This window comes from Amphibalanus amphitrite, unplaced genomic scaffold (assembly GCF_019059575.1).
Source record: "Amphibalanus amphitrite isolate SeventyFive unplaced genomic scaffold, NRLGWU_Aamphi_draft 000652F_arrow, whole genome shotgun sequence".
Taxonomy (NCBI): domain Eukaryota; kingdom Metazoa; phylum Arthropoda; class Thecostraca; order Balanomorpha; family Balanidae; genus Amphibalanus; species Amphibalanus amphitrite.
The window spans coordinates 54-281,034 of record NW_024882146.1 but is presented as its reverse complement, the minus strand read 5'-3'; the positions used below and the strand labels follow the sequence as shown (position 1 = coordinate 281,034).

Here is a 280,981-nt window from a genome sequence, read left to right as displayed (position 1 = left end):
ACGGATAGGAGAATGTGGCAAGCGAGCGCAGCGAGCGAGTGGATTTCATTAAAAATAACTTATCTTAATGTTTTCCCTTAAAGGAAATAGTTCACTTTCACGAAATTATTTTTTTGCAATGGATTTATGATTTTTTATGTTCAAAATGATCAGCAAAGAAAATAAAACCTTTTTATAACAAAAGATTATTTTCTATATTTTGATATAGGAAGAACTTTTCAGTTTCTGTAAGGCACACGCGATCCAGTATGAAAAGAGCATGGGTCCCGAAAATTCTTCAGAAACTAGAGAAATTATCGCGGCCACCGGCATTTGGGCGATCTGCTCGTGCTTTTGTTACTGGAGCGCCTCTTTCCCCGAGATTGCGCCGGCCGCCTGCCATGGACGAAAAATACACGACTTTGAAATCCGGCTGATCGTGGGAAGATACCGCCGGAGGTCTCGGCTATATGCAGGAATTCACCGGGATGTATAGTATATACCACTGCCTCGATGTATAGGCTATAGCCTGCAAGCTGGCTTTGGTGCAAACTGCAAACATGTCAAACATGGTATAGGGCGGATTGTCGATTGATGTAAGCGAATCAGACGTTCAATTGACAATTTCCGATTCTTATTCGATAATTACGGCCAATTATATTTTATTTTAGGAAGTGTTATTAGGAGCGGAGCAATAAAATCTCATTTCTCCCCTGTCTCTTTACCTATCTCTCAAATCCCTTGCTCACTCATCTTTCCTCTCCATAGGCGGCGGAACGGGGAGGGCACCGGGGCACCGTCCCCCCTTTGATTTTGGCATTTTAACATTAGCCCTATGGGCGTTGCATGGAAAGAATGGGACCAAAAGTTGGCAGTGCCCCCCCCCCCCCTTAATTGAAGGTGTTCCGCCGCTACTGTTCCTCTCTGTAGGCATCAGTCTCCTTGCCGTCCTCCCTGAAGTCTCTGTTAGTCTTTTCCTTTTCCTTCATTAGTCTTATCCTCCTTTCTCTCACCAGTCACCACCCCCCCTCTCTCTCTCTCTCTCTCTCTCTCTCTCTCTCTCTCTCTCTCTCTCTCTCTCTCTCTTTCTCTCTCAGTCTCTCTTTCTCACTCAGTCTCTCTTTCTCTCTCAGTCTCTCTTTCTCTCTCAGTCTCTCTTTCTCTCTCAGTCTCTCTTTCTCTCTCTCTCTCTCTCTCTCTCTCTCTCTCTCTCTCTCTCTCTCTCTCTCTCTCTCTCTCTCTCTCTCTCTCTCTCTCTCTCTCTCTCTCTCTCTCTCTCTCTCTCAGTCTCTCTTTCTCTTTCAGTCTCTGTTTCTCTCTCAGTCTCTCTTTCTCTCTCAGTCTCTCTCTCTCTCTCTCTCTCTCTCTCTCTCTCTCTCTCTCTCTCTCTCTCTCTCTCTCTCTCTCTCTCTCTCTCTCTCTCTCTCTCTCTCTCTCTCTCTCTCTCTCTCTACCCGTCCGTCTGTCCATCTCTTTGTCCGTCTCTCCGTCCGTCCGTCCGCTCTTCCGTCTCTCAGTCCATCCATCCGTCCGTTTCTCCATTCTCCGTCCGTCCGTCCATCCGTCTCTCCGTATGTTCGTCCGTCCGTCTATCTGTCTCCCCAGACCCCATCCGCCCGCCCGCCCGCCCAAGGCCCTAAAACGAGTCCTCAAATTAATAGGTTAGGGGCATATGCCCCCCGGACAGGAGCCTGAGGGGCATTCAGTACAAGTATGCCTCCCCCATTCAGACTTACACTTCTTACGCCTATAACGAGGAACTAAATAAAAATTGATTAGAAAGCCTTCCTAGTAACTAGGTACTTTTGTGATCAGAGTCGTTTTAGTAACCTCAATTTAGTTGTCATTGCCTTTATTTTGTCTAAAAAATATGTTGCTTCTTACCACAGGGGAGCAATGCCGCTTCAACCCTATTGACCGTATTGCGTAACGACGGCAGTCATATTGCGCAAGCCAGGAATCGGCCGCCGCCTATGCTTGGGAATAGGGACGGTTAGAATACGATTTACCTGTATGGCCGCAGTCAGCGCAGCGTAAGCGGGGGGGGGGGTACACAAGGGGCGCGTGCCGCCTCATTAGATGCATGGTGCCCTATGGGCCCGAGAGGCCATGCAGTGCCAATTAGTGGCCGCTCAGGGTCCAAGCGTGCCTCATTTCGACTGATATAAGACCCGCAGGACTCGTGAGAGCACCTCACGGAGACACGGGCTCCTGAGTCGCCACACATCACACATCTCCATAAAGGCCCCACTCCGACTTCTGATAGCCCTGTGCTGGCCTCTGAGTGCTCTTGCTGACCCATTAAGCGTCAGCTCAGCTCTAATTAGGGTCCTACTCCTGACCCATACCCGCATGGAACGGCTTCACACCAGTGTCTCTGAGGGTCCATAACGGCGCCTGTGAGGGCCTCACACCGGCGCCTCTGAGAGCCCAATACCACCAATCTGAGGGACTAACACCAATGTTTCTGGGTTAACCCAGGAACATTTCTGGGTTAAGGCCCTACATCGGCGGCGGCTCTGAGGGCCCCACACTGGCGCCTCTGAAGGTCTTACACAAGCGCATCTGACGGCTACCTACCTGCAACTCTGTGGGCCCCACACTGGTGACTCTGAGGGCTCCCAGGGAGTCCTCCCATGAGAGCCCTCAGGCGTCGCTGCAGCGACGCCTGAGAGTCCCATGCCGATCTATAAGGACTCCACAGGGCTCCTGAAGATAGGCCGGCAAGTGAGGGCCGGCAAGTGAGGGCCGGCAAGCTAGGCCGGCAAGTGTGACGTCATCTTTGACCTGACCTGAAAATGACCTGAGTAAAAATTATAGACCTTATCCATTTGTACCCTGCACCGTTTACCGCTTGTCGCTATCTTGCTTTATTCTCGAGATCTCGCTGTCGCTCCCGCTCGTAATAATGGACAGGTCATAAAAATTACCTGACCTGAGGTCAACGCAGGGCGATATCCACTTTTTTATTTTCGCATATGAATGACAATTGATAAGGCTTTAATCGTCATCAGACAAAATTACAACTTTCAGTGGGGAAAATATCAAGGTCACTCTTCGAAAAATAGGTCAAAAGGTCACGTGATCAAAATTTTCAAAAATTGAAAATGCGAGATAGCCAAAATGTTTGTTGGCTGATTGTGAGTTAAACCATATAAAGTTTTTATCGTAGAAAACCAATAGTTTCTGAGTTATAGGCCGCCAAACATAGGGCTGCAGCGCGACCTGCTGGAATTGCCCGAGGCTATATCTCGGAAACCGTTGTTCGAAGAAAAAATCCTTGTCACAGCTGGCTTCCCCGCCCATCACAACCCCTTACACCAGTTTTCAACGAAAAATAAAATATGAGGGTGCAAATTTAATTTTTTATTTGTCGATTTGTCGTGGAACGCCCCACGTGTAATAGCAGCGTGTTGCTATCACCGGTGAAACAGGGCCCAGGTGGCCTACCATTTGTTGTTTTTAAAGAAAAAAAAACTATCGTATCAGGGCTATGACGAAAAATAAGTGGCCTAAATCCGATGAGAAGACAGGATTTGGGGGTACCCTAGGAGAAGGTTTGGCTCCATGACCTGGTATGCCCCCCCCCCGCGCTGAAACCCTGGATCCGCCAGTGCGTGAAATAATGCATTAAAGATTAAAGAACCACGCAAAGTTAGCCCTTTTACTAGTTTTACTGGCAAGGGCGATAATGTTCCCCTGAATGTCCTTATTGATCAGTACGAGAATTTCTCTAGAGTTCTCGTAGATAATTTCTCTAGTTTCTGAAGAATTTTCGGGACCCATGCTCGTTTCATACTGGATGCAAATTGCAAATATATGCAAGGCACACATCCTCAACGCAAGACACCTTTTTCGGGACGAGAAATAGAATATCTTTGCCTAGGGTGATCGTTGGGCTGTAAAAGCTCCTGATTTATGCTCGTCTCAGCCCAAGCTACGGAACTGCTATTCCAGTTCAAAACCCATGTTAAAATGTGAACTATTTCCTTTAAGTTTAAACCCCAAACAACTCGTGAAATGGAGCTGACACTTGTAGGTACGAGTAGGTATGCAGCTGAAAATATAGAAAGTATCACAGACTATTCTATATCAGTACGCAAGTAGATTTCCGATATATAAGTATCCCATATTGCTAGACGACCTACTCACCAAGCAGCAGCATTCAAACTGCAATGATCTATTTTAGTTTGTGGGTGACAAAGATGTCAATCGGATACCAACTTTTTGGTATACCGAAACCAAACCAATACCAACTTGGTATTTGGTATTTCAATCCTAATGTGTTTGGTATTTTGTTGGTATTATGAATCCTCACTAATGTATAAGAGGCTGAGAAATCTGTAAAAAGTTGGTATTTCGCTCATTGTTCTCAAGTTGGTTTGGTTTCCGTATCTCTTCACGGTTTTGATTGGTATTTGGTTCGGAATAGGTTCGGTATCGGACCATTTTGTTTGGTGACAGCGGCACATACTACCTACCAATTGCTTATATAAGAGTTTTCGAGGTCGCATTACAGCTACGAATATAACGTCTTCCTCAGTCGCAATTATCTCTTCACATCCAGGTAGGTTGGGGATTAGGAGCCCCACATCAGAGCCGCCTTTTCACGGGGAACTGCCGATCGGCGCCACTCACTCGGGAGTGTCTCTCGCGCCGGGGAAGGGGTGTCTCCTGTCTCCGTCACCTGCTCCGGCAGACCCAGCTGGCCTGTCTCGCGCCGCGCGCGCCGTCTCCCAGCGCACCCCGTTTACGATCGCCTCGCCTTTGCATAGCCTGCCTTTTGGGGTCAAATTTAGGCATTTCGTTTAACATACTCTGAATACGGCCACCCGTCAATGGTGGGCCGATTCGCCGCGCGCGGCGGCGGCTCGACTTTGGACTGGACGCGATCCGAAGCCGGCGAGACGCCCCGCGAATCGGTCCGCGCGCGTTATTCAAAATCTGTAAACGTAGTTCGGACCCCTGGGATTTCACGGATTTCTGCGTTTTGGGTATAAAAGAGTTGCGGAATGGAGAGGGTTATGGGGGCTGCCGGCTGAATAGACCGGGCAGCTGGCCGCGCGGAGCACTGCGCCAGTGTCGGCCTTGAATCGGAGCTGACGGCGAGTGCGACGTGAATATGCCGCGACTGCATAATGCTGATAAGAGATATGACTCTGGCTTTGAACGGAGTGGGGACCGTCGCCCGTGGGCCCAGGACGCCGGAAAGTGTTGGAAAGCTGGTGGGAACAACGGTCGGCTGCCTTTGGGCATCAATGTGAAGAAAGTTTGGAGCACGCAGACGGAGGTATTTGTGTGTTCCACATGAATTAAACGATTATTATCAACGTTGAAATCGAAATTGATTATTATTATCAAGAAATATGATTTCATTCATGGCAACATATGAGCAATTCAAAGTCCTGGCCTTTAGGGGCTGAGCTGTGCGAGTTTTCGACCAGTGCAGTTTTTTAAGTGTCATGCAAAACTAACTATATAGATGCAGTGCTTTCTGCCCAGCTCTCGGTATATGACATATTCCCAAACCATTGCATTATTAAAATAGTTTGTTAATTTCTTTATCCTGTAGCTCAGTTGGTATAGCGTTGGACGTCCGGTGGTAAGAGCCCGCCTTCGAGTCGCTCCGCAGCTCGGTACATTATACTCCTAACGGGGATAATCTGCGGCTAGTGAGAGCACCCATAGCCAGTTAAAGTCCATTGAATGGAACGGACCGTTTCTGCCTTTGAAAGACACGCAAAATTTTGGCATATAAATTTACCCGTTAATCGAAATTGCGCGATCGGGCGGTTTGGGTCGGGCTTACGCAACAAACTATTTAGCGTGGGCTCCGGCTCTGTCAACCCGCTCATTCCATTTGAGCTAAATGATAAAAAATATATTTGTTCACATACCTACTATTGTGATGAAAAATGACCTTATGCTCATGATATAATATGATGCAGTTGAATTGAAATTAGACCAAAAAATCATTTAGTAGAAATGGAACTTGGATGGATTGCCGATGACGTGGATGACCGTTTCTATCATTCCTTTTACTTAAGGCACTAAGAAGTTTAAAGAAAGCATCTTTTTCTTAAATAAAAGATTGCTGTTTTTTATAAGCTGAGAGGTGATGTTAAGGTGGCCGTCCACTGGTTAGGCGCGTATTCAGCGCGTAATCGTTCGGCGCCTAGTGCGCGCTGAAAAGTTCAATTATTTCAACTCGTCAGCGCGTAATTCGGCGCCTTTCAAAATCAGCTTCATCGCGCGTTCGATGCTGAGCCACAGTCAGCTTGCAGCCCATAGGTTCCAATGTTAAATTCAGCGCGTGAATGTGTGCCCCTAGCCACTGTGGACGACGACCTTTAATCGCTTACCCGTTGTACTCAACACAATAGATCTGAGATATCTTATACTTTCTTTTAATGCTGGATTTGAAATTGTTCTTCCTACACTTATATAGGGCAAGACGGGCAATACGCCCGCCTTGTCCCACACCATCATTAAAGAAAATATCGCGAGGCTCTTCGTCACCATATTAACGAAGATTATCACTAAAATGCACAGTGGATCACAACCCCCAGCAAAGTTTACACGGCATGTTCGGCAAAAAAAGGTGCATTATCTTGAACACAACATGGCTGCAAACACATTATATAGGGCTTGACTACAATGTGCGAAATTAGTTTTCACGCAATAACTAGAAAACGGGGCAACATGCGCACCCGCTCGCTCATGACGGAGAAGATGGTTAACTGGCTAATTGCTGTGCCAAACTGGGCATAGGCGGCGGAACGGGGAGGGCACCGGAGCACCGTGCCCCCTTTGATTTTGGCATCTTAACATTAGCCCCATGGGCGTTGCATGGAAAGAATGGGACCAAAAGTCGGCAGTGCCCCTCCCCCTTAATTGGGGGTGTTCCGCCGCTACTGAAACTGCACAGTTAGGGCTACGGGTTTAGGCTGTATGGTCACTGCCCGTCTTTCATACCTCGCCCGTCATACCCCTGCGGCTCCCCTATGTAGAGTAGGATAGTCGTAATCAAAATGCTAAAAAGAAAAGTGACAGGAGAACTAAGCGAAAGTTTTGGTTAGTATTTTTATATGTTTCTTATATATTTAATATAGGTTAGTATTTGCCTAATTACAATTTAATCCAACTGCTGATACAAGTTTTTTATCAAAACAACGACAACATAATAGAATATCCTTTTTCTTCCGACCTTTTTTCAAATCAAGCGCCTTCACGAACATAAGGCCGATTAGGTTTTCATTTTTAATTGTCTAAATTTGTTTTGACATGGAGTTGATAAGGAAAAGGTGCTACAAAAAATGTCAAATGATATCATGCGCACGTGCCGGATAGTTGATAAAAAACGTAGTTTTTTTCACCGCGGCTCAGGCCACCAGGGCGTGAGCACACGCCCATTGATGTCATTCACACGGGCTCCATGACTCTCCAGAGTGTTTCGCGCCTTTGAAGGACCGGGAGTCTTTCCCACCGCGCCGGCATTGTTCGCTGAGGCTCAGTCACTTCGTCATACTAAGATGTCGTACTATGGCTCTGAATGCTACAGGTATGTTCGTCAGTAGTTGCAGTTATTACAGTACCTACGCATATAATATGCATATTTGAGAGGCTGGTAAATTTCATGTTTAAGTTTTGTTTACTTTGTGGTATGCTTCAAAAAACAAATCACGTTGCATTTCAATCGTAGCTGAAGTCATAGTGCCACCAGAACATGTTATGCAATTTTTGCAGTTTACAAACCGTGAAGTCTCATTTCGAGTGGCATGCTTCGCCCGCCTGTCAGCATAGGTGGCGGAACGGGGAGGGCACCGGGGCACCGTGCCCCCCTTTGATTTTGGCATTTTAACATTAGCCCTATGGGCGTTGCATGGAAAAAATGGGACCAATAGTCGGCTGTGCCCCTCCCCCCTTAATTGAAGGTGTTCCGCCGCTACTGCCTGTTAGTGCCGCAAACACCGATTACAAGGGCCATGCGGATCATCGGATGACAACGTAATAACACCATACACGATCAATATGGGGCCCAGTATGTCGAGACATTTACATTGCTCAGTCCGACTTGTGAGTTGTGATTTCTTTGTGGCTCTGCTCTTACCTGGTATGGTGACTCCAGGTGTAGTCCAACTTGCTGTACGTCTCGCTCCACCACCGAGGCGCGTCTCCGGCGCTGCCGCTGTCGTCCTGCAGACACTCCTACCGTTATCGGCTGCGTGTCGGCGCCAGCCACAGACGCCCACTCTGCACTGCAACTGTACGCAGGGGGCCACGCGTCCACCGCCGCCGCTCGCCGACTCCGGCAGTTTGTGCCGCTCCGGTGATGGCGGCCCGCCGCCGCCAGCCGCCTGCCCCCTTTCGGCTCGTCGTCGTTTTTTTTTTGTAGTTTATGAAAAATGGTTTGGTTCGCACGGCACCAGCGGCGATTCAAAGTTAAATTTGGCATTTACATAGGGGCTGGCAGCGCAGGGAGTGAATATTCAGTAACCACAATGGCGGCCGAAACCCCTTCGCCGTCTGAATGCCGGCGCCGAGCTGCGGCCGGGCCGGCAGCAAATTTGGGTTATTCAGCGCTGGGAGCTGGATGGTTCGGCAGCTGCACCGGCCGAAGATTTAAATGCGCCGGTCTTGGGGCGCGCGCCGTACCAGCAGAGGCGGGCCGCTCTCAGCACAGGTGTGAACGACGCGTGGCCGATGGAATCCTTCCACTTTGCATGAACCCCTCTGTGGAAGGATTTCGCTCGGCACAGGGACCCGTTGAGGGTTTTATGCGCAGAACCACGCCAAAGTAACGTGGCTAATGTTTAGCATGTGAACAGTTTTTTGGTGAAAAAAGGTTGAATGAATGCACAAATTACCGCTGATGTCTGGATAGTTGAGGGGTTTAATATTCAACCACATGAACGTTTTTGATATGCACTTTAGCTCAGTATTATTCTTTTAGTTTATTTTATCATCGTTTGGTTTGATTTATTGACAGTTGATTACACGTTATATCAACAACAATTAACATATTATCAAAAAGCACATCAGCATATAAACTTGGAAGTAGCAACAGAACAAAGTGACAAGATCTGTGTTAACATTTAGCATTTCCAGATGGTTCAAGCATCTTGATGACAGACTAGTAAAACTAAAAACGCATAGTGAAGCTCATCGTTGCATAAAAACAAACATAAATGTAATGAACCACAACACATGCAAACGTGACTTGTCACTTGTGTCGGCAGGTATGTTCAAATATGTTTACGGGATTTGTGCTTTTTGAATATCCCTCAGCAAGTCACAGGGAGTATTTTACGCCTATCGACCAAAATACTCTACCCGCGTTCAAAACAAGAACACAAAGTTTCGAGCGAACGCCCTGACTGGACCTGAGTCGGAGGAAATACTGGCCGTCGCTCTCTGTGTGCGCTGACAAATCACCGCTGACCGCTGACCGCTGACCGCTGACCGCTGACCGCTGACCGGCGGCCGAAGAACCGTTCCACCGCTCCCGCCCTCTCCGCTCGCCCGCGCTCTGCCCCTTCTCCCGGCCCGCCCGCTCTCTCCTTTCGCCGCGGCCACAGCGCGGCGCTGGCCGTCCGCCGTCCGCCTGGCTTTTTTACGGGTATGCTGTGCCGCAACGCACCGGTGTCAAAGGGTTTGCATAGCTGGTCAGGCGTCGGAGAAAACGCAGGGAACTGGGCGAGACTGCGGGTTGAATGATAGGATAGAAATGGGGTTTGAGAGTGTTTGTATGTTGTATGGATGCTGATTGCTGGGTTATGTATATATGGACCATCCATTGAAAAGTCTTTGAGCAATAATACACGTAAATTATAGGTATCTGGTGACTTGCAAGTGAATAAACATCGCACACTCAGAGGAGTTTGGCAAGGAAATTAGAACTATGGATACTGTCCATGATATTTTTTATCCCTGGAAAGACATTGAAAAATATTAATACAAAATAAATAAATGCTCGGCGTGCGTCCGATCTGTTTTTCGTGCAAATTTGCATGCAATTAAAATGAAGAGTATCCGATCCAACTCTTCTTCTATTTGCTATATTTTAGACACAAATTATTGTCGACAACAGACCTGTATGTATCCGAGAGGAAAGCTCTGGAATCTGATTCTGATCTCACGGGTCTTAATCTCAAAGTTGATAGGACGATAGATCCAGCTCTCTCTCTCTCTCTCTCTCTCTCTCTCTCTCTCTCTCTCTCTCTCTCTCTCTCTCTCTCTCTCTCTCTCTCCCTCTCTCTCTCTCTCTCCCTCTCTCTCTCACTCTCTCTCTCTGCCTCTCTCTCTCTCTCTCTCTCTCTCTCTCTCTCTCTCTCTCTCTCTCTCTCTCTCTCTCTCTCTCTCTCTCTTTCTTATGTACTGATGGATCCATTTGGATCGTAGATCTAAGCCCAATATTTGTTGTGAGACCCAGTGAGATTAAAGATCCTTGCTTAATTTTTCTCTAGGGATGCCACTTGCGTCAACACCTACGCGGCTTCCCATCTGCCGGCCACCGCCGCTGCTGCCGGCGCTGCAGCCAGGGACGCTGAGGAGAGAAAGATGCGCAAGTACTCGGGACTGGCTGATCGGTTTCAAATTCAGCCTGTGGCAATTGAAACTAGTGGCGTCTACGGCCCGGCAACAAGCCGCTTCATAAGCCTTTTAGGTGGCCGTTTAGTCAGCGTGACCGGCGACGCGCGTGAATCGTCCTGGCTGCGACAAAGACTAGCGCTGGCTGTAGTCCGTGGCAATGCAGCGAGTGTCCTCCATTCGCCATTTAGCTCTGGTCCCCTGAAGCAGGCAACAGGCGAAACGCACCTCACTGATCCGGCAGAGCGCCACCAGCTCCACGTTGACCCTGAGTGGGCTACCACACCGGATAACACCGCTAGCCGGTCAGCACCCCTCTCAGAGTCACAGGTCGGCGAGAACATAGAGTTATGCTACACCACCACCAGTCCACACCAGTCCAACAGTCACTCTCCACCACCTCCATCAGATGACATCCCTAGTATATCCGCTCGTTTGGCACGTTATCGTGAACTGTTCAGTCGAATGAAACAAGAATTCACGGAGCAAAGACTCGAGAACATGACTAGCCGCGACGTTATGGCCGATCCGGAGCTAGCCTACTACTTAACGCGAAAAGCAAAGGATCGAGCCGTGGACGCAGCAAGTCCAGAGGTTCCAAGAAGGTCGCTAACACCGTGTTGAAGAAACGCCGCGTTGTGAACAAGAAGTCGTGCTAAATGTTCCATCTCTCGTAACAATCATACGCCAGTTTTGGAATTTTGTTGTGCTTTTCACCTAGTACCTTGCCCGTTTTAATGAATGACTAATAACTCAATATTTTTCTCTGCACAGAAATAGTCAAGGAACTCTGGTTGCAACTTGAAATTTGAATGGTTTCGCTTTGGGGTCTTATGTGATCTTGTATGATCACACATCAAATTCACAGTCTGTGGAATTATGGTGGAATCAATTGGCACGGGAACCATCTGGCATTTTCACAGCCTGCGTTTGGCTGAATTCGAAAGAAGACAAGTACATTCCTGTCCTTGGCTTATAGTCGATCCATGAAGATAATGCAGAAAATCGAAACGTTGATTTGCGTAACGTCGATTTGATTGATCCGAGCTGCTAAAATTGGTTGCATTATCAGCATATTGTGCAATTGTTCAGCAAATTATTTTGGCCCATGCGCAACGGATGGATGAACCACCATGCACTCTTAAAACTCTTACAGTTACTAAGTTTGAACTTTTATCCAAACGCAAGACGCATTTTTTATAATGCTTTCGGCAGTATTCAGTAACAATGGCGGCTATGAAGCCGAGCTGTGTCTGGTGTGCTTCAAAGTTCAAACGACGGGGTACGTTTTGTCTTTACTTTGGCTAGTTCCGATTGGGCAGCGCCAGTTCTTTTCTTAAGGCGTTAATGTTATGTAAGTGTGACCTCAGACCTATACTTCAGTGAAAAGCTCTTAACTCCATCTTTTGTCTTTGATGTTCCGCTGTGCTCGGTGGTGAGTGCAAGGCATAAGTTGCTGCTTAGCCATAGCCAGTAATGTAGCATAGAAGTAGTCAACGTCCTTCTCATTTCTGTCACTTCGGCTGTCGGATTGTTTAATCAGTGATCAACTAACTATGGTAACTGACACGGAACCGGCAGTTCTGGGTTCGTCCTGGGGTCAACGTCTTACCCGCACAAATGTACACAGGCCTCTACAGGCCCTGCTGCTGCTGCTCAGTGGCACCGCTCCACCGGCCGTCCAGCCACCCAGCTCGGCCCGCGGTCGCGCCGCGCGCCCTCATTAGACGGCCGCTGGTTGGCCCGCCGCCGCCGGCCGGTCCGTGACCTCAGTACCCGTGCGACATTCCATTATCCGGCGCCGGTTCTGGCCACCGCCCGACCTCCGCCGCCGCCCGCCGGCCGCCTCTATACCTGGCATCGCCGCCGGCACCGGCCGGCTTACAAAACAAGTGATAAAATTCCGGCCCGGGTACCGACGCAGCTCTTACCTCCTGCTCGGTACGGCCGCTGGCGGCGTTTCCCGGCACGGTATGCGTATTCCCGCAATGATGACGTGGACGGCTGTGGAGTGTCCGAGGCTGTACTTGTTCGAGGGTTGCCGCTCGGCGCTGAAGGCTGGCCTCTGTACAGTGGAGCCCTGCCGACGACCGCCATGTTAGGTCTGCAGCGGTCCCGCCGGCCGCCGCCGCCGCCGCCATTGCTGCCGTCCATATGGTAAACAAGGGGACGGTCGGAAGGGTTGATGGGGAGCGGGGCGCAGAAGGGTGCCCGGCGACCGCCCCTTTGACGGTGGAGGGGACACACCAGCGATGGCGCCGAGCGAGAGAGCCAGGAGCCTCGAACCAAAGTCCTCTTCAGGGAAATGATTGCCTTATTGTTCTGCAATAGGCTCTCGAGGCTGTTAGAGGCAACTTCTAGAGACGCAACCCTGAACTGGCCGCAGGGTTAGCACAGAAGGTGCATCCTGTAGGACAGCGGTGTAACGGGATACGGGAGCCTTCTCTTTGGGCGGCTCCGCCGGCCGCCGGCCAAGATGGCGGCGTCAGCCCGTCCACGTGGTGGTGTGCGTGTGCGTGTGGGCGGCGCGGGCTCGACTGTAGCGTAAGCAGCACACGCGTGCGCTGACCGGGCCGGTTCGAGCGGCGCGCGGGCATTCATCTTACCCTGGGTAGGTACTGGGGTCGCGCGCTCGGCCGCTCGCTCCGACCCCGGCCTCAAGATGGCGGCCCTTTGTGCGGCGCCCGGTTTTGGCGGGAAAGGCTGGCGCCCTGGCCTTGTGTCGGGCCGGGCCGGCCTCTCGCTGGCAGCCCCCTCTGCCCGGAGGTGGCGAGGTGGCCCTGAGCCGGTCCCGTCCGGGTTGAAGGGTGTCCTCTAGGGCCGTCTCCGAAGGACAGGGTGGGAGATGGCCGCCTCCGAGTCCGACCCAGATGGACCAGATGAAGATGGCGATGGCCATCCACCAAGCAGTTGGTTAGGAGAGGGGAAAGGATGCCAAAGAGGTTGTTCTAGAGTAGCTCAGGGTATAAAAAGATGAGCTACGTTCCCAAAGGGGCTTACCTTAAAAAAAAGATGCTTAATTTTTTCCGAGTGAATTTGTTGTTGTCCGAGTAGTCCTTCTTATAGGCGCTGACCTGCTGCATTGCTTCCTCAATACCGATTAAAGATATCAAATGCTGATCAGTTGATTCGATCATTTCTGAGAATCTCAAGGACGCGCGTCGCGCATGTCATCTTTGGACCAGATACCATGATAACAGTTAAACACTTGGGCATATGCTACGCCTTTGCTACTTCTTCACAAAATACCCCCGTTAACCCGCGCCGGGCCGGTGCTCTGAGATTCCACGCCGGGCCGGGGGGGGGGGGTGTCTGAACACCCCCCCCCTTCTAACTTGGCTCCTGGACCACGTAGCGACACGCGGTAAGCGGCAATCGAAAGAACGTCCAAAATAAGGACGAAAACACTTCGGTCATTTTTTGGGTCAGGTCAAAGGTCAGGTCACCAGAGGTCACCAAAGGTCAAATGTCCACTATTTCAACATTTTGGGAACTGCCAACGGCTATCTCGGGAACCGATAGAGCTACAGCGCCGCAGAAAAGCGCATTCGATAGCCCTTTTACACTCCTTTCTGAGTAATGTTCTCAGATTTGACCTCAGGTCAACGGTTTAGCCTCCAGGGGGCAAAAACTCCAAAAATAGCCGTTTTTACGAAAAACGTTTTTTCGGCAATAACTTTTGACTCAAAAGAGTCATGACATTACTTTTGCCACCATCGTGTTCCTCTCGTCGAGACGCGTCGAATGAACTATATTTTGACCTTGAAAGGTCAACTTGAAAATTTGACCTCAGGTCAAGGTCATGACCTGACCGGAAAAGGTCATGTTGCATATCAGTCGATCCACAACGTCAAGCCAAACACATCTAAGGCGTTTTCAGCGCTCTAGCACGTCTCTATCAGAAGTTATTAGCGAAAAACTGTTAGATTCTGTTCGTGACCTGAGATGACCTCGGGGACATAACGAGGGGTCACACTTGCCATTTTCCGGTTCAGTGTGTCCATTTCACCTACATCTCGATGTTTGAGAGTGTCTAGAATAACGTTCGTGCAAACAGACGCCTTTCAATTTTCTCCCATTGACTTATAATGGAGAGGTCGCAAAATTGACCTGACCTTAGGTCATCGATATCAAAATTCCGAGATATACATTTTATAGATATTGTTGCTCTTATCAATCGCTGAAAGTTTCAAGGCAATCGATCAATCGGTGTAGCTATGACGAGTATTCTTATTTTTCTGAGGTGAGGTCACTTGGCGTGACCTGGTGACCTGACCTAAGGTGACCTGGGTCTGAAATTTTCACAACATGTGCGGAAAAGATGCACAAACAGGTGTGCCAAAAACGGCGGCGCTCCGCGCCGCCGTTTTTGAGATATCTGCGAAAAACCGCAGGGGGGTGTTCAAACACCCCCCCGGCCCGGCGCGGGTTAAGATTAGTTTAATGATACATTGAACAAAATGAAGCCTTGCTGATCACTTCTACTCAAAGCACTAAAACATGTGGATTGCAACGCAAAAAAAGGACAGAGCTGTGCACGCTGCACAGTGCACACTGAAATGATAAACGACACTTTTTCTCTATGCATCTTCTCGCCACTCATGCTTCACCGTTTGCGAAGGGGAAATAGTTTAATGCTATGGTACCTCAAACAGGACGTCCATGCGTCATTCGTCTCTCGGAAGCGCTATGCCACGCTTGTCTCGTAGAAACGTCCTCCTTCTCTCTGAAATCTTTTCCGAAATAGACACTTTTCTAATTCCTACCACTGTCTCATCGAATTCTTTTCCTACCGAAATCTTTTCCGAAACAGACACTTTCCTACCGCTATCTCACTTGCGAAACTGCGTCGCCAAATACCATCTGGCATCCACAGAAAACATTCGACGTCTCCTGAAACTTCCGAACTTTGCTGTTAAGGTTATTTTATGCAAGCGTTCCAGCTAGATCCAATGTTTCTGTTGTGAACCCTGCCACGGGCTGGATTATTGCTTGCCTCCCAGCCCTTTTCATTTACCAAACCACTCTGCCCTTCGGGTTCGTCGCACCTCGAGCCGGATGAGAGACTGGCCAAACGACAGGCCAACAGTTCAGCAGACAGGACTGACTGCTACAGGGCTAAGAAGGGCGCTGACTGCTGAGACGTCATGCATGCTTATGAGCGGTAGCACTTCACAGTTAATATGATTGTGGTAGAAAACCGTCTTCATTAATAAAAATGAATATGTATGGCCTTCAACAATCAACATTAGGGTGTGGTCAAATGCATTGCTGTGTTTGGTTCAGCTGGTTCAGCATTGCTACGCAATGTTTATTTGTGTGCCAATCTTGATTTGATTGGTATCTAGCGCTGCCAGGTTCATGGAAAGAAATACCTGAAGGACTTCATAGACCCGAAGCTGCAAAAAGTCTAATAAAAAACTGATGGATAGCTTTCGGGGAAACTTGATTCTTAAATGTAAGGACGGCACCTTCGGGCCGACATGACGGCTTTTCTCAAGGTGTATTGGTCTCCAAGTTGTGATATTCATAGCCCATAGGCAGGTCAAACATACTCATTCTAATGATGATCATGAGAATGACGACGACGAATGACGAATGTGTGCATTGGTTTTCACCAGAGTATGTGCATAACGTGTTTAAATTTTTGGTTGTTGTCCTTTGTTTGGTTGTCGACGGTATTTTTGTTCAATTAACTTTATTTATTCTACCGATCATATTATGTATAGATAAATTATCCTAGCCTGTATTATAACGTAAACAATAATGTTTGTGCTCCGGTCACCGTGCATGCAGTGCCTAACCCAACGCCGCTTTCACTGACTCCATGCTACCCGCTGCCTCCAGGTGCGCCGCCGGCCGCCCGTCCCGTCTCCGCCAGCTGGAGGGCACCATCAACCTCTCCTGACGCTAACCAACAACTTGGGCTCCCCACTCCGCCAGGCTACAACCCGGTCACCTGTTTGGCACCATCTTCTTTGGTACTTTACTTCTCTGCTGGCTCCTGCACGGACTCTGGTAACTATCGCTCTCATAACCACCCACATCCTACTACTTCCCTCTCTCCTCATATCCCATGGTGGATCCTGAACATATATCACGACATCCCCGCATTACTCTTAAAATCTGGAATAGAGTCGAACCCTGGTCCTTTCAGTAGCGATAACATGAGCATTAAAGTATCCCACGTGAACATCAATAGCATCACCTCACCACACCGACTAGACGAACTATCCGACTTTGCTGACTCTTCTGGGACCGACATTCTCATGTTGACAGAAACAAAGTTAGACAATACGATACACCCTAGCCTTTATAAACTCGATAATTATCACGAACCGTATCTGAAAAATCGCTCTAGACACGGGGGTGGTGTAGCTGTTTATTTTAAGACTTCACTTGCAGCAAAACGCTTACCAGAACTCGAAATTGGAAGCACAGAGTGGATCTGGACGCTCATAAAAATAAAGAAACAAACAATAATAGTATGTTGTGTCTACATCCCACCAAAAATGTCTCAAGACAAGTTGCACGAATTTCTAGAGACATTAGGCGAAAGTGTGGCACTCGCTCAATCCCTCAATCCGACCATGATTTTAATTGCAGGAGATTTTAACGCCGGTAACAATTATCTACACAAAAGCCATCAAAATCACAGCGAAATCACTTCATTCGAAAGACAGCTAGAAGGCATGGCGTCCTCTCTGAATCTTTTACAATTAATAGCCCAGCCAACTAGGCCAAACGCTAGCACTGCAAATTTAAGAGATTTAATTTTTATATCTGACAGAGACCAGGTGGTCGACCATGGTGTGGCTTCCCCATTCTCCCAGATTGACCATTTTCCGGTATACGTAACAGTGAAAATAACAAAACCAATTACAGAGAGCACTACAAAGACGGTACGAGATTTCCACCTACTCGACGCAGATATGCTCACAAACGAACTTTTTACAAACTGACTGGGATAATATTATTAATCAAAACACTGACCAGGCCACCGTGGATTTTACACATGCAATTTTGAGCGCAGCAGACAAAGCAATACCGACTAGAATAATACGCACTAGACCAAATAGCAAGCCATGGTACAATAATGGACTAAAACGGGAAGCCCGAAAACGAGACAGACTATTCAGAAAGGCGCTCAAACTACAGACAGACGAGTGCTGGGCTAGATGGAGACGGCAGAGAAACGTAGCTACTGAACTAAATAAAAAATTAAAAGAAGCGTATAGGATAAATCAAGTACAGCAACTTTTATCTACGAAAAACAATCCGCACAAATACCATAATATTTTAAGGCAAATGACCGGAAGATCCAAAACGCACGTATTACCACCACTCATCAAACCAGACGGTGAGACAACAACTGATGATAACGATAAAGCCAATTTACTTTGTAATTACTTTGCTAATCAGTCAATATTAGAGACCAGTGACAAACAAATACCAGTTTTAACGCCAGAATCCCCGGTTCCGATCTTAAATACAATAACTATTACGGAGAGAGAAGTACTTAATCTTTTAAACTCACTTACCGTAAACAAATCATGTGGTCCCGATAATCTCCCACCAAAATTTTTAAAACTAGTAGCACTTTTAATAGTGACACCACTAACTAAACTTTTTAATCAATCGATAAATCAAGGTCATTTTCCGTCAATTTGGAAAGAAGCAAAGGTTCACGCTATTTTTAAGAGAAAAGGCTCAGCATCAGATCCATCAAACTATCGACCCATCAGTCTTTTACCCTGCATTTCTAAAATCTTTGAAAAAATCATTTTTAACCGCATTTACAGTCACATAACCGAAAATAATCTTCTTACCGACAAACAAAGCGGCTACAGGCCACATCATAGTACTCACATTCAACTTGTTTACCTCACACACAAACTGTACAGCGCACTCGATACTGGCAACGATTTTACAACAATATTTTTAGATATAAGTAAATATTTTGACAAAATTTGGCACGCAGGTCTTTTATATAAATGCAAGACACTATTCGGAATTACAGGTACACTTCATGCATGGCTTAAGTCTTATTTAGCTGACTGAAGTATCCGAGTGTGTGTTAATGACAATTTTTCTCAGCCCCGTCTTATTAATACCGGATGCCCGCAAGGTAGCGTCCTGGGTCCATTACTTGCCCTCATTTACCTTAAGGACCTCGCTGACATCACTCATAACGAATCTCTATTTTACGCAGATGACACATCACTATACGCATCATACTCACGAAACCCCTCACAGCTCATTGCGCTTCCCGGGCAGCGACCCGTAGCCGACTCAAACCGAGACGAAGTTTTTAAATCATTACAAACTGACCTTAATATAATGTCTAACTTTGGTACAGCTTGGCTCATCAGCTTTAGTGCGGCTAAAACCAAACAGGTAATTTTTAGTCACGTGACGTCTTCTCACTCACCATCGTTGTCATTCGATGACAGTTGCATACCTCTGTCAAGTAGTCACACTCACCTCGGTCTTACACTATCGACGGATCTGAGATTTCACAACCACATCAATATCATAATTAAAAAGGTTAATACTGCGCTAAGTCCCCTATATCCAATCGCTAAATATTTACCACGTGACATCCTAAACCAGATATACAGCACCTATATACTTCCAATATTTGACTACAGTGACATTGTATACGACGGACTAATAACGACCAAAGACAAACTACGACTAGAACGACTACACGCAAGGGCAGCACGTCTAGTGACGGGTGCGTTATTTAACACATCTCATAACAAGCTCCTTTTAGACCTAGGCTGGGACACCTTAGAAACACGACGAAAAAAACACCGACTGATATTTTACAACAAGCTGATAAATCATTTCGCTGACTTGCCGCAATACATAAGGGACATACTACCACAAACCAGACAAGACAACACGGGTCGTGCTCTTCGCAATGCCACCAATCTCACACTCCCAAACAACAGAACATCACTTTTTAAACAATCTTTTATTCCTAAGACGACCAGAGATTGAAACATTTTACCAGAATCCATCAGAACCGATCCCAGCCTCAAATCCTTCCAACGAGCGATAGAGACCAGACTTTGTGCAGGGACCGTCCCACCATATAATAATACTGGATCAAAGTTTGGAAACATTCAGCATGCAAGACTTAGGTTGAACGCAACTGTCCTAAAAGCTCATCTCTACCAAATCCAAAAATCTTCTTCTCCCTGCTGTGAGTGTGGGAACCCAAAAGAGACTGTAGCACATTTCGTTCTAAATTGTCCCCGTTTCCAAGTGCTACGCTCTGAACTTTTCGGACAAGTTTCAATAATTATACCCATATTTAACCAGTATAACGCCTTTTGGGGCGACTAACGGAGCGAGCGAGAGGGTGGGCCTTGCACGTGCGAAATTGCGAGGGGTACCTCCAACTGACTTGTGCACGGCACCCTACTAACCGGTCTCTAGCGATGTGCCAAATTTGGGCACAATTGGCCCAGCCGTTCTCGAGATCTGGAAGCGGCACCCTGCACGTGCGCACGTGCAAAGTGGGTCACAACTGACATGTGCACGGCACCCTACTAACCGGTCCCTAACTGTGTACCAAATTTGAGCGCAATCGGTCGAGCCGTTCTCGAGATCTGGAAACGATCCCTGCACGTGCGCACGTGCAGCAGCGCCCCAACTCTGGCACATGGATATGCAGTGCCTAGTGGGTGCCTACCTACATGCCAACTTTCAGCGCAATCGGCCAAGTAGTTACCGAGATATTGCAACAATTACAAAACGGACACCTCTTCGTTTTGCACGTGGCACGTGCATAAGGGGTCACCCACATGCATCAGGAATAGTCCAATACTTGGTAGAAGGAATGAAGCTACCCTACAAAAATTACCGCGTGTAAATCGGTCAAGTGGTTGCTGAGATATAAGCCTCGCAAAAGCGTGACCACGGCCGGCCGGCCGGCAGGCCGGCCGGCCGCTCATACTCAGAAATTTCCGTTAATCTAAGGAAAGACTACGCTCGCTTCGCTCGCTCCGTAACAACTGTAACAGCGTATCTAAACTTAACTTATTGCTGTATGGTAGAGGCCTCAACAAAAACGATCAGATCAAAGTAGCGAAATTATTCCAAAATTATATTATCAAAACTAAAAGATTCCAGAACCAATAGCATCCAGCGGCGGACGGCGGGCCGGACGGTTCGTCGTGTCGCCTGGGGGTAGCAACTTTAATTTCAACCAGCGAGCGGTGGGTGTGGCGCGGCTTGGCGGTGGTCAAACAGACTTGTTTTCATATTATGTTGTGTTTTTTATGTAATACTCATGTTTATTTTATACTGATTGATTAAGAGAGGTGCTTTAATTAAAGAATTTTTATTCTTTTGCACCAATCTTATAATATTTTTGTGTATGTTTTGCTCATTTGTAATGTTGAAAATAAATGTGTATGTATGTATGTATGTATGTACGACGACGACGACGACGACAACGACGACGATGACGATGATGATGACGATGATGGTGATGGGATGTCCTGCATTATTTCCATCCCCTCTTTTGCTCTCCCCGGCTGCATGCTCCGACTCCTCTCTCACACCTTTCCCGGGCCCCTTCTGAGCACGCTGTTCAGTATCAGCGTCCTTGTAGGAGTCGCGATACAGTCCGCACGCGGTGAGTGGACCCGCCTACTTACCTCCTCCCGCACTATCTTATCGCGGGACGCGGGGGCGCACACGCGCACCGCTCAGAGAGGGATAGGTACGGCGAGCCGGTATCGGCCACAACCACTTCCGCCGGGAAATCGTCGGGTTTTCCACCCAGCGATGAATGGGATCGACGCTTCCCGGATAGTTGGTCAAATTTTGAACTAGTCTTCTCTTTAAGTTCATGATGAAGAAAGGACGAAAAAAACACTATGTCCGGCTTTTTTAGCCACACTTATAATAACTCTGACATCTAAATTCTTCCATTACCCAGAATCACGCGATCGGATGGTAGAGGTCGCGGGTTCCACGCAACAAGCTCTGCTTAGATCATGAAGGCTCCGGCTTTGATGTGGAATCCGTTTAAAATTTCGAGCTGAATTTATTTAAAAATATGAAACATGAAAATAAAAAGCTATGGTTTGACAAATCGCATAATTTAAAGATACTTTCTGCGTTTTTTTTTTTGGGGGGGGGGAATTTCTATCACATTGCTAGGAGTGATGGCAGTAGGTAAGTGGCGGTAAGTGGGCATTATCTTATCGCAAATATGTACAGCCCACCGTACTTAGGTGTTGTTTTTATCCGCTGGGACTGCGAGCGTGAGATGATGTTTTTCGTACTCCCGTATGTTTTTCGTATCCCCGTATAGCCCAAATCTTTAACGAGCTTGCAAAAGATGACTGATGTCATCACTGTCAAACGTGGCAGCCGAATGGCTACCCATCTACGCTGGAGTACGAAAAACATCATCTCACGTGCATACAACACTGGATGCTTTCATTCATTTGATAGAAACATGGTTGATTAGCCAGGGCTACCAAGAATGTGATGATAAACCTACTTTTGTCAGACTTGAAGCCCGGCTTAGGAGATTGTGTAGATTGGTCACTCATAAAACTCGATGAATGGCGGAAGCAATGTCGACTCTGACTGGTCCGGAACTCCCCATCAATAAACTTTGGATGCGGCAGTCAAGGACATCCGATTTGATTCCTATGCTGGCTGTGCAGCAGCGTCCAATGCACAGAATTATAAATATGTAGTTTCAGACGTGTTTAAATGCTGTTTTCCCGGTGGGTTTGCATCTTGAGGACTGAAAAAGTCCTTATTTTGTCTTATCGTAGGCATCATTCTTTGCTAGGCTTGTATGTAAATGATAAATACGTCTGCTTGGAGGTAAGCTATGGTATTTCTGAGCATGATTAATAATGTAAATAGAGTGAATAACCTTATGCTCATGTTATATGTTGCAAATTGATATAATTAAAACTAAATTGATATATTTCGATATTGCACCGTCATCAGAATAAGAATAGCAATTAAGCAGCGAAACAAAGCTGATTCAAACGGAATACAAAACGTGCATCTTTTGGTATGGTTCTCGTTCGATAAGGTCGATCAGTACGTAAATACAATCATCCAGGTGCGTGTCAACATTTGCAAATTATACATGATAATGTTTTAAAATATACATAATGCACATCATGCCAAAAATACATGTACGCATACAATATACATACTTTACATAATAGGTGGATACATACATATGCGCACACAATATACATACTTTACATAATAGATGGATACATACATATGCTCATACAATATACAATATACATAATACACATAATATATAGTTGTCTATTGTTACTCATACATACTCATGACGTATTGCAATGTTACACAATAGGTATTCTACAATATTGTATGTTACGCTGGGGCTACCGGAGCCACTGGGGGTGTGTATGGCGGGGGATTGAGGAGAGGCCATGATGAGGTTTGTGTGTTGAGGTGGGGTCGCTGGTTTCTGATTTCGATTGACTCGGCTATTTTGAGGTTTGGTACATCTTTGCAAACTTTTTCGATCGACACGCTAAACGACTCGGGCCCTACTATGCTGGTTGGGTGTGTCCTAGCTACATGATCTCCGAGTGGAGTGTCCTTGGTTTGGTTTTTTGCGTCCCTCAAATGCTCGTGAAACCGCTCCCGGATGCGTCTTTTAGTTTCTCCTATGTAAATACTAGTTTTGTCTTGGCACATGTTACACGCGATTTTGTACACAACGTTTTTGGTGTGGCAGCGACCAGGCAGCCCCGCCTCACAAGGATGACATTTCCTTGCACCTGCCGGGCAGGGAGGACTTTGCATGGCTGACCTGGTGAGGTGTTGCGCTAGTGTTTTTCCACTGGTCCAAGCGACCCGCGCATTCAAACCCGAGCCCCTCAAGACTCCATCCACCCGTCGTGCTAGAGTTTCGTCGATGTATGGGAGTGTGATATATGTAGGTTCGTTTTTTGTTCTGTTTTTTGCTCTGTTTCTGCCGTTTTGCTCTCTACTAAATAGAACTCGATGCTTAGTTCTCTGGATGAGTTTGTTGGGGTACCCGTTATGACGGAACAGCATTTCGATCTTAGCCATACCCCGCTTTTGTGCCGCCTTGTCAGATCCCAGACGTTTAGCACGTAGAAGCTGTGAATACAGGACGGATCGCTTACACTGCATGGGATGAGCTGAGCTGAAGTGCACTATGATCGGTGCCGCCATCGGCTTGATATACAGCTCTGTGTTGTACGTGCCATCGTCACGCACACTTATGGTGGTGTCGAGAAAGGGTATATATCCACCAGCTGTTTTGTCAGTCCTCTCGATGGAGAATTTGAGCGCTGGGTGAAAGTCATTTAAGAAGCGGAAATATTCATCGAGTTTGTCTGCACCGTGAGTCCATACTCCTAGCACGTCATCGATGTATCGCATGTATGCGACGGGCTGGTACTGAGAGTTGGGGGACGTTAAAAGCAGAGACTCTACGGCGTTCATGAATATGATTGCTAACGGAGGGGCAATTCTTGAACCCATGGCTACACCCATGGTCTGTTTGAAGTATTTATCACCGAACCTAACATAGTTGTTGTTTAGGCAGTGTCTCAAAAGTACTTCTATGTCCTGGCGGGTCAGACCGAATGTGTCCACGTCATCGTTATGTCTGTCGAAGAGCTTAAGCGTAGCTTCTATGGCCTCAGTGGTGGGGATGTTGCCGTACAAGTTCGCTACGTCTACAGAGAACACGATAGTGCCCTCTGGGAACTTACCATCAAATTGGGACTTAACCCGCGCCCTGGTGGGGTCTGTTTATAACGCGACCTGGTGGGGGGGGGCTATTTTTTGCCCCCCCCTCGTATCTCCGAAACTACTGGACGGATCTGCAAAATTCAAACGGCGTTCGAAAGGCCTGTCAAATTTGTCGAAGGAAACCAAATTTCATTGACCTCGGGGTCACCGATGACGTCACAGGTCAGGTCAAAGATGAAATGTTTCACCGTTCACGGGGCTTCTAGGGAATGCGCTATAACACCGAGGAAAACGCATTTTGTCGAGAATCAGCGGTAGGGCGTCAGTTGCCTAGTAGATATGTTGCTATTAGAGGTCACTGGCAATACCAGGTCAGGTCACAGGTCAGGTCACCAAGGGTCACAGGTCAGGTCACATGAGCCCAACTTTACTAAGGTTGTGTGATACATGTTTTATGGCCAATTTTTCATTTCCAACTCAATGGTGTTGGTTATAAGACTATCAGGCACGGCTTAGGTCAGTTTCTGGTGAAGTTCAGGTCAACGTCAGGTCAAGGTCAGGCCAAAAAAGGTCAAATTTTAAAGTTGATAGTTTTGCATAAAATGGGTATTGATTCGATGCAGCTCGTCACGGGGAGTCTAATGGTGGTCTTTGTTTTGCGCTACGGGGTCTATAATTGCTAAAAATTGAGTTTGAAAATTTGACGTCATCAATTTTGAGCAGTTTTTTCGCTATAACTTCGCCAAAAAAAGAGGTATCAATCTCAAATTTGGTATGTGGATGGAAGGCGGTAAGGACTATCACATATATTCCGGTTTTTGCGAAATTCAAAAAACTTTTTGGATTTTTCGATTATTATATCCAAAAAATCTATTTTTTTGATTTTTGGGGGTCAAAATCCAAAAATTTCAAAAATCCGAGATAGCAGTTTTGTAGCCGTGTCCAATCTACAGCTTTTATGTCCTTATCATTTTTCTGTATTTGCAAAGCTATAGGCCTGACAGCTCTTCCCGCGAAACCCTTTTTTGGGTCGAAAACGGCAGAACATGACGTAACTCTGACGTCATTTCCGGCCAACCTATCATAGCCTTTGGAAAAATTTTTGGTCACAATGTGTAAAATTGATGTCCGGGAGGGTACTGAAAGTTTGGTGACGATCGGCGCAGCGGTTCTGGAGATATATCGAAAAGTCTGGAGGGGGGGCAAAAAATAGCCCCCCCCCCCCCACCAGGGCGCGGGTTAAGTCTCTGCAGATAGTCCTGAGTATTTTCTAAGTGTGCTGGCACAAACGCTAGCAATTGAGTGGTTATTCTCTCTAGTAGCCATGTGAGCTTATCCAGCGGATCACCGCAGGCAGATACGATGGGGCGTAAGGGAGCATCAGGTTTGTGTGTCTTCGGGAGCCCGTATAGTTCGGCGGTCCGAGACCCAGAAGGCAAAATGCTTTTAACTACCTTGTCGGGCACTTTACCTGTAAGTGTAGTTTTGATTAGCCTTTTTGTTGTCGCTTCGATCTTTGGGGTGGGATTTTTCTCAACAGCCTCGTACGTATCAGTGATCGTTTTAGCTTTTTGCACGTATTCAGCTTTTGGCAGAACCACTAAGCCCTTGCATTTATCTGACCGTTTGATAACAATCTCGGGATCTTTGCCAAGTTCCTTTAGAAGACCCAAGTCACCAGACTGGTGATTAGGTTGTTCTACTGTCTTGTGGTTTTTAAAGAGTGTCATCACTTTTTGTTTTACAGTTTTGAGGGCCTGCTCAGTGTGGACTCCTGCGGTAGGGGCAGCTTTGGAATCAGTGTCACTGAATCTAGGTATCAGTGTCACCTTGCGTTGGGCGATCGGCGCTTCATCCGGGCTGGGGCGGTCCGTGTGAAGGTTGTCACCAGCATTCGATGTGGCGTCAAGACAAGATGAAGGGCCTGCATGGTACGACTTAGCTTTCTCTATGGATTCCCTCCAGCGGAGAGCATACATCGATACATCGATGACGTGCTAGGAGTATGGACTCACGGTGCAGACAAACTCGATGAATATTTCCGCTTCTTAAATGACTTTCACCCAGCGCTCAAATTCTCCATCGAGAGGACTGACAAAACAGCTGGTGGATATATACCCTTTCTCGACACCACCATAAGTGTGCGTGACGATGGCACGTACAACACAGAGCTGTATATCAAGCCGATGGCGGCACCGATCATAGTGCACTTCAGCTCAGCTCATCCCATGCAGTGTAAGCGATCCGTCCTGTATTCACAGCTTCTACGTGCTAAACGTCTGGGATCTGACAAGGCGGCACAAAAGCGGGGTATGGCTAAGATCGAAATGCTGTTCCGTCATAACGGGTACCCCAACAAACTCATCCAGAGAACTAAGCATCGAGTTCTATTTAGTAGAGAGCAAAACGGCAGAAACAGAGCAAAAAACAGAACAAAAAACGAACCTACATATATCACACTCCCATACATCGACGAAACTCTAGCACGACGGGTGGATGGAGTCTTGAGGGGCTCGGGTTTGAATGCGCGGGTCGCTTGGACCAGTGGAAAAACACTAGCGCAACACCTCACCAGGTCAGCCATGCAAAGTCCTCCCTGCCCGGCAGGTGCAAGGAAATGTCATACTTGTGAGGCGGGGCTGCCTGGTCGCTGCCACACCAAAAACGTTGTGTACAAAATCGCGTGTAACATGTGCCAAGACAAAACTAGTATTTACATAGGAGAAACTAAAAGACGCATCCGGGAGCGGTTTCACGAGCATTTGAGGGACGCAAAAAACCAAACCAAGGACACTCCACTCGGAGATCATGTAGCTAGGACACACCCAACCAGCATAGTAGGGCCCGAGTCGTTTAGCGTGTCGATCGAAAAAGTTTGCAAAGATGTACCAAACCTCAAAATAGCCGAGTCAATCGAAATCAGAAACCAGCGACCCCACCTCAACACACAAACCTCATCATGGCCTCTCCTCAATCCCCCGCCATACACACCCCCAGTGGCTCCGGTAGCACCAGCGTAACATACAATATTGTAGAATACCTATTGTGTAACATTGCAATACGTCATGAGTATGTATGAGTAACAATAGACAACTATATATTATGTGTATTATGTATATTGTATATTGTATGAGCATATGTATGTATCCATCTATTATGTAAAGTATGTATATTGTGTGCGCATATGTATGTATCCACCTATTATGTAAAGTATGTATATTGTATGCGTACATGTATTTTTGGCATGATGTGCATTATGTATATTTTAAAGCATTATCATGTATAATTTGCAAATGTTGACACGCACCTGGATGATTGTATTTACGTACTGATCGACCTTATCGAACGAGAACCATACCAAAAGATGCACGTTTTGTATTCCGTTTGAATCAGCTTTGTTTCGCTGCTTAATTGCTATTCTTATTCTGATGACGGTGCAATATCGAAATATATCAATTTAGTTTTAATTATATCAATTTGCAACATATAACATGAGCATAAGGTTATTCACTCTATTTACATTATAAAATACGTCTGCGTTAAATTTCGTTCCAAAAATGTCTCATTACGGCAAAAAGAATCCGTCGCTATCATCAATGCCTGCACCAACGGCATCAGACGTCACCATACCCCGTAATCCGCACCGTCGGCCGTTACTCCTCACCCGGCCCCCCAGCCTCCCTAACGTGCGTGAGGCGCACCGCGTCAGATTTCAGCGCGGCGCGTCTTCTGCGTGCGCTGGTCCGCATCCGCACTCCTTTTGAAAATGTTCCGGGCTGACAATGTGCGGGACAGGCGTGGGTCGGAGGACGCAGCGTGCGGTGGGGCGCGCCCGCGGCCGGGGGACGCCAGGAAGTGTGAACGGCCTGTGAGGCGGACTAGCAAGTAAACAACTTTCACCACAAGCCTTGAGGAGCTAGGGGTATGCGGGCGCCTCACGCACAAAGTGCGGCGACCGGCTGCGGGCCGGTGAAAGTGAGAGTGCGCCGCCGGCGACGCCAACTCTTGACCGGCTGCGTGACCTCGCCAGGTCACTGGCCGGCCGCGGTCCCCCGCCGTCACAGAGCGCCTCGGGGGCGGATGGCGCGAGTCGGGCGGGGTGGACGGTCACGGTGGTTGAGGAGGTAAATGTGGATGGTCTTTCATATGAGGTAGAATTATGGCGGAGCACGGGGTGCGTTGTATGTACGCACTATCGTTATGTGAACAGGATATATTCCTGAGTGCATTCCTCACGCTGCACTAAGTAATTTATGCAATGTTGAAGGCTGAACCAGATTTACTGTCATGAGAAGAAAAGTGTATATGGCAAAACATCATATTTTCTCGCCTCAGTACAGCCACGTAATTCACTAAAAACTGTGAGCCCAATCCTATAGATAGTGACTTTTAAGCAGCAAATGAAAAGTTGTTGGAAAGCTTGATCTAATGATGGCATTCAAGTTACAACCGTTGCTTGAAATTAGAAACACCTCTACAAAACTTCAAACTCTGGTAGGAGTCAGCCCTGTGCCATAGACAAAAGACATGTCAAAAAACAGCATGTCTTCAAGAACATCACCAGCTTCTGTCATGCCCGGCGCTCGTCGGCCATCGTGCCGTTACCTCCCGATTACAGAGTAGAGGAGTGACAGAGGCAGAGCGCCGGAGGAGCGGCGCGGCGGTCGGACGCTCACCCAGCCCCTGGGAACGCATGTGCGTTACGCCAGGCAGGGGTGACGGGAGTGACAGGAGCGGGCGGCGAGCGGCGCTGGCACAACGTCCCTGAACCCCCTCTCCTCCCCCCGGTCTGTCATACCAGTCATGGCGGGACGCCCCCCCCCCCCCCCCCCCCGGAGGCCGGTATCCACGGGAACCGGGTCAGTCCCCGAACTGGGGAGGGGAGATGCGGGCTCCACGCAGAATGGCATTGCGTCTGCGAGTTGCGTGCTGTCACAACTATGGCGGGTCCAAAATTATATGCGGGGACTCTGTCAAAGGGGCGGTATGTAAACGTGGCATGCCAAAAGGCCGAACTTTTCAAGATGGCATTTCAAAGTGGTCGTGTTGAAGTGTCATCCGACACCTTTGGAGGACAACATTATAAATATGCAGCATACCTGCATTCCAAAGGACATAAAATACCTTCCTGTTTGTTTTTTAGCGCTGGTAAGGGGATCACATTTTGGAGAAAAGGTTTTATGACCTTATCCTCGTAGCTTTTGCGCGGAGTGGCAGCGCTGGGGCATCGCCGTACCCAGGCTTGGAAAAGGAGCAAAAAGAAAGAATGAAAGCGAAGGCAAAGAAAAGCAATAAGGAAGAAAAATGAATAACGGCACCGTACGCACCCCCGAAACTTTTGAAAAAAGTTACAAAGACATGTTTACCCAATTTTAAGAATCAGAATACCAAGCAAAAAATGCTTGGACTTTTGCACTTTGTGTTTGCTTGCGTTATGGGCCAAGTCGGCAGAGACTATGCGCTTTTAGGCATGTACCTACACATCCACTCTACAACCATGTGATCTGGACCAGTCATTTCGAAACCCCCATAACTCAATAACTTCCATTGAATTCTATAGCGGCCAATCACCAACCACCACATCGCTCATGAACCACAGAACTATCGTCGCTCCCCTCCTCGACATCCGCGTACAGCTCGGAGCGAGCTCCAGTTACAGGACCACTCGATCAATCCATACTTTCCGTCCGTCCGCTCGGTTCGTCCCCGTTCCCAGGCGGCGCAGATGCGTGCCTGCTGCGTGCGCGTCCCTCGCTCCGTCGACGGTGCGGGCGCCTCCATCCGTGGCGGGCCGCGCCGCCGCGCCCCTGGCCCGTCGGACGGCCTCGGTACCCGTCCTGTCAGCCCCATGGCCGCCGCAGCGCCGCCGAGCGCGCACTTTTCCCCGAGTAATAACTAGCTGAAAGCGGATCGGACGCACTGAGTGCGGCCCGACAGGCGGCACAGGCGCATGGCGCGCCGAGCTCGACGTTACGTCACAGAGAATGCTTTTTGTTCTCAATTACGGCGGCTTCTACGCGCTTCAGCCTTGAATGGTTGGTCGCAGATGCGGCACGCACAAAGGGCTATTGCGCGCGGCGCGCGGCGCGGCCCGGCTGCGTGGTGCGTGGTGAGGCTGGCTCGGCGGCCATTTTAGGAGGTAGCTCGGCACTCGGCGGTCGCCCGAGGCGCAGCACAAAGAGGAGAGGACGGCGCGCGGACCGGTGTGGTATTCACTCGGCTACCCCGGGGAACCGCTCAGCGGCAGCCGAGTGCGTGGATTGAGGTCACGCCGGTGCGTGGTGCGCGCCGAGCCGAGAGCAGGGGCCGATGACGCCACGGACCGGACCGGGGCGGCCTCCACAAGCAGATGGCCGCCCGAAAACGGTAACAGGCGGTAACCAGGGTCGGTAGGTATATGACCAACCGACAGACGGGCTGGAGCAACGAGCGGATAGAGTTGAGCAATGATAAGGTCACAATGATGAACATTAGTTCATGGCTGCAGCAGTCAAAACTAAAGGTGCATGAACTTCTTTTTGATCGGACGAATGATGAAAGAGCGTCCGGTGTAGGCGCATTGACGGACAATGGGTGAATATATTCGATGGGCGTTGTAGCAGTTGACGCTGCTGAGGCCTAAACTCCAATAATGAATAAATTACCTAAATCGTAAGTCAGCTTGAAATACAAAATTATCGTGAATGCCGTGTGCTTGTAAGCTGTAGGCATCGCTATTGCGCACGGATTACAGCCTGAGCCACAGCCCACAAGCTTCATTTTTCTTATGAAATGTACTTGGGTACAAGTCAAGGATGCCTCTAATTACTACGCATTCAGCACAAGGCGTTGGCGTAGGTAAAGAAATTGTGTCTGGTAGCACGATTTTATGTACCTTGGTATGAAGATACAGACTGGGTTGAAGGTAGCAACGAATTTCTAAGGGTCATTTACTTTCAGTTTGCAGCTGTGAGTGAGACAACGAACCACAAACAGAGACAAACATTTTCAGTTTTTTTTTAAGGGAATCGTTCACTTTCCCGAAGCCGGTTTTTTGCAATGGATTCATGATTTTTGTGCTCAAAATGATCAGCAAAGAAAATAAAACCTATTTATAGAAGAGATTATTTTCTATATTTTTACATAGGAAGAACTATTGGTACTCTACCTATATTAAATATTGTTTTACGCGGAAGCATTATTACGTGTTGACCAATCATATTGCGTAGTACTTACAAACCCATTGGCTGCACGCAGCATGCTGATTGGCTGACGATGACGTGGCTGCATTCCTCAGCAAGGCACGCATTCCTCTGCAAGGCACTCTTTTTTCGGAACGAGAAATTGAATATCTTCGTCTAGGGTGATCGCTGGGCTGTAAAAGCTTCTGATTTGTGCTAGTCTCAGCTCAAGCTACAAAACTGCTATTCCAGTTTAAAGCGCCATGTTAAAAGTGAACTTTTTCCGTTAACACCTTTGTTCAAATATTCAGGCTCGATGGATTGCTTAATATAAGCAAAAATAGGCATTCGGCTACGGTTGTTGCGTGATTGATACGAAGTTTATACGGAGCTTAGTCAGTAGTAGTGATGTGAACTACAAAAAATATGAATACCGATACCAAACCAAATACCAACATAAACCGTGAAGAAATACCGATACCGAACCAACTTCATAACATGAGGGAAATACCGAGTTTTAACCCATTTCTCAGAATCTTATGAATTAGTGAGGGTTCATAATACCAACAAAATACCAAGTACATTAGGATTGAAATACCAAATACCAAGTTGGTGTCGGTTTGGTATCGGTATACCAAAAAGTTGGTATCCGATTGGCATATCTAGTCAGTAGTCAATCATCGACGTATTGGAACCCACCAGACGTTCTAAATTAATTCCATGTCGACAACCCTTTATAAGCAGCCCTGCCCAGTCGGTCGATATGACCTTGATCTTCATCTGGTCTGAGCTCTGAACACATCGTCGATAAACCTCGCCGTCATCCGGGCAGCATGTCATCGCCTCGGCGGTCCGCCACTAATGGTCGAAAGCTCCACGCAAATGGTCTGCCGCAATTAATGACAGCCCCGGTCAGCGTTTGTCTTTCATTAGTCATGTCCGGGGACAAAGGATTGCCGATTCGACCTGTGACGTATAGCCGCCACAAGCGGACAGCGCAGCCAATCACGTGACATGTCCCGAGGGGACGACTGCTGGGGGGGGGGGGGTCGACGGGGTGAAAGGGGACAGAGTTAGGAGGGAAAGGGAAGGGTGGATGCCACACGCATTGGAATGGTGAGGACTTTATGCGATTGATATCTGTTGAAGCCGTTAAAGTGTTGCCACAAGGCATAGCAATGGTAATGAAATTACAGGCTGAGAAAATAAATGCAGCTAATTTTAACTTAACGATTTTACGACTAGCGATTACGGTTAACGATTTTATGGCGATTCTAGAGTAACGATTTACGAAAGTTCTTCCTGCATTTATTTTCTCATAGCAGTGGCGTTGCGATACGACTCTTTCGAGCCAGGAATAAAAATGAATGCGTAGATCACACTGGCCGAGTCTAATGCATAATCTGGTCAACTGGTTTCTGGTTATCCATTGGTCCTATCGTCAGCCGCCTTGGCTAAAAGTTCCAGTTTGTCTGATGGCAAAAAAGCCCTAATAAAATGATTCATATCTTTTTTGTCCCTACAAAGCAGATTTGATTATAAACGGTTAGATATATTGGGTTGACCAGTCATGAGCAAGGTCACAATCGCACTTGTTTTTAAATTTTTGTTTTTCACCTTTGCGCTTATTCAGTAGGACGAAGCAAGTAGGGCATGAGTTAAGGCCCCCCCCCCCCCCCCCAAAAAAAAAAACTCAAAAACATGTATGTACAACCTACAACTTGGAACAAATAACAAAAAACGTTTGAAGGCTTATCGCGCTTGATGCTCCAAGGGCTTGTGCTTGTGGGGCGACTTCTCGCCACAAGTCCGTGTGGGAAAAGTCCCACTAATAAAAGTAGATTTTAGACTAACGTGTGAAATCTCCGTATTTGGTGATTCTTCTCATCCCTTTTCAGAACCACAAAGTGACATCCCCAATTTCTAACCCATTCCCGTGTTATTTCACGCACCCTTCCCTGCCTGTCTCCCCTTCCGTTCCAGTTTTCACACGCGCGTGCCGGTCCGCGCGGGGGCCGTCCCCAGAGCGCAAAAAACGTCACCCCTGCACCCGTTCGCGGCCCAGGTAATGAGCGGCACGTGTGCTGACAAGACGACGACAGACTGGACGCGCGTGCGCCGCTCTCCCATTCCTGTCCCGCCCAGATGACCGGGAATAATGAGAACGGGGGTGGCAAGTGATGGAGACTTCAGACAGATGGGGAATAAGGAGTTCGGCCGTGGTTTGGCGGAATAATCTTCCTTTAGTCAGTCGAGGCAGATAGGAGCATTGCTGTTTGTCTCATATATGCCCCATTCGAAATTCGCCTTTTTGGCTTGCGTTCGAAACAGGCTTTCAACAGCAGCCCGCGATGTTAGAATATGGCCGCGTACTGCATTATGTTTGATCAGACTCAGCCCTGCCCCCGGCTGAGATCCATAACACGTGTCATGCGCCGCACGCAGTGTTGACTCGGCTGCAAGATAAGATAACTCGGCTTCGACACTCGACGCAGAAATGTGGCTCCTTTTGTCAACTGAGGGTACAAAAAGCCAGCAAATGCTCTCTTTTGTCAGGACTTCAATACGAAACGGACTGAGTAGTGAGTAATCGTATTGGACATAAAATATTTGGAGTCTTTCCCACCAATCCGTCTGCACAGAATGTGATCCTGTGCATGTACTTTCAGTTGCACTCCAAGTAGGTATGTTTTAGTAGGCATTAGCGCATTCATCGTCACATACCTGTGTTTCTTTGATGTCATGGGAGGAGCTGTTCCAAGGAATATGGTGGGGAAAAATGTTATCTAACTGACAATGCCCGGTTGTCAAGTTGAATAAAGTGCTACACCGAAATAATTTCTTTCATTAGAGAGATGTTCTTCCGCATTAAACAGACATTCCAAAGATCCTCAATTGAATCGTAAGGCCATGTAGTCCTACAGATCAGCTAAAGTTGGTGGGGCACAATGCTTATTAGTGGGGCAAAATGGCAAGATGGTGAAGCAGCCGCCGCACGAAATGTGTAGGAAGCTGCGCCCCTGCTACTTAGTATTTTTCCTGTGATAATATATTAAAAAACTCATTCAATCGTCACGTAAGGAAGTATTTCATTGCGTACACTCGTATATTTTTTGCTTTTAAATGATGGTCTGCAATTCTGCATGAGAGGAATCATTGGCCAATAATAACAGATCACCGCTCTTCCACAAACAAACCGTAAGTAAGAACTGCACAGGACAATTAATTTATGGAAAACATACCCCAACCTCAAACTGCTCCGGTTGTTTTTCAATAGAAAAACACAATTCTAACGAATAGTGTTTGTCTATTTCAAACAACCTGCGGTTGTTTCGACGACCCTGCAAGTAGTTACATTGGGGTCATACCACCTATCCATAGATTGAACCCGTCCTCAAAATATGACTTTGTTACTCGTTCCTCAGTTTGTACGAGGCTGGCTTGTTGCTTGTTCTCCCATTCCTGTAGCAGTGTGGATATGTGCGTAAAGAAAGACCTACATTAAATGGTCCGGAAGCTGCTTGTCTGCTACTTTGTTTCAACAGAAAAACAATGCACATGAAATAGTGTCCTTTACATACAGACCGAGACAAGAAACCCAACGGGACAGCGAGCCGACAACTAAATTCACCGAGAAATTCGCCATCTAACCCTAAAAACAGCCTGCATTTCGGTGGGTTTTAGTTTCCCCTCCAGCGAGTCATCGACCAAAACTGGTGGGCCTGGGTGAGGACTGATGGGCTTGGACAATGGACAGTGACAGTGGATGAGGACTGATGAATGAGTGACAGTGACAGTGGATGAAGGCTTGCGGCTTGCTGGGACGAGAGAGCGGTGGTTGAGGCTAGTGGCTGGCGGGCTGGAGCTATTAAAATTATTCACGTTAAACCCGGCGATAAACCCTGGATAACAAGATATTTGAAACATCACATGAAAAAACGAGACAAACTTTTTAAAATCGCAAAAGGAACGAACTCGAGCTGTGACTGGGAAGCCTGGCGACTTCAGAGAAATTTTGTTACCAAACTGAACAAAGACTGCAAAGACATACACACCAAACGACAAGTGAATCAGCTCCTCACACAAAAACACAATCCACACCAGTACCACAAAATTCTTAAACAAGCTATTCGACCAAGGCCATGCACACAAATACCTCCACTAGAGACACACAATGGACAAGTAGCGACAGATGATGGCGAAAAAACCACCATCCTTAATAGACACTTTGTCGCACAGACACAACTACACAACACACCTACGCTTCCACCTCCAAACACGAGAACCAGGCCTGTACCCGAACTAAACGAAATAACCGTAACCGAACAAGAGGTACTGTCAGCATTAAATTCTCTTGACCCACACAAATCTACTGGCCCTGATCAACTCCCCACAAAAATATTAAAAATGATAGCAATCCTCATAGCAGTACCATTAGCAAAATTATTTAATATGTCTCTCAGAACTTCAAAATTTCCTAATCTTTGGAAGGAAGCCAATGTCACACCAATTTTCAAACGTAAAGGATCGGCAGCTGACCCACAGAATTACAGACCCATTAGCCTTCTATGTTGCTGCTCTAAAATTTTAGAAAAAATCATATTCAAACATATTTACGACCACCTCATTGAAAATTCGCTTCTTTCTGACAATCAAAGCGGGTACAGGCCTCACCACAGCACGCAACTACAACTAGCCTACATGACTGACAGCCTCTACAAATCACTGGACAAAGGACAAGACTTTACTGCTGTTTACTTAGACGTGACAAAATATTTCGACAAGATTTGGCATAAAGGTCTCCTGTTCAAGTGCGAAAACGACTTCTCTATCACTGGCTCTCTTCTCGACTGGCTGAAATCATACCTAACTGACCGAAGACAGAAAGTAAGAATAGGGAACTCATACTCAACGACAATGACTTTAAACTCCGGATGCCCGCAAGGCTCAATTTTAGGTCCACTTCTTGCCCTCCTGTACCTTGACGGACTCCCTGGACAGCTGAAAAACACCGCCCTATTTTACGCTGACGACATATCATTATACGCATCATACACACCCGACAACATGACACAAGCACAACTTTCACTTAAAGAAGACCTTAACACAATTGAGCAGTACGCACAGCAATGGGCCATTACTTTTAGTTCATCAAAACCATAACTCAGACATTCATCACAAGAAATAACTATACTTCACCTCAACTTCAATTCAATGGGCAACTAATATCAAAAACGGACACTCATAAGCATCTGGGATTAACTCTATCAGAAGACCTGCGTTTCAAGACCCACGTTACCATAATCATTCAAAAAATAAACATCGCCCTCAGCCCCCTCTACCCAATTGCGAAATTCCTTCCACGACAGACACTAAACACCATATACAAGACCTACGTGCGACCATACTTCAACTATTGTGACTGCATTTACGACGGACACATCACTGCACACGACGAATTAAGACTGGAAAGACTACAAAACAGATCCGCTAGACTCGTGACGAACACACTACATCGGACATCCACAGACAAACTTAGAGACGAACTCGGTTGGGACAGTTTGAAGACGAGACGAAAAATCCACAGGCTTTTTCTATACAAAAAGATCATAGACAATAGGTACACCTCGCATACCAAACTACATTACAAACATGATCCCAGAGGAGAGAGGGCGCACGGCAGGACGAAATCTCAGAAATCAAAACCACCACACAGTCCCGCGAACTACAAAATCCTGCTACCAGAGATCCTTAATTCCCAAAACATCCCTGCACTGGAACCAATTGCCTACGCACATACGAAACTGCCAAGAGATGAAAAAAATTCAAACAAAGCATTGAACTACTACTCGGCACACCACAGCCCCCACACTACAACGCACTAGGAACTAAGGTTGGGAACACTTTGCACACACAAATCAGACTGGGGATGTCCAAGTTAAACGCACACCAGTACTCTATACAAAAAGTAACAAGCCCCGAGTGCGCCTGTGGCTACACACAAGAAAACACAAAACACTTTATCCTTCACTGCCCACACTACGCACTAACGAGGTCCACACTATTTGCACAAGTATGCACACACCTCAACATTGATTTCAACAACCAATCAGACACCATGAAATTAGACACACTTCTACACGGACACAACACGACAAAGCAAAACGCACCTCAGGTTCTCCTTGCCTTTCAATCCTTCCTCAAAAACACCTCCAGACTGATATAGCCCCGTCTCGGTGGACTGGCGCCGGCCCGCTATCACCGCTTATCAATGCAAACTGTCGCGGCAGCTGACCTGACTCTCCGCGGCCCTGGATTGTACCATATTCATTTATTCTGTTTACGTTACCAGGTGGTGGTGCCTCGATTTAAGCATCAGCTTTTGCACCACCGCCTGGACTATTTGCTTATTTCCATTTTATGTCTAATAAATGTGTTTTGTTGTTGTTGTTGTTGGGGACAGACGGGCTGGGACGAGGGGCCTGCGACTGTTGGGACGAGGGGCACGCCCCGGGACCGACGGGCTGAACCGAAAATCGAGGGCCACCGGTATTGCATGGGATAGATAGCGTTCGCATACCCCAAGAAAAAAACGTAATTCGCTTTTCTCCTTTTACAACAAAAACTGATGATTAATTGCTTGAACACCCGTTCGGATTACTAAAAGTAGGCAACAGCTTACGGAGAAACGAGAGAGCAAGGGAGGTGACCTAATTTTAACGGAGAAGTGAGTTTGTCTAGTGTACCAATAAAACGGAATTTTCTTGGACCGTACACTTTTTACTTGTAACAGTTACGTTCCTCCGGTCTACAGCGTCTCGGAACGAACGTAGGAATGCACGAGCGTCACTTTCTGATATGTACCTATTTATTGGTATGGTTCTAATGTTTAATTGTAACTTTAAGATATCGTCAACGACATTGTTACCATAAATGCCATTGGGATAATTTTAAAATGATACAAATATTGCATATTGGTATAGCTCGGTACCTACCAGGAGGCCTACGAGTATATAAAACGACACCTGTGGAGGACCCGAAGAATGGCTCGTGCCACCTATGATTATTAGAACCGTAACTTTTTCCATCGCAACACTACGTTGTGTTGTATTTACCTAAATCTACAATCATTTTCCTACAACTCTATACGATTATTTACTTTGCGAACTTAACGTTACGATCTTTTGTCGTACGATCTTTTACAACATACGATCTTTATCTTACAATCATTTTCCTACGATCTTTTTCATACGATCCATTGCTTTACGAACTTTTGCTTACGATCTTTGGTCGTACGATCTTTTGCAACATACGATATTTATTTAACGATCATTTTCCTACGATCTTTTTCATACGATCCTTTGCTTTACGATCCTTTGCTTACGATATTTAGTCGTACGATCTTTTGCGACATACGATCTTCATCTTATTATCATTTTCCTACGATCTTTTTCATACGATCAATTGCTTTACGATCTTTTGTCGTACGATCTTTTTCAACATACGATCTTTATCTTACGATCATTTTCCTACGATCTTTTTCCATACGATCTTTTGTCTTACGATCTTTTGTCACGTAATCTGAACCGGCAATACACTCGCCCTAGCGGAGATGTTATAAACTACCGGTATCGGAGAAGCGAGGCGATGGAATAGATGTCGCGCTAGTCGGCTCTTCCCTGGCCGGAGATCATATGCGATGATCTCGGTAGCCGGTGACCTTCCCTCGCCAGTCGCCTGCCGTGCCTCGTAGTCATTGGAGGCCGACGTGGGGATAGGGAGAGCGGGGTGTCAAGGCTTCCTCTTATGAACTGATTTAAAACATGACGACCATGGCAATGAAAGGGAAAAAAGAGCCAGCACCTCACATTATAATGTTTGCTATAATGTTTGCGATGGTTGCTTCCACACTCGCACACATACGAGTAGGTATATCCCTCACACGCACGGTTGACGTCCTAACTGGTGAGAGCTGATTTATAAAAATCAAAGGCAGCCGGCAGCCGGCACAGGGAACCATGTCAGGCTGAATGCTGAACAGGGGCAGAAGTGAATGGCCTATCGAAAACGGCTTGGATAGGTAACCGGGGAAAGTTCAGCTGCAGCTTGCAAGTTGCAGAAGCTTCAGTGTGTCTGCCGGTTGTATGTTTTTTTTTACCATGCATTATCTATTCCGACAGCTCCATTCCTAAGATGCTTAACTGAAGTCATTGATGTAAAATTGTGGCAACACATGTGCCACGAATACCAAATCAAGTCGTCGCACGGTCGAAATGTCAGAAGCCACATTCATGGCGGAGCATCCTTGGGACAGCCTTCGCTGCCGAGTGGCGTTCCTTGCATTGGGGAAGGTAATAAGTGACCGTGTCTCGCGAGCTCGGGGGAGTGCCCGACGGCGGAGGTTGATGGGCTGTTGCCTGACGGCCGTGCAGGTGACAGCCCAGTGCCTCTGTCGTGTCCTCTCTGAGGAGTCGGCTATTCCTCTCGGAGACAGTCTGATTTACGGCACGGGGAGTAGGGATGGGGAGGGGTCACCGGGCGGGCAGTAATACCCGGTTCTGCCTCTTTGGGTCGGTATTGGCTGGAGAAGTGGCACTCTAGCTGCTGAGTACGGTGAGATAGGGAAAGGTCGTAAATATCCATAGAAAGAAGGAATTCCTGAGATAGGTATGTAAGATTTCGTGAAGATGTAGGATGCAAACCGCGCAGATTGGAGGTAAGACTTTACCTACAGAGGGTGCCACATTAGCATGCACAATTTGCACATACCTACTCGTATGTACATCGCTCCTTGTGATTGGTATTAATTGTACGCTGGATGGTGAAAGCGCGAAGCCTTTTCCACTACCATTTTCACGTTCACAAGAAACTAGAGGGGTAAGGTGAAAATGGAACTGTGAAATAAATTGTACCTAATCTTGGGATTTGGCACGTAAGGACATACCTAACGGCTCCATAAAAGTCACGTATGTACTGCAGGCTCACCGGGACCATATGTTACGTGACGTCATTTGGGGCTTTGATTGACAGCTGAGAGCTTCCCAGTTTTGGGGAGTGTCTATCTATAGGTATACCATTGGAATGTTGCGGCTGCCATTCGATAAGCTGCTAAAGTGGTAAAGTGACGTCACTGAATACCTAAGAGTGTGGAAAATCTTGTGATGTGGTGAATTTATTCCTACTTTGTCTCACCTCTGCGCATTCGATAACACGTTTGGATAATTTTGCGTAAAAAAAGTGTGACCGAGCATTGCGAGCCATCTAGGTACCGTTAAGACCCGATGCGAATTAGATCATGCCGACTGAATAAAAGAAAGAGGTGAGAGTTGGCAATGAAGCAAGAGAAGGAAAGAAAAAACAACGTAAAAAGTTTGCAGCTAACAGACTGTTTAGTCTCAGGTGGTTGTGAACGTTTTTATTTGACGGCAATATCATTACAAGCGAGCGCGAAGCGCGAAGCGAGTCTTTTCAATATAGCGGGAAAATCTCAGTGTGATAGGCCTAGCCCGACCCGGCCCGGCCTGGGCCTTTGAAAGACCTATATCTCAGCAGCCGCTAGGCCGATTGGCCTGCAATCTTTTTTGTTGAGAAGCCCCATTCCTTCTACCCCGTAATTGACTTACCTATAGTCTTGATGCATCTAGGTGACCGTCTTGGCACGTGGAAACTGGAAAGTCAAGGGTGTTCAAGCTGTTTTGCAAAAGTAGCGGTTTTGAAAGGCTCATGTGTTAACTGGGGCGATTGATTTGCCGTAATTTTTGTAGGGTAGCTGCATCCCTTCCATGGGCGTAGGAACCTCACGAAAAGTGTATGTGTGTGTGTGGGGGGGGGGGGAGGGCAGCAAAACTTCAATGTCACTTTGTGAGAGCCCCAATACACCTATGAAGAAATTATTTGCAGTTTTGTGCTCACCTCACCTTGCTGAACCATTTCCTGTTCTTACTTTTGTATTTATATCGAAAATAAAGATTTTGCTTAAAAAACGGTTGAAAAGTGGGGGCCATGCCCCCCAGCCCCCTGTTCTTACGCCTATGGTCCCTTCTACCAAACATCGGATGCCTACTCTTGATGCATGTTGTCACCCCCCATTGCACGTGCAGAATGCAAAAAGAAGAGGTGTCAAGTTTGTTCCCATTACAATAACTCGGCGGCCATTACTGCAGTGATTTCGCTGAAACTTGGCGTTTAGTTAGGCATCCACCAGGCAATGTATTTTATATCTTACATAACTTATTTGGTAGCACCGCTCATGGGCGCTAGGCAGGGCGTCTGGTTTCGAAACGCAACTACTTACATGCATAGAGAGACCTAGCTTACACAGAGTATGTAAGCTATCGGGCTTTATTTCGGGCAGAGGCTGATAAAAATAACAAAATTGTAATATTAAATAATGAAAAAAATAAAGCATCGTCAAATGTGTGGGTGCACGATCTCCGATATAAATCTGATCCTCTAGCTAAGGCGCTGTATAGTCGAGGGACAAAGACGCTCCTTGGAAGAACGAAACTCACCGTGAATGCATGATACGGTCAGTAGTCAGCCCAAACGGTCGTCTTGGCACAGACCCGGGGGCATCAATCCGCGGATTTCCTGGATGGCGTATGAGCGCCACATACCTAACGACTCCGCCAAACTGCAGGCGGAGCTGGAGAGGAGATTACCGAGAGGCGATAAGGATCGGACTGTGCGACGCCCATGAACAAACAGAGGCAATATACAACCAGCAGCTTTTCAGACAGAACAGCCTTCCTGCATTCTGCATGCACTTTAGCATGCTGATAATGCAATGGTTACGGCGCTATAGTATGAAATCAAATAAAGGTATAGGCCTACCACACAAACGTGCGAATAAAATAAAACTCTTTTGATTAAATGGTGGATTTTTTAGCCCATCCGACTGAAAGAAAAAACTAATTGACCATTTAAGTCAATTAAATAAACCAACCATCTCAATCATAATTTATACCCGTCGCTGGTTAGAAATGTCATTTTTCTAATATGTTTGTTCAATGACTTATAGGTTCGCTTAAGCTCACCATTGCCACCAAATTAACCACAATCTGATATAATATTATAAGATATTTATTTAAGTTGTCTGATGATGCCCTGTGGGCGAAATTTATTTACTAGAATGCATCATTTTCGACGTATAAACATTTCTTCATTCGAGGAAAAGTCATTAACAAATATTCTACAATGTCCTAACAAGATGTTCCTCGCGGGAGCACTCGACAACAGTCTGATATACTTGTAGATGTACAAACGAGCTGAGCACATGTTACACAGGCGCAATGTCCATTATAACGCTGTCATTGGCCTTTTTGGCGCATCTTGGTAGCCTAGTCGTTGCCTAAGAGAAGCAAGTGAAATAGATAACATGGTAAAACAGGGAGCGCAACACAAAGTTGAAAGTACCTACTATAATGAGGTAATAAGGTACGTTATAATAGGGAACGTTTTGTAATAGTCCTGGTTGCAAGGTCATCATGGTGTTTTAACGATGCGTTATTTCACGGGAAAACACGATGCGAATTAATAGTTATTGCAATAACTTTGCTATAATTGCAATAGCTGTCAATTAGCATCGTGTTCTCCCGCGAAATTATGCATCGTTCAAACACAATGGTGGCCATGCAACCAGGTTTATGACAAATGCATAGTAACAGTCCAAATTATGCTGAACCAGCATCTTAGCATTGCCAAAGAACGTCTCCCTCCGAACTTCCGATCGGTCCCTTCCAAACTCCGATTCCAAACTCTGAGATCACTTCCAATCCGTTCAGACAGGATGTCACGACTTCTACAGTGATTGAGGGTGGTCCTTGATTTGTGAGACCTTGATATGTGGGCCCGTTGTCTAGGGATAATCCAATTAGAGAGAGATTTCCTGGCTTTACGTAAGCTAAATGTGAATCTGTTCTGGAAAGAGGTGACCTTAACATTCAGCGTCCGCCATCCGGCTGGCTCATAAGCTGGCTTCCCCCAACGAGACGGACGACTGACGGGTCTCTAGTATGATTTCATGAGGTAGACAGTTTTAATTTTTCACTTCGGTTGAAACATCTTGATCGGAATCAAACGTTTGATGACTTATGTTATAAAGATATGCCAATGATAACACGATATGCTTTACATATATGCATGTATTGAAGACAAACCCTACAAACGTCCAAGAACACTCAGCATAATTACCCCACGCAGGTAGTTGTGTCTGTACGCATGGTTCCCTTTCTTCGAGTGGATATAACGTCCTTTATATACATATGCATAGGCGTGTTTCTCTATAACATTCGTTATATTACCAGTATAACGCCTTTTGGGGCGACTAACGGAGCGAGCGAGAGGGTGAGCCTTGCACGTGCGAAATTTCGAGGGGGTACCTCCAGCTGACTTGTGCACGGCACCCTACTAACCGGTCTCTAGCGATGTGCCAAATTTGAGCACAATCGGCCCAGCCGTTCTGGAGATCTGGAAGCGGCACCCTGCACGTGCGCACGTGCAAAATGGGTCCCAACTGACTTTTGCACGGCACCCTACTAACCGGTCCCTAGCCATGTACCAAATTTGAGCGCCATCGGTCCAGCCGTTCTCGAGATCTGGAATCGACCCCTGCACGTGCGCACGTGCAGCAGCACCCCAACTCTGGCACATGGATATGCAGTGCCTAGTGGGTGCCTACCTTCATGCCAACTTTCAGTGCAATCGGTCAAGTAGTTACCGAGATATTGCAACAATTACAAAAGTGACACCTCTTCGTTTTGCACGTGGCACGTGCATAAGGGGTCACCCACATGCATCGGGAATAGTCCAATACTTGGTAGAAGGAATAAAGCTACCCTACAAAAATTACCGCGTGTAAATCGGTCAAGTGGTTGCTGAGATATAAGCCTCGCAAAAGCGTGACCACGGCCGGCCGGCCGGCCGGCCGGCCGGCCGCTCATACTCAGAAATTTCCGTTAATCTAAGGAAAGACTACGCTCGCTTCGCTCGCTCCGTAACTACGTGCCCGATGCATTACAACATACAACACTCAGAACGTGAGTAGACGTTTTGAACTACATGCAGTAAACAAAGCGATCATACCTAGCGAGTTTACAAAGCGAGCATTTCATCATTTGTCGCCGTTTATCGCCGTTTTTATAAGTCGTCGAACATATAATTACATTTGATCAGCATTCACCTTCACCAGCCTTCGCCAAACACGTTTTAAGTCTTACTGGTCAATCCCTATAGACGGCCTTGGATCAACCCTTATACGAAACGGCAACTGAGTTTATTACCAAGCCGCTCACAATTTAATGAAACACTGTACGCATTTGACAATTCACCACAAATCACATAAGCTCCGCAGTCCGCGCGCTGGTTGGTCTACTGCCTGGCGTAGACGAAATGATCGCGTATGATGGGCTTGATCAGCGGTAGCCGCTCCTTGGGGATCCTCTTCTTCTTGCCGTTGATGTACTCGTAGCAGACCAGCTGGGGGCAGCAGCCGGGGAACGGCTCCCGCCGATCGCCGATCGCTTGACGGCAGCTCAGGTGCTCCCGCTTCATCTTGTCAAAGTCGACGTTGTCCAGGATGCGGTCGCACCTGTCGAAGGGGAAACGCCGAGATAGAACGGAACTGCGTCATTGAAGCATGCTCGTGCGAAAATAGCAAAAGAATCCTATATTATTGGACGAATCAGCCGCATGGTGTGTGGATCCCTGATCTAATCAACCCAGAGATATCAACTATGTTTATTGATGACGTTTGATAAATCGGCGTTGATCCTGTATACCCAGCACAGTTTCAGTAATACTTACGACATTCGGTCGATGTAGAGCACCCCCTTCTCTTCCACACAGCGGCTCTGTTTGCAGTTGGCGTTCTTAGGACCCCAGACCTCGCCAACGTCATAATATTTGTCTACCCGAGGGTCGTGACATTGACCGTTGTGACCTGAAACAAAAACATGCAGTCGCTTTGTCAGAGATGCTGCGCTGCTGTATTGAAAATATGCCACAGTAGATCGGTGTCTATGTCCTTGACCTTAGCTGACCGGTGCAGTGGAGAGTGCCAATTCAAACCACTTCGGTTGTCGCTGTTTGCTTCTGATGGGAATGGCTTGTGGTCAGTGACAGTGGTCGCAGTGGTATTGGCTGGATGAATTTTGCGAGCTGGCCGGGTCGCTCCCGAGCATGATGTGCATCGGACAATTTAAGTGCCCAACTCCTCAAAATAGTAGTGCATTGCTGTGAACTGAAGGCCTGAAACCTCATACACACATCTTCCAAAGTACGCCGGCAATAATGCATCTTTCATACATATATTTTACCGAAATCCGTACGTACTTCGGGCTTTTATTTTTATCTTTTAGGTAGATGCTCAGCAAAATGATTGTCATTGGCACCAATGATTTAGCAGCTCGGTCATTTCAACAATATCGACTTTAAGCCGAGCGTACCGGCCGTAAATGCACGAACAATATGGCCGGTAAAGTGCATTATATTTCAGGTGTCATTTAAATGCATTAGGTATATTTCAACCGGCGAAACAGTTATGGAAATATTGATGAAATTATTTTTATTCATCAATGCTTGGCGCCACATGCGATTGAATTTTGTTTAGAGCCCGAAAATTACCTAATGTTATAAATTTTATAGAGTTACCACTGCTGCCAAGCTTTACATGTTTAACTTATTTTCAATAAGGTCGCTGGTATTCGTTATTTAACTTGGTTTGTGTTTATTAATCTAAATAAATCACTTCCATTCAGTTTTGGCAGGTGTTACAAAGGAGGTCACTTTATCCCGACGGCAAATTTACCTAGTCTTCCGGTGCCTCATAAACGTATCTATTCTAGACATTTATCCGCATCACAATTATTTTAAATTGGCCGATAGAATAAGACGTTTAAATCAAAGTTCAAGTTATTTAAGTGAATCATTATCCACAAATGTTTCCGCAAAATGTGTACCTATATAATTGTTTGATAGCCTCCGCAGCCTTCGATTACTTTGCTAAACGTGACATCGAGCTTGGGACTTCAGCATCAGCGCCTGATAAAGAAACGTTGAAAAATGGACAATGCTCGCAAGAGGGAATCACCAAACAGCAGACACTGAGACGGCCCGCTGGTCCGCGCCACCTTACCGGGTTTGACGGGGAACTTGAAGAATCTGTGCTCGTGCTGTCCCGACACCAGTTGCAGCACCAGGGCCGCACAGCCAATGATTGCCCACATGACGCCAACACGAAAAACGGCGCTGCTCTGCCGGCGCCGACAGCGGCAGCCGGTTTTATAGGCGTCTCTCAGTGGCGTCCCAGCCCGTCCGTCCCCCCGGCGAGCGGTGCGGGATGCAACGACGCAGGGCGGGCCGCGACCGGGCGAGAGGCCGCCCACTGAACGGAGCTGAATCTGTATTCGTCGCGTCCTGAGCATTGACTTGGGTCGTGCATTGGTGTTAGTGAATTCCAACTGTCTTCAGAACAGCCAGATCCTTGTCCGAACATTGCGCTTCATGCGGCCGGAGCTGGCGTGTGAAGACTACCGGACCTGTACGGATTATGCTAATAGTCGACTCACCAGCAATGACGCAAGGTCGGTGAAACGGTCCCCACACAAGAATGGTGACAAAAGCACATGGAGAAACCCGGGGCTCCTTTTACTTACGGGGTGGGCTATGTCACTTGAGCCTGATAAAGGGAGGAATTCAGTCTTGAGCAGTGTTGGCTTTGAGCTTGACGGTTGATCCCCATTCTCATTTTCCTTTCGCCAATAGTTCAGTCATTTTATCTCAATGACGCCGTTTCGAATTATCTCAGCATCTGGCTCTGATCTTTCGATTTCTTTAGATATCACTCTGCTGGCAGAATTTTAATGTCCACTCGTAAGACAACTCAATTATCTCTCTATAGATAAAAAGTGGTCAGCTCGGTCCCGTATTCTTCAATTATGTGAACGATGTCAACTTAGCAAAAGCTAATTTCAGGGTTTCTTCAAAACGCCTTATTGTGTAATAATTTTTCGGTGAGGAAATAACAACATCAACATTGATTAGGTGCCATGCCTTTATTAAGCACTGAGTTACTGACTGCTCACGCCTGTTCGGGTTCGGTTCCCTCTGTCCCGAACCGTCCGCCGCGCACAGCGCACGTAGACCGACGAGGGGTCTGGCCGAGACCCGAACAACGTCTATCTTCACAAATACCAAGGTCGCATTCTATTTTATTGAATATTATATTCTTAATTTGTCCCCCCCCCCCACACACAAACACACTGGATAAGTTGAGTGACAATGTCATATTTGTCGGATGGGCTCAGTATGGGCTCAGGCTACATGGGCTCAGCCTGGACGCAAGCCAACATTCTTTGGATGGGCTTAATACCTACCCATCATGTACCCATTCTTATGCAAGTGTGTCAATGCCTTACGTCTTATTGTTCTTTTAAGACGGCTCAAAGGTATGAAAAATAGTGGCTTGTTGCCAGCAATGGAAGCTAATTGTCTGCCTCTTTACCTCAATTATTTCAAAAAAGGTTCGTTACATTCGGCTGTTGACAGCATCCCACCACAAATCAGCTTTTGTGGCGGGCTTCCTCCTTTTCGCCAGTGTAATAAGTATTGATGACCGAATGGAAATGTCAAGGGACGATCTACGCTGCACAGTGTACGCCTACGTGCGCGCCTGAAAACGTTATTATACGCATTCATCATTTTGGTATTCAATTTTGGCATTATGGTATGCAGGCAAATGACTGCGGCACATTAATCCCAAACGACTTAACTGTATTGTTTGCTAATAAGAGGAAATAAGTTGATGGATGACCACCCATGGTAAAGGATCATTGCACAGATGTCGGCATGTGATAATCCTCCGTCTGACATTCGGAAGGTCCCCGGCGTCTGTGCCCCGGTCAAGGTCTGGGCCGCTCGACTGGACGGCGCATGCGCGGCGACCCACTGACCCACTGACACGCCGCCGGCGCACCCCGGTCGGTCACGTGACACTGACACCAACTGATACTGAGTCACTGACACACGAACTTGTTGTGGACACTGGCAAATGAACAAACGCAAGAGTGATTAAGAAGAAAAACAGATGCCACTTGACGAAAGGATGGGCTGATGGTCTGTGTTCGCTCACGCTGACATCAATGATTAAACTATATTTTGAATATTGATTGCGTCAGTGATGGGTGGGTGTTCCAGAAACTACCCTCCAAACTAAAACAATTGGGATGAACCGGTGATGTTCGACTGGATAAAGTGAATGGCTCGCTCTCGTTCCAGGCGTGAGGCGTGAGGCACGTTCGTTCTCCCGACAAGTCATAAAACCAGACATAACAACAGTCATTTTTCGCGGTGTGTATAAAGTCATACGTTCACTCTATCTTTCTCCAGACTCAAGGCATTTCGGAAAAACCTTATATCATCCACACATTAATTCACGTGACTATTGACATTATACTTAAATCCTTAGGTATCATCAAAGGTGCTTAGCACGTAAAGAACATTCGGTGGAATGCCAATAGAAGTTCAAACAGTATCCGTCTTTCCGTTCATACTACATAGCCTTTTGTGCCATTTGTCTATGCTGATAATCATATCTCTCATCTCTGCCTTTATTGCGTATTCTCGTGGCATACAAGTCATTTCAAATTTGCCTACGAAGCGATGTAGGTTCAACATAATGACGTTGCCCGGCGAGTGCATTGTACGGTGAACGGGCATTGAATAGCGATCAGATGTCATGCGCGATGTGCATATTCATGTTAGATTGTTTATTTTGCTCTCCACTGTACCAACTGACTGGATGGTGGATCTTCCCAGTAAACATGCCGACGTCGGCCCGACGTCGGCCGACGTCGGGGTGACGTCGGCAACTCGGCATCGGCATGCCGACGTCGGCCCGACGTCGGTCCAACCTCGGCACGACGTCGGCTGGATGTCGGATATGCCCGCATGTTCCGACGTCCAGCCGAGGTCCAGCCGACGTCTGGCCGACGTCGGACCGAGATCAATTGCTGAGGTCCAGCCGACGTCGGGCCGACGTCGGACTGACATCGGCCGCTGTTTTGACCGTTAAAATAATATAAAATACATGTTTCATGTTTCATAAAGAGTTTCTGTATTCAAAATATCCTCAGGAAACTCAAATCTTCCTCTACGCCGCAACCTCCTGATCCGGACTGGACGGGAAACTTTATCCCATTTGGGATTGCCCGTAAGCCGAGCTCGCCCGTAGCCGGGTGCGGTGAGTGCTTGGGGGCTGCTCGGGCTATCCTTTGGTCAGGCTCAGCCCCGGCAACTCACCAGGGCCGGGCCCAGTTCATATAGTAATAGAAAGGCCAGTCGGCAAGTGTCACTTTGCCAAAGTGCCACTTATCAAAGGGACACTTTGGGAAACGTTGGTGCAGGCGTGTAAGAGTGGCTATATGAATCCATTGTGGGGTCGCCCTTTCCAATAAGTGTCACGTAACAGCAATGGGACCAGGGACTCTATATGAACTGGACCCAGGGTGCTCGCCAAGAACAAGGCCAAGAAGACCAATGTCTCCATCCTATGATCCTTCCGGCTCTGAAATGGTCTTGTCAGACCGAAAGGGCATTAGCCAACAAAACAAACTGAATTCGGTAGCTGGCTGCGTGGTGCAGTGGTTAGCGCACTAGCCTCGCGTTCAAGTGACACGGGGTTCGAATCCCATCGCCGGCTGATCCTTTTGGCGTGTTGTCCCAGTAAACATGCCGACGTCGGCGACTGGGGGGCTCGAATCCCGCCGCCGGTTGATATTTTTGGCGCGTTGTCCCAATAAACATGCCGACGTCGGCCCCGTCGGTCCAACGACAAACGATCTCGTCAACCTCGGCAAACGATCTCGGCCCGACGTCGGCTCGACGTCGGCTGGACTTCGGCTGGACGTCGGAACATGCGGGCATATCCGACGTCCAGCCGATGTCGGGCCGAGGTCGAACCGACGTTGGGCCGACATCGGGCCGAGCCTCGGCCCGACGTTGGGCCGACGTCGGCATGTTTACTGGGTTAGGAGCGTGCTTACACATTTTTTTCGTCGCTTTATACCTATCGCTGAAGTCACAAATTGCGCACCAGCTCGCATCCTGTTTCGTTAGCCCAGCCGCCCGCAGGTATTTTCCGTCTCAAGTTTGACGCAGGACGACTCGTCAGCTCCTTAGGTGAAACCACTGCGCTGAGAGCGGACCTCCAGAACCTCCGGACGCGACACACTCGTACTCCGTGTCACGCGCGGCCCCGCGCGCCGGTAGCTGCGGTTACGTAAGGTCGTCTTAACCGCGCGATCCGGCCCGGCACGTGATAATCGTCTGGTGACGACCTCCCTAATCAGTGTGGGGAGTGACGCGTCGGCTGGTGCAGGATTTACCGGGCCCAGTGCGTGCCACTCGCAGCCAGCAAGGTCGACCTCATCTGTTATCCTGCAAGGACGTGAAGATGCGTGCCGTGGTATTATTAGAGTACGCTCTGGGTGGTATAGCAACTGATAAAATTAATTCCGGTATGACACTTTTTATATTGGTTTCCAGGGAATGCACCTCATAAGTCATAAGAGACTTTAAAAAATACAGCTTGTCCACAACTTTATTTTTGTGTTAAATTTCATGGTGCTCATTTATTGCAACCTAGGAAGTAACTCCGCGGGTGACGTGAATGGCCCTGAGTGGCACCAATTAGAGTTTGTTGTATAGCGTCATAAAAGGTGGCTTAACGCCGTTGACCTGCCAGGAAATATGTATCTGTAAGACGTTTCAGTGTGATTGATTACTGCGCCGTTTCAGCTCCCATTTCATTGTTCAGAGAGATTTCCTTGGGTTTTATGGAGCTCTTGAGAATTTTGTCACTTAGTGCGTACTGTTATATTGACGCGTGGGCTAACTTTGGCTTTTATGTAATTGACAGATCCTGGCTTAGTTCATTACGCAATACCTATTTCCTCAAAGCGTCGTCACTGTCAGGCAAATGTCTGACCCTGAAATTTTACGTCATCCTAAAAATGTTCCTGCAAGCTTAACCACTATAGGTAGATGCGTTAGTATAAAAAAAAAAACAGGTTAGTACAAGAGGTAGGCGGATGCCAATTGTCAAACTTTATGCACATTGGCCGTATCCGTCGGTATAATTCTATTTCATTCAAGGCAATTATGACAAAAACGACTTTTTCTGTTTTAACTGGAAAAACAATTAGAGATGCAATGCAATCATGTCCCCAAATCGGATTCTGCACCATTGCACTTGCATACTTATCGCTGCTTGCCCTGAATGGCTTGCAAGCTATCGATAATAAGTACTTTGTCGTCTAACTGGCAACCTCTCTAAGACGGTGGTGACTGCTGTCCTCGTGGCTTCAGAGGAATATGTCATATATTACCAAGAATCTTTCCCAATATAGGTACCGCCTGCCGACCGGTTCGGTGGTGCAGATCCCCATGAAAAGCTCACGAGGCTCAGTGCATTTTACCATTAAAATGGTCCACACATTATGACACACTGGACGCATTTGTCAGATATGACAGTGGCGGTGACATGATGTTTTTGCAGGCCTTGAACGAAGGCTTAGACATCAGGCACGGCCGGAAATGGCCTGACCATTCTTTAGACTTAGGTCATGTATGATTTACAGTGTCGCACATTCCTGTAGATTTAGTACAATGTAGGTATTGCAGGCCTCGAGTACCGGAAGTACAGCTAAACGTTTCAAATTTTCAAGTATATCTATAATGATTTGCGCTGATGGTGCGTCTTTCCTTGACATAATTATGTAGAGATTGATCTTTGAAGTTGCAATATTAAATTCTATAGTGACCAAATTTCGTTGCAAAATTTCAAGGTTGCAACATCAGGTGATGTGAATGGTCCTCGGTCTCGACATGACTCAGCTTCGTCAATGCATCGGGAAGTGCGCATTGATAACATCGCGGTACTTCGTCACCCAGTTCCTCATTCGAGCTGTGCTCTACTACATCTTCCTCCAGAGTGAGCGGCTGGACTCTGCTGTCCGTGAGATCTCCCCGTCCGAGGCGTGGCGTTACAGCCGCCCAATGACACCCAGCTACATATCGAGCCGCGCTCTGTGGACCGTCGTGTACGCGGTGCCGCCCGCCACTCTGCTGCCGCGCCTGCTACAGACCGGCGACTGGCTGGAGCTGCGCCAGGCCGCGCTGGCCTCCTCTCTGTCTCTACTGGCTGCCGGACTGACCACCAACGTTCTGAAGGCGGCGGTGGGCCGGCCGCGGCCCGACTTCCTCTCGCGGTGTCACGGTGCCGTCCGTCCGCCGCCACTGGGCCGGCCCTGCTCCGGCGAGCCGTCTGTGGTGGCGGAGGGCCGGCGCAGCTTCCCCAGCGGCCACTCGGCGCTCTGCAGCTGCCTGGCGGTGTTCGCCTCCCTGTTCTGGGCGGCGCGCGCCCGCCGGCCGCTCTCTGCGACCAGCCGCGCGCTGCTGGCGCTGGCGCCGGCCGCCGCCGCGCTGGTGGCGGTCAGCAGAGTGGCCGACTGCCACCACCACTGGGAGGACGTGACGGTCGGGTACGCGCTGGGGGCGCTGGCCGCGCTGGCAGGGTACAGGTGCTACTTCCCAGCGGTACTGGGACCGGCCGCCGCTGTACCCCTGCCGCCACCCGACCAGGGGACGCTGGAACGTCTCTAATCGGAGCAGCCACCACTGGTCTCTGAACGACTGTTACAGCAGAAGAGAATAAGAAACAGCTGGAGGATGACTTTCAGCAGAAGACTTGGGTGAATAGAAGATCTTGAAGTAGCTTTCACGCTTTCGTCCGTCATTCTAAATTGTTTCACGGTGCGCTTAATAAAAAAAAAACATTGCAAACGCAACGCCAGATAGATCATAAACTGCAAGGGCGGCGCCACCGTGGGGGCAGTGGGGGCAGACTGCCCCCACTGGCAGGAGGCCGTGGGGGCAAGACTATGTTTTTGCCCCCACAAAATTTGGCTGATGTTGACAAGGGAACAGAAGACCGGTGCAACATTCATGATAGGCGATTACGAGTATAATAGTACGCCTGTTTTTGACGGTCCCCGTATCAAGTGCATCAGCAGAACGGCCGTTCTCGGACCGTCTGTCGCATATCTCCTACTCCCACTCATTCTCCTACTCATTTTCATTCACCAGAAGGCTGCCCTCGCCCCTCGAGCTTGACCTCGAGGAGGTTGAGAGGCAGTTTGTCAAAAGTCGGCCAGAGAAGAGATCACCCTCTTTTGGGAACCCTTAGACTGAGATTAAGCTCAGGGAGGTATGAAAAAAATGTGATAGGTTTGTATGTTCGGGTTATCGGGAAATGTATGTGGGTCGCCCTAATGGAGCTTTTTCTGGTATAGGTATCAATCGTGTGTGAGAGAATCGCACATATACATTATACGTACTACGGGAAAGAGAGAACTAGGTGCTTACTATTGTTTTGAGGAATACACCATTTTATATCTCAACGAACAACATAACGTTTTCACAGGTTTGTGTCTCGCAATCTAGTTTTAATTGTTCGCGACCTTAACCCGCGCCGGTGGGGTCTGTTTATAACGCGACCTGGTGGGGGGGGGGGGCTATTTTTTGCCCCCCCCTCGTATCTCCGAAACTACTGGACGGATCCGCAAAATTCAAACGGCGTTCGAAAGGCCTGTCAAATTTGGCGCGGGAAACCAAGTTTCATTGACCTCGGGGTCACCGATGACGTCACAGGTCAGGTCAAAGATGAAATGTTTCACCGTTCACGGGTCTGCTAGGGAATGCGCTATAACACCGAGGAAAACGCATTTTGTCGATAATCAGCGATAGGGCGTCAGTTGCCTAGGAGATATGTTGCTATTAGAGGTCACTGACAATACCAGGTCAGGTCACAGGTCAGGTCACCAAGGGTCACAGGTCAGGTCACATGAGCCCAACTTTACTAAGGTTGTGTGATGCATGTTTTATGGCCAATTTTTCATTTCCAACTCAATGGTGTTGGTTATAAGACTATCAGGTACGGCTTAGGTCACTTTCTGGTGAAGTTCAGGTCAAGGTCAGGTCAAGGTCAGGCCAAAAAAGGTCAAATTTTAAAGTTGATATTTTTGCATAAAATGGGTATTGATTCGATGCAGCTTGTCACGGGGAGTCTAATGGTGGTCTTTGTTTTGCGCTACGGGGTCTAGAATTGCTAAAAATTGAGTTTGAAAATTTGACGTCATCAATTTTGAACAGTTTTTTCGCTATAACTTCGCCAAAAAAAGAGGTATCAATCTCAAATTTGGTATGTGGATGGAAGGCGGTAAGGAATATCACATATATTCTGATTTTTGCGAAATTCAAAAAACTTTTTGGATTTTTGGATTATTTTATCAAAAAAAAAAATATTTTTTGATTTTTGGGGGTCCAAATCCAAAAATTTCAAAAATCCGAGATAGCAGTTTTGTAGCCCTGTTGATTTTACAACTTTTATTACTTAATCATTTTTCTGTATTTGCCAAGCTATAGGCCTGACAGCTCTTCCCGCGAAACCCTTTTTTGGGTCGAAAACGGCAGAACATGACGTCACTCTGACGTCATTTCCGGCCAACCTATCATAGCCTTTGGAAAATTTTTGGTCACAATGTGTAAAATTGATGTCCGGGAGGGTACTGAAAGTTTGGTGACGATCAGCGCAGCGGTTCTGGAGATATATCGAAAAGTCTGGAGGGGGGGGGGGCAAAAAATAGCCCCCCCCCCACCAGGTCGCGGGTTAACCCGGCCGGGCCCGGGGGTAATTCCAACCACCGCAGCCCTGGGTATAGCCTCCCCCCCCCCCCCCACCTGTCTAACTCGGTAAATAAGGCAGCTACGGAAACAAAAATGGTACCAAACGAAAGGTATCTACGAGAAGATTCTAAAGCGCCTAAACTTTTTTTTTACCTCAGGTCAATTTTCAAGGTCAGAAGTCAAGGTCAAAGGCAAAAACCGGCACTTTTGTAGTGGTCTCAAAGTACGTGTTCCAGAGGACGGCATGGTGTATAAAACCGGCTAAAATGGATGGTAAACGAAAAGAGAGTCTGGGGATTCGGATTCCGATGATGATAACATTCAAACATGATGATGATGATGATAACATTCAAATTCAAGGTCACGGTCATGCGCAAAACTGACCACAAACTTTGCATTTTTTCTTATATCTTGTATACTAAATTCCGAGATGTTTTGAAGTGTTTTGGAGCTTAGCGGAGTCGGACCCCTATTTGTGCTTAAGCTTACGATACAAGGCTGGTACAGAGCACAGGGTCAAAGTCACAAGAGTATCCTTGCTAGAGACTATTTCACTTATTCAACTCAGGCATAATAATTAAGACATGTTTTGCCATCCTGATGCTCTAAATGAATGCTTAGAGCAAAATGGATGCCAGAATCATGACCAGTGGCTACGAACTCATCACAAACGACCTTTCATGTGTACAAGTCAACCAAAGGTGATTCGAGGTCACATGAGGTCAACATAAAGCTTGACCTTTTCCAAACAATTTACATGTATGTCATTCGACGCGTCTCGACAAGACGAATGCGAAGGTACCACTGCCGTAGCTCTAGGGCCATTTTTGCTGAAGTTATTTGCGAACTAAACTTGTCCCAGCTCAGGGTCGTTGACCTGACCTCTGACCTGAGGTCACCAAAGTTTTTTAAGTACTTCTTCTAGGTCAATTGCTACACAACCGTGCTCGTAATTTGTCTTTATCTCTAAAACTCTATTTTGGGCATCTGGTTGAAGTTCACGTCTGTGACGACGAAGTTTGCCGTGCAGGAGTCTAGAAAAATCGGCCCTGAGACGTTATCAAGGAGGCTAGTTCCAATTTGTTTGCTTCAAAAGATGTCAAATTAATGGGGGATAAGGTACAGCAAGTTCCGTCTTTCTATCCCTAAGCGTTCGTGAAGTATCGGAAATATTTGCCAGGGGGAGGCGAAAACGCCCTCCGGGCCCGCGATGCTCATGGATTTTGCAAATCGGCGTATCAGACAACAGTCGGGTCACCTCAATCTTGCCCCCACTGGCGAATATTCGTGGCGCCGCCACTGTCATAAAGCTCAGCTCAATTCCGAGATGGCCATGCTGACAAGCTGGCATACGTGAAAGCGATAGGCCCGTATAGTTGTAATTGGAAGACTTTCGAAGTTAAAGTCACTTGCTAATTTGCCGCTAGGGGTACGCCAAATGAAGAGGTCATTGGCTCGGCGGCTCTTGAAATAAAAATGCGTCTTATGGGCACGTGTGCAACAGATGCGCCCATAATGAGCGTACGAAACGTGAAGCCCCTAATCTATCTATCCGGTCCATAAGCGGGGTTGTGCGTTATCCAAGCTTTCGGTCCAGCCGATCCTATCGGGAAGAAATTGGTCCGCCATTGCTTATGTGCAGATAGTAGCTAGATTCCAAAATCCGGATGCTCTTAGGTATGCATCAGTAGTCCCATTTCGATACGTGAGGGAAGGATTAAGGACGCTCAAACAAGGAAATATCTTTTCAACGAATGGGTGTACACTGTACACTGTACAATTACACTACAAAGTACGGTTGCCTGGACGTAAAGCCTCACAAAACATCGAAGGCCGTTCCGCTTATATGTGGCTTTTCCTGCAAGATAGGTAGTTTTTCCCGTTTATCGTTCAGCACTGTCTTACGTCCTTCGATCGCGTGCAAACACGTCTTGCATTATTGATTACGTAAGGGGACGTGGATCAGTAACGAAACCCGACCTTCACCCTACACACACAGGTCATGAGGTTATCGGTGGAGCCAACAAATAACTAAATGCACTTACTTTTATTGACGTTTCGGTTTCAAGCAACCTTCGTCAGAATAGAATTACAAGTTAAAATATAAATATACGTCTCAAATGCACATATTTATATTTTAACTTGTAATTCTATTCTGACGAAGGTTGTTTGAAACCGAAACGTCAATAAAAGTAAGTGCATTTAGTTATTTGTTGGCTCCACCGATAACCTCATAACACAAATATGTCCCTAAATAATCAACACACAGGTCAGCTGATAGTTTCGCGTTTCGTCATTAAAAGTTGCAGTTTTTGGCGCTGCTTTGGCGCAGTTTTTTGGTGTTGTTGCAGTTTTGGCCTTGCATTACATATACAAATATTGTTGCACCCCATATTGATGCATTCATGCCTTGACCTTTACATTAAATTGAGCCGTAACACTGCATTTTATCAAGCGTAAATACACATGTGGCTGGCTGTGCCCACAGCTAAACGGAGTTTTTAAAAAGGTTTGTGGTCTGTCTCCTTTTCATTAGAAGAATGCATGAAACTTAGACCCCGTACTCAGAATGGAAAGGCGGCATCCACCCAACTGAATACCACTGGGACCAACTGTTTATTTGAGACCCACAAGTCCTGTCAATTGGAACGTATTTTGAGCACCGGACCATTGCTGCTCAGCTGTAAAAACACAGCAGCACAGAATTAACGACCGGACATACGATCATGTAGTTTCAATCATATTGAAACTGTCCCCACAAGCGGCCACTGAAAACTTCTCAGCCCTTTCGATAAACGTTCACCAGAACCATAAAATTTCAGTGAACCACATATCGTTAAACAAGCGGATTCTGAAGTGACATCTTCCATCAAACACTCAAAGCTTCGATAGCCACTTGTATTGATATCGCGTATTCATTGCTATAGCCAGTGGTTGTCATGCCTTCTGTTTATAATCCGGCCACCCACTCAATGAAAGACACTAGCTTAGTGTCCAGCGCCGCTCATCACGATCAACACCACCGTCACGGTCGCTCACGGAGTCGCTCACGGTGCGGCTCACAATTTTTCACAGTCTGACTCATAGTCACTCACGGAGTCGATCACTGTAGCTCACGGGGTCGTCACGACTGCTCACAGAAGCTCACTGGCTGGCTCACGGAGTTGTTACAGAGCGGCTCACGGCCGCTCACGGAGTCGATCACGGTTACTCACGGAGTCGATCACGGTCCGGCTCACGATCGCTGATCACGGCCGCTCACGGAGTAGGTCGGTGACAATACGGTAGCGGCACATGATGTCGTCCCAGTCCACGTAACCTCCCTCCAGAGTGCGCTGCGAGTCCTCGGTGACCGTGAAGCCGAGCCGGCCGTGAGTCACGCGACGGTTGTTGAACACAGCTACGTCTCCTGTGGGAAGGGAAGACCGTGAGTCGTGGTTCATAGCATAGTAACATTTACTGGGATGGCAGTGAGTTGAACTAGCGACAAGGCCACTTTTATGCGGAAGGGATAACTGCGTTGAGCAGCCAATGGTTGATTATGAATTAGTGATAAATGCGTGATTTTCAAGAGATCAATTTATAAATAATTCCATGAGACGTGCAGGAATTCAAAATTGCATTGCCTTAGCTTCTCTTCGCTGCATTCTATCACTCGTCTCACAGAAATAACCCGCAGCTGACGACTTACCGTTGTCCATTTTGAATGTCAGCTGGTTGTCGGGGTGCCTGCAGAGGTCGTTGAACATGCGCAGGCCCTCGTACATGGGCTTCACCAGCTCCAGAGGCACGTTCAGGCGGTACGAACGGACCGGGTTGTTGGTCGCCACCTGGGTGATATTGCCGTCCTCGTCCATGCTGAAAAGAAGATAAAATAAGACGCAAAATAGCACGCAAAACAGACCTCAGCTCGTTATTTCACATGGGGGTAGGTGTCGTTGCGTCCATGTTTCATGAGAATTGATTGAAGTTTTTAGCAGCGCGGGGTGCCTGAAGTTAACAAGCGAGTTTTTGTCGTTCGGTGTTCATATCATAGGCGAGACCGGTATCTTTGAGCCCGACGTTATGCCAAGGTTTTGGTAATCGTCTGATGTTTGAAAGGAATATGATCCGATAAGAAAATGATCACATATAGCATCGAAATCATGCTTGTACGAAATAAATAATAGGAATAACGAATTGAGGATGCCCGATAATTTAGTCTGAGCATCGCAGACTGAGTTATGCATTAACTATAAATTCGGTATTATTACGCATGGCCTAAACCTAACTTAAACAGTTATTGCTGCACGTATGCTCAAGATAAATCGCAGTGAAAGTGAGTCGCGGTGCGTAGAGGCATCTGTGAAACATGAGTATTGCATTCCAACGTTTACTTAGGTCAGGGACAGTCCCATCGTTGAATGTCTGGGGTGTTGCCGCCTAGCTATGGGGGCAAGGTCAGCCGCCATAGTACGCTACTTGCATCCATGATAGTCACGACCTCCCTCTAAAACACTCCATGGGTCTCGCCCCGCCATGAATGGCTGAGTACCTACAGATCTATAGCAACGGACGCGACCTAGCTATCGAACGTCTAGCTGGAACAGGTTATGGTGACAAAAAAATATGAACAAAAAACAGGCTGCACTATCATACCAAAACATGGCGCGCTCGTGGATCTTTTGGACTGCGCGGCTACTCACCAGAACATGGTGCGCTCGTGGATCTTGTGGAAGCGGCAGCGGCTGCGCGACTCGGCCTCCTCTCCGATGTCGGCGAACTCGAACGGCACGGTGGCCAGCAGGTGGAACAGGTCCGGCCGGCGCGCGCGGATCACCTCCGCCACGTGGAAACTGTCCGAGAAGATGCTCTCGCCGCCGTCACCGATGTGCTGAGAGATGCAGTGCAGCATCTGCACCTGAGGCCAGACGAAAATCGGAGTTTACAGAGGAAGTGATTTGGTCCGAAACTCCGGAGGTATTATATCTTTGACACCTACTTCATACTTGACATTTTAATAGGATGTAAAAAAAAAACTGTACAGGGTTTCGTTTAAAGTGCGTTCACTCATAAATGCCCTCATGGCAGGCGAAAGTTGGAAATGAGGGCGTGCAGCATGCATGGGCATAACGCAGTAAGTATGTATATTGTGCAAGCGTGCGCTATGCCTGCACAGCGCACATATTGTGCGCTATATTGTGTGCGCGTGCTGATTGGACCAGGCTCAGCGCTTATAGCAGGGGTGGCATGACCATTGATCACGTTTACTTTTTAGTTATGATTCCAGCAGTGACACATAAGCAGACGTGAGGTCTGGGTGAAACTAACCATTAGCCACGCTAGTGAAGTGTCCCTGTGTGTCATGGATAAACGGCGACTGGTTATCTAATGTTGGAATTCAATTTTATAATTGTTAGTAAACCATGGTGGCACGCGGCTTCATACCGGCCAGTAACAAGTGAAAAAGTCTAACCTGTGATGTCTGTCATGCCCTTGATCTCGTTATCAGACGTTTATGACAGAGCACAGATGCACGGGCCTGCATCATATCACTGATTTATCTAATAGTGCCAGGGGTGTGGCAATACATGCGAATGGAAACTTTTGCTAAAACTGTGCGCCAGCGCCATTAGACGGTTATTCATCAACCGATTTATGCTTATAGTTTTATGCATGAGCAACAGACTGGTGTTTGATTCATCTGTGATTGAATCGATTGGATTGAATCAAACAAAATTTGTTGAACCAAAAAGGTTTGATTCACCGTCAGGATTGTTTGATTCACAAGCCATGATTGAATCAAACGCATTGGGAATCAGGGTTGATTGAATCAGAAAAAATTAATGATTCATGAACTTAAAAAAATTGAAGTGAACGAACATTCATTATCAACAAATATTAACACTACTGCAATTACATGACAACAAAAAGAACACAACAAATGCAATACTATCCCTGATATTTTGTGCCTTTTATTTTTTAATTGAATCAAAAAAGAATCATTCAAAAAAAATTGGCTGAATCAAACGTGAACCATTCCTTTTATTGTTTTTTGATTCTCTGAATCAAAAGGAATCGATTCACCAATTTTTTTGAAGGAATCAAACGGTGATTGAATCAAACAAAAATCAAATGAATCAATGATTGAATCGATCCAAAAAAGGTGAATCAAAAACCAGTCTGATGAGCAAAGAGTGCAATGTTTTTTTCAGAAGCCATATGTATAGAAATTCAACCATACGCAAACATAATATGGAGGCAATGGCTTAAAATATCGCATCGGGGACTGACATTATTTAGAAGTCAATTAAATCTGAAATCATGAAAACATTCATCGGTGTTATTTTTAGATATGACACTGCAATATGCTTTAATCGTCCTAAATATTTGTGATTCAGCTTTGTGTACATACCAACAAGGTAATCTCTGCCGCAGGCCACTGTTATTAAAGCAAAGATTTAACGACAGTACAGGGTAAATTAACTCTTCAAGCACTCTGCGGGCCAAATGGGTCGGAGAAGTAACCGATAAGAGAAGAGCATCTGCTGTGGCAGACCAGCGCTTACTTCGCTCTTCTGGAAATGACTGGATGCAACTGGAATGTAGCCTGGAGCCTCTTAAAGCGCACATGTAAAGCAATGCGGCGGGAGGGGAGGGCGGTATTCAAGTGCAACCGAACTTACACCATCACATTTCTGAGAGATCTTGGAAGTTTGTTGACCGATTCAAAAGCAAAACACCCACACTGCTTCGTGCTGACATGTTTTCAATAACATTAGAGTCGAGATGGTCACTTACCCCTGGCATGTACTCGTAGTAGGTGAGATCCATGTGGGGCGCCAGCTCGTTGGCCGTGTACGCAAGGTTGTTCGCGTCCACCTTGGATGCTACTCGAAACGTCTTCCTGCGGACGAACGAATCCATTTTAGTCTAACAAAGGCAAAACAAAGGTCTAAAGGGGGCCCATTTGACCCATTTGATCTTGGCTCTTCTTTAGTTTCTACTGCTTCACCGTGGAATAGCTGGCAAAGCTAAGGGTCACGTCACACTTCGATTTTTTTTTTTTGCTGCCGTTTTCAAGGGCGCTCAGAATGCGATAGTGAGGCGTGAGCGGTCACCGTACGTCCTCTGTCCTCATCCACCAATGCTCAAACAAATCGCACTCCCAACACGCTCGAAAAACGGCAGAGAATCGCGGGTTCTTATAACAGAACAAAGACAAAGTGTCTCGTAGGGTGTGCCTCCCTCACCGGCAGAGTGTCTGTGGACTTCTCTCATCCGTAGTGTGACCGGACCATCCTCACCCGTAGTGTGTGTCCCTCACCCGTAGTGTGTGTCCCTCACCCGCACTGTTTGTCCTCCCTCACCCGTAGTGTGTGGGCCGGACGTGGCCCAGCGTCTCGCCTATTTCCTCCACGGCTCCGAAGTCGGTGGGCGCCTTCCGCACCAGCACCAGCCCGTAGACGATGAGGTGGTGCAGGGCGTCATGGAGGGTGGCCAGGTCGCCGCCCACCAGACGGTCGTAGTCCACGCGCAGCAGATGTCTGTCCATGGTGGCACGGTCCCACAGCACCGTCTGTCAGGGGGTATGCCAACGTCTGCGGTCAGTCACCTTATCAATGGTAAACAGGCCTCTTCAGAATAAGGAGTATAAACCATATAAACTACGGCCTGAAACAAGTACAGCAGCACTCTGACTGCAGGCATTCCCAGGGTCAACTCGCAGCCCGTGCTCGTCAGCAATGCTGCGCAGCGCGCACCGCTTAGACGGCTGATATGATTACAATCGCTCTTTCTGGAAATGTGCACCGTAAATTCAATGTTTATTTGCTTATGGTGTTTTTATGTTGGTCTGGTTTACAAGGGTCAGTAAATTCAATGTTTATTTGCTTATGGTGTTTTTATGTCGGTCTAATTTACAAGGGTCAGATGGCTTAAAACAACTTTGTAAAAATGATATGAAATAATAGCATGAAAATCTATAGGAGACTCTTACCGATTGAAATATATTAGAACAGCATCTATATCCAATTTCAGGGAAGGGGAGGCGAATTGAACGCCGTGTGCTGCTCGGGGCTGAAAATCCATAGTTTGTCGGGGTTTACTGAGAAATCGATTCAAGCAATCAACATAAAGATTAATTAAGTGAACATTTTGGTGGGCGATACCAGAATGAGATGCTGATTGGATGTGTGGGTATTTAACCGATAGACATCGTGCTGATATAAGACGATTACCATGAATGTCCGACGTTTACCTTTTTGGTAGTTGATAGTAATGCGACGACAAATAAGGCGCATCCCATTGAAACGCGGTACCTATGTTCATAACTGAAGTTCCATTGAAGCAAAGTACCGGTCTCCTGCGCCTTGTTGCTAGGCGTTCCTCCGCTCACCTTGGGCCCGTCCAGCTGCTTTCTGCGCGCATTCACGTCCCGTTTGGCGAAGGACCTCTCGCGGAGCCACTGGTGGGGGTAGCGGGACACGTGACCATCTGGCCAGGTGACCACCAACTGCTGGGCGGCACCGTCATTCTGAAATAGTGCGGAGGCCCCGGTGTCAACGGTGACGGGGTTTTGATCGTGTTCCAGCAATAATAAATGTACAAACTGTTGCTGGCAATGAGCTGACTGGGCAACACGAATAGAGTTGTTACACAGGTTTAGATACGAGTATAGTCATCTTTACCATTGCAGTTCAAATTCAACCCTGTCAGACAAAAACTAGACTCTGGCAGACACCGAGCTCGCCGGTCGCACCTCGGTTCGTCCTGCTGATGGTGATGCTGCCCACCTGGACGCTCTGCGGCTCGATGTCGACCTGCAGCTGGTCGATGCGCAGACTGCGGCTCAGTGTGGTCGGGTGGAAGCAGTCGGGGCAGAGGCAGCTGTCGCGCAGCCACACGTACGGGAACGGCGTCACCGAGCCAAAGTTCCAGACCAGGTCGACGCAGCCGGAGGTGCGGTTGTTGACCGCCTTCACCACCTGGTGGAGCGGCGCCGGCTGACCTGCGGGGAGGGACGAGGAAGGTGGGCGGGACGCCTGGCAGTTGTCTCCTCTGGTTAGGGTGGGCTCAAAGGGTCATTGGCTATTACCCTGTCACCAAACGCCACTCTGGAGTGCAGTGTTTGTTTAGGCAATCTCGTCGCATGTTAGTGTAGGTCTGGTGCACATGGAATTCGCCTATAATGTATGGCTGGCTCTTGGAGACGCTACGTTCTAGCAATTCAGAAATCCGACTAAATACAGGAATGACGACAATACCTTAAAGGGACTATCCCACCTTCTAAAAAGTTGTTAAAACCAGTTAAATTGTGCCCGACTTAATAGATTGGATGACCAGGAACACGGTTCTGGCATTTATTTTTCATTAAACATCTTAGACTTCCCATATTCCAAACACAAACTTTCAAATATGTGACGTCACAGCCCAAAATTACCTCCTTCCCCAGGCCACATTACTGTCATAAAGCTGATTCTTTTTACTCTGTAGGCACCACAACAAAGTTCAGACCAAGTTTTAAGCGATTTTTCAACGAACAAACCCATTTAAATCAGAATGACTAAACGAGGTGACGTCACACTAACGGTCGCTCCATGTTGAAGATAGGGCCTTGTACAAGGCCCATTTTCAAATGAAGGGAACGAATTTCTTCAACACCAAGAGGCCGCGGGAGTTGCAACCTAGATAGATAGTGGTTTCTGAACCTCGCTGCAAACTTGGCTATCTCAACTCAAACCCCATGTTAAAGGTGGGATAGTCCCTTTAACAGCATGTAGCATTTCGTTGTCGTACATCGATCTAGCATCGATTATTTATTTTGCAAACTGGACACGAGCTGTGCTCGAGATGACTACCCTATGTATTATCGAGATGACGATCGATGTATCGAGCACCTAATATCGAGATGACGATCGACGAGATGACGATCGTATGTATAATCCCTGCCCAACCGAACTCACGTTGGTGCTAAGAGCGGATCATCTGGAACAAGAGGCATTGATACATAGCTAGTTCATGGCTGATACATAGCCTCAGCTCGATGTGTGCGTGCCATCTTTGTTACTTAAAAGACACAATGTTTTGTATTTTTACGACGTTTTTGTGCGTTTTTTTTTTTTTGCATTTTTAATCCGTCTATTCAAATAATTCAGACTGATACTCGCAATAAATCATACAGGTCTGGATCAACAGCACGCTGTTATTGAACGCTTTATTTAGTCTGTCTTTGAATTCTATCCGAGATGCCTGAACGCTTGAGCGTCGTTGCCAAGTGCCGGCCGATTTCAGTCGCTTAGCCGTATATGTACACAGATGTGAGCCGCACCCTGGCCACGACATAGCAGACCACCTGTCAAACGCAGATCAGCAACAGCCCGCTGTGTACGTGCGACACTTCACAGGAGCAATGAGCTTGTGCGCTGTGCTGTCGTGTGACACTTACATAATAAGGCCCACGAGCGGTGCATATAATAACGACAATACGTCGTTTTCGCGACGGGCTATCTGGGGAATGCACCTAATTTGAGCAACTCTGCACGTATATTTTCACATCATCAATTTATTTCGATGTTTTAATCGAAAATAATGTCTGATGATTTGAAAAATGAGGTACCTAGGTATATATGCATCTGTGCAGCCTAAACTGATAACTTTTAAGAAACATTCTGATCCCAATTTGACCGAATCTGCACCAACTCTGCACCTAATCTACACCAAATGTGTACCAGATGGCCCTCGTGAAAACAGCTAATAGTAACTTGCGATCTTGTGAGCAAATAGTTACCTACCTACCGAAGTCCGAAGGCTTCCAGCGCTTCCAGAAGGACAAAAATAAAATGACGTTTAAAACAGTCATAAGTATGGGAATCGAAACAATGACGATCGCTCAAATAGAAGTGGGCGAAAAAGATGACCAACTCAACGAGCGGAGCGCGGGCCCGGTAGTGAGCCGCACCTCCGGGCTCAGGCCCACGCGGCATGTGAATAAAATCGCAACATTGCACTGTGACTGCACAGCCATCGGCGGATCTAAAGACGCTGCAAAAAGATGCTAATAAATATCCCAATCGCAAAGACTCTTCGGAGGTTTATTTTAGCTTTCTTATGTAGCGTTCGCTCTAGGAATGTTTTGTACCCATTTCATTTTATTCTAAGCCTTTTTTCCTCTGTTCTCCTACAGTACCTAAGCCATCTTAAGCATATCACTGTCACTGTTTCATGAAAAATAATTAGCTGCATGATAACTGCATTGCTGTTTGAACGCTGTAAGCTGCAATATGACCTTCCCCAACTCCCTCAATCAGTTTCGCATCATCTCATCTCTGCTGCACGATAAAACTCCCGCCACAATCCGACTGTGCACCCAATTCTGTGGACAGTAAGCCTACTTACGATGACGCTAAAATTCCCCAGCCCACCCGGCGGCGGCTCTGCCTCCCTCCCGTTCCCGGTACTGGGGCCGCGGTGCCGCCAGCGAGGAGATATACCTGCCGCCTGGACGCTGTACCGTCTCCCCGGCCCGCCGCCGCTGAGGGGAGACGGTCCCACCGGCGGCCGATGACGGTCGGTGACGGCGGCGGCCGCTCCCAGAGGCCGGATGACGCCCCGTGAGGTCACCGGCGGCCGGCGGACGGCGCGCGTCACCAGCGGCAGGCGGCACACGCAGCGGCCGGCGGCGGCGGCCATTGTCACCGGTCGGCGGCGGCTCTGAGGGCAGACTGGCCGACGCAGCCGGCCCGCGCCCCGTGCAGGACCAACCGCGGCTGCGCAGCCGCCGCCAGACACCCACCCGTCCCCGCCTCTGACCAACTGACAGATGGCCCTTTTTTGTTGGACGTGTTATTCTAGCTGACAGTTGGCTTACTGCAGATGTAGGTGTCACACACTTGCAGTCTGGACGGTGTGTTGTGGTGTGAAATAAGTTGAACGGGAATGTTACGATAGGTCACACCGAAAACGTCGTAGTTCATCCATCTATGTACAAGGTATGTAGGCGTAAAAACTCCAATTCCTTTTTGAAATTTTTGGAAAGTTATTTTAGTCCCTAGGTACATACCTAATATAATGATACGATACATTCACCGGTATCTCAGCTAGAAGTTCTGTACATCAGCGGCCCGCCCGAGTCGCCTTGGCACGAGAACTGGCCAGTGCCAGTGGCCGGGCACCCCGCCGGCGCAGATCTGCCACGGGGTGCACCGTGCCGTTGTAGGTATAGGTATGTACGTGTGCACGTGTGCTGGTTTTTGCCTTTCACCTTGACCTCTGAGTTGACCTCGAAAATTGCCCCGAAGTTAAAAAACTAAACGTTTTATTGGAATCTTCTCGTGGAGATCTTTCGTTTGGCACCGTTTTTGTTTCCGTAGCTCCCTTATATAGTACAGAGTTGAGAGGGGGGATGCCCTCCTCCCCGTCCGCTGCAGTGGTTGGATTTGGAATCACCTCCCATCATGGGCGCGGCCGGGTTATAGCATCGATAGTTAGTAGTAGTAGTCGTAGTAGTTACATGTCGATGTCAATTTTTTTTTGCAATTTGCAGGCAGGGCTGCGGAGTCGATGGATTTTCGGCGACTCCGACTCCGACTCCGACTCCGGCTTTCAAAAACCAGCTCCGACTCCGACTCCGACTCCGGGCAAAATTGTCGACTCCGACCGACTCCAACTCCCGACTCCGACTCCGCGCAGACCTAGCAGGGCTGCGGAGTCGACAGATTTTCGGTGACTCCGACTCCGACTCCGGCTCGGGTTTCTAATTTCTAAAATCGACTTCGACTCCGACTCCGACTCCGAGGGCTGTTCACGGGCCCTGTGTGCGGTCGGACCGCACACAGCCTCCAAGCTCCGCCCACTGCGTCCCTACGTCAGCCTTCCGTCACCGCACACAGCGATCGCTGTGGCCGGTCGGGACTGGCCACAGCGGACCGTCCACCGCACGCAGCCGTGACGTCAGAGCCGCCTACCCATCCCCTACCCCCACGCCTGCTGGACGCTCCGCACACACCGCACGCAGCAGTGTGCGGTGCCCGTGAACACCCCTCCGGTCACAACTGTTGACTCCGACCGACTCCGACTCCGACTCCGACTCCGACTCCGCAGCTTTCTTTACTGACTGACCAGTGACTACAGTTACACAATACACTGTGCACTTAGTCGTACACACTATTCATTTGACAGAATACAACAATCAAGATTACTTACAAAAATGATTACATTATAGAGTTCAGTGGATTACACCGAAAGAACTTCACGCGGTAGAGTTTTACTCTGAATATGGCAGCTTTCTGGAGCGGGAGAATTTGAAGAAATTGAGACAAAAATGGACCTAATGCGCGCCATTATATTTTCTAGATGTTTTTATTTGTGAGGCGTATTTGTTTGTTGTAGATGAAGTTGTAAATTGAAATAAATTGTGGTAGGTATCAAATACCGGATTGAATTTACTGGTCAATTAAAAGGTATTTTCGTCGTAGAGGCCGGTTTATCCTAAGTCAATGAGCATTTTCTAGCTTTTGGCGCTAAAGAAGCTCAAGCTGGTAAGTTGTGTATCGTGCTTGTATCTTGCTTGTATCATGCTTCAGCTTGGTATCATGCTTGTATCATGCGGTTTTGTACTGTAATTGTAATGGTGATGTCAGGTCTTTGTTCAAGGTATAGCTATGGTTTTCCTTGTATTTTTACATGCATACGTATCCTGCCGTGATGAGGCTGATGCATTGGTGTTTTTTTTTTGCAAGACATTTGGGCGTCATTTTTGGATTGAGGATGTCAAATAATGTATACGAATTTGCAAAATTTATCCTTGAGTTATTTGGACTTTATCTTGAAATTTAGGTACCTACCCTACTGATACCAATACTAATCATAATTCACAATACCTAGCTTTCCATCTTGCTTATTTTTCAATGAGTTCATTTGGCCTGAATGTCAATGAGGTGCTGGATCAGTCGGGGAAACTCTGGCAAAATCTGCTATTTTTAGCAGTCTGCTATTTATAACAAATCTACCAAGAATGGGTAGGTACGCATGTGATGTCATCATACCCATTCCAATGGCCAATTATTGCAGAGTTGGGTACGGCCCCATTCGAAAACAGATCTACGCCCTAATTTTGAAGCAAATGTGCATCAAAATTCAAATGCCTGGCAGATTCATTATGAGAATAGTGCTGAGTGAGAGTGTATTCTCCATTCTATTCACCCATTTTTGGCAGATTGCTGTTATAAATAGCAGACTGCTAAAAATAACAGATTTTGCCACAGTTTCCCCTCTTTTGACTATATTGACTTGAGGCTCAGATGACCCTGTGGATTGCAAATTCAGCATGGCTATATTTTATCAGTTTATGGCAAATGCATTGCTAGGCAGTAGGTTGAGGTACAGGGTGGTCCAGATAAAATGCTACCCAAAGCTTTTTAAATGGCAACAAATGTATTTGCAATACACATTACACAAACAACACATCAGTCAGGCAAACTAGACCTCTGGGATCAAAATATGGAGGCATCAATAATTTGATTCTGTAGGATGTGCTATGACCTGACCATATATGGGCATGTAATCAATTTTTTGATTCATTTTGGTACACTTGATTTCAAATTGAAATCAGTCGGGGGAGGTTTGTTGAAAGTCATTTTTAGCACATGCCATTTTTGGCAACCTGAACCATGTGCCAAAAATGACAATGCTATTGCTATCAGCTATTTTTGGCAACGATGAAGCAGATTTCACTCCTCAGCGAGGAAAATCACGATTTTGGAAATACATACAAGCACTGATTTTGGAAAAGAAGTACTGCCACCTGGTGCAAGAAGAGGAAACCAGCTTTAATTGGCTGTTACATGGTCGCTGTAATCTTGTTAGTATCCATCAACCCCTTTTATTATCCCAGTCCTCAACACAAATGTTTCTGCATTTACTTGTAGTTGAAAGCCTGTCATTTTGCTGTGATTATTGCTTCCTATTCACTGTCCTCTTTAGTGTCTTCACACAAAACATGGGTTATTTGTTTTTTTTTTGCAATTTCCTCATCTGACATCTTGCTCTTTGCCTCATGTTCATCTTTGCTCATGGACATCACCTTCACCGCTGACCCTAGCTGACCTGCGAATTATGGGTGTCGGTTTCTGTCGCAGGGTACGGGTCATGGGGTCTGTTAGGCGACCCGTGCTGGCTCCCGGCATCGAGTCGGACCCCACCGAGCTGACGCTGGCGCGCAGTGCCGAGCTGGCGCGCCAGAGACGCCAGGACCGGCTGCTGGCCGAGGTGGCCGAGCTGCGCGCGCGCAACGCCGAGCTGCGGGCAACGCGCGCCGACCTGCAGCGCCAGCTGGACGAGTCGCGGCCCGACCAGCGGCGCATGCACGCCTCGTTCGCCACGCTGGGCCGCCAGGCGGTGGGCCGGCACCTGGGCCTGTGGGCGGCCGCCGGCCGGGCCGGCAGCGTGGCCGTCCGGCTGCGGCCCGACGACAGCCGGCCGGCGCACACCCTGCAGCTGGAGCACGACAGGCGACAGGACGCGCCCCTGAAGGCCACCGTGCGCGACCTGCCGCCCGGGGTTCAGCTGGACAGGCACCTGCAGCGGCACGGCACTGTTAGGCAGGTCAGTGGCGGCACCGTGTGGGAGAACAGTGGCGGCACCGTGCGGCGGTCAGTGGCGGCATCGTGCGGCGGTCAGTGATGTTGCCGCCCAGTGGTTCATTTGTAGCTTTTTGGATTCCGGCCATCAACTGGCAAAGTCCAGGCGGAGCCTTATTTCCTCACTTTTTTATTTTTATGCTGGCAATTATCTCAGTCATCTTAGTTAATGCTAATTGTTACTTTCTCAGACTCCAGACATATCTGTCCGCTGAAGGCCACGGTGCGCTTGCTTTGGCCTCACTCTTATTTGTCGGCCACCGTCCCCGCGTCTCGCTGCTCTCCGAGTGGGGTGTCTGACGTCCCCCTCCCCTCCCTCGCCAGCTGCCGGCTCTGGTGCACGCCGTGGCCACGGAGGTGGACGCGTTCGCCTCGCGCCGCCGCCAGGTGGAGGAGCTGCGCGCCCAGCTGCCGGCGCGCAGCTCCAACCTGTGGCACGACCCGGCCGTCTGCGACGTGATGCTCCAGCTGAAACTGAACGCCTCGGGCGGCGAGCGGCACGCGCCGCGCATCCCCGTGGAGCTGAACATACAGTACGCGCCGGGCGCGTCGCTGCCGCACCAGTGCCGCCTCACCGAGACGCACCAACTGGAGGAGGCCGACCGCGAGGAGCTGCTTCAGCTGACGACCATCTTCCTCCGACTGCCGCTGCGAGAGGCGTTCAAAGAGGCCTTCCAGTAGACGGGGGTTGGTCGGGGGAAGGGGCAGGGGAGGTGTCTTTGATGGGGAATGGAGGGGAGGGAGAGGGTTGGGATGACATTCGCTCGGTCGCTAGGATTACTGATGTAATCGGAATAACTGATCGATAGTAGAAAGGACGGGACGGCAAGATCAGCTCAACAAAAACGAGTCGTATGTTTTTGCGTCTCGTTTTTCGTTGGTGGACAGTTCGCACTGTGAATATCGACTGCGCGTGGTTACAGTTTCAAGAGGACATTCCTTTGGTGGGACCCCAGCCTGACTCGGCTCCGTGGTCAGAGTGAGCCAGGCCAGCAGGGCGGTGTTCACCCGCGAAATGCGTATCTTACTGCCGGCAATTGAGTAGTGTTTTCTGTAGAGGTCATACTTTGTTTACGCCTCGCTAAGTGGACGGTTTTGTCCGCGAAACAGTGGTTTGAGCCGCCCCGTGAGCTCAAAAGCACGCCACACACGCCATAATGGCTTTGGCGTGCGTCCTGGCCAGGCATAAAACTTTTCGGCCGTGGCATTATCTTACCTGAGATGTAAATATATTTGTTTAAGTAGATTGCAGTCTACGTTTAAATAGCGCGGTAAAGCTAGAAAAATAGACTCTTAATTAAACATTTTTTTAGCTTTGAGCACAAACCGGTTCGATTGACATGTTCCTCGGGTCCACATTTTGTCATCTCGAGTTCAGACTCTGGTCGACGTGCCAAGAGCAAATCGCACCAGAAGCTAACATACCTATTCGACCGTTTAAATGACTACAAATAACGCAACTGGGACCGTAGGATTAATCTGGCCGACGTGCGGTGGCTCTGTTCAAGTTGGAATATAGAGTCCAGTTCGAAGTGATGCAATCATTTTTACATAATACATACATAAATACGGATGCAACAGAGCTTTGCGTCTGTGCGATGCTCCCGTCTCTCTTGACATAACGTATAAGTTGCGTCTATTCTTCTGCGTGGGCCACAAACAAGCAAACCTTGCCAGCACGGGGGATGCAACCGCTGAAGTTTTTGGTGAATATCTCGAGAGCCCTTGAGCTTCCCATGGTCTATGCTTCCTATTCATCCCACAGACACACAGTCAAATTCGATCTGGGCACTCGCTATTGGTCGGTTCGGCGATTCGGCGGCACTACACAGGCACTGAGCTACTGAGGTCGAATGTCGGCACGGACAGCCTGTAGGAAATCCCTACCCCTATTCTCTATGGTGTATCAACACCTAACAGGCTTAAAATACCCTGAGTTTCGAAATACCCGCTGGCTTCAATGGCATGTCACGCCGTATCAATGAACAGAGAGCAGGTGTAGCAGGAGAAGACCGATTCCGCCGATTCGGTTCACACTCAGCACCCGCACATGAAATCCATCACCTCGTCCGACATACGGTCCAGGCTCGCGTTGTTTACATGGTAGATCTCGTCGTCACAGACCTTCTCGTCAGCGGGCGTCTCGTACATTTTCGCCCGGCACGACCGCATCAGAAAGTCCGTGACGATCTTCAGGTGCGAGGACCACACCCAGACACCCCTGCCGTCCAGTTCGAGGAGCGACTCGCGCGCCAGCGGTGCCAATACAGCCATGTCGTCGTTCATCCCCTCCGCGTCGTGCTTGTTTCGTGTGTTAGACGGCTGCTCCAGCATCCAGACGACCCGTGTGCCGCGCGCAGTCATCGGCTTCAGCAGGGCCGCGGCGCGCCGCAGCGTCTCGGCGTACACGGCGGAGGTGGAGCTGAAGCTGCCCGACACCAGGTAGTGCAGCCCCTGAGTCAGCAGCAGCACGTCCACGCAGTCGCCGGCCGACGCGCAGGCGCTGCTCAGCTCCGCCAGAGTCGAGAGGAACCCTTTGAGCGCGAAACGCCAGCGGAACTCGAGTGTGAGCCCCGGCGCGGCGGCGGCCAGCGAGCACCACGCGCGCGGCGGGCCGTCGTAGCCGTCCGCGTTCGGCTTGGGCCACACCTCGAGACACGTGGAGTTGGCCGTGGCGAAGTGGACCCACCCGGGCTGCAGCGGGAGGTCACGGAAGGTGGCCGCGGAGAGTGCCGCCCGGCGAGCGTCGAGCCGGGTCACTGGCGGCAACCTCAGGTGCGCCGACATGCGCTCAAACACCTGCCTGAGCCGTGAGTGGCCGATGAACAGCACGCGGGAGACGCCCTGTCTGCGCAGACACCGGCGCGCGCCGGCCACCGTGTGACGACCGGGCCTGTACCAGCGCTCGGCCACCGGCTGCAGCGACAGCGGGTGCAGGAGCGACGAACACCTGCGGAGAGAGATAGGGATGATATAGGGGACGACAGCGCCGTCTGAAAGGGATAGTGTCTTTGTTATGGGTATGAACTTCAAACCTGAACCTAAGTTAAATCTAAATAGAGGAAAATTAATTCTATCCGTCGTACTTGCAATCAACGACTGACAAGCTGAGCAGCGCTATGATCTTTCAACCTATGACATCTTATAGTTTCGTTTCAGCCAAATGTGCGGCTACGATTGGTTCATTTATCAGTGTTCAACAATAAACATTCCAAGCGATGCTTACTCATCGATACATGGCACGGGATAACTGCATAGTGCGGGGAAGCGTAACCACTTTGCAAAACACAACGTTATGTAAAAGTTCATTGTGTACAAACTGCACAAACCTGAACTGATGCACCTGACCCGGTTCACCTCCGCGCCGCTGAACGACAAATACCACACAGCCCACCACCAGCGCGAGGGCCAGCGGCCGCCCAGCGCGCCGGGTCACGGCACCGACGGCCTCCCGCAGACGACGCGACATGACCCTGCCGGCGACCGGCAGCGCGGCGCGACCCGACTGCAGCCGCCGCGGCGACCGGCAGTGGCGGCCAGCTCTGCAGGTGAACGTCCTCTGCAGTTGCGCCCCGGGCGCCGAGATGAGAGATGAGCCACACCGCAGCGCCCGGAGAGCGGCCGGCGCGGCGCGAGACGGGGCGAGTGGGCACTGGGGCAGATAGTTGTCGTGGCCGTTTTTTTTTTTTTTTTGCTTCGTTTATGAGGACTTATTATGTCGGTAGCGTTTCGTTGGACTGACGATTTACTATAATGGCAAAAGCTTTGCGCGTTTTGGAGCAATTAGGCCTGGGCTCGAATGAATATGTAGCGTTACGTGACTTATTTAGAAGTGTAACTTCTGCTCACGACTCTGTAAGACGTCTATTGGATCGATGTGTATTGTGTATTCTAAGTTGACCGGCTGATGACATTGTCTAGCCGGGCGATGCAACACTTTGTTAAGCATTGCAACATAAATATTTGACATCTCTACCGTTTACTCACTGCTCGCTGGTGCCTACCGGCATGATTCGGGGATTCGTGAGCTCCTGAAGTCGCGTAATAAGTACGCGAAGCCAGTGTTAACGTAATTTGCAATGAAGGCGTTATACCGTTGTCAATAAACCTGTAGGTACTCATTCTGCATAGGTGGACAATATTAGGTACTGTTTGTGTCCCCCAGTTTTCACAACTCAACGCCGACGTGGCTTTAGGGCGGAACCGTAACAGTCGAGGGGAGTCAAAGTCAACACCGCTTGGGCGACGGATTTGCAGTGTCCGAGCACCCGCAGTTCCATACAATTTTCTAACTAAGGAATTATACGTGCAAATATCAGGGTCCGAAATAAGCCGAGTCAGATGAAATCCTAATTAGCTGATTAGAGACAAGCATAAGTCATCAGTGACCAATTGCGATCAAAACATCCCATACGAGGACTGGAGCTTGTTTATTTGTTTTGTTGGGTTAGGCCCTTTCGGTCCAATGAGACCATTTCAGAGCCGGGAGGATGATAGGATAAAGGGGGAGACATTGATCTGGGCAGGCACCCTAGTGAGTCGCCGGGGCTGAGCCCGTCCAGAGGACAGGCCACCCAGCAGCCCCAAGGCACTCACTGCACCCGGCTACGGGGTGCGCTCCCTCGGGAGCAGCGGTGCCGCTCCAAGGGAGCAGCCCGCATGAGATAAAGTTGCCTGTCCAGCCTGGAGGGGGGTTGTGGCGTGGAGGAGAAGGATTTCTGTTTCCTGAGGATAGAAGCACGGAACGGAGGACTGGAGCAATCATGGGAGCAATGCCCTGGCTCGCAACCAAGACTATAGAACTCCGTCTCTGGCCAGATCGGCTGGCGGCGCGACGGGCCCGGTTTTAGCTCCACAGATGGCGCCCGAGTGTCGCCTCTGCCCTGAGATCGCGTCTGCTATGCCGCGTGTCCACGGCTAGTGTTTGGTAAGAGCCACGGGTCGTCCGCGACTGAGCTCAAAGGATGAAGGTGTGCGCTGAGAGGACGAGGTCAATGTGAGATGTAGACTGTGCGTTTGTAAGAAAACCAACCCATCCATTAAACTTTTGAGCTTATTTCATAAGTTTTTGACCAACATTACTTTATTTTTGAAAGCATATGCAACTGGGTCAGAAACTTTTGAACGGGTAAAGCTATGGACGAATGAAGATGCTTCCTGAGTCATTCCTCTTAAGCCTTAACGATACCTACGCCTGACGAACGATACATATATTTAGGGCCTTGACCTACGCAACGTTCAGTTCGGTTTTCAGAATGTTGGTGGAGACAATACGCGTGCTTTGTATTGCATGTGTTGAATAAAAAGCATAATGGTATTTATTCTACTGTAATGAATGGTGATTTCAACATCGCATCGTCCAAATTTAAAGCCTCCATTGAGACTACAGCGTCATATGTAAAAATGTGAATGGTGCTTTTTTGCCGTGCTTGCTGTGCTTTCCAGCTAAATGAATTTGACGGCCTTGACTAGCTACCAAAAATGGATATGTCTCTTGTGCGCAGAATATGCATTTTCTTTGCTCAGCTGTTCAGAAATGTGATACAAATGATGAAAAGCTGCTAGCACTAGCAAAAAAGAGCGAATGAACGAAGTCAATTATTTATATAACCAATGGCCTTTCTACCATTTCATTCGTCATCAGTTTTCAGGTGATATTCTGAATAGATGTTCTTGAAGCAAATATGGAGCACAAAAGAAGAGTGACTAACGGGAACAACAACAGAGTGATTATTGACTAAGATTGACTAAGATTGTGGGGTGTCGTGGCGTATTTACAAATTGCAACCGAGCTCCGCCGTAGGGTATTTTATTTCCGCCGTAGTGTATTTCACTTGGGGGTTTTTCTACCATACATCTGCCTGAGCTTAGGGTAATTACAATTTGTCGGCGACGTTCAAAAATGATGCATCTTTTTTCGCAGTATAGGATATCGCATGTGCATATTTCTGCCTTTTTGGGTGCGCTTTATCGGTTTTTCGTGAGTAACTCGCGTAAAAACCGTCCGATTGCGACGAAACTTTCAATACCCCCGATTGTATCAATTTTACACCTACCCTGAAAATTGCATGACCCTGACCCAAATGACCTCTGACCTGTGACCTTTTTCTCGAGACCATGTTTGGCCCGAATCGCGATTCGGCGTATGTCGGCTCGCATTAGCCGCGCGGTTGCAGTCTTCACGTGGTTTCAAGCGTTGAGACATGTGATATGATGCTGGTCCCATGCATTAGGGTGGGTGTCAAGGTCACCTGAAGGTCAGGTTAGCTCAATGACCTTCGATGACCTCGGTTCACTTTTTCGAGTTTTACATGTTTCTAGGCTAGTTTTTGGAGCTGATTTCGAATTTAGCAACCATTTGAACATCACAGGGGGTGTAACGAAATTATCCGGACACCATTCTTCCCGCTGTAAAAAAAAAAACAATCTGGTACTTTTCCTTTTAACTGAGCTTGTAGCCACCTTTCATAAAAAAAAACACAGTTTACTCACCTCGTTTACTCACCTCGTTGGTTTCTGCATTTCTTTGGAGTGGTTTCAAAGGACAGTCAGAGAGGAAATGAGGAACCCACACAGTGGCGAATGTTCTGGAGCATTTCAGCCAATAGATTCTCCAGCACACTGGCTTTGATGCGGACCAACGCCGTCTAAACCTGTGCCTGCGGTTGAGCAGTGCTTATGGCGATTGGCGGGTGGCTCTTCATACACCTCCTGCTAAACAAGAGCCCACAGGTTTTCGATTGAATTGGGATCGCGACTTTTTCCAAGTCATAAGCGTTAGCCCAGAATGATTGAAGGTTCTATCGGCATCACTTCCCGTTCTTTTAGGGACTTTTAAGTAGCGCGCCGCCACGCATGAAGACAGCGTGGCTTGAATCAGGCATCAGTGCGCGTTCAGAAACCGTGCCCTCCTATGCCATCTGGTTGAGCGCCTCCAATCATGCTCCACCACCTTCCCTGGAAAAGCTCCACCCTTGCCTATGGGGCAAAATATAAGGGACAAAAACACAAAACAAGACAGATAAAAACAAAGCAAAATTAACTCATTACCTAATGAAATTCAGGCTGGAGCTAAAACATAGGTAATAGATATCTATGTCAAATTAGAATGAAAGATTAAAATCAACCTGACCAGCCCTTACGGTCTGACCGGGTCCTAACCACCTGACCTTACTTCGCCTAACTTGACCCAATTCAACCTAGCCTACCACAACACCTGCAGAGGTACCTTCCTGGAAAAATGACACCCAGGGAGATGACTGTCCAACTTATTGGAATACTACCATGATTGCTTGTCAAAATGTGTGTCATCATGCTCTTGTTTGACAAGTGATGTATAATAAATGTGATATTTAATAATTATCTCCTGACTGTTGACTGTTGAGTGATCAAAATATTCAAATAATCAGAGTACAATCCTGTGCATAGTGCACACTAATCACTGGCGGTCGCAGCCGCTAGCAAAAGGGGGGGCCAAAGTCACACTCGCGGGACATAACATTTATCCGTCACCGGGAGGGGGGGGGGGGTGATCGGCTAATTTTTTACGTCCACGAGGCGCCGCACAGTTGGCATTACTTATGCTTCATCCATCTCATTCTTGCGTGAAATCTTTGAGCTCAATTTAAGGCAAAATCACCAGTTCCATTTCCCGTCCCACGGTGTGCCCACTGCACCGGTCGGACCGCGGCACCGTCCATGACGACGGATCGGTGAAGCATAGGTATACTGGAAGGTCAGGCACGCGGATTCATGACCTTACCACTATAAAACAATTCGGAAAAGTACAGATACCTACATCTTGCTAAAAAGTACAGATACCTCTTGCTTTGAACAAGCATGTGAAACCCAGAGAGCATTTTTAGACTCATTTACCCATAGAGGTACCTAGTTGTGTGGCGGCGGGAGAGAGTAGGTACACCGGCCTCGGGAGACCCCCACAGGTTCCGAGCTTTCAGAATTGGCATCTGAGGGCCGCGCGCGACTCCTGCGGGGCTTCGCAACGGCTCTGTTGGGGCTCACTCAACCTGCCTAGTCCTACTGCTAAAAAGACTGCGCCCTGAGCCCTAAGGACTTCATCAGTCTCTGCCAGCCCCAGGACCCACACCGGCTCATGGGGGTTCCGACCTCGAAATATGAGGGAATCAGCGCGGGACCATCAGGACGTAAAGCAATCTCGATCAGGACCAACGTAAGGCTGTGCCGGAGACTGCGTGAGCCCTCTGATCTTCAGAAACCCACCCATGTATGTTTTCATGTAGAGGCTAGTTTAGGGCCCTCAGAGACCAGTACAGGGCCTGCAAACTACAAAGGCCAGTAGTTTGAGACCATCAGAGACCGAGTTGGGCTCTCAGAGGCTAATGTGGGTCCTTACTCATTACAGGACAGCATGGGCCCTCAGAGGTCAGCGTGGGGCCCTAAGAGACCGAAAGACCGGCATGAGCCGTCGTTGGACCCCAGAGGCCAGCAGAGGGCCCTCAAAGGCCAAGATGGGCCCTCCTCAGAGGCCAATGCAGACCCTTAGAGGCCGGCATCGGGTCTTCAGCAGCCAGTGCGGGGCCCTTATTGGCACCTAAAGGTTCGTCTTGGGACACCAGAGACAGAAATAAGGCCACCAGAGACCGGTGTGAGACCCTCAGACGCCGGTTGGGACCCCTGAGGCCGGTTAGGGGCCCTCATGATGTGGGGCCTCAGAGGTTGATGTAGGCTCTTAGCGGTCAACGTGGGCGCTTGACCGCCACTGAAGTTCCCTCAGAGGTCAGTGTAGGACGTTCAAAGACCGGTGTGGGAGCTATATTAATAGCTGGGCGTGGGTTTTTTTAGCCTCGTGACGATCGAATAATTGCCAGGGCCCCATACACCTATATGGGGGCCCATTGTTTGTTTGAGGGGGGGGAGGGCAAATGATATGATGGCCCCCTTTATTGAACTTTAGGGGCATGGCCCTGATGCCCCCCCCCCCCGGCCCCCCGCGACCGCCACTGTGTACACATTACACACATGCCTCTGAGATTACATACTAGCCCATGCAAACTCTATGCAGGCCCCGGAGGTCCCACGCTAATCCTTAAGAAACCAAGCCGGCATACGGCGTCACCACCGGGCTTCTGAGGTGCACAGCACCAACCCATGAGGTCTTACTTTAGTGTATTGGAGCCAATCTCCTTTAGCAGGGCCCACTCGCCACTGCCGAAGAGGGTCTCATGCCAGCCATTGCTGAATGCTGGGCCTACGAGAGCCTCAAGTAAACCCACGTTGATATTCCATATAAGATCCGGCCATACTCGTGAACCGGTGCCAGCGACGCTGACCGCCAAATTGACAGAATGCGAAACTGAGCCCACCCACTCATGAGTGAAATTTACGTCCTTTGATGGCGCAAGAAAGAAAATGAAACATACGAAAAGCTTTTCTAGGACTTTTGTTCGATCTGAAAGGTGGGGCCAAAAGATAGTATGGCCCCACCTTTCAGCACCAAAGGGGGGGCCATGGCCCCCGTGGCCCCCCCCTGCGACCGCCAGTGACACTAATCATGTTGTTTTTGTGTAGGCCCTCTGCACATTGTTGTGTGCACTGCTATGTGCACCTTAAGTAAAAAAGTGACTGGTGGTACATGACAAAAGGTTGAGCAATTGTGAAGTTCATGCCCTTGGTCTTGCTGGTGCCAAATGCCTATATAGCTATAGCAGGATCAGTGAGGGTTGTAGACATGCTACATACATTGTGCATTGAAGATATTGGCACAAAGTTCATCCGTAATTACTATGCTTAACACCTAATGTAAGAAGCGACAAAAATGCCCAGATGATAAAGCTCTCTGGTCAACATCACACACATTTATTGACATACTTTGCAGGTACATATTTACATTCATGGCAAACACTTTTGATTTGATTCAGAAACTAGTTGCTAGTAAGCTTGCATTTTTGTAGGTACAACAACGACCATATATTAAATCATAAAAAACCTTCTCATGGCATTCATCACATACCTTTTTACAGAACAAGTACCTTACACCTAGCTACCATGCAATGATTCTAAAATTTGTCCGCAACCCATCTATATCTCAACTGACACAATGAATTTCAAATACCCTAACAAAACCTATAACTGTACATAAGAAGAATGCAATACTACAAGAATTATGAATTTCTGAAGTTATTCTCACATGCTGGAATGTTGAAACTCTACTTTTGTCGTCCATTTTCATGTTTGATTGAGCCATCATATAGAACTGTTTTCGTTCTTCAGTCACAAGCTTTCCCACAAATCTTGAATTTTTACACATCATCTTGAACCATGCTCCAGTCTTTCCAACAAGGTACTATGTAACATCAAAGCAATTTTGATTTGGTACAACAGCTTCAGATCATGATAGGCTTGAGCCTTGAGGTTTGTTACACCATTTGCCAGACAAATCTCTACAAAATGTGTATCAATTCCCAAACTAAGTAATTGATCATATCAGTATTTGCAGTTTCCACACAATGTTTCATAAAACTATTCTATGTTTATATAAAGAAACTCAAATAATCCACAAATTGTTATTAAAACACTCCCACTTCAAGAATTCACAGCGCCAATAACAGTACAAGTTCAGAAGCAAACAAACATTGCGCCACATTTCGTATGAAACGCGCCATCGTCCTGAAGTTTCTACCACAGACGGTAGTTCAACCGCAGCCGTAGTGCGAAACCCCTGCCCACCTTACCCCACGGCGGAGCTCGGTTGCAATTTGTAAATACGCGGTGTCGTGAGTGAGTTACTTACTGCGAGGAAACATATTTGCGAGAGCAGTGAGGGGTGTGTAAAAATAAGTTAAGATATCGTCTATCACAGTATTTTAAAGATAACGGAAAGTCCTCGTGTCCGGACAAAATTTCGTCTGACATTTTTTCGTCGGACAGTTTTTCGTCCGCAGATTTTCGTCCGACTTTTTTTCGTCTCGCATTTTTTCGTCTGTACATTTTTTCGTCTGTGCATTTTTTCGTCTGTACATTTTTTCGTCTGTGCATTTTTTCGTCCGGACATTTTTTCGTTCGTATATTTTTTCGTCTGTACATATTTTCGTCCGGACATTTTTTCGTTCAATAAATTTTACGTCTGTGCACCCAAGGTTGAGTGAAAACATACTACAATGCTATTCAACTGTGGAGGCAAATGACGTCATAATAATACTCGGGGCGAAGCAGTGCAGTGCCGAAGGCAATGCCTTAGGAGAGATTACAGGCACAATATTTGACTTACCATTGCTTGCAATCTATTCATGCAAGTAACTTTTTCCTTATCCCCCGGTAGGCAAACATCAGTAGGTAAGGTTAGGTAAGGTTAGGTTAGGTTAGGTTAGGTTAGGTTAGGTTAGGTTAGGTTAGGTTAAAATTGTAGACGAAAAAATGTCCGGATGAAAAAACGCACAGACGAAACAATATACGAACGAAAAAATGTCCGGACGAAAAAATGTACAGACGAAAAAATGTACAGACGAAAAAATGCACAGATGAAAAAATGTACAGACGAAAAAATGCGAGACGAAAAAAAGTCGGACGAAAATCTGCGGACGAAAAATTGTCCGACGAAAATCTGCTGGACGAAAAACCGTCATGGAATCGAAAGTCCTTTATAACTCAAACTCACCAGTTTGAGTTGCAGTGGTCTCGAAAATCATATGGTCAGAATCTGTGAAGCCTCAAAACTCAGGCTCAGCTGCACTCACAGACATTGACATCAATATTTATCTCATTTTGAGTGTTGAGAATCACATATTCTAATTTGTATAAACCAATTAGAAGTTCAAAGCAGTATCAGTATCAGTATAAATCAGGAGGTGAACAGAAAAACAGGTAAGCATTTGCTAATTTAAAATGATAGTTATCAGTATTCTGCCGACTTGCCAGAGTTTCTTGGCAATTAATTGTTTTGTCTGTGTTTGATTGTTACCTACAATGGAAACTCTAATAAGGCCAGCAAGTAACTTCAATGCATGGAAAAACTAGCAGAGAGGTGAATGAAAAAACTAACAACACCAAATGGCAAATAGTTTTTTTTTCTGAATAAGTAGAAATAGGCATTTGCTGGATATAGTGGCAGCTTGAGTGTTTAGAATCAATGTAAATGTGCTAAGGGTGCTTAAAATGTGGCCAATATCATTTTACACTAGCTACCAGTACCACATCAACTTTGATTGGCTGTCATCACATTTTCATCACAGTTCTCAACTCCCTTCAGTACCTACTTATCTCTGAAGAGGACAGCCTGGTGTCACTGGCTGTGACTACATTTGGCACAGCTGGACAGTCATGTCCACTCCAGCTCGGAGGCGTCTGATGCGGGACTTCAAAAGGTCAGTGTGTTGTAATGTGGCCTGTTGGGATGATCATTGGCTTGCTGCCCCTCTTGCTGTCTCTTGTGCATGACATATGAATGCCATTTGTTGATATTTTACATGCTTTCCTGGGAAGTAAATGGTATTAAAGCCAAAGGGCCAATGCTGCATTCTGATTCCCATTCTGACACCCTAGGAAAATTTCCTTGTTAGAAAATTTTAGAGCATTGCTGGTTGTCTTAACTCGTGCTGTGTTGGGGCAGGGGCGGATCCAGAAAATCTCCAAGGGAGGGGCCATTAGAAACCAAGAGGCCCCCCCATAATCCCACCTGTTGGAGGCCCCATCTTCCCACTTGTTGGGCCCCCCCCCCCAAAAAAAAACTGCGTCTATTGAGCTTATCTAGCTGTTCAGGCAACATCTCAACATCTGTGCAGGCTTGGAGGCCCTCTGTGCAGGTTAGGAGGCCCTGTAAAAGTGGTCATCTCTGTGAGTATAAGAGACCTCCAAGTTATGAAAAGCTTTACCAATCTTCTAACAAAGAAGTCTTCTCAGCTAGTCTTCTAAGAAATAGCTAAGTGGGTAGGTTAAAAAAAAAACTCATCGGATTTCGGCCACTTTATTTTCAGGAGGCCCCCTTTTCAGCTTTTTAACTTTTTAACTTTTTATTTTATTTTTGAAAAAAATCGGCCAAGGGGGGGGGCCATGGCCCCCATGGCCCCCCCCCCCTTGTATCCGCGCCTGTGTTGGGGAGGGTTTCACAAATATCAAAAAATATGCTCCCCCATTTTTGGTACACCTTAACCCTCGCATGTGTAGGGGGGGGGGTTGGTGGGACCCCCCCCCCTCATGGTTTTTCGCGAATAACTCGCGTAAAAAAAGGCCGATCGCGACGAAACTTTCAGTACCCTCGCATTGATCAATTTTACACCTACCCTGAAAATTTCATGACCCTGACCTAAATGACCTTTGACCTGTGACCTCTTTTCCGAGACCATGTTTGGCCGGAATCGCGATTCCGCGTATGTCGGCTCGCATTAGCCGCGCGTTTGCAAGCTTTTCGTGGTTTCAAACGTTCAAACATGTGAGTTGATGTTGCTCCCATGCATTAGGGTGGGTGTCAAGGTCACCTGAAGGTCAGGTCAGGTCATTGACCTTTGGTGACCTCGGGTGACCTCGGTTCACTTTTTTCGAGCTTTACATGTTTCTAGGCTAGTTTTTGGAGCTGAATTCGAATTTAGCAACCATTTGAACATTTACAAAGTAGTTTTGGTGCCTTCGTAAGAAGTTACGAAGCTGTCAGAGGCGGTTGACACGTATTACGAATACCCGTCACAACCCCTACTGGTTGACCTGACCTGACCTGACCCGACCTGGTCTAAATGCTTAAAGACATTATCTGTGATCAAAATTAACACGATATTCGTGATCAGCACCCCGAAAAAACCCTTAGCAGCCACACTTTACGACTTTTTAATAGGTCCCAATTTTCCCGACTTTGGGTCATTGACCTGACCTGGAAGGTCAACCAATGACCTAGGACCTTAAAATTGGGTATCATTGGCTTCCTCTCGTCACGGGCAACACGCTCGTTTTTTCCGCGAAGCTCTAGCTCGATCAGGGGCCAAACGGCAAGGAGGGGGGGGGGGGGCCAACCGACCCCCCCCCCCCTACACATTAGAAGCTGGCAAACGCCGCACACATGCGAGGGTTAATCCATCTTTTCTTCACACGTGAAAATTTCAGACCCAGGTCTATCTAGGTCAGGTCACCAGGTTATGCCAAGTGAACTTACCTACCTCAGAGAAAGTTCCAGTGCTCGCCATAGCTGAATTATCAACTGAATTATCGCTTTGGAACTTTCAGTGATTGATAAAATTGACAGTGCTTATGAAATATATATCTCGGAATTATGATATATGTGACCTGAGGTCAGATCAATTTTGTGACCAGTCAATGGAAATGGAATGGAAGTAAGTCAATGGAAGAAAATTGAAATGCATCTCTTTTGGAGGAACGTCCTTCTAACTAAACACTCAAACACCGGTTTACAGGTAAACATGTTACATTGAATCGGAAAATTGCACCACTGACCCCTGCTTGTGCCTCTGAGGTCATCCTAGGTTATGAAAGGTCCCTAGCAGTTTTTTATAACTTTGGATTGAGGCATGCTAGCATGATGGAACCACCTTAGATATTTTCAGCTCGACGACACAGATCGACTGGTATGAAATATGACCTTTTCTGGGAAGGTCTGAGGTCATGACCTTGACCTGATGTCAAATTTTCAAAATGACCTTTCATGGTCAGCATAGTTAATTCAATTTTTCGTAAAAACAATTTGTAAGAGTTTGGCGCCGTTGCTCCATTGGTTCTCCAGTTATGCGCCGGTTTGTCGAAAAAATGTTGAAATAGGCAAAATCTGACCTGGAATATCCCCTGGTGACCTTACTTGACCTGACGCTAAAATGACCCGTGTATTCTCTTCGTTATTTTGACGCTCTTTTAACCTTCGCCCCAGTGGGGGGGGGGCATATGTTACCACCCTGTCGCGTTTTTTGCGTATAAATAAAAAAACCGCGGCGCGTAGCGCCGCGCCGCTTGGCATAGCTTTTTGTACATCAATTTTGGACAATGTGTGTAATTTTTGACCCCAGGTCATGTCAGGTCAGGTCACCAGGTCAAGTTAACTGACCAGGCCTAAAAAAAGTTTGCAATCATGTCCAGCCTGCAGTGTTTGTCAGAAAGGTTTTAAGCTTGGTGGATTGCATGATGTTATGGGCCCCTACAATTTGTATATCTCGGATTTTTTAGATCCGTGACCTAAGGTCAGGTCAGTGGCGTGACCTTACCATTATAAGTCAATGGAGGAAAATGAAAATGCCTCTAGATCCGTGTGTACGCATAGGAACAGTCCAAATATTTCAGAATCACAATGATTTGGACCACCCGTGATGACCAAGGTGTCATTTTTGCTGATAGCCTCTAGAAAGGTCATCCGAGGTCATTTGAGGCTACAAACAGATTTTTGCCAATAACTCGCGATTGGAAAGAGATAGAACGCTGGGGATGGTTTCATTGTGTTTGTCTTGTTGAGACGCATCGAATGATATGCAACATGACCTTTTCCGGCCAGGTCATGACCTTGACCTGAGGTCAAATTTTCAAGTTGACCTTTCAAGGTCAACTTATAGTTCATTCGACGCGTCTCGTCGAGAGGAACACGATTCTGGCAATAGAAATGTCGTGGCTTTTTCTAGTCAAAAGTTATTGTCGAAAAACACTTTGCGAAAAAACAGCTATTTTTGGAGTTTTTGCCCTCTGCAGGCTAAACCGTTGACCTGAGGTCAATTTTGATGTGGCCTTATCGAAAGAAGAGTTCAAAAGCCATCGATTGCTTTTCGATGCGTTTTTCTAGCCATCATAGTTCCTGAGATAAAAGCATGTTTTCTGAAAAATATAATGACATTTGGGAAATTTTGACCTTTGATGACCTCCAGTGACCCCAATATTGCTCCAAGAAGAAAAATGACCGAAATACTTTCAAACGTACGCATTGAGTGCTATCGATTGTTTTTTACCGCGTCTTTCTAGCCCTCTTAGTTTTTGAGTTAGAGGTGGGTGGTAACATATGCCCCCCCCCCCCCCACTAGGGCGAAGTTGGCTGAGACCGCCACTGGGGCGCGGGTTAATGCCGCTTACTGCGTGTCGCTACATGGCCCAGGAGCCGAGTTAGACGAAGGGGGGGGGGTGCTGGCACGGCTCTGGTTAACTCCTTTTTACCAGGTTCATGAATAACTGGCAGAATGTTCTGTGTGGTTGGTACATGAACGTCAAACAGCATATGCATTTTACAAGCTGTGCTCACCATAGCAGTGCTGGTGCCCTCCACCGTCCATGCCCTCTCCCCTCTGATCTGATCGTCTTGCTTGTTGAACTCTGCCATGAACTCTGAGCCCATGTATGGGCTCATAACTGGGGTCTGGGACATTGCAGACCGACAGACATGCCAGATGTATCAGCCACCTAATTTCAGTCAAGTTCATTTCTGTCTAGGGATGACGTGTGTACGAATATTGAGCATTTGATAACGATTAACCTAATAAAAACAATGTGTCATTTGACGTCAGAATATGTTACATAAAACGGCCACATTCTAAATTTAGATCACACAGTATGATATGAACGTCATTGTCACCTCCGCACGTGCGCGTGACGTCATCGTGGTGCGCCGTAGCGAAACTTTCCGCATGGAGCTGACGTCATGTGGTGCTTTTTCAGGCTCCAAGAGGACCCGCCTCAGGGCGTCAGCGCCGCCCCCACCGACAACAACATCATGATCTGGAACGCCGTCATCTTCGGGTAGGTGGACTGACGCGGAGACGAGGAGGGGCGGGATGGGGATGGAATAGAGATTAGAGCGTATAGATAAGGTGTATGAAGCCGTTTGAATGTTCGCCGTAGCGTTACGGTCTTTCCAATGTGAAATCCCTGCATGGTGTGTAGGTATGTCGTTATGGATCCGCTCGATTGTGATTTAGTACAGTGTACCTTATTCCCTTCCCAAGCTGCTGGAATGCTCATGCGCCTTACACCAGAAAGATGAAATCGCTGAAGTGGTGTACTTCCCCAGACATCATACTAATCGTACCAAGCTCATACACACAGCGACAATGACCCTTCCGCTATGCTGGTCAGGCAGTGATGCAAATATTACGTCACCGTCCGGGACGAGATTGCGCCATTCGGTCACATATTACGTCAAAAAAGGGAACTCCAGGGGCATCGTCGAGAATTCACGGTAGTTTGAGGGGAGTTCTGCTGCGTGAGTCCTTCCCCGCGCCAGTGTCGGTAATCTGAGTAAACTCGCCGTCAGGACGACACCTCACCCTTTGTTCCGTGGTGCGGTGTCCACCAGTGGCATTGAGTCACTATAGCACGGTGGTGCTGAGTCACTAGTAACATGTGTTGCCCGATGAATCGTTCATGAAATGCGCTGCTGTAATAATTATATACATACCGTCTTATCAATTATGCGCCATAAGTATCGCGCTGCGACTTGCGAGGTCGTTTTATGGAGCGTTCAGTGTGATCTTCTTTTGATGTTATTCTTTGGATATATGGTGCGGACGACGCTCTGACCTTATAAGATCCACTGGGACTGAGAGGACCGTCTAATGGAGCTGATTATATCCAACACACAGTCAGTAAGGCGTTTCCATGAACTGTCAGCTGCGTTTTTAGTGTTTGTTTGGTGAGCATCTGTTTATTTGTTCTACCAACAAGTTAGTTACACGGATCTCCGCCCGTGATAGATCGTGCAAAGTGAAAGGTACAGACTGCAGAGTGGATGCACGCGTGAAGTGCGTGATTATAGCAGACACGACTGCTGGCTGACATTTTTGGTGACAGGTGGTGTAACTTTTCGGTAACATTGTGTGAGCGAGTCATACAGCTTACCGTTTCTAGTGCGCCCCATTCCATGCTTGCTGTCTGCTCGGAACGTTGATTTACGTTGTCTGGGTTTGGTTTTTTCTTCATTGTGACTGCTTGACAACATCAATGTTATAAATAGCTGTTAACTGCCGTGTCTTGAATACCCGACAGCACGATTTCAGCATCGAATGCCATAATGTGTTGCTGATCCGCCACTGGTGTGATGGTAGGGCTGCTGATGGTGTCACGTTTTGGACATTTTTAAGTCTGCTGATTATAATAGTGCTGGCCCAAAATCACCATCTCAGGTGTTTGGATATTTGATAAGGTCGTCTGGAGCGAAGCTTGGAACCTGTCGATTATTCCGGTTCTGTTTTGTGTGTTATAGCTTCGCCTATGGATTAGCTGGGTGACTTGGCTAATGCCTTTTCTATAGGTATTTACCGTGCTGGTATACCTATGTCTGTTGCATGTCTGTTGGCCGTCTGTAGGTAGGCTGTTGGCCTGTTGGCTGTCTGTTGTTTCATGTTTGTTGGTCATGCTGGTATTTGGAACTGTTCCATCGGCTCTACACCTGTATGTGATGCTGGCTTACAGTCTTCTTTGGCGGGCGGTCATTGGTTGTTTTGTGCTGTGCTGTGCTGGGCTTCCGAGACATTTGGTGATATTTCATGGAACAATAGCTCATCACGATGTGTTCTACCGTGCGCCGCGGTCACCGTTTGCTGTGTACTCGGGAGAACATTCAGTCTTCCTTCTCAACTTTTCCGGAAGTCACCCAGAAGTTCAGACCATCACTGTGCCTTGCATGTCTTTCTGGCCTCTGTCTGGACTGGCAATTGCGTCCGTCTCCAGGCTGGATCGATTTCCCATTTCCCCGAGTACCGGCCGTATGCCGAGGCCGCCTCCCCAGTTTCCACTCCGTTTGTTCGACCGTCTACCGGGCGTTCTACCTTTCCGTGCGGCTACGGCCGGCGGATCGGTCGACCGTATGACGCAGACACTGGCCTTTTCACCAGCCCACGCGACGCCCGTCTGTCGGCGCTTTCCTGGCTGGGTGCTGGCGTAACTGGCCACCAACAGCTGATGAATTAGCTGCCGCCCGGTCAGACATAATGCCCAATTTGCTCGTCGCACTGCCTCTCTCCCACCGGGGAGGCTTCCATGGGTGGTGAGCCAGTATACCGGCATGGTGTGGAGGCCTGATGCCACTGTGGTACCAAAGTCGTACTGTCGTCGTTGTGCGGTCGTACCAGTTCCCTGCGGCTGTCGTACAGATCTACTGTTAACTGTCGTGCCATCGTCATACAGCTGCCGCGCCATTGCTGTGCTGCCACAGCACCCCTGCCTTACCTCCGAACTGTGGCCGGTGCACCTTCAACATGGTCCGTACCCCATTGTACCAACCCTGTACCGACTCTGCCCGCCGCCGTGCTGCGGCGTACCTCGCCGCACCCGGCGTGTTCGCCGAAGTGGCGTGTCGGCCGCGTGCAGGTCGGCTGTCCGCGCGGGGAAATGGCCTGCCGCGGCCGTCACGGCCGTATATGTCCCACAGTGGACACGGGGGCCGCTCAGAGGCACGCTGGCCGGGTGTGAGCCGTGACGGCCTTCACAGGTGGGAAATGTGTGAACGCCGCCGGTGCCGGTTCCGCGCAATACGGCGTGCAGGGGTGTGCGAAGTTTTGAGAATCGGCGTGCCGCTAGCTTCACTGTTTACGCTCATTTAAGCCTGTAAAGTCGAGAGCAATATGGACGTAAAACATCGTGTGTGTGGTTAGTGTACGGCTCGACTACGTTTTACACATTTCGCTATTTTGCCTGTTTGTGATCAGCGATGAACCTGTCCTCGATGGTTTTTTCATACAATTTTTTTGTTACTATTGCAACATAGTCTTCTTGCGCTTAGTTCATACCGTAAAACAGTCAACACTTGACGCTTGACCCAATGTACCTTCACGAAATTTTCCCTCTGTTTTTCCTTTTTATTCCTCCACTGAAGAAGACTTGTGTCTTTCATCCCTATAGACAACACAAAATATCCTATCTCTGCCTGGTGGCATTGTTCCTGTAGGCTGAAGTTGGTGTCACGGAAGTACTGCCGTACTGGGATGACGCCACCCCATGCTAGGGGTCACGGTCCACGTGACAGAGTCGACTTAGCGTTCCACTCTCATCCCAGAATCCACCGCACTGATAAATCCCAGCTTACACAAATACAAATCCGGCAACTTTGACTCGTTGCAATCGCAGGGCCATCCGCACGGGCACATACTACGCCGATCTGGACCCTCAGCCGGGTTTACTGTACGCGGTGGGACGACAAATCCACTGCCGCACGACCTGTACGTTTCGGGCTGATTGTAATGGGGCCGTAAACCGAGTTACAGACCGAGGGCGGCCAATGCGGAAGTCCACGGGAGCTGGCTGTGAAGTTGTGTCTGCCAGCTATTCGTTCCGTGTGTAAGATGCTTGTAGCTGGCGTGATAGCGAGATTGCTCTCGCTGGTGCCCCGGCCCGTCGTGGCCGTGGTTTTAGGTTTACGGCTCTTTCGAGAGAATTATAGTACCAGTGAGTTCTGTGGGCAGTTTCGGGGTTTGTTTGGCTCGTGACTGACAGATGTGCATTTGCCCGTTGCCCTGTGTCTGTGTCTGCTCGACTGAATGCCCTAAGCAATCAGTGTGCATATGTCTGGTTTGTGAATTTTTCGAGAGTATAAAGTGAAAACGAACCGAGTCTGTTGTCATTTTGCTCACGTCGCCTTCTCTCACGCACTACGTTGCTTTTTAAGTGTTAAAATGATGCTATAGGAACCTTTCATGATGCCTAAGAGAACATACTTTTAAAAAAAATTCAAGCTCGCTATTTTTTTCTGTTTCAGGAATATACATCAAGTGTGAGTTGTCGTTATGAATGTTTGCTTTAAACAAATTTGATTCTTGGTTGTTTGAGTATGTCCTGTATGACTTTCCTTCTCTGCCATGTCCATGCTTCCATTTCCTCATTCTGTATCACTACACCAATGTCTTCATACCCGCGTCATACAACCTTCCTCTGGCAACGTCAAATTCTACACCTCATGTAGTTCCTCCCCATGCTCTGTAACGCCGTGCTCCAAAGCAGCTCCGGCACTTCCCTGGCCTCTACTGCTTAAAGGCTGATGACCTTACCACTTCCTACTACACTTGAGCACATCACGCCCAAAGCACGTCTCACTTTCAGGTTCTATCACACTTGTAACCAATGTTCCTTCCATCTTCCATCGCACGCCCATCTGTGTTAATTCATCCTCGTTGGCTCACGCCTCACTCATTCAACGTCTCTTCTAGCTCCATTCACCCACCTAACCACCGTCTATTCTATCTGTTTCACAGGCCGCACGACACACCTTTTGAGGACGGCACGTTCAAGCTCATCATGGAGTTCACTGAGGAGTACCCCAACAAGCCGCCTCTGGTGCGCTTCATGTCCAAGATGTTCCATCCGAACGTGTACGCGGACGGCGGCATCTGCCTGGACATTCTGCAGAACCGCTGGAGTCCCACCTACGATGTGTCCGCCATTCTCACATCCATACAGGTTCATAGAGCTTGGAATGGAGACGGGGATGGGGGGTAAATGTTAAACGTCATTTGGATTGTTTGAGTCTGCCTGTTGGTGTAATATTTCACTCGTATACCCACGGTCACCCTCATTACCGATGTACATACCTACCACATTTACAATAACCTCATTCGCTGTTCTACCCTTGTGATTATAATCGAATATTGATGCTGGTGACAGAAGACAATGTGACGTAAGAAACGAAGGGTATTGCGACGATTATTTACCTTTATCAGACACGCAAGCACATTTGTTTTCTGTCTATCCTGTCAGCGGATGAAGGAACTTGGATTTTCCAGACGTGATATGACCGTGGCAGTCACCTTGCGAAGCCGGGGTGATGACACCAAACTAGCAGACATCTGCAGCGGTTAGCCGCCGCAGACTTGCATCCAGCTCCTGAGCTAGTATTCCTAGTTATTTCTTCTCTCGGTTCCTGCGATGTTTTGGGACATCGATTGTTCCAGAGGTGGCACAGATACTAGCCGTTCACCGTTGATCGATTCCATGCTTTTAGCGACTATTTGGTACACAACTTGTACCGACTAGTTGTGGAGCAAGTCCAGTTGGTATGCGATTGAACGATGTCAGGCTGGCCGTTTGACTTCCGAATCCAAGATGTTTTTTATTACTAGCGTGCTGACACAAAGTTTCATCCATGCCCCGAGCAGTTTTGCTTTGTTAACTATCTCGTCTTTAGCATTACTCGATATTTTAGTCAGTTGCATTTTGACTGCCTATTTATTCATCAGTTGTCGTCTCTCGTGATTTGTGGAGTGAGCGGTGGGCTGCGCTCTCGACCTTCTATCCAAATATTCAGCTGTTGAACGGTTGATTTGTTTGGTTATCAGGCTGTCGGAGTTTCCGCTCGATTGCAGCCCTCCCCCCGTCCACTGCCGCCGCGGCAGTTGCAGTTCGACCGGTCTGCAGTCTGGCTGATCTGGGGGGGGGGAGTCTGGGCTAGCACTGACGGTGACAGATAGCGCCGGCCCAAATAACGCACCGCTGTGGCGCGGCCGGCCCGTGGCACGCACCCGACGCGAGGCGCGCCCGAATCCGCACGCGAGCCAACCGGCCGCCGCCGCGCCGAGCGCTGCCGCCGTGCTGACGGTCGGGTGGCTGGGCGACGGCGGACCGTCGGCGCTGGCCAAAACAGTGGAGCGGCTGTGTAGAATGAGAGCCAGACATGTAGCTATGGACATCAAAGGCAGCCAAACAATCAGACATGGAGACATCTAGAGGTCTATCCACAGCTGGTGTGTTTGAGACGGGGGATGTGCAGGCGGCTCGGACCGCCCTCCTGGCTTTGTTCCACGCACCGTAACGTTGGATTGCGGTTGAGCGCCTGCCGAGGTCTGCTTTCCTGGCTTTACCGAGTCCCTGTCGAGCCTCCATGCCTGGTGAGCGGCATTGTAGGCCGAGTGAGCGTGCTGTAAGCGGCCGACACTGTGCTCAGTGAGCGTGTGCCGGCCGGGAGGGGGGGGGGGGCAGCCGGCAGGGGGACCGCCGGCCGCCGGTCACGGTTTCCCGGTGCTGCCGGCGCCATCAGCTGTACGGCCGAGTAGCGGACTCCACGGCCGTGGCGGTCGGCTGGCATGCCGCCGGCCGTTTGCCGAAGGTCCCACCCTGCCGATATCCCGTTACTCGGTCCGCCGGCTCAGCGGTGCCCGGTACTTTTTCGTCACGCGCCGGCCGGTCGGGTTCAATCCGTTCACGCTATCGGCAAGGACAGACAGGTACCGCAGACGGCTACTGCTTCATGAGTTTATGTTTTGGTTGGGCTGTGTGGGTCTGCTATTAGTGATATTTTTTTTCAGCGGAGGAGGCCTGGCCATGTCATGTGTCTTGTCGCCTTGTCGGTGTTTGTGGCTGTCTGGGCGACGTGCTGTCACTGATGTGATATGAACGCCTGTGCATCTATCGATGGGGATGTTCGTCGGTGGAACGAGGCGAGCCGTTCCACAGACATATTGACATGTGATTGTGGGAGCGGAGGCTGGCGTGACGGTAACTGACAGAGTGATTGTCATTATTGCACGCACCGCCTGCAAACACCGATATGAATTGAACGGTCGGTGGAGTGGGTCAGGGCCTGTGTTCCTGTCACTGATACTGTTATTGTGTGTTGTGTTCGCGGTGTGGGTCCGTTCCGGCCTTATGAGTGGTGCGATCATCCACCTGTGACAATGCCGACTGTGTTTGGTGACGGCCCGTGCCGCTTTGGAAGTGGACACCGAACGCTAATCTGTAAGTCACTCCTTTCCGAGCATTTTCTGCAACTTTGCTCGCATCAAGATAGCGTGTCCAAAAATGTTTGAAGACAAAGAGCATTCCTGGCCGGCGTTGCGTTTTCACGTCAACTGACAGCGGAATGGAGAGCGAAAAATTGCCGCCGAACTGACTCGCCTGGGTGATTCTAAAACTGGTTACAAACGTTGCCTAGAACTGCAACCAAACACAACGTGGCCAGCACCGTGTGGTCTTGTAAAGACTTTCCGGTTCTGGTTGCAGAGCGCAATCGCCGGCGCTGGAACACGACCGCAGTGTTCCTACAAAAGTGGCCGTCATTCCCGTTTGTTTCATCTGGTTTGGACTGCGGAAATGATGGCCCGGCAGATGCGAGACCGTATCGCGACGGTGTGCCGGTTTGGCGTTCAACCTTTCAGGCGTATATGGTGTAGGTCGGGCTCTGACTTGTATGTAGCTTTGGTTGTTTGGTGTTTTTGAAATAGTGCTGAGATTTACCAGTAGCCATGGTGTCAGGTTTTTGCTCCTGGAATAATGCTTTGGTCGCCTCTCTTCCCGCTTGTGTGTTTGTTACGTCTGTGACCACTTCTTTTTGGTTAGGTATCTGACGTCTTGGCGTCATTGCTTATCTGACCTAATGACTCGCTTTTGACCTCGTCAATTGAGCAGGCAGATCAGTGGATGGTTGTATGCCTGTTTCACCACTCCGCAAGCCGCGAAAGAAGTCGGTAGTTTTGCCTCACCTATTAGTCGTCATTCGGCTGACATGTTACAAATGCTAGCATGTTTTACCACATCCTTGGTCCATTTAACGTGTGTGCACGTGTCTGGTCTATTCGTCACTTCGTCCCTTGGTCATCTGACAAGCATCTCTGGGCTGTTCCCTGCTGCCCTCTGACCTCTCCCTCCCCGCTCTGCCGTCAGTCGCTGCTGGACGAGCCGAACCCCAACTCTCCGGCCAACTCGCTGGCCGCGCAGCTCTACCAGGAGAACCGGCGAGAGTACGAGAAGCGCGTCGCCGCCATCGTCGAACAGTCGTGGCTCAACTTCGCCGAGGACGATGACGGTGACGCTGAGCCGGAGCCGGCTGCGTAACGCTCCCGGCGCCTAGGTCCGGCCGTCCCGGCGGCGGCGGCGGCGTCCTGAGCGGGCCGCCGAGCCGCTGACAGTGGCTGAGTGGCTCCGAGCGCCGCCCCGGCCGAGTTGGCCCGCTCCATGACGCCGGGACGCCGCTGCCGGCGCCCCAGGAGACGCCGATGGGGCCGCCGCCGCCGTAGGTCCGTCGTGGGGACTCGCGTGGGGTCGGATGGGAGATGTGAATGAGGTCTGAGGCGCCCACCGTGACGGATCGACAGCGAATCTTCTGGCGCGCGGTGGTGGTTAGCGTGTGGCCTGCCATCTACCGGTCGGCCCTGTAACCATCGGCCGGCGCTGCGAGCGCGGCGTATGGCGACCCTGCCTGCTGCGACCGTCCCCTCCCCGCCCGCCACTGGTGATTGTTGTGTGTGCTTGCGTCACAGGTCGGCAGCAGAAGCCGGTCTAACTTACGTTTTCTGCTGGGTGGTCTGACACCCACATTGGATAGGACAGGAGAGCGCCGAGAATGGCACACGACTGATGACAGGAACGCTGCTATGGCGATGTCTTTAAATCGGGAATACAAGTCGGAGAAATGTGCGCGTTTGGCGGGATGGGCAGCATACCTACGCAGTGATTGTGTGTGTGTGTGTCGGTGTGTTTGCTTCGGCGGGGAAGGAAGAACGCGCAACCTAGAGAAGCACAAGGTGTAATCAATATAAACGTTGTATAGCTTTTTGTTCGTAAGTCTTCATTTTTTGGCTGGTGGAAACTGAGAAAAAGCTGTCATTTAGTGCGCTGACTATTTATCGTTATCTACAGTACTAATGACTTGGCCGTTTTATGAAGTAGTGCTGTTAGCTGCAGAAATAAATGCCATAAAAGCGACTGTTTAATCTGAGGAGCAATAGCAGCAACTATCGCATGAATCCGACAGCTGAGTGAAAATATTTAATCTCTGACGCTAATGTCTCATTTGCCCCTGCCCACTGAACTCTATAATGCCCGTGCCATTTATAACATTGTTTGCGTTGGTCGAACCAGATCACCGGTGGAACGTTCATTTCGAACAACAAGGTCAATTCTCGCACGATTACAAGGTTGCCCGTAATCGGGATATAATACTCTGGAAAGAATATTGCACAACGCTCGCACGGTCGGTCATCATTCAGCCGGTAAGCAGTAAGCACCGCTTTCGTTTATCCCAGCGCGACATCCACTGTGCAAATGAGATGGAGGAAAACTTGTAATTTCTTTTAGGTGCGTGAAGTAAAACTTCGATTTGGTATCAACGCGGCTGGATGATATGGCAGCAATACTCAGCTGCCAGAAGCGGCGCTGATTTTGAACATTTCGATTTGTTTATTGTTCATCGGTCGTTCGCGTGCAGGTTCGCGTGTGTGTTTGAAGAAGAAAGACAGGGTATTGGTATATTGAGTGAAGAAAGAGGCCTTGTAAATTAGAAAAAAATCGTCGCCAAATACGTGCACAAAGTAATAAGACCGCAATTTCGGTAGGTATTGTTTTGTTTTTGACGTTTCAGTGGCTTACTTACTTAATTACTTTTGTTTGTTCTTATAGTTCCAACTTCCAATTCAAAAACTTCAAAATATCAGATATCTGCAGCCCGAGCCATGAACCAGAACTGAACCATTTTTTAAAAGATGTATCGTGAAATGGGCGCGGCGCCTGGGTGAAAGTAGGAAGAAATTTAGCTGGAAATTATCTCATTAGCCTTTTTATAAATGAAGTCTTAACCTTTGCTTTTTATGTCTGCTGTCCTCAGCTAGGGCTTTTCACGGGCCCTGCATGTTGTCAGACCGTACATAGGCTCTAAAGTCTAAGATCTGCCTAATAGGTCCCTATGTCATCCTCCGACCTTCCGTCACCGCACACAGCGACCGCTGTGGCCGGTCAGGAAACCGTCCACCGCACGCAGCCATGATGTCAGAACTGCCTACCCATCCCCTACCCCCATGCCTGCTGCACACACCACACTCAACAGTTTGCGGTGCCGCAGTGCCCATGAACACCCCTCGGGGCTCGGATCACAGTTCCAGAATTTATGCTGAAAGCTAGAGTTAATTAAGGTGTTTCTCAATTTGTTAACTCATGTTGATCTTGAACCAAGCTGCAAATCCACAGCATAGCAATTTTGAGGAAATCTCATCTCTAGGAGGTAATCAGGCATCAGCTTTTGTTGAGTTATGAAAATCTTCATAGTTATTTGAAAATATATAAGCATGACCTTTCCTCGATATTGAATAAAAAAAGTGCCAAAAAATGCACTTTATTGATAGAAAATATGTGATATATAATCAAGATCTTGATTATATATGTTCGACAAAGGCCAGTGGCCGAAATATCACATATTTTCTATCAATAAAGTACATTTTTCGGCACTTTTTTTTATTCAATATCGAGGAAAAGTCATGCTTATATATTTTCAAATAACTATTACAATGTTCCTCGCACAAGCACTTAACTCCATCAATAATTATGAAAATCTTCAGTTATGTGATGCAGCGCTCATTGTTGAGCAGTGCTGGAATTAAATTTATGCTGTATTGAGGTGTTGTGCTGATACTGATGCTTCATTGCCTAATATGATGACCTTGATTTTGATATAGGGTGTAAATGAATGACTAGCTAGGATGTCAGACTTCTGACAATTTTCAGTAAGCTGACACCCAAACCCTGGACCTGGGTAAAATTTCTTGTCCATGGTAGGTAATTTCCAGTATAAGGAATCGATTGGGTCTATCACTAATCAAAGTATATGCTTTGTGTGGCAACAAAATGCAGCAGTTTGTTTTGGGGGCAAATATTAACTTTTGGGTTTTGTTGCCAAACTGGATGGAAAATGAATACGATGTTAATGCCCATCTAAGGTGCCGAGTCTCGCACGTCTTGCTGTTACGATTTCCGAGTGACCGATAGCATAGTATCCGCGATATTCTCGGTTTTGTCAAAAAAAGAATACCTACCACGCAGTTTGCAGAGGGCTGTACCTACCACCTACCTTGACCTAGGCCCTGTTTCACCGGTGATAGCAGCACGCCGATTTTACGACTTGTCAAATTGGGTTTCCATGGAGACATCTACAGGCCCATTGCTCCAACACTACCACAAGTGTGACGTCAGCTCGCGCAATTTGATAGCAGCGTGGTAGCAGCAGCCCGTGAAACACCGCCCTAGAGGTGCAGTGTCTTCCTTTGTAGGTGCATGGGTTGAAATGTTATGTTGGCTATAGTAGTAGGTGTTCATTGTAAGGTTTGGCTACTTTTAATGTTTGTTTTTTTCCAATAGCATTTCGCATGATTTGGTGTCACTTGCTGCAGATATGACATTTCCATCAATGTATTTTACAAAAGCTAGCTAAATGTTAAATGTGTCCTATTTCAGCCATGGCTGCAACAGAGCAGATAAGAAATTTCATCACTGCAGCAGACACATATAGGAAAACAGAGAGCAGCAAAAGTCTCACTCAACTGCAGAGACACATCAAGGTTTGTATCAAGGGGTATATAAAGGCCCAAAGGACATATATAAATGCATGAGCATTTACCAAGTATTGTTTCTGATTGTGCATTGAACTTCTCTGCTTTGACTAGTTCCTTCGCAATTTAAAGAGTGAAGAGCATTGGCCTGGGACCAAGCATGAAAAGCCAATGCCTACTTAGCAAGGTTGCAGGATAGGTATAGGGCATAGGTACTTCACTCATGCACTAATTGGACGGGTTTTTACTTGCTAAGAGAGGATATACTTCAGATTGATGAGGATACAACTGAGATAAAACAGCACTTTTTCTGCTATGCCACTTTTACTAAGATATTTGGCCCATTGTCTCCCATTACCATCGGTACCTCATATCTCACACCTTCTCTCCACTCAGATCCTGTTTGTCGTGTCGGACCTGGGCGTCTTCTCGGCCGACGCTCAGCTGACATGCGACTTCTACCTGTCGCTACATCGGCTGCTCTCCAGCCTGGGCGTGACGTCACAGGTCACGTGGCTGCTGGTGCGACTGCTGGAGCACCTGTGCACCGATACCGCCGCGCTGGCGCTCCTCAGAGACAGGTAGGTGGGAGGAGACGCCTACCTGAGCACCTCTGCACCGATACCGCCGCGCTGGCGCTCCTCAGAGACAGGTAGGTGGGAGGAGACGCCTACCTGAGCACCTCTGCACCAATACCGCCGCGCTGGCGCTCCTCAAGGACAGGTAGGTGGGAGGAGACGCCTACCCGAGCACCTCTGCACCGATACCGCCGCGCTGGCGCTCTCAGGGACAGGTATAACGCTAAATGTCGAACGGTTCACTTAGTGATAACAGTCGGAAGCACTTTTTCGTCTGGACTATGTATTGGTAAAAAAAAAAGTCAAGGGACACCGGACTGAGGATTATAGACTGAGAAGATCAGAGTGTTCGCATCTGGAGAAATAGTACTGAACGACCGTCTACCAGTCTTTTTTTACGAGTAAATTTTTCTGTTGTCTTTCTCTTCATCTATCGGGTCGTAACAGCCATGCCACGAACGCCGTGCTCGCGAAGCCGACAAAAGCTACCAACCCCGGAGTGCATCGTTTGCTATTAAACCCGTGCGCCGTACCCGCGCAGTTACCTACTGTTTCCTGCCTGTGCTGGCTGGTATGCTCGTGTCCCGCATTGTTTGTATTGACACCGCTGTGCCTTCGCAGGTACTGTTTCCTGCCGCTGGTGGCCGGGATGCTGGTGTCCCGTATGATTATATTTACTCTGCTGTGCGCTCGCAGGTACTGTTTTCTGCCGCTGGTGGCCGGTATGCTGGTGTCCCGTCCCAGAGGGACCAGTGTTTGTATTGACACCGCTGTGCCTTCGCAGGTACTGTTTCCTGCCGCTGGTGGCCGGGATGCTGGTGTCCCGTATGATTATATTTACTCTGCTGTGCGCTCGCAGGTACTGTTTTCTGCCGCTGGTGGCCGGGATGCTGGTCTCCCGTCCGGAGGGGGACCGGACCACGCTGTTGCTCTCCGTCACCGAGGCGCTGACGGCCGACATCACACTGGACAGGTCAGTGGACAGGGCACATTGGACAGGTCAGTCGCTGTTAGACGAATAAGATGCTGAGCACGGTGTATTTGGTGGACAGTACTGGACTGTAATCGAAAGATGAGAAAGTATCTCGTGAAAGATAACTATTTCACGCATATATAGGCGCGCTTCTAATGACCCTCGTGGAACCCTACTATTTGCTTTCAACAAGACATTTCTTTCCAATAGTGTTCTCTGTGCTATGTGATCTCGGTCTCCGCTTCTTTGCGACCGCCTGAGACCTCGTGGCTCGTGTCCGCCAGGTTCGAGCCGTTCGTGGGCCCTCTGCTGCGCACCCTCTCTGAGCTGGTGTGTGAGCGCGGCGAGTCGGCAGCGGCGGCACTGCGCGCGCTCTACCACCTGACTCGCTGCACGCCGGCCGCCTCAGACGCGCTGCTGGCCGCCGGACAGCGCAAGCGGCTGGCCAAGGCGCTGCTGAGCACCGAGTCGGGCCGGCTGGAGCAGCTGCAGGCGGCTGAGCTGCTGCTGGCCGTCACCCCGGCGCACCAGCCGCTGCCCGGACAGCAGCTGCGCGCCTTTCTCGACCTCGTGTGGGCGGCCCTGGCCGACGGACTGGCCGGAGGTGATGTGAAGCTGATGCGCCAGGCCGGCCGGCTGCTCGAGTCGCTGGTCTCTGAGCTGGCCGCTGAGACGTACGAGGACAGGCTGGCGCCGGCAGTCAAACAGCTCGTCGAGCAGGTGAGTGACGCCGAGACGAGCAGGCAGCGTTGTGGACTGGAGATGCTTCGGGGTTGGGCGTCGTGGGCTGGAAGTGTACCGGAATTAGTTTATATCCGTTCGTATCTCAGTTCTTTTGCTCAACTGACCGCCATCTCCCTCCCCCTCAGGTGACTCCTGAGCGCCACCACCAGGCCGGTCTGATCCTGCGGCCGCTGTCTGCGCTGGTGCGCCGCGGCGCCGGCGGCGCGGACGTCTGGCGGCCCGTCTGTGGCCTGGCGGCTCGCCTGATGGACCAGCCAGAGGCGGTGGAGGCGGCCGCCGGTCTCCTGGAGGCCGCCCTGCACCGGCAGCTACTGCCGCCCGACGGCGGGGAGCTGGCCGCCGCGCTCGCCGGCCTGGAGCGGCTGCTGAGCGCCGAGCCGGCGCCGGCCGCCGATCCGGACACCAACTGCCGCCGGGCGCGCGCCGTCACCGCGCTGCTGGCCGCGATGGCGGCGCACACCGGCTGCCGCGCGCCGCTGGCCGAGCGCTGGCGGCCCGAGCTGCTGGTGCGCCTGCTGCGGCCGCTGCCGCCGGTACCGGACGGCCGGCCCCGCCACTACACGGCTGCTGAGGTGGTGGTCGGCGCGCTGGAGCTGGCGCGCGCCCTGGCCAACGAGGTGAGCGCTGAACGGGCGTCGATAGCCAGTGCCTGGGGAACGATAGCATAGCGTGGCCCTAATTCTCCTTAGTTGTGTTGTGTTGTAATTTCTTAACTGCGAAGTAGGATGGATTATCGTTATATTTTATTGTAAAACACAGCCCGTCCAAAATAGGTTTTCGTTATTCCACTCGCTCCTGTTCGTCGTCCCACAGCTATTAACCTGATCCGAGTTCGTCCCCCCGCTGTTCCCCAGAGCGCCGGCTGGCTGGAGGCGCAGCTGGAGCTGCTGCGTGACGCGCGCCTGCTGGCCTGGCTGGGCTGCGCGCTGTCGGCCGACGACCGGGACCTGGTGCAGAGGGCGCTGCGGCTCCTCTGTGCCGGCAGTCTGCATGAGGACAGGTACGGGCAGTGATTTTGTTTTGTTTTGTTTTGTTTTGTTTTGTTTTGTTTTGTTTTGTTTTGTTTTGTTGGGTTAGGCCCTTTCGGTCCAATTAGACCATTTCAGAGCCGGAAGGATGATAGGATATAGGGGGAGACATTGGTCTGGGCAGGCACCCTAGTGAGTCGCCGGGGCTGAGCCTGTCCAGAGGACAGGCCACCCAGCCCCAAGGCACTCACTGCACCCGGCTACGAGGTGCGCTCCCTCGGGAGCAGCGGTGCCGCTCCAAGGGAGCAGCCCGCATGAGATAAAGTTGCCTGTCCAGCCCGGAGGGGGTTGCGGCGTGGAGGAGAAGGATTTCTGTATCATGAGGATAGAAGCACGGAACGGTGTGACGGGCAGTGACTCTTTGGAATATCCAGTGCCCTGGAACGGTGAGACTTGAGAGGGAGAGTTGTTTCGAATGAATGGCGAACGAATCATTTTGTCGAAGTTGAATTGAAAGATGGGTTTCTGTTCTAATAATCACCATCTACGGTTTTGTCGCTCACGAATGAACTGCGTCCCATGATCGCGCACTGACCCCACCCCTCTGTTTGGACAGCGTGCAGCAGCTGACCGACTCGCTGTCGTGTCAGCGCGCCGGCGCGGCGGCGGCGGCGACGGCCGGGGACGTGGCGGTGGCGCCGCCCTACCGGCCGCCGATCGAACTGAGCCAGACGACCGTGGAGCGGGTGGACGCGGTGCTGGCGCGGCTGCAGCAGGAGCGGGGAGACGTGAGTCACGGGCCGTCAGTGGGACGGCTGGTGGAAGGGAGGGGGAGCTGCTGTGGTAGGAGGCATGGCGTTTGGTTAACTATCACTCAAGTAAAAATGAGAGCGGTGATAAAGAAATTATTTAACGGATGAATGGCGATGTTGTTCTGGACTGACACCGTTCAAAATTATGGTTGTTAGGGACTGTACTACGGGTTTCATTCTCTCTCGTTCATCCCTCGACCTCTGTCTTCAAACGAAGAAGGGCTTCTAGCTGATGGACAAATATCTGATTTAATCCATCCAGTTCCGTCCCTCACTCCCCCGTCCCTTAACCGCCGCCGGTCCCATCCCGAAGGGCGAAGGCGAAGGGGAGCGTTTCGGTGGTAAACGGTGTCTAATACCCCCCCCCCCCCTCGTCCCCAGACGAAGTAGAGCGTCTCTCTAGTGGACACTAACCCACCCCACTCGCCCCGTCCCTACTGGTGGACACTGTCTAATCTACCCCACCGCGTTCCCAGACGAAGGAGAGCGTCTCTCTGGTGGACACGATGGAGCTGTATGAATTCAAGGTGGCCGCGCTCACCGAGACGGTGGCAGAGCTGGAGCAGGCGCTGCAAGCCGCCTCGACTCTCACCACCTCTCTGCGACTGCAGGGGGCCCAGTCCGCCGCTGAGGTTAGTGCATAGTACACGGGGGCAGCGTAGGGTGGCAGGAGGTACAGGCCGCCGCAGGGGTCGGAATAGGGTGCATATTAAACGTCATCGGCAGGAGTTAGTCGGTACATAATGATTGATAGTGCATACTGCATAAGAATTGGCAGAGATCCGTACAGGGCACATAAGAATCGGCGCAGCCAAAAGGGGAGCAATGCAACGAGAAATTTAGGCTAGCAAGTACACGATATACCGACACAGGTCCGCGGCTGAAGTCCATGCATGATCGACCAATGTTATCGGAGGTCAGACCGGACGTTCCCTCCCCACTGTAAACTGCTCTCGTCTCCCATACCAGACACCCCTGCTCCCCACTGACCGCCCCTCCCGGGACGGTCAGAACGCGGCGGTGCGCCGGCTGCTGGTGGCCGCCGAGCGGCGCGTCGAGTCCCTCCACTCCGCCAGCCGGACGGCCGAGGCGCGGCTGGCCACCGCCGACGCCCAGCTGACCCGGGTGCGCCAGGAGCGCGACCAGTGCCAGCGCGAGACGCAGCAGCAGCACGCGGCCGCCCAGCGGCTGGAGCGCGAGCTGACGGCACGCTCCGAGAGTCTGCGCACCGCCCAGCAGGCGGTGACGGAGACGGAGGCGCGCCGCGCCGCGCTGGCCGAACAGGTGGCCGCGCTCACCGCAGAGAAACAGGGTAAGAGCGCGGGGGAGGGTACGGAACAGCCGCTGCTGTTCAGAAGTTCAGCTGCTGTGCAGCAGAAATGACGCTTATTTCGGTTGAATGTAATGTCTTCTTTCTGATACTGAGTGCTGAGAGTGCACGATGGTGATTTATCGCTTATGCTGACTTTGCTGGCCACCTGAAATAGTCTCGCAAATGTGTTGTTACCTTGCTAATCGCATTGCTCGTTGTAATGTTTGCTGAACTTGTATTGCTGTCTCCAACTCTCAGGCCTCACACACCCGGGCCAGAGTGAGCTGCGCCGGGTGTGTGAGGCCTGAGAGTTGGAGACAGCAATACAAGTTCAGGCTTCAGCAAACATTACACTCGTCATCAAATAACTATTTTTGTTCTGAAGCCAAACTCTGCACTAGTGTGAGTTTTTACCCTGAAGCTAGTTTTCATCTCCAAGGGTCCAGTTTAAACCCTACGCCTCTCTTCCACAGAGCTGAGCGCGGCCCGTCAGCGTCAGGAGGCAGCGCTTCAGGAGCAAGAGAGTCGCCTGCAGGAGACGTCTCGCGCGCTGCACCAGCAGGAGCAGCAGGCGGCCGCGCTGCGCACGGAGGTCACCAACCTGGAGCTGCTCTGCAAGTCCCAGGAGCGCAGCCTGGCTGAGAAGGACGCCGAGTGTGCCGAACTGCTGGAGGACAACCGGGCGCTGCGGAAAATCCAGGACATGATCCACAGCATCAGCTCAAAGGCCGGAAAGGAGAAAAAGTGAGACGCGGACGGGATGAGAGTGTCGTGGGTTGTGCCGGAGAGTAGGAGGGCAGCCGACGGTGGCGGCCGCTGCGATATGACGAATGGGTAATAAAATGGCGACAGGCGGCGTCATTGGGGTGACTCAAGAACGGCGACGATCAGTGGCGCGACAGGCGAACGATGAAGGGATGCCGAGCAGTTCACCGCGACGATTAGCGAACACGAGCGGGCGTTATGTGAGGCCGAGGGCCTTTTAGAGTGGATGGAGTGGCTGCTAGTTAGGCGTAAGTCGTGAACCAATGCGGGGCCAACATATTCATACTTTGGATAAACGCGGGACCACCATCATACTAGCCCATTGCGGGGCCAGCACATTCATTGCGCTAAACATTCCAAATATCATCGTCTTCTTCTGAAACTTTCGCTTTATCTGAACGATCTCTTGTGGATTAAGGATTTGAGGATATGCTGTTCATTACGCGTATCGCTGCATGCCTTATATGTCTCGTGTTCTGTCGTTGACTCGTTGCAACCAGTTACTTCCGAATTTCCTGTTATATTGACCACCATTGGTCATTCTCCTCAAGCGGCGCCTGGAATAGCGTGAGAGGAGAGTAGCGACTAGATTTTAATGCGAGTGGGAGTCATTGTTTGAGTGCAAAATACCCTGTTGATCTGAATGGATGTCATTTGAAATGAATATTACGTGTAAATATCATCGTTTACTGACTTTTTTCTGGCCTGTGGATGACGTGAGCGTCCTTGGAGCACGAACTAGCGTATTGTGAGCTATCAAGAGGCTCATTCGAGTGATCTCAGGCACAAACTAGCAAGTTACAGGCGAGTTAGCGTCGCGTCGGAGCCAATCTGACCGGGTTCTATGTCACACATCCGGGGATCGAATTTCACGGGAAGAGGGGTAAGTTTACAGGGTATGGTCATTTGGCAGCCCAGGATTTGTGACGGATAATGCGCAGCAAAGACATCTCTGGCGCATGCTTTTAGCATGAGGATACTTTTTACAATATATGACGTAATTATTATTTTATTACAGTTTTTGATGATTTTTGTGTTTTTGTTTTTACTTTTTAACCGTAATATAATTATTACTTTGTATTTACAAATAAGCTTTGTTTTTGTCAGTGCTTTAAATATCTTGAAAAAAGAATTGATGTCATCAAAGGTTGAGTGAAACAATTTACTACTTTCACGTAAACTTGACCTTGTTGGTAATGGGAAAAATGTAATGTAAACATATATCAGTCTCTGTGCTTATGTTGATTTGTGGTAAAAGCTAGTTATTTATTTGAATTGTGGTGGAGTTTTGGTTCAGTAGGTATGATATACATATTAACCACCCGCTGAAATTCAATGCAAGCAATTTTGAGCTGAAATTTCTGCATCATTCGCGCTGAAAGCTGGGGTCGTGCTGTGAAACATCAAAGAACTCACCTGTTCAACTTACCTGTTTGGGGTTCCCTGCCTTTAAGAGTACAACATAGAGGCGCAAATGTAAGCCCCAATAAAACAAGCCCCTGGCCGGAAGTTCAGACCCTCTTCAGACCCGCTCGCAGGATGAGTCTGCTGCTAGATTGACCAGCGTGCTGAAAAATTTGGTGACCACCATTTGCAGTAAAATTCTGCTGCAGCCGTGCGCCGAAAAATTCAGCGGCCACCATGCACTGAATTTGGCGCATGCGAAATTGCGCCAGGCTGAGACTTGTGCTGAAATTTTTGGCGCAATTCTGCCATTACGCCAAACATATTTGATGTATTTTTTTCAGTCTGGGCGTGGCCCATCCAGAGCAGCTCTGCGCTCCAAGGTCCTGTGGTGGTGAGCGTCTCGCCTCACCAGAGGTGGACTGGCGATGGATGCCAAGATGCCAGCTTTCAAACACCAGGTGCCAGAATCAATGCGTAAGTATGTACATTTACCTTTCCAGACTTAGCTCTGCCTTAATAATGCTGTGATTGTTTGGAAGACTAATAAATCTTGCATGCTTTGTACACAGGATGACTAGACCATTAGGCATAACATTTTACCTGCATTAAAATCGTGCTAGTGAATAGTGACCAATATGCACATTGCTTTCTTGTCCATAAACTATTTTTTGGAAGCATTGATTCAATGCAACTTGAATAAAAATATGTACAGTTGTCAGTTACACATAAGCAAATACCATTGTACTTATTAAATTTAGAGCTGCTCAGTGATTGCACAGTTTCTGAAAGAAAGATGGGTATCATGATGCCTGTTGTTCTCGATTATTTGTTTTATAGGGGTGCTGCAGCGTCAACAGGCTCATGATACTTACTACCCTTTTATTATGCCCTTTGTCCACACCATTGACAATATTGTTGTGCAAGAAAAAGTATAAATTAAGTGTTTTTGCTGGATAAAACACTTAATTTTATAAGCTCTATCAGACACCTGCCATATGAGGAACGACTAGAGGCACTGAAGCTTCCATCACTATTCTACCGAAGACGTCGCGGGGATATGATCCAAGTGTACCAGGTTCTCCACGGCGGAATGGACCTGCTTCCAGAGGACTTCTTCACTCTTGCAGCAGTCCAGCGCACCCGCGGTCACCCGTGGAAACTCCTGAAGCCGAGGGCCGAATCAAGACCGAGAAGACAAGCGTTCGGTGCGCGGGTAGTGAACGACTGGAATAGTCTCCCCCTCTCGGTCGTGAGCGCTGCCTCTGTAGACCTCTTCAAATCCAGGCTGGACGCCCACTGGGCAAACATCAGGTACTCAGTGCCTGACTGAGTTTTGACATTCAAGTTGCCTCGAGCTCGATGAGAACGGTACCCCACAGGCCAAAGAGCCTTTCAAAATTCTGATCAAAGTAAGGTAAGGTAAGGTATAAAGGGTGGGATTTATTTGTTTGTTTCTTTTTGTACCTACACGCTCCGCGGCTGAACCTCTACCTGTATGATGGAGTGTGCCGTGTCATGCTGCGCCGCATAAAAACGCATTATGTTATGCCGTCCTAATTGCCTCGCATCGTATCTTATGCGATACGATAATTTAAGCGTGAGCGTAACGTGAAAGGCCACAACATCGAGAAACTCCAACACATTTTTCCCTATTTGTTGTCAGGTCTCCGGAATGGCGCGACAGAAAGTCCGGCCCGCCTACGAGCTGCTGTCTGCTTCGTGCGGTCTGGCCGCACAGACGTACTCGGTACATGCCCGGAAAGGAGAAAGAGACAGCCTTCCTCTTCACCATTGACAGCGGCATGGACGTCCTCAACAGCTCGGCCATCCGAGGGACGCCAAAACACTGCGGAGAGGCTGCTCCGGTACTCCCGGGCAGGAGGACGCCCTCTCTAAGCTGGTGGAAGAGGTGGAGGGACTGCGCGTCGGCTCAGCTGGTCACCTCCTCCCGTTCCAGAAGGGTCTAGTAGTGACAGTGAAGGTGGAGCGGGGTCTGCTCGCTGACGTGCAGCAGCGTTTTGGCCCGGACTGCTAACTGCTGCTCCGCCACGTCACCCAGAACCGGCTTTAGGGCTCGTTCAGCCACATCCGCGGCTCTGGCGGCGGAAGCCCCAATCCCACGACGACAGAGGTGAAGGGGCGCCTCCGCCTGTTCACTCTGATCCAGCTTGCGCGTCACGGGCCCACGGCGTGCAGATTAAGAGTCGCTCACCCGCGGCGCTCCCGGTACCAGCAGCGGAGGCGGAGGCGGGGGCAGAGCCGGAGGCAGATGAGGACCAAGCCGACCAGGCGCAGATGGAGGTGCAGGAGGCGGTATACCCTGAGCCGCCCCAAGAAGTTCCTGAGGGGACGGAGAGCCTGGAGCCCGTTCCTGACGAGCCAGCCCCGGACGCAGAGGAGGAGGCGGAGCAGGAGAGGGCGCAGCTACTGCGGGAGGCCGAGACAGTGCATATACCGCCTGCGCCCTCAGCGGCGCTGGACGCTGAGACTGGTGTGCCGGCCACCGAAGGTGCAATGGCGCATCTGGCCGGCTACATCGCCAGAAAATGCGGCCCCAGTTTCGGCGCGCTGGCGATGGCATCTGAGGACGCGCCAGTTCAGACGCTCTGGACTCGACTGCGCAGCGCGGCCGGCGGACTCACGATCCCCTCCCAGCTCTGCTTAGACCTGTTAAATCAGGTCGAGGCGGAGTTCATATATGTTTCACGTGTTCGCTAAAGTGTCTTGAATATGCTCAAATGTGTGCCATTCGTGATTTGTCTGATGATGCAGTACAAGTACTGTGAAACGCGTTGCAGTTAATATAGCTGATGATATGTAAATGCAGTCTACATCCATATCGTGCTCAAATAATGTAGCGCACAAGCTACCCTGAGGTAGGCTTTGAATTCACCGAATTTTCCAGTCGACCGTTCAGATGGAAATCAACTTGAGTACCCTGGTATGCTGAGTATGTTTTCGTAGTGTTACATAGCGTACCGTCGGACAGAATGGAGCTATGCTGCTGTGACATTCATCGAACCTCCCGTTTGATATTGGTTGCATACTGTGCATGTGTGCACTTTCACATATCGTGCTATCTGAAATTGAATCGACCTATGCCGCTGTGCCGCTGCCTGGGTTGCCGGCGACAGCGGCGGGGCGCATCTGATCGGCACAATGTTACAGATCAGGATCCGTCCTGTCTGGAGGTAATCGGACCGGTGTTTGTCTAGCCAGATGTCCTCCATCGTATCACTGATATTCATCTGTAAGGCTGTGCTCTTGCCTAATGCAGCTTCCATCCATTCAGTCAGTTTTGAATTGTAATAGAGGAAGCCAGATGTCATAGATGTCTTCGTTTAAGGGATTGTTTTCGCATGTCATTCATCGGAAATACAATCAAAATAGAATTAATTGATGATCAGCTATGCAACCGCAAATCAGCAGCATCGAATCTATGTACAGCATTGTTATGCACTTCTATAACCGAAGTGATCCGACGAAACACCAGCGACCCTCAGCCAAAATATACATTATATGCCCTGGAACCACAAGTGTTTGCTAATTCGATGCACATGAATACCGCGACTTTCCATGGAAATCAACAGCTGTTATCACCGGTAACCAAAAACGTTATTGCCAGACGTTCATTTCAATGATAGCAACACAGCAACGCTAGTCAATGGGATGTAGAACTTCTTTCGGTGGCATATTTTGCATACTTCTCTACTTTTCTTCAGTAAAACTGACCCGGGATGCATAAGGTAATCCATTTAGCTTTCAAATGACATTAGAAGTTTTGATTTGAGTTTCATAGTTCCTGAGATAATGCGGCTAGAAAAATGGCTAAAATCAGGGATTTTCCCATAGCTCAACATTAGTGAAGGAAAAACTTCAAGCTCTGGTGACGTCACGTGAGGAGGAAGCTGCCAATGACAATGACCGGGAGTTTTAGTTGCCCTAGCGTTTCATAGAATATGTGACCGGGAGTAGGACGGTGAAAAGAAGAGACATGACACTGACAGGAGATTGACCTCGAGATGTAACATTCGAGCTTCACATGACATGCGAATTGCGAAATGACATTGCGATACCCGATGTCATATCGCGATTATTTTTGGGAAACACGCACCATGCTGGCTATTGTGACAATCGACTAGCAGTTGATGTGGATACTGGATACGCTGGACCTCCCCCCCCCCGGCCGGTCCCCGTTGCGGTGGGTCGCGATTACACTGTAGACCTTGCTCTATATGTATATCTCACTGAGCCTAAAGCCTAATTTAGCTACTTCACTATTTGGAGACAATCACCCTGCTTCTGGTCGAGCTGGGTACGATAATAATGAGTCTGGACGTGTACGATAATCATTTGCTGTTGAGCGCCTATTGCCCCCCCCAAAAAAAAAACATGAATCATTTTCCTTTATTGATTTCCCCTTTAAAACTGTTTACATTTGGCTTGCACAGCACAAAAATGAAGTCACACACAGGTGATGTATAAAATGAAAGCCACAAACCCTAGGGTACATACTACATACTGGCAGTAAAGCTACTGGAATGCACAACCTGATTGTTCGAATTAATGCCCACACACAAAGAGGAAGCATCAAAAGGTATGACCCGTAATATCGCCTCAATAGCATGCGGCGATTTTGCGACAATGCTGCTCGTTTTCACCACATAATGTACAGCCTGGTGCGCACACAGCACAGGTGTTCCCTGAAAACTACTGGCACGGCACTGAAAGCATCCCATAGCACCCCTGAGATCCCATCACACCCCATTCGGCTCCGCTCGCTGCTTGCAGTCTCCCGAGCCCTGCATCTCGCTCCGCACCGCTTCTAGTTTGTCTGCAGCCTCCACGCCGTCCACCAGTCTGTCGAGCTCGTCCCTGAAGTCGAGCATGGCCATCGGGTCCCAGTGCTTCATCACGTCCTCCATGCTCCAGAGATCGTCGGCGACCTGCGGCTGGGCCTCAGTCAGGCGCCGCAGGGTCGCCGCGGCTGCCTGGGCCATCGTGTCGGCTGCCTCGAACAGGCGCGCCGACCAGAGCGGCCCGGCGGTGTGGCCCACCGGCCGGCCGGCCAGCAGCGCCGGCGCCTCCTTCACCGGGTCCCGCATACCCATACCGAGCGCCACGTACTGGCGGCGGCCGCGCCACGTCACGGCCGCCGTGTGCAGCAGCACGTGCGCCGGCACCCGCTCCGGTCCCTCGATATGACAGTGGCTGAGCAGCGAGCCGTCACCCACCTCCACCTCCTGCAGTCGGCAGAACTCCACCATGGCACTAGCGGGCACCCGGCTGTGCGGGCAGAGAGCGGAGTACATCACCACCCCGTCCTGCGGCTGGCCGCGCGCGTGGCACCAGCGGCGCAGGCGCAGCACGCGCGCCAGCTCGCCGCCACCGGCCAGGTGGTGCAGGTACTCGGGCAGCGTGCCCAGGTGGTAGAACCGCGAGCGAGGCACGGCCAGCACCGTCAGCGGCACGCCCAGCAGCGCGTCGAACGTGATGCGGCGCGCCGAGTCGGCCGGCAGCCGCGGCACCTCCACAGACTCGTAGTGGCCGGGCCGGCGGCGGCCGCCCGACGGCAGGAAGTCGCGCCACACGCTCACCTCCTCGTTGAGTGGTCGCAGACGGACGTAGAGCGCCTCCAGAGCGCGCATGGCGGCCGGCCCGGCCCACACGGCGCCGTCAATCTGCACCGTCTCCCGGCCGTCTGCGAACGGGACGCACCGGTGGTGAGGAAGAACTCAACTGACGTGTGGGGAGGAAACGGAGCAGACAGATTTCTAAGATAAAATCAAGAAAGAATCACTGACATTTCTTTCGGAAGCGATCAGTTTCGAAATGATTGTCATTGTGAGGTAATAAAATGTCAAAACGCCTTACATATCGGCGTGTGCAAGAATCAAGACGACCTTACCAATATTACGAACTATGACTGTCACTGCCGATCGCCTCACCTTGCATGAAGACGGCGCCTCGCTCCCTCATCAGCTGCTCGCTGGGTTTCTGCAGCACCTCCTCACAGGGGGCCGAGAACACGTACTGGTTACCGGACTTCTCGCCGGGCGGCAGGACGTACACTCCGTGGTTGACAGCCGTCGACAGCGGAGCCGGGTGAGACGGCGTCACAAAACCTTCCGGTTTCGTCGGAAACAGATCATCTGTGAACGAAAAAAAAAACAGGATCCGTTCGATAAACAGCCAAGGCGGATGTATGCCTGAACACAATACAAGTAACCCTGGTTGATTAAAGTGTCCATGATCGAATTTGATGATCGTACTTAAGTTATCTTTCTTTTGAAACACTTGTTTTATTGGTGCGACGTTATGGGCGCAAAATGACCTTTGCAGTCGGCGCGCCCTAAAACCCCAATAAACAACAATTTTTTTATAGAGAGTTTAGCGTTGTGAGGAAAATAATCATGATGATTATGAGCATATTTGATTGGAATTTTGCTATTTTTCATTTTATTCAGATTATATTGAGGATTAGGCTATCTTTGACCATCCGGTCTGTATTATCCCCCTAACCCCCTCCAGACCACCAGTCATCCCCTGAAGTCTCGGCGTCGATCAGCCAATATCCGGGGAGGGCCGACTCACCGGGCGGCTGCTCGGGCAGCCAGCAGAGCTGCAGGTCGTCGCAGCTGGTGGTGAGCATGCCGCCACGGGGCAACAGCGCCGCGAACGGCAGGTACATGGCCAGCTTCAGCTCCAGCACGCTCAGGCCGCGCTCGCCCAGGGGAAGCACGCTGAACAGCTTTCCCAGGACGGCGTGGTGCACCAGACGCTTGCTGAACCCGCCTGGTAATGGAAACGAAATATCAACCTAAAGAAAGGTCTCTAAAGACGACGCAAGTGATGGACCTTGTAAATGCTGCCACGGCTCAGCATTCATGAGTCAAAGTCCGATCGTCCGGCCATACTTCACCTACCAATGTCGATGACGCTAAACGGTACAACCCGGTTAAAATCCAGGCTACTCAGCAATCAGCATGCCCTCCGTTGTTCCAACGAATTTGCCCCAGTAATGTTTCTTTTGAAATGATGAAACGTTTTTCAACATTCATTACCAGTAACCTTTCAAAAAACCTGATCGAACACTCCTGACTGACCTGCCTGTATCACCAGCACACGCATTTCATCCAGCTGGTCGCCGAACTCCTCCCTCAGTTTGGCCAGCGCGTGCATGGTGGCTCCTCCTCCCTCTATTCTGACTCCAGGCGGGTCGGGCAGCACTCTGTACCGCGCCGCAGAGGGTAGGCTCAGCGCCGCCACACTGCGCTCGAAGGCCGCTTCGATACGGGTGTCGTCCGTGCAGCACAGCACCACCTGGTCCCAGAATGGAATGGACTTGTCGCCATCTGCCGATGGGACAGAGAGTGGATGTCAAAATGTGTTTATGTTTACGGTTTGCAGCTTTGGTTAAATCATGGATGATATAACACTGGATTGGTGTCTCGTGGAAATTAACATTGGGATCCGCGACATTGGGGTCAGGCCTGCCATCTAGCGAGAGAATTATCGTAAGTTAGGAGCAAGCCAGGCGAACGCCATCTCTCAGCATTATGACACACGTGGGTGTGGTGTGTTAGTTGGCTTGAAGTGCATATTCCCACGAGTTGGAGGTGATCTTACTGGACCTGAGACGACAAAAAAAAATGTATTAAATGCTTGAAGGCCAAAAACGTCAAGCAGCTTTAGGTAATACAAAAATAAAATGCGTAAGACGGTGTGTATTGAAACGCCCAGTCCCATCGGCTTGTACGACCTTTTATATGGTCATTTACTCAGAGAGTCAGAATGGTTGTTTGACAATGATGTTTGACAATATGTCATACATATTTGGTACGCTTATTCCTTCTTCTCCGAATTCACGGCCCGATTTTCTTCATCTTAGTTAATGTTACGGCACGTGCCACGTGCCAACTTAGGGGCGTCGAAATTGTTCCACGTAAAGTAACCCCGCAATGGCTGGGCCCAATGCCCATTACAGTGAAACTTCGTCAATAGTTAGGCACCCGGTGGCCAATGCATTTCCATGTGTCACTATGGAGGTGCTACTGCACGTGCGCACGTGCGGGGTGCCGCTTCCATATCTCAAGAACGGCTGGGCGGATAACACTCAAACTTGGTACACAAATGTCACATCGATGCTCGCACTGCATTGATCAGTGCTTACATTGGGCAGAATCGTTAGGAAAACGATGAAATGAGATGCGTGGTGTTTATGCCCTTTTGTTCCAGCAGCTGATTGATCCGCAACAGGAGATCCTTGTTTGTGAAGGCTTCGTCTCCCTTTTCCACTCCTTGTTTAAAATAACATTAACAATGTACGAAGAAGATCACACACCAAAGTTGTTTTAGGCGCCTATCTTATGCCAGGGCTGCGGAGTCGTAGTCAGAGCCAGCGGTTCTGTTCCGACTCGGAGTCGGTTGATTTTTAAAAGCTGTAGTCGGAGTATGAGTCGAACGTCACCGAAAAGACATCGACTCCACAGACTTACCAGGGCTGCAGAGTCGGAGTCAGAGTCGGAGTCGATATTTGGATACCGGAATCGGAGCCAAAGTCACTGAAATTTCATCGACTACGCAGCACTGGTTGGGTCCTTTTCATAGATCGTCTTGAATGACATATTGAGCGGCAATGACGTTAGCAATTCCGTTTAACTTCTTCATTAGACTTATAGATAGTACTTACGTTCGTTTTGTTCTTTGATCGGACAATTTGTTTGATTTAAGGCCGCCGTCCACTGGTGCGGAATTCCGTCCGGAGTCCGTCCGGAATGTCTCCGCACGCTGGCCGCATCCGGTCCGGATGCGGTCCGGATGCGGTCCGGATGCGGAGAGCTCACGGACACCATGCGGAGACCGCACCGACTACGGACGGAGACTGTGACAAATGTGACGAATTGAGAGATGCATGGATGACGCCATGATTTTCTGAAATATTTAAAATAAAATAAGACATTACAACAAAAATTACAGATGAATTATTGTATTTTCTGCATTTATAATTATAGCTCACCATATTTTTTTTGGATGATGGTAGCTGTGTTATGATGCGGATATATAACATAAATACAAAGCATGCAGATAATTCGGGAGATCTAAAATATATTAAATGTTTGGTAATGCCTTATCGCTACCAAAGTGATATAAACAAACAATTGACATCCGGCATCTGCACTCTGCAGCGATATCTTATATGCGCCGTCAATAGCTTTCTGTCGACTTTCCAGGAGCTTGATATATACGTACGCTGCCGTCTTCGTTCTTGTTATTGTTAAGTATACATAGGCTACGTTCGTTTTGTGTTTATTGTTCTTATTGTATTTCATACCGTTTATTGTTCAAGTGTTCTGTAAAAGTGTAACTATGGATGTACGTGTCGGCCTGGCTCAGGCTCGGCTCCGTGTGGCTGTGGAGCACGCTCGTCGGCGGCCACGTCGGCGAGTATGGGTGACCGACGTGCTGCAGCGGCGTAAAGCTCGTGGCGAGTTTTATCATCTCGTGCAGGAGCTGCGACTCCTGGACCCGGATAGGCACCAGACCTATTTCCGGATGAGCCGCGACTCGTTTGACCTGATCTTGTCAAAAATCGGACCGATGATCACCCGCCAGCACACCAACTTCCGAGAGCCCATCGAGCCGGCTCAGCGTCTGGCCATCACCCTCCGGTACCTCGCCTCAGGGATGGAGTTCGCCGCGCTGGCGCCCACCTACCGACTCGGCGAACGGACGGTGCGAGCCATCGTGTGGGACACGTGTGCCGCCATCGTGGCTGTCCTCGGCCCGGAGGTGCTGCCGGCCCCGACCGAGGCCACCTGGAGGCGGAGCGAAGCGGCCTTCAACCAGCTGTGGGACTTCCCCAACTGCGTGGCGGCCATTGACGGGAAGCACGTCCTGATCAAGGCACCAGCAAACTCAGGCAGTGAGTACTTCAGCTACAAGAAGACTTTCAGCACCGTACTTCTGGCTGCCGTCGACGGTAACTACCGCTTCGTGTACGTGTCGGTGGGGAGCGCTGGGAGGGAGTCCGACGGCGGCATTTTCGGCCGCAGCGACCTGGCTGAGAAGCTGAGGGACGGGACGCTCGGCCTGCCACCAGCCAAGCCGCTCCCGGGCACGGAGGTGACGCTGCCACATGTGTTTGTGGCGGACGAGGCGTTCCCTCTCACCGCCAACATCATGCGGCCGTACCCGGGCCGCACCGAGGCCAGGCTCGGCCGGCCAGCGGCGGTCTTTAACTACCGCCTGTCCCGGGCACGGCGCGTGGTGGAGAATGCCTTCGGCATCATGTCCCAGATGTGGCGACTCCTGACACGGCCGCTCAACGTCTCCGTGGACCACGCCTGCCAGCTGGTCTACACCATCTGCATCCTGCACAATTTCCTGCGCCGTGACGACGCAGCCGGAGCACCACCCCGAGTCGACGGCACGGAGGCTGAGCAGGCGAACGGTGGCGGGGGCGGCGCGCTGGTGGACCTCCGCGGCCGTCTGGCGGCTCACCCTCACAACTACCCCGTCCGGGCGGAGCAGATCCGACAGCAGTTCACACACTTCTTCATGGGCCCGGGAGCCGTGCCCTGGCAAGAGTAGGAAGCTGTCGGATGTCGGTGTGTGTCAGTGTGTGACACGTGTCTTGGAAATGTGTACAAGAGTTCCATGTGCTGTGAGCTTCATACGCTAAGTGCATGGGTTAGGAGATGTTAATGAGGCATTATCGTACTTGTCAGCTCAAATGTTGCAAGCTGAATATGAGATGCGCCACTGCTGCACTTCAAATATAACAAGTTTACTCTGATTGGTGTTATATTGTAAAAGATTGGAACATCAGCTGGGGCTAACAGACATTGGCAAACGTCAAATGACAACGTAATGCAATATGCATCATGTACAAATATAAAAACAAACAGACAAATCTGAACAAAAACAAAATACCATTATCACTGGTCACACATGTAGGAGAGTTAGAGCCATATGGTAACATGAAAGACATACAACTTGGAATGAATCCGCGACCAGCATTTCGAGTCAAAAACAAATACTAACCCCCGGAAAGCATTTACGAGGGACATCAAGCTCATAGTTACATAGGAAAAATAATCACCGAATGATGCCTAAAACGATACTACAATGAATGTCACAAAATCGTCGTAAAAATCACAGCACAGGTGACGGATGGACAAAGTATAATTTAAGGACAAAAAGTCAGACACCAAACAGACAGACAAAGTCATTCGAATTCATAATTCATCGTCAAAATCTCATGACATAAGGGAAATACAGGGTGGGCCAAAAAATTGTGTAACTTTTCAGCAGTAATTTCTCGAAAGTGGTAAAAAATACGAAGAAGAAACTTTCACAACTTAAAGAAAATCGTTTGACAAATTATATGATACCCATTTCATGGACAAGTTCCAATGGAACTGATGTTGCCACCATCATTTAAAAAGGATATGTGGCTTGTATTTGCGCATGTGCTCGAAGTGGGCACCTCCACGCTCAAGGCACATCTGAACGTGCTCCAGGAAGCTGCCAGGAAGTGCCAACAGATACCGCGGAGAGGGTGGGCGCCAGCTTCCTGGAGCACGTTCAGATGTGCCTTCAGCGTGGAGGTTCCCACTTTGAGCACATACACGAATAAAAGACACACAGAGACACAATGATTATGGCAACATCAGTTCGATTAAAACTTGTCCCTAAAATGGCTGTCGTATAATTTTTAAACCATTTTCTTAAAGTTGTGAGTTTCTTCTTCGTATCTTTTATCATTTTCGAGAGGTTATTGCTGAAAAGTGACACAATTTTTTTGGCCCACCCTGTATGACACGAGCTTTGTCTCACTCCTCCTTGGCCTTCATGATAGCGGTCATTATTTCTATTTTTAGAGCAAACACACGATGCTCCGGCACACCTTCCATTTCTGCACCAACCCATTGGCCGAACGACAAGTTAGGGTTGGACAGAGTAGCGAAAGCGTTTTCTAAATTCTGAAGTGCGTCGTCAACCCTCCCTAGTTTATCCCCAGTCTTGGGCCGCTTGGCCCCGCTCACGCGAGTGGTGGCTGGCTGGGCGGCTGGCTGGGCGGCTGGCTGGGCGGCTGACGGGGTGGCAGTGGCGGACCCGGACGCGCTGCCGACCGGCGTCGACCTGCGCCGCGAGGCCGGCGGCAACGGCGGCGCCGTGCCACCAGACATCACTGCAAAGTACACCCCAATCTAAATATCAATAAGCGTACAAGACGGATCACATAGGTGATCTGTTATTGCTTCGTGCTGATAAAATGATAATGCCGATTTGTATTGCACGTCGTTCACTCGTACTGAAACTGTTAGATTCATTTATTTATTAATACCACACCTACTATTGGACGGCAAACCCCTCGAGACCCCACTTTTTTGCGATAATTTTTAAATGCGTGAACTCTCGTTGACGATATTCTGGCAATGTGTGTTTCAGAACCTGCCGACACTTTTATTACAAAAGTATTTTGACACCAAACGATAATGAAAGGTACTTCTCATTCACTCGTAATGCTAAGGTCATTTCAGGCCCGGGCAGAGGCTTGCGTTCGGCCACACTCGAGCCCCGCCACCAGCGCCATCTGCTCTAAATGCCATCTACCAGCGCCCGCTACCGCTACCAGCTACCGCCCACCATCAAGCCTGGACGGAGCGCGAGAAGCGAGTGACCGGTCGCCGGGCAAGAAGCGCCGGAGGGGTAGGGCGGAGCGTAGCGCTGATGTCATTACGTGGCTCCACCCCATGAGCGCGTATCCTTTACCCAAACAGCAGATTCGTTCCGTGAAATTTAACATTACGAGTGAATGAGAAGTCCCTTTCATGATCGTTTGGCGTCAAAATACCTTAGTAATAAAAGTTTCGACAGGTTCTAAAACACACATTGCCAGAATATCGTCAATGAGAGTTCACGCATTTAAAAATTATCGCAAAAAAGTGGGGTCTCAAGGGGTTTGACGTCCATAGTAGAACCCAGAGCGACTAGCCGCCACGTGATATTGCGATGAACGTTTTCACCTGTTGTAAGAATGCTCGCAAACAATGCAAGACTCATCAAACCAATAGCCAAATAGATCCTTGCACCAATGTACCAAATCGATTGAAGATTCGTGCACGGCACACTGCACATTATAAAAGTACCCAGCGCCCTCACTGCACTTGCCTACCTGACCTGTCGTCGGACTGAGCCTGATCGTCGCCGAACAATGACTGCGTCTCGCTCATCTCCAACTGATCCTCCCAGTCGAATGACTGAAACAAACAAATGAGAGCACAACCGGTCAGAAACAGCACCAGATTTAGCACCGTCCGACGAGAGAAAAATGTGCATGTAGATAAGTCGAAGGAACTGCACTTGTATACTAAGCAAGAATTTCACTTCCATTATTAACCCGCGCCCCGTCGGGGGGGGGGGGGGGCCGAAACGGCCCCCTGTCCTTTTCCGTCGATATCTCCTAAACGGATGGAGATATCGCCAGTCGCCACCAAACTTTCAGGACCCCTCCATGCATCAATTCTACACATTGTGACCAAAAATTTTCCAGAGGATATGATATGAAAGATTTTAGTATCAGCTTCTGCTGAAAGCTGGGACCATAGTACACAGTCCCCACTCCCAGGGTCTCTTTGACCAGTCTGTAGCCATGTAGTTAAGAAACCAAGGTCAGAAACGTACCGCGTTCGGATCGGAAGTGGAGGACTGTTGAACACCCAGGTTTGTCAGCACACTGTGAAGGAAAGGATGATAACATAATCACGAAGGATGCATGATGTTTGTTTTGCTTTGTTGGGTGATGCTCTTGCGCTCCATCGAGACCATTGCAGAGCCAGGGCGATCGCAAAGAGTAGGGGGAGACATCGGTCTGGGCAGGAATCCTACTCAGTCGCCGGGGCTGAGCCCATCCAATTGGACAAGCCGACGGAAACGGTGTGAAAAAAAAGCAGAACGGTGTGGCTGTAAATGAATGAGGAAGAACGAAGAACGAAGAACGGAGGATCCCATGGTTATCAATTATAATGCTTTGTCAGTGTGGTTTCATAAGTCATGATCTAATGAGACCGTTTTAGGGACACAGGATATTAGGAATGGGGAAGGGAACAAGTCTGGCCGGCCTCCCTCGTGCGCCGCCACGGTTGAATCGGCCGCGCTAACGATCACTATACCTGCTGCTGAGAAGCTAATTATCATGCCCAATGGCCATGCCAGGCATCGATTGCTATATGAACGTCATGTGCTGCCACCTATGTGCCGATGGCACGCCATCTAGAAAAATCACATTGGTAATTAGTACAGTTCCCAATACAGCAAAACTCACGGTTTGGGGTTACCGGCGTCGTCCAGGAACCCCATCTCTCTCATCCAAGAGGGCATGTCCTGCGGTACCGCTCCCGCGGATCCGCTCGGTTGCTGTTTTCGTCTCTTTGTATAGTAGTCCCGTAAGTTGCGCCATCTCTTCTTCGCCTCATTTCCTGAAAGCACAGACATATGGCATGGTGCATAACATAGCATGGCGAGTGCTGAATGAACAATGGATGATAGGCGTTTCAAAAGACGGAGGTTAATCATACTTTTTTATTAACTGGCGGCCCCAGCCAGAGCTAAGCGGACAGCTGACAACTTAAGTGACCAATCACTGTCAACACTTCAAACCTGATCTGTAATGTTATGCGTGGTGTTTGCTGTACAGCTAATAGCTATTCAGTTTGCTGATGTACATAAATGTGACCTTAATAGCAACGTCACAAACAGTTCTAACCTTCACGGCCAGTAGTAGCTGCGCACCGCTCCCATAATGCTCTGGCTTTAGTTTTATTGAAATAGTCCTTGTGTTTGGGCTGCCACAAGCACGGGTTTTCCTTTACAAATAAAACCAGTGCACTGTCACCTGGCATGCTGAAACAGGAGAACATGATACATTTACAGATAAGAAAGACAAAAACACATACAATGAAGCATATTGGTATATGTAGGTAGGAAATAAATCTCATCTGTGACTTGACCCATGGCAGTGATGGAAAATTACAATTTTCTGGTATGGTGATGAGAGTTGACCAGTCTAATGTTTAAAGTTATCTTTTAGCTGTTGCACAAACATATAAACCCAAGTTTTGGAATTATGAGACTGAGAGGCATAGCACGAGCAGTGTTGAATGGTCCATCTTTTTGTCAAACCAATGATGAAAACAAATTGGTACCTAGCAAAATGTTATGAAAACACCATGAAAACATGTAAATGACATGTTGACTCAAAACACTGACACTGCCTTGGGTACCACACCTACTTCAGAAGGACATTTCAAACTGCACACCACATCTACTTCAGAAGGGCAATTCAAACAGCCCTAGGATTAATGGTTGTGGTGATATTGCCACAAATGGCACAATGCTTGGAAAAGTGCTCAATTCTACCCCATTATGTGTCCCTCACCCATGACCCAGGTATGTGTGAGAGACACAGAATACAACCTAGAAACCTTCCCAAAATTGGAATGTTATACCTACTATTGGCAGCACACCAATAAGTATTATCAAATGCTTAGGAAGAAGGCACCCACCATGAGTAGGTGGTGATTGTCAGGAACTTGTCGGCAAAGCAAAGCTGATAAAATTATCCTAATCAAATCCATTCAGTACCTTTGCATTTTGGTTTGACCTATCCATGCAAAATGGACTAAATACCTATGAATTGTATGACTATGTGTACTGTGTAGGGTATGTTCAGGAAACCCCAGTTGAAACTGCACAGCAATGCTCAGCCAATTGTTCTACCACATGTGGAACTGCAGGGGATATCATTCATCAACCATGAATCTGCTATACTGATACAGGACGAAAGTCACATCTGGTACTTGGTAGTTATAAAGCATGCGTCACACTTTTTTTGCAACCAAGGAAAGGCGCTATACCCAGAGATGCTTTCTAGCCAACCAAACCAAACTTAACCAACTCTGACGACCTAACCTTACCTACAACCTAACAACTGAACAACCTATAGCACCTCACCTTGGTTGCAAAAAAAAAAAAACAAGTGTGATGCCTGCTTTACTTCTACCTCACATCTTGGGGGTAAAAGTGTAGGAAAAGTCAGAACTCCGAGCAAATATATAAGCATAATCTAACCTGACCTAACCTTGCCTACCAGCCTACGAGCATAAATCTTTCAACCTACGAACCTACAACCTATCAACCTAAAACCTTCCAGCATAAGGCCTAACAACCCTCTACAATTTAACCTGCAACCTACCAGCCTATTCAGACCTTTTGTATGCCTACTAACAATTATATTGGGTCCATGCACTCAGTAGCGACTGCGAGTCCTCGTACCCTTCAAACTAACATCAAATCTATTTCCAGATGGTTTTAACTACAAAAATGAAAATGAGTACATCATATGATTGGCACCTAACATGCTTCATAGATGTATGCACTCTAGCCTTCTCAGCCTGAACCCCTTCCAGAAATTCAGGGTAATGTGCGATATTCTAGGCACCACTTATCTGCCTGTTACTAATTAACAGGCATGTTTTTTTTTTGTCGCTCATTGGAATGCATAAAACAGCATATTTATTGTGGTGTTTGTGGTACAATTAAAACAAAATGCCCTCTGCTTACCCAAAAAAATCATAAGAAGCATCCTCTATGCACCAATTGTAACATGCAACCAAAGTAATGTTTCCTATCACTCATTAGCAAATGAAATATTGCAAGTAACCAGCAGCGAATACTCTTGCCATTCTAAGGAAATAATTTTTACTTACTTCATGATGATCGAGTTCCAATTCTTCACAATGTACACAATGTTAGCCTCCGACACGGCCCCAAACCACGTCTGTTCCGGACGTTCCGGATGCGGAAAAGTTCAACGCGTCGGACATCACTCTTCCGTCTCCGTAGCAACCGCATCCGAAACGCATGCGGAGAGCTGACGGAAAATCAACAGCTGATTGCCGTTCGGATGCGGTCCGGACGGAGCGCACACGATTTCCGTACGGACCGGATGCGCCCATAGGGTTCTGTGTTAAATTCCGTACGGACCGCACGCGTTCCGCACCAGTGGACGGCGGCCTTTAGACCAAGTAAAGACTCGTGAAAAATAGCGAAAACGACACGTGCTGGCGAAGTCTGCAATAACTCCCTGTTTCACGATTTGATGAAGAAATAACATGGAACTACTTATCTTATTACTGACCCTGCATATAAATCTATTAATTTCTTCACTTTTACTGACATATAAAGACATAACCTTTTGAAAAATTGCACAACAAGCCTGCTACTACACCACACTCCCGTGTGTCACAATGCTAATCAGCAGCGTTCACTCGGCTTGCTCCTAACTTACGATAATTCTCCCGCTAGATGGCAGGCCTGAGCTCAATGTCGCCAAAAACTGCGAAGACACCAATCCATTATTATCTCATCCATGGTTAAATTAAGACTTACGAATGATAACATCAATACTAAACACGGACAGTCTTCAGATCATTAATTAAAATAAGGATGGTAAAATGTGTTACCAGTATAAACAAACGTAATCTATTCGGCATAAAGTTGACTAATTTTGGATATTAGCATTCTGATCACATATTAGTACAGCAAACTCCCAATGATTTTTAAAACGATCTTTTGGGTATCCTATCACAAGTCGGATGTCGAAGGTGACTATATTGCACCCACCTTTAATGCGCTGATACTTGTCGAGCAGGCCGGCGGTATAATCTCCAATCAACTCGACCACGTCCTTTTCTTCGTCCGGCATGGCAGCCACTCGTCCCCTCTACCGCACAGATCACACCTTCAAATGCACTCGTCTTTGCTGGGGGCCGGCGCTGGTCACTGAGTCGGCTACCTATATAAAGATCAAGGAGGTTCAGTACCGTATGACAAACGACGGCACAAGTTCCAAGCCTTATCTGCGTTTGCACAGGCCGGGACATCGCCGCGTTTCTCGCTATCGCCGCGACCGGTCCACGTCGGGTGGACGGCGGTCGCTGGTAAAGAACGGGACAAAAACACTCCAACGGACCGGGGCGTTATCTTTCAAGATTGCGGAACACAGATGCTGTTGGAAATTGGAATACATTATTTTACGGCTTTACAGAGCTGTTGCAGACCGCTATAGCGCCGTCCCAAAGCGGCCTACTCAATCAACGCTTGGCTAGTAGCAGTGCCCGGCACCACCCATCCAAGTCGATCTCAAAGTGTTATTGATCGGACAGGGACATGCTGCTCCAAAAGGAACTGCTTAGAAGGGTACAGGGTAATGGAAGCGGTTTTTGCTCTTGCTTTAGACTCAATCATCAGAAGAACGCGGTCCAGTGTGGCCAAATTGGTGATGTTGTGGGGAAAGTCACCCCCAATGAAAAGCATAATGACATCCTCAGAAATTTTAAAATTACATCATCACAACGTTTTTGTTGTGAAAGCATACCTAGTGAAGGAATAAAGACTAAAAATGTTCCAATGTACGATTCACACCGTCATACTCGTACTGTCACCCTTGCAATGTTTTTTTTTACATCTTTGATGACAATATTTGATTTTTTTTTACTTTCCACCAGAGCTTGACGCCAGGTATAGTTTTCCCACATAACTTGTAAAAACTGCACCTAAAATGACACTGAAGACGAGCTTTTTTTTAAATAGTGACATCCTCATACGACTTTTTTATACATCCTCCCTCTAACGCTAAACCAATTTGGCCACACTGACGCGGTCACCACTAAACGTGTGGTACTTCGACGACAGGACCATCGGAGGTCCGCCTGACCTCGTTGCCGCTGACCTAGCAGTCCTGGCGACAGCTCTGCCTACAATTGGCCTGCAGCTGAACGCCAACAAGTGCGATGTCGCATTCGCCGGTCCAGCGCCGCCTAGCAGCGTCCAGCGCCGTCCAGGGCCACTCTAGTATGCTGTGCTGCCCGCCGCCACGATCATGGCTGCAGCCGTTATAGACCGGATGTGTGCCCGCATCAGCTGTCTTGACGCTCACTCCCTCCGGTCTATTCCTTTTGACCGACTACATGGCAGCCCCCCGGCTAACCCATCTTCTGCGGCCAGCGCCGCTATATCGCGAGCCGGGGTCGTTGCTGGTTGTTCGAAACACAGTACGGGGACTCTCACCACCGTCACTAACGTCGCAATCGATGACGGAGCGTGGGAACGGGCGTCACTACCACTACGTTTCGGAAGAACTGGAACACGGTCGGTGATGGCAATGGCCCTTGTCACGTGGCATCCCTTCACGCTTGTCTGCCGCTGACGCAAGAGATTCTCCACGCCACCGAGCCTTTCCAGTCGACCCAAGCACTCCAGCGTGTCAAGGCCGATATTGTCGCGAAGCTCGGCGAAGCCGCTCGTCTGGTGCCCCGTCAGAAGAGGGCAAGCAGCGCGCTGGGGATGAGACATTCTCTAAGATGTCTCAGAAGCGCCTGCTGGACAGGGCAAACCAGGTGGCCCGGGCGCGTCTTCTTGCTGCCGCAGAGCCCCACACTGCCGCCTGGGTGCAGACCCTCCCCGTCACCAGTCTGGGGCTCCACCTGGACGATGAAACTGTCCGGGTAGCTGTGGCGCTGCGGCTCGGGGCGCCGGTATGTGAACCGCATAACTGCCAGCTCTGCCGTCGCCCGTCGCCCTGTTGACCGACTGGGCCACCACGGTCTCTCCTGTGCCAAGAGTGCTGGCAGCCGCGCACGCCACGCTAACCTTAATGACGTTCTGCGACGGGCACTCAGCAGCACAGGGCTCAGCAGTGTTTTGGAGCCCACCGGCCTTGTCAGAGGCGACCGCCGACGTCCCGATGGATAACGCTCTTCCCTTTCAGCCGACGAATGACCCTGGTATGGGACGCGACCTGCTGCGACACCTTCTCAGCAACTGCCGTCATCAGTTCGGCCTTGAGCCCGCTGTGTGGAAGAACGCAAGCGCGCCCGATATGCCACTCCTCAAGAGAGATATGTCTTCGTTCCTTTCGCCGTTAAGACATCTGGTGCTCTGGGTCCGGCGGCCACAGGTCTCATGAACGTCCCGCACCGGGGACACACGGAAAACAGTCTGGCTAGCACAAAGTATTTCAATCGCTGTGGCCAGAGGCAACACTGCGCTGCCTCTGTGCTGGCCACAGCTAGCCAAGCAAGGCCAACAGACCAGGACCGTCACAGCCGCCATCATCCATGCTGACCCTGAGGCCTGAGCATGGTCGCTCCTTCCATTGAGGCACTGGAGTACGAGTCAGCTGCCTGTGGACTCAGTGGCTGACGCATCAGGCCATCCACCACCACTGGCCCCTCTGGACGTCAGCAGTGGGGATGGGGAATGATGACTGAAGAGTGACAGTCTCTGCCATTTCAATCTTCCCTGTGCTGTCGCAGGGTGTGATGTGTATTGTGTTCAACTTTAACTATCCAGGGTTTAAGTGCCCCTAGTCATGCTCATGCTCATTTGAACTTTGTGGGTATTCTATTTGAGACGTAGGGTATCTTATCTAAATGAAGTGTAATAGCAATTGTTGTTCTTATTTTAAACTTGAAATAAATAAACTCTCCCCATAAGCATTTCAAAATTGAGCAAAGCTTCGAAAACTCACATCAACAACAGGGCACCCATACCAATACCTGATGCCAGCAGCGCGCTCATATGATGCGCATGAAAGTGGAACTGCAACCTGGAGACTCCAACAAGAGAAATTATCTATGCCTACCATCCAAGTACAACCTTTGGCAGGAGACAACTTTCAGAATTCTCATGTAAACTAATAGGCTGTTTTGCTGCAATATTGATAAGTAGGTACTTTTGTAGACACATTATAATACAAGAAAAACAATTGCACTTAATGCACGGGTGCACACTCAAGGCCAGGGGCGCGGAAACTACTTTCCGACTGGGGGGCACAGCATAATAGAGATTAACCTAGGGTACTCCCAAACCTAGTTTTCTCACCAGTTTTAGGCCACTTATTTTTCAACCCTCGGCTTTTTCAACAAAAAAAGAAAACATTTGCAAAAAAGTGTGGTATTCCGTCTCAAAGCTGTGGGGGCACCGCCCCCACACGGCCCCAGAGTTGGGGGGGGGGGGGGGGAGCAAGCTGCCCCCCGGCTCCCGCGCCTATGCTCAAGGCTGGATTATTTGGATATACATAGGACCATAACACTGGAAAGAGCATTTCTGTGAGCATTTACTGACGATACACATCAACATACAATAAAAGCAAAGTAATCAAAAATTGCTAAGAACCCATTAACTCAATCCTTTCCTAGGTCCTTCCTTCAAATTATTGCGCCGTTTTCGTCAATCTCCGGGTTCAAATGCCTACTAGCATGCATGCTACATATACTCTTGTTGAATAATATCAGCTAAATATATTTTGACGTCATAGCTAGTGTGCTCTTGTTCGAGTTCTTACATATTGGCTTGTGATAAAAGTTACGTGAATAACCTGGGGCAATTCCATGACAGATCACCTAGGCATGTTCACCATGACCTCTCCGATTTTGCTCAAATTTGGCATGCAAGTTGACCTATGGGCACTACTTCGTCACAGTAAATTTTTAGTCTCTAGGTCACAGGGGTCATGAGATATGGGTCATGCAAATTTTTAGGTTTTCCGGAACATTGAAATATAAAGTATTTTTTATCTCTGCAACGGTTCACCGGATCAAAAAAAGTTATATATGATATAAGAAGCGCAAAGGCTGGTGCGTTTAGCAAAAATGTGAACGAAACCCCAAGGTCATTTTTTGACCCTTTGACCTCGTGACCTTTTCTTGACCCCGTGACCTTTCAAATTTGTCCTATTTTAAAAATTCTGATTTTTTCAATCAGAGATGTCTTATCCATGCTCTTAATAGTGGTATGTGATTTGGTTGGTATATCGGACCCGTTGACCTCAAACTGAGGTCAACAATGCGGTCATGACCTGACATGAAAATGACATCTGCCGAGAACGTCGAGAATCATAGGCAATATGGGTGTCATATGAAAGCTTACTTCACGGAGAATACATTGGTGGTGTTTTTGAGTAGGTATGGGCCGGGTCAAGGTCACATTAGGTCAGTGACCTAACACAGCATTATGTTCTTTGAAGGTGGCGTATTTAATTTGTTTGGTAAGCCCAGTGATCAGCACACAATAAAAAAAGGAAACAAAACGTCATAAAACGTCTTTTTTATTCAAAAAGCAGAGATAAAATGCACACATACCCATATAAACACACTCGCAAAAACACACACATTCATACACCTTGTTCGAGGAAGTTCTTTCAAACAAACCCCAGTGACACACGCGCTGTGAAGAACGAGTCTCAGAAGACTCGGACAGTTTGAAGGCTGCTATGGTATTGGAGTCGAGCAGTACAAAGCGGTGAAACGTCCTGGTACCCTTCACCATGCGGGCACTTGTGAAGCGTTCTTTCATTTTTGTCTTCGTTTCTGCTATTTGCGTTGCGGGAGCTGACGCGGGAGCTGAAGCGGCATTTCAGGCAGTGGTTATTCCCCACATTTGAAATGAATGCCCAAGACTAAAAAATACACTACTTCTCTGTCCGAGCAGCGTTCCAGTACAAGAACAAATACAATTTTGCAAATATATGTCATCATGCCGAGGATTTCGGTGTTCAATGTGAGTGGATTTTTTTGCCACCTCGCATGGCAAAAGCGCATGCGATGGTATTGGTAATACTGTGAGGACCACCTTACCGATAAAATGCATTTCTTCTTCGTTTCGGCAACGCAAATAGCAGGAACGAAGACGAAAATGAAAGAGAACGGTTCACAAGTGCCCGCACGGTGAGGGGTAGGTAGTAGGTAGTGCCCCCGAGCCCCCGAGTGTACCAGGACGTTTCACCGCTTTGTACCGCTCGACTCCCACACCATAGCAGCCTTCAAGCTCTACTAGTCTTCTAAGACTCGTTCTTCACACCGCGTGTGTTACTGAGGTTTGTTTGAAAGATCTTCCTCGAACAAGGTGTATGTATGTGCGTGTGTTTGTGCGAGTGTGTGTATATGGGTGAATGCATTTTATCTGTGCTTTTTGAATAAAGACAGACGATGTTTTATGACGCTTTGTTTCCTTTTTTTATTGTGTGCTGATCACTGGGCTTACCAAACAAATTAAATACGCCACCTTCAAAGAACACAATGCTGTGTTAGGTCACTGACCTAATGTGACCTTGACCCGGCCCATACCTACTCAAAAACACCACCAATGCATTCTCCGTGAAGTAAGCTTTCATATGACACCCATATTGCCTATGATTCTCGACGTTCTCGGCAGATGTCATTTTCATGTCAGGTCATGACCACATTGTTGACCTCAGTTTGAGGTCAACGGGTCCGATATACCAACCAAATCACATACCACTATTAAGAGCATGGATAAGACATCTCTGATAGAAAAAATCAGAATTTTTAAAATAGGACAAATTTGAAAGGTCACGGGGTCAAGAAAAGGTCACGAGGTCAAAGGGTCAAAAAATGACCTTGGGGTTTCGTTCACATTTTTGCTAGACGCACCAGCCTTTGCGCTTCTTATTTCATATATAACTTTTTTTGATCCGGTGAACCGTTTCGGAGATAAAAAATACTTTATATTTCAATGTTCCGGAAAACCTAAAAATTTGCATGACCCATATCTCATGACCCCTGTGACCTAGAGACTAAAAATTTACTGGGACGAAGTAGTGCCCATAGGTCAACTTACATGCCAAATTTGAGCAAAATCGGAGAGGTCATGGTGAACAATTGGAAAAAAATTAGGTGATTTGTCGTGGAATTGCCCCCTGGCTAGTTGAATTTGAGTCAGCATAAGTGTAAAGATAGTTATTTATGCACATAAAAATAGCTTAAAGCCATCTTTATGAACAGCCATTTCGCTTTAAAGGTATTTACTATTGACGTCACTTTTAATGCACGTTTTTTAAAGATTGCCTAGCTTTGCTGCCTTCATTCTCTGTTTATTTAATGAGCAGTCTGCTGAATTTGCATCTGCTAGCATATCTCGGCATCTCATTGGTGATTAGCATAGACAACGTGGATTTCACCAATGAAAAGCCGAGAAACTGCAGCATGCTGCTGGTCAAATTTGCAGCAGAACACTTATACTTATACTTATACTTATAAAATGCGGAATTTAGGAAGGCCTTTTGGCCTCTTGGATCCGGACGTGACGAGCTTTGTGTCAGTGTGTCACTGCATCAGTCGTTGGAATGTATGGTGTACTTGGCGTGAGCCCAGAACAGCATTCGTTATTAAATTATTTTTAACGCTGAACTGCGCTGAACTTTAGGAGATCGAATGTCAAGATCACAGTTGTCAAGATAAAGTCCTAAGCGGATTTCATTGATAAATTTTTCATATTTTTACATTATTTAACATTATCTGCCCAGTGGGGCTTGCTTTCGTCGATGTTTTAGGAGGCAAATGTCGCTTTTTGTGGTGTTTAACCCGCGCCCTGCTGGGGGGGGTGTTTGAACACCCCCCCCCTTGTGGTTTTTCGCAAATACCTCAAAAACGGCGGCGCTTTTTGGTACACCTTATCATACATCAATGGGAATGTTCGGCTTATTTCCTCACCAGGTGGCAGCACTGCCTTCTTTGGACACAGAAACTGTGGCGGCGAATGCGCCACTGTGTTTTGCACTATGTGAAGTCCGTGAGGTGTCGGTTCGAGGGACTGAATTTCGGTGAATTTGATAGTAATTAATTTGAATTTTGCTCAGATGGGTTGTGAATTTATATTCTGCAAGTGTCACAAACATGGAAAGGTGAGTTTACAAAGGACAGGAGACTTAGAAAGGCTTCAATTGGCGACTGGCGTAGCCAAAGAGAGGCGAGAAGCCGAAGATAGACCGACACCGAACGGTACAGGTAATCCCATGGATGTAACACGTTTCCATACATTTTTTTTGTGAGCATAACTTAGAGTATAAAATAGTCTAACTTATAGCTGGATCTTGTATTGCCCATGTGAAGTAATTCACCTGTATAAGTTTGTGGGCATATCAATATAGGAAATTGACTTGCCCTTGGAGAAAGGCATTAAAAGATGATACATGCTGCTGAGAATGATCATATAAATTCAATGCATTCTTATAAGATTCATTGCAAGCATTCTTAGCAGTGTTCTACTTTGTCTGGTACCAAAGATATTGCATGCAGATAAAGTTTATGATGGAAAAGGACAAATAGTATCTATTTTGACACCAGCAACTAGGAGGTAAATGCAATAGAACACTAAGCTACCTACTATTTATGAATTATTGCAAACATTGATCATCCTACATGGTGTTACAGGTGCCCAGTGCAGTCATGCTTCTGGTGCGGAGTTGTTAGGATGGAGTCCGAGGAATCAAGGAAGGCAGAGGACCTGCGTAGAAGGAACCAGCCCTGCGGATGAAGTTCTGAGGGGCATACAGAGGGATCCCAGTGAAAGACCAGGTAGGAGTTGGTGAACAGCTTGCGCAATGCAGTATATCATCCAGAAGTAACTGATAGCCTTTCTTGCAAAATGTTTTTTTTTTTACTCAGCACCACCTAAAGCTACTCATCATTGATAAAACATCTTCATTTTGTCAGGTAAATAAATGTTTACTTTAAGTTTTCATTCACACTGAAGTGAACACTATTTTAAAATATTCATTCAGCTTTTTTAGCAACTAAATGCGGGCAAGTGTTTTGTTGCTTTTCAAAATAAATTTTCACCCTCATAGGCAACCTACGATAAAAGTGCATTTCAAAATTGCAAATACTTTGTGTTAAGTTCATGGGTCTTGATGATGTCACTGTATACAGGTCATCATATCAGATTTCAACTGTGCTTAAACTGCAGAGTTTTGCTCATTGCTTCAGTATGTAATGTCCTTTTATCCATGCATTTTAAACATGTATATCTCACTATGACTTGCCAAGATCTTTTCCTACTGTCTTATGCCATTTTTCATTTATTCACAGGTGCAAATGCTGCATTGATCAGAATGATCCAGATTCCAGAGCATGGATGCTACCAGAATATCCTGTGATTTGAAGTAACCACTGTCACTGCTGCTACAAATGACATCAGCAAGAAGGGATGAAGGGATGCTGCTACCCTACAAAATTTACCGCAAGCCAATCGCCCAAGCGGCTGCTGAGATATGAGCCTCTCAAAATCACTACTTTTGCAAAACAGCTTGAACACCCTTGACTTTTCACGTGGCACGTGCCACGACGGTCACTGAGATGTATCAAAAGTAGTCAATTACGGGGTAGAAGGGATGGGGCTACCCAACAAAAAAGACCGCAGGCCAGTCGGTCCAGCGGCTGCTGAGATGTAAGCCTCTCAAAAGCGTTACAGGCCGGGCCGGGCCGGGCCGGGCCGGGCCGCTCATACCGAGATTTTTCCGTTATATTGAAAAGACTCACTTCGCTCGCTGCGCTCGCTCGCTCGTAATAATTGATAGACCGACGAGATATCGTCCCCTTCGCATCAGATTGTAATCAGTCAGTCGTATTGGTAGTAGGTACGTACGGTATGTCTTAAAAGTACCGCGCAAAGTGACGGTGGATCCATCAAGCCTGACTGAGGAAGGGCCTGCTATACTTTGAAAGTAACCGAACCAAATGACCTGGGGAACGGACGAGGATGCTGGATGTCACATAGAGCCACGCAGAAATCGCCGGTGATTCGTTGCCCATCATTACAGAATGAACGCATGCCGGATGAAGGGTTAAGTGAATAGTCTGTAGAAACAACAGGGATGTGATTGACTTATCTGACAGTGACGAGCGCTACATGTCAACTTAAGACCGACATGAACTGCGTTCTTGTCATGGAATGTGTGCTGTAAATCGATTACTTTCATGCGTGTGAATATATGTCTGAATGTAATAAGGTTTTTTATTTCAACTGTGTAAGTTAAAATATGTGATAACATCGAATCATTCGTACTCCGTAGCTTTTGGTGACCATTCGATCAGCTCCCTTTCCTTCCGTTCAATGACGATGTAGTAGTTTGCCTTTCACACGCGTCATTGTATTCCTAATAGCGAAATCAGCCGTAGCTACTCATTTTAGCAAAATGATGAACCTGAAAAAGACATGAAACGCAGTTTCCGTTCGCGGCGCGTCGGCCGCCGTCGCCGCCCGCAGTGTTATCCCCGGCCCGGCCGGCGCCCGGCCGGCGCGTTGTGTCCAAAGCATACCGTGCTGCCACCTGGCGAGACTTTTCGGAACTCTTAGCGCGAACATCCCCATTCTACACATGTTGTGAAAATTTCAGACCAAGGTCGTTCAAGGTCAGGTCACCAGGTCACTTGAAGTGACCTCACCTCATAAAAAGTTTCAATGTCTGTCATAGCTACACCGAGTGACCGATCGCTTTGAAACTTTCAGCGATTGCTAAGAGCAATAGCATGTACAAAATGTATATCTCAGAATTTTGATATCGATGACCTAAGGTCAGGTCAATTTTGCGACCTCCCATTATAAGTCAATGGGAGAAAATTGAAATGCGCCTCTTTTGGACGAAAGACATTATAAACACTCCCAAACACTGAATTACAAGTGGTTTAGACACACTGAACATGAAAATGGTGTCCGTGACCCCTGTTTATGCCCCGAGGTCATCTTAGGTCACGAATGGTATCTAACAGTTTTTCGCAAATAACTTTTGATAGAGGCATGCTAGAGCGATGAAAACGCCTTAGATGTGTTCAGCTCGACGATACGGATCGACTGATATGCAACATGACCCTTTCCGGTCAGGTCATGACCTTGACCTGAGGTCAAATTTTCAAGTTGACCTTTCAAGGTCAAGTTATAGTTCATTCGATGCGTCTTGACGAGAGGAACACGATGCCGGTAAAAGTAAGCTCGTACAAGGCTTGGGTCAAAAGTTATTGCAGAAAAACTGTTTCCGAAAAAATCGGCTATTTTTGCAGTTTTTGCCCCCTGCAGGCAAAACCGTTGACGGTAGGTCAAATCTGAGAGAATTACTCAGAAAGGGCGTTAATAGGGCTATCGAATGCGCTTTTCTGCGGCGCTGTAGCTCTATTGGTTCCCGAGTTATGCGTTGGCTTCTTGGAAATTTTCGACATTCGACCTGGAAATCGGCGAAATTTTGCCTTCAATGACCTCTGGTGACCTGACCTTTGACCTGACCAAAAAATTGACCGAAGTGATTTCCTCATTATTTTTGACGCTCTTTCGAACGCCGCCTTCCGCGTATAGCTACGTGGCCCAGGAGCCGAGTTAGAAGGGGGGGTGTTCAAACACCCCCCCCCCCAGCAGGGCGTGGAAATCCAGGACCCCCAGCAGGGCGCGGGTTAAGATTCCAAAATCAGTACCTATGCAATGGGTCTGTTCCTTTGGCTCCTCAGAAAAAAGATGAGAGGAGCTTTGAGGAGGTTGGAGGAGGCCGTATTTCGTCCCGATTTTGGTGACCACAGGGCGGTGTTTCACGGGATGCTGCTACCACGCTGCTATCAAATTGCGCGAGCTGACGTCACACTTGTGGTAGTGTTGGAGCAATGGGCCTGTTGATGTTTCCATGGAAACCCAATTTGACACGTGTAAAAGCTGCGTGCTGAGGCCTCTTGCACCAAAATCCTCTTGCACCAATGCTTGGATTATTTTGCATCGTATACCCAGTCCAAGTCTCAAATGTAACAATTTGTGTGCAAAATTTAGCAAGCACATGTAGGACAATGTATTGGGCTATTGTAAACAAATTTACCACTGTTAGATTAGCTTATTCTGAAACCGTTTTTTTATTTTACCTAGCTAGGTAGTTTGGTGCAAGAGGCCTCTGCTATCACCGGTGAAACAGGGCCCTGGAACGTAGTTCGGAGGAGGTATCAGCTGTTTGTGGAAAGAAAATATTTGCAATCCTGGCGCATTTCACCCAAGCTCATGTCTAACATAGTAGACCAAAAATGAAATATGTAATAAAATTTGTTTGAATATTGGCTAAGTTGCCTAATTTCATCCGATAATTACGCACGCCAATAACTAGGCAGCACGGCGCACCTATTTTGTATCTGCCGCGCCATTTGTGTCGTCCATAGTCTCCTCAGAAAAACACCCTTTCATTTCGGATCAGGTTAGAGGAGGTTTGAGGCGAGTTTCAGAGGAGCTTTGAGGAGGTTGGAGGAGCCACTGGAACGATTTCATGAGCTTTGAGGAGCTTTGAGGAGGTTAGAGGAGCCAATGGAACAGGCCCAATGTTTCTGCTGCTATTTGGTCGCATTGGATTTGACGGATCCAAGATCAGGATCCGTGGAATCAGCTCCCAGATCCATTTTTTTCGGATCCAAGCACATGTCTGTCAATGATATCATGATTATGTCTAGCTGATACTCAATGATCAGTGGTAACTTGAGGTATTTGAAGCAGAAATGATTAAAACAATGCTACTTTGACTTGATGGAATTTTGGAGATGATTGATTAAATGGCTTCTATTGAACCATTATAAAATGCTTTTGATGAATTGCTCTTCATGGTCTAAGAATTGTAGGGCACAATGTAAAATACAGTTTAACTGTTTACCCACTCATTGTCGAACATTGCCTTGTTTTGCATATTGCATATTTTAATATAGCACAATCTATTTTTCAGACCTGAAATGTCGAAGGCTAAGAAACGAGTTGAAGGGGAAGAGCCTGATATTTCCAAGGCTTTAACCCCTCCTAAAAAGCCCAAGCCTATCAGCAAGAATCCCACAGGACAGGCTAAGCAGTCTTCTGCACGAAGAAAGCTGTTGGCCAACGTACAAGAGAAAGCAGTACCAAAGCCTGTCACCAATGAGGACATCTCATCCAACTGGAAATCATTCTTACAGGTTAAGAATGGAATAAATAGCATAATGCAATATTTCAGTTATAATTTCAATAGCCATTAAATATTGCAGATATTAGGCATTCAAGGAGGCATGGATCACTTAGTGACTAGAGGTCTGAGCTGGATTTATAATCAACATGCTAAATGCTCATGATACTCATGGTTTTGGGAAGTGTTTTTTAAAGCTATTGTAATCCTAGTTTTTAGTTTTATTTGTGCTTCTAATTGAAGGGTAGGTGTCTTTATGAAAGGCCTGCAGTGTACAAATGAGTTTGAATATGACTGTGTCTGCACATTACAAATGAACATTTTAGCCTGTTTCTCTTGTGTTTATCCTGTTCTATTCTAGGTCTAGGTCTATTTAGTTGGCCTGCATATTTGAGCAAGTAGGTGTGTAATTTTACTTGTGACTTGTTTGATAGCATAATTGGTTAGAGTGACATTTGGCAGCTTAAAACTGTGATTTGAACAATTTAAGTCATTGCTTTATGCTGAGATATGGTTCTGAATAGTGGTTTTCTTTCAGATACCTTATCTCATTCTTTATGGGCTCTTTGGTCTGATCTTGTCCTTTTTGCAAGAGTTGCCCACTATTGTTGTGTTGGTGAGTTACCCATAAGGATAGTACTTGCTAGCCAACTATACTAAAGTTGTCCTGGTAAATCTGCTTTTATCTTAAGTACCTACTTTTTGTTGCTCTTTCATCTTCCCAGAAAGTTACATGTACCGTTGATAATATTGAGTGCTGATGTTATGTTTCCTTTGAATGGTAATTCAGGAGAACTCCTGCAATGACATGCTTCTTCTGAGAAAAGCTGACATGGATTATGCAGCCATCACCGCGCCGATCGCCGTGACAAGAGCCACCTTTCCAGGAATCGTTGGTACTTTGATTGTGACAGCTTCAATGTGATGTGGTGTACCGAGTACCGACTTCACCCGATAGGTAGTCATGGTCGTGGAGGAGATTTAGTCACGAACCCACTGTCGCACAGGCCAGGCCCGTCCAGTCCTCGGTGGAGCGTCTGGCGGTGTCCTCTGACATTATGTCCTCGGTTGACCGGCAGGCGGCGAAGGCGGCCGGTCCTGCGCCGGAGCCGCCGGCCGCCCGGCGGCGGCCGCGCGGTCTGGCCAAGCGCGGCTGCTCGTGCCCGCCACCGGTGTGGTTTGACGGCGTGGACCCGTCGCTGCTGCGTGACGACCGGCCGCCGTGCGACTTCTGCCAGAAACAGCGGCAGAGGGAGCAGAAACAGCGCGACAAGGAGCAGCAGCGAGAACAGGGGGAGCGAGACGAGGCCAGCCAACTGGCCAGCGCCAAAACGCCGCTGTAAGTGTTAATAGGAGAGGGGTGGGATTGCTGGTTTTCGTTTCTAGCATAGGTAGTTTTTATTGATTACAAAAGTTGTCACTTTTTTAGCTTAGAGGGCGTACTTTCGCTCATAACAGGGCCCATTGTTGCATTGTGACGTCAGATTTCGCATTGATTGGTAATGCTCCCAGCAATATCAGAGATGGATTATAATATGTGTAGACTGGCATCTTGGCTTCACTAGAACTCTTCTCACCTCCGCTGTGCCTCCCGCTTATCGTTTCGTTAGTCCGTCGCGGTACCTGGCGATGGACTGCGAGATGGTCGGCGTCGGTCAGAGTGGCCAGGAGAACATGTTAGCCAGGGTCTCCATCGTCAACTCGCTCTGCCAGCCCGTCTACGATAAGTTCGTCAAGCCCAAGGAGAAGGTGACCGACTACCGCACGTTCGTCTCCGGCGTCCGCCCTAAGGACCTCGTCAAGGGTGAGTCCGAGTCGCCGAGGCTCATCGGCTGAGGAACGGGCGCCAGGTGGCGACCGCTGCTTATGCTAGCTGGCGCATTATAGCTCGGCTTCGTCAATGAATTTTGCTTTCGCGCTTATTCTGTCTGTCTCTATAGTGTCCGGTATTTAACTTTCCAGCGACAAAGTGTTTTAGGTGCAAAGCACATTTAAAGCTCCCAATTCTACATTGGTTTGGAAAGCAAACAAATTGCATGTGCTTCTTCATATGTACCTGATCTCAGGTAGCTTTTGCCAAATTGTCAGGGAACTCAGATTTGATTTTCAATAGAAAAACACAATTCTAACGAATAACTATTGACATACCTTCTGTTACGAGTACTGTAAACAATACCTGAGTTGCGTTGCATCTTGTAAGGAACGTCATCGGTCATCTTCAACCGGAAAGGTGTACTAGATTGAGACTGGCCGTGCAGTGTGACGTGTCCCGTTTTTCAGGTGAGGAGTTTGAGGTGGTGCAGCGGGAGGTAGCGGCGCTGCTCAAAGGCCGCGTGCTGGTCGGTCACGCCGTCTACAACGACCTCAAAGTGCTGATGCTCAGCCACCCCAAGAAGCACACCCGGGACACGGCCAGCTACAAGCCCTTCCGGAAAATGTTCAACGGCGGCATACCCAGCCTGAAGAACCTCTCGATGAAGGTGCTGGCGGTCGACATTCAGAAGGGGGAGCACGACTCTGTGCAGGACGCGCGCGCCACCATGCAGATTTACCAGACGCACCGTCGGGAGTGGGAGGCGGCCGTGGCGGAGCGGCAGCGTCGGAGACCTCCCGGAGCCACCCGGTGACCGGCGCCGGGGCCGTACCGGCATCGGGGCATTGTCAGGGGCGGGATACCGGCAGGGACGCCGGTGACGACTGACCAATGACCATGGTGGATTTGTTTCGCATCGCTGATGTCTCGCGTCGCGGTGGTAAACTGCCTTGGAATCTGTGAGTTTTGTTGTGAGCGTTTGATGAGTGACGTGAAGCTGTGTGACGAGATGGTTCGCAGCCGGCGGAGGGTATTTTGCGGTGAAGGCTGTGCATGAAACGCCGGCTAATGACGAGCCTCAATGACGTCACGATAAAGTCGGAGCTGGGTCTCAGTGACTTCCAGTGCTGATCGTTTATGCTGGTTAGCTACGTGGGATGATGCGGTTGTGACGACACGGATGCGATTGTGTAATGTGTTCACTGTTCCCGTGTGCCGTTTGCTACAAGTCAGTGTTCGGCTTATGCCTTTTGAATCCCGATACGCTAATTATGTCATACCGGTCACATTTGTTGGGTGACTTACCAGCTCTCCTTGAAATACAAGGATGTCTCCTTGGATTGAGTTTTCCCCTGGGAATTAATCACTGCCCAAAGAGTACAGAATAACAAGTGACGTTGCAGTTCTACCGCAATGACCATCCGATAGACGTTAATCGATTTTTTCTCTTTTGTAATGCATACCGTAGGCTCTCCGGGACCATGCTCTTTCGGCCCAAAAGGGCTTCTGCAGAGCTTTGTCACGGAATATATGTGATAGTGGGATACTGCGAAGATATGGGACTTGAGCGGATCATCGTCAGCGCGGCACTGGTAGAAAGCGTCCCGGTGGCTTGCCCGGTGGGACGGAATGTCCCAATGGAACAGCCCGTCCTGCCACTCGAAACGTTCACCCACAGACTCTGTACAGAGGGTGAAGTCCAAGCAGACTACACCCAACGGGCACCGGTTGTCTGATGTGAGTGACGGTCAGCCAGGAAACGCTAGTGTAAGGGAAGGTACAGGATACTCTGGGTGCAGCTGGGTTTGTCCCGTAAGGAATAGTTGTGAAAAATCCACCCCGGAAGGGCCGACAGATTATTATTGATTCACTGCAAGAATCTCGCTGGTATATGAAATACCTGTCGCTAGATGGCACCAGCAGCAAACGCCTAAATGTATGCTGTGCCGCTTGACACCAGTCACTGGAAAAAGAGCAGCATTTCCGTGGGATTAGCAGCAACTTTGCTTGAATACGTGTGAGAAATTGAGTTGTAGCCGAAAGTGCTTAGGCCCACTCATAGTTATCATTATCATCAATGACCCGTTTGAGTGGGAATTGATTTTTTTTTTTGTTAGACAGTGATGTTATGAATAATTTTAGCAGCAAAATAAGGCACATAAAACGCTTGTTCCATTTCCCACGCAGGAGTTACGATTGCGCCATTTCTCTTGCCATTTCTAACTGACAATTCCTTCTTATAAGGTGATAATTAATTTAATTTATTATTTTTCCATAGCTTTCATATTCGTGGCATCTTGTTCTCTTGTTGTTCTCAATGAGCTGAGCTGAAATTCTGTGACTATTGATGCTCACCAATAGTAGAAAAGAGGCATAGGGAGCGGATGCTCATGGGATGCTGCCTCTTCTCATGTCATATGACGATCATATCTGTTTTTGAATGTGTTGATGTTTGGACTCAGTACCACATGTTCAGGCAGTTGGTTCCATTGGTCCACAACTCTTGAAGAGAAGAATCGATTGCGTTTGTGCAGTCGATGTCTTGGTTTTTTGACTATTGAAAGAGTCCAAGTCCAGATTCCAGGGCCCTGTTTCACCGGTGATAGCAGCACGCTGCTATCACGTTTCGCGAGCTGACGTCATGTCATGACGCCATACTGCTGACGTTATGGGCAGTTCCGGCGCACGATGGCCGCGACCTTGGCCGCGGCATTAAGTGACGTATGAGACTAATAGTAAGAGTTTACGCAGTCATTATAGTATATTTATCTTTATTATATATTTTTTAAATATGATGTATTTAAAAGAAGTTGGGTTTAAGGAAAATTTGGACGTAAACTTCGAACATTTAGTTGATGACGTAAAACAATATTGCGGCAATCGTGCGCCAGAATTGCCCCTTACGTCAGCAGTATGACGTCATCACATTACGTCAGCTCGCACAATTTGATAGTAGTATGCTGCTATCACCGGTGAAACAGGGCCCCGAATGTCAAGTTCGGCCTGCTGAGCAGTGAACCCTGGGGCTCGTTTTAACAATATTAAATTCAATTTTTATTACTTCTATAATATTGAATGCTTTTCCAACCTGAAAACCCTTTTGGTTCCTTTGATTTTCAAGCATTGCTTAATGCATGAAATTGTAATTTCAACAGGCAACAGCAAGATGTGACTCATTCACTGCTCATGAAGTTTTATTTTACCCAAAATTTCACCAACTTGAAAATACCTATTGCTTTAGAGTCGAACAATAATGACACCAGTGTAACTATGTCAGTGGAGAACGATGTGACGCTTATATCCATTATGTTTGTGCTCAATCAAAATGAGAAATTGTGTCTGGCCGGTAATGATAATGCAGATGTAACCATTCCATAGTTTGGAATAACTGTGTATCTCACTTTTTCAGCAAGATGTTCCTCAAGCCATTCAGAGTAAAATCCAACTCACAGATCAAGGGATCTGACAGGTCAGTATTTTGGGACAAGACATCTAAAACATACCTACCTACCCACCATTCTCAGTGCTTCTTAAACCAGTATAGCGCCTTTTGGGGCGACTAACGGAGCGAGCGAGGGGGTGAGTCTTGCACGTGTGAAATTTCGAGGGGGTACCTCCAACTGATTGTGCACGGCACCCTACTGACCGGTTTCTAGCGATGTGCCAAATTTGAGCACAATCGGCCCAGCCGTTCTCGAGATCTGGAAGCGGCACCCTGCACGTGCGCACGTGCAAAATGGGTCCCAACTGACTTGTGCACGGCACCCTACTAACTGGTCCCTAATCGTGTACCAAATTTGAGCGCCATCGGTCCAGCCGTTCTCGAGATCTGGAAACGACCCCTGCACGTGCGCACGTGCAGCAGCACCCCAACTCTGGCACATGGATATGCAGTGCCTAGTGGGTGCCTATCTACATGCCAATTTTCAGCGCAATCGGCCAAGTAGTTACCGAGATATTGCAACAATTACAAAACTGACACCTCTTCGTTTTACACGTGGCACGTGCATAAGGGGTCATCCACATGCATCGGGAATAGTCCAATACTTGGTAGAAGGAATGAAGCTACCCTACAAAATTTACCGCATGTAAATCGGTCAAGTGGTTGCTGAGATATAAGCCTCGCAAAAGCGTCCGCACGGCCGGCCGGCCGCTCATACTCAGAAATTTCCGTTAATCTAAGGAAAGACTACGCTCGCTTCGCTCGCTCCGTAATAAATTATTCATCCCCTGGTTAAATTTGACTGGATCTTTGGAGACAAATTTGAGTGTCCACGACTCCGCAAATATGGCTTCTTAAATTATCTAGGCTGTTGACTGAAAGGCAGAAGTATCAAGTAAGCATTCCATTTTAGGGGGACAATAGGCTTGAGTGAACTTTTTTTGTAACTTATAAAAATATGTTCATCTTTTGTTAGGTATAGCTGTAGTTCTTATTGATAAGTTGTTATTTTTTATTTCATTCTGAGAGGTGATCACAGATCAGCAGCTTTGACTATATAGGTGGTAGCCACTAGTGGGTCAGTGAGTGGGAGACCTGATCATTCATCATTTATCATTTTCACCATTGCCTTTAATAATATAGCAGTGTGGTACTGTTCATAGGTATCATCTAGCAATGTCATGTGGCAAGGTAGAACTGGTTGCTGTTAGGAGGAATGAGTAAATGACAATTCATTCGTTGGTTGCTACTAAATGATGCTAGTAGAATAACTAAACAGTTAATTTTTAACATGAAATTTTCTTTCTATCAGGAAGAAGCTGAGGAGTCAGATAGCAGCTGCCTTCCCTGTTCTCACCACAGAGGCCTGTGCAGAGCTGATCCCCACCAAGGAGGAGGTCTCCGTGTCACGTCTGGTGACCCACGGGGGCGACTCTGTGGTCTGCTACCTCACCGGCCGGGACCCGGTGCTGCTGGACATCGGCGGCCGCCTGATGCCCACCGTTTACACACTGTGGCGCCACCCGGACCTGCTCTATGCCTTCACCACGTACGCTCCGGTGGTGCAGAAGCTGCGTGGCGGCGCCGACCTCATGCTACCGGGCGTTATCGTCCGAGAGAAGGACTGCGGAGCGCGGGCGTTCGGGAAACTCGATAAAGGACAGCCTGTGGCCGTGAACACTGAGATTAACCGCGCGCCGGTGGCGGTGGGCTGGGCGGCGCGCGACAGTCAGGACCTGTACATGTCCGGCGGCAGGGGAAAGGCGGTGCTGATGGTACACGTGGTGGGGGACCTACTCTGGGAAATGGGCACCCGCAGACAGCCGCCCGAGCTGGGCGCGCCCGGCGGGGAGCCCGAGGAGGAGTGGGGAGATGACGTCGAGGATGGGAAGGCGGACGGGGGAACAGCGGACGGTGAGGGTGGAACTGGAGACGGCACAGCGGCTGGGGACGGGCCGGCGGGCGCGGGGGAGGCTGGGGAAGGGCCTGCGGAGGGAGATGACGCGGAGGGGACGACGACGCTCAGCTTCCAGAACCTTCGTGTGGAGGACGATGACGAGAACCCGCCGGCCGCTACCGAGCCCGAGCCTGCCCCGGAGCCGCCGACGCCCGCCAGTATGGACGACCTCTTGTACGACGCCTTCCGACAGGCGTGGCGCACCACTGCCAAACGTATCGAACTTCCCGTGCTCGTATCAAACTTCTACGCTCAACACATGCAGCCCAACAGTCAACGGCCACTCGACGTCAAAAAGTCCTCCTACAAGAAGATCTCAAAGTTCCTAGAGAAGATGCAGAAGGACGGTTTGGTGCAGGTGAAGGAACTCTCCAAAGGAGTGCAGAGCATTGTCTCTGTACGGTTGGATCACCCGGAGATCCGCTCCTACAAGGTACAGGAGATTTGCCGGGACGAGTCGCCGGAGCCGGAGCCCGACTCGGCCGGCCCCAGCAGGTCCAAGGCTATTGAGCGGGTGGAGGAGCTGTACATTGTCAGCGGCAATGTGGCGGCCGTGTTCAAGGAGCTGAAGATCGCCAAGGGCACTCCGCTGTCTGCGCAAGAGGTCCGGAAACACCTGACGCAGTACGTCAAGAACAAGGAGCTGCAGAATCAAAACAACAAAACGTGAGTACTCGGCCAGTCGCTGACAAAGTTTCACTAATTCGTGTTAAAGAAGTGCCATGATCATAGAGATCTTATAATATAGAGATGCCCATACAAATTCAGAGGTGGGCATCGCTACCGAAATTTGGAAACCGCTACCGCTACCTTCCGCAACCTAAGGTACCCAAAGCGCAATCGCAACTCCGAAACTATTTTGCAGATCGTAAAACCGCAACTCGCAACTCCGCAACTCCGCAACTCCGCTACCAACCTCTATTAGGTTCCTATGTTTTATCAGTTTTAGTCTTGAAGTGCAGTGTTATGTCTGACAGGTAGTACCTTTGGTTGACCTCTGTTGGTGACCTGACTGTTGGTGACCTCTGATGACGTCACGTGACCTATAATGCTCTATGCGCAAGTCATTGCGACACCAGTCGACGTAAATGACCTGCCAGTGCTACTCTTTGCATGTTTTAGTTGTTTGGGATCATTTTGCCGCAAATCCGGACGAGTTGTATTTTCTCCCATTGACTTATAATGGAGAGGTCACACAGTTGACCTTACCTTAAGTCACACATATTAAAAAAAATATGAGACAATACACTTTGTACCTATATCTTGTTACCCTTGTCACATGCAGACAGTCTCAAAGTGATATCGGTCAATAGGTGTATCTATATTGCTATATTGCCCTGTATTGCTAGGGCGGGTGTTTAATTTTTTTCGGATATTGGGTCCCTTGACTTGACCTGGTGACCTGACCTGAGGTGACCTGGGTCTGACATGTTGATACAATGAGTGGAAAGGATGTGTTAATAGCAGTGTCGAAAACAGCCGCGCTGCCGCCGCCTTTTTTATATATTTGCGGAAAACCTTACGGAGGGGTGTCCAAACACCCCCCCCCCCGCCCCCGGCCCCGTGCTGGCGACCATAAAATTTGACTTAACCCTCGCTGTGTGCGGTGTTTTACAGCGTCTAACGTGTGCGTCGGTTGGACCCCCTCCCCCCCCCTGCCGTTCGGCCCCTGATCGAGCTAGAGCTTCGCGGGGAAAAAACGAGCGTGTTGCCCGTGACGAGAGGAAGCCGATGATACCCAATTTTAAGGTCATCATAGGTCATTTGTTGACCTTCCAGGCCAGGTCAATGACCCAAAAGTCGGGAAAATCGGACCTGCTAGAACTTCGTAAAGTGAAGCTTTTATGCTTTTTTGGGGGGCGCTGATAACAAATTTCATGTTGGTTTTGATCAAAGATGACGCCTTCATGCATTTGGGCCTGGTCGGGTCAGGTCAGGTCAGGTCAACCAGTAGGCGTCCTACCGCCTATCCAGTGTCAACCACCACTGAAAGCCTCGTAACATGTTACTAAGGCACTAAAACTACTTCGTAAATGTTCAAACGGTCATTAAATTCGAAATCAGCTTCAAAAACTAGCCTGGAAACACGTGCAGTGTGCAGTGGAGTGCAAAGAGTACAGTGGCGCCCCCACCAGCGGTGGCGGCCCCGGTAGCGGTTGCGCTTTAGAATTTTTCGCTTCCGCAACTCGCAACTCCGCAACTTTTTTTGGGCTCGGTAGCCGATCCGTAACTCCGCTACCAAGAGGGTAGTCCGCAAGTTGCGGAGTTGCGGAGTTGCGGACTTAAGTTGCGCAATGCCCAGCTCTGATACAATGTTAAAACACTCAGTTTCGCACCGTTTCTTGGGCGTTTTTTAAGTAACTTTTTTGAGCGCAGGTAGCTCGTGAGGCTCTTGAACACCAGACTGCTTCGAGAAGAAAGTAAAAACATAGATTGATGACATCATGCAGATATATTTGACGAGTGTACAGCCAACAGCTGAAGTAATGTGCGGTTTTACCAATCTCAACGGATGGCTTTGACTGACGATTTATAAATGCGGAGTGATCGAATAGAAGACGTCAATAGTTAAACTTTCAGCTGCAAGGGTGACAATACATGTAAGCTACATTCAAAGTTTCATCGAAGTCTGGCTAAGCGTTCCTAAGCTTCAGATTAGAAGCAGAACATACCCATGACGCCCATGACTGAAACCGCACATTACTTCTGCTGTGGACTGTACCAACGACCTATAGTAGAGAGCAAGTAGTAAATGAATATATTAAAAAATATATATCTAAGACCGGACCGGTTCCGTCTAAACAAACTTCTTCAGCGCTTGTTTTTTAAGCGCTGAAGAAGTCGTTTTAGGCAAAACCGGTCAGCTGTTATGTAAGGAATTGTCTTTTTTTAATATATTCACTTACTATATTTCCTCTCTTAGGGATAGGAAAACGAAACTTTCAGTGCCTTTTTCCCATCAATTTGACATCTTCTGAAGTAAAAAATTTGGACCTAGCCCCCTTGATGACGTCCCAGGGTCGATTTTGTTAGACCCCTGCACAGCAAACTTCGGCTTTACATACGTGAACTTGAAACAGCTGTCAAAAATAGCGTTTTAGAGATAAAGACAAATTACGAGCAGGATTGTGTAGCGGTCGATGTATAGAAAAATAGAAAAATAGTTTTAGTGACCTGAAGCAAGAGGTCAGGTCAACGACCGCAAGCGGTGTTTTTTTTTTGCAAATACCTTCAACAAAAATGGTCGTAAAGCTACGGCAGTGGTACCATCGCAATCGCCCTGTCAAGTCGCTTCGAATGATATATTTTGTTTATTTTTTTTTTTTGTTTGGAAACATTTGTTTTGGAAACGTGAAATTTATATTTTGTATTATATTTTGTTTGGAAACGGTCAAGTTTTATGTTGACCTCATGTGACCCCGAATGTCCTTTGGTTGACCTTGACACATGAAAGGTCGTGTATGATAGATTCGGTGCCGCTGACACCAATCTGGTATCTATTTTCCTCTAAACCTTCATTTATAATTTTAAGGCTTTCGGATGGCAAAACTGTCTTATTTATTATTACTAACTTGAATCAGTAAAATAGCCTTTAGCTAGGATACTCTTCTGTAACCTTGACCTTTGAGCAGCCTTGTATCGTAAGATGAACCACAAATAGGGACCTGATAAGCCTCAAAACAATTCAAAACATCTGGGAATTTAGCACGCAAGATGTACGAAAAAGTGGAAAGTTTGAGGTCAATTTTGAGCATGACCTGGACCTTGATCTTTGATTTTAGGCACATTTTCGGAATCCTCAGATTGCCGGTTTTTTGCATCCTGCCGTCCTCTAGAACGCTTAACCCGCGCCGTGCCGGTGGGATGAACTTTCCGCCGAGTGCTGGGAAGGGGGGACGTTTTCACGCCCCCCCCCATCTAATTCGGCTCCTGGGCCACGTGGCGACACGCGGTAAGCGGCAATCGAAAGAGCATCACAAACAAAAAAGAAAATACTTCGGTCATTTTTTAAAGTCAGGTCAAAGGTCAGGTCACCAGAGGTCATCGAAGGTCAAATTTAGTCCATTTTACTAATTTTGGAAACTGCCAACGGCTAACTCGGGAACCAATAGAGCTACAGCGCCGCAGAAAAGCGCATTCGATAGCCCTTTTGCACAACTTTCTGTAAAGTGCTCTCAGATTTGACCTCAGGTCAACGGTTTAGCCTCCAGAGGGCAAAAACTGTAAAAATAGCCGTTTTCACGAAAATGTTTTTTTCGGCAATTACTTTTGACTCAAGAGAGCCATGACATTATTTTTGGCAGCATCGTGTTCCTCTTATCGAGACGCGTCGAATGAACTATTTGTTGACCTTGAAAGGTCATTTTGGAAATTTGACCTCAGGTCAAAGTCATGACCGGACCGAGAAGTGTCATGTTGCATATCAGTCGATCCGTATCGTCGTGCTGAACACATCTGACGTGTTTTCGCTGCTCTAGCACGTCTCTATCAAAAGCTATAGCAAAAAAAAAAAATGCTCGTGACCGTGGCGTTCATGACCTGAGATGACCTCAGGGGCATCCAGAGGGGTCACAGGTGCATTTTTCCGACTCAGTGTGTCATGTTCACATATGAACCGATGTTTGAGAGCGTTTTGAACGACATTCGTCCAAAAGAGGCGCATTTCAATTTTCTCCCACTTATAATTTTCTCCCTCCCACTTGACTTATAATGTAGAGGTCGCAAAATTGACCTGACCTTAGGTCACAGATATCAAAAATCCGAGATATACATTTTATACATAGGGGAGAGTGGGGAAAGATGCCCAGGGTTTTACTATGTCATATATTATTCAAAAATGACGATCGAAAAGCAAAAACTTGGAGTTTCAAGGGAAGCCGACATCATTTTTCTCCAAAAATATCACACTTTCGTGCCTGAAATATGATAACTTTTTTTGCTATTAAGCATTTTCCTGAAGAAGTGAAAGGGGGCATCTTACCCCACAGGGTGGAAAAGACGCCCCCTGGCGTTGGGTAAGATGCCCCCTGCACTATAACTGACATAAATAGGCACGTAAATTGCCTGGACGAATCAGTAGTCCCTTCGAGCTTGCAGTAGACACCAAACGTCATCGTAAGGGCCCTTAAAAGTGGTCGTAAGGGGCTTCAGAGGTCATCGTTAGGGCCATCATAGTCCAGCGCGGCCAAACAAGCCTCCGTGGTGGCGTTTGGAGACCACTGTGGGGCCCTTATAGGTCTTCATGATGCTTGAGGGCCCTCGAGCCCATCGTGGTGACCTCAGATGCCAGCGCGGCCCGTGGAGCCAACGTGGGAGCCCTCAAAGGATGTCGTGAGGGGCCCTGGAGCCAATAATGGGGCCCACAGAGGCCTTCGTGAGGGCTCTCAGAGTCAGATGCCGCCCAAAAAGTCGTTGCGTGTGCCGAGAGACCGGCATGGGGAGCACCCGACCGTACTGGACTCTCAATAGTCCCAGATCGGCTTTTGTCTCTCATCACAAGCATGTAATAAACCAGTATAGCGCCTTTTGGGGCGACTAACGGAGCGAGCGAGAGGGTGAGCCTTGCACGTGCGAAATTTCGAGGGGTACCTCCAACTGACTTGTGCACGGCACCCTACTGACCGGTTTCTAGCGATGTGCCAAATTTGAGCACAATCGGCCCAGCCGTTCTCGAGATCTGGGAGCGGCACCCTGCACGTGCGCACGTGCAAAATGGGTCCCGACTGGCTTTTGCACGGCACCCTACTAACCGGTCCCTAACTGTGTACCAAATTTGAGCGCAATCGGTCCAGCCGTTCTCGAGATCTGGAAACGACCCCTGCACGTGCGCACGTGCAGCAGCACCCCAACTCTGGCACATGGATATGCAGTGCCTAGTGGGTGCCTACCTACATGCCAACTTTCAGCGCAATCGGCCAAGTAGTTACCGAAATATTGCAACAATTGCAAAACTGACACCTCTTCGTTTTGCACGTGGCACGTGCATAAGGGGTCACCCACATGCATCGGGAATAGTCCAATACTTGGTAGAAGGAATGAAGCTACCCTATAAAAATTACCGCGTGTAAATCGGTCAAGTGGTTGCTGAGATATAAGCCTCGCAAAAGCGTCCGCACGGCCGGCCGGCCGGCCGGCCGGCCGGCCGGCCGGCCGCTCATACTCAGAAATTTCCGTTATTCTACGTAAGACTCCGCTCGCTTCGCTCGCTCCGTAATGATTTGACGGGCTGCTTGAAGGACAGCCTAGGGATTTAGGGGGGCGTCTTTCCCCATCAGGACAGGGGGCATCTTACCCCATGGTACCGAAGTAACATTAAATCAGTACAATTTGTTAGCCATAAAACTATACCCTGAAACAAACTGTTTGGGACACAGTACACGCATGTTAATGTATCACGACTATATCAAGGGACGCAAAAATTATCTACCTTCTTTGATATTTACAATTTTTTGACACCAAAATATTTTTTGAAAGCAGCAAATAAAAAACATGCATTCACCAGCCAGCCGCTGCCCAACTGAGCTTAGCAAATTTTTGTGCAGTTAACAAGGCAGGCTTCCGCTTTACGCTAAGAACATTAATTTCCGGGTTCGATTCTTTGTTTCGCCGCTAGAGGGGGTGGGGCGTCTTTCCCACCCTGGGCGTCTTACCCCACTCTCCCCTACTGTTACTCATATCAATCGCTGAAAGTTTCAAAGTTCAGTCGGTATAGCTATAGCGAGCCTTCGAACTTTTTCTGAGGTAAGGTCACTTGACGTGACCTGGTGACCTAACCTTGAACGATCCGGGTCTGAAATTTTCACATGTGCGAAAATGATGTATGAATAGGTGTACCAAAAACGGTGGCGCTGCGCGCCGCCGTTTTCGAGATATTTCGAGAATATAGAAAATTAGAAATCAAGTAACGAACTTTGAAAAATACAGCGCCACTTCAATGCTATCCCAATTCCCAACGTCAACTTCAATTCCAATCCACATATCCTGGGATGTGTCCGACGTGTCCGAGAACATAAGAAATTATTGCAACAAAAACGTTTAAAGTGGACTGATGTGATCCTTTATTTTTTTTCATACACTTCATATAATCAAGAAATACGAATTATTATCGTTCATTTTCTTTTTAGAAGAGGGTACAAACAGAAATCACGGTATTTAAAAAGCGGAATTTCTTGCTTAGAAAACGCCCAAAAAACGTTAGGTTTTTTAGTACCAGGGCATCTCTATATTATAAGATCTCTATGATACTGATCACTCAATGTTGGTAACCTTACATGTGTGTATGCATTGAAATGCTAAGCCATTGCTGAAGGCGTTTGTTTTTGTTGTGAATTATTTGCGTCAATTCCTGAGTCTTCGTCTCAAAGCCGACCGTCCATCTAGTAAAAGTCGAGATCTATAGCGAGTATTATACAGCCGAAGGGTGAGATTTCGCTGATAAGAAGATGTGTTCCGTCTGACCCAATGTTCCTTTATTTCTGCTGACTGTCAATTTCCCCACCGCCAGCTTGGTACAACTGGACCCGACACTGGCCTCGTGTCTGACCAACAAGTCGGAGGGTCTGGTGGAATCGCTGCGCTGGGACGAGCTGCACCAGCGCTGTATGCAGCGCATGTCGCCCGGCCACGTGGTGTTGTTCAAAGGCGAGCCGCCGGTGGTGAAGAAAGGAGCCGTGCCCAGCGTGGAGCTCAACACGGCGACACGGTCGGGAAATAAAAAGGTGAGAAGGCTGTCTTGTCAGACATATGTGCATAAATGGAACAGCATACATGGAAGAGCATAAAGCCGACAATGGGCCACTGACAGTTGCGTCATTTGACGCTCGTTTCGTTTGTCCATGCTCAAACATTAGCGAATTAATGTAGCAGGCTGCCTAGACTCCAAAGTGTAGAGTATAGATGGCACTGGTGGTGACTGGTTAATTTGTAGAATCAGATGCGCCGGCCCTACTCGCAGTAACATTGATTTGTATGCTATTACTAGCGACACATCGCCATGACTTTGTCAAAATGAAGTGTTGAGGATCTTATGGCACACACTTTCCGACAAAATATATGAAACGCTCATTTGAACACCATACCCTACCTATCGCTCAGGTATAGGCCCACTAAAACACTGTCCTAAGGCTTTGGCTTTAAATCAGCCTCTGCATGTTTTGCGCCGACAGAACATACTCCACTGTCGCGGCATTCCTGCTCACCATTCCACTAGCCACGTGGTATTTATGTTTCTGTTTCAGTTCCTCGATTAGTATGCGACCCACACTGCCGTGCGGGGCTCTGCACACACACTGCACGCACAGCGCTACCATTAATCACCTGCACGACGCACTGCTCACAACTCAGATGGGGGGTGCACGACCCACGTGGGTTTGAGGACCACCGAGGTGCGTCTGTAGGGTTCCGTCTACCCTCAGCGGTAACGGCCTCCAGCCCATTGATCGTTGCAGACCTATTGGCGACAATGGCCAGGGGCGGAGCTTTTTACGACCGTGTGGGCGCTAGTGACCCGCTTATATCATCGGATGCGGCCAGTCGAGATGAGACGCAGTTTCATTTTGACCCGATGGACCTCCATAAATCAACATGGCTCCATTTCGGATACTTATGGCTATGGCGAGCGCGTGAGTGCTGGCTGCTGCAGCGACAATGATGACGCGTTGTCAGTGGTGCAGCGTGCAATGAGTGCCTCCGTCTTCACATTAAAGGTAGTGTGCCACCTTTGAAAGTTTTCCCATTTTATTTTTCCTAGGATAAGAAGCTTCTGTTTTTACCTAATATCGCAAAAAAAATCAAAAATGGGCCTGGAATAGTGCCTTTTTCGCCTAAAAGTTTATCGGTTTTTAGATATGTATAACAACTGTAGTGGGCTCACCTGCAAACAGGCGTCGGGCAACAATCGCGAATGCGGCGCACTTGTGACAATAAGCAAAGGTCATTATAGTGTTACGACCATACGACGTACGGGAATGAGTTATCAGCTGTCTAATCGTAGACAACACAATGTCGAGCCTTAAACTGTAAGCCCGTATTGGTATTGTTTCTTTTATTTGGCTGTCGAACATTATTTATGGTTTGAAATATGATTTTATGTAAAATAATTGATATGAAAAAGCCGTCTTATAAGTTATGACCCCATTTCACCACACGCAAGTGGCAGAAATGACAATGATCAGCTGACGCATTTTTCTTGGCCGAAGTCAGAGCGCGCGGCCCGACGCACCACGCGTATTTGGAAATTCCGACCTCGACGAGCATCAGAAGCCACCTAACAGGCGTGTTCGAAACCGCAGGAGATGATGATGAACGGGTTTATCGAAACTTGATTGGATGAGCATATCGGTAATAGCGATTTCAGTGTGTGCATTTATTGTTCATAGTGGTGTGAAATGTGGTTGGGGTACGACCGACAACCCGTCGGGGCGAATTTCGCACTGGGGTACTCAAAATTTGAAGAATTTAAGACGTTTCCATGAGTTTTGAAGGTATGGATAAGTTCTAAAAATCCGGTTCTCCTTATCTGGGCCATTAACTCCATACGGTCCAAGAAAGCTGGCACACTACCTTTAAGTCTGTCCTTTCTTTCACTGGCTCGAGGTCTCTTTCTCCCTTTCTCACGATCGCTCTCCTCCCACCTTCCCTCTCTTTCCCCACCCCTCTCACCGTCTTCCTCCGTTGTCTGACCCCTCATCTCTTTAATCCCGTCCTTCTACCATTTGACCGCCCCATTATATCTCTGACCCCATCTGCCCTTCGTTTCCGTCAGATCACGATGGTGCTGAACCTGCCCGTGTTCGGTATCGACCCGGCCGAGTTCGCTCACCGCTGCCAGGTCGGTGTGGCGGCCAGCACCAGCGTAGGAGAGGCGCCCAACCGGCCGCCCGGCACCAGTCAGGTCATGGTACAGGGTAACCAGATCCGCTTCATCGGAAAACTGCTCCAAGGTAGGTGACGGGGCTCAGGGAGTGGAGGGAGGAATGCATGCTGGCTTGGAGTGGCGAGTGGTGTTTAGGGATTTGTGGTGTGTTCAGCTTATGAAGGCTGACACTTGCTTGATTGCATGCCGCGTGAACGAGAGTATTGTGGAATGTTTCCTTTCAAAGCCACAAAGGACGATTCTATATTTTTTCCCCATTAGACCCGGACTATGTAATTTTCCAACCACTTTCCCCAGTTATTGTGCTTACTCTGATACTGGTATACTACTACCCTGTTGTGTGTGTGCTAGTCTTTGTGATGATGGTTACTACCACGCGCTTTTTATCCCGCACGATTTGTACCAACAGACAATGGGCGTTAAATGGCCTTGATGAATCGCTTCTCCGCTATTCGTCGCACTCAACCTTTGGTGTTTTTGCTCCAATCATGTCGCTTTTTGTGGACACGCTTCTTGCTGGGCCGCATTTCCGATCAATCACAGGCTCCTGATCCGTTTCCGTGGATGTTTGCGATACGTGGGAACTACATCACTATTCTCAGCTGCCTGGATCCCACATGAATGTGCCACGCATCATCTCAGCAGCGGGGCGTAACCTGATCGGATGACTGACGACTGCGGCAACTCGAGGTGGCTGGATTATGCATGACTTAGCGTCCCATGCTTGGGGCTGAATTGCATCCCGGCATTTTGGCATTCAGGTTTTAGTAGAGGAAACTGCTACTAACTTCGCTGCATGCTGGTGTGGTTCCTAATTCCTTGTACTTGGTCTGGAATCGAGGTGCCACATGGGTATACAAGGTGCGAGGCCCGATAGGCATTGGCTTTGCTTTTCCGTCAGGTATGGTCCGGTAATTGTGGATGGGCGCTTTAAGTGTTGTCTTTCTCCTTCTTTGGAATCATTAAAAGTCCAATGCAACCCTCCCGTCTTAACAGCAGGTTGTTTGAAATAGACAAACACCATTCGTTAGAATTGTGTTTTTCCTTCTGCTTTCAATAATAGCCGTACCTACTCCAGAAGACAAGCAAGATGACAGAAACATTAACTATTTAAATTCTTTGATTTGTAAATAACCCAGTTACAAACATGAAAGAACTGTTGAATGATTGTATTTAGTCATTTATTTGCATTTCTTGTCTGCATTCCAGTAATGTTTTGTATATGGTTACCATTCTGTCAGAAACATTGCTGAGAAAACTGTATTTCTTTTGCAGAGGACTACAAAGTGCCAAAGAAGTATATAAAAGGACTGGAAAAGGCGCCTAAGAAATGAATCGTTTCGAGGAACGGCTTTCAACTTGTTTTGTTGTTGACGTGGACCCTTGTGATATTTTTCTTATACGGGAAATGTAAAGGCACCGCTGGTTTTAAACGTGACAATACAGTAAATATATGTGCTGCTTTGCTATCATTTGCGCTACAAAGTACAGGGTGTCCCATAAGTTCGTTCTCACATTATGTTTGCATGTGAAACAGAGTACATTGCGTTTTGATATATTTATGACCCCTCAATGTGCTCCTCATTTAATAGGCAAACACATGAATACATGCTGCGGCATGCCAACCGGCATGTTTGGCTGCATAGCAGGCTTAAAGTTAACCCAGACTGACTTGACATGCGCCGTGAGCTCCTCGAGGCTGGAACAGTGCTACGCTTCGACGAGCCTCAATTTCAGCATAACCAACAAATTTTTATGAAATTTTGATACGATGAGGTGCCTGGCACGGCCAGTGATCTTGCCACAAACGCCTGTCACAGTCTCCTTGCACCGCTTTTAAGCTTTGCTTGACCTGTGCACTGATGCACTGTCTTGCCTGAAGATGGGCCTACGACCTCCCGGATGCCATTTTCTCCTCTATAAATGTGTTCATACTCGCGGTTCGAGTTCAGCTTGAGGGCTGAAACTCCTCCTAGATGTTCTTGGAAAAGCATTCTGTTTCCCAAAACTGTTTCTGGGTTGCCACTTGCAACTTGGTCAACTCCAGAACGCCTATAACCCCACAACACAGTGACCCTGGCCTTTTGCATAGGAACATAACGGGACGAAACGGAGGCCTCCTCTTTCGCCCTTATGGAGTTGTTTTCGGGTTTGGACGGGTGTTTCATCTCGAACATGGACTAGTTAGTCCAGATGACCTGGTTGATGTCATCAGCCATCTAGTTTTGTTTAGCCTCAGCATAGATAACAGTAGAACTACTGTTATCTACTGTTATCTACTGTTATCTACTGTTATCTACTGTTATCTACTGTTGTCTATGGCCTCAGGCATAATGAAACTCATGTTTGGCCATTTTAAGACGTTTTTAACTGTTTTGTGCCCTCCGGTAAGCAAAGCTTAAGTCACATTGAGTTATGTACCCCGAAAGAACACTCTTAGACAGCTGGTAATCCATCCTGAAAAGTCTGCTTACCAACTTTCTAACCCTTTGACCATTTTGATGGCCAATTTGGCGCCACACAGTTTTGGCCACTTGGCTCACTCCTGAGGGCTGACTGGAAAGAGGATAAACTTGCAGTGATTGACTCCCGACAAATCATCGGCATCACTTTCTGACTGTGCGTCCAGTTAGCGATGGGCATTGGCTACAGACTAGTAGGCCTCAATCACCCTCAATCGTCGCGAATGGTCACGTGTTGACTAAATAATGAGACGTACCCGTATCGGAGACCTCTATGTTGCGGCGCTAGCCGTCTCTGTAGGAAGCGGGCTCTCTAGCAAAAACTATTTTGTCTACAGAAATTAGCTACTGTGGAGCATATTTCTACCAGCCATGGCAACCACGTAAGCTCAGTTACGAACCAATTTGCGCGTGCCTTTAAGCAAGAGAGTCTAAAAACGTAAAATTTAGGTGAGAACGAACTTATGGGACACCCTGTAATGCAATGAAGACAAGAAGAGGGTTATCGGCAAGTCGTTGTCTTTCTTAACTTACACCGAGGCATTACAGTGCCACAATCCCACACACGTTCTCTTTATTTCTTCTATTACATACGCTAATGACCCGTATGTTTTTGTGTCGCCGTTTTTTTTTATTCAATGCATCTAAGCATGTATTGGCTGGTAACTCCACGTGCTCGTTTGACCTTCAAGAACACATATTCGCCATTTCTATTTTCCACTTCCACCGTCAAAATGTCTCCTTTGGAACAAATAACTAGACTTTGCAAGCTTTTATCAGGACGAGAGAGCTCTTACCACGTGGGTTCCGCTCGCTCAACTACTGCCAATTCCGCGGAATGGCGAGTAGCCCGCGCCGCGACTGGACGATATCTCATCTCCTTCCCGACTCGACATTTATTGTCTGACGGGGATCTGCGACGTCGGCGTCTGCGTCTGTCGCTCTCGATTCTCCCCTCCTCTGCGTCCCCTCCTCTCTGTCGCAACACTCATCTATCAACCAGTCGTGTTGATTGAAGGGCTTAGTGAGATAGGCACTCCCCTCCGTTGCATTGTGTTTTCATCTGATGTCAATTAGGATATTGTTCGGCGTCATTTGTTAGTGTGTGCGGTTTGTCGCGAATCAGTGTGACCCACGGGGTTCGATGGGTTCCTGCGGACTCGGCGCGTTCTATGGATTCCTGTAGAATTAGTGCGAGTTCCTGGACTTACGCGGAAGTTGTCACATGTCTGTTTGTGACCCTCATTCGCCGGTAGGTCGCATTTAGGTCACTATAGTCCCAACAAATGCGGGTTATTATGTGGGCCCAATGCTGACGGTTGCATTGATTATGTTTGGATTCGATCGCTGTCTGACATCGCTGAAAAACGCTGTCTAGACGAGATCGGATGCTGGCAGGCGATGAAGGCAGCGCAGTCAAAACAGCAACAAATTTTCGTGGGACTGCTGCATATTTTGTTGCGTTCCTTTTTATTTCTCTTTTTGTCTCTCGTGAATTGCCGTTCATTTCGTCGCAAAGGAATCCTGCACGTTTCTATGGCATATTAGTCCAGAAAAATTCATTTCAGGATGCGGTGTTTCATCTCTTTGTTCTACCCAGCCGCATTTTTTTTCTTCCTTTCTTAGCCTGACGGAAATTATTTTTCGTTTCAATTCAGCTGTAATTAAACACTCAATTTCTTCAGCATACGTGTAGCGTAGCTCTCACCGATTCGCCCCGTCACTCACAAACAATAATGCATCAGAAACCTATTATGTATTTATTGTACAAGTAGTTAAACCTTCCGAATATAAACAAATGCGGCATGTTTCTGCGAATGTATGCGCTTCAAACGACCCATCGACATCCCTCCCGTCCCTCAAATGGCATTACAAACAACAGCAATGTATAGCGAGTACGTACGACTTCCTGGGACTCAGCCTGGCCCCGGTCTAAACTCGTCCTGTTAGCTGCAAAGAAGTCAACATCAACATTCAACACCCTTACCGCGCTCCACAACCGTCTCAAACATTCGCTTCAAACTCAACTCACTTTGAAAACTCAACTCTCTCACTCTGCGCACTCATACCTGCGCATTCGTGCCTGTCCTGCGCGAATTATGACGCGCAGCTAAGAGCGTCGGTCTCCTGACCTACCCTGACGAAAGAACAACCAACTGATTCCGCCTGAAGGGGCGGCGAGCAACATAACACACCTATATGGCATCTTGACAAGCTATGTACGCGGCGGGCACCTACCGCCGTCGGCGCAGGGAGAGACAAACACGGCGCACCTGCGCGCCGAAGATTGCACCGTTCACGCTCGTGGCTGGCATCACTATCACGTCGTTCTGGGTGGGCCTCTCCTGTGGCTTGGGGAAACAGACGCGTGGCAGTATTCCTATAGACGGCCGTCACTAAGTAGGTTTCTTGGGGGGGGGGGGGGAGGGATGCGCAGCGCCGACGACCGACGCAAGGGCAATGTTTTAGGGGATTATTACTGCGGTTCCGAAGCACTGAAGTTTGACTATAAGGAGCTAAATATGCACAATGGTGTGTCCGAGATTCGCAAGCTATTGGCTATGGTCTGCTATTGAGCCCTGCTCGATTTAACGTCAGCTGCGGCCGCCTGCCAGCAGCCCACCCGGTAACTCTGCGCTTCGGCCTCACGGTTCGCCGTGTCCCAGCGCATAGCACCGCCCGCCACAAGACTGTCACAACCGGAGAGCGTCCAGCTACGTGCTCTCTACGGAACTCTACTGGAATTGGCTGCTGAGAATATTGTCCACCGGCGCGGCGGCCACCTCGGCCGCTGGCCGGGCCGCGGTCATCACACCCGTGTCGTGGACCGACCGCCGGCCAGCCGGCCGCTCAGCCGTTGGAGGGCACCTGGCAGCGGGTGCGCGGTGTGGCCGGCAGGCGCAGGAACATCTCGGTGGTGTCACTGTCGCCCGTGGCCAGCGAGCCAGGCAGCGTGGCCGACTGGCACGGGTCGTGTCGGCTCAGGAAGTGCTCCAGAGTGTCCCAGCCGCCGCCCACACGAACCATCACATGACGGCCCTTCAGCAGCTGCGGAAGGGAAACGGACGGTCAGCAAGATTGATTCGTTCAATAAGATCAACAAGACAAGTTCGTAGTAAATTTGCCCTTCCGACGACCTCACAATTTGTTTTACATTTTTTTCTGATGAACATTGAAGTAATGTAACGTAGGTAACGTAGCAAAAAATGACAACATTGTTTTGCCGTCAACGGTTATTTTGTGGAGTTCAATGGGAAGGGTTTCGAAATATTTCTGCCTCATTGAAGTTATTTGTTTGTTCAGATTAGACTGCATATGGTTATGGAACCGAAAAATCACACTATAGCCTCAAAGCCACACGTTACTGACCCGTATGAAAACGGTGCGTCCTGCGACGTTGTACTGCCCCTCTGCCACCCGTCTGAGCTGTACTTCGGCCATGCAGTTGGTGCGACACTTGCAGCCGGCCGCCGACTCTTCAACCATCTCCTGCACCTGCGGCACGCGGGGTCACAGGTCAACACACGGTCACAGAGGTCACAGGTCTCCATACCGGGTCACAAAGAGGTCACAGAAAGGTCGTAGGGAGGTCGCAGTCGGGGTCATTGAGTTAGCGCCGTGGTAGGACTGGAGGAGTGATTTATGGTGTAAGCATGTAGCGAGGGAGATGCGACTTCAAGGTCACACGCTGTTACTCCGGCGGGTCGTTAAAATTCTCGTCGATATAGGTTGCCTGTTCGAACAGTGGGTGTTTGGTTCACAACACGGGCTGGTGACAATACAAGCTAACTCAGGTGACAGGACGAAAACAATTCATAAATCAGTACGGTGATTTACAACCGGGCAACGCCCAGACGGGCGTGGTGCAATCATTTTCATTTAGTTGAAGCGTTAGTGCAGTTTGCCCTGTGTTGGTATGTCGGTTCCCTAAATGAATATGGCGGTATTAATATCATATCACAAATTTAATCACCCTTGTAACACAGCAATGACAAACATATTCGTTAACGCGCCTTAGCGGTTTCTTCTACCTTCTAAAATACATCTTACACTGTAGCGGTTTTAACGGTCTAACTGAGTCCAGCCATACGGACTGGGACCGGCCCGTCGGTCTCACCGAGCCGCCACTAGCTCCAGCGGCCCATTGTCCGCCCGTCGCCGACTGGGCCTTTTTGTGCTCCGCGACCATTGGCTCCATGCGCCTCTGGGAGTCGGGCTTCAAAGGCTGGCAGCGTGAAAAGGCCGCGCGACGGAGCGAGAATGAGTTTTAATTGAAAGGAAGCCGCTCTCGGGGTGAGTGCTGCCGGGAGGTTTTCCATGCATGAATGGCTTGGAGAAGCTTAGATCTTATCTCGCAACATTTTTCGTATGTGAAAATGATGTGGACTTCGACCTGTCACGAAGAAACTTATTGCATTTATGATTATATTTGCGTTTTTCCCGTTACCTGGGCTGGTCTTCCGGCAGGCAGTCGCGTGAAACGTCTGATATAATGAACCGTTTATCGGGTTGATCACCAGATCTCAGCTCAGTCCTCAAGCCCTATCGACCTCCTCAACCTCAGCCATCTGAGACGTAAGAAGTGTCAGCTGCTCGTCGGACGCGGTCAGATCCTCCCCGAAGTGCTTCAGCCGGCGTTCCATCATGCACACACTGTGCTCAACTTGCTGCAGATGGTCAGACGCGCGCACACTGCACTGGTAGAGCTCGTGGCAGATGAGGCGCAGGTGGAGCGCGGCGCGCGGGTGGAGGACGGGACGGCCGTTGGATGATGGGAAGTGGTTAGATGGATTGGTGAGTTTTGGTGATGCGGGTTTTACGTCGGCTTTGGGCAAACCTCTTTTGCTAGATTTGGCATTGATCAGAATTCCTGTCTCGGCTCTTGATGGGGTCAACATTTCAGATTCTTCAATGTTCTCTCAGTTAAATTTCTTTTCGAATATGAGCATCTTGTAGCATCAACTATCTTTAGAGTAGCATCGAAGTAGCATAATTCGCTGAACTGACCAGTGACCATGCTACATATAGCTAATCGGACGAATCTCAACTTTGCCTTCTTCAATTTATCACCTGTTGAATTGAAGTGAACTCTTGTTTCTTTATGTCAACGACTGCTGCTGCGGAAACTAAATGCAACACATCGGCGCACTGGCTCGTTCAGTTCTGCACAGCACAAACAGTTGACCCACACACTGATCACCTTCGGCGACTGCTGCCGCTTCTATCCACTGCATCGAATGGCCCAGTGCCCGATGATGCCTCCGGTTTTATTTCTAGAACTTTGCTCCCCGTGCCCTAGCAACATTATTATCAAGTCGCCCTGTTCGCTCGTTTTCTCATTTCGAAACTGGCCAAAGTTAAATTGCGAAGGGTGGGGTGCCATTTTCTTAAACTTTCCGTTTGAACTTTGGGTCGTTAGCAATTTTTCAACTGGTGAATAAATGGCTCAAGACAGAAATATGGAAAGAACCGACACTGCCTCGACTTGTTGAGTATGCACCAGCTAGAAATGGTTCCAATTCCACAGGAATCCTCGTCGGCCACTTCATTTTTCCATGTTCCATTCCGGCCGATTTATTCATCTGTTCATGCCAAGGCTACCGAGCTAGAAGTCGCGAAATGCATCTCACTTATTCACCAATTCACCCTGACTGGTCCCGTTTTAGCCGAAAGTACCGTTCCCAGGCGGATCTTACAAGATGAATGTTTCGATTTATCCGGCCCCGCTCTCCCATCAGTCTCCATAACGCGGACAGAGTGTCTGCACGTGCTGTCTCCGACTGATATTGCTGTCTGCATTATTTACCGTACCACGCCTCTCTCGACCCGCTCAGTTTTTACTGATAACCTAATTCAACGATACACCCACATGCGTTCTCATCCCCGTTTTTGATCCTGATCATCCTGATCATCCTGATCATCTTTTTGATCATCCCCGTGGGGGGATCGCCGTCGTGCCGTACCTTTTTATCGAGCAGGCTGTTCTCGCCGCTGGACGAGAGGTGGCCGTGGGTCGGGGTACGGCAGGTGGGCGTGCTCGCCACCGAGCTCGAGCTGGCCGGCGTGCTGGCCCGCGCGTGCGGCCGGCGCGGCGTCGAGCTGCTCGCCTCCCTCATCTCCAGCTGGTGGAGCCGCTCCCGCAGCTGCTGTGTCCGCTCCTCGGTCTGAGGGAGGGGAGGGTCAGAAGAGCCCCGTCAGAGGGAAAGAGGAGCGGTTAGAGGGAGCGAGGGGCAGTCAGAGGGAGCTGACAGGGTGACTGGTCGGTAGCCGTGGCGTGGAAGGGTTATGATGAATTATGAGCGATGGAGTGAAAACGGCCGTGCTGCTAACGTAACGTGTTCTGGCGGCGACAGTGGTTATGAATTACGAATGACTGCATTATGGTTAATTATGGCTGCATTAAAGTCGCTTCTAAAAATGGGGATGCAGTAGAGGCCCATCCAAGTCCGGCTGCTCTGGTTGGTAAAATAATGTTCATAAATGGCAGTCTATTTGAACTCGATTTAAATGTCATCCACAGGCTGCAGAGACTACTGCTTGCTATGTAACTGGTTGCAGTGACCTGCCGCCCGGTCACAGCCAAATCAGCCAGTTGTCTCTCACAGTGATGCGCTCCCTTTAATCATCTAATGCATAAATCCCTCCCCTGTGGTGGCGTGACCGCTTCCATCGCCCTGTCGGCTCCGGCCCGTCGCCAGCTCCGGCCGGACCTTAGGGGTGCGATCAATACGTCCTCCTGCGATGCTGGGAAGAGAGGTCATCTGCTGCCCTCGAGTGGGTGTGTGAGAGCACCGCTGGCGGGCCGAGGGTGAGCACTCGGTCCCAGAGACCCCGGCGGCCCGCAGGCGGAGGTGCCTGGGCAGATCCGACGAGCTGGTCGGCTGGGAGAGGTGAACTGGGCCTTCCGGAATCGACCCGGACCTCCTCGGCCGCTCTGTACCTGCCGACACGGCCTGGAGAGCAACTTCTGACGGCAGCAGTCGGCGGACTTGCCGCCGCGCTGTGCCGGCTGGATGCGCCGTATTTTAACAAGTTCTGGGAGATGGGGTATTTACGAGGCCGGTCGACTGGCAGAGCTGCATTAATGTCACTTCCGGGATCAATATCCCATTTCAAATGGATTCATCTTTGCAACACAGGGCGGAATTTCCCAAGGAAGTGAAGTAAATGCGGTTATTTTGATCAAATTTGTTTCGTTTCGTAAATGTCTGGATTGAATGTCCGCACGCATTTGGTGTTCGATGAACGCTGAAGCGATTACCTTTGCATTTGTTATGAAATCCTACGTTTCCCAATAGTATCTCCGAGCTAGAATAATCGGATTTCACGCTTCGAATGCCACAATTATTATGCTAATGACATTCCCACATGGTATTTGAACCAATTAATGAAACACCTGCCGAACCAATGCTGCGGTTAATCGATTGATCTCATTTAGCCTTCCCAGTCCCCATCAGCCACCATTCTGTGGGCAAATCAGGCCGCCATGTGCATGAGATAGGAACGAAATGAGGGGTGTCCGAACTCGGAACCACCCAGAATGTGACCCATCTTGTGCTCTCAGCTAACTACCCATTTTATAATGTCTTCCCGGCTTCCAGCTACGAGTGATGTTCAGACTAAATCTCAATAAGAACGCAAGTCATGTTTTCTACATGAACCCACCTATCCCAGAACCTGATATTTCATGAAACAACTTGTCTCTTGATTTATCTATATTCCTCCCTCTCCAGTTTCCTCCCTCTTCCCTATCCCCTCTCTCCCCTCTCACCGTGAGCACGCCGCCGGTGCCGGCTCCGGCGCCGCTGTTGTGCAGTGCCATCTTCACCCTGACCAGGTGCGCCCGGCCCCCCTGCGGTCGCGGTATGCGGGACGGGGTACAGGCGCCCGAGGGTGCTCCTGCCACCGACAGACGTGGCGTGGACCGGTGGTGGGCCGGAGAGGTCAGCGCGGACGCCGGCATCGAGGTGGTCCTGCGGGAGGGGAGGGTGTCAGAAAACGGGGTGGACTGACGAGGGTGGCAATGTTTTCATGGAGTGTTCGTGAGTCCGCTGTCGGCATGCAATGGCTGACAACTTAGCACAGTTTTTGGCAACTAGGACTTTTTCTTTGTGGCACCATATAACAGTTTTCGCATGAATGGGCACATCGGTCAGCCGTACTCTCCAGCTGTACCGTTAGTAGCGATCCTCGCTTCTTCAATGAGACATCATATACCCGACTCCGTTCTCGACCTCCTCTTTCCCTCCCCTCCCCTTCGGTAACAGACCTATTCCCAGCAAGTCCATAAACCCCAATCACCCCGCTCCTACCCCCCCCCCCCTTTACTTACCCGCCCCTGCGCTGGGAGCCGCTCTTCCTCCTCCTGACTGGAATGAGTGACGTGGGCCGCGGCGAGCGGGCGTCCAGCACGTCCCTCTCGGCGCTACGCTCGCGCTCCTGGTTCGTGTCCGAGTAGCCCGAGTCGGATCCCTCGCGCACGGCCGCCATCCGCTCCTGCTCCTCGATCTCCTGCTCCAGGCGAACCAGGGTCGGCGGCTCCACGTAGGTGCTCGTGTGCCGGCCCAGCTCCAGAAGGCATAGCAGCACACCGCGCGGAGCTGTGTGTAGAACTGGGGAGAGAGACAGTAGGGGTTAGAGTACGAGAGGGGGTGCAAAGGAGACATTGCCATTGGTCATCTACATTTAGGAAATGATTGATTCCTTCTGACGTTATTGTAATGTGACGGCGCAAAAGCGCTTCAGCATAGCCCAAGCTACATACACGCATCGTCTGTGACGTGAAAGTCACATGAGTTTGTGAGAGGTCGTGCTGATTAGGTATGGCAGTACTAGGTAGGGGATTGCATATAAGGGTCAGATAGGCCAGGCATGTAGGCTACGATAAGGCACATTGAGTCGTGTAATATCGCTACCATGCGTGCCAAGTTTTGTGTCAATGGGTCACGGCTCGCAGATCCAAATAGATTGCTCAGCAATCTGTCCGAGTGGACTCACGTTCTTGATGAGATAGTATCAGTGATCGCCTATAGGCCCTGGGATTTGATTACGAGACTGACTCATTGACATCTGTATAAAAGATAGATGTCTGACTCTGTATGTCTGTTTCACATTGGCTCCGTGTCTACCCAGTACACTTGTCTAGCGATAATGCGAGTATCTACTTTCTATAATATGTCTACATCCACCTTCACATCATCCACCTTCAATGTACGCCGTGAACGTATAGCTTTGTGAGAATAGACGGTGCCGCTTACGTTCAGTATGAAGCAAGCTCAGCTTGTACTTACGCTCTGAGGAGTGAGCGAGAGAGTACGTGTCGACTGAATCATCACTGCATCGCGACTGTTGACGTTATATAGTAGTTAGGTACGACAGACAGTCGTTTTGACGGCCGGGCCATTGATCCATCGTCTATCAGCAGGCTTCCTGACGCGGCTTTCGGCGAATAATCTGGTCACTTAGCGACTGTTGAAGGGATGTACTGGCTCTTGTCACCCTGTCGTTTATATCACAACAAACATGTGCACTTTCAGCGATACGTCATCTGTGCCTGTTCATAGAACGAGTGTTCTGGTGCAGGGGAGGATATCGCGTAAATCTACTCGAACGTTTTATTCATACGTAAAACTCCTCCGTTTGTCCCATCTTTTGACGTTCAGACTTTAGTCAACCGATTTGTAACGTTTGATGGGCTGGTTATTTGTGCGTTTTATTTTCTGAATCAGATAAGTAAAACGATTTGCGTTGTTATTCAGATGTAGGACGACTCCTTCGGCGAGTTTCCGTGGCTTTCTGGAGCTCATCATCAGTTATTAGCAAGTCGGTTAACCAGGCATATGTTTGAATACTTGGAGCGTAGCGTGAGAATCATCCATTATTTATGACCACCTACATGGTGGCGAATTTCTGCGTGAGCCAGCAAACCACATCTTGTCAAAACATCCTTCTTCTCACACTCAGATCAGCTTTTCAAACATTTACCAAGCAAGAGCCGATAGTTTAGTGCGGACCTTTTCCTTGATCGACGCCAGGACGTTTAACTTGAACTCGCGCATCGCCTTCTTCGACCGAACCCCCGATGTCCCGGGTTCGTGCGCGCCGGTCGCCAAGTACTGGGACTGTTTGTCGCTTGGAGTTGTTTACGCTACCGACGCACACTGACAAATCGCTCCATAATTCACGTGCCAGCGTCTGCCGCGTGAGAACGTCCGTCCGATGTCAGTGCCCCGGCCCTGGGCGACGGCGACGGACAGCGACGGACAACGCCATGAGCGTCTTCCACAGAGCTCACATCGGCCCGACATCGCTCCGAGACTGCCCCGAACTAACCACCTAACGTCGTCACAGCCGTCGCTCCTGTTCTGTCTAGGGGTCATGGCCGATGGTCGGCTTCTCCACTGTCCTCTTGTGGCTTCAGTCTGCTATATTTAGACGTCCACCCAGGTGACGAACGGGTGTCGGACCGTCACGACTCGGCGCCTGGCGTGAGGCGGTGATCTGATGTGACCCCCGCACCGCCGGGTGACCCGTGGACCACCCGTACAGCGTCACGATTCCTCGTTATCACACTCGCCGTGACGGCGAGGCGTCGCTCGTGTCGTCACGGTGCGTTATGGTTTTATCGAGGCTGCCCGGACGGCCGAGCCTCGACTCGCGACGCCGTACATCATGATCCTGCGGCGCCAGAGCATGGCGCGGCGGAGTTTCATCCAGAGAGATCGTGTTATAAATATTGTTTATGAGATTTATGTAGCGCCGTCTTTCCCCTGCAGACGGAACGACCTTGATCGTAACCTTCATCTCTTAACTGCGATCTATCCCGCGACGATCTGGCACGAACCCATCACGCCACGTCACGAATTTGTCACGATTCATCTCGTGTATGTCAGGTGGTCACGGGGCGTGACACGGGTCTATCACCAATCAATCGCGTGTCGCCTGAGGGCACCACACGTCACGGTATCACTCAGACGGCCCCGCGTCTGTGCAAAGCGTGCACAGTGTTGTGCACAGACAGTGTGAGACGTCACCTAAGCGTGCACGGTCGATGGTTAGATCTATACCGTCGGTGATATTGATCCGCCCACACCTAGGCCAGTGGCGTCCTTCGTGATCGGACCTTGGCGATCGCTCGCGGCCGGCGCCGCGTCCGGGTCCGGGAGTGGCGGTGATGACTGCGATTTGGGGCTCAACATCGGAGGGAGGTGGCGTCTGAGCCTGGGTGGCCATCGAACGGGGTCAATCGCCCGCCCGAGGTGGATTTGAAACAAATGGGTCTGCTCCGTTAGATTCGATAATCGATATGGCGTAAAAGAACACCGGGAGACTTTTGGTCTTTTCCTGTCATTCATTCATTCGGGCTATGAAGATGTGGCGTGGGCTTGAATTAGCCTAAATTTATCAATTAATTCATACAGTTAAAAAAGAAGAGAAGGAGTCGTTCATCTCAGCTGACCCACCTAGTCCGTCCGTCTCGAAGAGGAAGTTCTCCTGGCAGCCGACCAGCTTGCAGAACTGCAGGAAGTTAAAGACGTTGTCTCTCGCGAAGAAGGTTCCTGGCCGAGCTCGGTCCCAGCAGCGAAACTTGAACGTCGGCGGCGGCATCTGTAGCAGAGATCGGACGAGTCAGCGAATATGAGCAGTGAAGGATGTGACATGTGACATTGTGACAACCTACAGTTCATGAACGCATCATGTGGCATTGGACTAATCGATGCCCATTGTTCAATGAAGCACCATTGATCCTTGAGAGCCAGAGCTCCCTGAGGCATTTAACAGACAACACTCGACCCTCTTGACCCTTGGTTGAGTTTAACTTTAATCTGTGCGTGTGTTACCGCGTGGGGCCTGCAGTGCCCGAGGTCTGCGTCCACCGGTAGTGTGTCGGTCTGTCAACGACCCTGTATCTCGCCATCAAAGACGAGTCGGACCGCGGACCGCTGCACCACCCCCGGACGACGGAGTAGATGGTGTTATGGCGCAGAATGCTGCCCGGAACCGGGCCATCTGCCAGGCACTGCGATGCTCTGTTTTAGATACCACTCCGTGGTGCAATGTCTTATCTAAAATACTCACCGAAACGGGGTAAGACACCGATTTGCGCTGGGATTTATGTGTCGTAATACAGCTCCATACGGAACAGTTGCATCAAAACTCCATCGGGAACATAACATTGCAATTATGGGAAGAAAAATTCCACCAGCACAATCACACCTACTACCTAGTAGACTTCACAAGCCCAGAGTAGTCGCAATATGATAGCTAAGTATTCAAGCTATGCTGACAATTGAGAGAACATCGATACGGGCAGATACGCCTGCATTCATGTCGAGTGGATCAGATACCCTGAACCCTCTTCTCCGTATGAGGATGCCGATCTCTACGACACTCGTTTTTACATCATACCTGGCTGAGTGATTTTACTGTTCAATTTTTGGCTCACGACAGTTATGAGACCGCATTGATTTACGGTTACTGAGCTAAAAGGCTCAGTAATAACGACCGGCAAGTTATGCTTGGTGTTTTGTGTAAGATGGACGCAATCGCACTTATGTCGCTTTTTTGCGATACCATTTCACCTCGGTTTCTATCGTCATGATTGATTGGTTCGGAGAAAATCGCAAGTGTTCTTTCAAGCAAAAGACAAAAAGTATATAAGATGTTCGATCTGATTAGGCAGCCGGTCTGTGCCCTGATAGACCGGTTACAAAGTGGCTTATTGCCTCGCGACGCAGGCTGCCTGCCTTTCAATAAGACGGCCGTTCAACTTTCGCTCGTTTCCTGCCAAAGAAACGCAGCAGAATGCAACTGGAAGTGGGCCGAATATGTCGGTGACGCCGGATGTTTCCGTAAAAAGACGGCGAAACAATGCGAGGGTGGCATGTCGAGACGCCAAACCACGCGAAGCCGGGCGTTTCGCCGGCGTTGTGAAAACGAGAGTGCAGCGGCATTTGCGGCGACGCAATTATGAACGGTTAGATGGCAGAAGCTGACCACATCGTGTTCGTGGCGAAAATCTGGCGTTCTCACGGACGCGGGATACGGGATATGGTCTCTCTCATCCGGGATGCCACAGAGGCGGTCAGCGGAGGCGACTAATGACACAGCCGCTGTTCGTGAAAAACGCACGGCCTCAGTTTATGATGCGCACTTGTAGGCCGTAGTGCGTAGGTGTGGTTTTGTGAAACTGCTCGCTGAGCCTCAGGTAGCTCTCATTCTCCGTCTGCCGAGATATCTCTCATTTTTTTCTGAAGACCTGGGAATGCGTGTCCAAACCCTTTGTTGTTTTCTGTTTCCTTGCAATGTTTTTCGGGGAATGTAGTTCAATTACTTAACAGCAAACATGTCTTGTCTAACTTATGTTCAATCGCCTAGGAAAGAAGCCCATCTCAAAGTGCCCTTTATAGTGACAACAAAGTTCAGCAACTTACCGTCAGCGTATGTGTGTGCGCGGCCCGATCGGCGATGATTTTGGCCAGCCGACAGAGCAGGATCCCGTTATCCAGCACCGACATGTAGTTGTTGACGTCGATGTGGTCCGTGCCTGAAACAAGACGCCTTCGGTCAGCTACAGCATAGCAGTGGCTCGACATTACCACACTGCATATTGGGTGATCGTTTTTCGGCTCAATTTACTGTGTGTGTCTGTGATTTACGAAACCTGGTTTGAGTATTAGGTGGGTCGTGGACCGCCCGGAATTGGCTGTGAAGGGTAACACCCTCGCGTCGGGTCACGAGATCATGTGACGGGACAGCTGATGACGGGTGTCGCCGGCCGGGGTCACGGGTCACCGGCTGATGAGGGCCGACGCCGGCCGGGGTCGGGCACGCCCGCGGCCCGGAGAGAGTCACGCCAGGTCCCCGGCGGTGGCCCGTGGCGGCGGCACCGATCGTCATGACCACACCGGGCGTGCGCGGCCAGAGAAAGTGCCCCCTCACTGCACCCACTAGCGGCTCAGCGGCCGTAATCCCCTCTGCCGCCCCAGCACCCCGCACCCGGTGCCTAATTCCTCGGCCGGACCGGAAGGGCCAGTTCGGAACGGTGGCCATCAAAGGCTGAATGACGTGGGCCCACCTCACCACTCGCCGCGTTGCCCCCATTGTGATCGGCTTTGTTTTGGTTCCGCCGCGCGGAAGGCTGTGTCTGTTCCATCATGCGACGACGGTCGACGGCAGTGCAGTGAGCAGTGGTGTATACTCGTATGCACGCCATACGTCGACGCGCACTGCTGAAAAGATGATGTGGTAATAAGGATTTATGAGCGCGCCAAGTGGCTACATGGTACTCGCTTGACTTACAAAAAGAAACGCGCAAGTCGTGTTAGTCACGCCAGGTCCATATCACAGCGGCTTTGAAGCGCGGTAGCTCTTTGTTGCCCATTATCCTCATTGTTGTCAGTCTGATTATGACGGGGCAAGATTTCAAAGGACATTACATCACCATCTTATTACTTCAGCTTCTGTGCAGTGTGCCGCCAGTGCTGTCTCCTCCAAAAGATCTTGTTCTCCCACCTCCAACGTCTCCCTCCCCAAGGTTCAGACGTCCTCATGTCACGACACCCCGTGTCATTCTCACACGTGCTGCGTGCGGTAGCGATGCGGGCAGGGTTGCAAGGTCGAGGTCAGATCACTGCGCCGACCCGGCAGCGGAAGTCGCGCTCCTGAGAATCTGCCGGCGGACCTCACCTCCACGGTACCGCGGTCCCACGTGGACGATATGCTCCTTCGTTAGCGGTGATGGCGCAGTGGGTCGAGAGGTCGCCCGTCTCCCAGAGAGGCGCCGCGCAGTTCATGGTGACATGCTATTCCGCTGAGTTATGGTGTAATTCCAGACCCCGGAGCCGGCTATTCTGCACACCCTGCTGACCTTTTCCGGACTAATTTAGTACACTACCAGCACTATAGGGGCCTTCCTATGACCTCTCCGTTATCTTGGTAATGTTGAGGCTTCTTAGAAACAGAAACAGTTAAGGTCAATGCAATGTTTTGATTTAATTATTCGCACACAGGCTGTGCGCTTTATGTATTCCCAGCAGCCTTCTTTTTCCATTTCTGGGTGACAGACCGAAATCTATACCATGTGTTATGTATGCCTGTGAAAGCCAAGCCTGTGAATTGATCGTGCGCCCGTATTTGGCCAAATGGAAACGACAGAAGACGCATTACGAGCCACACGTCACACCTCAACAATTAATCACGATCAGCACGATTTATCGTGTGTTTTCGTCCGTCGACGCGTCCCAAATCAGCCGCCAGCTGCGCACCGTCCTGTCATGTCATGGCTGGTATCAGACCCCGGCAGTTTCCGCCCTCTAAGGGAACATCTTCGGCGTCCGTCACGAGCATTACGAAAACTGAGCCTCTCCTGAGACGAAGGTCATCAATTTTCCTCCAGACGTGACAAAACCACCCTCTTCAACTCTTCTCGCGATCTCATACGTAATGCGGCCGCTGAACATCGCATCAGTCAGCCGTTCCTGCTCGTCCGTCTTCCTGGTGACACGCTCCGGTCGCTGGCTTCCCCGGGCGGTCGGCGCGTCCGACCCGAATCCCGAACCTCGAAATCAGCCGCCACGCCACGCCGTGAAAAGACGCCTCTCGACGCCTCCAAGTGAATTGGACGAATCGAAGGCGTTCCACCTATCTTCGAGGCCAAAAGAGTGTGGCGACCTGGTTTGACGCGCTCTCACAGAGCCACGCGTCGCGCTGACGGGATGAGTACATCCTGCTGTTCGGAATAACAGGCGTGCACGGCGCACCAGCCATGCGTGACTTGGAGCGGCTCGGCGCTTGCTCAGGAGAGATGTGGGCATTTCGGAACGACAACGGATCGGCACGGTAGTGATGCGGGATTGCTGGGGCCAAATGAGATGGGATGGGCAGGATCAGTGCTCGGTGGGACGGGGATGGATAAAAGAAGATTACAAAGGTATACGATGCAATTATAATGCAGCCCGGTTCTATTGCTCTAGCTGTTCGAACGGCATTGTTAACGTGAGACGTGAGTTGAATTGAGGGTTCCGAAAAGCTCCTGATGCTTTGTAGCGCAGCTTGAAACTGCTTATTGAAAGGAAGGACTCGAACTGGAAACCTGAATAGCTATAGTCGCATTTTATGATCACTAAGCTATGCTACGCTGTTGCGGCTTAGAAACACTCGGTTTCAGTAGAAATCTGCCCGCAATAATCTCATGGTGGAGTTTTGGTCAGAACCACACTTTTTATTGATGTTTTTATTTTGATTCCGTTCCGTGACGTCCATACAGCTACAAAGCTTATGTGAGAATTTCGTGTTGTGTGATGTAAGGCGGCAAGAAGGAAATGACGTCGCCAAGAGCTTACCACGGTGACAGAGAGTGCTTTCTCTGTGTTTTATGGCGTCAGGGTATATGTGTTGCTGCAATCATTGTACGCATCAAAGCGGCGGCAAGTTCACCACAAGTGCCCTGGTTTTGAGCGACATCGTAGCAGCTAGCACCAGCGAACTGGTCGCGCTCTGATATCACCGCTGTCAAAGCAGACACTCAGTGTGGTAATGTGTGGTAATAAATGAACATATAGGGGAAGCGGGGGGAGCACCGCCACCTTAAGCATTTCTGCTCACCGAGCTGATATGCGTAGTAAAAACGAAGCTCTTTTGCATTCATGTGAAAGTAGGAATGTTTTCCTGCATGTTGGCATAGTTTCCAGCGCTCCATTATAAAATTTCGCTACTTTACAGACATTGAAAACAAGTCCTGCATTTTCCGTCCTCCAAAAAATGTGCGGGTAGCACCGCCACTGATGGCGATGTTATCCACAGATCGGCCTTACGGTGACAGGCACCCTTGGAAGCGTTACTGCTGTCTGAAATAGTAACTCAAACTCATATAAGACACACAAGAGTTGGCTGTTAGTTTGTCACAGATCAGACTGTTTGTTGCGGACAATATGCATACAAAGCATGACAAATTTACGTTTATTTCGAAACATCCAGTGAAGTCAAACGTGAGGTTAAAAAACAGACAACGTTTGCGGCCTAACTAAAGCTCTTCTCCGAGCTGAGTGAATCATCATTGCGGCTTTATCCATTTTGCCACCCCTTGGGGTAGCACCGCCGAGCATGGCGGTGTTACCCCACTCACAGTCATGGACCGACAACGCCCCGACAGCAAAACAAGCCGGGACGCGATTCTTCTGTAATTCCTTTCTAAATGAAGAGCACTTCATGCCCTCAAATTTAACGTAAAAATCAAGGCATTTTGACTTGAAATGACCACTTACGTGCTGCTAAAACATGCCAAATGATTACAACGATGGTTTGAAATTCACAAAATGGGCAATTGCGATCCCAAAATCAAATAAGTCTTAGCGAAACCTACCTCACGCGGCGTCCCGTTTCCGTTCGGACACCGAAATGGCGGGTGTTTACATTTACAATTCAGAGTTTTGCCGATAGAGAGGATGGCGGTGTTTCCCACATGGCGGTGCTACCCCCGCTTCCCCTAGTATTTCGTTAAAAAATACCGCCGGCGATATATTGTCGTATGTAAGCATATGCATAATGTGCGTCAACGTCGGTAAGCATAATAATCAAGTTTTAAAACTCAGAGGTTGACTTCAACCCCGTCTCCCGCGCCAGCTGCATCCCATTCATAAGTTGAACGGGCCTTCAGGCGTCTCGCGCCGACAGTGTGTACCGGCCCGGACTCCGCCACGCCCAGACCATGCTTACAAGGTATGTTCTGGCCTGCTCAAGAGGCCCGCCTCCAGACAGACAGGTTTCACAGCCGCCCCCGCCCCCGCCTCCGCTAGCCCTGCCCACGTCCGCCCGCGTGCTGCGAGGCTTGCTCGGGCCGCTCGTTACGAGCCGCTGATGAGTGCGGCGTGGCAGTTCCGTGGCGTTAATCAGCCGGCGCGGGCACCCCGAATGGGAGCGGCCCGGACCGACGGCCACTGTCCGTGATTTACCTGTTCACGGCGCACGAGGGGCGCCGGATTGGTCACGCCTCGCTGTGGGGCGCCGCGCCGTGCGGCTAAATCGGCGCTTCGCGGCACGTTCGACGCGTCTCGGCTGCGGCGTGCACCATGAACGAGGCCGGCGCGCACGCTTCGGCGACCTCTGATTAGGAGAGCACACAGTGCGCACGTGCCTGGTGACATGCGCGGCTCGCAGCTAGATCGGACTGTGCCATGGGCAGGAATATTGCTGTTCTGAAAGTGCATAGCGATGTTTGATGTCAAGTCGCTAATGGGGACTGGGAATCGTGAGGTAGCTCAATCTGCTGAATGCTGCTTTTTAGGATTTCACTCCATCGAGATTGGCGCTCCGTTTATTTCTTAGGTTCTTTCGATTAGAAAGAGAACTTGAAAGCTGTATCAATGGCCAGCCCATTTATTTTAGTATGAACTGCTGAGTCCTCATGGTGGGAAAAGCGTTCCCATACCTATACATCTGTCCCTATCTTACCGCATGATGAATACGAGCAAGGTAAAGCAGCACACGGTCGCACTGCCATTGTGTCTACTCTTGTTTAGATCAGGCACCTGTATAACGCCAGTGGCTTGTCTCTGACCTTGGTCACCGAGTGGGCTTCCACAGCTCCGTGCACGCACACAACATTCCCACTGGCCTTGCAGGCATGAACAGCATCTGACCTTGCAGGATCGTCACTGGGAATGAACCTAAACCACACGCGGCCGCCGGGGGCGTTAAACTAAACCACTGCCGTGGATCCGGCATGGGAGGAGCATCATGACTTCCGTTCAGCGTGGGTAAGCTAAGTGGGAGTTATTGTTATGAGTTGGCACAGTTATTCTGATGAAATGGACAAAGGCACGATATTATCTCTGGATATTATGAGGCTAACTGTGCCTCGGACCTTGAATAATGAATAGTGATTTTGAAAGTTTCTTTTAGAAGTTAAGTGTTTCCAGTAGCTACAATAAAATCATTGAAGGTATTTGTATAAAAATCACGTTTTGAGAAACGTCAGTCGTCATCCTGTCCTCGTTAGCAACAGAATGACGTTCGCACGATTTGCCTTGTGCAGTTTCTGAGGCTGCCTCCAGTTTTCTCCATTAGTAAGCTTGACAGCATCTGTCCACCAAATACGCTCAATAGAGGTCTGTTTTCACAGACGATTGGACCGCTCACGACCTGGCCGGCTCGGCCGACCAAATCAATCCGAGTTTCTCCGTCGGCAGCGGACCACAAATAAACATCAGAGCGTCACTGAGGGGTGACCTGGCGACCCGCACCGGCTAGTGTCTGCGTTATGAACGCACGCACAGAGACCACGATTGGAGAGGGTGAGCGTGACTGCTGCACGCGGCCGTCACGAGCCGATGGGTGACGACTTAAATGGACGCGGAACGCGTGAACTCTAGCACGTGATAATGCGGATGGTTACGCGCAACTTTCTCTTTCAAAGCTATTACAGTCGTAGTCGCACCAAAAATAAATATGCATCACAAGTGTAACACGCCTGTAGACTAGTTGTTCTGGCATAAAACGCACCTACTTGGAGCTTACGTTGATGCAAGGTGTTTGACAATCAAAAGAGCTTGTTTCCCTCATATCTTGTCATGACTTTTTTAATATCCGGTGGTTGGTCACGGGAATCTCGACATCCTGGGAGGAACTATGTCCCACCTACTACCATCCGACCACAGACCACGCCCAGCCTCAGTGTTGGTGGGCGTGGCCTGGGGCGTGGTCTCCCAGCCCGTGTCAATAGGACCATAAACTGACTCATGAGGGCCAGTCAGTGGCCGCTTTGCTGTCGCATGCTGGCAAGGCCATCCGTTGAAAGCGACGGCCATAGTCCAGTTGTGTCTCACGAAACAGGATTAAAGCCTCAAAAGCCGAAATCTCCTAAATGCTTCCAATTCGGTCATAGTCTGGACCTTTCGCGCTCCTGTCCAGTAGTAAACACCCAAAAATAGCACCAATTCATCGCCGGCAATGCGGGAGACTCATTTCGTCCCGCTGGGCGTGCCTGTGACGTCAGGACAGCTGATGAGCTCACCTAGCGCTCGTTGCATCTCCATCAGTTCCCGCTGTGAAATCGTTCAGCCGCGCCTCCCTGTGGCTTCCCCGCCGACCGTGGCCGTGTCCCGTCCCGGGACTTATCTTGCCGCGACCCCTCCGAAATGCGTGCCCTTGCTTCCTATAGTTCCTACTACGCATTTCAGACCCTCTGGAACAGTCCTTTTTGGCCCTTTCTCGTTACCTATACGCTTGATTTCAACCAAACTTTGACACAATGTGTTTCAATGGCCTACCTAATTTTTACTAATATGGTCTTTTAACAAAATGTCAAAATGAAAGGCACTTGTCGTTGACTTGTAATGGTAAAAATTGATCGGAAAACTCTGCACCGTGGTAGAGGCTAGCATGGCGTTGCAGCGTCAGCTGTTGCGCCGCAGCTAAGCTCCGCCCACTGTGCCGCGACACCGGGACCGGTCATTCGCCGCTCGGGGTCAGAGCGGTGCGGAGGTCTGACGGACTGGGACGAGACACACGCTAACGCAGGCATCATTGTGTGAATATTGTAAATGTCGTATCTCGCGCGGAGAGAATAAGGATGAAGAATTCAATGCAGATCGCGATGGTGTATGTATAAAACAATAAGCACTCCTAGCTACAGAATGTTATTCCCTATGCAGACTTAAAATAATCTTATTTTCAATAATTTATAGCGAGCCTCTCCGCAGCCGTTTTCCTACAGGCTATTGTGCATTTAAGGAGTAACGGGACAGAATTCACCGGACTGTCTTTGCATTCAACGGCCTTATTTAATTGAAGATATCCACATAGATACTTGTAGGTATTTAGTTTTTTTTATTTAAAAGAATAATTTTTTTTTTTGGGGGGGGGTGAAAATAATAGGTAAATCTTTCTATGACATTTCCACAATGCTTTCAGAATGTTGTTGATAGATCTTAGGCCCGAAAAACAATAAAACAGGGGAAAATATAGGATGACTCAATCTGAAAATGTAGATATGCAATATCGAGAGTTCATGATCTCCCGTCCTTCACTCCCCCTTGTCAGTCTCTCGTCTATACGTTTATAGTATATTGTCTCTCGTCTATAGCCTAATCTCTATCTTCGTCACTTGTCTCTGGTCTATCATCTTCGTCTCCTGTCTCTGCTCTAGCGGCTATATGCATATTGTTTGTTGTCCACTAGCCAACGTTTACCGTTCGTCTCATTGTCACTTTGTCTCCTTTTCCTTTCTCTTTCTTCCTCCGTCCTTATTTGTCGTAGAACAACTTATTAAAAGTTCATGACATGCAAACAAGTGCTCCACTCCGCTGCGCTGCGTGCGCGGCCCGCACGCCGGCCGGCCGGACTGCGACTGCCGCCGACATGACCCGAGGCTGTACCGCAAGTGGGCGGAGCCAAGCCGCAGTGTGCTAGTGCGTCTCGACCAATCAGAGGGGAGACAGCGTCCAGCCTGTGTCAGCCTCTAAGCAGGGCTCTGACGACCTTAACATTATCAGTCAATGACAAGTGCCTTTATTTTTCATTTTTCGTTAATAGACCATATTGATAAAAATTAGGTAGGGATCTTAAACTACCAATGCCAAAGTTTGGTTAAAATCAAACGCATATACAACGAGAAATAGCCGAAAAGGACTGTTCCACAGGGTCTGAAACGCATAGTAGTTCCCATGCTGCCTCACCGACAGTAGGAATTTTACCGGAGACGGCGGCCGCCTTCGGTGACGTCACGGCGCCCGATGACGTCAGAGCCAGACAGCGGGGAGATGATGGTGTATTTTAGAAGGGAGTAATGATCGAAGTTCTCACTGCTGTGGGACTTATGATGTTGTGGGATAGACGGTTTCCGGGTAAGGTTTATGAGTCTGGATCCCCAACATGACCCGCAAAGTTTTGAGGACAAGTTTTCCTTCGATTTGTGGTGTTATACGAGCAGATAAAATAGTGACAGGACAAAGAAGCCATGAGCTGTCTCGACTCTGAAGAAGAGAACATTGACGTCGAGAAACTCATAACTATGTATATCTGCAAATTACAATCAATGCAAGAAAGCTGGGATGCGACATGACTGTAACATCATCTTAACTTCATCCCAAGCCGTCAATTTAATCGAGATTCCACTCAAACTCTCCCGTTCGGTCCCCGCAGTCGACTGAAGGGCCCCGTTCGTAAATCCCGGTTTCCGTGGCCGCGTTCTCCGTGTCGCCACGAGCCGGTCACCCGCTTCACGCATGCCCGGGCGGTGTGCCACGCTCGCGGGTCGGTTTTTGTGCGTCGGAAATCCAGGCCGGCTTGCCGACTGACGTTGGGTGGCTGGCGGTAGACGGTGCAGTAGAAATTGCGGTAGAAGGTGCGGTAGACCGCGGTGGACGGTGCAACGGTGGATGATGGATGGTGGACAGTGGACTAATGAACGGTGTCAATGTTAAACGGTGCTCGGTTGTTGTTGCTGCATGGAAGGGTATAAACTACATAAGACATTGCAACAATGGGTGGTAGACGGTAGGCTAAAAGGCAGGCAGGAGTGGGCGGGGGCAGCTGTCGCATGGCGCCGAACGGTTGATGGAGCTGGGTTGGAGGGCAGCAGGGGAGCTTGGTCACATAACTTAGGCCCATTTGAGCGTCAGCTTGTCGGGACGATCTTTTCCGCGTGGCCTGGCTGGCACGGTAACGTGGTATGAGCCTTCTCCCTGACGACCGAAGCTAATCATGCGTACTGATTAACTGGGCCTTTTATGGAATGCTAATTATGCATCTTCTGGATATCGCTGGTTAACCTGAGCCGACCTGCACATGATCTTCGAAAGTTTCTGCTAGTTTCCATGGGCCAGGTTTACGAAGTGCATCGATGCCAGCATTGTCGGGTTAGAATAAACAGGTCAACAAGAGGTCATGAACTAAGGAACCGCGGCACGACTGGTTTCACCGTTCTAGCGGCCAGTCTGGTTTTACTGATAATGCTGTGTAACGTGATTGATAAGAGGCTTGAAACAAGGAAGTGGCTCAACATCTCTAACAAGCTCATCACTCGTTTCTAACATTACGCTTCAGTTTTGGTAGCATCGTCTTGCGGTTCGTCGGCGATAAAGTAGGGATAAGTATAGGTGTGAATCACGTTAAAAATCATCCGAAACTGATCATCCTGGCACGCTTTCAGGCGTCTGCAAAACAGGAACCGTGTGACCTGGAAATGTATCCCTGCCTTCCGAACAGGTGCGCGGATCACCGAGGTGTGAAACCTCACTGAGATACATTATCCTCACGTACTAACTTGGACGCGGCCGGCTGCTCACCTCCGTACATTACTGCCGAGAGTAGGTGTTAAGCCATTATCTGGATTACAACAGATCCGACGCGAGTCTCTCGGAAGGTGTTCCCGTGATGGTCGGATTATATATCGATGAAGGTAATTGGTACCGACATAACCATCAGTGACGCCACCCATCACGGTGAGGGAGCTGATGGGGAAGGTGTCCCAGTGAAAGTCCGCCCACTCTGACAGAGAGGAACCTTCGGGATGTTGACGGGGCTCTCCCAGCCACCAGATGGGTGAAGTTGTAAATCAATAACATGTCACGTGAATGTCAGGTAGATAAAAGAACAGTGAGGTAAGATGTCGGGCTACTCGTGACAGTTATTGCGTTTGTGGATAGGTATATATTGATTTCACTTCCGGCACAATGAAAATCGTGGTATAAGGCATTGGAAGTCTTGTGAAATGCATAATCGCCAGTGAGGAGGATAGAAAACGTTAATTGACAGGAAGTTGCATAATGACATCAAGCGCGACCGCGGCTACCATTAAAGCCGTATCAGGTTCAATGATGATGAACGAGGTTCATTTGAATAGACGAGGCAGCTGTGGAAATATTGGGCAACTGCGGTATAATGAATTCGACCGTGGTATTGGATGATGATGGTGACCTCCGAACTCTGAGAAGCTATGCCTCTCTGTCAGCGAGAATGATTTGTGAACCAGGAACGTAGGTTTTCGACTCACTAACAAGCCGGCAAAGCACACAAAAAGTAGACTAATCCATCAGAAGACCGATCATGAGAGTGATCAACCTGGCAAGCAGCAATGTCTATATTAAATCGATACGACACAAGCAATGTTATCAACCGGCATCAGATTGTGGTGCGAAATCACAACCAAAAGTACACAACGCGCCAAGGAGAACGTGTCCAACCGCATCCGAATGCCTTCTGTCCGGCCCAGTCTCCCGACTAAGAGAGGTCCGGCCCGGGAGTCTTTGAAGTCTCCCGACTTCAAACCCGTACCGCCGCTCTCTCGCCGGTCATGCGACAACCGACCACAGTGCGTCGTTTTTCGTCTCCTGCGTCACCCAGGGTGGGAACCGGGAACCGGCGCTGGGCGTCTGTTTATGTAACCCGGGCACACCAAAGACCGCGGGGCTCCCACGACGCCCGGCCGGGGCAGTCACGCGGAGCGGAACGCGCGCGCGTGGAGCAACGCACACACACACAAAACTGGGGTGGGGAGGGCGCCCGCTCCGCCGCCGCGGCCACCGTCGCGCACCGCTCGCTCCGTCGGTCCGTTCCGTTCCGTCCGCCCCGCTGATCGTTCCGCTGCATGCTCGGATTGGACGCGTCCTGAAGAAGCTCCCATTCCTTCCGGGCTGCAAGTCCCCATTCCTTCCGGGCTGCTACGTCAGGGGGTGGACGAGGGCGGGGTGAAAGAAAAACTCGTCATCCGCCTCCACTCTAAAAATGAAGTAGGCAAGGCACGGGCAGAGGGCAAGCATGGAATCAGCTTGTCAATTTAGCAGCTACGCATCAGTCATCCATTTGATTCATTGAACCTCTAAGTCTCGTGAAATGTTTAAGCACTGCCGGCAAGGAACTGAGACGGCTGATTGGCGCGTGCTTCCGACTGATGGTGCATTCAGTGCGCGTTTGGACAGCGCCGTGCTCTGTATACTGCACGGAACAGGAACAATGGACCCACTGCCAGATACAGCTAGTCATACGGACAGGACCTGATGCTAGAACGGGACGGGACAGGACAGGACAGCCGGTGTGACTGCAGCGAACATGACAGCTGACAGAAGAGCTGGACAGACACGGAACGGAACAATGGCCAGTGAACAAGAGGTGAAAAGAACGGCAACCTAATGGCCGACCCGGCTTCTGCTGAATGGGCCGACAGACGGGGCTGAATGCGTTCCGTGTTTCGGTGAATAGGTGCTGACAGGTACCCGGCGCATGCTGATTGCTGACCTTCAGTCGCACGGTACAAATGTGTCCACCTCTTTATCGGCTGGGCAATCACCGAACAGTCCCAGGCTACCCGTTATACGCATGTGTGTGAGCGCAGGCGTTCCATCACTGATGGTTTAGTCTCGGCCGGTTAGTCCTGTCCCACGCGTTTGAGGTGACCCGGTAGTCCTGAGCAGGTCACGTGGCCGTCTCTACGGCTCCGCGCCGCGGCTGACCAGCGAACCACGGCTAATCACGTGACGCGAGTCCCTTCGGCCTCGGGCGGGCCACTGGCTCCGTTCCGGAGCTCGAACGCAGAGCTGCGGACGCACCTGAAGATGCCTCATGGGGAACGACCTTCGGCCCCGAGCCATGCCTCTGAAAGGTCGCTGCTTGATTAGCTAAACACGAGGACTCAAAATTAGAGTGCGTGCCAATCACGATACACTTGTTCAGCTGCTTCTTTGGCGGAATGGATGACATGAGGTAGTCGAACCCCTATCCCCCGAATCAAGTGGCATGATAGCTAATCCATCTAATCTATGAAGGGAATCACCACGGGATTATTTGTGCGCGGTCGAAGACCGGCAACATCTGTTGGTCGCACACTACCACCGGCGATGGATAAATTCCCGCGGTTGTAATTGAACACCTGGCTGTAATTCGGATTTCGGATGCCCAAAGCCCACATAATCTGTCAAAATTGCTGGCAGAACTACGAGGAAACCAGTGGAAACGAAAAACGGCGCAAGTGGTATGGTAAAATATAAATAAGACATTCCTTATAGGGTCATTGAAACGCCGGGCCCAATTGCGGCTCTTCTTGATCTTATTTTTTAGTAATACAATCCCTAGAATCTGATAATAAATGCACCCTGATACCATTTCGGGACACATGATCAAACCCAGAAAGCCGACAAAAAAGAAAACAAATAATGTGTGGATAATCTCACGGTCGGCGTCGGTCGCTCCATCCGCGGGCGGTCCCGTGACCTTGCCCGGGGCGGTACGGAGCACTCGCCGCGGCCACAGATGCCATGGAACAGGACTGGCACTCGGCGGATCAGTAGTTAATGGACCGGGGCCGCTGAGTTTCGTGGCGGTACTTTCGGCCGATATGGAGTGGAAATGGCCACGTGACGTCACGCAGAGACTATTGAGGGGAAAGGCTCTAGGCGGACCGGATATATAGGCAAAGGAATATGTAAAAAGAACGAAGAGCGAAAAAAGAGGCAGACAGACGATGTTGGTGAAGTGTAGGAGAAAATAACTGAATGTTCCAGGAGCATGGAACGTATCCCGCGAGGGAAAATCCCTAATCCGCCAGCAGCGTTCCTCAGCACACACTCGACCGGCAGTCATCTTCAACAGGTTTTGCTGACCCTCCTCAACAGACGGGAACTCGGACAAACGGCGGACGTTGACTGTGACAATTAAATGACTCGTGGGATCAGCCGCGGGCCGTCCGCGCCGAGGGCCTACATGGCAGTCCAGCCGGCACGGCCCACTCGGTCGCGCTTGGATAATTCCCCTCAGCACACGTTTAACAATCTAACGGGACATGCCTAAACGACCCGACTACTGGTGGAAAAGGCTTCGGCGGTATTAAGTGGTTCCAAGTGTCAGAAGAGCGGCCTAAGACAGTCGGCATGAGGGCTTAATCATCCTTGATGGACAGGAAGACGTAGGTGTGTGATGAGCGGTGGCGGTTTCCATGAATATGGTAATCCGGCAATCCCCTGTTCGAACTGCTGAAAGCTTATTATCATCCATCGCCGTCTATTAACCCTACTCGGTCTCCCCCTCCCTTTCTATTTAAATTCGACCCTGTGACCATGGGCTCCCTTTTACCGGACCGACGAGCACTTGGACAACAGGAAGCGGCCTGTTAGCGTGAGAGTCTGATGACACTTCCCTCCCCCATCGACCCCTTTCCGTCCGTCCCTGCCTGCCGCTGCCGCCCGGCGCTATGCGCGCGGTGAATGGAGCCATGGCGAGGCACAATGAGCCGGTAAGTGCTCATCAGGGCGGCGCCAGTCAGCTGGCCGTGTCTGGGTCGCCCGATCGTCCCACATCTGATGGGCCTGTCAGCGTCACTCGGCTCGGCTGGGTGAGCGGTGGCCCAGCCGTCACATCTCGCAGCTGAGTGGGATGGAGCGAGATGGCTGTCCGCCTGCCCGTCAGGCCTGCATAGTGCATCTCCACTCCCCCAGCACTTAAACCAGCACCAGCACTAGTCCGTCCGTCTTACCGACTGACGTCATATGTGACCTACAGAAACCGTCAGCAAGCTGGCCTCCCCAGTGGAAATGATGAATAACCCTCGCCCGTATAGGGGGGGTCGAACGGACCCCCCATGTTTTTTCGCGAATAACTCGCGTAAAAAGCGGCCGATCGCGACGAAACTTTCAGTACCCTCGCGTTAATCAATTTCACACCTACCCTGAAAATTTCATGACCCTGACCCAAATGACCTTTGACCTGTGACCTACTTTTCGAGACCATGTTTGGCTGGAATCGCGATTCGGCGTATGTCGGCTCGCATTAGCCGCGCGTTTGCAGTCTTTTCGTGGCTTCAAGCGTTCAAACATGTGATATGATGTTGCCCCCATGCATTAGGGTGGGTGTCAAGGTCACCTGAAGGTCAGGTCAGGTCATTGACCTTTGATAACCTCGGTTCACTTTTTCGAGTTTTACATGTTTCTAGGCCAGTTTTTGGAGCTTAATTCGAATTTAGCAGCCATATGAACATTTACGAAGTAGTTTTGGTGCCTTCGTAAGATGTTACGAAGCTGTCAGAGGCGGTTGCCACCTACTACGAATACCCTTACTGGTTGACCTGACCTGACCTGACCCGACCTGGCCTAAATACATGAAGACATCATCTGTGATCAAAACTAATATGATATTCGTGATCAGCACCCCGAAAAACCCCTTACCAGCCACATTTTACGACGTTCTAACAGGTCCCGATTTTCCCGCCTTTGGGGTCATTGACCTGACCTGCAAGGTCAACCAATGACCTAGGACCTTAAAATTGGGTATCATCGGATTCCTCTCGTCACGGGCAACACGCTCGTTTTTTCCGCGAAGCTCTAGCTCAATCAGGGGCGAAACGGCAAGGGGGGGGGTCCAACGGACCCCCCCCCCCCCTTATACGTTCGCGGCTGGAAAAACACCAATACGGGCGAGGGATAACACATTCATCAACCCAGTCGCACGGCTTTGACGTCAGTTCGCCCACCTTTGCTCTTTTCGTAATCGAGCCGGGGATCGCGTCACACGCTCCTGCCAAGACCTTTGCTCCCTCGACAATCCGGCTAATGCGTGGGTACACCCTGCGCCCCGGCGTCTCACCCCAAACACCTTTAACCCTCGCATGTGTGCGGCGTTTGCCAGCTTCTAATGTGTAGGGGGGGGTCGGTTGGACCCCCCCCCCCTTGCCGTTTGGCCCCTGATCGAGCTAGAGCTTCGCGGAAAAAACGAGCGTGTTGCCCGTGACGAGAGGAACCCGATGATACCCAATTTTAATGTCCTAGGTCATTGGTTGACCTTCCAGGTCAGGTCAATGACCCAAAGTCGGGAAAATCGGGACCTGTTAGAAAGTCGTAAAGTGTGGCTGCTAAGGGGTTTTCGGGGTGCTGATCACGAATATCGTGTTAGTTTTGATCACAGATGATGTTTTGAAGCATTTAGACCAGGTCGGGTCAGGTCAGGTCAGGTCAACCAGTAGGCGTCGTGACGGGTATTCGTAGTACGTGTCAACCGCCTCTGACAGCTTCGTAACATGTTACGAAGTCACCAAAACTACTTTGTAAATGTTCAAATGGTTGCTAAATTCGAATTCAGCTCCAAAAACTAGCCTAGAAACATGTAAAACTCGAAAAAGTGACCCGAGGTCACCCGAGGTCACCAAAGGTCAATGACCTGACCTGACCTTCAGGTGACCTTGACACACACGGGAGTAACATCAAATCACATGTTTGAACGTTTGAAACCACGAAAAGCTTGCAAACACGCGGCTAGTGCGTGCCGACATACGCGAAATAGCGATTCCGGCCAAACATGGTCTCGGAAAAGAGGTCACAGGTCAAAGGTCATTTGGGTCAGGGTCAGAAAATTTTCAGGGTAGGTGTAAAATTGATCAATGCGAGGGTACTGAAAGTTTCGTCGCGATTGGCCGCTTTTTACGCGAGTTATTCGCGAAAAACCATGGGGGGGGGGTCCATCCGACCCCCCCCCCCCCCTACACATGCGAGGGTTAACTTTAGGTGACGTCAGACAGAGGACTGGAAAACTCTCACGCTATCTCACGCGGCCATCACGGAGCGCCATGGACACACGGCCGGTAACGATCGTGTTTTGGTCATGGATCATTACCCGTGCCATCCGCGTGCGACCGCCGCGCCGCCGAACGCCGCCGCCGCGCCACCCTCGCCGCTTTCTTCCGAGCCGGCGTGACTGTTGCGATAACGGCGCGCGCCGGGTGGCTGGGAAGGTTCGGGACCGACGATCGGGGAGCGATGATCCGACGATTCGTCGACAATCGATGCCGCTGCCGACACCGTCGTGACCTGACCGCCTCTGCTGCTGCTGCTGCTGAGGCTGCGCTGACGGAGGACGAGCCGAGACGGACCGAAGGCCGGACACAATCGGCGACCCAGCCAGCCAGCTAACGACTCCGGTCGACCGTGAAAGACGCAGCCAGCAGCCCCAGCGAGGCGATAATACCAGGCGGCAGGCACGGAGGCGCCTCCGGATCAGGCTCCGCTGGCATTTTTCCGGTGCCTGCCCTCCGCGCCGCCAGCGTCTATTCATCCTATTATGCGTGGCACGGTTACATACATGCGGAACACGCAGACCGGTATCGAGCCCGCGGTCGACACGCGGAGTACGCATGCTAACTAGACAGGTACGGTAGAGCGCAGTTATCTCGACAGACAGATGAACAGCGGCGGTGGCGGCGCGGCTTTTCTGGGCTCAGTTTCCGGGAGTAATTGCGCCCGTATTTCATTGTGCTCGTGTTCAAAAACGGCCCCGCTCCGGCGCGTGCGGCGGTAGCCGCCGGCCACCGAACGGATCCATGGTCGGGTAACGGGTCGGCGGTAGCGCGGCATTTCCGGCGCACCAGTGGCGATCAGTGGCGAACTGCGGCGTGAGGCGGCGCGGGTGACAGCTCGGCTCGGCTTGGACTGCCTTTGTGTTTTGTGAGGGGTTGTTACGGTTTGAACTTCGAATGGTGCATCCGAAACGGTTCTGCGGCAACGGGTGCGGCTAGAGAAGCTCCCTTCACCCGTTGGAACTAAGAAGTGACATTTTTAATGATTGTAACAGACAGCTGACATCTTTCAAATGTTTCGCGGAAATTAATGACATGCTGACTTGCCCCGCTGGAAATAACCAGAAATAACGACAAGAAAGCTGACAGCAGTTGACATTGCATTTCATCAGAGTCGGATAAAGTGTTTTGCAATCGACTGGCAAGCGTCAATCGATGTTTTTCACCTGTGCTGCAACAATAAGCCCGCCTGTCTCCGGTCACTGCGGTGCCTTCTGCGACCAGAGCGGACTGTTTCCCGAGGCCGTACCGCCCGTGACGCGGTCCGTAACGCCTGTGACGCGGTCAGTACCGGCCGTAACGCCGTGTGACTCGGTCAGCAGTGACCGCTGAGACGCCGCGCCGCCGGCCGGAGGAGGCCAGTGGACCCCGGGCCGGTTGGGAGAGCGCCCTCGGCCGGAACGGAGACACTGGGCCGAGGTCGGCGGCGGGACGGAGACGGCTGGGCGCCACTGAGACTGCAGCCACGGGCCACGCCCGAGCGGGTGGTTTGGGTGGTGGTGGTGGGGGGGGGGGGGGGCTGTGCCGTCACTGGGTTAAATGTGGGAGAGTTATGTAACGGGTGGCATCTTTGTTTTTGTTGAGCATGTGCTTCCGTAACATACGATTTGACGTTGTTGTATTGTTCTGGTGCACTGTAACTGCAACACTTATGGAGCAAAACTTAAATAAATGGTTGAGAAGAGAGATTCTATCAAGATTCCATTGATCACAGTCATTGAATGTGCGATCTTATCAGATCAGCCTGACGGCACGGAAAACATTCTCTCATGTTCATTCTCGAACCTTATTGGAAAAGCTTTTGGCCCAACACGCGATGCCGTGCAAAAATGAATCAGCTTCTTTTACAAAAAGAGACGCAAGATGTGTCCGAAAACCATCCGCGCTAATCACTATGGCCCAAAACAACCTCATTCATTTGGCAGAGAGCATGGCTGGCTGGCGTGTGCCTGCCCGATGGAAATGGATGACCGGCGCGGCGGTGGGCTCATCCAATCGGTAATACGGCACCGGCCGGCCTCTGGTCCGCATCTGATTATGGCACCGGTAACCTGGTGTGCGGCGCTCACCGTGCGAAACGACCTTTGACTGAGACAGACGGCCCGACCTGAGACTGACGACCCGACCTGAGACTGGCCTGTGACCTGCGTCTGAGGCCTGAGCTATGTTTGGGTCCAAGCCCTCCAAGCGAGCTGTAACTGAACCGAGACCCTTCAGGTGAACTGCGGCACAAACCCTAATTCTCCATGGGAGTTGTGTCGAGACCCAGATCCTACGCTGAACTGACTGGACCCAGACCCTCCTGGCTCCACTGCCTAGGTCCAGTTCCGCTCTGGCCCGCGGGCTCCCCGGTATGCGTGTGGGCCGCTGCAGCACCTGCCGCGGGCCGTGCGCCGCCGCCGTCCGGAGAAAAACGTATCTCGGTCAGCGGCACAGCGCCGGCGGGGTGCGCCGCACCTCGTCTGACCCGCCGCGCCGCCGCCGCCGGTTAGATGACGCCGGCTCGACCGACATGTGATCCGTCGGCGCGAAGGGGAGATCGGATATCAGCTGCAGCGGTGTGGACCGAGCACAGTCCGGCAGGCTGACCACTGAACAACGATCGGAGTATAGCGAAGGGAAGAACTAACTATTCGCGTGGCGCATTACCATGACATGTTCTGCGTCTTCCGCCTACTTTGCATTTGGGCACGATATCTCGTGGTACACGACATGGGATGATATATTGGCTACATTGGACGCTACTTATTGCATGATTTAAAAGCACTCCCGCAACTGGAAGATATACTGTCCCGCAGTACGCCCCACTGAACAATATGCTGTCCTGCATCCTGCAGTACCCACATGATACACCGAACGTTTGATGCGGTGATGTGCCGTCTGATACGAAAAGATTGCTATTTTTAGTTGTTGTTTTTACAATGGCTGATAACGTGATGGGCGAACGTTTCCGGGCTTGCATTCAGTAAGCTAAAAATAAAAAACTGTCCTAGAATTGGCGCTTCCCGAATAGAGATGTTATCTGAATTCTGAACTATAAAATTTAATCGTTTGTCGTTTTGTGTCGGTGTCAATGTGTCGTTCCAGTCACTCACCTAGCGTGGCGTTGAGCCAGTCGGTGACGTCCTCCTTGAGCGGCAGCAGGTGACGCTCCTGGGCGTCGGCGATCTTCTGCTGCAGGTAGCGCACGTACTCGATCTCGGTCTCTGGCGGCCTCTCCAGCTCGTCGGGCGCGTCCAGCAGGGTGCCCCAGCTGCGACAGCGCTGACGCCGCATCCTGGATGCCTACGGAGAGAGACGAGGGAGGTAAATTATGCGTCGGGTCATGAACTGGGTGGAAGCGACATGTAGGCGAGGGCACAGCGACTGCAAGAATACCTCGGGTGAACGTCACTTGGGCCCGTATCAGGAGAACGGGTGTAAGTACATATGCATACAAATTAGGCAGCGGTCGTTCGCACGTACGGGGCGGAATTTAAACTATCAGTTAAAGCACACTATCAATTCGACGAATGGCTATTGCGTTCTACACTTTCTATCACATCCTGATCGTGCTCCATCTGCCACCCGCACTGGCTTTAGGCCGATATGGGCATCACTTGACAAAAGGGCATCACTTGAGTTGACGACCGACTCGGTGCCCGGTTAGGACTGTGGTTCGTGGTGGCGGCGGTAGCAACGGGGGTGCCTGGGACGAGGACGGAGGCGGCGCCGGGCAATAGTCTGGGCGGGTCTGGTAATTAAGACCGCGCGTCGCGGCGCGGCTCGTGTCATGTGACGTATCCGGAACAGGTGCGGCGTCTCTGGAATTCCCTCAATTCGTGCCGCGCCTCCCTCGCTCGTCAGTTGTGCCTCCTCGCGGAACGTCGCGACTAGAGTTGCAAAGTTTTCCCTATGGGCTGCTACCGGCACCGCCCCGCCCCACAAAAATTTTCTAGGATACCGGCATGCTACCACGCCCCAAGCAAAAACACCGCCAAATTACCGGCATACTAAAAAACCTGCATTCTTGATTCTGGCTTACCCCTACATGAGATGCCACATTTTGGCAATTTCAGTTACCGCCCCACCCAGCAGCCACCCATTGTCCAACCAAAACTCCAGCAGCCTGATTTTGGCTGAGTTGGCCCCACAAATACCACAATTTTGAAACTCAATTCCAGTTTACAGCTGTTAAAATATCAACTGTAATCAAAGAGGTATTGCCTACAAAAAGCCTACACACATTCATCAAAAAAGCAAGGTCAAAAAGAACTTGAATTACTGAAATGTGTTCCTGAGGACTGCACAGTGAGCAGCAATCAGATTTACCACAAGCGTTCTTATTTTCCACATTACCCTAAAATGAACTATAGCTAGTCATAAATCACAATATAAAAAAAAAAACTACAGATTTGGCCATGTTCCTAACTGAGGAAGCGAGATCAACATCTGCTTTTTCCTATCCGCCATGGCTTGTTGGCTCGTGAGTAAGATACGAATCATGTAAAAATATAAGTTAATAACTCACTTATCCTGAGAAGTCACCAAATAATATGTATAAAAACGATATAATATCCTCTCCCATCTCAAACGCGGGAACAAACACAAGGTTATAAAGGATCGAAACAGATGCGCCGTAACAGTTTTTAACCAGCTGATTAAAACACTGCAAAAAAAGTTTTAGGACTGCAAACTACTGCCTCGTGAATGATTTTTTTTGATAAAAATCATCAAACACGATATTAAAATCCAATAAAATCAACACTGTGAGTGTTATTCACTACAAGAAGATCCACTTCTCTTGAGTAATTCAACCAAAAGGGCATATGAATAAATATTACGTCATCAGCTTACATCCTTTTTTTAGGGGACAGAGGATCTTAAAAGTCAATCCTTGGTTGCTTGATCAGCTGATCATATTGCGCCACTTTGTATTCATTTGGTCTGCATGTTGTGTTTTCTTGTAAAGATAAGACAAAATGCCAGTTTAATTCATTTTCATTTCATTTTGGGACCGAAGTTAGGCTCAGGGCTTCCTAACACCTGCCTTTTCAGCTGGATTTTCAGTGTCAAATTCTTTGTAGAGTATCTCAGAGCACATCTCAGGACTCAAGGCCAGTTTCCAAACAATGTGTTTTGTGTTGTTTTGATTCTGCCTTTTGTCTAGGGAATGTTGACATTAACATTAATTTATTTTATTGTATTATAACTATTACCTACCATTAGACTTACTAATTGGTTGTGCTTTTGCAACATGAATGAGTATTCTTCCTTTGATAGACCACAGTAGATTCTTGACAATTCTTATTCAGTCGGGGAAACTGTGGTAAAATCTGCCATTTTTAGCAGTCTGCTATTTTTAGCAGAAATCTGCTAAAAATGGGTACGGACCTGCTAAAAATGGGTACGCACGTGACGTCATCGTACCCAAATATAGCAGATTTGGGTACGGACCCATACAAAAACAGATTTGCGCACTACTTGAAGCAAATGCGCATCAAATGCCTGGCAGATCCATGATGAGAATAGTGCTGAGAGTGTCCTCTTCTATTTTCTTTCAGATCCGACTATTTTTTAATAAGATATTGCCATTGAAAGATGAATGCACTGAAATTTCCTAGAAATTGGTCATTGTTTTAGGTATTTTATGTTTCTTCTATTAAGAATAGACAGAAAATAATGTTGAAAACAAAATCTAGCAAAAAAAATACATAAGGTTGAGATTCATTACTAGAACAGGCCATCACTATAACAAACACAATTTGGCATGATTGGTTGACACACATGTTATCAAGGTCATACCATTGAAGGGGTAAATAGCTATGTAGGCATATTTTAATAGTTAATTTAGCCGTTTATGTGGTTTGTTAAGATGACCCTGGCCACAGTGTTTCTTATAATGGTAAATTTGGCACATAGCATTGCCTGGCTTTGTTCAAACAGCAGCTTATACCCTGCTGGGTCTTGGCACGACTTTTCAACCTTAATGGTTAGGATGTCATTTTAGTGGTTTAATAATCCATTTTGGTTAAAAATGTTACCTCCATCTTATTCTCCAGACTTTAAAGTGTATGTAATGACCAGCTATTTTGAATCAAGACAATTATTTTTTTGGAAATGAGTAGAAGTTTGGCAAAGCCTAGCAGTCAAACACATCAGGCTGCAGGCTGGTGGTCAATTATTTACTATTTTTTTCACATGTTTTGCTCCTCAAGATGACTATTATTTTCAAAAATCAACATCAAAGTACCAAATCTTTAAAAAAAACATTGGTGTGGGTGTGTGTTTATTTGTTGATCATTATCATTGCATACTGATTGCGTGACCAGATGAATATTGAATGTTGCATGGTGTGAGTCTACCACAGATCTTACGAGGGCCATATGGGTAATGGGGCTTCACGGTTTAAGAACCTGATGTTATTTCTGTATGTGTCTGCATGCTTTTGCCTGTTTGAAATGCATACTGTCTCAGTCTTGTCTGGACGTGCTAGGACTTAGTAAACTTTGATAGGTATGTGGGGTTCATGATGACACGTATTGCAGTAATCAGACTGTTTTCAAGAAACCTTCCACACTTTTGAATGCTGTAAAAAGCTCTCTCTCTGTCTCTGTCTCTGTCTCTGTCTCTGTCTCTGTTTCTGTCTCTGTTTCAGCCTGGTCAACTGTGCCATTGCCTTAAGATGGTGCTGCTAGGCAACAGTGTACTGCCTCCTCTGGTGGATGGAGTGGGCGTGGGGTGCCAAAGCTCAGTTATACATGTACATTTCACCATTAATCAATAGATACATAGATATATCTTCTGCTATTTTTAGCAGATGCAGCTGCTAAAAATAGCAGTTCTAATGATATTTGGGGCTTCCTGAATCAGCAAAATTTACAGCATTGTTCCTTAAAGTTTTAGGCAAATGATAGGTTCATTTGAAAATGTGAGAATTGTAGTATAGAAATTGCATGCAAAATAGTGTGTTTCTGAGTGAAAGATGAATGTTTGACCAGTTTTCAAACAGTACTTTTTACCGTACCCATTTTTAGCAGATTCGTACCCATTTTTAGCAGAATTCTGCTATAAATAGCAGACTGCTAAAAATGGCAGATTTTACCATAGTTTCCCCGACTGTATTAGAGCCAAACCTGTGAAATGCTGAGGTTCATGTGTACAATTGCCCTTAGCAATGGAACTTCTACCACGGCTAAGATTGCTGTTATTACAATTCAATAGCCTCTTAGTGTCCAAAGTTTGAATCATATGCTGATAATTTTTTTTGGTGCAAAATCAAAAATACCGGCATGCTACCGGCAGGATATGCCAAATACCACGAAAAAACCTGCGGTAGTGAAAAATTACCGGCATGCCGGTAGTGCGGTAGGGAAATTTTGCAACTCTAGTCGCGACACATCTGGTGAGCCGACGGCGCGGCGGGCGCGACGCCGGTGGCTGTCTGGCGCCTCTCAGATCTGCAGCTCATCTGCCGTATTGGTTGAAGCCTACCGCATCCCATTCAGAACGGTCCCTAGCTATCTTTATTACTGTCTCTATGTTCCTTTCTTTTCCATCTCATTCATTTTCACCGGGCAATTTCGGCATTTATGCCTCTATTCAGCTTTATTTTACCGTTTCGCCGTCTGTCCTATTGTCTCTCCATGCCGCTCCATGACTCATGACTCATGAGTAGGCGTCGCGAGACGGCAGGTGCCCTCCGTCAATGCCTCCGCGTTACTGAGGTGTAAACAGGGCCTGTATCATGACCGCAGCAGCGCCGGTTCCGGCCGTCGACCCGCCACGTAACAGCCCTGGCCCCGGCCTCGCCAGGTGATTGATTGGCTTTTGATTGGACACAAGGTGGTTGACGAGCCCTCAGAGATTCGCCCTCTCTGATTCCACAAAGATGAGAGGCTGGTGAGTGGTGTTTTAATGCGACGCTGCATTCTTCCTGGTGTGGGTCCCGTTACGTGTTCGGCCGCTGTGATGATGGCGTCCCATGCCTGTTGCAACATGGGCACTCTGAGAGGGCGGGTTCGCGTGCGTGCTTGTGCCGTGCGTGCGGAGCCTCGCCCCCACTCCTGCAGCGAGGGCGGTGGAGGCGATAAATTGGCAGCCTCAACCCTCTCCCTTGGTGGAGCTCCCGAGTCAAAACAACACCATGTTTGAACGACGAGGGCCGTGGTATTGGTGAACTCAAGGCCAGACATCAGCACACTCAAGGCGAGGTTGATTCTACTTGTGTACTTGAGTAAACGTGTCTTTTACACGGCAAAGTGGCTTTACAATTTTTAAAGACGTGGCGTTTCCATGTAAAAGATGCTTTTTCAGCAAACGGTCGCCGAACTAATGTTTTTGCAATGACAGCCAGTAGCAGCGGTATCCGTTTAAAGGGACACTCCCACCTTAACATTAGTTTTGAGTTGAGATAGCCAAATTGGTGGCCATGGCCTGCAAATACCGGTTTGGGCACTCACAACATCGAAAAATGCTTTAATTCGAAGATATGGAATTTCAAACTTGCAGTTTTCGGATTCTAAGGGGCTAATGCATTGGAATGCCCCCTTAGAATTTGTGACGTCAGCGGAGATCTAACGATTTTTAAATCTTAGACTAAAACCATCGTTAACACGTGGTGGTATACGCTGCTTTGCGCGCAACGTCTGCCGCACTTTAAGGCTGCCAAATTATTGCTTCCAAATAAAGTCGCTAGTAACAGGGGAGATCCCAAAAAGTAAACAAAAGTAAAAGCCTAATATCTTGAAAACCAGTGAATATTTTTTCGGTGAAATTTGGTAGATATTCGTTTTCGCTCTTTCTGAACCAAGGGACGTCACTTTCATGCCAATTCATTAACTTTTTTGAAGGTGGGAGGGTCCCTTTAAAGGAAAAGGGCCACCTTTAACATGGGGATTGAAACTGAGATAGCCATCTTGTAGCCCGTGTCCGAAACCTATCTAGTTACCTCCTTACGGCCGATTTCGGCCTCCATTCGTAGTTATCGGCAATTTTAAAAGAAAATACGCCAGGAATGCGTCCTTATCCCAGGAATGCGTTCTTATCCGACAATACAGCCACCCGCGGCAAGGCTTTGGTTTTTTACCAATCAGCTCCAACCAGCTCAGCTTTAACCAATCAGCTTATCTGACACAATCCGACGAGTCTGTCTTCTGAACGCTGATTGGCTTGAGTGTGACGTCATCGCTATGCCATCATACAGTAGGTGCCGTAGAGAGTATCAACATAGTACCAATATGTTAAATAGTTTTAAATACTTTTTCGCGAATTGTGCACTTCTGGCACCAGTTTTAAAAAGAAAATGAAAAATAATAATGTCAAAATGAAAAACAACGATATCTTCATATTTCACGAAGGTGGCCCTTTTCCTTTAATGAACGTGACTGGTGACCTTTATGCTAAGGATTGGCAATCGTAATTCATCCAAGAATCGCAGGGTTCAGAGTTGCATCTTTCCGGAATCTCTGTGCTGCTACCAGAGGCTATTACCACCAAGGTTGTCCGTAATTGAAACCCGCGCGGGTTCTGTCTGATTCGCTGGAGTTATTGTGCTTTTTATGTATCCCATCATCGCGCTCACGACAACAGAGGCCGCCGTGTGGATTGAATTAAAAACAAAGCCGGCGTACAAAAGAGCCAGGCTCATGGAGGGCAAGCCTCGTTCATGGAGCGCTAGCCACTCGTGTCTGGCCACAATTGCCAATGCTCGAGCTCTGCGGGCGTTCAACTGTTCGTGTCCTGAGGCCCACCCGGGTGAGGAGGGGTCCGCAGGCCGCCCTCCGGAACAGACGCGGGCCGCTACCAAACCCTTTTGTGGAGGGCGGGGCTGGGGCAGCTAGCAGGGGCTGTTTCCCCAGTCGGCCTGCCCCAGTTCATGGCACCGACTGCGTTATGCCCGGTTCATATCGATTCCTTCCGCAGCCAGGTGGGGGCTGTGGCGCCGGGTCCGTCTCGCGGCTGGAACAGCCCGTCTGGCCGTATTGATTTGGGCTGGGCCGGGCGGGTCAGTGGCTCCGTAAAGGTGACCGCTATACCTCGGGGAGGGCCGCACGCCACCCTGCGCACCCGCACCCACCCTGTCCCTCTCCTGCCAGACCGCCAGTCCCCGCTGCATATGATGACATAATGGCGATATAGCTAATGGCGATACTAATTGAATTAGAGAAAGGATAAGGTTTGGCAGGATGTGATGCATACTACTTCGTGCCGCCTGACCGTCGTCTTTTCTATAACGAGCATCGGAAATAAAAAACTTCGACATTTCGACGGCCTGTATATCGAACTGAGAGGTTTTTGCCTATTATTAAATGAGAGTCTAATTGCGTCGGTATCTTGTCCCGGTTCTTTTGGCTGAGCCTAACGCCTAGGGGTGATTTATTTCCCAGTAATAATATGTTATTTGGTAGCGATGAGTACTGACATTAAACGCAATTTGATCGAATTTAATTAGCCCATGCCTGGTAGGTATGACTCGTCATTCATCAATTTTCAATTTTCCGCTCTCGCAAAACCGTTAAACAATAACACGCGGCATTCCAGTGTTTGGTCGTATTCCGAGATGCTGCTCATTCATCCGGCAAGTAAAACTGTTCCGGTGCCGACCAACTGTTCCAGCAGCGGCGCGGCCGGTCCATTGGCGGCGAAAGTGACGCGCCGCGGCCGCGTGGCGCGTCACGCGTCGCATCCCGGCGCGGCGGCGGCGTGGTGCGGTGCGCGTCATTGGCGTCGTCGCGGTTTTTGATGGCCGTCGTGCTGCCACTCGGCAGCTGCAGTGGTGGAAAGGGAGAAACGGATGGCCGTCGGACGTCAGTGCGGCGACTCGGCCGAGCGATGTCTGTTCGCCTTTCCGTCTGTGTGCTGTCAGCTAGCGCGGTAGTGGCTGTTTCAATCTAACTACCCGTATTTTGCCCAGATTATTTACCTACTAATTCGGGCATGCGGCTTAGGCTGTAGAGTGGTTGTTCTGTTTGATGTCGCCGTATTTGTCTCCTTTCGTCACTTTCTTATCAAAGTCCAAGGTGATTTCATGTGTATTTAATACCTCGGCATCAACAACTCTTTTGAAAATGCTCAAATTTACGCGCTTTTTCGGTATATCTTTCATCACTCGGGCCGCCGTCGGGTCTGGTATTCGTTCTGAGCGGTCTGCGGGGAGCTAACTGCGGCCGGCGCCAGGTCAACTGAGGTCGTCCCGTCATCTGCTCACCGCAGGCGCACGTGCCATCCTTCAGTCGGCGCTGAGCGAAGCATGAGACGGGTACGAGCTGACTGCTCTGTGCAGATGCCAGCTGTGCCTGTCGGGAGTATAACTGACGGAGTGGGTAACAAACGGCGTGTGGTTTGGTGAATGTTGGAAGACCAGGAGACTAGAAGTATCTGTGTTGTGGGATGCTGAAAAGGATTCGCATTTCGCAGTAGCTAATGCATTATTTGAACGTTATGGAAAATTTTTAGTCATTCGTCAAACTATGAAAACGAATAACTTCAGGTGGTGTTTCAAAGGATTGATCAAAGCGACGCCAGGCAGAGGCCCGAGCAGTCACGCAGTCGCATTGTTCCTGTCTCCTGGAGTTCATATTTGTGGGGCTTCTGTTCAGTATTCATCGTCTGACAGATGAAAAGGCCCACCATTCGGATGCAAACCAGCGTGGCAGTCTGGCTTTGAGCCTCTCAGCCGGGGTCTGTGCCTCCTCAGCGCGCCGCCGAGCCGCGCCCGGGCTCGTATTTAAATGCACCGAGGATCAATAGAGCATCTGACTGGGCTCACCGGCTGCAGGTGACCTGTCTGCCGCCGCCCTAGGCTCCCGCTCCGCCTTCAACAAACAATCTCCACATCCACCTCCGCCTCCACAGTCTCCAACTCCATCTCGGCAGCTCAAATGGCGCACGACCCAGCGCCGGGCCGCGGGGCACAGCAGGGTTCGAGCCTCGCCCCAGCGCCGGTCGCCTCAGGAGCCGAGATAACACACCTTCCCGGGTGCCGTCCAAACACGCCCCCGGCCCGGCGCCCGATCGTCAGGCAGGCGCTCGATGAACTGCGCCCGATCGGAATGAATTAGCATAGTTTCCAGGGTGATCGGTATGGGCCTCGGATGGGGCGCGCCACTGATCTCCGGGAGGGTGCCGGGACGGACTGACGTAAACAGGCGCCGTGCCGCGCGGGCGGTGAGAGGGACGGCCACGGACGGGCGGGCGGGAGGAGAAGGGTGTGTGGGAGAGGGAGGTGAGGGGCTGGTGGCACAGCTGTGTCAGAGTGCAGCGTGCCCGTCGAGACACCTCCCCAGACGACCCTTAGGGACTGCAGAATTTCCTAGAACGCCGGCTTTCCCGAAAGGTCTCCAGCGTTCACGGGCAGCTAGGGAGACAAACATCCCCGTGCTGGCGGCTGGGCCGTAGAACCGAGAGTGGATTGGACCGCTCGGAAGAGCAGAGTAATTAGCAGCTGATAGGAGCCGAGCCGGCGGGCCTATACCGTGCCCGGTACGCGCCGCCCATGGAGAAGTGTATTCGGGTGCATTCGGAGTGGCATTCCTAGCGACGCGATGACATGTGGGGAGAGGCGCGGACTGATGTGGAGGCGAATCGAGGTGGGGGATGGAGTGATAGTTTACCTTGATTGTGCGCGAGCTATTGCTGCCACTCAGTATCACCTGGTTTGAAGTTAATCCTTCTTGGCATATACCATTAGCTAATTAAGTCGAGATCACAAGTACTTCTGTGCATTTGGATAATTGGGGTTTTACTGACGCTGGCTGGGCAGGTCGTCAGAGGGCATGAACGCTCGGCAGGAAAACGTAGTCCGTTCAATGACATAGCCACCACGCATGGTGGTGCCCACTGCACACACACACACCATGGGTTCTGTCCATTCTCTAGAAGCAACGCCGCATTTGCTTAACAACTCTGATTTGTAGACAGAAATTAATGCAAACACAATATACCGCATAATGCATATGTAATATGCACATTGCACATTCAAGATAACATTGTTTTGGCACTGACAAGAGACAGGCATACATATTTACGTTCAGCGAAATGCAATGCAATTTGGGCGTCATGGCAACGATATTAACATGACACCTGCGTAATTTGCAAATTCGCCCACTCCCCGCCATAAGAGGAAATGTCAGATTTGCGCTAATTTACACTCAAGATTGATGCGGACAAGTCATCCACATCTTATGCTGCATTCATGAGCACCGTCGGTGTGTTTATTTCTATATTTTCGTTAATGGGGCTTCATTTTTTAAACAATGGTGTTTTGTGACGAACGAGTTTTAAATGCCAGCCTCGCTTGGCGGATTATGGTTACAAATTAAAGCCGTTATATTGAATGTAATATAGATGCTGCGCGTACGTGGGGTTGGGTTATGTTATGACTAATAAGGTTGTAGTTCCTTCCTAAGTCGAGTTTATCGTTAAATGCCACTGTAGGCAGCGGTTTATGTTCATATTGACCATGCTTGTAGAAGATAGGTATCACTATGATGTGCGCTGCCGCTGACATCACCCTATGTTTGCCGATAATTTCCAAGAAACCAACGATCACTCGAGTGCAATACATCGGAGATCAATGTGTCAACTGTGCGGCTGAGCCGCTTTAGTTTGATAAGATAAACCCTATCGAGAGGTGACTTGACGGTATGTACACAAAACTATCAAGTCAACATTCAACCACGACCTGCCTGTGCATGATTTTTCACTTGTCTCCTTGAGGCCCTAAACCGATAGCACAGGACCTCTCGGAAAAGACTGCTCGAACGATTGAGGCGAAACTCCATGAACCATCTCGCCTGTTCAGTGTTCATTTAAATGGCATCCATGCTATGTCAATGCCTCAAGTCACAACCGCCCCGGGCCCACCACCAAAGACGTTACCAAGCAGTGAGCCGGTCAGACCGCGGCCTAGACAATGCTGGCGCATGATACGAGTTGTCTGCCCCCTCCAAGGTCGGTGTCGGCGGTCGTCGTGCAGGGACAGGGGCGCCGCGGGCCAGCACGAGCTGTTTTGTTTCTCGTCACGTTCACGGAGTGACGACCGATGCGTCTTCCGAACGCCGTCACATCGCTCAGACGGGTTGGTGGGTTCACAACGGTGCGGTGTAGAGGATGAGAGTAATTCTATATCGCCCTCAGTTGGGCCGAGATGGCATTAGCAGTGGCGCCTTGTAAAGTGCTGCTGTTAGTGGACTCCTCGCTGTCTCATCCTTTTAGAGTGACAGCCGCTCGTGCAAAGTACCTACATACTCGAGGCGCTACAATTCAATGGAATAAAGGAATAAGTCAGCAATAAGTCGTCCTAAATTGAACAAAATATAGACGGTTTCTTAGAAAATACCTTGAAGCGCAATATCGTTGATGAAAATGTTCGAGCTGGAAATTCCCCAATGCCTCGAACCTTGAGACACGATCCGAAACTTGCGGACAGGTGGTCCAATTGCCTACACCGTCTATCTTATTAGTGCCTGGAACATAGCGCACAAGCTATAAATCTCTGACCTGTTATAATTATGTCCGGACCTTCTGAAGGTCAGTGCGTAGAAAATAATCCACCGAGAAATAATGTTTCCGGTCCTCTAGCATGTTCCGTCTCTCATTTGGTAGTCAGCACGAAATCCGCAAGACTTCAACAACGCTAGTACGCAGCCTTCATCAAAGCGGATACTACATATATGCAAACTACTGCCAATCACGCACCCTGACACACGTGAGACACCGTCAGCTGTCCGTCACCGGTCGGAGAGGTCCCCTATCTCTCACCTGCACCGAGATAGCGCCCATCCGCCGCGCCGGCAGTGACGACACTCGGACCGTCACGGTCCTGACTGACACTTTCAGCGACGGGCCAAATGAAATGCCTCAGCTGCGTATCTGCCCGGCTCCGGGAGACCCACCCAGCTTTCATGGATCCTATCTCCGGCTGACCCGACGCGGGGCGTCAAAAGGCAGCCGGTTTCTCTCGGTATTGTGTGCGCCGGCGAATGTGGCGCAGCGTGGCAACTCTGGCGCGTTCCCAGACGAACACCCACGCTGCCAGTCTGATGAGGGAGTCCGGCCGCGGAGACTGACGGAAACGGTTAATTAGGAGATTATTATTTGGGCGTCCAAAGACAAAAACAAGACGTAGGCTCAGACGGCTTTCCCGCACCCTGGGAAAAGAGTCCAGACCAGTATTGAGATAATGGAGTGTGTCTTTGTTCTTAGTATTGAGATAAACACGGGACGGGATCAGTCGACCCTTCCGAGAGAGACGTTCTATGTGTGATTTTGATGAAGCTGAGCTGAGATATATCCGAGTTTCATCTCCGTTTCCCTCTCCGCAGCAGTGACAACCATGCAAATCATGAACACGATATGTACTGTTTTGCATAATGCAGCCCACATCTTACTTGCACCATCGCGCCTGGAGCCCCTTCTTACCGATACAGGATAGCAGCTCATGCTGGCAGCGGCGCTTGTTTATTCATTCAGCGTCCAGAAAACACGCTGCGGGGTACTCCTTATACGAGCTACACGTGTTTAAAAACCAGCTGGAGCCCAGCCCGGCAGACTGCATACATTTGTTTACGTTTGTCCATCCGGAAAGTGTCGCCCGGGTGACGCTTTAGAAAGCTACGATTGCAGCATGCTACTTAAGCAACAGTTCTTGACAGTCACAAGATACGAAGGAGCGAAACCGTGACGGTGCATGCAGCATATCATTGAAAGAGTCAACAATGTAATTTGATAACATTTCATCTCTGGGTCTGGCGAGTCGCGACCTCACGCTCACCACACCTAACTCCCCATAACTCAACTGCCCACACGTGGCTGCCATCCATTTAAAATAATCTCCCCTCAAGATGTAAGTTTAGCTTATATGTAGCATATTAATTTATCGCCAAGTAACTAATGGGTAGTAGTACGATAAACGTATCAGGTCATGCGCCTCATGACTCGGTCTGTGCAATGTCCAGAGCACGGCGCAGTGCCATCAGTAATATAAGTTCGACCTTTCGGAGCTGTGTTTGGTCCATTTAGTAAACAGAGCTGAAACTAATGCGACCGCGGGCGTGATCTAATTCGAAGATCCGGTCCTGCGCGTGGCAGAAAAGCTTCTTCCGTTCGAGTACATAGAGCAGAAGCGACTGAGTGACGGTCGAACGCCGCCATCGGCATTTAATGCACATTTTTGTGTTGAACTTTTCGCCAATTACCAATGCTGATAATTTTCATCAATTGCTACGATATGTTTATCTAAATGTTGCTCTTGAACAAACCAAAAGCTTTCTTGGTTTCTCAAAGATATCCTTGAGCATTTATGGATTCCTCTCCATGTCTCGATCTACTCTAATATCTTTCCCATCTCTCCAATATCTTTGCCCGTCTTTCCGCTGTCTCCCTTTGACATCTGTCCGTCGCCGTCGATCCGTCGCCGCGTCACCGCCGTCCAGCTTCGGGTTTCTTCTCGTCACACTGATTCGCCTTGTGACGCCGTGACGGCGCTGTTCGGGTGACGGACCGATAGAAAGGGTCGGCCGGAGACGAGAAACCGGTGTCCGGTGTCGCCGCGACGGCCGCTTGGCCGCACATCTGTCAGAGCTGGGCGGCGACAAACGGCCAGGCGAGTGTCGAGAGTGTCGGGGGAGAGTTGGAGAGCTGAGTGTCAGAGTATTGGAGCTTGAATGTCAGGAGGTCCGTCAAGACTGAGCTGAATTCAGCTCAAATTCAGCCCAGGTTCGGGATACCTCGGACTGACGATTGAAACTCTCACACCATGCAGAGCCCCTCGGAAAGAGAATACGTGGCCCAAACCCTTCGACGGCACTGAGGGTTAGCTATCGGATTGTCCCTGATAGAGCCGCTCATTACTCGGCGTTGCAGAGAAACACACCGTCTTCCGTCTCTCTCATCAGCGCGGCGGGCGGCTGTTTCCGCGTCTCTGCGGCGACACTCCTTTGCAAACAGCGGCTCGAAGGTAGCCGGCCAGCCGGTACGGGTGTTGTGTTGCAAGGTAGCGCCGGATGTGCTGCACAGAGGGACCAGACCGGGTCGTGGAGCGGTGGCACAGTGGCCGGCCGGTGACCTTTCGCCTCGGGTCAACTGAACGTGACTAGCGTGCGGCCATTTGCAGTACTCGTAATTTACACGGAGAGCCGTTTAGGGTAACGGACGGCGGTGGGTCCGGGTCGCGAATGTGTTACGGTAATCATATATTTATATGCGAAGTGTATAGCCAGTCATCCGTCATCCGTACATGGCATGCAGTTATTTTCATGCACTTGCACTTTGACATGACAAAGCAGCCTCGCTGCAAGGCGCAACGAATGGTAGGAAGTTAAAGAACTGAGTAGGTGATATTTTGAGGGAAACAAGGGGTGTTATTATGACAGTATTTCTACAAATGACAAGGAAGATGCATGCTTCCATGTGATGACAACTTTGATATTTTTTATTTGAATAAAATAAAAATAGTCAGGAACAAGCGGTTCCCGTTTTCTTCATTTCGTGAGGGAACATTATTTTCTTTCACAATAGCCTCGTCAATTTCGTCCCTTATTGATTACCTCATTAATTCCTTCTGAAAAAAAAAAAATTGTTCGGATAACATGCGGAATAGTTCCAAACGGCACGTTGGCTCAACCGAAGTTACAACCACGTCGTAAACATTTTTGACCTATGGTCCTTTTTTATCTTGACTGTGACCCATCCTCAGTTTGCGCGTCTATAGACTCTGCCCCTACATTTTCCTGAGCCGTTCTTGTTTTTCGACCGCTGCCTCATCTCTAATCTTCTCTAGCGTCTCAAATATACCGTCAAAACACTGTCCTCTGCTTTGATCCTTGGTCCAGCCGGCTGTCGGCGCCTCCTGAGCCGGCCTAGGCCATCTATATCGGCCTCTCCTCCCGTCCTGTGTCCCTCGCCTTCCCTCTGCTTTTGTCTGCGTCGCGTCCCTACTCCATCTCGACCAAACCCTTCAGTCGTGGCTCACGCGACACGCAGCTAATGTACCTTATGTAGGTAATGTACCTACATAATGTAATTACATGTAATGTAATTTGTGATGCATGTAAATGTAATACGCATGTAGCGTGACCCTGACAAATATCGAGCAGGGCGTCTCTGGCAGCGCTTGGTCAACTCATGATCCGACGATTCGCTCGTTCATAGTTCAGGCATGACCTTATAATTTTAGCTCACCTTCATCTGCCAGGGAGGGGGGGTTAGATATTCTTCGCATAACTATACCTAAATGAGTATCAGCCCGAATTAACGGTTTAAGCAGAGGGACGAGAGCAGTTCAGTGATCTCAAGGAAGAAGCTGACCGGAGTGGAATGATTTAACTGCGAGCTGCGAGACGCGAGTTCAATAGTAATTGGACAGCTGGGGAACCACGCAGTAAAACCATCAGACTGAACTGCCCAGCGGCTTTATAGGCCGAAACGGGACACATAACATTCACAGGGGCGACGTTCCTTACTCCTTACGTCTTCACCAACCACGCACTAAACTAAAATAGTTTTATGCCGCCCTCATTCCCGTGACCCGTTATAGCCATCACACATGCGACCGTTCGCCGTGGACCCTCTGTCACTCTCCCCTCTCCCTCCTGTCATACCGGCGCTGTGAGCAGCTCCAGCAGCTCGGACTGGCGAAGCTGCTTACCGTGAGCGCTCACGCACGGCACACGTCTGCGTCGGCCGTAACTGGGGCGTGAATGGCCGGCGACGGGGGACCGCCGGCTGTCGTCGTGGTGGGGTGGTGCTGACACGGGACGGCGGGTGGGTAATTTGGTGTGATTACGGGAGACCGGGATCGAGCCGTGGCAGCCGGTCGGTCCACTCAACCAACGCGGTCTTCATCTGGCGTAATGGGTAATTTTTGCGGTGGCGTTACGATACATGTTAATTTTTTTCGGAACTCTTTTGGCATCGCAGGCGTTGTTCGATAAAGGCTGTTTTAGGCTATGCATCGAGTGACAAGGGAGGCTGAGAGCATGTTTTGCCATAGTAAATTGGCCAAACAAGATACATTAGCGTGGATAACAACACCTAACAAGGTTATCTGTCTGGCTTGGCAAGACATCAACGGCGGAAAATCCCAATGGATGGCACCACCCGAATAAGATAATAGATACAAATGAACCATATTCTCAACATTATTAGCTTGATTTGGGGCTCGAATAGAGGGAGCGGAGGATGGCCAGCACGAGGAGGGAGGGAGGGGCAGAGGGGTGGGAGGAGACCCGAGTCGTGGCGCGGTTGACGACCCGGGTCCAGGGGGAGGGGACCGGGCTTCGGCCGAGGCGAGATAAGACACGCACAGTACACAGGCCGCAAAACAGGTCGGGCAGTCCAAGGCGCGCGCTCAGAGGCGGCGGACAGTGCGGAAGGGTGGAAACGAAGCGACAGGCTGTGGAAAACGATCGTGCGGTCGCAGAGGTGACGGACAAAGCGAGAGAGTGGGAATCGAGCGTCGAGCAAAGCGCTGTAAAACGAGCGAGCAGGAAAAGTAGACAAGGCCGGGAGTCAGGTTTGTGAAGCGACGAGTACCTGGTGCTCAGCAGAGGGGGATCAAGGGAGACGGACATGGCCGGTAAGTCAGGCTAGCGTGCTAGCGATACTAGTCATATAAGGAGCCTGCTGCCTGCATGGCTGACTCGCCGGAAAGTCAAGCGAATGGAATATGCTGATGCTGTCAACGAATCAATACCAGTGGGATAGACCGTTGTGCAGAGACCGCACCTGGCAGATGTGTGTGTTCAGAGTCATTGATAGTGAATAACTGATACAATACCACCCGCTCCATCTGGGTGTGAATGTATATACCGGCTCGTCGTCCATGTCACAGTAACACAGAGCGGAGAACCAACATGTCTGAACCATGTTGACACAGTTAAATTCGCTGTTCGTCAGGTACGACGAACCGTACCGACGCTGCTTATACACATGGCTGAATCGTGTGGGCTCATTAATGCGCCTGGTATGCCGACCCATACCGGTGCAGAGCAGCAACAATCAACATGCATGAACCATGCAGACCCAAGTTAAATTCATTGTTCGTCAGGTACACGGGCTCTTTGGCGACCGGTTTGCCTGACCCATATCGCAGTAAAACTCGCTGTACGTCAGATATGCCTGAACCATATCGACGCAGCGCCAAGCCACACATGCCTGAACCATGTGGGCTCATTTATGCGCCGGGTACGCCTGCACCGTATCGGTGCGGCAATGCAACATGCCTGATTCATGTTGACAGAGTAAAAGTCGCTGTTCGTCAGGTATGCCTGAACCATATCGACGCAGCGCCAAGCCACACATGCCTGAACCATGTGGGCTCATTTATGCGCCGGGTACGCCTGCACCGTATCGGTGCGGCAATGCAACATGCCTGATTCATGTTGACAGAGTTAAAGTCGCTGTTCGTCAGATATGCCTGAACCATATCGACGCAGCGCCAAGTCACACATGCCTGAACCATGTGGGTTCATTTATGCGTCGGGTACGACTGCACCGTATCGGTGCGGCAATGCAGCATGCATGAATCATGTTGACACAGTAAAACTCGCTGTTCGTCAGATATGCCTGAACCATATCGACGCAGCGCCAAACCACACATGCCTGAACCATGTGGGCTCATTTATGCGCCGGGTACGCCTGTACCGTATCGGTGCGGCAATTCAACATGCATGAATCATGTTGACACTGTAAAACTCGCTGTTCGTCAGATATGACTGAACCATATCGATGCAGCGCCAAGCCACACATGCCTGCACCATGTGGGCTCATTATGCGCCGGGTACGCCTGCACCGTATCGGTGCGGCAATGCAACATGCATGAATCATGTTGACACAGTAAAACTCGCTGTTCGTCAGATGTGCCTGAACCATATCGACGCAGCGCCAAGCCACACATGCCTGAACCATGTGGGCTCATTTATGCGCCGGGTACGCCTGCACCGCATCGGTGCGGCAATGCAACATGCATGAATCATGTTGACACAGTAAAACTCGCTGTTCGTCAGATATGCCTGAACCATATCGACGCAGCGCCAAGCCACACATGTCTGAACCATGTGGGCTGATCTTTGCGCCGGGTACGCCTGCACCGTATCGGTGCGGCAATTCAACACGCATGAATCATGTTGACACAGTAAAACTCGCTGTTCGTCAGGCATGCCTGAACCATATCGACGCAGCGCCAAGCCACACATGCCTGAACCATGTGGGCTCATTTATGCGCCGGGTACGCCTGCACCGTATCGGTGCGGCAATGCAACATGCCTGATTCATGTTGACAGAGTAAAAGTCGCTGTTCGTCAAGTATGCCTGAACCTAATCGACGCAGCGCCAAGTCACACAGGCCTGAACCATGTGGGCTCATCTATGCGCCCGGTACGCCTGAACCGTACCGATGCGGCGATTCAACATGCATGAATCATGTTGTCAGTAAAATTCGCTGTTCGTCAAGTATGCCTAAACCATATCGACGCGGCGCCCCGCCTGACTAAGATGGAGCCAATGACGCTATTCGTTGGGTGCCGGGTGACGTCACCAGAACAAATGCTCACATCAAAGCATTGTCGCCGTGATGGCCGCCGGGGAGTGCCAGCTGTACTTCCGCGGACGGGGCTCCCCCACCCATTCCGCTGCGCGCGCCCACCGGTCGGGCGGCCAACACTCGGCCGTCAGCAGTAATAGAGCCGTTACGTCACGTCGTGACACCGCCGCCGGGCGTCGCGGCGTGTAAAACCACCGCCAGTTAACCAGGGAGAGGGGAAGGCGCGGGAGGGACGCAGGGGTCACCGCTGTGGGGCCAAGTGGTTGACCTTTTGTCCGATAACACTGGGGAGGGACCCACGACTCCAGCAGTCGGTCGGGAACTATTTGCACAGGATAACCCCACACGCAGTCAGGGAGGACAATGGACGCAGCGCCCATTTAAGCGCCCGGAATGCCTGACCCATATCGGCGTGAGGAAGCGATTGATCATGCATGAACCATGTTGACCCAGTTCAATCACTGTTCGTCGGATATGACTGAACCGTACCGACACGGCTTACAAGCCACACGCGCCCGAATCACGTGAGCTCATTTGTGCGCCCAGTCTGCCTGACCCATATCGGCGTGAGAAATTGATCTATCAAACATGCATGACCCAGTTTGACAGATACAGATACAGATGTGTATTCATCTAGGATCCACAATAAAAGTGGCTTTTCACCAGACACGTAAAACCAGATAAAACGGGGAACATATAGACAGTACGAGTAGGCATAGATATCACTGGCAAGCACAAACAAGCGTGCGACTGGAACAGGTTCAGACAGCTACTCGGCGTCTCGACATGATCACACGCTTCACATTGGCGCGAAACGCTGGTATATACGGGCTCAACTCGGTATCGTTTAACATCGCGACTCCTCTAATACATAGTCGACGTCTCCCCGTCTCTGTTCGGGCCCGTGGCTGTGTTATCAGCCCTGCGTTTCGGGTGTTGTGGTCGTGTATGTCGCGGGCTACAGGACCGATGGTATCACTGATATGTTCAGGAGTACCCGATGTGATGGCTCGGTGGACTGCGCAGATAGTGTGGTACTCGGCTAATTCGTCTGCCCGCAGCCAGCCGAGCTGCTGTATGACGTCAGAGATGTGGTCGCTGCGTCTACGGCCACTGACGACTCTGGCACAGAAATTGAGAATTTTCTGGACACGAGCCATCTGGGTCACACCGCACGACCCATACACGCTTATACAATACCGCACGATCGATATGACTAGTGCTTGAACAACTACCTTACGTGTGTTTGCTGGCATCACGTGGCGGGCATGACTGAGAGCGATTAAAATTCCTGTGCATTTTGATGCCATGGCGGTGATGTGAGCTTGATAGTTCAGATGGCGGTCGAGATAAAGTCCGAGGTTCTTCACCATCCCTGCATCGACTACAGTTGAACCACAAAAGTTGACAGTGACGGGCGGGAGTCCACGCAACATTGCTGGTGTGCCCAACACCAGCATCTGTGTTTTGGCGGCGTTAACTTTCATGCCATTGTGGCAAAACCATCGGTAGGCGGCGTCGAGTGCGGCCTCAGTGCGTGAAATGATACAATCCAAATCCCGTTTCTTTCCAGTGACCAAAATTTGAGTGTCATCTGCAAACTGTACTATGGTGACTCCGTCGGGCATGTGCAGACTGAGATCGTTAGCAAAAAGCATGTACAAGGCACAACTGAGACTACCTCCCTGGAAAACACCAATGGTGTTTTCTCTCGGTCGGGAGGTGATACTGGAGCCGTCAGCGGCGCGGACTCTGACCTGTTGCACATGCCCAGCCAAATAGTTAGCGAACCAGTCGGTGTCGATACCGTATAGGCTAAGTTTTTGCAGGAGTTTTTGGTGAGACACGACATCAAAACATTTTGAAAGATCCAGTAAGACCAAAATTGAAATTTCACCGTTGTCCATGGACTGAAGAATGCGGTCAGTAATGACGTTGAGGGCCGTCTCAGTGGAGTACAGTCTCCTGTACCCGTGTTGTTCGGCTGCCAGCAGAGAATGCTCGGATAGGTAGTCGATCAGCTGGGTTTGAACTATGCGCTCAACTATTTTCATTATGCCTGGTAAAATGGAAATAGGGCGCGTGTCTGCTGGCGTGTTCCCTGCTTTGCCTTTCGGTATTGGTGTCACTATCGCGTGCTTCCATCCAGGTGGAATGAGACCAGTCGATAAACTGGAGTTCACGATGTCGAGAATAGCATGGCCAATGCCGGGAAAAAACGTCTTGCTAAACGTCTTGACCCAGTTAAACTTGCTGCTCGTCAGGTATGCCTGAACCGTACCCCGGTATGCCTGAACCTTATCGGCGTGAAGAATCGATTGGCCAAATATGCATGAATCATGTTCACCCAGTTAGAATTCGCTATTCGTCAGGTGTGCCTGAACCGTACCGACGCGGCTACCAGACACACGCGCTTGAATTACGTGGGCTCATTTATGCAACCGGTATGCCTGAAACATATCGGCGTGAGGCCACATTGACGTGGCTACCAGCCACACATGCCTGAATCATGTGGGCTCATCTATGTGCCCGGTATTCTGACACGTATCGGCGCGGCAAAGCAACATGCATGAATCATGTTGACACAGCTAAATTCGTTGTTCGTCAAGTATGCCTGAACTATATCTACGCGGCTCCCAGCCACACACGCCCGAATCATGTGGGCTTCCCTACACCGGTTCTTTAATCCGTATCGGTACGGAAATTCAGCATGCATGATCATGTTGACACAGCTAAATTCGTTGTTCGTCAGGCATGCCTGAACCATATCTACGTGGCTCCCAGCCACACACGCTTGAACCATGTGGGCTCACATACGCCGGTTCTTTGACCCGTATCGATGAGGCGATTCAACATGCATGAATCATGTTGATAGTTAAATCCGTCGTGCGTCAGGTACGTCTAAACCATATCGACGCAGCTCCCAACCAAACATGCCTGAATCATGCGGGCCCATTTATGCGCCCGGTATTCTAACACGCATCGGTGCGGCGATTCAACATGCATGAATCATGTTTACACAGTTAAATCCGTTGTGCGTCAGGTACGTCTAAACCATATCGACGCAGCTCATGCCTGAATCATGTGCGCTCATCTATGTGCCCGGTATTCTGACACGTATCGGCGCGGCAATGCAACATGCATGAATCATGTTGACACAGCTAAATTGGTTGCTCGTCAAGTATGCCCGAACCATATCGACGCGGCCCCCAGCCACACATGCCTGAATCATGTGGGCTCATTTAGGCGCTCGGTACGCCTGACCAGTAGTGGTGCGGCAATTCAACATGCATGAATCATGTTGACAGTTAAATGCGTTGTTCGTCGTGATGCCTGAATCATATCTACGCGGCCCTCAGCCAAAAATGCCTGAATCATGTGGGCGGCTGGATTACCCGCCCGGTTCGCTGACCCGTATCGGTGAGGCGATTCAACATGCATGAACCATGTTGACAGTTAAATTAGCTGTTCGTACAGTATGCATGAACCGTATCGACGCGGCTCCAAGCCACTCATGCCTGAACCATCTGGACTCATCTACGCGTCCGGTATTCTGACACGTATTGGTGCGGCAATTCAACATGCCTGAATCATGTTGACACAGTAAAACTCGCTGTTCGCCAGGTATGTCTGAACCATATCGACGTATCGACGCAGCACCAAGCCACACATGCGTGCACCATGTGGGCTCATTTATGCGCCGATTACGCCTGAACCTTATCGGGGAGGCAATTCAACATGCCTGAACCATGTTGATCCATTAAAAATTCGCTGTTCGTCAGGTATGCGTGAACCATATCGACGCAGCACCAAGCCACACATGCGTGAACCATGTGGGCTGATTTATGCGCCCGGTACGCCTGCACCCACCTGAACCGTATCGGTGAGACACTTCAACATGCCTGAACCATGTTGACCCATTACAAAACTCGCTGTTCGTCAGGTATGCGTGAACCATATCGAAGCAGCACCAAGCCACAAATGCGTGAACCATGTGGGCTCATTTATGCGCCAGTTATGCCTGAACCGTATCGGAGAGGCAATTCAACATGCCTGAACCATGTTGATCATTACAAACTCGCTGTTCGTCAGGTATGCGTGAACAATATCGACGCAGCAACAAGCCACACATGCGTGAACCATGTGGGCTCATTTATGCGCCCGGTACGCCTGAACGGTATCGGTGAGGCAATTCCACAAGCCTGAACCATGTTGACCCATTAAAAATTTATGGAACAATGGCAATTATAAGCGGTAGCGAATAAGGAGATGGGCAAACCATTAACCAATGCTGTGTGCATAGAACTGCGGCCGCTCAGCGCGGCCATCTCCGAACAGGCGCACATAGACGCTTGGCTCCGCGCTGACTTGGACTTTGCCGTCGCTGGGGAATAACACACCATAAGGACACCTGGCGACCCCGTCTATTGGTTCTGGGCGGCCGTTGCGGTAATAAAGCTACAACCCCAGAAGACCGACAAACAAGAGAGGGACCGTGGGACGGGCCCGTCCGTCCCGTAGTCGGACGTCGGACGGGGAGGAAAGTGGGGGAGAGAGAGAGAGAGAGAGAGGAGAGAGAGAGAGAGGGGGGGAGGGAGAGGAAAGAGAGAGAGAGAGTGGGGAGAGAGGGGGGTTCGGCAACATGGGGGAGGGAAGTGTTCGTCAGTGTGTGCGGACGCTAGAAAAGGGGGACCTGGCAACTCATAACACTACTCGCCGCGTCGGCGGGCCGATGGGAAGTGCAAACAGAAGACAGACGGACACGGCAGGCTATGGAACTGCGCACAAAACACTGTTCATGCCGAACGTCGTGTGCATTGCCAACAATCAGGATACCTATATAACCGCGTACATTCTGCTCCGTTGGCGAGTTTGGCGTCTTGTTATCGATCATGATATGAACGATAACGCGATTTGGGTGCAGACGGCCATTAACAGCCAATACTGGACAACAGATCTGGGGAGCGTACGGTATGAGACACCCTAATCAGTAATAGGGCCCACCTATTAGCTTGATTTGGGGCTCGAATAGAGGGAGCGGAGGATGGCCAGCACGAGGAGGGAGGGAGGGGCAGAGGGGTGGGAGGAGACCCGAGTCGTGGCGCGGTTGACGACCCGGGTCCAGGGGGAGGGGACCGGGCTTCGGCCGAGGCGAGATAAGACACGCACAGTACACAGGCCGCAAAACAGGTCGGGCAGTCCAAGGCGCGCGCTCAGAGGCGGCGGACAGTGCGGAAGGGTGGAAACGAAGCGACAGGCTGTGGAAAACGATCCCCTCCCACCCTCCCCAATAGCAACTTTCAATCCAAAAATACCGTACTATAGACACATTCGTCGTCGGCCTAAGTCTTGTTATCGATCATGATATGAACGATAACGCGATTTGGGTGCAGACGGCCATTAACACTTGTTATCGATCATGATATGAACGATAACGCGATTTGGGTGCAGACGGCCATTAACAGCCAATACTGGACAACAGATCTGGGGAGCGTACGGTATGAGACACCCTAATCAGTAATAGGGCCCACCTATTAACCATTAACCGACCGACTCGTAATTACATCACTGACGTCAAGGAAACCATCCGTCTCGTCCGCTGGTCGATCGAGTTGGGTCGAACGGGAGCTACCCATCTCGCCGGGCCCGATCGACGCGGAACACGAGAAGGTCATTGCTCGACGAGAGCCGACGAGAAGGCGGTCGACGGACCGACTGCGACGGAGACGGCCTCGGCGAGACGGAGACGGTTTCGGCGGCGACAGACTCGGCGGTACGGGAGCGGCGGAGACGACGGAATCGGAGCCGGAGCCGGGAACAGTGGCGACAGTAGTAATGGAAGGGGGAGCGATGGGGACGGTGACGGCGACAGCAACAGCGCAGACGGGTAGGGAGTGTCGGCAGCGATGACGGCGAATTGCCCGTTCACCGGGGCCCCCGCTAGCGTTGTTACGAGCGAGCGAGCGCAGCGAGCGAAGCGAGTCTTTTCAATATAACGGAAAAATCTCAGTATGAGCGGCCCGGCCCGGCCCGGCCCGGCCCGGCCCGGCCCGGCCTGTAACGCTTTTGAGAGGCTTATATCTCAGCAACCACTGGACCGATTGGCCTGCGGTCTTTTTTGCTGGGTAGCCCCATCCCTTCTACCCCGTAATTGACTACTTTTGATACACCTCAGTGACCGTCGTGGCACGTGCCACGTGAAAAGTCAAGGGTGTTCAAGCTGTTTTGCAAAAGTAGTGTTTTTGAGAGGCTCATATCTCAGCAGCCTCTTGGGCGATTGACTTGCGGTGATTTTTGTAGGGTAGCAGCATCCCTTCTACCAAAATTAGGATACTCCCGATGCATGTGGGTCACCCCCAGTGCACGTGCAAAATACAACAATGAGAGGTGTCAAATTTGTTCCCATTTTAATAACTCGGTAATTACTGGGGCGATTTCGCTGAAACTTGGCATACAGGTAGGCACCCACCAGGCAATGTATTCCCATGTGTTCCGGTTAGGGTGCTACTGCACGTGCGCACGTGCAGGGGGCGCTTCCAGATCTCGAGAACGGCTGGGCCGATTGCGCTCAAATTTGGTACACGGTTGGGGACCGGTTAGTAGGGTGCCGTGCAAAAGTCATTTTGGACCCCGTTTGCACGTGCGCACGTGCAGAATGCCGTTTCCAGATCTCAGGAACGGCTGGGCCGATTGCACTCAAATTTGGCACACCGCTAGCGACCGTTTAGTAGGGTGCTTTGCACAAGCCCTGTTGGAAGTACCCTCTCGCCCTTTCGCACGTGCAGGGCTCACTATCTCGCTCGTTCGTTCTTCGCCCAAAAGGCGTTTTACTGGTAATTACGCCCAGCGCTGCGGGACCCGCATAGAAGTTCCGATAAACTTGGGCATGGCCACCGCGGGTAGGCGTTGACCACCGACATAGCCGTATGGGGCCGCGGTGAATGCCGGGCCGAGTCCGAGGCTGAATGAAGCTGTATTACTGTACGGGTCCATCCGTCACCGCCATTAGCGACGCAGCGATGTCGTTACTGTCGCCACCGCCGCTGTTATTGTACTCCAACAGTAGCTACTGGCGGGCGGGGTACGATGGACGGCGCCGCTCCGAGCGCGCACGCCGCGGGGAATCGCGCGCGGCTCAAAACAAATGCGTTTTTGTGCTTCGGGTGGCTTTCTGGTCTCCATACACTGGCAGCGGGCCGGCTGGTGCAAGTAACTGCGCACAGACCTCGATACTGCCGACCGCCTTCACAGGCCGAGCGGCCGGCGGTGCGGTGCTGCGACACGGGCCCGCAGTCCGCGGCAACCGCAGGCGGACCGCACGCCGGCCGGCCGGCCGCCGACCCAAGTCGTCAGCGACATTGATTGGCCGTGTCCGACGCTCGTTTTACACTGCGCTGGGTGGAGAAAATCGAGCGCCGACCGGAGATCGACTTTGGTCGGCTGCCGCCCCCCGGCCCGGCGCGGAGCCACCGCCACGGTATGGTCAATGGTCATAGCGGGTGGACGGTGACGGTATCCTATCTTTGATAAGGGGCGTTACTGTGTACACAACGGGGTCGGCACATGCTCGGTTGCACACGGGCGATTCTCCTGTTGCATCCACCGATGTGCTGACGTGCAGTTTTGCACTGCGGTGTAACAAACACCTTGCTGATGTCTGCGGAACACCGCAGCGCGGCGGGCCGAGTCAGATCAGAGAAATGCCTCCCGAGGGACGCGTCTCCTCCTGCTATCCGATGCAATTTCAGCTTTGATCAGCCAGATGAGGGTGCCCGGGCGCGGCGGGCGATCCCTCCAATTTAGCTGTCGCTCCGTTATGTTCCCTGCTGGGTGACTCGCCCTGGGACGGACGGGTCGAGAAGAGACGGCGTCGCGGGGCTCGGGACGGAGGGGAAGTGATCCCGCCCTGGGGCTGAAGACGGCCCCAGGTTCGCACCCCTGCTGACGGACGGCCCTATTTATAACTGCGTCCCCCTGGCTGCCGCTGGGAAATCTCCGGCGGTCCCCTCGCGAGGAATTTACGAGGAGGGTGCCGAGAAATGGTCCAGGGTCAGTGTGGGACGGCGTTCGACCGACTGGCCGAGCCGGTGGGAACGAACGACCGCGGCCTGCTCCGCGGAGTGGAACAGGCAACAGCGCCGGGAATAAACGGTGACATGGATGCAAACGAAATCGGCTGCCGAAAACTTGTTATTTGTAGGTATTGGGCTAAAGAAAGCCGTCGACGTTAAGTAAACGAAAACCTCTCATAAGTTATTTAAAAGGGGCCAGGTGATTAATGAAATTTTAAGTGATAAGGGCGTAATAACAAACATCCACAGTAAAAACAGAGACAAACTCTGCGCCTCGATGTCAATTGACCTCAAACACATGATGCAATTCGCGTCTTCAAGCAATTATTCATTCATACAATCAGGCGTCATCCCCGTACACTTGGAGAGTCCCAAAGAATCCGCGCCTTCCCCTACCCTGCCCACCAACCTCCCATACCACCAATACGTTGCACCTACCTGTCTGAAGTGGTGAGCCTGCTGTGGAAGAGCCTGTCACACGTCACCCTGGGTCCAGCACTGCTCGCGCCCGGGACCTCCGTCGACCCACTGGCACCGCGGCACAATCAATACCACGTCTGACGCGCCGTTCGGCCGTGCGCCGCTCCGCCGCTCCGGGACCGGTAGTTCGCGCCGCCGCCGCCAGGGGCGCTGCGGTCGGCTCCGGTCTTTGGGGAGATGGAAAAGACGGGGAGACGGAGAAATGGAAATGAGAGTGACAGAGAGTTTGGTTTTGAAGTGGCTGTTGTAAGCGCGGGAAATGCTAAGATTGTTATCGTTAAATTGAAGGCTCGTGTTTTTTCGTGGACGGTCAGCCGTCAGGTCAAGCCTGCAGCCCGCTCAACTTTCCTGCTAAGAAGACCGTGGGTGGGATGAGATGTTAAATTAAGTTTGATCATTGGAATCAGTGACGTACCCAAGGGGGGGGGGCACGAGGCCCCCTGGTTACCTCCGTGGTGGTCACCTCAGGGGCCCCCCTGGTCACCTGATGGACCGTGTTTATCCGGGAAATGTCTGGTTATCTGCAAGGCCCCTGCAGCCATATGAAGGCCTTTAGTTACGCGAGGGCCCCCTGATATAAATGGCCCCTGTTTATAAGAGGGTCCCGGTCCCCTGGTCACTTAGTGGGATCTGGTCAATTGAAAGTCTCCTGGTCACCTGAGACGCCCCTGATTAAGGAGGCCCCTGATCACTTTGATTCAGTGGCATAGCCAGGGGGCTAGGGGGCATGTGGCCGTTATCGGGTTTAGGTTCCCTCGGGCCCGAGGGGCCCTGTGGTGCCAATTGGCGGCAGAGGGTCCACGCTGACCATCCTTCAATTGAAAAGGACGCGACAGGGCTGGAGAGAGCAATTCGTGGGCTCTTACAGGGTGGACCAAAAAGGATGGAAACATTTTAAACTCGTATAAAACATGCATAATTGCATGCATGTGACTGGGAATGATACCAAACAAGAGTACATTTCGTGGAAATTCATAATGGCATCACTCTCATATGCTTTCTCCCGTTTTCAGTCTCTCACAGCAGATGTTCGTTGTGACCACCTTCGCGAGATAGGCACAGAGCGACCAGCCTGGCTGCTGACACGATAGCCCGCTTGTATGGCTCACACAGCCTTGCTGATCGCTCTCTTCAGTTCAGAGGCTTTCTAGACCTTCCTTGTAAGTTGTAGACCTGGCCCTTGAGATGACCCCACAGTAAAACATCCATAGGGGTCAGGTCGGATGAGCAGGTAGGCCAGTTCTGACTGGCACCGCGGGTTATCAGCCGGTCACCGAAGTGGTTTTCGATGCACTTGAGCGTTGTTTTTGCGATGTGAGGAGGCGCACCGTCTTGCTGGAACCACATATGGTCTTTGATGGGGCTGCCATGCTTCGTTTGGACTCGCTCTCAGAACTTCCTAAGCGCCGCCTGGTATGCGCTGTTGATTGGCGGTCACGGTGTTGCCGCTCCCTTCCTCGAACCAAAGTGGACCCACGATTCCTTTTCCGCTGAGGGCACACCATTTCGGTGACCTTGCTGCTGTGCAGTGACTTCTTGATCATCTCATCTCAAGGGCCAGGTCTACAAGGAAGGTCTCTGTGACCTGAAGAGAGCGATCACCAAGACTGTGTCAGCCATACCAGCGAACATGTGTCGTCGGGCTATCGCGCCAGCCACCAGACCGGCCGCTGTGCCTGTCTTGCGAAGGTGGTCTCTTCGAACATTTGCTGTGAGAGACTGAAAACGAGAGAAAGCAGATGAGAGTGCTGCCGTTATGAATTTCCACGAAATGTACTCTCGTTTGGTACCATTTCCAGTCACATGCATGCAATAATGCATGTTTTATGCGAGTTCAAAATGTTTCCATCCTTTTTGGTCCACCCTGTATGTAGCCACACTCTCCAGAAGGGCCCCACGTCGGCTTCTTAGGGACCTTTGCCGGCCTCTGAGGGCCTAGCTGGCCAATGAGGGATCAGTTATAAGGGCCCCACATTCGTCTGTTATGGACCCACGACCCACATCAGTGCTTCTGAGTGCCCTCATAACGGCGCCTGCGAAAGCCTTCACCGCCACATCTAAGTGCCCCCCACCAGTGCCTCTTGAGGGCCCACATTTGCGGCTCTAAGGGCCCCCACACCGGCGCCTCTGAGGGCCCTCCACTAGCACATCTGACGGCACTTACCAGCGACTCTGAGGGCTTTTGACCGGCTTCTGAGGGTCCCTTGTCGGCCTATGAAGAGCCACCAGTAACTTTCAGGGCCCCACACATGCCTATGATGACCCCCACCAGTGTCTCTATAACCCTAAGGCCCCAAAACGGTGCCTGTGAGGACCCCACACCATTGCATCTGATGGTCTTTCACCAGCACCTCTGAGCGCCCCAGACCAGTGCCTCCGAGGGACCCACACAGGCGACTCTGAGGCGCTCGCTCGCTACGCTCGCTCATAAGATTCTGTGCATTTTATACATACTTTTTAGGCAAAAATGACGTTTTCGCCTTCCAATTTTCCACATTTTCTTAGGGCTAAGACCGTTACAGATGGGCAAGGGAGGACTGGGCCCACTGTACCCAGCCCCCCCCCATCGAAAGGTTCTGAGCACGCCCACTGCCTGGGTTGGCAGGGGGCCCCCGGGTGACCAGGGGGCCCCTTTGAGAGCAGGTGGGCCCCTCCTGGGCAAAATCCTGGGTACGTGCCTGATTGGAATAAGCTGACTTCCTACTAATGATTCTCAGTGGCTGCGCCCCTCCCGTTGGACGGGAATGTCTATTGTCTGGTGAGACAGGCCTCTGCCAGCCACTCAAGTCTCAAACTAACTCAAACCAAGGCTCTAAAACTGCACTCAACCGGTCACCTCGCGGAGAGCGTGGTCCTGCTAAGGAACCTTCCTCTGTTGTCCGTGGTTGATGTGACTGTCATCTCAAACGAGGAGGCCCGAAGTACATCTGTGATCAAGGATAAGATTGGGCTGCTTCTAAGGAGGGAAAAGCCGGATGCGAATCATATCAATACAGGGTGTCCCATAAGTTCGTTCTCACCTAGGTTGGGCAACTTAATTCGTAAACTAGCTTATGTGGTTGCTATGGCAACCGTCAATATGTCCCGCAATGACTTATCTCTCGAGACAAAACATATTTTGCTAGAGAGTGCAATTCCTGTAGAGACGTCTAACGCCGCAACATGTAGGTTTCTGATACGGGTACGTCTCAGTATTTTAATTTTAAGCACGTGGGCCATTCGGGACTATTGAAGGTGGCTGCAACCATGCCCCCCCCCCCTCCCCCCGACAGGGTCCTGAGCATTCAATACAAGTGAACCCCGCCCATTCAGAATTACACTTAGGTATTACGCTTATAACAATGAATTAAAGAAAAATGGACTAGAAAGCATTCCCACAGTGACTAATTTTGTAATCGGAGCATTAACTCTCGCCGGACCTATTGGTTTTCTACATACGCGCCGGCCGAGGGGGGGGGGGGGCGGGTACGACCCCCCTCGCCGTTTCGCCCCTGGTGGAGCTAGCGCGTCGCGGAAAAAACGAGCGTGTGCGCCGTTACGAGACGCAGAGATTGGTACCCGATTTTAAGGTCCTAGGTCAACCGGTGACCTCTGAGGTCAGGTCAAGTGACCCAGGATACGGTTCAGTTTTGGTGAATAACTTCGCAAAAAAACGGCCACAGAGCCGCGATTTTGGCAGCATCGTGTTCGCCTCGCTTAGGCGCGTCGATTGATACACTTTTTGTTCGGGTCAGGTCAACTTGGGGTGTTGACCTCAGGTCAAGGTCAGGTCAGCACCCCCGGGTCACGAAGTTGGTCGAAAGAGGTCATGTCGCACATCATTCGATTCGGCAGGTCTTCTTGAGTCCATTGGTGGCTTTCCCGACTCGATAGCTCAATTTGATCAAGAGTTATTGACGAAAAACTAATATGACCTTGATGACGTCATAAATGACGTCACGCAAGGTCAACATTGCAAATGTGACGCATCTAACCTTGCAAGGAGTGCATCAAATCACGATTCTGTGTGCTTGAGATAGTTGGAGATCGTTCCTGGCGCCAGAATAGCAGTTTTCATTTTTCCCCATTGACTTATAATGGTGAGGTCACGAAAATGACCTGACCTCATATGACCTTTAGGAAAAATCCGAGATATACAAGTTGTGAGACTCATAATGGATACTAGATCCTGCAAGTTTCATTTCCCTGTGACATCTCCTCTGGCAGTGAGGGCGTTGCGAAGTTGCGACATCTGAAGACCGTGCAGAGGTTCACTTATGACGTCATAGGTCAGTGACCTGACCTGACCCAAAAATGCGGTTGGTGTCAAAAGATACGGCTTGAATCAAAGGTCAGGTATCCAAGTTTCAGCTCTCTATCGCAAGCGTGTTCGGAGCTATCGCGAAAAAACCCTAGGGGGGGGGGGGGCGGCACCCGCCCCCCCCCCACCTCGGCCGGCGAGGGTTAATTTAGTGGTCATTGCCTTTATTCTGTTTGAAAATCTGTTGCTTCTCACCACAGGGAGATGAATGCCGCTTTAACCCTATTGGCGGCGTATTGTTTAACGATGGCGGTCGTATTGGGCAGACCTAGGAATCATCCGCCGCCTGTGATTACGGAGCGAGCGAAGCGAGCGGAGTCTTTCCTTAGATTAACGGAAATTTCTGAGTATGAGCGGCCGGCCGGCCGGCCGGCCGGCCGGCCGGCCGGCCGTGCGGACGCTTTTGCGAGGCTTATATCTCAGCAACCACTTGACCGATTTACACGGGGTAATTTTTGTAGGGTAGCTTCATTCCTTCTACCAAGTATTGAACTATTCCCGATGCATGTGGGTGACCCCTTATGCACGTGCCACGTGCAAAACGAAGACGTGTCAGTTTTGTAATTGTTGCAATATCTCGGTAACTACTGGGCCGATTATGCTGAAAGTTGGCATGTAGGTAGGCACCCACTAGGCACTGCATATCCATGTGCCAGAGTTGGGGTGCTGCTGCACGTGCGCACGTGCAGGGGTCGTTTCCAGATCTCGAGAACGGCTGGACCGATGGCGCTCAAATTTGGTACACGGTTAGGGACCAGTTAGTGGGGTGCCGTGCACAAGTCAGTTGGGACCCATTTTGCACGTGCGCACGTGCAGGGTGCCGCTTCCAGATCTCGAGAACGGCTGGGCCGATTGTGCTCAAATTTGGCACATCGCTAGAGACCGGTTAGTAGGGTGCCGTGCACAAGTCAGTTGGAGGTACCCCCTCGAAATTTCGCACGTGCAAGGCCCACCCTCTCGCTCGCTCCGTTAGTCGCCCCATAAGGCGTTATACTGGTTGGTAATATGGACGGTGGGACCTATATGGCCGCAACAAGTGCAGCGTAGCCAAGGGGGGGGGGGCAAGGGGCACGTGTCCCATCATTAGATGCATGGTGCCGTATGGGCCCGAGAGGCCCTGCGGTGCTAGTTGGCCGCTCAGGGTCCAAGCGTGCCATATTTCGACTTAGATAAGACCCACGGGACTCGTGAGAGCACCTCACGGAGTCACGGGCTCCTAAGTAGCCACACTTATCCAGGGGCGGATCCAGGAAAACTCCAAGGGGAGGGTCATGAATCGAAGTGGTGCCCCTACCTATACCCAAAATTAAAAACTCAACGGATTTCGTCCACTTCATTTTGGTGGTGCCCCCATTTTCAGTTTTTTTATTTTTATTTTTAGTCAGTATCTGAACTCTTCGCCACAACCACATTTACCAATTGTAAGCAAGTATATATGAATGTGCTATGTGTATATATGTTGTGGACGCTGAGTAGTGAGTAGGTACTTACCAGGAACGTTATCAGGTAAGCAAATCGTTGTCAGTCCGACGAACTTGACCCTGGCGTCTAAAGGGTCTGTCCTTGACACTTCAGGCTTGTCAGGGGCACCAAAGTCCTTCCAGGGACACCACAAACCTGTCAGGGGCACCTACGGCCTTGTAGGGGCGCCACAGGCCCGCCAGGGGCACCACAGGCCTGCCAGGAAGCAGGGGCACCACAGGTCTAGCAAGTATACACGACAGGCCTGTCAGGGGCACAACGGGCCTGTTGGGCCCATGAGCACCCCTAGGGGCAGGGGCACCACAGTCCTTCCAGGGGCACCGCAGGCCTGTGAGGGGCACCAGCGGCCTAGCAGGGGCACCAGTCAACACAGGCCTGCCAGGGGCACCACAGACCTGCCAGGGGCACCAGAGGCCTGCCAGGAGCACCACCGACCTCGCAGGGGTAACTTGGGCCTGTCAGGACCCAGGGGCACCACGGGCCTGTCGAGAGGCACTTCAGGCTTTTCAGGGGCACCATAGTCCTCTCCGGGCGCAGGGGTAGCAGGGGCACCAGAGGCCTGCCAGGGGCACTACAGGCCTAACAAGGGCACCACTGGTCTATCAGGGGCACCACGAGCCTGTCATAGCCAGGCATCTCAGGCTTGTCAAGGCCCAGGGGCACCACAGGTCTGTGAGGGGCACCAGCGACCTAGCAGGGGCACCAGTCAACACAGGTCTGCCAGGGGCGCCACAGACCTGCCAGGGGCACCACAGACCTGCCAGGGGCACCAGAGGTCTGCCAGGGGCACCACCGGCCTCGCAGGGGCACCTTGGGCCTGTCAGGGGCACCACGGGCCTGCCGAGGGGCACTTCAGACTTTTCAGGGGCACCAGTCCTCTCCGGGCGCAGGGGTACCAGCGGCCTAGCAAGGGCACCAGAGGCCTGCCAGGGGCACCAGCGGCCTAGCAAGGGCACCAGAGGCCTGCCAGGGGCACCACAGGCCTAACAAGGGCACCACGGGCCTGTCAGGGGCACCTTAGGCTTGTCAGGGCCCAGGGACACCACAGTCCTTCCAAGGGCACCGCAAGCCTGTCAGGGGCACCAGAGGCCTGCCAGGGGCACCACAGGCCTAGCAAGGGCACCACTGGCCTGTCAGGGGCACCTCAGGCTTGTCAGAGCCCAGGGGCACCACAGTCCTTCCAGGGGCATTACAAGCCTGTCAGGGGCACCAGAGGCCTAGCAAGGGCACCACAGGCCTGCCATGGACACCACAGGCCTGCCAGGGGCACCACCGGCCTTGCAGGGGCGCCTCAGGCCTGTCAGGGGCACCACGTGCCTGCCGGGGACACTTCAGGCTTGTCAGGGGCGTTACAGTCCTGTCAGGGCCCAGGGGCACCAGGCCCGTGGTGTCCCTGCTAGGCCTGTGGTGCCCCTGGCGGTCCTGTGGTGCCCCTGTCAGGACTGTGATACCCCTGATAGGCCGGTGGTGCCCCTGGCAGGTCTTTGGGCCCCCGGGCCTCAAGGGGGGGGCCATGACCCATGTGACCCCCCCCTTGGATCCGCCCCTGCACTTATCTCCATAAGGGCCCCACTCCGACTTCTGAGGGTCCTTTGCCCGTCTATGAAGCGTCCATACCCGCATGGCGGCATGGGACGGCTCCACACTCCACAGTCCACACCAGTGTCTCTAACGGCCCATAGTGGCACCTTTGAGGGCCCAACACCGCCAATCTGAGGGCCAAATATTGATGGTTCTCTATGTCTACATCGGTGGCTCTGAAGGCCTCACGCTGGCGCCTCTGAGTTTGAAAAATTAGAATGTGGAAAAAATAGTCCCAAAAGGCCATTAGTGACAAATGAGAAAAATATTACGATTTTTCAACAAAGAAAATTTTTCTTTTGAATTTAGCAAAGTTATATGAATCTTTGATTCATTGCAAGCTGTTTGCTTAGTGCTGTTTACCGTTTGTCGCTTGCTTAATCAGTTCTATAAGCCCATCAAACTCGCCCTTACAATCCGAGGTTAAGAAAATGTTGTGCATTATAGCTCATTTTTTTTTTCATCTGAGAAGTTTGATATTTTGACAGGCGTCTTTGGGGCCTAGGTATGATTACCCATACCCCTAGGAGCGATTTTCAATCAAATCTGATAGATGAAGCCTGAAGGTGACGGGCCCCTGGTACGTTGTCGTGGAATGCCCAGGGCTGTGATAGTACCTACTATCTATGATGTAACCCTAAACATTCATCACTTTAGTGATTATACAGACAAACTAGTGATTATCTGTCACGATATGACAGACCCAACTAACGGGTGGTCAGTATGAAACTGGACAAAGTTTGAATTGTTACTGTGTCGAAAGTTTTCAAGCGAAAGCAACGAAAATCGCGTTACCGTGCCATTATTTTGTTGTGATCACGCTCGCCCTAATGGATCTGCGACACTGGACCTCTGTCAGCCTCCAGGCGCACGCGCGCTGGCAGCCCCGCCAATGGTCTTTCGCGGCACCTCCGGGTCAATTTGACGGATGGCCTGCTGGATTCTCTGCTTCAATTGTGCGTCTCAGCTGACCTGTCACCTTCCCTTATACACTTACTGTTCGATGAGCCCCACAGATCCTCAATGGGCTAAATATGAGGGGTCCATGGTGGGTTCATGTCATGTGCTATTTCGGGCACCCCAGCCTCCTCAAGAAGTTTCGTGTTCTAGCGCGCGTAGGACTGTGACTGTTGCAAGGTCGGAACCTAACAGAACATCATACTCTGTGTTCTGAGACTCAATAAGTGGTAACAACACGCCATTCAAACACTTTTCATAGCACAGTTCGCCCTTTACATTGCCTGTGCTCGGCAAGTTACTGGACGCGTGAGCCCCTTGGACTCATGGCAAGCCAGACGGGCATCTCGGGTGGATGCTTGCTCTCAGGTCGAAAGCGAAGGTGCGATCCACATGTGGAATAGTGTCTCCGCCAGCTGAGGTGTAAAATTCGGCAATGGAAGGCATTTGGCTGCCACTGCAGGTGAAGTAAGATTCTTCGTCCATATGCACCTCCATGTTTTTGCTACCCTGCATTGGACCCTGTGACAGACGGCGCAGGCGGGTTTCCTGCGTACGATATTGTGCCTCCGTCACCTTTATCCTATTTTTGTACCTGATTCCTGCTTGTTGACACATTAATTGGTCATATGTTTTGAAGATTCCAAAATTTCTTCCCAGAGATCACAAGGAGAGCCCCAACTGTTCGGTGACGGCGCCGGTTTGTTTCTTCCGGTGCTGAATGAGTATTTTTCTTGGTGATCTTGCCGTTCCCACCATGCAAAACATCTGCAAGTCCTCAGAATTTATCGATGATCACATATTCTTAAGATCTGGTTACACCCTATGGCGTAATGTGACGCATAATGGTAGCATTTTTGTAATTTGTGTTATTTTCACAAACTTGCGCGAACAGGTCCCGGAACGCTTGCTGACTTACCGGCGCAATGTTTTTTTCTAGTAAATAGCAGAAAGTTGAAATCTGAGCTGGTAATATGTAATAACTGGAAGTATTCACCTACTAAAAATAAGTAAAATCTGTCCATAATTGGAGATGCTATGCTTAATCAAATTTTGTCCAGTTTCATACTGACCACCCGTTAGCTATAGCTAACTAACTAGTCGGGCCTTCAGGAAGCCATCATGAGGTCGCTGGAGGAGGAAGCGCCGGCCGACGCCTCGGAGCAGGCACACCTCTCGGAGTCCTAGACTCCTGCGTGGAAGACGACCAGTCTCTCTGCTCAGTGGACCTGGCCGGCGACTTTACCTGCCGGCTGGCGGGCGTCATCAGCCACTACGGCGGCGCCACGCACTCCGGACACTACGTGTCGGACGTATACAGGGTGGACCAAAAAGGATGGAAACATTTTGAACTCGCATAAAACATGCATTATTTCATGCATGTGACTGGAAATGGTACCAAACGAGAGTACATTTCGTGGAAATTCATAACGGCATCACTCTCATCTGCTTTCTCTCGTTTTCAGTCTCTCACAGCAAATATTTGAAGAGACCGCCTTCGCGAGACAGGCACAGAGCGGCCGGTCTGGTGGCTGACGCGATAGCCCGACGACACATGTTCGTTGGTATGGCTCACAAAGTCTTGGTGACCGCTCTCTTCAGGTCACAGAGACCTTCCTTGTAGACCTGGCCCTTGAGATGAGATGATAAAGAAGTCACTGCACAGCAGCAAGGTCACCGAAATGGTGTGCCCTCAGCGGAAAAGGAATCGTGGGTCCATTTTGGTTCGAGGAAGGGAGCGGCGACAGCGTGACCGTCAATCAACAGCGCATACCAGGCGGCGCTGAGGAAGTTCTGAGAGCGAGTCTAAACGAAGCATGGCAGCCTCATCATAGACCTTATGTGGTTCCAGCAAGACGGTGCGCCTCCTCACATCGCAAAAACAACGCTCATGTGCATCGAAAACCACTTCGGTGACCGGCTGATATCCCGCGGTGCCAGTCGGAACTGGCCTACCTGCTCATCCGACCTGACCCCTATGGATGTTTTACTGTGGGGTCATCTCAAGGGCCAGGTCTACAAGGAAGGTCCAGAAAGCCTCTGAACTGAAGAGAGCGATCAGCAAGGCTGTGTGAGCCATACAAGCGGGCTATCGTGTCAGCAGCCAGGCTGGTCGCCCTGTGCCTGTCTCGCGAAGGTGGTCACTTCGAACATCTGCTGTGAGAGACTGAAAACGAAAGAAAGCATATGAGAGTGATGCCATCATGAATTTCCACGAAATGTACTCTTGTTTGGTATCATTCCCAGTCACATGCATGTAATGATACATGCTTTATACAACTTTAAAATGTTTCCATCCTTTTTGGTCCACCCTGTACAGTCTCGGTAGGGACCGATGGTAAGTACCACTATGACGATCCGAGTCAGCTGCGTCGACGAGGCCAGCATTCTGGGAGATTGAGAAACGGCTATATATTCTTCTACCTCCGCAAAGACATGTGCAACTAGTGCTCACTGCGTGGCCGGGAGCCGGCGGGGCGCTGTGACCGCCGCGCCAGGGAGCACGCTGCACAGGGTCTGAGCGGCACCGGCTGTGGAACGACCCCGACCGCCTCCGTGCGTATGGGGTCTTGCTTTATCCTCTTATGCCTCACTGGTCCAGGCACGTACCCAGGATTTCGCCCAGGAGGGGGCCACCTGCTTCCGAAGGGGCCCTTAGGTCACCCGGGGGCCCCCAGGCCGCCCAGGCGACCAGGGGCCCCAGGCAACCAGGGGACCTCAGGGGTTCCAGGCAACCAGGGGCCCCCATGCGACCAGGCCCCGCTACCAGGGGCCCCCTTGGCGACTAGGGGCCCCGCGATCATGGGCCCCCATGTGACCAGAGGCCCCCATGCGACCAGGCCCCCGGCTACCAGGGCCCCCTAGGCGACTAGGGACCCCAGGCAATCAGGGGCCTCCATGCGACCAGGCCCCGGCTACCAGGGGCCCCCTAGGCGACCAGGGGCCCAGGAAACCGGGGGCCCTCGGATAACTGCAGGGGCCCATCGGGTCATCAGGCCTCGGGTAACCAGGGGCACATAAATGAAACTTTGATATCATTTTTTTCTTCCTAGTAAAAGACGTTGTATCCAGTGTCTAAAAAAATATACCGGGGCCTGAGTGGCCCCCTGAGTGCCTTCGGCGCTCAGGAGGGGGCCATGGCCCCCGTGCTCCCCCCCCCCCCCCCACTGGGTAGGTACGTCACTGTACAGTGTACTGGTCCTTAGATAAATGCTTAGATGGATTGTCAAAATAAATTCAGCGATCGCCGATATAATCCGTCCCTTTATACGCAAAGAGATCTGTTTTCACTCATTGCCAAAGCGATTCATAGATGGCTCTGTGATCAACGCCTGCATGAAGCTGTGCCGCACTACACCTCCAAGTGATTGCAGAATTCACCTGTAGATGTCAGGCTAGGATAGAGCCGATCTGTCGCTCGCAGAAAGCAGCCCGCCACCTGCTGTCAGAAACAGAAAGCATAGTTTGTTATAATTGTTCATAGATGGCGGCATACATTCCTTTTGAAGCCGCTTTTGCCTTGTATGCCTTTTCAAGGCGTCATTAAGCGTTTCATTGTCTTTATTTATATGGTTTTATTCTTCAGTTTCTTCTCAATTTCTTTTTTCAGCTATAAGGACGTTTTCATTATTTTCAGCTTCATTTATTAGATAAGTGTGGATAATTCAAGGCCAGCGCATGTGCATGACGTTCAATGTAACGTGTGGAGTGAGACATGCAATATAAGATATTTTTAGATCAAAATTAATAATAACTGTTTGTAACAATGGTTTTTCGACAAATTTTTACTAGAATTTCCGAAAAGGCATGCGATTTAGGAAAATGCAGTAAATTTACGTCATTTTCTTTGGCAGTGAGCAACTGACACTGTTTTCTGCTACCGTAAAATGAACAACCTTGATAACAACGAAATGTGGCGATTTTTAGCGAGTCAGTTGCGTTGCCGAGATTGCAGAGGAAGGGTCGTGCGTTAAAAGAAAGGATCGTTGCTCAGTCCCAAGTTGTCCTGTATCTTCTGGGATAAAGCTGTTTTCAGAAGCATCCTGTCAATAGCACTTAAATATCAGACTACCTTGACCTAGCTTAGGTGGCATCACCTCTTGGTTCTGCTTTGGGATGCCACTTGTCAATCTGGTTTTGATGCTAATCTAGGCATATTTTTTAATATTCAGTCTAATAATGCAACCTAACATAAAAGTGGGAGCAACCGCTTCCATTGGTATTTGCATTCTCATTATTGGCTGTGTGCTGGGCTGGTACGGATTTCCAGTCATCATTGACAACATGCTTGAAAAGGTGAGTCATTTGGGTGAGTGACAAATAAAAATGTTTGGCTCTAGATTATTTAGTTTGTTTGATCATATTTTACTTTGAAATAGCCATTTTCTCTTTAGCTAGGCACATTGTTTAGTTGAGATGAATTGCATTAGGTACTTACCAAATATTTGAGATTTTAAAATACTTACGTAACCCAGATCGAGTGCTGCAGTGACCTTGTGCCACAAGGTAGAGTCTTTAAATGCTGTGTACTTTAAGGTAAGGTATACAAGTGTGAGTCAGGTTGAATCAGATCAGGTGTATCAGTATGAGTCAAGGTCACAATAAGTACATCAGCATGCTCACAGTTTGGTAGGTAGCATGTGCATTTGATGAGATGCCCACATACCTACACTTGTGTATGCCACTAAGAGATATCCATATGACCATGAAGGCCTAGACCTATTTCAATTTCATCTGTCTTAAGGGTTGGTCACCAATAATCTATTATCTGGTAACCTAGCAAGTGATGCACTGCTGTGCAGTCAAATGGGATAGGTAAATGGGATATTTTTTATTTATCCTTGGGAAAAGTTCAGTGAATTATGGTAATTTCTCACTTGTTTAGGTATCTGGAACTAAGTGCTGATGCTGCTAAATTTGTTGCTGAGTATTCAATGCATTTTCTGCAATGAAAATGTAACCTGCATACAGGTAATAGGTTGATAATGTTGTTCCTCCACCCTCTTTTAACTTTTAGTCAAGCAATGTTGTTTCTTGACTATAGTTTCAGTTCCCTTTGAGAGTTTTTACTGATTTTTACTGATTTTACTGGCCATTCCAAGGCAAGCACAGCAATAACCCTGGAGGTATTTGTAGTAGTTCAGCATCATATCATCCAAATTTAGTCTGACTGATTTTATAGAGCAGGTGCAAAATCAGCTGTACATCAAGACCATATAAGTAGGTATGTACATGTCATATGTGGTTGACATTGATTTACCTACCTGACAATGCATATTTGAAACCCCTTTTTGTCCAACACCAGTCCAGTGGAGCTATTTCTCCATATTTTCCTGAAGTCACACTAATGGCACCTATGAGGTAAATATCTGATATATCTATCTAATAGCAGTACCCCCGGCCGGTGCTCGTGTCCTGGCCAGACACCGGTCGTCATCGTTCGGTCATCGCTCGCCGATTTATCTGCCCATTCCCACCGTTCCGGCCCCGCCCGCTCCGTCCGTCCCGTACCGCCCGCCACGGGCCGGGCCTCAGCGGCCGGCTCTGCCTCGGTGCGTGCTATCGAGACTTCTCATCGGCCGGTCGCGCGTGCTGCCGGCGTGCCTCACTCTGGCGCACTGCCGTGTCACGAGGCTGCTGAGTCAATCTGAAAAGTGGCGCAGCCCGCTGCACGAGATGGCTCGCCGGGCCGGCGGCGCGGCGGTGCCCTGACCGGGCACGGGAAACGGATAACCGGACTTCGCCCTGTAACTGGAGGCGTCAGACGCACTCCGCCGCTGGTGGCCGAGTCCGTCACTTTTTTTTCTTCGGATTTTTAAGCCATAGAAGGGGTCTGGACTGGCCTTGAGCTGTATAAATGGCATTGCTTGCAACTCCTTGTGCAGACCAAAATGTTCCTTTTCAATTGTCTGCGCTTTTCGTTCTCCATTTCATTGCTTCTGTAAATCTGTAAATGCTCGGTAGTCTAACCAAAGTCGCTGATATCGGAAGCCCGTTTGAAAGCCGTGACTGAGACGTCCGTCCGACTTGCTGTTCGGAGAATCAGCGGTACGGCGGTGAGTCGGCGGGTCCGCTAGGAGGGAGGGCACCGAGTTGCGATAGTCGTGCATGCATAATGCGGCCTGTGGAGTACAGGTGACCGCGTTACCCATTTACGCTGTGCAGTGGAGATCCTGTTGACCGTGGGGTCTATTCGGCGGCCGACCGATGGCAGACGAGACCAAAGAAAGGAAAAGGCTGATGCGAAAGTGCAAGTGACTTCCATGAATGCTGGTCCAAAAGTCTTGAGGAATGAAGTCTGCATTATTCCTGCGTATTAAGTCTATCGTTTAAACATTGAAACTTTGCTCAGGTTGTTTGGTTGGAAGATATATTGCACGATAACTGCACATTGGAGCTTGCAGTTGACGTGTAATGAGCGCCTGTCTAGCCCACCAGCCAGCTGTCACTGGCGAGGCAGGCTATGGGGCACACGAGAGCTCCCTGGAATATTGCGACCATTACCGCGGAGGGAATCACCGCTCGGCACTGTGACGTAAGCGCGACAGGGCCCGGACGCTGTGCCGGATGTGGGGCAGGAGGGAAAGTGTCGGATCTGACCACTCCAACTGCTCAGTGATGGCCCGAAAGTGCACACGGCAGCAGAAAGCTGCGGCAGACGCCGGGGCGGAGATGGCTCCGCGGAACGCCAGAAGTGGCGTTTTCTTACGTGTGTGACCGACTCTTTCAACGTTTTCTGCACTACAGGAGAAGCCAGTTGTCATATCAGAGCTACCTGTTGGTCCACTTCGTTCGATGCTTGAAAACTGACCCCTTTGAATCTTTCTATGAAATTGCGAAGGCCTGGAGAACCCAATTATCTCGCAAAGGATGGTCGTTACTTGCGTTAAACGAAGAGAACTGTGATACCTTTGCGAATCCTTTGGGTCTTCTATCGGCAACGGTGAGCTCAGTGTACTGAGCCAATTAAATTGAGTCGTTTCAGCGAAGTGGTATCATCCCTTAAATGACACGCCTCGCCCTATCCTGATGATTGCTTGTTCGTCTTGTTGGCCGGCTGTTGAGCCTTGGTCCGAGCGTCAGGATCGCTTTGAAGGCCAAGTAACTGTGTCTCTTTTTGTGACTTGTTCAGTACGGGTATTGGGACGATTCGTTCCGTAGGTCATCTGAAACCTTAATATATTTTTATGTTTGGGGAAACAAATGTCTATCTATCCTTACTCAATACATCCCATTTTGTTGGCCGACATTCAGGAGATGGGCGCAAAATGACCTTGTAGTCGGCGCGCCCTTAAGCCCCAATAAACAAACAACAACAACGAAGTTCAGGAGAGAATGACTGAGAGCATTACACGATCCAGCCCGTTACATATACGTACCTTAATTGGTAACCTTTTTGTCATACAAAACACTACAAAGCAGCAGCTTTGGGCCACACAGTATTTTCGCCTCGCCTTCCGCAAACCGAATTGAGACCTAACTACGACACATCACACCACTTTTGAAATCCTAGGCGTGTAGCCCTTTCTTTACGCCCTTAGCCCTTAGACCTAACTACGACACATCACAGCACTTTTGAAATCCTAACCGTGTAGCACTTTCTTTACCCTCTGCCACTATGTGACTCCCTGACTGTCTCTCCCGGCAGAGCATGGTGCTGACGCCAAGCTCAGAGAGCCTGGAGGGCTGGCAGGCGCCCACGGACAAGGTGGACGTCTTCATGCAGTTCATCATGTTCAACGTCACCAACGCGGAGGCGGTGATCGCGCGCGGCGAGAAGCCGATGCTGCAGGAGGTCGGCCCCTTCTCCTACAGGTAGGTCAGCAGCGCGAGCGGTGTCGGCAGAGACGAGTCGGGTCAGAACGGCTGCGGATTTATTGGAAGGTGGGCAATGGCATGACAAGCTACTTTTGGACATTGTTCGGTTATGTTTTGAGTTGTATCAACCCTTGAGTTGTGCTTCATAGTTCCCGTGGCGTGATTTGAAACTTGAAAGCATTTAAAACCCTGTTGCTGTGAAGTTCGTAGTAGATATCTATATTGGTATTATTCAATGGCTTATAGTTATTACGAGCGAGCGAGCGCAGCGAGCGAAGTGAGTCTTTTCAATATAACAGAAAAATCTCAGTATGAGCGGCCCGGCCCGGCCCGGCCCAGCCCGGCCCAGCCCGGCCCGGCCCGGCCCGGCCCGGCCCGGCCCGGCCCGGCCTGTAACGCTTTTGAGAGGCTTATATCTCAGCAACCGCTGGACCGATTGGCCTGCGGTCTTTTTTACTGGGTAGCCCCATCCCTTCTACCCCGTAATTGACTACTTTTGATACATCTCAGTGACCGCCGTGGCACGTGCCACGTGAAAAGTCAAGGGTGTTCAAGCAGTTTTGCAAAAGTAATGATTTTGAGAGGCCCATATCTCAGCAGCGGGTTGAGCGATTGTCTTGCGGTCATTTTTATAGGGTAGCTGCATCCCTTCTACCAAAGGTCGGATATTCTTGATCTATGTGAGTGACCCCCACTGCACGTGCAAAATACAACAATAAGAGGTGCTAAATTTGTTCCCATTTCAGTAACTCGGTAATTACTGGGGCAATTTCGCTGAAACTTGGCATACAGGTAGGCACCCACCAGGCAATGCATTCCCATGTGTTGCGGTTAGGGTGCTACTGCACGTGCGCACGTGCAGGGGGCGTTTCCAGATCTCGAGAACGGCTGGGCCGATTGCGCTCAAATTTGGTACACGGTTGGGGACCGGTTAGTAGGGTGCCGTGCAAAAGTCATTTTGGACCCCGTTTGCACGTGCGCACGTGCAGAATGCCGCTTCCAGATCTCAGGAACGGCTGGGCCGATTGCGTTCAAATTTGGTACACCGCTAGCGACCGGTTAGAAGGGTGCTTTGCACAAGCCCGTTGGAAGTACCCTCTCGCACTTCTGCACGTGCAGGGCTCACTATCTCGCTCGCTCGTTCTTCGCCCAAAAGGCGTTTTACTGGTATTAGTTCAGTAGTTTGATAGAGTCGTGTTTTGTGTCCGTGCTGAGCAGTCTCGAAGCTGTAACGCTGCCGTTGATGAACTGATCGGTTGATCACGGTATTTGCTGGTCAATGGTAACGGACGGCCCGCCGACACTGGCTGACTGACCTTCAGTGTGAACTGTGAGCTGGGTCACGGCAGTCACGAGACTAACTCGGTACTGTGGCCATCGGCGTTCATAGAGCTGGGTCTTGGTCAGGACATGACTGGCCAGTGACACGCAGTCATTCCAAGATGCGGTGGAAGGTATAGAAATGATACCTGTGATGAGTCGTACGCTCGGATCTTAGCCAATAGCAGCACTGGTTTGTAGGGCACTCGGCGATAGGACCGAGGTCGGGTAAACCCCAGCCGGCGGCTGTCGCCCGGTGAACCGTCTGCCGACCTGGCGGTGCTCGTCGAGACTGCGTGCTCTCCTAGCCGGCGGTCCGTGAAGGCAGGCCGACACCGAACGCGGCATGGTCGCGTGCAGAGAGCGTGCGGCGAAAGCGGGCGGGCGGTACGAGCGTCCGCCGGTGCACGGAGGCTGATTTGAGCCATGTCCGCGCTTCTCTGAGTGTGCGGCGCTTCTTGTGCCCGTCCGAGACGAGGAAAAACCCGCGGTGGCTTCAAGGTCCGGCAGAGGAGAATGCGATATGCGATGTTATTGGTGATGGCTGATGCGCTGATGCATTCATGATTGGCAATGATTTCACTTCACGTAAATGTGTTTGGCATAGGTCCCATTGACCCAGCTACCCGGCGGCTCGTCTTTGAATTGTTTTGCCCCGCTAGTAGGTACCTACCAACTCGGTGATTTATGGATCTAATCTGATCTGATATTTGTTTTCATCAGGCTTCCATCCTTTTACCGCACTCTTTGGATCTCAAGCCAAATGCATCATGCTGAAAATCATTAAAATTCGATCGAAATGGTGTTTAATAGATATCTTTATCTGGATATTCCCATGCGGTGGAAAGCTTACTCCGCTTTTTGCTGTTTTTCAATATTCGAGTACTTTCGCACGATTTTGTGCAGCGCTCCATAATGAGAGCAACGATGTTGGTATAGTATCATTCTCAGCTGCCGCGATACAAAGTTTCAGCTTTTGGGAAACCGCATTTTCTTTGGGGAATGGGGAATGACGCCGGTCGATAGCATATCGTACTAGACGAGGCACGATGCGGCCCATTTCCTTTGTAGAACCGTCCCCAATGTTTTGGGGGCCTTGCGGGGCCTTGGAGCTCTCCTGAGTTTGTTTTGTGGCCGAGAAAGTGTGTCAGCACGTGCTGAAGAAAAGCGGCTATCTCGGCCTGACAGTTTCACGGAAGAACACGGCAACCGTAAATAACCGGCCGAATGCTCTGTCCCGACGGACACGCCGGGTGTCGCGTGTTTTGGCCCGCCGAGCTCCTTTGTTTTGTTGTCATCTCCCAAGGCGACTGGAGTTACGTTAGTTTTTCCGTTTCCTATCGGCACTACCGACCGAGAGTGTCCTCCTGAGTTGAATTGTAAAGGCTGCACAGGGATTCATTGGGCGTCGACACGCAGTAAGATCAAACTTACTCTTTCTGTATTTCTGAATAGGTGTTACAGTTTCGTGCAATACGGATCTGCTTTCAATCCACCCTTTTATCTCCATTTCACTTCTGGTGGCCATCTACGGTCTGACAAACAAGCGCTGGCCAACTGTCGAGAGTGCACATCCGGCACCCACCCACTGAACAAACCGTCGTCAGATCTCCCGCAGCTCACGTGCCCGAAGCAGAGCGTCAGCTGGAGGGCGGCTTTGAGAGACCGGCGGCGCCAGACCGGCGCTGCTGACGTGGGCACACCATGTCGCCATAGATGGGCAATGGTGCGTCGAGTCTGGAGACGTGCTGGTCCTTTTCTGGTGCCTCACTTAGTCGGTGTCTGAGGAAACAATTAGTTTGGTGTGGCCTTACAGTTAGGGGATATTGCAATGTGTAAAGAATGGTGGGGACATCTTTATTCTGTGCTTTGTTTGCATTGGTCTTGGCCTTGGGTATAAATGCAAAGCGTAGGAAACAGTAGCTGAGGTTACAATGCAAGCACACGCCTGAGTGATTCGTGTTTGTAACTTAATCATTCGGTAGGTACATACCTTAAACCACTGTGACCACATTTAGTCATTGGCCCGGGGTCCGGCTTCGGTACACCGGTCTTTTGCACAGGTGCCCCAGCTGGTGCCCCAGCTGGTGCCTCCTATCTGTGTCGGCTGGGTCCCTGGTAATCCCTCTGACCCTCTGAGGCGGACGACGCGGGGTCACGTAGTCGACTCTGACCGAGCGGGAGCCGATACGGCGGCGGTCAGAGCTAAGGAAATGCCGCGGCAAGAAGCGCCGACGGGTATTAGGGTCGGCACTCTACAGCAGTGACCGGGCAGCATATAAGCCTGTATTAGTATGCTATTTGTGTTTGGTGGACCCCGGACATTTGTGAGACTCTGGAATACTGGCAGTGGCTGTTTTATATCGACTCACCGCGAATGTGATGAGTCACCGCAGTTCCGTTTCAGTGATTTCATAATAGCTGTTGCTGGTATTGTGGAGCGGAGTCCAAGGATGGTCCACTCCGTCTCTCTAGGCCACCGAATTGCGTTAAGTGATGACGTTATACCGGCTACTGTTGTGATAAGTGGTGACGTCACCGATGACGTTATGTGGGATCGTCGCAGACTGAGGGAGGGCCACAGTTTACGAATAGGCTCCGTTGAACTATTCACTCCACTAATATTGAACTTCCCGTGCGTGCTTTCCGCTCTTGTGCTGATTGTCATCGTGACATGCATTTTCCACTCGGCGTGGTTATATAACGGCGCTGCTCCCATATTTATTTTTCATTATAACCAAATTCTCCACGTTCGGGGGTTATTGCCGTTTTACGACATTCATGGAGCTGACTTTAAAATATTGACCTGGAACGTCTCTTATCATCAGAGTGGCGGGAGCTGGTCACAAATACCTGCCAAATCACGATTGCAGTTTGCAACTGTCATTGCGAAACAAAAACACTAACTGGTGTCAACACTGAACTCACAACTCACATCCTCGACATGGAAACGGTGCATCCTACCGATGATTGTACCCAGTAGCGGCGGAACACCTTCAATCAAGGGGGGGGGCACTGCCGACTTTTGGTCCCATTCTTTCCATGCAACGCCCATAGGGCTGATGTTAAAATGCCAAAATCAAAGGGTGGCACGGTGCCCCGGTGCCCTCCCCGTTCCACCGCCTATGATTGTACCGACGTATGGAGGTAGATAAAGCCATAGAAACTGAGCTTGCTCTTTCGTAGATGCATGTTTTGTATAAGAGCGGACCCGGGAGAGGATGCAGCGTGGTCCCGTGGGGACGTGACTGGCAAAGTTTGCCACAGTCTCCAGATCTCACGTGCTGGAAGGCGTACCCAACGTGACGCGTAACACGGGGTATCCGGGTTTCACGGAGTTGCGAATTGTTTGGCTCGTATCAATGTGTGTCTGGGTGCGTTGTGGATGCCGGGATTGTCCTGGCCTTCTGCGGAATCTTGTTATTACCTGGAGAGCTTGTGTAATTAGAGATAAGAGCCGGCAGCTAACCTTTGCCGTCAGGTCTGTTGTACTGGTATTTATGTGGTATTGGTAATTGTGCAGGTGTAAGCTGAGCTTTAGTTAGCCTGGTATTTATTTTGTTTGTAGACCCCGACTTATTTTATGTAAATGCTGAATAGGTCGGGTGTTATCAATTATCATTGAACACCGTTTCATCCCAAATATCGACTAGAGATAACGTTTCACCCTTGTCTTCGAGTGAACCCGAACGTAGCACGCGCTTTTTGTAAGCGTTAGGTGGTGCACTCGTCTGTGCGATATGTTTCCCCAATGTGTGGCATGGTGTGACACATGCTGACTGCAGCCGGCATTGAGAGCGAGAGCCCTTCCGTATGGTAATACCGGCGACCCTATCGGAGCGTGTTGTGGTGAGAGTGCAATGCTAATGCACAGCCGGTCGACCGCAGCTGCTTCCTGTGCCGTCTGACTAGTGTGCATATCCTTAACAACATCTGCACCGTATCCCGTTCAAGTGAGAGACGAGTGTCGAGAGTCTGTCCGGTGTCTGTCCCGTCTGCCTACTGTGCATATCATCAACGACATCTGTACCGTGTGCCGTTCACAGAAGAGCCCCATCGACATTTTCCCTCTGTCCCTTCACAGGATACAGGGAGGGACTTCGCATACATCTGACCTGCCTCACCGACATCTTGTCTGTTCCTTTCACAGAGAGACTCATCGACATATGCCCATGACCCCTTACAGGAGACACTCGCTCACATCAGTTCCTGACTCTTATCCCTAGAACGCCTAGGGGGGGGGGGTTGTATCAACCCCCCCCCCCTGAGGTTTTTTTCGAAGTGCACGCTAAACGGCTTGTCGTAGCGGGCTGAAATTTTCAATACCCTCTGGGGCAACCTTTGCGCATCTTTTGCCGAAAAAAATTGATCGGGTCATGTCAGGTCACGGAGTTATGACGTCATAAGAGGTACAGCCTCCGGCCGACAGTTACCAAACGTGTGCGCCGAATCCCTAGGTTTTCTGCCGGTGATACCCACATTGTTTGATGGATCATGATGAAACTTCCCATGCATGTTGGGGCAAGCATTGGCTATCGTGTGGTGCAAGAAAATTGACCGGGTCAGGTCAGGTCACGGAGTTATGACGTCATAAGAGGTACAGCCTCCGGCCGGATTTTCACGAAGTGTGTACCGAGTCCCGAGGTTTTCTGCTGATGCTATCCACATTGCAGTGGATATCCACATATCTTTTCTGAGTCGTTACCTACAGTATTTATAGCGGAGCAGTGGTCAACAGCCGACGAATCGGGACAAACACCGGAGGGTGATGTGACACCATATCACTCATCAGCAATAGGCCTCTTACTTTTATAGGGTAAATACACCAAAAACACCATATATGATGCAGAATTGAGTGGGGAATACGTTGTTGAAGGTTTGAAGTTAATATCTCTCACCGTTTTGCCGCTATCGTTGCGCAAAGTTGAAAAAGTTTGATTTTTTCGGAAAATTTGACCTTTGACCGGTCATAAGTAGGTCAAATGTTGACCTAGGACAAAAAAATATACCACCAATCGCGAGATCTCGTTGAGAGCAATCCGTTGGTTTTTTCCGCTAAGCTCTACGACCTTCCGTTTCGAAACGCCAGGGGGGTCGTAACCCCCCCCCCCCCCCCCTGGTCGTTCGTGTTATGAGAAATGGCCTGGTCGTGCGAGGGTTATAAAAGGAACCTCATCGACATCCGCCCCTTTGCAAGGACAGAGACAGGGAGAACCCAATATCTTACCCTGTCGGCCCCCTTTACAGGGAGATCGTCACCGACATCCGCCCCTCTCTCTCCTTCACAGGGAGAGCCGGCGACGGGTGAACCTGAGCTGGTCGGAGGACGGCGCGCGGCTCACCTACTCCGAGCACCTGTCGTATGCGTTCGACCCGGAAACATCGGCGCCCGGCGTGGATGAGGACACCAGCATCGTCACAGTCAACGCTCCAATGCTGGTCAGTGGCTTACCAACGCTACTCTGCTACGATACCATAGTAAAGGTAGTTCGGGAGGGGTGTGGGGTGGGGCAGACCCCAGACATGACTGGTCTGCCAGTCATGTCTGGGGTGTCGGTCTGCCAGTCATGTGAGTTGTTACCTCTTTGTGTTGGAGTGGGGAGGGGACCGGTGGGGAAGGGTGTTGAACTGTTGACACTGTGGTTGTGCGATTACAGTGGCTGGGTTCTGAGGTGGAAGCGTATTGCCACCTGAGTTTTGCAGCATCGTTCGTAAATGCGTTACGAACAAAGGAATGCGCTATTTCGACTGACACTGACACACCCCTGACACAGACTGACAAACTCTGACTCGCAGGCAGCACTGACACAGGCGGACAGAACTTGACTCACTGACACAGCACCGACGTCCGACACAGTCTGACTCTACCATATCTCTCTGACGTGTTGAAACATCCCTGTGAGACGCCTCGACTGTAATCCGACATTGACAACGGCTATTGACGGATGGTCTCGGCCCCGGCCACGACCTCTGGGCTGTTGTGGTAGGTAAGCCGCTTTGTCCGCGCCTGACAGGCATGCGTGTTTTTGGAAAAGCCGTCAGCGCAAGAAGCTAAATCGGGGATGCCACGAAATGCTGCGGGATCGTTACGACTTATCGCATAAAACCACCAGTGACAATATCAGAAATGTTTCACCAAGTCAGTGCTATTTCGAGGTTCAACGCTGACTGCGGTTTGCCTATCTTATTGACGCTGACACAAGCTCTGATCACATTTCATCTGTTGAAAAGGCCTGGTAATTGACAGTTGTGGACGCCGTCCGGTCACTGGCGGTTCTCGATCAGCGCTGGGGCTGCGACTTATTTATGCTAGCTGCAATATACAGTAGCCATTGTAAACGTTCCCAGACTTATTTATTTTGGTGAGCGTCTTCTGTTTGTATTAAAGCAACGAAGACACAAAAGGAAATACGCCGTTGCAAGATGCATCGAACTGTGATGACTTGCATATAGCCGAGACTTGTGCTTATGATGGGAGCCAATTCAGTTCAACGTCATCACCGGCTGATTCTAGTCACGATGGGAAATAGTTTCAGTGTAACGTCACCGGCTGATTTTAGATAGGCGCTGAGGTCTTTTGTCTCCAGAGGTGATATTCCTGATCAAAGCCACGGCGCACGAGATAAGACAGGTGCGACACCGTACCGAACCGCGCGCTACCCTTCCTCAGCCCCCGGCGCCGCCGCACCTATTCCGGAGCACACAGGTGGCCGCGCTATCTGATGGCTAGTCATGCGTTGTCGGCTTCATCGGATGGTTAGCCACGGGTGTGGGTCCAAATGCGCGTGCCCTATCGCCGTGCCGGGGCGCCGCCGGCTGTGCGGCTGGCCGGAGATTCCTGATTGGTCCCGGCTGGGTGTGGGCTTGTTACAATTGTGATTAGCCAGTATGCGCTTTTTGGGTATGTTGTTGTCTATGACGAAGGCAAGATGGGGCCTAGTTTGTGCTTCACACCATATTTTTACATAGTTTTGGCGGTAGTTTGTCATACGTTCATTTCATTTCTTGTAGAGTGCCAATATTTTAATAGTTACTTTCCAATTTAATATTCCTGTGACGTTAAACACGAGATGTAGCGTGCTGTCTTGAAGCTCCTCCCAAAATGCGTCTCCGCTTGGTGATTGAGGAAGGCTTTGCGGCTCTGCGGCTTTGCAATGATTGTTGTTCTGAGTAACTGGCAAATCATATCCTGTTTTCGCGCTCTGGCGTAATGGTGGGTCTGTGGCACACTGGATGCGGTAATTGCGAAACTTTTACTGACGTATTGTGTGCCGCTTAAAAGTAGCGTATAGTCCGCCCAGGAGCTCCCTGTCTTCAGTTTTCTTGCGGAGTAGCGCCGTCGGCTGCTTGCTTTGCGCCAGTTCTGCACAGCATCGCCTAATTGCATGCACCGGCTATAAAATATGCTGCTACACAGAGTCCACGCGGTAACCGGACTGTGGTTGCTACGCGTTAGTACCTCGGCCCCGTTACACTCCAGTACACCGGTCTCTACTCAACTGCTTGTCGTGTCCCGAACGAACAGTAACAGATGACATCATCTGTCTCTCCGCTGCGACCTGAAGAATGACAGATTGATCTCTAACTATATCTAAATATTTATTGATATTATTCTCTGCGTGCGTTTTACGAAGCAAATGCTGACTTGCCATATTTTCCCATTTACTTTGAGCTCTCTTCAGTCTATGCTCTATGGTTTTACCCTCCCCGCCCATCTGCCCGAGTAGTAAAGTAATCTTGATCTGCCCTGTCTCGCGGTTTCGGCTCTCGTTCCCCATGTCCCCGCTAACCCTCCCCATCCCCCCCACCCCCACCCCGTGTCACAGATGCTGCAGGAGCTGGTGGCCTCGCTGCCGCTCTCGATGATTCTCAGTGGACTCGTCTCGGCCACCATGGGGCCGCAGCTGCGCCGTCCGTTCGTCTCCGTCCCCGTACGACAGCTGCTGTTCGACGGGTCGCCGGTGCCGGCGCTGAAGAGCCTGCTCAGGCTGCCCGGCACCGGAGCCATCCTGGATGGTCTGTGTGGCAGAGGACTGTGCGGCAGTCCACGCGACCTGGAGAGACTGAAGAACGGCCGCTTTCCGTCCATGATGGTGAGTGTAAGGGATGTGACCGGCGGGCTTCCTCATTAGAGTGATGGGAAAATTTGTGTCGGTATGTCGATTGTCGCTATCCGCCAGAGGTTATTTTGTTGTTGGCTGGATTGGTTGACGTTATGTCTGTGATGTAAATGCTCCAGGATAGCTAAAACCAGGGATTTGTGTTGAACGATAACCGGAATGATCAGACCGACTTGTTTGCTGAGTCATGCGGCTAGTTACTCTTGAAGCTCGCTGAGGTTTACTGGCGGTGACATGCTCCGCTCGATTGCGAGACCGGAACGAATAGCCGGCGCTCAGTCTCGGGTGGTCCGTCTGAGACCTGGTTTGTCCGCTCTGCTGATTCTGGCTATCGATCAGTGACACCTTAGCTCGAAACAACCGCGGTATGCTGCTCACTGAAACACACGTGGCCATTTGACCGTTGTTCCGATGGGGTGGTTGATCCAGTTAAAGATCATTCCACCGGACGTATGTTGCAATGCTGAGGGCGTTGACCTGTCGTAGTGGAGCTGGTTTCTCGGGACCTTGAGTGCGGCTCAGATGTCTCGTATAGGTACCGGTTCTTCGATATGCTTCCGGCGCAGCTGCGGGCTTCAATAGCGCGCATATCGAGAGATCTAACACATATGCTAGTGTGAGAGGACTAGACCGCCGTCATAATGCATTAGCACCTAAAAGGCCGATTGTTGCACTAAACATGCGTATTGCGTACGATTATCTTGATCATTTTGTATTTTTGTTCCCAGTATAACAACTCTCTGGACGGCCCATATACGATCGATACGGGTAAAAATGATATCGACCGTTTCACGCGCGTGGAGTCGTACAAGGGCAAGTCATCGCTTGATTACTGGGGCTCGTCCTACTGCAATATGCTGAACGGCACAGATGGAATCACCTATCCCCCGCACATGGAGAGAAAGGACCGCATATTCATATTCAACAAGGACCTATGCAGGTGCGTACTACTTATGACGCGACTGGTGTCTGTGTGGTGGAATGTGATATTTCCTGTCCCTATGTTTTTTTTTTATTTCACTTATTTATTATTTAGCGCTGGAGAAGTTCTGAGTTTGTTCTCGTCCACTTGAAATGGTCTGTTCGGAGTTTGATTTTTTTTTTTTGTAGCTTAGCGATTATTTGCGGTGCGGTTTTACTTTTTAACTGTCTGTCCTCGGCTGTCTCATGCAGTTGTATCGAGCGTTTGTGTCGAACCAAACCAACAGGATGTGCTACCTTCATGGCCATATGCCACGTATGCAGACCTGTCGTAATTAATGTCTCGTTTATCGTTTGTTCTGTAAGTGGGCCAAGGAAACTGCTACCTCTCTACAGCCCCATCTCTTCTCAGACTTCCAACTGCTGCAAATCCGCATAACCTTGCTTGCAGCATCGTTTAGATGAGTGTTCGTGATTTATGGCAGGTTTCAGCGAACGCCATAGGTCAGGGACAAATCATGAAAATGCTGCTGTTCCCCTGCTACTCGCGGGATACTATCACATATAGTTTTCGAGTTTCGATATTTTCTTGGTCGGTGTAGAGAAGCGCACGAGGCATCTCTCGGTGGTTATAAAAGCATAATAACTACTTACTCCCCGACTTCACAGATCCATCTACCTCGACTACGAGCGCGACGTCGAGTACTTCGGCATCTCGACGCGTCGCTACGTGCCGGCGCGCGCTGTTCTGGAGGACCCGGCCGTCAACCCTGACAACAAGTGCTTCTGCGCCCCGGAGGACCACTGCCTGCGTGCCGGAGCGCTCAGCCTCAGCCCCTGCCAGTTCGATGAGCGGCGCGGCCGGCGGCGCCGCTGGCATTAGGAGGGAGAGTGGCGGAAGATGGCGGAGGGAATGGTACGCTCACCGTCTGGGGGTGATTTGGTGTGGTTGTTGGTGTGTAACGTCGCGATTTATGGTACTGTCACGGGGCTTAGTCATGGGACTGGTTCGGTACTTATGCCTCTCTCTCTCTCTCTCTCTCTCTCTCTCTCTCTCTCTCTCTCTCTCTCTCTCTCTCTCTCTCTCTCTCTCTCTCTCTCTCTCTCTCTCTCTCGCTCTCGCTCTCGCTCTCGCTCTCGCTCTCGCTCTCGCTCTCGCTCTCGCTCTCGCTCTCGCTCTCTCTCTCTCTCTCCTCTCTCTTTCCCTCCCTCCCTTTCCTCTACCCTCTGATGACGCCGTATTTTCTCCGCAGGAGCACCAATTGTCGCTTCTACGCCTCACTTCTACAACGGAGATCCATCCTATCTAGAAGCCGTGGACGGCCTCGCCCCGGACAAACGCTACCACGAGACGTTTATCGACATTGAGCCAGTGAGTGGGCCTCCCTCTCCCCCTCTCCCCTCCCCGCCGGGGGAGTCGTGACGGGTAGTTTCCAGTCATGTGGGCCAACACGGGTTCTGTCTTGTTGTCACTCTCTTCGCACACAGAGCCGCGCTGTTAGCGGTGTGTCACGTAGGAGGCTAATTTAACACTCGGCTTCATTCAGCTGCCGTCGGACAGCTGCGACGAACCGAAGATAACGCCGCGATGATGTAACACTGGACATAGCAAACTCAGGGAACTAGTCCCTTTCGGTAGTAATTGCGTCATTTATCCTGGGGATCGTTAAAACTTTAGGCATTTCGACCCGGCTGGCGTTACCGATTTGGGCTATATTTCGTGTGACAACGCTGGACGAAATTCCATTAAGATTGTACGCATCGCTCGAATAATCTGAATTGATCTCGGTTTAATAATACGTGATTATGGAAGACAAAAGTGAACTTGGCCCTTTGAAATGAGCCGGCTTAGTGCAGGTTAATAGCGCTACTCTGTCTCCCTGCCATGCTGGTATTACGAATTTTAGTTATGGAGGTCTGAATGCGAATAAATTCATCGTATCTGCTGAACTGCTAGTTACTTGCAACTTTTGTCCGGTCACGTATCACGTGGAATGAATAACCATCATACGTTAAACCAACTCTTGTGGTTATTTTCCAACGGGGAGGAGTGTGGACCTGCGCGCAGGGGGCAGCCTTAGGATAAGGCGGATGGAAAGGCACACATACATTCGCACGCCTGCATCAACAACTTGATCACCCAGGGCTGTCCAATCGGGTGATGAGCACACCACCTATTCACCGTTGCTCTCCCTTGTTGCCTGTCTCACGGTGGCAGTAGGTAACCCTACCTCACTGATGAGAGTGCCTGCCCCGCGGCATTGGCGGGCGGGGGGCGCCCCTCCGGTGCTGCCCGGCACACCTGCGGGCGTGCAATGGCTCTGTTTACCTTCCTAGCCGCTTCCGTACTCGCTCCTTATCCCAACCACGCTGCCGCGCCGCAGCTGCTTCGCTGCCGTCCGTGCTATTCCGTGCCGCTTCCGTGTCATCCTTATTCCTTATAATATTTATGTACATCTGTGCACTGTCTGTGTGTGTTCGCTGCCATCCGTGTCGTCCGTGCTTTTCCGTGCCGCTCCTGATCGGCCTGTGCCGCGGTATTTTATTCAGACTCACGTGCTGTGCCCGTCCGCCCGACCGTCCGACCGCCGCGCCGCACCGTTTGCGGTATCGAGCGGCGCCGGCGGTACGGGGGTGCCACGGGCGCTGGACTGGAAGGTTGACTGAGGCCAGTGCCTTTCCCAGAACTACGCACCTCCCGGCAAGAATGTTATGTTGTCGTGGCGCAGCTGATAGTCGTTAAAGCCACTCAGTAAACTGGCTCTGGGAACAATGATGCTGTTGCTGAAGCATGCAGGGTAATAGGGTTGCAACATTCAGAGGGCTTGTTGCTTAGGCTGCACGTTTGTGAGCTCTACCTTATAATTATGTGCGTTTAAGAATGCGATCCAGGACGCCTTTGCAACGAGAATGAGTGGCAGCGTAAACAGCGAAAAGAAGTAGTTGTGTTCCTATCTCTTGCTAGTAGCACAGGAAGACCCGGTCTTACGTAATGAAGCTCCAATTATTCAGTCGTCATTTCGGAAGCGGATGCGCCGTAAAACGTTAGTGCTACGAACTGAATACCAATGCTGCTTTCCGGTAAACGTTTTCATAGTCGAATAACATAGGTGTAGTGATGGTAGTCACGCTACTTCATTAGATATGAATTATATAACGAAGGGGTACGAATAACAACCGTTACGCAACCACAACTCTCCACGGAATTAAGGCCTCCAATACATGTTCAATCAATAATAGCCGTTTTCACGACGGCCATCTGGTACACATTTGGTGCAGATCTGGTACAGATTAGGTGCAGATTTGGTCAAATCAGGTTCAGTGTGTCTCTTAGCAGCTATCAGCTAGGGTTGCACTAATTGCCTATATGCCTGCTTTATCTCTATTTGCTGTAAAAGAAATTAGGTGCAGATTTGGTCAAATCAGGTGCATTCGCCGGATAGCCCGTCGTGAAAACGGCTTATAGCACGCCAATATCCGCATTCTGTAAAGCTTTGGAGAAACGCGAGTTAAAAGCTAAGCCAACTCGCACTTCTCAGTTGTTAATACCGTCCATTTTCGATGCTGATTTGCATTCCGTTCGGCCGTATCTGGCTGATGGGTGTTATTGTGCTGTGGTGAGCCTGGTGAGAGCCGGCAGGATCGCCCGCTGAGTGGCCTTGCTCTGCGACAATTGGCGCGCTGCCGCGGGGTCCGTATCAGTCTGTAACACTGTTGCACGGCCGCACCGTTATAGCCATGGTCACGGCGCCGACTCGGCTAATGCTTCTGTTTTGTCGGCACTAATGGCCTGAGTCGATGGCTCCTTCGGGTATCTGAGTCGGGCTTTAGCGGGAGCCGTGCTCTCTGTGGGACCATTGAGTGTTACACGAAGGCAGAAACTCTGCTCTTGTATGACCTCTAGAATGCGGCAACACCTCTTTATGTCGGTGTAGTGCATATTATGTGATTCCAACAACCCTTGGGATGCCTCTTTCCGATGCTTATGTATGTGGCAGTTGTTAGAGTGGACAATGTTTTTTTTTTTAAATCGGCATTCGATGAGGTCTTAACTCTGTCTGAAAGGACATTTCAAGACCGGTGAGGTTAGTAGTTACGTCATCAAACAGCATTATCTTGTACTTGAATCCATATATTTTCGAATACAAGTCTAAATTTTCATTCAGTACGTCGCTGCATGAGATCGATTGTCCAAGGCTTACAACGTTGATGGGAGACGGATTGAGCGTTAACATCCCTCAAAACAAACCAAGGCGAACTCCTCTGATCCCTGTTTTCCGACAGAACAAACCGAGGTGATCTGAATTGATCCCTGTTTTCTGGCAGAGCAACCCGAGGTGCACTGACCCTGATCCCTGTTTTTATCCGGCAGCTCACCGGACTGGCCCTGAACGGCGGTAAGAAGATTCAGATCAACATTGACCTAGAGCGGTTCGGCTCTCTGGACGGTATGGAGCGGCTGCCGCCCGTGCTCTTCCCGGTCATGTACACCAACGAGGTGAGTTCGAACCGCGGCACCGGCAAGGATTTTTACGTAACAGCGACCGTTTTGAATTGTAGAAGGGATTAGATTGCATCCTTACCGAAGTGCAATAATGTATGTGGGAATATCAACATCCACGATTTGATGAGTTTGATGTAACTCGCGTATAAGGCAAGAAGTTTTAATCGGATCGTTGATTTAGCTATATTTAGCGCATATTGTCCGCAGAGTTTTAATGCGCTGGGTTACGGCTCGTATGCAGGCACACATTTTCTTAGAAAGCAGCTAACGGCTGGTTTCATGGAGGCTGATCTCACGAACAATTCCGAGCCAACGGCCGAGCGGTTACGAACACCGCAAGTAGCTGTGCTTTATGGAGCGCGTCGTCTCGTCGTCCAATTAGGGCCGCGCTCTGACCGGCCTGAGCGCCCGGGGCGCTAATTGGGACAGACGGGTCACAGGTAACCGAGCTGCAGAGTGTCGGCCCGTGACAGAAAGTACAGCAAAGCTGTCTGTCTGGGAACGGCCGCTTCGTCTGGAGAAACGTGCGGCGTTAGTACGGTCTCAGTCCGTGCAGGCTAGTGCTCCCGAATGGAGATCGTTGAGACAGACCACTTTCTTTCTTGACTTTCTGTCAACATAGTCACTGTCATTGCCATCCTAGGGTCTCTACTCTCATCACCAATGTACCCCGTCAACATCATCATCACCATTGTCATCACCAGTTTTTCCATCATCACAAACCTCCGTCGTCACCACCGTAACCACCCGCTAGAGTCAACAGAGCCCGTACGGGAGAAACCCGGCTCGGTAGTTGACCATACAAACAGCCATCGGCTCCGGCAGGCGTGTCCTCGGCCAGTTCGAACCGCTGTCCGACCCGGTGGATGAGCTGGGAAGCAGCAGAGCGCGGTCTTCGAGCCAGATTACGGGCTCGTGGCCGCTCGGGTCTCGGCAAAAAGTGGACACGGGTGTGCTGAGATGCGTGGCGGCTCGGAAAGTCTACCGTGAGACCCGTGACGCGGTGGAAGGTTTTTGTAGCGGTGTTTTGTGCGGCTTGGTCAGCCGGCGGAGCACATGACTGGGTTTATGGATGCGATGAGCGGTCTTCTGCTATGGTGGTGTGGTTGAGTATTTACAAATACATTAGAACAATGTTTCTACCTATACTTTCGTAAGAAAAAAGTAGTGAAGCATTGAAAATTTGAAATATCATTGAAACGTCCTTTCGATCTCGTCATGCCGGGCTATTTTGGGCGCTTGGGATTTCTGAAACTGAAGTTCGTACTGGACTGCTATTTTATATTATTTATTTGTTCTCGGACCACGCAGTCCTGTTTTCGGAAGTATCACTACAGCCAGCGGAAGTAACAGGTCACAGGACCCGTTTGGAAAGTTGAATGGCCTCACTCGCGTGGCTTCTGAGTTCGGATTACCTACATGATTGCTGGCCACGAGCGGATTTCATCAGAGGTGAATCCCTGAGACCAACAACAATAATAACAGGATTTGGAGCGATTAGTGGTGTTAACGTTCATCGGGGTAAATACATTCCTGGGAAAAGTAGTTGGAAGAGCGGTAGTCGCTGTATCGTTGTGTCATACTTGTGCATGGGTGCGTACGCTCCGCTATTCGGGTGGATTTCGGCGGCAGCGTTTCAGCATTTCCGCCGCCGGTGGCCGGCCGGACCAGTTCCGATCCCTGGGTGGTCCGATAAGGACCGGCCCCGCTGTCTAAGCCACCCCGATACCGAATATCCGTCCATGTGACGAGTCATCGGATCAGCTGTCAACCGGACTTTGTGTGGCCGATCAGGGATCGCGGGCATGATTTACTTGTTGCATCAGGTGAAATTGTGGGCTGTGGCGGTGGACTGTGGGACATACGTACAGATTGAAGAGGCTCGGCTGCAGGAGATTCGCTGTTATTCCGTGAACTTTGCGATTGATGTGATGTGTCACATCGACCCGTTACATAAAACTTTGTTGATCTGTAGAGTTGCGGGGCTTATCAAAACTCAGTCGCAGTGACAATTGATCACCAATATTGGTCGGTCAGACACCACTACCAGTCACGAAATCCTCCTCGCTCTTCGTCTGACTTTGTCTTCATTGCATTGTCCTAGGAAAATATACAATGATTTCGTCACTAGCGTCGGTTACCGCCCATCTGTATCAGCATGCGCCTTACATTGTCTCTGAGCGCCCCGTCCCATGTCCACAGACAGCGGTAGTGAACTCTGCACTGGCGGCCGAGTTCCGAGACCGTCTGCAGCGTCCGCTGAGTCTGGTGGCCGCCGCCCGCTGGCTGCTGGTGGCCCTCGGATCGGCCCTGCTGCTGCTGGCTGGACTCATGTATCTGCGTCGCCACAGCCACCCCACGGTAAGTTACTAGCGCTACAGCCATGGGTCTACCCACTTACTACAGACGGCACGATCACTGGGTCACCGTACTGTGTCACGGCGCAAGCGTAGACTAATTTTGCGCCGGTAGAGCATGACTCAGGTCGGATCTGGGCGTGTTCCCAGTGAAACGTCGTGAAAGTTGTGTTTGATTGTACCACGGCGGACTACCGCGCCGCTCTACCGCCGTGTTGACATTGCTGACTCATCGACTCCGAAAGACGCGCCGTCACCGGTGACCGCCCGTCCACTCGCTGACCGGCCGTCCCGACCGTCCCCGTTTCAGACCAAGGCCGGACAGTGCCCGCTGCAATGACGGTCGGTCCCGGCTGCGGCGCAAGCTGCACCGGGACCCCAGCTGGGCGCCGGCCACTGCCGGCTCGCCGTGGACGCGGAGGGCAGCGATCAGACCCTGCTGCCGCCGCCGCAGTACCCGACAGACACCGAGCGACGGCCGCTCACACTGCAGGGCGCGGAGGGCCGACAGACTAGGAACGGTGCAGTGACGAACGGGACCGCTGCGGCGGCAGTGAACGGTCGGAGTGGGGAGAGGGTGACGGCGAATCGGTTCTGACGCGAGGCGTGAAGGCGGTGATTGATCTTTGTGGGATGGTGGAGTTCGTGTGATGTGGAGTAGGCAGTAAGCTGTGAGACTGAGGCGACATGGTTGATGCTGATATTTGGGGTGGGTATGGGCCGCAGAGCCAGCTTCTCTCATTACTCGACATCCTCGCTCCTCATTCATCGCTCGTGGCTCTCAGTCACAGAACCAAATACAGCCGGCGTGCCTTGCCGTCGGCGCAGTACTAGTTATCCGAACCCACGGAGTCGCGGCGATGGTAGGGTGTTTCGCAAACCAACACACTGTCAACATCTGGAACCGTCATCATGATCACCATGCTTGCGGCTCATTTTAACATTTATGATCTGTGTGACATCATCGTTGTCATCACTTTGAGATCTGATAATTTTTTTTAGATGATTTATTTCTGTTAAGGAAATCGCACCTTGCAAAAAAATGTTTTTTTTTTCTTCGAAAACAAGCCAAGCTTGAATGCCCGAGCTGTGGCAAAGTCGTTATCCCGACTGACCCATTCTTTCGTCGAAGAGCTATGTGCACCAACCGTAGCATACTCGTAGCTCTATGTGTGAAGGCCGTTTTATCATTTAGCTCCCAAGCTGTAGCCAGTGCGCTATGCTAAATAGCGTTTTCCCGTTAACCCCTTCGCAAGGGGTCGTATTCGCCGCATTCCATTTGTTCGTTTGCAGAGAGCCGTCTCCATCATGTGTGTTTGTTTGTCCTATGTGCAATGGTAGGCAGCAGCTTTGGCTGTGGTCAGTGATCTTAGACCAAGATCGGAGCTTTATACGTGATACTGCAAGTTGCTGAAGGCGATGTTCTCGTTTCTTGTTGAGTTCTTTCGAGCAAATGTGTGATGCTGAATTTTAGAAATAAGGTCATTTATTCGCTTTGAAGGCTGTTGCGTTGGTATGTTTGGGCCGTGCTTGTGGTTAGGCTTTACTAAGAAATATTTATTGCTTGTTCGCCGCCGTTTAGCCTCCGTTAGGGCGGCGCAGACTTTCCATATTCGATGGACGTATGTTGGACTGCCGGAAGTGTCACGAAGTGTTGGAAATATTGTTGTAAATGTGCGACACCAAAGTCGGGACCCTCCCGTCTCGAAGGAAACCGTCCTAAGTGTGTGTTCACTACTGTATTGTTAGTGAAAAGTCCCATAGAAGTAGACACAACCATATGCCTTTCACTATCAAATCAAGGTTAGCGCAAGTAGACGTTTTAGTGTACCCCACTAGCTGATTTCCCTCATAAAGCGGGAGTAGCACATGCTGGTGCCCCTGTGCGGTCAAGTTTTGCAGTTGATTGAGATTCATTTCAGTAGTCTAGCATCATTCAATGGCAGCTCAGACGATTGGAATGGACAGATTGGCCCCGACTGGCAGAGACGGGGCAGAGCGAGTCCTGACTGGCTTAGGGCCCAGCTGAGCGGTACATTAGAAGCAACCACCCGTCTTGAGTATGATACACCGATCACCTGTATCCTCAGTGAACCCGTGCGCTTCACAATCGGAGCTTCCTGCTACATTTTCAACTTCTCTGGCTGACTTACTGGATCCTGGGACCTGTGGATTACGAGGCAGAGCGAGCATACATAAATATCAAATTGCTCTCCTCGCGAGCCCGGATGTGATCCATCCCGGGACGGGTCACCGGAGATCTCCGCTGTCAGTGTTAAGGGTCTTCACGTACCGAGGCGCACGGTGGCAGCCACTTGTACTCATGTATCGCTCTGTATCTGTCGCTCCGCTCCGCGTATGTCCTCTCGCCGACTCGTCGCCTTTTCATGTTGCTCACCGCGATCGCTGGCCTGGCTAATCGCCGTCATCTATACCAACGGGTAATCATCGGTCGGTGTTTCTGCGCGTCATCGTGACGCAGAGTGACATCGTGACGGCATTGTGACGGGACCGTGACGCTGCGAGCCGGTCATGTTTCACCGCGCGACCGATCAAAAGTAGCGATATTTTTCATACTTTGCGTAAACAGCGTACGAGTCGCGATCTTACGCACGTATGCGTTCCTTAGTGGACGTGCCACTAGGCGTCTGCACTTGTATCGATCGGAAGGAGCTCAGCTGTCTCGAACTGAAACTATACTGCGAAATAAATGATGTTGCAAAGAGACCGTATGTGGTGGCATGAGTGGAGCATTGGGCGAGGCTCGCTCACCGCGTGACACACTGACGTTTGACCTCGGTCGAAGGGTGGTTCAATTCCCGAGGAATCCGCGCGTACAGATAAAAAGAAATCGTGAAGTTTAGACGTCGGAGATCTATGCCGAATTATGGGTTCAGAGGCAATTACTACGTGTTTGGTAAGAATGACTGTTACTTTCGAGCCATAGTCGCATACTCACTATTTATCACTTCAGTCTGTTACAATCACGGTTCCGCCAAAGGAATTCAGCCTCGACTCCGAGCTGGATTTTTTTCTCGCGTCGCTCACGTTGGTTGTTTTTGGCTGATTGCGCGATAAGTTATCAGCGGTCTGCGTAGTTTGCGGCCAGTACAAATATTTGTAAATTCTATCGCGATCGCGAACAGGTGCATACTGCATAACCTTGATCAACGGGGAATCACAGGGATTTAGAATGAAGCTTTCACGAAGAATCAGTTTCAGAGTCAAAAGGAGGGCTTTTCGCGCAGCTGACAGGTAGAAGCCGGCTGTGAAGAGGTCTGGGGTGAGAGGAGAACCTTTCTGAAATAAAAAGTTGGGGAATCGCTTCTCTAATTGCTCACCTACATTTTTACACACGTCACACACGTTTGCGTCGAAACGATTCCAAACTGCGCTTCGACGTCCGTCATGGCATGTATTTCTCCCACCCATTGGCATAATAGAAAACATCGACACGCCCCACACCCTCCCCGCATCAGCCCATATTACTGACTTTCCGCCGCTTGAAGCCCACTTGCTTATCCTGCATTATTTTCCGCTTCTTGGCGGCTCGTTTCTTGATGTGTTTCTGCATCTTCATGCGCGCCGTCTTGACCGGATTAGTGACCAGCTGAAAGCAGAGCGGGCGGGTCAGACGGGATGATCGCAGCGGTGTCCAGTCGGGTCACTGACCAGCAGTCATCGGGCGAGATAAGTCATGTCGAGACAAATCATGTCGATGGGCTGAGTAGTGGGGGGACTTAGAGCTACGGCCAACAGCATGCTTTCTAGAAAGTTTGATCTAACAAGATCTTTTACGGGGATGGAAAATACGAATTGTAAAAAGTATGTCATCCCGGGCACCTTGTCTCCGCGCATTATTACAATACGACAGCTGCGCTGGCAGCGATCCGGCTGCAGGCATTACATAAGTCAGGAATGTAGTCGACATCGATTCCGGTTTAACGAGCCAAACCATACATTTTGTACGTCTCGAGGGACAGGGGACTGCTGTAGGTAAGCAAAGGCTGCGATACAATTCCTAGAAGGCACACTGAATGCCTGAATAATTGAAACGATGGGAAAGGTGGGGATTGATAACACGTGAGTCAGCACATTCACATCCTCACAATGCACACAACGCACCAACCTCCTTCCTGGCGTCGACTTATTAAAATGTATACGTTCGAACACGAACCACAATATTTCCACAAAATGACACATCACTTCACAACATTCATTAGTAACGAGGGCGCAGCTAGAACCCACCGCTTTGATAAACTCGTACCGTGATATAAATTTCCAAGGAATTCCAGCACAGAAACAAAACACTACTGGTCGATGGCGCCCTCTACGTCCCCTCCCCCCGCCGGGGCAATTTCATCGGACCCCCTGTGTTGCCCACCAGCCCCAGCAGTGGTATGCAGACACCCAGTGATATGCAACTGGCGATATTCCGCCAAATAACTCTGACGTGACGCCTAGCCATGGTATGACAACACGCGGCAAATTTCCGTCAATTCCGGTCTGTGTAATGCCGCTCTTCATGAACACCCGCCCTCTCATAGTCATGCTGATCGACTGAATCAAGGGGACAGGACAGGGATAACCGACTGTCATGTCCTGATCACATCATTCCGCATTCGACCTCCCAGTTCTCCGAGGTATGTCTCCCTCGTCTCACCTGTTGCTTGCGCTGAATGCGTCGCTCGGCCTTCCTCTGGCTGAGCACCAGCTGGGCGCGGGTGTACGCAGCGGTAAACGTCTCCACTCCAACTGAGCGCTTCATCAGGTCGGTGACCTGTTCAGGGGCGATGGAAGGAGCGCAGAGGTCAGATTGACACTCCATCCTGTGACGTGTCGTCGGTAGACACAAGTAGGGTGGTATAGCAATTTGTTCATTTACACAAGCCTCTGTCATATTTCAGGCCACGAGTCACGACGAGAGATCAGCCAAAGACCATTTCAACAGTGTACCACTTCAACAGGCTTATGGTTCCTTTTGTTAGCTTCGCTTAGCCTATCAAAGACATGGGGGTCAAAGGAAGATTACGATGAAGCGCATTGAAGTCACATGTGCATATTATGATAGCGGAGACTGAAAGGCATTTCGCCGAAGTCGGATTCTGGGAAAGACAAGATACACCACAGTATCACCAGCATAATCCTGCACAGTGCACAGGTCATAGGCCCTGGGGAGGTCGGGCCAGTGATTTTGAAAGACGATGATTTGCTGCTAATACTACACGACGGAGGAGGAAGTAGGTGATAATAAGCCACGCTGATCGCATCAGCACTCAGCAATGCGCACTAAGCTGATGATTTCCGTTACGAAAACAAAAAGATCATATGCTTATTTGTCAACATGGCACTCTTTTCACCAGCATTCCGTAATACATGTTACAGACCGACGGACTGGGATTTAAATGTGAGATAAACAGACATGACAATACAAAGAAATGTCAGCAAAAACTTCATGACGAAATCCAGCAAGTGTTGACGTTTGTTCATTTAAGCGCACCTCTGTGGCGAGCGTTTTGAGCTCGAGCGGCGCCGAGGGGTCGGTGATCTCCCTGACCAGCGGCGGCAGCAGCAGGTGCAGGAATGGTGCCAGCTGGGAGTCCAGCGACATCGCAACCGCCGCCATCCACTTGAACACGCTGCAGCGCTGCGGGAGGAGACGGGAGAAGGTTACAAGGGCGGCGACAGATGCAACACGCTACAACACTGCGGGAGGAGGGAGAGGGTTAGAGAGTGTGGACGGGTGGCGATAGATCAGAAGCAGGGCAGAAAAGATACTAGGACCGGCTAAAAACAGGGGACGGTACTGTTCAGACATCAATGGCTTAGATGGCGGGGTGTCATACAGGACAGTAGAAACTTCCTCGCTAATCGCCCTGTATGCTGGCTCACAGTCACACTGAACAGACAACCGTACTCAACGCAATGGCCCATACAGTGGATACAGCGGCCAAGTGATGCAGTAATGCGACAAAATGAAAGACAGCCGATACATTAACATGGTAAGTCTTTTTACCACCAGTGTGATACAAGCCGGCAGCATAGGGCGTCCGGCAGATTACGTTCTGCGCTATACGTTCTCGCTCCCTCGCCAAACTCACCCTGAGAGTAATCCGGGGCGACTTCACCACCTCAGCATTCACTTCCCTCCTCAGCCGCCGCGTCAGCCACCGCAGACTCAGCGTCGACTCTGACTCGGTCACACTCGACTCAGACTCTGTCCTCTTACGGCCGGATCGTGACTCAGAGTCACTCCGCTTCCTCCCTAAACTCGACTCCGAGTCGGTTCGCTTTCTCCCCGATTTCGACTCCGAGTCTCTCCGTTTGCGACCTGTACTTGACTCCGAGTCAGTTCGTTTCCGGCCGACACTGGACTCTGAGTCGGTGCGTTTCCGCGGAGAGCCCGACTCGGTTCGTTTTCGTCCGGACGCGGCGCTGTCAGAGTCCCGTCGAGGTCGTTTGACTCCCGCGGGGGAGGGCTCCGGATGGTCGGAGCCCGGGTCCAGGGCACCGGCGCAGATCAGGACCTTGGCGATCCAGACCAGGTTCTTGACGCACTGAAACAGACGATAGAGATGTCATAGGTCGTAAGTTAATGCGTTGGAACTATCAGTTGATGTTTGGTTTCATATCTGTTTGTATATGTACTTAGATGCTAGACAACAACACAATACCCAGCAATTTTCACAAAAGCAACAACATTTAACAGATGGCCACCAAAACGCCGGCAGCTCCACGACGCTTCCACGAAGCGGAATACCAGCTGATGTTAACCTAAGCAACACAACAGTTTGGCTCAGTGTACTGCATTATGTGCCAAACAGTAAACACTTAAGCACTTTGCACGAAAAGCCATAACAACTTTTCATAATGAATCATAAACAATGCATTACTTCACCCTAATCAGGGAAGCGATAGAATGTCAGCGTTGCTAATTGCCTAATTAAGATGCTTCACTAACAAGTGGGGCTGTATGGTGCACAAAGGCAAATAACTTATTTACAGCTCAAACAGCACCGACACGTCTTCACCTAATAAACAGGCTGCCAGCACCGAACGGCTCTCCGCTGAACTACGGCGCTACCTTTTTCTTACTCGCGGATCAGCCAGGTATGACGAAGAGCTCTAACAGCTCCTAGCGGAGCTCTGACGAACAGCTCGGCCGGCTGACCTATGAGGTGAGGTCACAAGTCTCACCTGGGTGGCCAACTCAGCAGGGTGAGCAGCTCAGCGCTGAACTATGACGTCACAAGTCTCACCTGGTCAGCCAGCTGCTGACTTAGCAGCTCCGAGTTAAGCTGGACGCACAGATCGAGCGCCAGGCCGCGCAGCCGCCGCCCGGTGTCCGAGTGTAGGTAGGGCGGCACGGCGGTCTCCCGGGCCGGGGAGGCGGTGGGCGAGGTCAGGCACGCAGCCACCGAGGCCGGCTCCAGTCGAGACAGCAGCAGACCGTACAGGCGCCCCGCCGCCAGCCGCACCCAGGCGTGCGGGTGCAGCAGGTACTGCTTGATGTGGCCTGAAGGCGATGACAAACGTGGTCAGTCCAAGACGTAAAGCTATGCGCCAGAAATATAGACTACGCGAAGGAAATTGGTGACCGGTGATGTTCATGATACAGATCCGAAATTGACAGCAAATGATCACAATTCTAAATCTGACCTGTTTCTAGCAAAATTGATCTTCGAAATATTCATTTAACTCATTCAGTAAGCTCAGTAAGCAAATGCGCTGATTTCACCTCCACATGGGTACCCAGGTGTCCGACGATTCACCCCGTCGCCATCCCCCCGACCCTGTCTGCACCCCTCACTGACCCCAGGCTCGCGTCATGAGCGCCGCGTGCCGGTGGGCGGCCGTCATGGCCTGCGGACAGAGGGTGAGCAGCTTGAGCAGCGATCCGAGCAGCTGGTACAGCAGGTGGTCCGTGTGCTGCTCCGGGGAGCCGTTCAGCTCCGCCTGCGACACAGAGGGGAAGGAGGAGACGTGAGATACGCGGTTCTCTCACATGAAACAAACGATGGGCGAAAACTAACTTACACCACACTTACTGAGTACATGATGTAGTAACGATTTCTCGAGGTGCTAAACGTTGTTCGACACATCATTCCTTAACATATTATCTCTAGGATTTTACGAATTACAACAATGCAACTTCAAAATTGTGGCTCAATGCATAGTCAACAAGATTAGAGAAAAACTCGACCTCTTGAGGAGGCCACTCCCAAGCCTGCTAATAAGTCATACAAATTACACAATCCGCGCTGCAATATTATCCCTGCCTAGCGCTCCATCCGGATTACCAGTGGAAAGCCAGGCCGCCGTTACCAGAAGTTTATTTTCAAATACCATGAAAATTGACCTAAAACCCCCGCCGAGTCCAAGCCTCAGCCGCCTCACCTGCGGCGCGCTACCGAAGAAGTCGTTGAGCTCGGGGTCCATCCTGCCGCAGAGCTCGGGCAGCATGAGGTCCACCTCGGAGTCGGTGACGTCGGCGGCGTCGGAGAGGAACAGACCCACCAGCTGGGCGGCCATACGGCCCTGCTCCACCTGACAGAGGGAGACAAACGCAGTCAGCAGAGACAGGCTTCAACAACCATAGAGGAGAGAAAGGCGGAAGCAAGAACTGTGAAAAATATGTCAAAGTGCGCAACAGACATTCTTGAAAAGCTCTGTTGTTCTAAACTTCGCACAGCCGTAGATAAGATACTTTATCGTCCAATTTAACAAAACCTGGGAATTTCATCTTTTTACTTGAAACACACTGTACCGAGGTAATTCAGTTACTAAGTAGTAATTGTGAGACCAAACCATGGCCGAGAACCAGTAGCGCTGGCGTCTCCAGACCAGAGTTCTCCACCAGACCCGAACAGGCGTGTCGCAGACACTCGGCCACCTTTCCCGCACGACCGTCAGCTCGGTCGTGGAGAGCCTGGCCGCGCCGCCAGACTGCAGCCTGTTTTAAGAAAAGCCTTCAAAGTTAACCGAAGCCGGTTGAACCCATCCATCTTTCCCCACCACGTACCTTTTTAGCGGCATCCTCTCCTCGGAGCCAGGTGAGCGTCATGTCGAGCAGGTGTCGGCGCCGCTCGGCCGTCACCCGCTGCAGCAGCGCGGTGATGGTGGAGGCCACGCGGCGGCGGCCGGTCGGGGAGGGCTCTGAGACCAGGCGCGCAGACAGGTAGACAAACAGCAGCGGCGCCTGGGAGCTTAGCAGGCCCTGTAGGGTGTGGAGGGAAGCACATGGCGGTCAGAGGCTGGTGAAATAGATTCGTTTGTCAATGAGGATTAAATGTAGAGGCAGACGTACCATCATTGATGCAGAGACAATTACAAATAAAAGCAAACATAGTTGCACAAATATAGTGTGTGGCTTGAGTAATATTCAAATGCATGTGGAAAGTCGACGAAATCAATTAAAAGGGATAACACATAAGGAAGCTCGTTCTGTAGACCCACCTGCGGGAACTGTCGGCAGACGTCGGCTATCATGTCGAGCGCGGCCAGTCGGCCTGACTCCCGGTCATAGCCGAGCTGCTGCAGGAAGAACATGACGTGCTTCTTCACCTTATCACCCAGCGGATAGTCGAGCAGGTACTGCATCAGCACGGAGCGGGCCTGGGCGCGCGGCTGGTCCCCGTCGGCCGTCACCACCAGTTTAGCCAGGTGACGGACCACCTCTGCCAGCTCCGGCGCGTGCAGTTTCCGGCTGAACACGGCTCGCAGCAGCTGGAAGGCCGTGCCGCGGCGGCCGGCGTCCAGCAGGTCCTGCTCGGCGTACGTCAGCAGCACGCGCAGCTGCTCCTCGGTCAGTGTGTAGGCGGTGACATCCCGCACGAGCACGGTGACGGCGCGGAACGTCACGGCCACCATGTCGCCGTTCTCGCCGCTCGCCAGGCCCGGCGCCGCGTACTTGTGGAGCAGTGTGAACAGGGCGCCACTCACAGCCGCCAGCTGGCCCGGCAGAGACGGCAGGGGGAAGGTGAGCAGGTGCGTCCAGCAGCGCAGACAGACCGTTACCAGAGGCACACTGGGCTCCGACAAACAGCCCACCAGGAGAGGAACGAACGGGTCCAGCATGGATACGTGCCGACTCTCGGTCGCCACCACGCGGCCCTTCCGCAGCAGCGCGCTCAGCAACTGCAGGCCAAAGTCCACCAGCAGATGTGCGTTCACAGTCGAGTTGAGCCTGGCTGGCGCGCCGTGACGAGGCGGCGGTTTCTGAATCAACAACATATCCGGTCTCTGCAGCCAGTAAGGCAGCGGCTTTGTCTTGGCCTTCTTACCGGAGCCATCCTTTTTTACAGAGTCCGGCACTGGCAGACTCTGTGAGACCAGACCATGACCTAGGACCAGCAGTGCCGGCGTCTCCAGCCCGGTGTTCTCCACCAGACCCGAGCAAGCATGTCGCAGACACTCGGCCACCTTTCCCGCTGCCTTGGCGGTGCGTGAGCTGAGGGCCCATTCCTGTAGCGGTGCGATCAGCGCGTGCAGGTACGGCTCAGTTATATACTGCGCCAGGATGTGCAGCATCTTGTAACTCTTGACGCCCTTCGCCTCCGCCGTCTTCGATGTGATCTTCTGCACCTCCTTTTCCTCCGCGGTCTGACCGAAGAGCTCCATGTGGCAGATATCGACCACGTCCGACGCGCACGGGTCAAGGTCCCCAGCCTTCAGCTGTTCGCACATTCCGCGCAGCAGGGCGTGCGTGGTGAACACCATCACGTGCTGCTGATACCCGCGGCCCGACACGGCACGGAGCTCCGACAGCGCCAGCGGCAGGTGCGCCGGACCCAGCGCGCGCAGACAGCGCAGCAGCGTCTCACGCGCAGCCTCGCGCACGCTGGGAGTCTTCGAACGCAGCAGTTCACAGACTCGAGTCAGCACACTGGCTACGTTCGCTCCCAGGATGCCCTCAGGTAGTTTCTGTAGGAGTTTGATCATGGCTAGCGCCAGTGGTAGACGCTGCGAGCGCTCCTCGTCGGGATCAAGTGTCTTATTCGTGGCATGCTGCTCGTCACCCCGCGCGCGCCGCACCAGCCCGGCGTGCAGTCCCGGCAGAGTGGTCCGGATCAGAGTCCGGCAGATGAGCTCGGCCTGTTTGGCCGACTGCGCCACCGGCCCGGCTGCGGCCGGTGTTCCCTCCTCCTCCGGAACCTCGACAGCGGCGGGTTCCAGCGGCTCAGCAGCCGCCTCCTGACCCAGCGCGGTCTCACCCTCCGCCGGCTCCGAGTCCTCTGCCTCCTCCTTCTCCACCCGCGCCGGCTGCTCTGTGGGAGGACCGTTCACCTCGGGCACAGCCGCCTCCTGACGCCGCGTCTTCCAGCCCCGCTCGTCGGCGCGCGTGGCACTGATGATACTCATCGTCACATCGGGCGCCACAGAGGATAGATCGAATGGAAACGCATCCAGGACCGCCACTAGAACCTTGACGGCGTCACGCTGACGAGAGCAGGTCGGCAGCAGGGCGAGGAAGTGCCGCAGGAACGCCTGGTACTGGTGCCAAGACATCCGTCCCGATACGATTCCGATCAGTCGCACAGCAATGTCGGTCAAGCCAGTGTACTTGGCGTACTTCTCGTTGAAGAGGTACACGTTGCCCAGAGGTAGAATGTAGTTGGTCACCACGTCGGCACGCATCCGCAGAGAGCCATCAGTGAGGCCCTCCACGACTCTCTTCAGCGCGCGGGTGCGTCGGTGCACCTGAATGTGTCTGATATTCTCAAAGAAGTCATGTTCCGAGTCCGTCGCGTTGGAGAGTTGCGCCAGCTCGGCTAGTTTCGGCATGTGCTCGGCGGACGACTGTACGACCACCTGTAGGACAGCTACCGTGTCGTGGCGCAGCTGGTCCTCCTTGCTGCGCAGTCTGCGGCGCAGCGCCGGCAGGAGACAGGCAGAGAGAAACGCCACGGCCGCCGAACGGTGTGTGGTCAGCAGGCGCCCCACGGAGCGCGCCACCTCCTGCAGACAGAATGTAGAGCTGTCCCGCAGCGCCAGGTCGGCCTCGTGTTCGAGCGACCACAGACAGCAGTGCACCACCAGCCGCAGAAAATCCTCCTCCAGTAGCTCTGCGTGTCGTAATCGCTCGTTGACTCGTCCATACTCGACCAGACGCCGGTCAAAGTCGGGCTCGTCTACCTGTTTCGGGTCCATGGCACTGAGGGCGTCCACTGTCTCTGCAAGGGGTCGCACGGCCGGATCCCGCTCGCCGATGGTGCGCAGACAGCCGACTACTGCCAGGTGACTCTCCCTGTTGGGTAGATGAGAGAGTAGCGAGGACAGCGACCGGACAAACTGTACAGACCGGTCGGCGGCGCTCAACAGGTGCCGGAGAGTCACCAGTAGCTGTCGCTGGCGGCCCTCGGGCGGCGGACGGGCCGACCCCAGCACCGGTAGGAGCAGGGAGGCCAGAGAGGCGGCGTGCTCACGAGCCGGGCCCGCCTCCAGTCTACACACCGAGGACAGCACCGTCAGCTCAGTCGTGGATAGCCGCGCTGCGCCACCCGACTGCAGCCTGTTACGGAGGTACTCGAGCAGAGGAGTCACGTTCTCCGCCACAGCGGTCGGTCCGGTGACCGCGGCCGCCTCAGTCGCCCACTCCGGCAGCCCAGTGACGGTCAGTGGCGGCAGCGGCTCCTCAGAGGGCTCCCCATCCTCGTCGATTGTCGACAGAGTTGGCGGCGGAGCGCGCTCACTCAGCAGCTGTTCGGCGGCACGCACCACCGCCGCCGTCACCGACGAGTGACAACCCCGAACTGTCAGCAGGGACAGCATACACCAGAGGGGGCTGAGGCGGGGCGGCTCGGCGGTCTCCTTCACCAGCAGTGGGAAGTAGCGCGGAGAGGACGCCCAGACCAGGAACAGCTTCAGCAGACCCGTCGGCGCCGTTGTGGACTCCTGGGTGAGTTTTGGCAGCGACGGCCACACAGAAGCGATGAAGACCGCTTCGGTTTCTTCTGCGCTCCACGGGTACGTGTCAAACCTCTCGAACATATCACTCAGGCATGCCAGGATCATGCCGCGGATCTTCTTCAGAGTGCGCACATGCCACACAGGCAGGCGCTGCTGCTGCGCCAACAGAGCAGACACGTGTGCCGCTGCCCCGAGCAGTAGCCGCAGGAGCCGCGGGACGCTCGGCTGCAGTCGGCTGCCCAGTTTGAAGAACACAGCCGTCAGCAGCAGCAGCGCGCTCTGCAGCTGACGGAGCGGCAGCGCGTGGCGTGGGTCGGCCGCCTCCGTCACCTCACGCACCATCTGCACAGGATCGGGCTTCACCCGCGCCGCCAGTGCCGCTAGCGTCAGATCGAGGAATTGGTCCACCTCCTCCGACCGACAGCCGGCCAGAAAACCGACGATGACGCGTCGCCGAGCGGCCGCGTTGTCTCTGCTCGCCGCACCCTTTCCCGTGCTGGTGCGCATCCGACCGTAGAGAATACGAGTCAGAACGGGCAGGACGTGCGGTCGGTGCTCCGGCTTCAGAATTCCGGACTCTGTGTCGATGCTGAAGCTGGTCAGCGTCGTCTTGAAGTTGTTGTCCTCCATGAGGCTGAACAGAGTCTCACGGTACGGGTTGAGACCCTTGGCTTTGTAGGCGTACACGCATTCAAGGGCTACCTTCTGGACATCAGAGCGTTTGTGCGTGAGGAAGTGTAGGAACGTCTCAAAGAGCTGTGTCGACTTCTCCGATCGGCGCAGGCTTGTCATTTTCGACATCACAGTCAGGTGTGCACAGAGAGCCTGAACGATACCCTTCTTCTTATCTCCTCCCTTCTTCTTTCTCGGTCTCTCTTCTTCCTCCTCTTCATCCTCTTCAACATCTTCATCACCTCTATCATCACCCGACGTGTCTCCCTTCTGTTTCCGGAAATGTCCCTCCTGCGCCGGCCGCCGCCGATCCAACAGGTCCTGCTCGCGAGCGAAACTCATGTCACTCGAGAAGAACTCACGGTCAAGGAAGCTGAACAGCTCACTGATGAGCTGCGGGCCACAGATCGGCTCCAGAAGAGAGCAGAGATCGGCGGACATCTGCCATAGCAACAGACGGAAGTTGACGAAATCGAGTCGGTCGTCCAGAGCTGCCAGTCGCTCATCCAGCTCCTCAAGCTCTTCACGCTCAGCCTCAGCCGCATCACTCTGCTCTGTTTCCATCTCTTCTGTCTCGCCTTCATTCTCCTCTGCCTCTCCCGTCTCCTCTTTCTCACTCTCATCTTCTCCCTCCTCTCCCTCCATTTCAGGCATCATCTGCTTCCGCGCCGCCTCCGCTGCCTCCTTGGTGAGGTGACCCCACAGCTCCGCCAGCCTCTCCGTCGATAATCGATGACAGTGCGCCGCCGCCAACTCCTGACACGGTTTCCACAGCAGACGGAACGGTACGTGTAGCGTACCCAGCAGGTAGAGCAGCGGAGCCGCCGAGAAATCGCCGCACACTGGCAGACTGGCGGCGATGTACTCGGCGTCGAGCAGTTGGAGGAACTTGAGTCGTTCTTTGTAGCTCTGGATGTCTGCGGGTTGCTGCTCGGCCATCCAGCAGGTGGTGAACACCGAGCGAGCGGTACGCGGCGGACCGTCGGCGGGTGGTGGTGGGAGAGCCGGGTCGAACAGCGAGAGCAGGTGCAGCGTCAGCGCGCGCAGCTGGCGGAGGAGAAAATGAAAGCTGTCAGCAGATTGTTATTGCACTATAGAGCGGTAAAAGAAACAAGTGCAGTCAACATGTTTTCCAGATGGACGGAACAGTGGCATTCAGAGAAAGAATACTTGCTGGTTGACCTTTTCCGATAGCGTTTCCAATTATCCAATTCAAGTGGTTTGACAAATGAAACGGTTACCACAAATTATGCGGAATGAAAACCCCAAAAGCTGCAGCAATCGATAATTTTGGAGCGTTTGACGCATTTCCCTCACCTTGTGATGCGGCGACGCCAGGTTATGTCCCAGCGTCTGATAGAGCTCCAGCAACAGCTCGTCCGTCCTCAGCTCGGGCTCAGCAGCCGTCAGCAGCAGGTCCAGTATGCGCAGCAGGTGGGCGCTGCTGGCCAGCCGCCGCGAGCCGGCCAGTTTCAGCGCCGTCCGCCAGGCGGCAGCAGCATCGGCGGCGTCCAGTCGCAGCGCCGTCTCGGTCAGCTGGGAGAACAGGGCCAGCTGGGCGTGCAGGGAGGGCGGCAGGGGCGGCACCACCAGACGGACGGACGACACTGGGTCGGGCCGGTCTGGAACAGCGCAGAACGGGGTCAGCAAGCCTAAAATAACTCTGGGTTGGCTCCGACAGGGACGTTGGAGTCCTACGGCCAAAATCAAAGCAAATAAAGTTACAGAGCAATCACAAGTGTGTGTGTGTGTTTTTTTTTTACTCAGTTGAACTAAATCTACAGCAAAATTGAAGGAAATAAATTATGCAAACGATACAGCGAGACTAAATCACACTACCCACCGTCAGTGAGATGGTCCGCCTCCTGCTCCAGCAGCTGGTCGGCCAGCCGGTGCCACAGCGCCCAGACGGCGACAGCAGCGTCCTCGGGCGGCGGACGGAGGTGTGGCACCACCAGCAGGGCGGCCGTGAGGTCAGCAGAGGGTGCCGGCGGGCCGCTGTCGTCCGCCGGCCGCAGCAGACGCTCCACCAGCGCGCAGACGCTACTCTGGGGTGACTCGGGTGGATCATCCGAGCCTACGGTGCGCCGGCGGGCTGAGCGACGCGGCGCCGCCCTGCCGAACAGAAACGAAAGTTACTAAATGGGGGACGACTACATGGACTACATTGTGGACTACATGAGGACTACATGGAGGACTACATGGTACAGCTTTGCACGTCCACGATGGGCAAGGCACGAAACGGCTATTCGTTAACTTAATTTCGAAGTTAAAACATGTGTAAGCTGACGGATGCCCATTTACTCACTGTTTCTGTCTGATGAAGTTGAAGTCGATCGGGTACTGCCGCCAGTCTGCCCAGCTCTCTCCAGTCTCGGGAGGCGGCCGTCTCAGCAGCACCAGGCGGCTGAGCAGGCGCAGCGCCTCTGACGCGCTGTCAGCAGGCAGCCGGTGCAGCAGCGTCAGCAGCTCGGGCAGCAGCCGTCCCTCCAGCTCAGCCAGTCCCAGCAGGTGGCCACACAGCCGCAGCAGCGTACCGGGCGGCTGCGGGCCGCGCAGGGCCTGGCGGCAATTACGGAGGGGTAGAGATTCGTGAAAGGTTTTAGCAGGTGCGAAACTGTTGCATCAGCAAAGCCATAAATGATAATCGAATGTGTGATTTCCACTCTGACAAAAGTTCATCATCTGGCCACTCTCCGTACCTGATTGACCAGTTTCACAGCGTCGGCGGTGGCCAGCCGGGCGTTCTCCACACTCAGCAGTTTGGCTGCCAGGTCGGCGCCCGCCGCGCCAGCCTCCTCCGGCAGGGCAGAGGTCGCCAGCAGTCGGCCGCAGCGGCGCGCGCAGTCAGCAGCATCAGTAATCACCGCACCTCCGCGGAAAGTCGTCACGGAGAGTAACAGGGAGAGCAGCCGGTGGAGGAGGTCCGGTCGGTCCGAGGGACAACGCTCGACAGCCGCCTGCCGGGATGAAGGGAGGAGAGGGGTCAGATCGAAGGTTCCAGAGAGTGTATGAGCACATATTGAAAATAAAGTTTCACACATCATCATTAAAATCAAAACGATCAAAATTTAAAGAAAACCGACCGTGAAATGGTATCACAAGCAAAGTCACGCTCAAATTACTATTTCACTTTTCATATATCTTCATCCTGCATACCCACACACACCAAACATATCACGCATGTCCAATAATGTCTCACGGTTATAAAGTGGCACCACCTTTCTTCTAACTTAATGTATCCCACTACTCACCCAGAGCTCTGTCCAAATGGGCGCGGCGTTCTCCCTGGTCACGTGTCTGGCGGCAGCCAGCAGGGCTACATTGAGCGCCTGCTGAACCAGCTCAGCCGGTAGCCGCTCCGAGCCGAGCAGCTCGAGCTGCACGCGCAGCACGGCTGCGGCCTCAGTGTGGAGGTGTCCACGCACACCGCGCAGAGTCTCGAACACCAGCCGGCCGACGCCAGTCGCCTGCTGTGGGGACGGGGAGAGGACGGTCAGACCTTTGGCGGGAGCATCAATGCTGATCCAGGTTATCTTGGTACAGCGGCTGTCATACAACTGGGCAGCGTAGCATAAATCGAAAGAAAAATCGTGGCACACATTAGTGCAGTTCAACTGAAGGTATCCTCTGAAAACCTGAGGGTACTTCCGTACTTATCGCCCAGAGATGACAAAAAAAGAATGAAGAGGTTCCGAAGCGTGAAACACTCGTCTCCCTTTAGTAGCTCAACGGAATAGTCACAGTCCAGAATACATTAAAAAGAGCACAGCTCGCCTGGCACTTACCGAAGGATCACTTTTCAGCTTCGTGTAGACGAATCCGAAGAACTTGCTCTTGTCCTTGACTTTGCGGCAGACAAATGCGAAGCTCTCTGCGGCGAATCGTACCACATGGTCGGGCCGTCCGCCGCTGAGCAGCTGCCGGTACATCCGGTACGTCTGCTCAATGTTGGCCACCAGGTGGCGCCACAGCTGCTTGTAGAGGTGCGCCAGGCAGGTGAACAGCCACTGCAGCCTCTCCGGGTCGCGGGTGTCCAGCAGACGGCAGAGCAGCTCGAACAGAGCCGGGAACTGCGGCCCCAGGTCGGCACGCAGGTCTCTCGCCAGCGCCGAGAGCAGACTGCAGGGGCAGGGGTACGCAGAGGGTCAGAGGAGTGACGAGGAAGATTACGAAAAATGATAATTGAAATGTTTCTGCTGTTGTCTAGGCACTGTCAGCTGGTGCTGCAATGTCCAATATCAGCGTAAAAAAAGAAGTGATGGGCGAAAAACTCGGATAGCTTGTTAGTAACTATGCTACAATTAAACCATTCGATTGCCATCATGAGCGAGGTTTCAGACATCCTTATTAACAATGCGCTGGTTATAACCATCTCTACGATACTAACGCGAGCAGAGGCTGCAGGGCGAGCGAGTTCTCCACGGACAGGTGCTTCTTGAGCAGCTCGATGATCTCATCTTTACGATGCAGCAGTTGCGCGAAACTCTGCACATCGGGACCGAGCTCATTCTGAAAACTGAGGAAACAGAAGCAATAGGTAGGTGTCAGTGACATGATTTGATGCTTTAAAAGTAAAAAATGCAGTCAAGGCGGTGAGCCATTATGTGTAAACTATGTATTATAGCGATTATTCTGTGAAAATATTACACATGAACACAGCGATATTATTGAAAGGGCAAGTCATGGAAGAGACAGCTACACAATCGAATCGAAGCGACTTCGAACACTTACTCGGCGTAATGCTCGGTTAGGTTGAGATCGACCCATTTCTGGAGTTCTTCAAAGAAGAATGTGTCGGCATCTTCTGGCGTCTCATTGCGGGGGAGACTAACGTTCTGAGCGACATTGACGGATATCTCCGCGATACGCTCCGAAAATGTTTTAAACTGCGGAACAATGCACACGATCATAACCCCGTCAAGCATAATTCCGTGAAGATGTAACGGAACTATGATACATTCAAAATCAGCCGTGCTCATCCCTAGCCCAGGCGAAAGTATAAGTCCAACTATTTGCAATACAAAAGTGATGATAAAAGTGAGTGGTTGCCATTGAAACGGATGAGTAACACAACACATTTTATTGGCGAGGATGGAAGATGCGTTTAACATGCCATAGATCTCACCTTGTATCTATTTTCCAGCTTTTTATCTCCAGCCCCCATGGTGACTGAAGTTTTGAGGACTTGGTCACTTAATCATTAGTACGATTATTCCTGTAAAGAAAACGTAAAATCATATCAATGTATCATAGCAATGCATGACCAGGTCAATGAGCTCGGGCGTTTGTGAGTTGTGAGCGGCCTCGTCGGTGAGCACTGTCCTGGTACTGTGGTAAAAACGTGAGCGTTGTGAGATGATGAAAAAAAAAAAACAAGAAAATAAAAGAACCACCGGGCACTGGCTCACAATTGCACGATTACTACCGAGCATGGAAGTTACGAGAAGTACTACCGAGAAGTAGTTACGCATCGGGTGCCACATTCAACATAGATCGTTCAGTGCCGGTCCCATCCCGAGTCTGTGGCGACTGGCGAGTCTGTGGTTCTGAGCCCCGAGGCCAGTGGCGTGTCACAATGAATGTCGTCTCTGGTACGTGAACCGATATCGACCAGCCACGGCCATGCAGGTGACCATGACCTGTCACGTGACCTGATGCCGGTCTCAGCCAAGCGCGGCCACGACAGGGCATTGTTCAGCTGCGGAAAACGCCAGGTCCGACAGGACTGTCCCCGGTCCAGCTGGTTTACAGGCACAAATTACCCGTCCAGCTCACCGCAGTAAGCAAACTGGACACTGCTGAAGCCACTGCCGCAGTTCGGCAGAAGATCGAGAGGGTCTACAACCACAACACACAGGACGTGCTGGAGTTACACGTCGGTTCAAAGTGGCCGTATGGGAGCCTGGGACCAGCTGGTAGGACCGGTACGGCGGTAAGGCATCGTCGTGGAGGAGCAGCAACACCGCCAGAACCTCATCTGTTTGGGGAGCAGACGGGTGCTGGTGAGGAACCGTCGACATCTTCAGCGCCGGTACGGCCATGCCCATGCTCCCCCTCCCAGCCTCCCCCCCCCCCCACCCCCACCGGAGGGGAGACGGCAAGAAACGATGCCGACGAAACACTCGTCTTTCGACCTGTGTGTGACACTGGTAGTTGGTACAGCACACCCGACCACCGAGCCGCCGGTGACAGCGGACAGAGCGCGGGCACAAGTCGGAAGTTCCCAGACATACACGGACGATGCAGCAGGGGTCTCGTCGCCAGTAGCACCTCCGATCCTGCCAGCACCAGATTTGACACCGGTGCCTCTGGGAGACATGACAGGCATGGAACAGATGTTTGCTCTCAGGAGACCTGGTCACAACTGCAGCCAGCCATTATGGCATTTGAGGAGATAGCAATGTACCCATGTACTATGCCCCAGGGGAGGAGAGGCACAGACCCAAAAGTTGTTGATTTGGGTGGGAAACAGCATCCACATGTCATGAAAAGCATTTTGCACTCTCACCTCCAATTCTAACTGCAATTTCTCACTCCCAATTTTACTGAGAAAAGTATTTGTGTGGATGATTGTTTTGCATCCTACTTTTTGCCACACTTATATAGAAACTTATACCCCTATCATCCCCTTTTTGGAAAAGAATTTCCCCTCTGACACCCAAGTCAAAATACAACTTTGGAACATTGAGGAGAGGTAATGCAACTAATGTTGCACCTGGAATTGCCCCACATGCTGGGGACATGCAGGCTAGCAGCTGCCCTGGTGGGGAAATGCTGTCCCATTGCTTAGTTCCATCTCACAATGTTCAGCAGCTTGTCAGTGCTTAGTGGTCACTGAACACAGACTGCACAGCCAGTGGCCAGTGGTCCTTGGCCGATCACACAACAGTGGTCAACTCAACTCATCATACAATATATCTGGTGCAGATGACTGCAAGGAGGGGAGGGGAGGAGCCAGATCATAGCTAAGACTGGATAAGAAAACCTGGGACCCTCAAATGGGGCTAGGTGTCATTTCAATGCTAGGTTCATAAGTAGGTTTTAGGTTTGTAGGTTGTAGGTGTAGGACGTAGGTAAGGTTAGGTCAGGTTATTTATGTTAGATATGCTAACAGTGACAGGAAGTCTGAAGAATAGTGATGGCAAGACAGGTGTTGGTCCTTTGAGTCGATAGGTAGCTATCACAAACACTGAGAATACCACATGAGCAGTGGACATTGACAGGTATTGCATCTTATTTGCATCAGCATGGAGAACCCACACTTATGCTGGTGGCAGGTGGCAGCATTACTATGGAAGAACCCACACACTTGTGGTGGTGGCAACTGGCATGTCCATTATTGGAGATTGCCACAATGAAAACGCTAAGGGACATTCAAGGCTTCAGCCTCTGGTCCAGTCCATGCACATTATATAATGAACTTGTGGGACTATACCACAAGTGGGTATACAGTGGGTGGGACTATACCTTAGCCATGACATAGGCGGCAGAACGGGGAGGGCACTGGTGCACCATGCCCCCCCCATTGATTTCGACATTTTAACGTTAGTCCTATGGGCATTGCATTGGCATGGAAAGAATGAGACCAAAAGTCGGCAGTGCCCCCCCCCTTAATTGAAGGTGTTCTGTTGCTACTGATCCATGACCATATCAATAACGTGCAATTGAATCTGAATGGGTTTGGGTTGGGATTGGGATTTGGGATTGGGATTGGATTGAATTGAATCGAGCACGGATTACAGATCAGATCTGATCATCTGATCAGATCAGATGAGATACGCATACCACGTATGACCACCACCTTGATGTCGCACCTAAGGACAATGATGATTCAGTCTTGTCTTTTTTCTTCTGCAATATGAAAATATGACTGTGAAGCCCCCTAACTATCAAATAACCCCTGCAATTCCACAAAACCGGCAAAAAAAAACAGCGAAATTCACGTGTATACTGTATACTTTTGTATCGAATGCGCCGTGTGGCGCCGTGATTGGACGTTATGCTTCCATATTTCCCTTCAATATGGTTGCACCGTCGAAAATCCCTTTATGTCTGCTTTGACCTGAATGAAAAAAGCGCTGGCCCGATTTATATTCCTGTGATATTTATGACACGGTGAGTAAATAGCTGCTAAATATTAAATTTATGAATTTCCAATTCACTTATCAGTCACGTGGTAAACTTATGATTGCTTGCATTGAAGGCAGTTTGGGACAATATGGTATTTTGCTGAGGATGAGGGAAGTGTTGCCCTGATAATTTGATTTAGATAGCAATTTAAATTATTTTTTATAAGAGATCTCACTTATTCTGGTTACTATTTTAAGACAGTACACATATATACCCTCATTATTTGCAGAATTGCCTGATCTGTCATCTGTGTATTTGGCTAGACAATAAAGGCATTTCTCGCGTTCTCGTGTGATTGTGATTTTTCAGTTCAAGTTGTGGGCACTGGGCAGTTGTGAAAATATATCATTGCATCACATTTTCAGATTTCAATGCATTCAATTTAGTGACCCCCTTAATTTTAACTTGACAAACACTGCTACATTTTTTTTAGAAAAATTACCTCAAATGTTTGAATGCCTGATTAGTGATTGACAGCTTGAGCCTTGAGCCCACTCTTTAAAGCACATATTGTGCACACCCCGACACCTGCCATCTGAGCCCTGATCGGCGGCCGGCTAGTACTCTTGCCCGCGCTCACATACGTGCACGTTACCCCGGCAACGGGCTATTGACCAATGAGAAGCGAGAAAAGTGTTACGTCACTGCGATTTTTCATATACCTGTGCCCCCCGGACGTGACGTAGTGTGCTCGCGCGCGTGCAGGGTCTCTGCGATCGAAAAAGAGCGCTAGCAGCGCGCCACTCGACGCCGCAATTGTCAAAAGCGGCGTGTTAGTATGCTTTATTGTGAATGATGTGTGTAAAAGTGAGTTTTTATGTTGTTTATTTGGAGGAAATGGTTGCAATAAATTAAGTTATTTTTATTTCTATTAGTTGGAGTTTTTATTCAAAAGATTTCGGTCTATACCATTGATATTTATTGAAAATACCTTCGCTTGAATCAATTGCAGATATTTGGCAACTGAAGTGTTAGGTAAGCCTAAATGATATGTAAAAAGGTAAGAGACACCGTGATTATCATTTGAGAAACGAAAATATATGAATTTTCCTTATAAGACTCGCTCAATATGCTACTCCGCGGTTTATGCCCCGAGGGTGTCCGAGGGTTCCCGTTAGTTTGTCGTTGGCGCTCGGCTCGCGCGCGAGCCGACGTCACCGCCTGTGACGTCGGCTCGCGAAATACGTCATACCCTGCACACAAAATAGCCGGCTGCCGAACAGCGCTCTGATCCAACAATCCTGGCCCTAGGTAACAAGAAAATTTAAATGCCTAATCTAAAGGTGCTGGCCCATCAGAGCCAGACATGGCCTGTCCTACTCAACTCAAGTCAACTCTCAACTGACTTCAACTGACTGCAGCTGCTCCCATGACCCACCTACCATGGGGCATAGAACATCCCTTTTCTCTGTCAGGAGTTTCAAATATTGAGCACTGGCATGACTCAAAGCTGTGCTCCCATTGCTGAGTGTCCAATGACCAATCCTCTACCAACTGAGCCACAGAACTGCTATGGCCTATGGGATGTACCCCTGCATTGCAGAAATACCCTGGGGCCTGAAATGTAGAATGATTGATGTGCTGCTGTGTGTGCCAGGTTTCAGGTGAACTGAACCAGTTGGTCAATTTGTAAACTGAATTAAATATCTGCTCAGATTTGATCTCCAGTAAACTGAATTAAATATCTGCTCAGATTTGATCTCCAGAACCTCACAGGGAGTCTCACACATTTTGATTCATGTTTATGATTGTCAGTGCCATGGTTGTACTGAACCCATTATAGCATGCCACTTGCAGCATTCCTGTAAACTGCTACTCTGTTTCCTGTGGATTAATGATTTTCCTTTATATGTGTCATGACTTGCATATGTTATATGCTGTATGAAGGTTGGTGTACCATGTTCCTGTGCTGAACCAGTATTCCCTCAGCATGACTTTTCATTTGTGAACTTATTTCCAGCTAAGCAAAGCCAATCAAGATGGATTTTGGCTATCTTCTGGAGATTGCAAAACAAAATGAGGATGCCTCAAGGGATTTGGTATGTATTTTTTGACTGATATAGGAAGTTCAAGACAGTTAGCTTGTGGCATTTTTGATTTTTTTTTTGATTGTATGAAATTAAATGAAAGTCTGTCTGAAAGTCTTTGATAATAGAGTTTTTGATCATATTCCATCAACTCTGTACTTTTTTCTGTTACCCAACAGGCCAAACAAAAGCGATTTTCAACTGAACTTTCTAAACCAAAAAAGCTTGAGAAGTCAAAAGTCAAGTCTGGCAATATCCAGAGATTCCTCGCCCAAAGGGAGGCTGAGGAGAAGAAGAAGCAGGAGGAAGAGAGGAAGAAGAAAGAGGTCTGTACTTAGTGCCAATCTAGATATGATAAGCATATACTGAAGTCAGTGGATAGATTGACAAGTGCTGGTCCTGGGAGGTTTGGCATTTAATAGTGTTAATCGTTTTATTTTCATTTACAGACTAAAATTTTGAATATCAGTTGACCTATTTGTATTTCTAAGCAAGTGTAATTGCAGAGATTTATCTATAATAGATGACGATCGACTCTCGTCGGGCGTCAGCGTAACACCGTGGGGGTGACCGACACCAACTGATCCCCCCCCCCCCTCCGCTCCCCCCGGCAGACACTGCTGCACCTGCGCAGCGAACAGAAGGGCGCCAAACGGCGGGTGAGCGCCATGCTGAACCGCACCAAAGGCGCCAACCGTTCCGTACTGGAGGACGCCAAGGACAAGTACAACACGGCTGCCACCATCGACGGTACGGAAACGGAAGACCTCCGAGGCTCCGAGCTATGATTAGTTTGCATAACAGCAAGCTTGCTAGCGTGGTGATAGCAATAACTCGTGGTGTGTACCTATCGCTCTTCAGCTTCGTTTTTTTTTTACCGAACTTTTTTTGTGACAGGTGCTTACCAGCCAGACGAGGACGACTATGGATACGAGTCCAAGACGGCCACCGACATGTACAGCAAGCTGCTGCAGCAGTACGAGAAGATGCCTGACAAGGAGTACCTCAAACAGAAGAAGAAGACGAAGGCAAACGCGGAGCGCAGTCTCGACCTGGCCGCCACCAAGGTGGGTCATTATGCTGGTGTGGTCGCTATAAATTATCATGTGTAGTGTGTGTAGGACCAAATACTGTGTTGGCTTATCGCGTTCCCGTCGTATTAACTCTGGTATGTCGTTGCATCTGCTGATTGCTCATGCTGGTAGCAGTGATTCTTATATGTTTGATGTATCGATATTTGGCCGTGTCTGACGGAACTCGGCACCGTCTGACGGTCATGGTGCGTTGCAGGCGCGCGTGAAACAGTCCCTGGATAACCAGGAGGAGGAGGAGCGTAACATGAAGGGCCACCGGCGGCGGCGGAAGCACGGCGAGTCCTCCTCGACGGCGACAGAGACGACCGCGCGGACCGCCTCGCCCACCGCCGGCCGCGCCACCGACGACGGTGGGGGTGGAAGCAAAAAGAAGAAGGCGCCTCCGGTGCGTCGCGGAGGCGCCCCTCCGCCTCCCGGCCTCGACTTCCACTCGATCCTGGCTCTGGCGGCCGAGAAGCAGCACCAACCGATCGTGGTGCCGGAGAAGCCGGCTGCCGACCCGGAGCAGCGGCCGCTCACCGCCCGCGAGAAGGCCGACCTGGAGGCCAGCCGGCAGCGCGAGCTGCGCAAACAGGGCAAACTGCCGCCGGCCAAACACAAGGACTACAACGACCTCCTGCCGCCGGAGAAACCCCGCCGCGGCTCAAAGATACCCAAGAAGGAGGTGAAGTCAGAGGCGGTGGTGAGGGAGGAACCCGAACCGGAGCCGCGGCCCGGTCCGTCCGGCGCGCGGCCCGCCGAGAAACCCCGGCACAAGGACAGCCCGTCCCGACCGCCGGCGGCTGACGTACAGCGCAAACCGGCGCCGGAGGTGCGCCGGAGAGCGGCCTCACCACCGGACCCGCGGCGGCCCGGCCTGGCACCGCCGTCCACCTCCAAACGGAAATCGTCCCCGCCGCCGCCGCCGTCAGCCAAAAAACACGCGCCGGAGGCCAAAAAGAAACCAGCGATGGACGTGAAACCGAAGCAGTTCCCTCCTGCTGATCTCAAACCGAAGCAGTTCCCTCCTGCTGACATGAAGAGGAAGCAGTTCCCGCCGGCGGATGTAAAGCGGAAGCAGTTCCCGCCGGCCGACCTGCAGCCGAAGCAGTTCCCGCCGGCGGACATGAAGAAGCGTCGTTTCAACCCGGCCAACCTCAGCCGACAGCCGGCCAGACACAGTGAGTACGGGCGGCTACACCGCGGGGACTTCAGGGGAAGGCACATGTATTCCTAGATGTAAACGAGCTTTGGAAATCTTATTTGGATAGGCGACTATCTTGTCGTGGGGACATGCTGTAATGAGTCGGTCTCCACTTTTACGGTGCACCAACTTCTAATACGTGACCAATGGCCATCCTGTTTCCATATCGAGCCTTTGTGTTGCACGTTACGTCACAACTATATCGTTATCGCACCGATAATCTTTTCCGATCCGGTGCAGTGTGTTTGAGCTTTACGTCTCGTTCACAGACCGTATCGAGTCGGACGACTCGGAATACGACTCCGAGATGGACGACTTTATCGACGACGGTCCGCAAGGAGACGAGAACGATTATTCGTCGGCCATCAAACAGATCTTCGGCTACGACAAGAGCAAGTAAGTAACACCGACAGGGATGTGCGACTGATAGCTCGCTATGTGATCAAAGGTCTTCAAATTGCTGACAATGTCTTAAATTTGCTGACGCCTGACAGTAAAAGGATAAATTGACGGTTTGTCCATAGTATTCACGTGTTGTACATAAGTTTGGCGTTTGTCACATTTGTGTCAGTATTTCCTGTATATTGTCCACGAATATATGTTTCTGTCTTCATGCCAAGACAGTGGAGTCGTGTATTTCATACACATCACGTAACCCTTCCAACCCTCCCTCGTCCGTCCCTCAGGTACCGGGATATTGACGAGGACGACTCCGACATGGAGGCCGACTTCAGCACCCTGATGAGCGAGGAGGCCCGCTCGGCCCGCCTGGCCGCGCAGGAAGACGAGCAAGAGTTCCGAAAGGAAATGGAACACAAAAAGCGCAAAATGGCCATGAAGAAACGTGCCATGATGGGACGCTAGGCGGTCGGTAGCTGGAAGCGACCCATATCGCTGGTTGGTCATGAAGGGGCTTCCAGAGTATGCTGTTGAGTGGGTTTGCTGGGAATGGTAGCCCTCCGTCTGGTATGGCGGGTGAGCAAGGAGCATGGAAAGCAGAGGGTCCAATCCAACGCCCGGCGGATGGACGGCGGAGACGAGTCCCTGGATGGATGTCAGCGCACCTTCCGCATCGGATTCCGTACAAACTGACTGGTACGAACGCCAGTGGAGCTGTGGCGTCCGGCGTCAGTGATTGTCTTGAGGGTGTAAAGAAAGTATATGAAGACAGCGATATGAAAACAAGAGACCATATTACTGTTGAAAGCTTTCACGTACCGATACTTACAGATGAACCTGAGTACGAGTTGGCGCTAGGCTGACTGATGAACCTAGCAGGCACCTCAGTTTGTATGCTTATGATTGTTTACTAACCCGCATGAAGTTGTGGTGTGGTTTTGTGCGTGAATTAATCCTGGGCGGGCTGGAGTTTGGATAAGTCCTCTTTCTAATGAAAGGACGCGTGTCTCACGTGTGCCTAACGAAAACGCTATCCCGTTGTGATGCATGCAGATGCTACAGAGAATCTAATGCCAGCCCTTTGCTTTGGGTTGGTAAGGCAAGGCGCAGGCCATCCTAACCCGAAACCCATCGCGATGAGTTTCACTTATTTATTTTACATGTTCAGTGTTGATGACTGCAGCGCAGTTGTCCCAAGATATGACGTCTTCCAAGACAGTTGTTGTTTTGTATATTTTTGTACCGCCGTGTCAGATACGTTTGTTTAATACCTGTTTATTGCTGGTTTCTTCAATGAAGTAGCCGTTTAGTTTCACAAATCAACATTGCGATGATTTCATTGGTCCGAGTCGGCCCTAGTTTTTAAAGCCGTCTGTCATTGATCTGTTCTGAGGGACGCTGTTGCTCCTTAACACTGGTTCTGCAGTCGCTGGTGATCTCTGAGCCTTGGTAGCCAAGATTAGACTGGGGGTAGGTCTTGGCCTGTGCGAACTAGCCTGGGACTGACTGAACAAACATTGGATGCTGGACCAGTATGTCTCCCATGAGTTGGGTACCAGTCAGGATTCTTACCCCATGCTGTATCCCTTCCTGCATTTGCCGGCGCGACTCTGATAATGCTCTCTAACACATGTTTATCTCCCACTGAAGATCGCCGTATATGTACTATGGTCTGGCTCAACCGCGGTATCTCGGCTGTCTGCCTTCACGATATCGAACAACGTTATGTGCCTGGCGATGGGCGGCCTCGTGCCTTCCTCCGCCGCCGGCCCACCGACTGGAGAGAATCCATTCCGTGCGTAGGTAGACGGCGAGTGGACGTTTTGAATGCTGAGGCCGAGTTTGTTGCGGACAGAGGCCTAGATAGCGGGTGCCAGAAACGCAGCAAGAGAAGGATGGGCCGTAAACGTGAGAAGGTAGCCTGAAGGACGTGTTTGAATTATTGACTGACAGACGGACCGGACGGACCCGTGGAGGAGCATAAGAAGGAAAGAGCAAAGACCTACTGACTGGTGGACGGACAGATGGGAGTCTGCAATTGCTAGCTGATAGCGTGTGACTTATGCTCGCTGTGTACTGTATCTCGTTGCAATTCCCTTGCCGTGCGAGAGTTTGCTGTGTTGTTTTGTGTGTGATCTGTTAGCCTTCGTCTGGTGGGCGTTTGCTGTACCAGGCTTCTCCTTCACGGGATGTGTTCAGCCTTTGGCCGGGCCGCTTGCACGTGTCGCGTCGTGGCCGCTACTGTTCGCATATGAATATATTTGATATTGAAATCGCTTGGATTAATGCGCATGATTGACCACTTACATAGCGAGTTGCCGTCATTCACGAAAACAGGATAATTACATTTGGAGAGTCGAAGCCTATTGCTCGTGGTCATTTGTGCAGTTATGAAGTGCAGTTGTCATTTTTTTTTTTCGGGGAAACCAATGCCTCAGCTAATGAAAACGGCGACGCAAAAATACGTCAATATTTCGCTGTCTCTGCGCTCGCTCAGAAGATTCGAGAAACAATTAAGTCATGTATTGGTCAGACCTTGTGATACCCGCCAGTTCATGTCTGACGTTACTGTTAGGCTCAGAGCCGTTCGCCACCACAAATCCCTGCATGGAGGGGCGACAGCGCAGCGACGGCCCGCGCCAGTGGCTCGATCGGCGCGATTCCGCACCAAGTGCCGGCGGAATAGAGCGCTCACATGGATCTGACTGTGGACATCACAGTCAAACAATACACAGATCCAGACTCCGCGGGAGTGTGGATATATTCCCCCGATATTCTCCCAAGCTCCGCGGGAGCCCGGGATATCCCGATCACAGCTGAGGAGGACGGCGTACATCGCGTACCGTACACACGATCCGAGGTACAAACGCCCCGGTACATCCCAGAGACTGACGGGGGCCGCAGGAGTCCAATATACCGCTCACAAACGGCGAACACTCAACCTCACCCATCCATCCGCCCATACTGCACACATAACCCCATTACCCAACATTACACAACATTCACAAAATGTGCACTACACCAACACATTAGTGCGTGCGGAAATACCGGTAACAATACGTAAAACTTGTTAAATTAAAAACAACCAGATATGTTCCATCGAACTACAGCTAGCACACAGCAACAACGGCCGATACTGGCCGAGGCAGTCATCAACAATGGAATACCACTGAAGATCAATGCTCGGAAGTCTAACCCCTGACACCACCGTCTCTCTTTTGTATGACTCCAGGCAGCTGAGATCCTCCACGGCTCCCACGTTCACCCCATTCCCCAGTCACCTCGTTCAGTCACCAGTCATCTACATATGTGACTGGTCTCAGCTGTTCAGTCTTCCGCAGCTGTTTCGTCCTTCAGTCCTCAGTCAAGGCTGCTCCCCCGCAGCTCAGTCACCAGTCCCTCAATCCCACTTTCCCCATCCCCTCCCCCTCAGTCTACGCGCCGGTGCACTGAGCGCTGTCAGCTGGTAAATACCTCATTAAGCACCAACAGCCGGTCCTCGAACGGCGGCCGATCGCAGCGCAACCTCTCGTAACTGCGCTCCGCCGCCGGGTCTCGCATTATCTCCAGATGCCGCAGACACCGCTGCTCCGAGTCTGCCCTGGCGGCGTCGGAGAGTCGGCGCGGTGACGCCAGCTCGGCTATTAGTTCCTGTAGCGTGCGCTGCCGGCACACGGCAGTGGCGACGGGCGGTGGCCGCGGCCGCACCGGCCGGCCCCCGAACAGCTGGGGGAGAGACAGGAGGTCAGGTGGGGTCACACCTAGCCACCATCGTTTCAGTATCAATGACACACAGCGAGAGATACTAGCACGATGCCGGTCAGGATGAGATATTGAAGATTCCACTGTCACAGATAGTTGACAAACCACTAACCTTGAATCGTCTGTGTCGCGGGTCATCGGTAATCTCTTGTAGGATGTCGTCCAGACGGGGTCCCGAGCAGCAGGCCAACGCCGCCGGATCCATCGGGTGCGCCTCTGTGGTAAGGGAACAGACACAGTTAGAGGGACCAAGGTTCACCGCGTGGGCTTTCGCTACAGCAGACAACGTGAGACAACGTGAAAGCATCAGGCAAGTCCCTGGGCCGTGGAGCATTAGTAAAGTAATCTTGCGTGGAGTGTGGACAGACAAAACTTAGGAGGCAGGATTCATAAGATTCTTTAGTGGGATCCAAGAGTTCGGCTATCAGTGCTAGCGCAAAAATCGAAGTTTCTTTTTGAAAAAGGCAGCAAGCAGTTCGTAAAATGACAACAATCATCAACGAACTGTTGTGCTACATGCTGAATAAGGTCGACAGTATACCTCAGGATACACTAGTGCGCCTGATTTCCGAGAATTTTAATGACGATGAAGTTGAAACTGCAAAAAGTCTTCTTTGTTCTCACGTGGATGATTCTGTCAAGGCTGGTAATCGTCGTGGGCAGAATAAAAAACAGCTGAATATTCAAGATATCTTCAAGATGATCCTTGAATGCAACAGAGGTGACCTGCCGAGGTTCGTCGCACTGAACCTTGATAAGCTGCCGCCGATATCGATAGACTGCATCGATGTGAGCGCGCTCCTCAGGAAACAGCAGTTGATGGAGATGGACATGTCTCAGCTGAAGTCCACTGTTGATGAAGTGCTGAAGGTGAGCGCTGAGACGTCGCGAAGAGTCGAGACTGTGCTGTGCGCCGGTGCTGGTGCCGGCCGGGTCAGTCTGACGACGCTGAATGTTCCCGAGCGACCGGTCCCTCAGGAGAGGACCTCTGCCACTGCCAGCCCGGAAGGACCGACTGCTTCGACCCGTCCTGGAGGACACCCCGACACCCAGAGAACGCCTGGATCTGCGCCAGAGCTTGGCGAGTCGCGTCTTCCTGCCCATCCAGAGGATAGGGTGCCGGAGGCGGCGGCGGCGGCGGCGTCATACGCTGCTGTTGCTGCTGCACCTGTGCCTTCAACGGAGGAGGGCTGGAACATTGCCAACAAGGCTAAGCGCGGTACCAATCCTGCTGAGCGAGGTAAGGTGGCTGCTGCGAAACCGAAAGGCAAAGTTATGCCAGCGAAAAGTGTAGTTGGGCTCCAAAAATCAAATGTGATCAAAGCTGTTCAGTCTGTGAAGCGCATCTCGCTTTTCGTATCTCGGCTCCCACCTGGCACAGACACTGTCACTCTGCAGGAGTATGCCAAGGAGCAGGTAGGAGCGTCAGAAGTGGTGGCAACCAAACTGGAGACTAGGTATGACTCTTATGAATCCTATCGTCTCGATGTGACCGATCCGTCAGTGGATGACGTCCTGGAGCCAGAGATATGGGCACAGGGCCTTCTCGTGCGCCGTTATTTTGTGAAAAGATCTGATCCCGATTCATCGGAGCCCCGTAGACCTGTATCTTCTCGATGACTTGTTATCTGGCGTCCTCTCCATCTGTCTGGTTCATGCTGTACTGTCCCACATATTTTACAATCAGATGCGGATAAGTTCATATACTGCCAGTCTTCTAAACGTAACATTGGAGGAATCAAATTGCTTTGCGATGTTTCAGATATAGTTTTGCTGCAGGAGCACTGGCTCTATCCTTTTGATCTTCCCAGCCTTAATACCTTGCACAAAGATTTCATGACATTTGGAATTTCATCCATTGATGTATCCGATG

The 280,981-nt window shown here is 50.1% G+C and overlaps 16 protein-coding genes and 1 long non-coding RNA gene across 87 annotated transcripts; 9 read left to right on the top strand and 8 right to left on the bottom strand.

The window, feature by feature from the left end:
• Positions 1–43,612: 43,612 nt before the first annotated feature.
• LOC122364029 lies at positions 43,613–46,734 on the bottom strand. The gene is made up of 3 exons (XM_043334030.1): positions 46,618–46,734; positions 45,288–45,423; positions 43,613–45,072 (listed from the first exon to the last, which is right to left on the bottom strand). Exons 1-3 carry the CDS (start codon positions 46,706–46,708, stop codon positions 44,853–44,855), a joined length of 447 nt encoding a protein of 148 aa, XP_043189965.1. The 5' UTR covers positions 46,709–46,734; the 3' UTR covers positions 43,613–44,852.
• Positions 46,735–51,985: 5,251 nt separating this feature from the next.
• LOC122364028 (phospholipid phosphatase 5-like) lies at positions 51,986–53,329 on the top strand. The gene has a single exon (XM_043334029.1). It carries the CDS (start codon positions 52,350–52,352, stop codon positions 53,142–53,144), a length of 795 nt encoding a protein of 264 aa, XP_043189964.1. The 5' UTR covers positions 51,986–52,349; the 3' UTR covers positions 53,145–53,329.
• A 4,780-nt stretch (positions 53,330–58,109) lies between these two features.
• On the bottom strand, positions 58,110–67,017 carry LOC122364027 (gamma-butyrobetaine dioxygenase-like). Its single transcript, XM_043334028.1, has 8 exons — positions 66,698–67,017; positions 64,001–64,215; positions 63,604–63,741; positions 62,576–62,784; positions 62,007–62,112; positions 59,912–60,126; positions 58,918–59,084; positions 58,110–58,635 (listed from the first exon to the last, which is right to left on the bottom strand). The coding sequence occupies exons 1-8, from the start codon at positions 66,894–66,896 to the stop codon at positions 58,475–58,477; spliced, it is 1,410 nt and encodes a 469-aa protein (XP_043189963.1). The 5' UTR covers positions 66,897–67,017; the 3' UTR covers positions 58,110–58,474.
• A 1,411-nt stretch (positions 67,018–68,428) lies between these two features.
• On the top strand, positions 68,429–72,087 carry LOC122364021. Of its 6 annotated transcripts, XM_043333987.1 has the most exons (4): positions 68,645–68,665; positions 69,929–70,065; positions 70,343–70,808; positions 71,168–72,087. In XM_043333987.1, exons 2-4 carry the CDS (start codon positions 70,049–70,051, stop codon positions 71,522–71,524), a joined length of 840 nt encoding a protein of 279 aa, XP_043189922.1. In that variant the 5' UTR covers positions 68,645–68,665; positions 69,929–70,048; the 3' UTR covers positions 71,525–72,087. The 6 variants fall into 6 exon arrangements, with proteins under 6 accessions (XP_043189923.1, XP_043189925.1, XP_043189926.1 ...); XM_043333988.1 differs by lacking the exon at positions 69,929–70,065 and having other exon boundaries at positions 68,429–68,743; XM_043333990.1 differs by lacking the exon at positions 69,929–70,065 and having other exon boundaries at positions 68,551–68,743; positions 70,324–70,808.
• Positions 72,088–72,369: 282 nt separating this feature from the next.
• Positions 72,370–74,489, bottom strand: LOC122364020. The gene is made up of 2 exons (XM_043333984.1): positions 74,173–74,489; positions 72,370–73,793 (listed from the first exon to the last, which is right to left on the bottom strand). Exons 1-2 carry the CDS (start codon positions 74,310–74,312, stop codon positions 72,881–72,883), a joined length of 1,053 nt encoding a protein of 350 aa, XP_043189919.1. The 5' UTR covers positions 74,313–74,489; the 3' UTR covers positions 72,370–72,880.
• Positions 74,490–81,524: 7,035 nt separating this feature from the next.
• On the top strand, positions 81,525–96,412 carry LOC122364022 (ubiquitin-conjugating enzyme E2-17 kDa). Of its 34 annotated transcripts, none has more exons than XM_043334008.1 (6): positions 81,525–81,601; positions 82,482–82,684; positions 83,070–83,184; positions 87,446–87,526; positions 91,972–92,176; positions 95,372–96,412. In XM_043334008.1, exons 3-6 carry the CDS (start codon positions 83,141–83,143, stop codon positions 95,540–95,542), a joined length of 501 nt encoding a protein of 166 aa, XP_043189943.1. In that variant the 5' UTR covers positions 81,525–81,601; positions 82,482–82,684; positions 83,070–83,140; the 3' UTR covers positions 95,543–96,412. The 34 variants fall into 34 exon arrangements, with proteins under 34 accessions (XP_043189943.1, XP_043189951.1, XP_043189949.1 ...); XM_043334016.1 differs by having other exon boundaries at positions 81,539–81,601; positions 82,494–82,684; XM_043334014.1 differs by having other exon boundaries at positions 81,549–81,581.
• A 472-nt stretch (positions 96,413–96,884) lies between these two features.
• Positions 96,885–105,861, top strand: LOC122364019. Its single transcript, XM_043333983.1, has 11 exons — positions 96,885–97,037; positions 98,930–99,033; positions 99,421–99,605; positions 100,462–100,575; positions 100,860–101,295; positions 101,445–101,936; positions 102,174–102,319; positions 102,904–103,075; positions 103,576–103,731; positions 104,111–104,411; positions 104,885–105,861. The coding sequence occupies exons 2-11, from the start codon at positions 98,932–98,934 to the stop codon at positions 105,157–105,159; spliced, it is 2,379 nt and encodes a 792-aa protein (XP_043189918.1). The 5' UTR covers positions 96,885–97,037; positions 98,930–98,931; the 3' UTR covers positions 105,160–105,861.
• Positions 105,862–110,976: 5,115 nt separating this feature from the next.
• LOC122364007 (fucose-1-phosphate guanylyltransferase-like) lies at positions 110,977–130,220 on the bottom strand. 8 transcript variants are annotated; one of them, XM_043333948.1, is made up of 6 exons: positions 130,202–130,220; positions 124,275–124,446; positions 113,690–113,938; positions 113,178–113,378; positions 112,532–112,735; positions 110,977–112,284 (listed from the first exon to the last, which is right to left on the bottom strand). In XM_043333948.1, the coding sequence occupies exons 2-6, from the start codon at positions 124,354–124,356 to the stop codon at positions 111,341–111,343; spliced, it is 1,680 nt and encodes a 559-aa protein (XP_043189883.1). In that variant the 5' UTR covers positions 124,357–124,446; positions 130,202–130,220; the 3' UTR covers positions 110,977–111,340. The 8 variants fall into 8 exon arrangements, with proteins under 8 accessions (XP_043189883.1, XP_043189879.1, XP_043189880.1 ...); XM_043333944.1 differs by lacking the exon at positions 130,202–130,220 and adding an exon at positions 127,999–128,065; XM_043333945.1 differs by lacking the exon at positions 130,202–130,220 and adding an exon at positions 127,830–128,031.
• Positions 117,378–123,473, bottom strand: LOC122364012. Its single transcript, XM_043333971.1, has 6 exons — positions 123,359–123,473; positions 121,357–121,493; positions 120,916–121,069; positions 120,276–120,327; positions 119,767–119,851; positions 117,378–118,779 (listed from the first exon to the last, which is right to left on the bottom strand). Exons 1-6 carry the CDS (start codon positions 123,361–123,363, stop codon positions 118,421–118,423), a joined length of 792 nt encoding a protein of 263 aa, XP_043189906.1. The 5' UTR covers positions 123,364–123,473; the 3' UTR covers positions 117,378–118,420.
• A 56-nt stretch (positions 130,221–130,276) lies between the features above and the next one.
• Positions 130,277–139,548, top strand: LOC122364011 (RNA exonuclease 4-like). 16 transcript variants are annotated; one of them, XM_043333958.1, is made up of 6 exons: positions 130,696–130,799; positions 136,186–136,408; positions 136,934–137,011; positions 137,475–137,734; positions 138,006–138,199; positions 138,676–139,548. In XM_043333958.1, the coding sequence occupies exons 2-6, from the start codon at positions 136,193–136,195 to the stop codon at positions 139,020–139,022; spliced, it is 1,095 nt and encodes a 364-aa protein (XP_043189893.1). In that variant the 5' UTR covers positions 130,696–130,799; positions 136,186–136,192; the 3' UTR covers positions 139,023–139,548. The 16 variants fall into 16 exon arrangements, with proteins under 16 accessions (XP_043189899.1, XP_043189902.1, XP_043189893.1 ...); XM_043333954.1 differs by having other exon boundaries at positions 130,708–130,768; XM_043333955.1 differs by lacking the exon at positions 130,696–130,799 and adding an exon at positions 135,479–135,763.
• On the top strand, positions 130,996–133,452 carry LOC122364013. Its single transcript, XR_006253472.1, has 3 exons — positions 130,996–131,355; positions 131,885–132,028; positions 132,542–133,452. It is a non-coding gene; the product is annotated as an uncharacterized LOC122364013 (long non-coding RNA).
• An 829-nt stretch (positions 139,549–140,377) lies between the features above and the next one.
• LOC122364006 (eukaryotic translation initiation factor 2D-like) lies at positions 140,378–154,945 on the top strand. Of its 3 annotated transcripts, none has more exons than XM_043333938.1 (6): positions 140,378–140,452; positions 141,618–141,677; positions 142,963–144,273; positions 151,112–151,325; positions 153,371–153,548; positions 154,757–154,945. In XM_043333938.1, exons 2-6 carry the CDS (start codon positions 141,622–141,624, stop codon positions 154,813–154,815), a joined length of 1,818 nt encoding a protein of 605 aa, XP_043189873.1. In that variant the 5' UTR covers positions 140,378–140,452; positions 141,618–141,621; the 3' UTR covers positions 154,816–154,945. The 3 variants fall into 3 exon arrangements, with proteins under 3 accessions (XP_043189873.1, XP_043189874.1, XP_043189875.1); XM_043333939.1 differs by having other exon boundaries at positions 140,452–140,515; XM_043333940.1 differs by lacking the exon at positions 140,378–140,452 and adding an exon at positions 140,460–140,620.
• A 2,735-nt stretch (positions 154,946–157,680) lies between these two features.
• Positions 157,681–215,666, bottom strand: LOC122364009. Of its 3 annotated transcripts, none has more exons than XM_043333950.1 (9): positions 215,528–215,666; positions 188,590–188,779; positions 169,377–169,489; positions 167,406–167,550; positions 164,276–164,555; positions 163,715–163,916; positions 161,907–162,107; positions 159,313–159,438; positions 157,681–158,991 (listed from the first exon to the last, which is right to left on the bottom strand). In XM_043333950.1, the coding sequence occupies exons 2-9, from the start codon at positions 188,768–188,770 to the stop codon at positions 158,794–158,796; spliced, it is 1,446 nt and encodes a 481-aa protein (XP_043189885.1). In that variant the 5' UTR covers positions 188,771–188,779; positions 215,528–215,666; the 3' UTR covers positions 157,681–158,793. The 3 variants fall into 3 exon arrangements, with proteins under 3 accessions (XP_043189885.1, XP_043189884.1, XP_043189886.1); XM_043333949.1 differs by having other exon boundaries at positions 188,590–188,775; positions 215,528–215,637; XM_043333951.1 differs by lacking the exon at positions 215,528–215,666 and adding an exon at positions 190,005–190,098.
• LOC122364010 (sensory neuron membrane protein 2-like) lies at positions 204,859–251,654 on the top strand. Its single transcript, XM_043333953.1, has 10 exons — positions 204,859–204,898; positions 231,538–231,704; positions 238,316–238,466; positions 240,854–241,120; positions 241,876–242,087; positions 242,738–242,916; positions 243,322–243,440; positions 246,441–246,566; positions 248,775–248,933; positions 249,240–251,654. The coding sequence occupies exons 2-10, from the start codon at positions 231,541–231,543 to the stop codon at positions 249,267–249,269; spliced, it is 1,407 nt and encodes a 468-aa protein (XP_043189888.1). The 5' UTR covers positions 204,859–204,898; positions 231,538–231,540; the 3' UTR covers positions 249,270–251,654.
• A 665-nt stretch (positions 251,655–252,319) lies between these two features.
• On the bottom strand, positions 252,320–270,489 carry LOC122364017 (small subunit processome component 20 homolog). 5 transcript variants are annotated; one of them, XM_043333982.1, is made up of 19 exons: positions 270,472–270,489; positions 267,639–267,728; positions 267,245–267,399; positions 266,901–267,029; positions 266,299–266,632; positions 265,765–265,983; positions 265,213–265,470; positions 264,819–265,072; positions 264,354–264,625; positions 263,828–264,132; positions 258,386–263,557; positions 257,952–258,146; positions 257,327–257,476; positions 256,744–256,885; positions 256,189–256,445; positions 255,031–255,486; positions 254,430–254,576; positions 253,593–253,709; positions 252,320–252,539 (listed from the first exon to the last, which is right to left on the bottom strand). In XM_043333982.1, exons 2-19 carry the CDS (start codon positions 267,675–267,677, stop codon positions 252,405–252,407), a joined length of 8,736 nt encoding a protein of 2,911 aa, XP_043189917.1. In that variant the 5' UTR covers positions 267,678–267,728; positions 270,472–270,489; the 3' UTR covers positions 252,320–252,404. The 5 variants fall into 5 exon arrangements, with proteins under 5 accessions (XP_043189917.1, XP_043189914.1, XP_043189916.1 ...); XM_043333979.1 differs by having other exon boundaries at positions 270,328–270,475; XM_043333981.1 differs by having other exon boundaries at positions 270,457–270,474.
• A 36-nt stretch (positions 270,490–270,525) lies between these two features.
• LOC122364016 (protein SPT2 homolog) lies at positions 270,526–277,619 on the top strand. Of its 3 annotated transcripts, none has more exons than XM_043333975.1 (8): positions 270,526–270,628; positions 272,604–272,682; positions 272,850–272,996; positions 273,285–273,420; positions 273,568–273,737; positions 273,961–274,924; positions 275,217–275,343; positions 275,634–277,619. In XM_043333975.1, the coding sequence occupies exons 2-8, from the start codon at positions 272,623–272,625 to the stop codon at positions 275,809–275,811; spliced, it is 1,782 nt and encodes a 593-aa protein (XP_043189910.1). In that variant the 5' UTR covers positions 270,526–270,628; positions 272,604–272,622; the 3' UTR covers positions 275,812–277,619. The 3 variants fall into 3 exon arrangements, with proteins under 3 accessions (XP_043189910.1, XP_043189912.1, XP_043189911.1); XM_043333977.1 differs by lacking the exon at positions 270,526–270,628 and adding an exon at positions 270,636–270,734; XM_043333976.1 differs by lacking the exon at positions 270,526–270,628 and adding an exon at positions 270,671–270,753.
• A 235-nt stretch (positions 277,620–277,854) lies between these two features.
• On the bottom strand, positions 277,855–279,835 carry LOC122364014. Its single transcript, XM_043333973.1, has 2 exons — positions 279,221–279,835; positions 277,855–279,072 (listed from the first exon to the last, which is right to left on the bottom strand). The coding sequence occupies exons 1-2, from the start codon at positions 279,440–279,442 to the stop codon at positions 278,806–278,808; spliced, it is 489 nt and encodes a 162-aa protein (XP_043189908.1). The 5' UTR covers positions 279,443–279,835; the 3' UTR covers positions 277,855–278,805.
• Positions 279,836–280,981: the final 1,146 nt, after the last annotated feature.

What these genes read in the sequence shown, in the direction of transcription:
- LOC122364019 (XM_043333983.1), top strand. Translation starts at nt 98,932, where the DNA reads ATGGCTGCAACAGAGCAGATAAGAAATTTCATCACTGCAGCAGACACA. An exon ending in GCCGACATCACACTGGACAG is followed by an intron (nt 100,576 to 100,859) that starts GTCAGTGGACAG and finishes CGTGTCCGCCAG; the next exon opens with GTTCGAGCCGTTCGTGGGCC. An exon ending in CGCGCGCCCTGGCCAACGAG is followed by an intron (nt 101,937 to 102,173) that starts GTGAGCGCTGAA and finishes GCTGTTCCCCAG; the next exon opens with AGCGCCGGCTGGCTGGAGGC.
- LOC122364028 (XM_043334029.1), top strand. Translation starts at nt 52,350, where the DNA reads ATGGTCCTCGGTCTCGACATGACTCAGCTTCGTCAATGCATCGGGAAG.
- LOC122364007 (XM_043333948.1), bottom strand. Translation starts at nt 124,356, where the DNA reads ATGCCGGACGAAGAAAAGGACGTGGTCGAGTTGATTGGAGATTATACC. An exon ending in GCTGCCCGAGCAGCCGCCCG is followed by an intron (nt 112,736 to 113,177) that starts GTGAGTCGGCCC and finishes TTTCGTTCACAG; the next exon opens with ATGATCTGTTTCCGACGAAA. An exon ending in AGGCGCCGTCTTCATGCAAG is followed by an intron (nt 112,285 to 112,531) that starts GTGAGGCGATCG and finishes TCCCGTTCGCAG; the next exon opens with ACGGCCGGGAGACGGTGCAG.
- LOC122364022 (XM_043334008.1), top strand. Translation starts at nt 83,141, where the DNA reads ATGTCCACTCCAGCTCGGAGGCGTCTGATGCGGGACTTCAAAAG. An exon ending in CTGATGCGGGACTTCAAAAG is followed by an intron (nt 83,185 to 87,445) that starts GTCAGTGTGTTG and finishes GTGCTTTTTCAG; the next exon opens with GCTCCAAGAGGACCCGCCTC. An exon ending in TGGAACGCCGTCATCTTCGG is followed by an intron (nt 87,527 to 91,971) that starts GTAGGTGGACTG and finishes TCTGTTTCACAG; the next exon opens with GCCGCACGACACACCTTTTG.
- LOC122364020 (XM_043333984.1), bottom strand. Translation starts at nt 74,312, where the DNA reads ATGTCGCGTCGTCTGCGGGAGGCCGTCGGTGCCGTGACCCGGCGCGCT. An exon ending in GGTCAGGTGCATCAGTTCAG is followed by an intron (nt 73,794 to 74,172) that starts GTTTGTGCAGTT and finishes CTCTCTCCGCAG; the next exon opens with GTGTTCGTCGCTCCTGCACC.
- LOC122364017 (XM_043333982.1), bottom strand. Translation starts at nt 267,677, where the DNA reads ATGGGGGCTGGAGATAAAAAGCTGGAAAATAGATACAAG. An exon ending in AGCTGGAAAATAGATACAAG is followed by an intron (nt 267,400 to 267,638) that starts GTGAGATCTATG and finishes ATTGTTCCGCAG; the next exon opens with TTTAAAACATTTTCGGAGCG. An exon ending in GCTCATGACGCGAGCCTGGG is followed by an intron (nt 256,446 to 256,743) that starts GTCAGTGAGGGG and finishes CATCGCCTTCAG; the next exon opens with GCCACATCAAGCAGTACCTG.
- LOC122364006 (XM_043333940.1), top strand. An exon ending in CAGATCAAGGGATCTGACAG is followed by an intron (nt 141,678 to 142,962) that starts GTCAGTATTTTG and finishes TCTTTCTATCAG; the next exon opens with GAAGAAGCTGAGGAGTCAGA. An exon ending in CATCGGAAAACTGCTCCAAG is followed by an intron (nt 153,549 to 154,756) that starts GTAGGTGACGGG and finishes TTTCTTTTGCAG; the next exon opens with AGGACTACAAAGTGCCAAAG.
- LOC122364014 (XM_043333973.1), bottom strand. Translation starts at nt 279,442, where the DNA reads ATGCTCCACGGCCCAGGGACTTGCCTGATGCTTTCACGTTGTCTCACG. An exon ending in CGCGACACAGACGATTCAAG is followed by an intron (nt 279,073 to 279,220) that starts GTTAGTGGTTTG and finishes TCTCTCCCCCAG; the next exon opens with CTGTTCGGGGGCCGGCCGGT.
- LOC122364027 (XM_043334028.1), bottom strand. Translation starts at nt 66,896, where the DNA reads ATGGCCGCCGCCGCCGGCCGCTGCGTGTGCCGCCTGCCGCTGGTGACG. An exon ending in TCGAGCCGCAGAGCGTCCAG is followed by an intron (nt 63,742 to 64,000) that starts GTGGGCAGCATC and finishes GCACTATTTCAG; the next exon opens with AATGACGGTGCCGCCCAGCA. An exon ending in GACATTCAAAATGGACAACG is followed by an intron (nt 58,636 to 58,917) that starts GTAAGTCGTCAG and finishes CCCTTCCCACAG; the next exon opens with GAGACGTAGCTGTGTTCAAC.
- LOC122364011 (XM_043333954.1), top strand. Translation starts at nt 130,713, where the DNA reads ATGCGGAATTTAGGAAGGCCTTTTGGCCTCTTGGATCCGGACGTGACG. An exon ending in TGCCCACTATTGTTGTGTTG is followed by an intron (nt 137,012 to 137,474) that starts GTGAGTTACCCA and finishes GTTGACCGGCAG; the next exon opens with GCGGCGAAGGCGGCCGGTCC. An exon ending in GCCAGCGCCAAAACGCCGCT is followed by an intron (nt 137,735 to 138,005) that starts GTAAGTGTTAAT and finishes TCGTTTCGTTAG; the next exon opens with TCCGTCGCGGTACCTGGCGA.
- LOC122364010 (XM_043333953.1), top strand. Translation starts at nt 231,541, where the DNA reads ATGGTGCTGACGCCAAGCTCAGAGAGCCTGGAGGGCTGGCAGGCGCCC. An exon ending in CAGTCAACGCTCCAATGCTG is followed by an intron (nt 238,467 to 240,853) that starts GTCAGTGGCTTA and finishes CCCGTGTCACAG; the next exon opens with ATGCTGCAGGAGCTGGTGGC. An exon ending in CGTTTATCGACATTGAGCCA is followed by an intron (nt 243,441 to 246,440) that starts GTGAGTGGGCCT and finishes TTTATCCGGCAG; the next exon opens with CTCACCGGACTGGCCCTGAA.
- LOC122364029 (XM_043334030.1), bottom strand. Translation starts at nt 46,708, where the DNA reads ATGTGGGCAATCATTGGCTGTGCGGCCCTGGTGCTGCAACTGGTGTCG. An exon ending in CAAGTTCCCCGTCAAACCCG is followed by an intron (nt 45,424 to 46,617) that starts GTAAGGTGGCGC and finishes TTTTTGTTTCAG; the next exon opens with GTCACAACGGTCAATGTCAC. An exon ending in CTCTACATCGACCGAATGTC is followed by an intron (nt 45,073 to 45,287) that starts GTAAGTATTACT and finishes CCCCTTCGACAG; the next exon opens with GTGCGACCGCATCCTGGACA.
- LOC122364009 (XM_043333950.1), bottom strand. Translation starts at nt 188,770, where the DNA reads ATGCGGCGTCAGCGCTGTCGCAGCTGGGGCACCCTGCTGGACGCGCCC. An exon ending in CGCACACACATACGCTGACG is followed by an intron (nt 167,551 to 169,376) that starts GTAAGTTGCTGA and finishes TCTCTGCTACAG; the next exon opens with ATGCCGCCGCCGACGTTCAA. An exon ending in GCACCGGCGGCGTGCTCACG is followed by an intron (nt 162,108 to 163,714) that starts GTGAGAGGGGAG and finishes CCCCTCCCTCAG; the next exon opens with ACCGAGGAGCGGACACAGCA.
- LOC122364016 (XM_043333975.1), top strand. Translation starts at nt 272,623, where the DNA reads ATGGATTTTGGCTATCTTCTGGAGATTGCAAAACAAAATGAGGATGCC. An exon ending in TCGACCTGGCCGCCACCAAG is followed by an intron (nt 273,738 to 273,960) that starts GTGGGTCATTAT and finishes GGTGCGTTGCAG; the next exon opens with GCGCGCGTGAAACAGTCCCT. An exon ending in CCGACAGCCGGCCAGACACA is followed by an intron (nt 274,925 to 275,216) that starts GTGAGTACGGGC and finishes TCTCGTTCACAG; the next exon opens with ACCGTATCGAGTCGGACGAC.
- LOC122364012 (XM_043333971.1), bottom strand. An exon ending in GACGCCGGTAACCCCAAACC is followed by an intron (nt 120,328 to 120,915) that starts GTGAGTTTTGCT and finishes TTTCCTTCACAG; the next exon opens with TGTGCTGACAAACCTGGGTG. An exon ending in CCACTTCCGATCCGAACGCG is followed by an intron (nt 119,852 to 120,275) that starts GTACGTTTCTGA and finishes TGTTTGTTTCAG; the next exon opens with TCATTCGACTGGGAGGATCA.
- LOC122364021 (XM_043333986.1), top strand. Translation starts at nt 68,833, where the DNA reads ATGGTGATGTCAGGTCTTTGTTCAAG. An exon ending in ATGTCAGGTCTTTGTTCAAG is followed by an intron (nt 68,859 to 70,342) that starts GTATAGCTATGG and finishes TTTCTGTCGCAG; the next exon opens with GGTACGGGTCATGGGGTCTG. An exon ending in GGCACGGCACTGTTAGGCAG is followed by an intron (nt 70,809 to 71,167) that starts GTCAGTGGCGGC and finishes CTCCCTCGCCAG; the next exon opens with CTGCCGGCTCTGGTGCACGC.